Source organism: Poecilia mexicana, unplaced genomic scaffold, assembly GCF_051168715.1.
Source record: "Poecilia mexicana isolate PSO_F unplaced genomic scaffold, ASM5116871v1 scaffold_12, whole genome shotgun sequence".
Taxonomy (NCBI): domain Eukaryota; kingdom Metazoa; phylum Chordata; class Actinopteri; order Cyprinodontiformes; family Poeciliidae; genus Poecilia; species Poecilia mexicana.
Window position 1 is genome coordinate 14,467,954 of NW_028263381.1, and position 281,226 is coordinate 14,749,179.

A 281,226-nucleotide genomic window follows, 5' to 3' on the forward strand; every position below is an offset into this window, starting at 1 on the left:
GGTCAACCTCTGTCAACATTCAAACGTTCAATCAGTATTAATATATAACATTAATGAATATTTTCGACATAGTTCATTTCTACAGAGCTATATTACAAAAATATATGAAATACTGACAAGTGTTATTAAGGTCTGAAGGCGATACCATTGAGAAAACTGTGTTAGAACTTGGTCATCCTGACAACCGTTATGTTCCGTTACGCAGAACGGACGTACTTCCGGTTATTGCCCATTCTCTCACAGTTTACTGTATTACAAGCAAGAACACAACACCGGTGAAGTCATTTATGTCGTGATTTGTTTATAACAAAACAAACAAACTTGCAGCTCATCTTCAGAGATACGTCGTCAGAATAGCAGTGACGACATGTGAAAATCTGGTCACACAGCCAAATTATTTACAAATAAAATTCATCCAACCAAGAAATTTATTTCTGGTAGAAAATTACACTGACATCTCTCAAACCATCCATATGTTTTATTTACATCTTAATAAAAAATGGTATATGTAAAAAAAAAATAAAAAAAATAAAAAAAACATTTATTATTTTCATTAATCAATGCAAAATCTGTATTGGAATTTCACAACCTTATATGCAGACCAGTTTTTAAATTGTTTCCAAAAGTATTTTGAGGATTTTCAAACATCCCAGATAAAAATCTGCAGGAATAAAAAGTTAGAGTTTTGGAATGGGAGTCCAGAACTGGAACTGACAAAAAATCTGAAGAAGACTTTGGACAAGAGATGTCATCACAATCTCCAGGATGTGGTAAATTTGCAAAAATTGCAAAGTCAGGATGGGTAATGCTGATAGAGTGCTATACCATCTAAAGAAGCTTCTTCTAGTTATGTATACACTTGGACAACTGGGACTGTGCACATTTTTTTATTCTTTACATTTATATTTTAGCAGTTTGTTTTATAATAAAACAAACTGATTTGTTTTGTCATAACATCTGTGGAAACGGTTTAAGTTAATCTCATTTTGTTCTTGTCCTGAACATTTTGCAAGGAGTGTGTGCACTTTTAAGATCCATTCAAACATCTGTCTTTGTGCACTTTGGTGATTTCCAGCTTTTGTTCTGGACCTTTTGTTTTCCACAACTGGCTGGCCTGCTACCAGGTGTTTTTTACTCCCATGTATTTACACTCCCAGTATTAAAAATTGTACATGTGAGAAATAGGGAAGCCACAGCTAGAACAAGATCACTCAAAACTCAATTATACAACTAGCCAGCAAGAAACCATAGTCCACTAGAGGGAGACAATGGATTTAGAAATAAACAGTTTGTTGGTTTCTTGAATTGAAAATGTTTATGTTGGATTCAAAAGGTAAAAATTAATCTATTGACAAATATGTCTATTATAACCACAAATTTCTGTTTATGAAAAGAAAACGTTTAACAGCAGGAGAGGCAGACTGGTAAAATGATGTCAGCATCATCAGCCAATGCCCTCCTCCAGGAATGAATCCAAGCCAATCATAACACCAGACCAGGTGTAGCTTCTATAGAAAGAAAAACAACAGAAAACAAAAGTTAAGTTGAAATAAATGATGTAGTAGAAAAATAAAGAGAACAAGTTATCAGTTAGTTCTCCAGTGACCAGTGAGAAATTACCTAAACTACCGTAGTCTAAGCCTTTTCTTGTGACAATGACAGAAAGTTGAGAGGGAAGAAAAGGAGAAATGTAGCAAAAACTAAGTCAATACACTTCAGAACAGAGGTTTTAAGTTGGATACTTTATTTTGAACATCATCATCATCCTTTTTGAAGTGCATATCCATGGGTACCTAATAAGTTGTTTTTTTTCTAACTGGAAGTCATATCAGCATTTAGAGGTCTGAGTCCTGAGTTGAAGCTGTAGCAAAATGTGAGAAGGAAGAATTTTTTTTGTTGACCCTGTAAAGTCAACAAAAAAAATAAAGTCAACAACAAAAAACAACTTGCATGTAAATAAAATGCCTAATTTCCTATCAGAAATAAGTTGAATTTTGGAGTATTCACGAAATATAATTTCGTGCTTCTTTTCTTCCTCTGTCCTTGACCTTTGCTCTTTGCTCCTTTCCTCTCCTCTGCGGCGCATGCGTATTGGGAGGAGCCAACCGTAGGCACGCAGCTGTGACGCACGCCGCAGCGGTTGTAAACGGTCAGAAACCCGTATGTTCTCGTAGCTTTGTGTCCGGTAGCAACATGTCGGTGAGGAGAGAGCCCAGTGGAGGAACTGCAGTGAGCGAGAACGGCACACCGGAGACATAAACAGCACGCTAAGCAGCCAGGTCGAAGGGTGACGGTTCAGAGAATCAGCCGCGGTTACTTTATTTTCACTGTGGTGGGGCCTGTTGGAGGCTAATGGACGGATAAGGACGGACAGCCGGTGATCAGAGGACTTGCAGGCAGGTGGTCGGGCTGGTTGGAGAGAGAAAGAAAGGAACAGCGTGTTCGGCCTCTAATCAGGACAGAGATTCTCCTTGCTGGGGGATGTTATCTGTATTGTCTTATGGCAGACTGGTAGCCAGGGCTGTCCTGGGCGGACTCTCTCAGACAGACGGTCGGGACTACAGCCTGATCACCGCCAGTTATGGCTTTGGTAAAGACTTTCGTAAAGGGATCCTGAAAAAAGGGATGTGCTACGGTGATGACGCCTGCTTCATAGCGCGACACAGGACCGCCGATGTTTTGGGTAAGGTCACGGGCATGGAAAGCTCTGTCAAATAGGTGTCGGCTCACGACTGTGATCGGGTGACCTTCAGTGGTCCAGCCCTCACGTGTGCAGACCACTCGGATGAAAACAAAACAGCCCCCACTCTATCTGCCCCCTGCAGCTTTTATAGGAACTTGACAAATTCATCTCGTGTCCAGCTAGCATATTGGCATGCACTAATCACCTGATGTCATATATAAAAAAAAATAAACCGGAGTCCAGTTATGTTCTAATTGTGTGTATCTTTTATCTTCAAAACACCATATGACCTTTCACCTATATTAGCTCCACCTTGGCTACACAGCGATAAAGCTGAGAATTGAATACATAATATCAGGGGATTTAAATAAACTGTGTTACGCCTAAATATGACTGCAAAGTGCTCAATTAAAGAACCATCGGACTGAGCACTACAATGTCTTGCAGAGGTCAGAATGGTTGAGCGTGGAGGCAGCCATATTGCTAGCAGCAGCTTGCTACCTCAATGCGTTTTGTCCTCACCGGCACGAGGGTAAACACGAGCCGAATACTGCACAGACCACGTGGTTTAAAGCAACGTGCAGCCAGGGATGGGCAGGAACTATACTGCTCAAAAAATAAAGGGAACATTTCACTTTAATTTTGTGTCTGGCTCCACATCCAGGCCTCCATTGGTTAATAAATTTGATTTCCATTGATGATTTTTGTGTGATTTTGTTGTCAGCACATTCAACTTTGTACAGAACAAAGTATTCAATGAGAATATTTCATTCATTCAGATCTAGGATGTGTTATTTGAGTGTTCCCTTTATTTTTTTGAGCAGTGTATTTACATTTGTAAAGTTACATTTACTTCAGTAACTTTTTAGAAAAAAAAATACTTCTAGGAGTATTTTTACAGCAAACGTTTTGGTTCTACTTGAGAAATATTATTATGAAGTATTGCTACAATTGAGTAAAGTTCGAAAAATACTTTTTTACTTTTGAGTTATTTTTTTTAATGGCTACATTTTACTTATGTGCTACTTTTACTTGAGGTACAGTTTTTGATTACTCTCCCCACCTCTATGTGCAGTCATGTAATTATGGACTTCTGTAGTAGTGCAAAAAACAGCAGGGCCGCAAAACTAGAGGTGGGTAATGTGAGTTGTTTTGCTGTTGGAGCTTTGTTTTCTGTTCTCGCTAACAGTGAGTGACTTTTAGAGGAAACCCACGTTCTAGCTTAGTTTTGCTTTCATAAAACAGTTGCTAATACTTGTGCAAGATAAAGTAGAGAAAATATGTTTTGTTTTTTGAAGGTGTGGTGTAACAACGGGCCAACAGAAAGTAAGATATAATTGTAAAGATTAAGAAAATTGTAAAATGTCTTTTCCAGTAAGAATATGACAAGTGTGATGTGCTTTTTTTCCCCAGCTGCTTTTACTGTGACACTACAAAATAAAATCCAGTAAAGTGAAGCACGATACCACAACCTCCTTCGAATGACCAATTTCACTGAATACTTGAAACCCTTTCTAAAATTGCGTCTAACAGCCTATTTTAATAGTTTGAACATAAATATACTTTAATAGGCATTAATGCACAGTGGAATCCATCCTTGAATTACCACAGAAGCTAATATCCACAGTCTTCCCCATTTTGACTCATTGTGGTACATCCAGTCAGCACCAAGGAGAATGAAAGGTACTTTTGGATTGGCAGTTTTACAAAAGTCGGTCTATAGTGTGTCAAGTAGAATTGTGCCTGAAGGATTTCAGTTTCACATGGTGCGTTTCCCTTCAAATGTCTTAGATGTGCTCAATGTAAACAATTATACACATGTAGAACCCCAATAAGGGGGGACCTTTTCACCTAATTGGTTAGAGCCCACTTGTGCTATTTTAATCTCAGTATGAATACAGCTGTTCTCCGAGTTGATTTCTGGATGGATGGAGCTAAATATAGGACAACTATATAATTTCTAGACAGAAGAGACTGTTGTGGTGTTTGACTTTTTAGCAGAAAAACATCTACTTACTCCCAGAGCGACAATGAAGCCATTTAGTTTGTAGTTCATAAAAGTTGCTGTTCAGACACTCCCCATCTCATCTAACGAGCTGAAGCTGTTTTGCAAAGGAGTGGATAAAACGTTCCACCTCTGGACTTGTTAAGACTTTAGAGACATAATCTAAGCAACTTGCAAAAAGGTTGTTCTGCACAGCTCTGATTCAGAGAGGTAGATTCTTGTTAGATATTTTTGAAAACTAAGTATAATTTTCTTTAATCTTACAGTAATACACAAGTTTGACTTGGTCTAACCCTAAAATCCAAATTAAAAAAAAATTAAAGTTATGGTTGTAAAATAACAAGATGTCAGCCAGTTAAGGGAACATGAATATAAGAAAGCCTCGTAAAGGCATATTTTCTGACTTAATTTCCAGTATAAAAGATCAGATTTTTGTAATTCTCTTCTTTTTTTTCTCTGTCTTATAGGTGTCGCTGATGGCGTAGGCGGTTGGCGTGATTACGGTGTTGACCCGTCTCAATTCTCTGCCACCTTGATGAGAACGTGTGAGCGATTGGTGAAGGAGGGACGCTTCACTCCCTCTAACCCAGTGGGGATTCTCACCTCTGGCTATTATGAGCTGCTACAGAACAAGGTCCCACTGCTGGGTGAGTACTCGCATTCAGAATCGCCTGAACAGTCGGTACACCAGGGAGTTGTGCAGTAATCTGTGGAGTGAGCTGCGCTGAAGCTATACTTAAATAGCTGCAGTATGAGTCAGACCGTAGCAGTGCTGCTGAGAGGCCTGCATAGCATTTTACATTAAGCAGTTGAATTTATCTCGCTATATTCCTCTAAAAGTTGGAGGAATAGCAACACTAACTTTTAGCAGATTACACAGGTTTTATAGGTGCTTCAGTGTTTTTCACAGATATTTTCTAGATGAATTTCATAGCTTGTGTTCTTTTTGTGTCATTTTGTTTCTTGTTTTATGCCTACATTTAAATAATTTAAATGGCTATTTTTTTTTACCCTCTGTGGTGCGTGGGGGACTGAAATTGCAAAGTTTATAAAGTTTCCACTTGCGGAGGTCTAAATAGGTCACATATCCATCTGTAACTGATAAGGCTGAGTGGTTGTAAAGATTTGAAATGCAGGGTCAAGTCAAACATGTGACCAAGGTCACATTTCTTTTGAGGCTCAGTATTTTGGGCCAGTGTGAGCGTCCAATGACTGCTGTGACATTTGTCAAAGACTCTAATTATATTTTAGGAACCTGTGACAAGGTTAGTACTCGACCCTCTTTCATCAAGGTTAGTGTGATCTGGGAGAGGAAAGCACAGTCCGTGACCTTGTTTTTGTCTCCATTTTACCCAATAATAATAGTAATATTCAACACAATTGCAGTAACTAATAGAAGAATCCAGTTTGATTTGACTCACAGTTGATTTGAATATTTTTTTTTTAATCTAATGTTCATTTACAACAGCTTGCTCTATTTGCACACTTCTAACCTTATGATTGTCTTATTCCTGTGTTTGTAGGAAGCAGTACAGCCTGCATTGTTGTTCTGGATCGACGGAGTCACCAGCTTCACACGTGTAACCTTGGAGACTCGGGCTTCCTTGTGGTGCGTGGAGGAGAGGTGGTCCATCGTTCAGATGAGCAGCAGCACTATTTTAACACGCCTTTCCAGCTGTCCATCGCTCCCCCGGGAGCAGAGGGAGTTGTGCTCAGTGACAGGTTGGTAGTTTTACATTAAAAGACTCATACAAAGCATATTTTAGTTTGCCTCTTTAAGTTCAGTAGTAGGTGAAATGCAACAGAGTCCCATTATAACAAAAAAAAATCCTAAATTACTAACTACCAAGAATCTCGATGCAGTGCAACATTCCACATGTTTGTCTGCACCCTTAAAAGGTGAAAAGGTCAAACTGGTGTTGGACTGTGAAACAATACCCCAGACTTTGTGCATCTTAAAGAGCATTGTTCAAGCTCTCGCAAAACAATGGAAAGACTGCAGTACAACAGGAAAACTCCTCGGAGACGGCCGTCCATCTCAGCCGACAGGTCGGATGAGTATTAGTTAGAGGAGGAGACGAGGTTCACATTCCAGCGTGAAGCGGACTCGAGAGCAAATTGATGCCTTGCAATAGCTCAGTCAAAGTCTGGGCGGATGAAGGATTTGGGACAGGATTTTCTCCCAATCTGATAGTTTGAGCTATCATGCAAAGAAGAATGAACAGATGTGGAAAGCTTTTAGGGACACACTCAAAGTTTGCTGTACACAGTTTTGGTCTGCAATGCACTTGTCACTTTTCAGAACTTTATTTGTGTAAACTTTGCACAACTGTGCTGTTTATCACATTAAATACTCCAAAAATTTGCAGAAGATTGTGGTTGTAACATAACGTGTAGGAATGTCCCCTAAAATGGTGAATGAATACTTTTGCAAGGTATTGTTCTTAATGGTTTTAAACCTATTTTAATGTAGATTTATAGCTGCAGCGTGTCATTACCTGACTCTTTAGATAGCTTCCATGTACCTTGTGTTGTTAGGATATAAAACTTGACCCCTTTTTATGGTGTGAGTGAGCAGAAGCCTCACTACTTCTTGCATAGACACTCAGGACAGGGTACTTCCTGTTTAGAGTAACTCCAAATGCTCTGTTATCAGTTTATTAATATTGCCTGTTTGCATATTTTTCCCTTTTCTTGTTGTGTTCCAGTCCTGAAGCAGCCGACAGCTCATCTTTCGACGTGCAGCTCGGTGACATCATCTTGACAGCCACAGACGGCCTCTTTGACAACATGCCAGACTACATGATTCTTCAGGAGCTAAAAAAACTCAAGGTGTCACTTCTGGAAGACATTATTTTTTTTTTTTGACACACAGTAAACCCTTTGCACATTTTAATGATTCTACATTTCTCGTTTTCAGACTTCAAACTACGACAGCGTACTGCAGACTGCACAAAGTATCGCTAAGCAAGCTCACGACCTTGCTTACGATCCAAATTACATGTCTCCTTTTGCACAGTTTGCCTGTGACAATGGTCTGAATGTAAGAGGTGAGGACATTAATTTGCAGTACATACAGCGCACAAGTTAATAAAGACTGTAAAACGAAACTAAGAGGGTTTTAAAGGACTCTCTGAACTGAAAAGTTTTCACTTTTTTGCAGGAGGAAAACCAGATGATATAACGGTGCTGTTGTCTATAGTGGCTGAGTATACAGACTGAACATGTGCTACTCTGGGATTGATCCTTCTTTGCCGCCTGCCTGAGTCTTCCACCTGCAGCCCTCCCATCATGCCCCGCAGGCTGACGGGTGGGGGGGAGGCCCACCCACACGACTCGCACTCCTTACAGTGTGGCCGAACTCCACGTTTGCTTCTTTTTCTTTTCTTCCGCTGTTTTAATTTGGTGCTTGAGTGGCGTACGGGCAGCAGGCAGCTAGAGTATATTCATGTTGATCATGATGCAGCAGGAGCTGAGATCACTCCCCGTGTCTCACACGTTGTCATCGGACAAACTGTAGGGGACTGAAGCAGAACAGACAGGGGGTTGTTTTTCTTAACAGCGGCCCTTATGCTTCAAAAAATGTGACATTATTAAGGAGTAAGCCATGCATTCAGATATATTGTGAGAAGGTGATTGAACCTCCCTGTCAATCTTTTATTACATTGTTATTTTGCTCCCATGTTCTGTTACAGTAAGCACATATATTAGCTTGAGGATGCTTGTGTGGGAAATGAGTGTTGTTGAGAAGAACGATTTGGGAGTTGCTTTTTGATGCCTCGGGGTTGGGAATGTCTGAGAAACCTGTGAAAGCGAAAGTGTAACGCTTGTTAAAATGTTGCGGTAAGGTTAAGCTGGTGTTGTCACTTAGCTGAGGGAGCTGCTGATGCGCACATCCTGGTGGGTTGTAAATATTTTGTTTTGTTTTTTTTTTTTTTTTTAGGATTATATTTTTGTTGTCAGTTGAATGATAAACTTGTGGTAACTCATGTAGGATATAAAGTCATTCATGAACACATTTCTTTGCCTACGTGATAATCTTGTATTTAATTTAATCCCTTCCACACTTGCTGAAACGAACAAAATATTTGCAAGGATTATCAGTACGGCAAGCAGTTTGTGTATTTCATCTAATACGCTTGAGAGCAATCTTAATTTGCTCACACTGGGTTAATTTACAGCAGTAGTTCAGGAAAATGTAATACTATTAACTACTTTTGCCAGCTGGTGGCAAAATCTGTCGTACTGGTAAGACAGGAAACTTAAAAAAAACAAAAAACAGCCAAATGCTGAACTAGCAACGCAAAATAAATAGTAGACCTAATGCTGCATATCAATGATATTTTGATATATACAGAAACGGCTTGCCGTGTCTTTTCATCCGCTGAGTGGTTGGAGTGACGTTAAAATACGAGTGTGGTATGTGTGAGAAGTCTTGAATGTTGATATTTATCTCAGAGCAGCTGGGAATGCTTGTAGTTGCAATGATGGGTCAGGAGTACATTGAAAGAAAAAAAATACTTTTTTTAGCATTATTTTGTCTGAAAAATATTTAAAGCATACAAATACATGTTTCAACATGTTTGCTGTTTTTTTTTTTTTTTTGTCATTTGTCTTAACTACATTTTTAGCTCATATCTACATTTACATACATGCAATTAATTGGCTTCATCATTGAGTCAAATCACTACTCAAAAGCAGTAAAACACTCAATACTTTTCTTATAATAATAGGATAGGATATTTTACTCTTCTCTCACTCTGCAGTTTTCACATTAATGCAACACAGGGCACATGCATGGGAGTAAATGCATACACTGGACTTATAAAAACAAAACAGATTGCACTATCCATTCAAGTTTCTCCTTTAGTCTAAAGCCTCATCCAAACTCCTCGACAAAATCTTTAGTGGTCAGTTTTAAAGCATGTGCACCAAAGACCCACTTTCTTTATGTATATTATCAGTGCTTTGTTCAAAAAGCAGTACTGTAAGTTATCCATGTGCAGCGAGCAGCGGCGTTGGTAGTGACGTTTAGTATGTTACCGTTGTCTCACATTCGTCGCAGGCTTTAGGTTGGCGTGTTTTGAAGTGACCGGATAGCTGTAAGCACAACACAAGCAACCAAAAAAGGAAAGCCATTTTGCCCGATAAGACGCACTGTAAGAACCAGGGATCATAATATTGGTACTCTGCCGGTACAGTCCCAGCTGATTCTTTTGTGTGCTATGCATTAAACTTTAATCAGATTGTGCTATTTGTTAAGGGAGCAGTAGAACAATTAAAAATGTTTGTGTCATGCATGATCAAATTTCATCGTCTGGATCTAACCGATCCTCTTTTGTCAAGACAAAACAGGTAATCTGAATATCACTTTCCTGCTGCCTGCCCGGTTCGTTTTGTATTTCTTCTGCTGCCAGCACCATTTTACTCTTTTCACATAAATAAGGATGATCACAGTTTCAGCCTTAAAAGCCAGACCTGTAAATCAAGAGGCCTTTCCTGTCATTGCGAGCTTGTTTTGCGTCTGCTGGTGTCTTTTTTTTTTCCCCCCGGTGTTTGATGTAAATGAAGTGTCCCCTCCCTCCCCTCCTGCCTCTTGTGTTTATCTCATGTTAAGCCGTTCTCAAGGTGCTTCTGCAGTCTGATGGTATGATTGTCTTCTTTCTAGCCTGAGTGTGACCGATACGCCTAGAGGTCTACAGTGTAATATTGCTGGTCTAATTTATGTAAATACTGGTATGTTTTAAAATATGTACAATATTTAAATAAAGAATCTAGTATTTATACTAAAATTGTGCTGTTTTTCTAAAGGTGTATGAGATTCTTTGAACATATTGCGTACATTATTTAAGTACAGTACAGAGATTAGGAGATATTTACATGCACTATTGAAGCATAGCTATTTTTCTCACCGGTAATGGATCAGACAAAATTCTTTCTATTATCAGGATTACCAATAGTATCCTTGTTTGCTAAATGCCAGAATAATGAACAGTTTTATGTTTTATTTATATTTTCTTATTATTGGGTAGAATAAATAGAAATATAATTTAACACCCATTTAAAAATGTTTTCAAAATGACAGCTTGAAAAAGATGCGTCACTCAAATCAGGTAATCAGATGAAGATTTTTAGTTTACTTTTGTTTTAAATGTATTTTTTGTTTTTATATAACTATTTAGTCTTTTATTTCACTACATTCAATAATGTCAAACTCAAGATTTACTTTCATAAATCTACAGGAACTCTTTTTGGGCTCAGTAGTTACTTTTATAAAAATTTCTTCATAACTTTCAGGAACTTGCAAAGAACTTTATAGGACATATGTGGTACTTCCACTGATTTGTCTGGAAGTCAAGGGGTAATTACCTGGGCTTTATAGGTTACTTTGAAGAAACTTTCAGGAGTTTAGATAGTACATCTTGGACTTACAAGTTACTGACCTGAACCCTACTGGTCTTTTCCTGTAACGTTTTGTAATAAGATTTTGAGAACTTGCAGCTTACGGTTTGTGATAATAGTTCACTGTATATAAACTACTAGAATTTAAACTTACTATAATTATGTCTTTACTGTTACCATAGTACTACTAGCTACCAACTTGCACAGTTTACTGTAAAATAATATACATACATACTGGGAGAAAATATAAATAGTATAATATCATTATGAAAGAAATTACAATTTCATTTTTAGACGTGATATCTGTAGTATAAAAGGAGACAATTACTGTGTTGTAATATTCGTGCTTCACCAGTAGGTGGAAGGCGAGAGCAACTGGATGCCGTGCATGTTTTGTTTACTAACTTGCTCCAGGCAGCCAGTTTCTCTTCCTTGTAGCCTAAAGCTAACCTACAATCTTGCTGACAGCAGTGAGACTCAGAAGAAAAGGTCAGCTGACAGCACTATGATAATAGCATGTTACCTTCGGCGATAGTGTTACAAATAATCGAGCTAATTTAACCTCTGTTTTTGGAGCTGGTCGTTGGATTTAGGCTCTGGGGATTTAACCACATGGTGGAAATCGGTTTGTGTACCTGTAACGTTCATTTTGGATTCAAAAACGGAGATTTAGCAAAGAAAATAACCTCTCAATAGTTTGTTTAGGTGTTGACCAGCTAGTCTTCGAGCTAGCTTTGTCCTGTAGCAGTTAGCTAACCCAGCGGGCGTTTGCATGGAGAGCTTTAAACTTACATGCTGAAGTTTTGAGATCACTCTCTAGACCGCCTGCTTTTACTGAGGTAAATGCCGTCTAAATGGCAAAAACGGAGCAGAGAAATGGACTGGAACTTCAGGGCAACACAGAGAAGCTGACGGACAGTAACGGGAAGAGCAGCTCGAATGGACTGGAGCCAGAGGTGAACGGCTCCATCCCCGAAGAGACGCAGGTGGACAAGTACGGGTTCACTGGAGGAGCTCAGCAGTCCGCCGGAGAACTGTGAGTAACATTTCAGCACGACTGTCAGCCAACTTTCAGTTAGGTTAGTGAATGAGGAAGCTAAAAAAGATCATTTCCCCTTGTGGGAATATAATTCTTCGAAAAAGACAACGGTTATTGTTTGTGTATTTTAAACTGAGATGTAGTTTAATTTCGTGTTTTAAAAGATTATATATATTTTGGCTACAACAACTAGAGTCCCAAAATTCTTAATACATCTGGGTTAATATGATGTCTGTCCTCCTATTTGTGCTATAATGAATTTCCATGTAGTTTAGGAGACTATTTATGAGAAATTGTTTACTACATTCTTTCAGAAGTATATTTGTTAGGTCAGACAGTGATGCTGGACAAGGCCAGGCTTCACTCTTGATTAATTCTTGAGGTGCTTCGTCATGGTTTAGGTCTAGACTACGAGTCAGGTTCTTCCTGTCTAAGCTCAGTCATCCATGTTTTTATTGACCATTCTGTGCACATTAGTGCACAGACATGTTGGAACAGAAATGAGGTATCACCAAATATTTTTTGCAACAGTGGAAGAAGTTATTGTCCAAAATGTCATCGTATGCTTTAGGATTTGATTTTTCATTCAGTTCCTGAAAGACAGCCTCTACTTTTTGCACCAAACTTAGATTGCCAAGAATGCTTTTAGACACGCTGGACTTTTCATTACATCTGGTCATGTAGCGTTTTCAGCTCTGCTCCTCCAGGCGCACTGCCCTGCATGTTTAAGATGTTTCCCTGCTTTCACACACCTGATTCGGATGAATGCAGTTCAGCGAAAAGCCTGTTAATCAGTTGTCAACTGAAATCAGGTGTGTTGAAGCAAGAAAACATCTAAAACATGCAGGTTAGGGGTAACATGAGCCTCGAGGACCAGGGTTGTGAAACACTGATGGTCTGAGTGCTAATGGCTAACTTACAGCAGATTCCTAAACGGTTCCACTACAATAATATCACTAAGAGTTGACCGTTGCATGCTTAATGTAAAGAAAATGTCCTAATGCGCCTGTCGTGACCCAACAGTAGAGTTCATTAATGTTTGTAGAAGCATTCTGGATTTCTGTTCTGATATTGAATGGATTTTTTACATTTGCGATTATCTTCCAAAGTTTGGCTTAAGAACTCCAAAATATAGCATTTCCCCATTTATTTCCTGGACAAGTTTTGTTTCTTCAATATGTATATATTTTTAAATGAATTATAGGACGAGAAAAATCAAAATCATGTTTAAACTAATTCATTACTCCTGTGTTTCTGGATAGCAAATGGAAGATGTATCATAATGGCCTAAGGAAGGACAGGAAATCAGATTATATCTGTAGGCTGAACATTGTGGCAGATCCTCCCTCTGCATGTTCATGCAAACAACAGAGGATAATTGTAGTGCAGCTCAGGGTGGTGTATTTCCCTTTCACTTTTTTATTGTTCATCTATGCATTGTTCAAGCTCTCTCCCTCAGTGTGAAGGCAAACTAACGTGAGCTGCAAAGCTTTCAGGCGTCTGTTTTCTACACGAGTCCTCTTATTCTGAAACTTTTTGACTGCTTCATGTCAGACATCCCTCTTTTTAAAGTCACAAGAGCAATAATAATTAGAAGCTTTTCAGTTTGAAATGAAACAGTCTTCTCTTGAAAAGTTGACATTTGGAGGCTTCACCGAAAATACAAATATAGCTTAAAAATGTGCTTTTAAACTGAATATAGACCTGAACGATCAATAATAAATCAGACTTGGCAGTCTGGTCTGTCATAGGCAACACAGTATTCTGCATTTTTTATTTTTTATTATTATTAATGATAGAATGTAATGCCGTCTAGATGATTTGGAACTTTACATACACCAGTTATTTTCATGCATTTCATCTTTTTGTAGTCTCTTAACATTCAGTATGACTACGGAGCAAGCATCTTAGATGTTTTGTTTATCAACACTAGTTTATATTCATTATGGACCCAAACAGGGTCAAAATGATGTTTGTCCCGAACATAGTTAAACCTTTTAATCAACTTTGACCGAGCTTGGAACATTTTACAATGATCCTTGTTATTTAGTGTGATAATTGTGTTGATTATGTCCTACCCGTCCTTGAATTGTGCAATAAATGTCCCCATGTGGGACAATGAAGAGCTGAATCTGATAAATGAACTCAATACGTGATATTTGGTTAAATGTTCTTTAACAAGCTGGCAAAAGAAAAGATAAGGTAAATCATTAAGAGCCTTATAGCATCCATGCTCATTGTAAGTGTATGTAAACCTCTGATTAGAGCTGTAAGTGTGTATCTGGATGACGCTGGTTTTCACTTGCACCGCTCCAAAGGGAAGATATCTTTGTGCATGAAACTGCGATGAGCTGAATTGGGGGAAAGGTTCCCCTCAGCTTCCTGTTTTCCCTCCACCTCGCTCAGATTCCTGAGGAAAGTTTCCTGCATGTGCGAGGAAGACCGGGATTCTCCTGATATAGCAACAGCAGAGGACAGAGGAGCCGCAGCCAGCTTGTCTGAACGCTGTTTGTACGGATTGTGTCTCCTCAGAGCGGAAGAAGTCCCCATTGCGGTGCTGAGGCAACGCGAAGCTAAATGGCTGGAGATGCTGAACAGCTGGGACAAGTGGATGGCCAAAAAACACAACAAGGTCCGATGCGCACACCGAATCCGCTAAGAGATTATGAGAAAATCTAGTTCTGTTTGTTTTAGAAAAGGGTTTCTCATGACTTCATGCGTGAGTTTTGAGTGATTGGATGTGTTTTTGTTGGATAAAAGGTGAAAGAGCGCTGTCAGAAGGGGATCCCTCCGTCCTTACGGGGCCGAGCCTGGCTCTACCTCACTGGGGCCAAAGTAAAACGGGAGCAAAACAAGGGCCGGTTTGAGGTCAGTGCACGATTCATGCTTGCCTTTTTATGACATGTATTAATCAACCCAGCTGGAAGAACATCGTTTTATGCCATGCAACGTCATTTTTTTTATTATTCTGCACGGGAAAAATCAACATTACGATGAGGAACTTTTGCAGGAACTCGTGTATAAACTTGATGTCTGCATTTGACTAGATCTGCTGCAGTTATGAGATTATGATCCTTCATTTCCATTTTTTTTGTTTGTTTCAGATTACAAGAACATTAAGGGTTGTTTAAAGTTGTAACATGTCACGAACCGATGTGTTTCAGGAGCTGGACATTCAGCCAGGAGATCCTAAATGGGTCGATGTCATCGAGAGGGATCTTCATCGCCAGTTTCCTTTTCATGAAATGTTCGCAGCCAGAGGAGGTCATGGGTCAGTTGCCTGTTTTACTGTATGAATTGGTGTTAATGCTGCGCATGTTTTATGAGGTTTTATACGATTGACTATATATGAATCTGAAAAGTGTGTCTTGGATTTGTTTAGCTTTTTCTGCTGTATTTTCAGCTGCAGATCTTTCAATCAGGCTGGATGGAAAGATTCTGTGAATAGAAACCTTCAAGTCTTGCCTTGTCTTTACTTTGACTGGACCAGAGCCTCCCCATTGTAGCTCTAGGTGTTTATTTCGGCTTATCAAACTGTTGGAAGTTGGATTTAATTTTGTCCATACTCCCATCCACTCCATCTCCGCTGTGGGAAAACCTTCCCAGAGCATCATGCTGCCACCACCGTGTTTCACTGTGCAGGTGGTGTGCTGTCAGTTTTCTGCCACACTTGTAAGCTAACAAGCTCATTTATGGTCTGATCTGACCAGATCGCTTTATACTACGTGACTTTTACCGCAACAAAAAACAAAAAGCACCAAACATGTGGTTGTAACATGAAGAAATGTGGAAAATTGAGCGGATATGCTTGCAAAGATGATATCGTCCATGTTTTTTTTCCTGCAGGCAGCAGGATCTGTTTCGCGTCCTGAAAGCTTACACTCTCCACCGACCTGACGAAGGTTACTGTCAGGCTCAGGCTCCCGTTGCTGCCGTCCTCTTGATGCACATGCCAGCTGAGGTGAACATCCTCTAATGTTTCAAGATCCCTTTTTTTTTCTCTTTCAAAAGTATCTACAAGCAATCTATTTAAAGTGTGTGTGTTTTTTCCCCCCCATATTTGGTTTTCATATTTGACACTGATGTCACAATTCTGTTTTAGGATGCCTTCTGGGTTCTTGTGCAGATCTGTGAAAAATACCTTCCTGGATACTACAGCACGGGGCTGGTATGTCACAGAGCCACCTGAGGAACAGCGGGGCGTTACCTGAAAGCATGTCCATCGTTATGCAAAAACTCAAGATCTTATCAAGTATTTTTGGTCTAGTTTCCAGTGCAGATATCTTAGTACAAATGAAATAAAACTAAACTAACTCACAAGTAACTTTTCAGTACAGTATAGGAGTTCATTTTAAAGTCAATAAGTCCTTAATATTGACGAGACACTTGTCCTATGTTAATATAAGTAAAAATGTGTTGTTCCACTGGCAGATTATTTCACTTATAACAAGTAGTTTTGACTTCAAACAAGTCATTAAGTATTTGGTGCGATTTTGTGTTTTTTTGCAGTGTACCGGAAATTTGTGATTTGACAAAGAGATGATCGCTTATTACTAGAAATACACAGATGCATAGAATACGCATGTAGGTCAGAAATAAAAATTAAATCAAATTTTCATTTCAAAGTGCTGCACCTCATAAAAACCCCAAAATACAAAGTCGTAGAACACACAGTCAACAACTGAAACATTACATTTTGCCGTCAAAGACATGAGTTTGTCATTTTACATGTTTTTAAGTTGCAGTCAGAGTTTTCCAGTGAAACAAACACCAGCTTCAGAACATTTTTGCTATGCTCCTATGCTACGGTATGTGCGGCCATAGAAGCCGTCAGACTTGTCAGGCGACTCTTTCTCTCACTGGATACTGATAAGTTAACAAGCTAATAACACAAGGTGGTGACTAAGCCAAGGACAGGGATAAGCAGACAATCAGATTAGGCGGAGACAGAGGAATCTGTTGTCCCCGCCTGCTCACTGCTGTTCCCCTGTCTCCTCCACAGGAGGCGATCCAGCTCGACGGGGAGATCCTGTACGCTCTGCTGCGGGGGGTGTCTCCCGTGGCTCACCGCCACTTAAAGAAACACAAGCTGGAGCCGATCCTGTACATGACGGAGTGGTTTATGTGCGCCTTCTCCCGGACCCTGCCCTGGTCCTCTGTGCTGCGGGTCTGGGACATGTTCCTCTGTGAGGGTGAGGCCCCCGGGGAGAAAAAAATTAAAGAAACGTAACGCTTTGTTTTCCTTTAGGTAGCAGTAATGATATCACACTCAGAGTGAAAACGTTTTGGCTGTTTGTGTGAAAACAGTCACAGATGAATTTGCTGCCACGCCCTCAGAGCATTTTTAGTGTCTTAGTAATAAATGACGAGTGAGCGAGCGAGCGAGCAAACACACTGATGTAATGTTTAACAAGGGCTTTTATTGTTTGCTAAAGTTCAGCATATTTTGTTTGGCTTTAACGCAGTTTTCAGGTAATCTGTCTAGTTTTCCAGGAAATGTTTTTCTTTTGTGTTTCAGACTTTTAGAAATGCAGAAATATTCAAAAGCAGTATGCAAATGTCACTGTATTTAGCGTCAGTCATCCACACCCAATTGTTGTTTCACCGAAATGGAAAATTCTTCTTTACATTCCTGAATAGATGCAGGAAAAACATCCTCAGTTTAAAGTAAAACACCCAAGACTTTAAAGGTTTGTACATTTGTAGTAAAAAAAAAAATTACCCAAATTAATTATTTGCATTCAACTCAAAAACCTTTATTAGCGTCTTTAACAAAGTCTTAGTGAAAACAATACTTTACATTTAAGATTAAACTGTGTAACATTGATTCAGTTGTGATTAGAAGATTTTTGCAGAATTAGAAATTTCATGAATTTGAGTGAAACAACTCAGATTTTAAAGTGCGATCCCATGAGTCCAGCTGCATGAGGACATCAGAGATCCTTTTGGGGTTGATACGGCTCCCCACCCAGGGTGCCATTTTACTCTTGGGTTGGCAATAATACCTAATGAGAGGAAGATATTTTATTTCTAGTGCCTACTCGCATGTCCATCCTATAGAAAGAGAGCTCCCCCTTGTGGTCACAGGCAAACGCTGTTTAAGCTGTGGTCAAATCTGGACTGAAATGTTCACTGAAGAAAAATTATTTAAAACAGTTTTGAGATTTAAATTTGAGAAGAGCCAAAAAAAAAAAAAAAAACAGTTGATTTAAACATCTTGTGGCTTTTGCAATCATCTCGGAATAAAATAATCGTTTGAACCAAAATTTATACTGAAGTTCTGGACTGTGTCATATTAAACATGGAAACACTGTTTGGATATTTTTGCTCTAGTTTCTAATATGGAAATATCTTAAAGCACTTGAAATAAGACAAAACTAACCGACAAGTAACTTTTCAGCAAGATATAGGAGTTAATTTTAAGTAGTATAAACTCCTATATCTTGCTGAAAAGTTACTTTTGTCTTATTTCAAGAGTACCAACATATTTGCTCTAGAAACTAGACCAAACATACTTTGTAAGAGTTTTTGTTTTATCCAATCTTCATTTGCAGATGTAATTACGTGTTGTGTTCTGATTGGTGTTTCTGCTGTCAGGAGTGAAGATCCTCTTCAGAGTGGGCCTGGTTCTCCTGAAATGCATGTTAGGAACCCAAGAGAAAGTCAAGACCTGCCAAGGTTTATACGAGACGATGGAGCTGTTGAAAAAGATTCAGCCTCAGTACACACGTGAAGGCTTCCTGGTGCAGGAGGTAGGGCTGCTCTGTTGTAACCTTTACTCGTTCGATCGCCCGTCTTCCTGAATCTGAGACGTCGCCGCTACCCGTGTGTTTCAGATCATCGATCTACCGGTGTCTGAGAAGAACATTGAGAAGGAACACCAAGCTCAGCTGCGACGTTGGAAGGAGAGTCGCGGAGATCTAAGTTGCAAGTCCCCTCCGAGGATGCACGGCGCCAAGGCCATAATGTCTGCCGAGCCTCCGAGCCGGCAGGAGCTGAGACAGAGACCTACCATCATCGTTGAGTCTCCTTTGGCGGCGGAAACAGAAGCGGTGCCAGGAGACGAAGTGAAGGGAAGTAAAAAGGCCGCAAAGGCAAACGGGCACACGACGACCGTCCTGCCACCAGACGGGATCGTTAATCTCAGTGATCTGTCCTCAACCCTTCATCACACGACCACCCAGGGGTCCAAAGAGAGTCTGAGCAGCGCCGAGCACGACACGTACCTTTAACCAGACCAGGTTTACACCAGTTCATAGCATGAATCATTCCACGACACTCTGTTTCAGCATGAACCACTTCACAGTTTTTAGTGACAGGATAAACATTAAATCCCTGCAGCAGCAGTGGAAAATGCTTTTTACTCTTTATAGACACAACACAGACTTCTTAGGTGTTGGGCTAAGACATTTCACTAGACCAAATGGCGTCCAGGAAACTTCTGGTTTTAAGTAGCTTAAATTTTAGTGGTTTCTTTGGATTTTGCAGGTATTTAAATGTATTTTATGCTAAAATATTGCTGCCTATGTAAGCATAGGGGGCAAGGTTTTAAATTGTAGAAGTAATAATTTTGAAATGCACATCAGTAATGAGCAATTCATGGGAAGAGGTATTCATTCATTCTACATGTCCAAAGTCAGTTCGTAAGGGTCATCCTGCATATTTCAGTTATTTCTCTGGTTCAACAAACATAAATCAAATAATAGTTCATTAGGAGTACCTCTACCATACTTTGAGGTAATTGGACCATTTGAATCAGCTATGCTGGGGTAGAGACTCCTCTAAAACAGGCAGGTGTGGCCCTTGAGGACTAAAGCTGGCCCTCATTAATTAATGACCTTTTCTTCCTCGGTTTTGCCCTGACGAGTCACTGCGTTTCCAATCTCTCAGGAATTCACACTAACTCACAGACAAACACTTGCCAGCTTGTCTGCTTGGCCCATTTTCATGTGCTGGTTCTATGAATCAGTAATTGCTCTTCTTGTCCACACGGGGGCGACCTGACGCTGTTTTTTTTAGCCAAAGCAGTGAGCCGCTCTTGGGGTAAAACTTCACATTCAGACGGAGGAACGAGGTTCATCACCAGCGGCGTTTTGTGTCAGTATGCCAAAGATTTGTTGTTTATATGTTTTAAATATTTGAGAAGAGGGTTTTGGTTTTCTCAAAGTGTTAACATTAATTTGTTAAAAGGGGACAAATGTATGAGAATGTAGAGCTTCTTTAAAGTTTGCAGTTCCTTCAGTTTAAAATGATATATTTTTAAAAAGTTGTATTTAAAAACAGGAACTGATAAAAAGCTGTTATTTGTAATCTGGAACAGTAAAGTCACTATTGATGAGCCATAAACCTTTGATAATCAGATGTTAGTGTTGTTCCTCATTATCATTATTGTTGTTATAATATGGTGTCCAATGAAGGACGAAGTTTCAAATGAAGTTTTATGCAAGCAGCATTTGCCAGTCCAACAAACTGTTTTAATGGATGTAAGTTGATGTACCAACATATCCATTGTCTTATGTCTGAAATTTTATTGTACAAGCCACTAAGGTTATCTGTTAATTTTAAACAAATTTAAAAAGTGCATTTGTGTGGTTTTTGTGGTTCTTTTCTCCAAGAAAAAGTGAAGGTTTTTGTTTAAATTTAAAGCATTTGGTGTTTTTATTCATGTGCAGAGCATCAATTACATTTTGCCAAATGTTTATCTGCTGGACAAAGCATAAAGCTTCCAGCTCCATTTTAACATTTATGTGGTATTTACTGATCATCTGAGAATTATTCATAGAAAATATGATTCAAATCGACATAATATGGTTCCGTACCAAGGAATTTTTAAAGAGGTCTAAATGCCAGCAGCATTACAGAAAAAGTATAGTTTCTGTAGTGAAATGCTACTTTGTATTAATATTTACCAAGGTTTTGATTTGTATGGGAAAAGAAAACAGAATAGTAAAAAAAAAATTTATATGCAGACTATATTCTCTTAATCAAAAATTTTATTTTATTTTATCCAATCAACTTCGTTTTACACTGATTTTTTTTATTTTTAGTTACACCACAAACATAAGAATTAGGTTTAATTGAATATATGACTTTTCAGTATTGTCTTGTGCGTTTGCCTATTTCCTGTGTTTGCAATTTGGAGACGTGTGCGCTTCTCCAATCAACAGGGAGTCTGGCTTGTACCAAACTTGGATAAGTTGCCATCACGTTCTCAGCACGTACATTTTATGCATTTTCAAAACTCTCGTGCTCCAGCTTGCCTACTGGACAATGTATAATGTACCAACTTCAAGAACCTGCAAAGGGCACATTCTGATTTTTAATGTGCTGAAGTTGTAGTTCTGGGTGAAGTGGAGTTAGAAAAACAGCATTGAAGCATTATCATCTGAAACTTGTTTGTGCATTTAAAGATGATGCTTTGCAAGAATTTTGCTGTTTATACATTTAAAGGCCAGCTGCTGTCTTACACCATTTTTACATTTTGGCCACGAACAGACAGATAAAATACTGATTGCATCTTTTAGTTTGTCCCACAACCTGGAATAAGACATATTCTCACATTCTGCAGCTTTTCACACAGTTCCCCCTTAATCTTATATATTGTCCCATTAAAGAGATTTTCCATTGTGAAAACATCATGTTTTTTTATATATATTTTTTTTTTACAATTTACAACTCATCTTATCTCCACTGACTGGTATTTAAGCTGTTATGACAGCTCACCCCACAAAAAAAAAAAAGAAATGAAGACGAGGGGTAAAAGTCAAGTAAAGACAGGAGCCAGCAGTTGAATGGCTTCTGTGTTATCATTCAGCGCCCTCCCTCCCTCACCAGTGCTGCAGCAGCACACTTCCTCGGACACCTGTTCCTCCCTCTCTTTCAGCTCTTTGAGGCATTTGCATCTCAAATAGGCTAAATTCCCACAGCGCCGTCTGAAGCTCGTCACGCAGCCATCAGCCTTTGGTCCCTGAATGGAGTCCTCCGCGCACATACAGGCCTTCTTATTCTGCCCGGTCCACCAACAAACCTCAGCTGTGGTCCAGCAACGCGACAGCCAACATTTTAAGTTTCCCTCCCATCAGCGACATTCCAGCACCGCTGAGTTTATCTGGATTTACTGGATTACTCCTGTCGTTTAAATGCTTGAAGGTTTCTCCCAGTGTTTTCATGCAGTTTCTCTCGAGACATTTGGTGACGTGCGAATCGAACAATATTAAAAACAAGATTTTATGTTGACACATCCAACAACCGGAAGTGATTATAAATGTCTTCCATGCTTCCTTCTGTGAAATTCCTCCTTCAAAACTTCTTTGTTGCCTTTTTTTAAATTCCTGTAAAGAATTTTACACACATATTGCTAAAGGATGCTTGTCAATGTGGCATCCTTGTTCATCTCCTCTCATCATCTTCACTTCTCTGCATTTTGCTTATGCAAACAATACAAACTGTCTTAAACCCCTCTTGTCTCTACCACACCCTTAATCACAACCCATTCTCGACCCCCACCTGTCTGTTTTCAACTTTTGCAGTGCTCAACATCTCTGGCTAGACCCAAAACCCTGGGAGGGGGGTTGAATGGGAGACAGTCTTTATGGCTAATCTGCAGAGATGGGGGTGGAGACGTGACCCAGACATTACCCCCAAAACCACATTCAGAAACAAACTGAACTGAGCTGTGGAAGCTCTTGCTTTTTCCAATATTAGTTCCAAAAGGTCAAATTGAAAACATTTTTTTTTTTTTTTTTTTTTAGCGCTTTCATGCATAGTGGTCACCACAGTGGACAGCTGTCTAAAAGTCATTTTCTTGTGCTTCTTGTGGATTTTTATGTTATAAATGCACACAGACCACTGAAGTGGACACTAATCCATAATAAAATACACCATCAACTACTGGCCGTCACCTGCAAATGCAAGAAATTATTTTTGTTAAATCCAATATGGCCGACAGACAAAAAAGCATGCCAACTCACCCAGTCCCTCCTTCCAAAAAAAAAATATTGTGACCTCAGATAACCCCTAAAGAACAATGCTACTGATGTATTTTTCAAATAACTTTTTATTTGGAGAAAATTACAATTGATCATCAAAAAATAAAATAAAATAAAATAAAAACCTTTTTTATAAAAAAAAATTTCCTACCTTTTTTAAAGAAAATAAACACAAAGGATCATAATTCATGCATGAAAGAGTTAATTTCTAGTGTACCAAACTTGCATACACAGGTTTTGGAGTCATTTTGGAGTCTTGTTTAGGAAATATTTTGCTTATTTAAGCAAGACAATGCTAACCAAAGTCGAGGAAATCAATGTTAAATTGTCATCTTCATATGTATTCAGCACATTTACTGGAGAAACGCATGCGACATATGATATGTGTTATATTAATAACACAGAAACAGCCAAACTAGGATGTCATATTTGAGGCAACGTGTTGCTGCTAGATTTGTTGGTGCAGCAAAATATGATCCACAATGTCCAGATATAGAGATCTGGATCATGAATAAGCTTTTGAAGTCAGCGAAAGCAGAAATACTTCACTGGGGTTAAAAGTTAACTTTAGTAAAGTTCAAAACACAGTGGCACCCAAAAGCAAACACGCTCCTCTAAAAATACCAGTTTTTAAAACATTGTAAAATATTTTTAATGCAAAACAAATGGAAAACAAATAAAAAGGTGCAATAATTCACAAGTTTACATGCACTACATGAAAGGACACATGCGCATATTTGTATCGCTATTATTGCTTGTTTTAGGTTAATTAGCATCAGCAAAATTATTTCTATTTGCTAAATGTCAGAGAACATTTTTTTATTTGAAAAGTTTACACATATTTGCTCAGTATCAGGAATAATTGTCTTTTAAACATTTGACCTGGGTCAAATCTTCCACACCTTTCTCACAATAGCTTGTTTGGTCAGTTCCTCCTGAGAGAACTGGTGGCAAGTGTCTCACTCGTCTTTATAGATCGACCCACAACCTGTTTATAGGATTGAGATCAGGGCTGTTGAATGTATATGAACTATTAAAATCACTCTAACAGCTGTGATAAGCTGTGTATTTTTTTGTTTTGTTTTGTTTTTCTTTGCTTAATTTCCTGTTGATCACTTTTTTGAGAGACCACTGCAAAATCTTCAGTTTCTCTGATTTTAGTCTTTATGGGTATAAGTTTGAGTAAAATGAACATTGTTCTTTTATTCTATGAACTGCTGACAACATGTCTCTGAAACTCCAAGCAAAAACTTAGTATTTATTTGCAGAAAACGAGAAATGGTCAAAATAACAAAAAGATGCAGAGCTTTTTTAATAATGCAAAGAAAACAAGTTCATATTCACTTAGAAACAACAATACTAATGTTTTAACTCGGGTTCAGAAATCAATATTTGGTGGAATAGCCAGGAGATTTTCAATGGGGTTCAGTGCAGCAGGCTCTTCATTTTTTCCAGGTCCCATTAATTATATTTTAAACTTTGTCTTTTTTTAACTTCTTTAAGGTTATATAAAAACGCTGAAGCCTTCTCTATCTTTGCATCATGTCAGTATACCAGAAGCATGAAGCCCTAATTCAAACAGTCTACTTATAATATAAGGTCACTATAAATAAAACTGCCTTGTTTGATTATTCTCTCCTTTCCAGGTGCAGAAAACATAGAGAACTCTAGAGAAAAAAAAAACTCTCCTCTTCTTGAGTTACACATAATGTCCGTTGCCACCAGATTTTAAAAAGTATCTATTAATGTTGGTCCATAATTATCACGGCATACACAAATAAACTGTAAGTAAGAGTACACCCTGCATGTGAGTTCTGTTTATTCTCTGTTGCTGTTTTTGGGGGTGTGGTGAACACATCGAGGTGGATGATCTCATGATGCCATATGAGTGAAGCGTCTGGGAGATTACAGTCTGGCATCGTGAGCGGTAAAGCTCCTTTGAAGCTTTTCGGTAACAAGGACCGAAGGTCTGCAGCTTTATCCCCACCTGCCGCCCCCCATCGTTCCCCCAGCCCGATTAGAGGGGCCAAAGGTCAGGGGGTTTTGAAACTAAAAACCCACCGTGAGTAAACTTTATGGGATTTTCTTCTGAGCAATTAAGGTTACATGGTTACAAAGAGGAATGGAAGCCGTTGAAATTTTAGAGAAAATAAAAGTAGAGCATGAAAGTAGGATTACTAACAATTTAGAGAAAAAAAAAACTCTTAAGTGTCGTATAACTTAGAGGTTATCTTGAAAAGAGCAACTACCTCAAACTGAAATCCTTATCATTGAAAGATTTTCCATGTTTTTCAGACAGGAAAACATTTTCTTAAATCCTCACAGACATTTACTCAGAGTAACTGAGAGCTCAAACCTTGCAGGCATTCCTGTTTGTGACCTTCCACGTGTTTTGGGGACAGAAGCTGCGGTGAAAAGTTTGAAGTGGCATCGGCTGCACGTGTGGGACAGGAAGCGGAGCGGAAGGTGTCAAAGGTCAGACAGATGCTTTCTTTGTGGACGGTGGGCAGGAAGTTTGTGCGCTCTTTCTTGGTCCTTCTCAGGTTGACGGTAGCTGCAGTCCTAATGAGCTCACATCCGTCAGATTTTTGGACTCTGGGTTTTAAATTGTAGCAGGAAATGATAGTGAACTGCTGGTTTGGTTCCAGCTGGGGATCCCCCGGATCTTTTTGTACGTCTACTCCCAGCTGGACAAATTATGCCAAATGTGATTTAATAGGTCGAAGGTGTTCCTGTTCTTCTTTATTATTGCTATTGTATCTCACATTTTAATAGATTAGATCTTCATATCACATCACATCCTCCCTTTCTCCTCCTTTAGTCTTCCCTTCTGCTCCATCCTGGACTTGAGTTTTGCTCTCTTCCATTACATCTCATTACTTCTACAACTTTTACTTATTTATGAAGCACTTTAGAAACAACAACGGCTGAGACAAAGTGCCAGTTCAGCTTTAGATTCTTCAGCATAATACGCAATCACAATTTGGCATTAAAAGCATTGGTTCTGCTCCAATTTTACACTCTTGTCATAAATTTTAACCTGAAGTTTGCTTTGTAAGAAAATTTGCACCGTTTTGCCTTTTTTTCCTGATGCTCCTGCATTCAAGTAAGTTTTTTGCACTTCACTTTAAATATTTCGGAAAAAAAGATTCATCTTACCGAAATCAAACTGCATTTTTGCAAGAAATGCAAATGTTCTAGTTTTAGTTATGATTGAAACTGCTGCACAAAAACCGAATCATAATTGTGGAAGTAGAGTGATAAAGTTTTTTTTTTATTCTCTTTTCTGGAGATGAAAACTGAGATGCATTTTAATTCTCCAACCATGATTACCTCAATATGGAGACATAAATATATTAAAATCAATTAAATTGAGTCCAGAATTTCTCAGGTTACCTGCAGCAGATAACTATTTTTGAGTTATCTGCTGAGTTGACTAGTTGGACTTGAAGCCTGATGTCTAAAGATCGCTGCTGTCGTCTTAAAACAAGAGTTGGTGTGAACACAATTTGTTTAGAAGAAAAACCACCAAAAACTTACTTTAAAACATGAGCATTACATCACATTAAAACAATAAAGAGAAATAAACATCATAACATTACAATAAAAGGCTAAACATGAGGGAAATCATTAAGTGGGATGTTGAGGCTATAAAACATGCAATCCTGTAAAGAAAAAAATAAGCCGTGCCTTCTCTTACAGCCCTAAGCTCATTAGACAGAAGGTCAGGCTGTTGTGTTTCTTTGAATACAAATTAAAGCTGAAGCCAATAAACATAAAAACTGCTGCAGTTTTAAGGCTCTGAAAGGTCGTGGGGTTTCTTATGAGAGTAAAACCTGCTCCTCCTGAATCAGATGTCCAGCACCGCTCTTCCAAGAAACGCCTGATTAGAGGTGCAAAACAGAAAGAATCTACAAATAATAAAGGAGGATAAACAAACCTACAGCTTGAGATGGAAAGTTTAGATGCTGCTGCCATAATGAAGGAATAAAAGCTCAGCCAAGTGAAAGGGCTTGGTTCTGCAGAGAATGAGCTCTGCTTGTTATTGTACGTGCCTGGCCATACTATCAAGAGGAAGCCTACACAGATAGAGCTTTTTGTTTACATTTCACTCCTTCCTTTCCTTGCTTTAACTTTCAGTGCCTGCTTTGTCCCCTCAGGGACAAGCAGTGCATATCAAAGGACAAAATCCAACCCTTTCCCAATCATTAAGGAATTGTTTCCATCTGTTGATTTTATTTCAACCACATTTTTGCCAACTCCTGAAAATAAAATCTGCATCCTGCCAACTAAAATGCTTTGCGGAGATTTCCTTGAATTTCAAAAGCTGAAAATCTGTTACTCAAGATTTTTTATTATTTTTTATTATTGGTACTTTTTTCAGGAGCCAAAAATGTATCAGGGTCATGAATTTTGGAATATTAGAGCTAGTAATAATGTTCAAAATCCAAATATGTGCTCTTGATCATAAAAAAGTGAACATTTTCCATTTACACAAGGATATGGATGTTTTTTATGACTCTGAGTGCATAGAGGGTCAAGCAAGAAAGCAATCCAAAATCTGCATGTTCAGGCTCAATAAAATATTGCAAAACGTGACGTGTTTTATGATACTGAAGTATGTTTGGAGAAGTCAAGGTGAGGTATTCAGCATTCAATATTCTGTATTTTTCTTAGACCTTTATTTATGCAGGTTGTCTCATTGAGATCCATTGAGATTTCATTTACAAAAAGAGACTTGTTTAGATAAAACAAGCCAAATTACAAACACAGCACCAAAACAAGTAATTTAGAAATTTGACTCAGTTATTAAATAAGCTAATAAAACATGAGGTAAAAATAAGGAAATATTTGTCTTTTCATATTATAAGAGATTTGAATTGTCCAAAAAGAATCCAAGTGGATAGTTAATATGTCTGGAGGCGTTCAGACCTAAAACTGTGGTGGTGGCAGCATCATGTCATGGGTTTGTTTCAGTCTGTGCAAAGAGGGTGTAATTTAGAGAAAAGGAAATCTGGTACAATTTGTGCACAATTGGATTTTCAAATTAAACAACTGCCTCAAACACACATCACAATTAGTTTAGGAACGGACCAAAGATAGTCGACATTAAGGGTTAACCTCATCAAAAATTTTGTGGAGTATTTTTAAAGTCAAGACTTATTAGCAAGCATCATTTTGACAAAAATGCTGCTGTCTAGTTATCGATGTGAATATAACAAACTAAGAAAGAATGTTAAAACCAAGTTAACATGAATCGTAATTTATTGGGTGTAAAAATAAGTTTATATCCTCTCCTTTGAACATGTAAATATATTTTACCACTGTTAATCTTTTGATTATTTTTGTTTCTTTCATTTATTTTCTTTGCATAAATGAAAATAAATGACTGTTTATTATTTTATCACATTATGAAGCAGCTAATTCCAAATAAAGCCACTCTGTTACACTGTTGGACTGTAAATGCTTTAGGGGTAAAAAATCTGGAATCAGTTGTTAAAGAAAAAAGAAATAAAAAAAACTTACTGCCACAAAATGCAATTGCACATCACAATTCAAAAGTTTGCACCAAGTCGATTAAGGTCAGGCAGAGTAAAACTGGTGGAACCTCTGGAACTGGATTCTCCCTGTTTGGTGGCTTAACTGCCAAATGTTTTGTTGTTTTAGTCCATAATGAGACACGCGGCTTGTAAAAGTCCCTTGGCACTGTTTGTGTTACGTGTTTACCTCTGCATGGGATGTTTGTTAAGTCGTTTCTGCCGTGTCGATGATGTTTTTCATGCATCTGCATCAATCTGAAGTTACTTCCTGCCATTGTTGTGTCACATCCCCACTGTCTCCTCTCTTCCTGTCAATCTAGTCCTCTTTTTCCTCAGCAAGGAAGCTGGAAGCTTGAAGAGGATACACAGACTGGGAGAGGAGGAGAAGGGGGAAACGCTGTAGTTGTGTAAGTTTGTGCCCAAGTACGGCTGAGTGTGTTTGTGTGGTTGTGAGAGCGAAGGAGAGCTGCTGAGGCCCTGATAAGACGTTGATGGTGTGCAGAAGAAGCATCAGCGGGTTATGATAACGCCAAAGTAAACATCGGCCCCAGCGTGGCAAACTGAAATTAGGTCACACACTGTAAAACAGTTCAGGTTTTGAGGTGATTTTAGTAAATCTTAACCAATTTTGAGTGGTTAAAACATCAAAAGTCAGATTTGTCATATATATGAACTTATCTTGAACGTGAACAAAACAACACACCTCAAACCTGCCGTGAATTAGAAATTGCTGCAACACCGGAGTCTGTTTCCTAGGTGAGGTCGACTTTACATTCCAACTCTAAAACTGGAACCTTGCAAGCTCAACTAATGTTTGCAGTTGGACGAGCAAAATATATTCCAGAGAAAAGTTTATGCTCAGATGAGAAAGATTCAGCTGTTTTAAAACATTAACAAGTTGCATAGATTCAGGAGTCAAACTCTAAACCAGCACCAATTATCAAGCATGGTAGTGGCAGCATTATGCCAAAGGTCTTTTTTGCTATATATTTGTACTATGTTTGCAAAGTGGGTGTAATAAAGAATAAGGAGATGTGGTTGAAGTTTGTACAGAATTTGGTGTTCAAAAAGTAAAATTATACTAAATTGCACATCAAAATGAGTTTGATGTTATAAACCTCTTGTTCAACCTTACTGAATATTTGCTTTAAAATCTTAAAAATGGAACAAGCCAATTTAAATTAACTTTGGCAATTCTGCAAGAAAGGCAGTGACATTTAATGAAATATGTACAGGATTTTTCGGATTATTTATTTGAACTTTTTTCCTAAGCTTTGAACCATGCGCCTTGTAGTCCGGTGCGGCTTTTCTGTGGATTTTTCTTCAACCACCAGGGGGCTCTGAAGCAGGAAGTGACTCATTGGAAGTCAAAATTGGAAATCAAAGAAGAAAGTGCTGCTTTTCATTGAGAACTAGCATATGCTAGCAGTGGGCACGACGGAGAAATTTCTTCAAACTCAGCCCCTCATCATAGAAACAACACGAAGAAGTTCATATGATGCAGCTTCTAAGTTGAAGGTTATCGATCTGGCAGTACAGATCGATAGCCGCTGTACGTAAACTCGGCGTGAACGAATCCATGGTTCGGCGTTGGAAACGGAGAGCTGGGTTCTTATGGAAAACAGAGAGCGGAGGAGGTACCAGCGGCTTATAATCCGGTGGTTTATATATGTACGTTTTCTTTCTTTTTTTTTTTTTTTTTTTTTTTTAAACATTTGTCAGTGCGCTCTATAGTCCAGAAAATACGGTATTTATTTGAACCAGGTTCAGGCAGCTCTTGTTTGTTGAAATCGTTTTGCAGTTGTTTGTTTTATATTTGTTCAAACCTGCAAAAATAACGACACAACTAGCATTTAAACTGATTTATAAGAAACCCATGCTGATGATCAGACTTTAGAAATGCACTCCAGCATCTTCAACATTCATGATTTCACTGAGGCATTTAACTACAGGGAAGATATGCTGGTATGATTTGCAGGTTTTCTGTCTGCAGCTTATTGTTTTATTCAGACCCTCACCTCTTCATGATTTCTTTTCATGCATCGTTGTTGTAAAATGTGGTTTTAGTTTCAATCTCTTTGGTGGTGCCTTTTTTCATTATGTTTCCTGTAGTTTGAGCTTTACTACTGGAGAATCCAGTAATACTAAAACAGTCTTTCCCAGTATTTTAATTTTTTTTCTTATAACTTTATTCTGTTTTTAACTCACTAAATAATATTAACAACCCATCAGGTCCAAATCTCAGCTACCCCATCTCAATATATATTTAAGGTTAAACATTTTCTTTTACGGTAAAAGAAAATGGACTTGGTTTTAATCACCATGTGTGCAGGAGACAGTAAAGTTTTTTTTTTTACTTCCATCAGCAGCTGACCTCATTGGCTATAATAAATGAGAGTAATGACAAAAGCATATGTTCAGCAGGACCTTTGGTTTGAAATTACAATAGCTTATTGTGTTGCATCCACTTCAGTCACGGCCTTCTCATTGTGCATTAAGATGAAGGATTTCTGGGCGTGTCCTTTTTGTGTGCCTCTCGCAACCTTTAAACTATACTGACGTCTTATGTTTCAAAAACCATGTGAAGCTTGGAGAAACGTAACGATCTGTACAACTCAGTTTATGTTACATGTACGGATCGACCTCTCCAGGGTTTTCACCCCTCCCATCGGTTGTGTTGCATTCAGGGCACCGAAACGGGATTTAATTAATGCTTCAATTCCTATTTGGGTTTTTTGTTTGTTTGTTTGTTTCAAAGTAATTTCTCTGCTTTTGCTATGTAATATTCACAAAACATTCAGTAAAAAAATATGAGTTTGTCAAAGGTATGACTGAATGGATAGGAACGTGCAATGGAGAAGAGATGTGGACAAGAGTTCATTGTTGTGAGCATTTTTTCCATGTTTAATGTGGAAACAACTGAAGAATATGTTTATGTAATGTAAGTAAGTAAAGAAAACGTATATAACAGTACAGCATATGAACTGTGCTCACCTAAACACATTTTATTTTGAGAGCAGTAAAGCTGTGATGCTAAAGATCTGATGTTAAACCTTTTCTTACAGTGAACATAAATAAGTATACTTCCAGATTAGGGCAGATTTGTTTGAATAGTCAATTTCCCACTTAAATAAAAAGATAACTGATTTTAATATTTACTCCAGTTATCTTTGTCTGATATTAAATTAGTTTGATAATCTGAAATATTTAAACTTGGAAAAACAGTAGAAATCCGAAAGAAGGCCAACACTTTTCACTAGTTTTTATCATCCAGGGGTTTTAAATATCATCTCCTTTAAATATGTTTATCCAAGCTGGCGATACTAAATTTGAAGTAAAAAATTTATACAGTAATTTCAAATACAGGACTTTGCAATAAGCTGCAATAAGTAAATATTAAACCAAAATATGGAACAACAATGTTGCTGCAAGCTGTTTTTTTCCTCTCCAAACCTTTGCCGGTTGTTGTATTTGTTCTCAGATCTCACAAAGTGACACTGGTCTCATCATCAAATAAACAAGCCTCCTGACTTATCAGTTATCTCGTGTCAGACAAGTGAGCTAACGCAAACACTGACGGCACCTACTCTGAGTGCAAGCAAAGTGTATCTGACATGATTTGTGTCTCCGCTCTGCTTCTTCGTCAGATAAATGAGCCTCTCCAGTTGAAACTTGTCACGGCGGGGCGCCTCTTCGTCTCCTAAGAGGCGCCCCGCCGTGATGAAAACCTCAGATATTTACTGGCAACCCTGACGGAAAGCGTCAGCTATTTTTACCTTTTTGTAAAAACTGTTTTCCCTCCTTCTTTCCTTGCTTTCATTCGCGGTAGATATTTTTCACTTGGCTCAGATGACAACAACATTTTGAAAGCAGGAAGGTTTCTATCAACAGACTCCCCCGGTCAACTGAGTCGCAGTCAGCAGGGCAGGAGGTTAGTGGGGTGTTAAGGGAAGCTGCTGCTGCTGCGTTGTTTAGAGGTCAAAGGAGAGAGAAGAAGACCACAATACCTTCTGGTGTCCTTGTGATTGTGAACATACCAGAATATGTAATTTTTTCCTTTCCTCTCTTCTTCCTATTGAGTTGAACTTACGAGCTATTTTCCCACAAAGATGCTTGAATCTTCAAAAATGCAACCAGACTGACTGGAACTCATCTTCTGGTGTTCAAAACCTGAACAGCCGATAGCTTTTAAAGCAGGAACTATTTTCTCCGGCGTGAACACAAAGCTCATTCTTAAAACTGAATGGTTTACAGCAAAAACACAAACACAATGGCACCCTCCCTGGGTGAGCAGTAAAGTTCAATTTATGGTTTCCACTTCCGTTTGTGCACAAGGACTAGGTGGCATAAATTTTCTGGTCCGCAGCAGTCTGCAGGCCCCCCAGAGTGTGGTCCAAATATATTCACCTGCGTTGTTCCTGGCCTGGCTTTGGAGGTGGATGAGTCAACAACAGATTTAGAAGATGATTACTTAAAGGAGAATCTGAGAGGAGATTTGCTCTAAAGTTGCAGCGTGTTGCAAAAGTTATTTTTGTATTCTGTCGTACCAGATCTTCAATGAATCTTATTAGAACGTTACATAAAAGATCCGACACTTAGCTCCATGTAGCTGAAGATGTCAGCAAAATGCTATATGGTTTTCAAAGTTTATTTTACAAATATTGATCAAGAAAAAAGGAATGTCATACATTTGTACGCAGCTTCCCCGCGTTAGCATTTCATTTAGCATTTTCCAGCTGCAAGTTTTGTCTCTGCACTGCAAAAGCACAAACTCTTACTAAGTATTTTTGGTCTACTTTTTTGTGCAAATATCTAACCACACTGAAAATAAGATTCGAAAGTACAAGTTTCTAGTACATTTTCCATCAACATTAAGGAATTTTTGACTTAAACCTCTTATTTCTTGTTGGAAAAGTTACTTGTAAGTTAGTTTTGTTTCAAACATACTAAGATATTTGCACCAGAAACTAAACCACAAATACTTGGCAAGGCTTTTGCAGTGTACCAATTGTGTACATCTAGAGACAGAAAATTGTACATGTCCTTGAGCTCAAACTCACTCAGATTACACAGAGAAGTCCTGTAAACAGCAGAACCTCTGATCTGAGGTTTGGGCTTTGACTGGACCGTCCTAACACACTAGTATACTTTGATTTAATCCGTTCCATTGCAGTTCTGTCTCAGGTTTTTTGCAGCTTCTAGCAATGTTTCTTCCAGGATCACCCTGTTTTTCCTCCAGACACATCCTCTTCAACTCTGATCAGGTTCCCTGCTGAGAAGCAGCCTCAGAAATATACATTTTTTCCAATTCCTCATGAGTTAAAGTCTGTTTTAACATAGTGGTGAAAAGGTTTGAACATTTCTGAACTTGGGGGCTTTTTTTTCACAACGTGGTGTCGTTCTCCTTATCGACTGAAGGAAATGTAGTGCATTGGCTAATGAAGCCCAAATGGTGGAACATTTAAGGCCTGCTGGAGGTGTTGGCTTTAACAGCAGCCAATAATTAAAAGTGGACTTTAGTCTTGATTTGACTGTTATTTTTGCCCAGGAGGCCGATTAGCATGAGAGCTGTTAGTATTGGCTCAGGTGTTTACATCATGAATTTTAAGATAAATTCAAGTCAGAGTTCTCCAGATCTGAAGTAACACATACACACACTTCGAAGAGCCAGCTGCCTCTGAACAGGACATGTGGTCTGACAGCTTAACACGCACATCAAACAACTGTCAGACCCCCACAAACGCCTAAATAACAAGAACACACACCTCACACTCCCCAACTGTGACAAGATTCACTAAAAAAAGCCTCATAAACAAGAGAGAACTCTGTCACAATAATAGATCAAAGCCCTACAACACAAGCTGCTGCTGCTGCTCATTTCTGTCCTCGTGTAAAAAGTCTTTCCTTTAAGTCTTACGGAAATGCAGCAACTGGTGGATGGCCATCGAACAAAGAAAGAGAAATACCAAAAACAGCAAAAACACAAACATAAACGTATTGGTTATCTCTGTGTGCATGGTGTGTGGCTTGCAACATGAGGCCACATGTGAGGAAAACAACAACAGTAATTGATATGACACACAGGTGGGTAATTAGGAGAGAAAACAAGAGCTGAATGCTGTGGAAGCAGAGTTGGTGGCATGCTGGGCGACTTGGTGGACGGCCGCTCTGCAAAACAACACCAGCTTTGTCCAACTGGGACTTGTCACTCTTGCAGAGCAAATATGTTCCTCTTCTTGCACAAGTAGCCTTTCAACATCACTTAAACCTTAGTGCATTTATGTACAGTAGCTCTAATGAGCAGACTGTGGGGGAAAAAAGTTTATAGATGGATTAATCATCAGGGCACTTGTGCTTTATTTCCCCATCAAAGACGGGAGCTAAAAACAGGCCCCTGTCGCACCAGAGAACAGATAGGAAGCCTGCTGTGATCCACTTCGGTCTGCTTTCATCCGGTTTTGCCAAAGCGCCCTGAGACATCTTCTGCTGTCCGGATGGAGCCACTGAAAAAATAATTTGATTTCACATTGCCCAAATCACAGGAACAGGCAACAACAACAGCTGTCTGGGAGTAAGTGACGTTGGTGAAAGCAGAGGCGACAGGAATAAATCCTCATCTTCATAATTGGAGGAAAAAGGAGGATGACTAAGGAGAGCCAGAAGGAGTAGGATGATGGGTGGAGGGAAGAGGGGGGATGGCTTGGGAAGATTGTTGAGTGATACAGTAGTTGTGTCTAAAGGTCGGTTCCCCGGCGCCACTGTTGCCGCTCCGCTGAGAGATGTGCTCTCAGCTGAAGACTTGAGAAGTCCCATCTGGACCAGAAAATAAAACTGAGAAACTACCGTTAACAAAGAGAAAGGTGTTTTTTTTCCCCCTCATTAAACAGCAATGAATCTAGAAAACTCAAATGCGTATGCTGCTTTTTGAAAAATAAGATTTCTTTGCATTTTAAGGTAGAGTAGTATCAATTTTGATGAGTGTTGTGTGCAACCTTTCTTAATGATTAATAGAAAGATCTTTATTGACATTACAGAACTAATGTCAATAAAGAATGTAACTAGCTTTGTGCTTGTTAGAAATTAGCATAAATCTTATCAGCTTGATAAGAGAGAAGACCAGCTCCGTGGGTTTGTGTTTTGGTTATTAGCATAAACTTAATTTCTAACTAGCTTTATGCTAATTTCCCACCATGCTAATTACCTGTAGATAAGGTGGGATAAGGATCCAGCTCCTCAGGTCATCCATCATTCCTCAGTCTTGTTATGCTAACATTAAGCTTTGTAACAAAACAGCTAAACCCACTGGTTTACCAGAAAAATTCTTATGTTATCTTTTTTTTTTTTTTTTTTTTACTTTATTCCCAGATCCATATTTCAACTTCTGTCATAAAGAAAACACTATTACTGTCCTACATGCAGTGGGCAGAAAGAAATTTGGAGAATCTGGTTTACATTTGAGTAAAGCTAATGACTGCATGCTAGCAGCTCCACTCAAGCTATCAGCTAATCAAAGAATTCATAGATTGATTTAATAAAACTCATACAGAAAACAATCAATGCTACATTGTTTAACTTTGCACTTTGCAATTCTCTTCGAGTCAGGTTTTCATGTTTTCATAATTTCCTAATCAAAACAGTGTTTGTCGCTATGCTAACTGCTAGCAGTGTGGAGCTCAGATATCCTGCTGTTGATTAGCAGACTCAAACAGGAGTTTTTCCTCTCTCCTTAATAAACTGTTCTTCCTCAGGATACAAATATCCTGCTATCTTCTAAATCACTCACCCACTGGCACTGTTTACAGAATGACTCAGTTGTGCTGCCTGATAGTTGTGTCTGAGTTAGCCTGAGAGAAGAACGGTTCATGATTCTCAGCATCCTCAATATAGAGCAACACAGGTTGTTTGGTTTAGAAATTACAGATAAAAAACAATCTGAAATAAAACTAATGGCATCTAAAAAAAAAAAAATCTAGGTAATTTTTAAAGTCGTACTAATTTTTGAGGGCAAATTGTGGAACAATAAAATTCAGATTTTAGCTTGGTAAGAGAGAAATCCATCTTTCCAGGGGTTTGTGTTTTGGTTATTTATTAAATTTATTTATTTTTTTGTATCTGATACCAGAAATAAAAAAATACACATTATGTTGTGCTTTACCACATTTTCTTATAGGGTTAAGTAGAAATAGTAGTAGTTCACACCCTCTTTTAATCTATCCAGACAAGGTTAAAAAATGTTTTTAAAATGCAGCAGTTTCAGTGATTTGAACAAGCCAGACAAGAGAAACAGTATTTTAGTCCATAAAGCAACAAAAACTATATATTTCAAATCGTGTAAGTTTCTGCATAATTTTTTTCAAGGTTTTTACATGATAGTTTTTTGTATAATAGGAGAATATTTAGTATTTGGTTATTTTTTTAACTATTTTAGCAGACCTGCAGAAAAAAACATATTTTAATAAGTTCTAAACTGAAAGCAGAAATACATCTATGACCAAAGCTGTGTTAAACTTATTATTTAGTATTTTCATTAGGAGGTGATCAAAAGAGGACATGATATCTATTAGTCGCATCTTTTTTCTCATTTTTGTTCTTTAGCATGTTTCGACATGTGCAGGGGAAACAGGACAGGCAAAGAAATGCCGACAGTTTTCCTTTTCATCTGGTAAATGAGGGTGCTCCAGTAACAAAACAGCCCCCTATTGATATTAAAATGTCTGTTCTTTATGAAACCTGTGCAGGCTTTACTATCAGCCTGCTGTCCAGACATGTCCTATTAGCTCTCGGTTTCACAAATGACAGAAATATGTTTTAAGATGGACCCAGAGAGTTTACATTTTTGTCATTTCGAATTCCTATGCAAGCACAGGAGTGGGGAGTAATTTTTCAAATGCAAATTAAAAACCCAAAATGTATTTTTAAAGTTTTAAAGTGACTTAATAGTGTGTTTTCCAGTAAAGTTACTAATGAAATGAATGGAGAGACATATGCATGGGGGAACTGAGTGCTGAGAGGGAAAGATCGGCATGAGGGGAGGAGTTGTGGGAGGGTGTGACCCGGATGGGGGTGTGTATATAAGGGTATGCAGATTTCACACACAGTAACAGACTTCACAGTGTCTCAGCTCCAGTGGATCTATCTGCCTTACACAAATATTTTTTTTCTTCTTCAAATTAAGTCAAAGAAAAGAAGAAAATGGATTTCACTACGGCTCCTTATGACTACTACGACTACGAGGAGACAGAGAACTCCACTATGTGCGACTATTCAGAGTGGGCGCCGTCGTACTCCGTCATCCCGGTTCTCTACATGCTCATCTTCATCCTTGGCCTCTCAGGGAACGGGATCGTCATCTTCACCGTGTGGAGGGCTCAGGGCAAGCATCGAGCTGCTGACGTCTACATTGGCAACCTGGCACTGGCAGACCTCACCTTCGTGGTCACTCTGCCCCTCTGGGCCGTTTATACCGCCATGGGCTACCACTGGCCCTTTGGAGTGGCTCTGTGCAAGATAAGCAGCTACGTGGTGCTTCTCAACATGTACGCCAGCGTCTTCTGCCTCACCTGCATGAGCTTCGACCGGTATCTGGCCATCGTCCACTCCCTGTCCAGCTCCCAGCTGCTCACCCGTCGACACATTCGAGCCTCGCTCGCTGTCATCTGGGTGCTGTCTGGCCTGCTGGCTTCCCCCACTCTTCTGTTTCGCACCACCAAGTACGATCAGCAAACCAACCGAACATCTTGTGCCATGGACTTCAGCCTGGTGGTGACCATTAAGGAGCAGGAGAACCTGTGGATCGCTGGTCTCAGCATCTCCTCCTCGGCTCTTGGCTTTCTCCTTCCCTTCCTGGCGATGATGGTGTGCTATTGCTTCATCGGCTGCACCGTCACCCGCCACTTCAACACCCTGCGTAAGGAGGATCAGCGTAAAAGGAGACTGCTGAAGATCATCACCACCTTGGTGGTGGTGTTTGCTGTCTGCTGGCTGCCCTTCCACCTTGTGAAGACCGCTGATGCCTTGTCGTACGTAGACTTGGTCCCTGCCACCTGCGACTTCCTGCGCTTCCTGCTGCTGGCTCACCCCTACGCTACCTGCCTGGCCTACGTCAACAGCTGCCTCAACCCCTTCCTCTATGCCTTCTTTGACCTGCGTTTCAGATCTCAGTGCCTGTGCCTCCTTAACCTGAAGAAATTCCTGCATGCCAGTCCAAACAGCTCCATGTCCTCGCAGAAGACAGAGGCTCAGTCACTGGCCACAAAGGTGTGACCACAGCGGGGGAAGAGGTTGAAAGACAAAACTTTGCAGCATCATCTGCAATCGGTTTCAGGGTGTCACCTTTGCCCAGTAGGCCCCCACCCTCCAGGCCACTGACTGTGTGGACTAAAGAGGAGTGAATGTTGTTGTTTGGGGGGATTGAATCACACAGAAACTCCAGACTCTTCAAGTGGCAGGCCAGTGAAACTGAACAACAAGGAAAAATGCATGAAACGCTGTTAAATGAGGAAAATCCTGGAATGCTCATGAATTTCTCTTTGTTCTTGTGTGGACTTTTTGAACTGGACTCGACCGCCGCTGTTCTTATTGTCGTTAGTGAGCACTTGAGGAGTGATCTCCACCGGATCAGCCGGTGGTATCGTCCCCATGTCTGGCTACGTTACGTCTCCAAGTGAGCATGTAGGAAGGGAGTGCCAGTCTGGAGCGAAGGTGTTGGAGTCAGATAAGATGTTGTAAATTGTAAATTTGCGTGTGTGTGTGTGTGAGAGAGAGAGAGAGAGAGAGAGAGAGAGAGAGACAGGGTGTGTGGGGGGCGGGGGGGTGGAGAGTGTTAGGGGATCTGCCTGCCTGCAGACAGACCAGACAGACAAACAGATGGCAGCTGACAAATGGTTTCAGGTTGGTGAAAGGTCCAATTAAAAGGTGACTACTTTGACAGTCATCTCAGTGTGAGGTTATGTGTTGTGTGCTTGTGTGTGTGGACGGTGAATGTCTCTGAATTTCCTCCTGACAGCAACATGAAAGAATTTTGTAAATACATTATTTTTGATTTGTATTAAAAGAAAAGGTGCTCTGAAGAAACAAACACTCTCTCTGGTGTCACTCTGTTCCCTCCGGTGGCTTGCTAAGTCTTACTGGAATGTATTTTCTCCTGTCCGGTAAATATGCTTCTTCCTGTTGAGGCATTGCTGGGAGAAGGCCGTCTCCCCTCCTATTGTGTTTGGGAGAGCTGAAATCAAAGCACATGTCTGCAGGAAATGCACCCTCAACTTCTGTTTCCCTCTCCTCTAACAACTCACTCGCACAAACAATCCAGTGAGGACAAACGTTTCTAAAACGGATCAGCCACAGGAGTATTTGGTAGTCTCCCAAACAATGTAAAAATCTGAAGTGTTAATTACCAAAATGCATTCCTCGAATGATGACCAAAATAGTCTGTAGCTTTTAGTGGGCTCCCAGTTTAGCTGGTCCTGGAGGACGGCATTAACGGCTGGAAGGAGAGGGTCCAAAGTCTTTTAGTTGCTAAAATCAAGTCCAGTGTAAAAATGTCATTGCAGTGTACATGAGCAGTATTTTTTATTAACCTTTAAATCATTGTTACATTTACTGGTTATTTACACAACAAAAATTCAGATTTCTTAGCTAGGAAATGGTTAATGGAGGCAGTGCCAACAATGATGAGTGAAAAACATGCCAGTTATAAAATATGTGAGGAGATTCTAGTCTCACTTAAGACAATGTAAAGATATAATATTTGTGCTCTTCACGCGGCGTTACTTTCCTGTTAGGTAGGATCTGACCATAAATGATGCACAGCCTCCAACAGTCATTTCCTATGTTAGTAATTTGTCATTTTCTGTTTAAATTACCAGTAGCTTAAAGGCACAGGCAGCATCCATCCATCCATTTTCTTTACACCCTTAGTAGGGTTGGGAGGGTTGCTGGTGCCTATCTCCAGCTAACGTTCCAGGTGAAGGGCCTGTCCAGGGGGTCACCCTGGACAGGTCGCCAGTCTGTTGCAGGGCAACACAGAGACACACAACCATGCACACACATTCACACCTAGGGGCAATTTGGAGAGGCCAATTAACCTGATAGGTATGTTTTTGGACTGTGGGAGCAAACCGGAATACCTGGAGAAAACCCACGCATGCACATGCACTTGCATGGAGTTTGCAAGAACATGCAGAAAGACCGGAGCCAGGAATCGAACCCAGAACCTTCTTGCTGCAAGGCAACAGCTCCACCAACTGTCACACAGCCACCAGTATTTGAGTAATCTTGTACCTGAACCTCACTTAAAGGTATTTTACACAGTCCCCCATCTCGTGATGTTAAAGCAAATTGTTTCATGAAGCCAGAAATACAGTACAGGTTTATCTTTAAAGCACATTTCGAGACTAAACAAAGTTGACATTAATAAGCTTTTTATAGGATATAATCAGCAACAGCAAGGAGACAGAGGGATTGGGCTAATCCTTAATCAGTGATTTGAAGTGGGTGTTGCTGTTTTTCTCCTCTTGGTAATACCTGGTAGCATGGCTTTATATGAATAATGGAAATGGATACACATGCTTTATTTCAGTAAATATGAATAAGGAAGCTGAGCCTCCATTTTGATTAAGTAAAAATATCTTTGTTAACTGGGAACAACAAAGTTGTCATTCTTCTCTCTTCATTTCTGTCCCAGTTGCAATATGAAAAAGTAACCTGCAAAGAATCTTTTGTAGGTTATAAACTATTTCTAAATTCAAAATATACATATGATTCAACTTAGTCATATTTGCTCAAATAAAATGTTAAAATCTGGCACTACAGGGCCTCATTTTACAAACACCAACTTCAATTCATTGCATTAGGAATGCATGTGAGATCAACACAAAGTAGTTCATCTGTAAAGTGGAAATGAAAAAAAAAATGTTTTTCATGATAAAAATCAAGAAAGTGTGGTGTGTATATTCACTCTTTTTACTCCTCATCTATAAATAAAATCCAGTTCGGTGAGTAAATGAATCTCTGTTCAGTCAAGAACTCTGATATTTATTAAAGAAAAATTTCTGAAAAAACACAGCTGAAGAAACTGGAAAGACATGGAAAGAATTAATCAGAAAAGCAGCGAAGAGGCCCTTAGTAACTCTGGAGGATCTGCAACAATTCACAGCCAGGAGGGAGAATCTGTTATCAGGAGAGCCACGTCCTCCCCACTGTGAAACACTGTGGCAGCTGCCAGGATGAAAACCTGAGACTGCAAACAGTGTTGGGCAGCGATGGAGGTTCAACTTCCAGCAGATCGACACTAAACATGTTGACAGACAGTGGGTTGCTTTAGATGGAATCATGTGCATAAGTTAGAAAGGCTTAGCCAAAATCCTGATATAAATCCAATTGAGAATTTGTGGCAAGAACTGAGTAACAATGTCCACAGAATCTCTTCTTCCAGCTTGACTGAGATTAAACTACATTGCAAAGAGGAATTGGCAAAGGTTATGCTAATAGATACATGCCCCAAAAAACTTAAAGTTTTGTTAAAAAAAGGAATGGTTGTAAAAAGCATTGACCCAAGGAAATAAATATAAATGCACACCACACTTTTCAGATTTTGATTTGTAAAAAATGTTGCAAACAATGCATCATTTCCCTTGCACCTCCAGGTTTTCTTCCGCTTCTTAGTTCTGCACAAATTTGTGTTGGTTTATAACATAAATTCCTAAAAGACGTGGAACAGACAACACACATTTAAGTTTACGGTTGCATGTGCAAACCGTTACGCACCAGGAAACAAAGCATGTAGTCTTCGAATAAGTAGCTTGTGTATCGCAACTCCATGCAGCAGACATTTTTTACAGGATGTCTTGTGACATTATTCTCCACCTGTTATCATCAAAGACAGAGCCCTGCTGTGAAAGATAATCTGACCAGATTATTTTCATAGCTTTACAAGTTTTATGAGGCCAATGTGACCACATGGCATGAAGTGGACAAACTGCAGCTCTACAGAAGTGATTTGTGCCATGTGATCAAACGTGACCTGAGTATTTGTCTAAGCGTTTAGAAATGATCACAAAGTTTTCTTTTGTTTTCTCTGTGGAAAATCGAGATGGGGCATGCAGGTCACAGGTAAGCCTTTAAACATCTGTGAACATAAATTGTGTTTTTGTGTGTTTTTCATCCTTGCTGGGAAAATTTCACAAAGGTATTTTTGGGAGGAAAATATGATTCTATTAGATCTGCTCTGTCACTCTGTGGAGGCCACAAAAACTGATTTTCTGTATCGATTTGAAGCAGTGTTGTCTGTCTCTCTGTAAATGCGTTTGTAATTATGTTTTTCAGCTCAATTAATTAAAAGCTATTCATTAATCCGTTGATAAAAGACATTTTCAGTGTGAGCAGTCATAATAAAGTAAGTCAGAATTTAGTTTTGAGAATTTAGAAACATTTTGCAAAATGTGGAAAATAAACTCTTAAATTAAGGAGGTTGTTCAAACCATTATTCTGTCAAAGGTGTTTTGTACTTACTTTTTATGAATCAAATACTAAAGGATTAGCTTAGAGAAAGAGTACTGAGTATCTAACATGCAGCTGATAACTGCTAATGACCTCAGGAGGAAGAAAAACAATCTTGACAGAAGCCTAAAAATTTGAATTTAAATAAGGCTGATGTACATCAGTCTTCAAAAATCACTAAATGATAACAAAAAAGCAGCCAGTTAGCTAAATGTGCCTCAGATCTGCTGACAGAGTAATGATTAAGCAGTTTAAATCAGCAAGATGGAGAGGAAGAAGATTGAGGTTTGAATATTTAGTGACAGCAGATTATGTGGAAGGTCAAAAAAGCTGCATTGTTTATTGTTAGAGAACTGTGGCATCTTGAGGTCTCCATAGCAACTATACTTGATTCTTCAAAGTAAAAAACAGATTGTAAGATTTTACAAACACATATTAAAAAAAAGAGTCTTCCTTGTGATAACTTTAACTTAATTTCAGGTTTCAGACAAACGAAAAGCTCTTTTTTTTTCTTCATAGAATTTAGATCAATACATTTTCTTCTTTGAGAAAATTCGGGAGATTTGACACACAAACCGACAAACCACAGTGGAACTATTAGTTATTCTGTTATGGAAATAAAAATGCTCTTTAGTTGTGTACTGTTAAGGTTATTAATAGGCAATGCGAAGGCGCAACAGAGCTGCAGGCGGTAGAGTGCTGATGTGGAAAAGTTTCACAAAGATAAAACATCCTTAAAGTGGGCCCCTCGTTGCCAGACTTGATACTTAAATATATATTGGCAGAAACTAAAGGAGTTTCTATTAGCCCTCATTAAATCATTCGTTATCATATCAATGGGAAGCAAAAAGCTGCAGGTTTCAGTGCAGGGTGGAGGCCAGTCTCACTTTATGTCAGAAACACATGTCCCCGTCATCATAAATCAGAATCTAATAAACCGGGTCAAGCAGAAAACAGACAAAGGAAGCGTGCGCATATTTATCCCCTGTCCCAACAATAGAGGCAGAGCAACTCGGTCTGCAGACCGGACCTGAAGCCGGGTCCGACCCTGCTGGGGAAGGATGAGACGCTGACCCCTGAGGGGTCTTGGAGGACCCTCAGCTTCCTGCCACACGGCTCTTCCAGAACAACCTCCCCAGAGGAAAGCTGGCCTGACGGCCTGGAACGGATCCAGCAGGCCAAGCAGGAAAGGTAGACCGAGGGTGGTCAGGGTAGCAGTTCCTGATATGGGTATCCTGTCCTTCAGAGACGTCTGTTTGCTTTTGCAAGATGCTCACCTCTCAACCCTGTCTGCAATGAATAACTGCAGATAAATGCTTCATGTTCAACGTGATTTTGTCTAAATATTCAGGTAGAAACGTGGTCTGTAACAAACTGAGTCAAGCCTCCAGAAATGATTAATTGGAGGCATCTCTCCCTGCCTGCCTCTATAGATTACAGATCTTTTCAAAGACGCTCACACAAGGCAGCAATCGTTAGTGAAGACACGTAGTTTCCGACGGAGCGGAAGAGTCCAAGCTTTAGGAGTCTCCGGATCTTAGGTTGGAGAGGTTCTTCAATAGGCACAGAGACTCCCTTCATTCTCTCCTCTATCCTCGCCTTTGTGCCTCCTAACCTCCCTCAGGTCTAAATGGAGACCCTGTCATGTCCAACAGGCCCGAACCAGTTTAGGGTCTCAGCTGCAACGATGTCGGCCTTACAGGTAATAAGTGGCAAAAACAAAATAATAAATCTCCATCTGGTCTCGTCCAGAATGACAATGTGCCCTGCTGATTATCTTGGATCTTACACATGTGCAACTTTACTACTAAAGTATAACAGCACCCGTTATACTTTTACATCCACATTTATTATAACTTGACGAGAAGATTCTGCTGCTGTCCGCTATGTCTGGATGCCACTGTGATAATTTACTTGTTTAAATAATTTCACAGTGGCATAAATCTTTGTGCACAAACACTCTGCTGTTTACTCAGTCACACTGTGGAGAGTCCATCTTCCTGTCAGTGACATAAACCATTTCTTTATAGTGTCTATCAACAGGCAGATAAGTTTGGAGTTCAGTTCAGAAGTATTTTTAGAGATTTATGACTGTTTCCATCAGATGATGTTTTACAAAACCACATTGCAAGAGAAGTGAACTGTTTCATTGGGGCAAAACACCAAACCACCTACCTGGTGGTTGTTTTTATTTGGATAAAAGTAAAAATTCTAAGAGGATGTAGATTTAGAATCTGTGGATCCCTTCATTTTTTATAGTTTTTTTGCAGTACTTGCACTTTGATTCTGTAAATTGATTCTGATTCAATGTATGCAGATGTCAATTAGTCAAAGCAGTCTGCTGGGTTTCCTTGTAAACTTTCTTATCTACTTTGAATAATTAATTGAGCATAATGTACTGTTTGATAGATAGAATAAACTGAAATGAATGTATGATTAAATTAAAACGTTTTTTTGGTAAAGTAATTTGAGACAACATTTGCAGGCGTTATATAAAAGAACTGAATCGAACTGAATTGAATTAGATGTCATGCTTATTATCTGCAGAGGGTCCTGATAAATTGACAAATGTTTGGTTAAGAACTACATGCTAGTACATGAAATGGTTTTGGGTTAATGAATATTACTGATGCCAGTGCCTACAAGCTTTTCATCAACAAATTTAGCCAATTTAAATTTCAATGGAAATTTGAACTCTGGATGCCTGCTAATGAACAAATGGTACACCGGGGCATTAAATTGGGTTTAATAGTCTTCAATTTGTATATTAAACACAATGAACAGGATTTACAATTGTAAACTGACTCTGCACCTTGTCCAAGTTTCTTTGTGATTTGCTACATATCAATAATCATAGCAAATTGTATTCATGATTGGGAACTGTGGGTTCAGTGACGCTCCACAGCGTTGTACTGCCTTCAGGTCTGTTCTGTGGCTTATCTTCTAAATGTGTGATACAATATTTGTAGTCACTCAATAAACAAACACTCAATATTTTGCATAAGTACTCATTCATTTTCCACCATTTTTGTAACGTAAAGAAAAACATCCTGGGTAAATTTCATAAGGCATAGGAATGTTTGCCTTATCCATAGGTTCCCACAAGGCATTGCTCCTCCTCAGCAGTCGGACTTTGTTCATTTCAAATCATCTGTGAACAGAACAAAAGAGGGGCGGCCAGAGTAGACAGTATAATCCCACCGAGAAAGAAAACATCAGACAAACCGGTTTTCCCTTTAGAACATCAGGAGGACTTTCTACCACAAATTGTGACGCAGCCTTTCTCATTAAACACAAAGTAAAGAATCACAACTGTTTACTCTAGATCACTTTTATGTGAAATATATTGTCTTTACACTTGATTAACCACCACAGTTTTTTGGATAGTCACATCAGCTCTAATTTAAGAGAAGAAAATATTAAACTTTTAAATAAAAGAACACCAGACCAATTGTAAAACATGGAAAGGAGTTGATTTTGTTCTCTGCGCAGGGTACAATAAAGTCTCACTTTCCCTGAGTGAAACATGTAAAGCACCTGGTTAAAGTTGGCCCAATCAAATATTACAGTGTTTGATCCTCCTATTTTCGTGGCAACGTTTTTTTATGGCAGGAAGTGCTAAACAAACGATCATTAAATTGACCAATGTAGCAAAAACATAGATTTAACATGACAGAAAGAAATATATTGTCATTTGCAAACTTCAGATGAAGAATTTTATGTTAAAGGAGAAGTAAAACGGTTCTCATGTTGATTTCTGTTCTTGTTATATCACTGTAGTTAATACTGTACCGTTGAAAGAACTGAATAAACCGAGATTGTTTTTTAAATTTTTACTTCCAAAGAAGTTTCTAAAGCAAAAATCCTTCCTGCCATGAAGTCTCCAACTGCTTTTCTTACATACATAAATAAATAATAGTAAAACCTGGAACAGTGAAGAACAGCATCCTGAAAACATCAGACATGGCAGTATTCATCATGATTATGAACAACTTAATCAGCTAAAACTAATTAAGCATAAATAGATGAAACAGGATCAGAATTTGGTCAAACTCATCTCAATGATTTAATCTCATATCCTGACTTCTGCACAGCACTATTTTCTATTACTGTTCTTATAAAACAAAAATCATACTCCATTTTTAATCTTTAGTTTAACAGATGCTGAAGATGACTGCAATGACTTCAGCAGAACATTTTAAGACAAAACCTGAAACAAATTGTGTTTATGTTTAAAAAAAAATCCTAGAATTTGTTATTATTATATGTCTATTTCTGTACTCATTTGTAAAAAAAAAAAAAAATGAATGAATGGTTCTTTGAGTGACATGAAATACGCATGTTAAAATAAAGTCCCAGCTTCTTGTAAATAGAGGCTCTTTGTTCAGTCTTGAAGGATAAAGTAAGAAGTCAGTCAGCTGCTGGGCAGCTGTTACAGCTGTTTCTCTGCACCAATATAGTCGTCAGTATGATGTCCAGGGTCATTAAATAAAACTATAACTTGTAAAAATTGAGAAAATTAGGCTTTTATCTTTTCATTTCACACTTCTTTGGCAGGTGGTTTGTTGAAAGTTGAGCTGTAAAATCCCACAGAAAGCATATAAGAGAACATACAGGGTCTGGATTCCTGTGGTATTATAAGGTACTGGTGTTAATTTGAGAAAGCAACTGCATCCTGAAAGTGTGAGCTGCATCACATAGGTGTTATCACATGCTAATTTAATGTTTTTTTTTATTTTCATGAGCCTAATCCTATCAAGCTAGAATGCAGATTTCATAGCAAACTAATTCAATTCAGACACAAAAATAAGAGCAGTTAATGTTAGCAATACAACGTTCTCCAAATTTCAGATCATGAAACACCAGATTTTTGATTCAAAAGTATAACGTAATCAGATTATCTCCATAAATGAAATACAATTTCAGAATGAATGCATTGATAAGGTCACATTTTATCCCACCAACGGCTATTCAAGTAGTCATAAATTAATGAAATGAGAGTAAATTGCGTATAAATTTGGTTTGTCATGTTATTATGATTCTGTTTAATTGGCTTAATAGCAGTGTTTGCATAGTTCAACAAGCGACAGCTGGGGTCACAAGTCTGTGCCGCAGTAATTATGTGGGAAATTTTAGAACCACAATGGTGCTGTAACGTACAATCAAACTTCTGTTTGTCATACTTTTCTAAGTATCAGTTATAGCAGGAAAAATTCCTCTCTTAGGAGTCTAAGTATTAAAAAACCGAATCTAAGTAAGCATTCTTGACCTTGTGATAGCCTGGTGATCTGGGTGTACTCCACCGCTTGCCCGCAACTCTAGTTGGTGTATCTTTGTAAGGGTAATCACATTGCTGCTTGTGATTCATGAAGATGAATTTTAACTTTTTAAACAATTTAAATACTATCAATAATTTCTTGCTTACTCAAAAATAGCTGGTGATAGGAACTTTGGGATTTTTAAAAAATGATTTTAGATACCTCAAATAAACTTGCCTCCTTTATCAACAGGTTTTTCATTGCAAAAATTCAGTTTCAGATACACATAGTGTTCTTCGCATAGAGACACGTGATTAAAGTGTGGACTAACAAATAAATAGGAATATCATGACAGACAGAATACCATTTTAGATCGCTAAAACTGTATATTTGGTTTGAAATAAATGAAGTACAGTCTGCTTTCAAGAACGTGTCTATTTCTAAAACAAAATGGCATACAGTAAAGCGGGGGTTAACCTTAGAAAACGAGGCTAACAGGGACACCCAGTGGTGACCTGGGGGAAAAAAATACATCCCCGGAACTTTGATGTGGATGTTTCTGGAAAACCCGGAGGTGTTTAACGGACGGAACAGTAAACAGAGGCCGAGGCCTTGTTCTTTGTTTGGTTAGAGTCTCCCTGAATGTAGGAATACAAAAATAGATATAGGTAATTCTAGGTGTTTGTTGGCAGAATGGTGTCCCACCGACAGGCCCGGGTGTGGAGGTATGTGGAAGATGGCAATCTACCGAAGCTGAAGTCGTACCTCCGAAAGCACCCGGACCTTGATGTGAACTTCTCCCAAGGAAAGATGCGGAGGAGCCCGCTGCAGCTAGCCTGCTCGCTGGAAGACGACGCTGTGATGCGGCTCCTGCTCAAACGAGGAGCCGATGTTCTCCACAGGGACCGACGGGGAAACACGGCGCTGCACATCGCCGCCAACATGGCGTTCGTAAACAGGAAAACTGGTGAGGAACTGGAGGCTTGCCTGCATCAGAATTAATACTCACAGCTGGCTTTTGTTTGGTTTAATTTCAGCTTTTTTTTTTTCCTACGTTTTTATCTCGTAGCTTATGAGGACTTGTTCGTACCTCTCAAGAAAAAATGCCCAGAAGCTTTGAATACCCCAAACAAAGCTGGGCTTACACCGCAAGACGTGCTGGACTTGATGAATGATTCACAGGTGAACAACTTGGTAAAACTTTAATACTAATCTTAAATACAACGTTATTTTTAATGATTAATATATGCCCAAACAAGCATGAAATACTCCACAACTACATCTTATACTTGGTTTTTCTAATTCAGATTGCATATATTTTGGTTTATGTTGCTAGTAGCAACATGTAGGACCAATTTTCATTTTGAGTTTATTCTCTTAATTTAACAAATTCCGTGATGAACTTACAAACACATTATCTTACCACACTTAACCACAGATCATAATTGCAAAATAACAGTGAGTGAATCAGGTCTCCAAAGAAGCTTTTTAAAGCTTATAGAGGGAACCTGGGAACATACATTTTTAATAAACTAATATTAAAAACACGACAAAAGCACTTCATTCATTTCGCATACCATACAAATACATGACTACATTTCTTTGCAGTTGACTGTGAGTAAGCAATAGAAACATACTTTAAATATGTAGAAGTCAAAGCAGGCACAAATCCACCCAATATTGGTGTGAAAGGGTTCCTGGTCAAGAAAGTTTGGTTCCAAACAGCAAAGGAGACAAGTCAACAGCAACATGTTTTCACAGCAGGGAGGACAAAAACACTTCCTGGACCAGTGAAGGACAACAAGAGGCAACAACAAAAGAAAGATGCTGCTGTTTGTGATTTTCCTTAAGCAAATAGTGACTTGGTGAAGTTTAGGATGATGGCTCTCAAAGACTTTGTGGATGAACATTATTTGCCAGAAAACTGTGAAATAAAATCCCTTCACTTTTATTAAGTGCGAAATAACTGAAGTGCAACCTAACTTGCTTTAAACTCGATAAAGTGAGGGTTTTGCACGTAAAAACTAGTTGTAAAAAGCACCAGATATGTGAGTAATGTCCCATTTGGTGCAGATTGGAAGAAAATAATAATAATAACTGGACTTTAGGAAGTTTGTGAATTGGGAAAGTTGAATAGGCAAAAAGTATAACAGAAGATGACATTTTATAACTTTCACCATCGCGTTCAAACTCCCTGAGTTGGTCTTTCTGCCAGCTAGGTGATATTTACATGTTCTTTCCCTTTATTTGTTCAGGCTGCAGGGAGCATGAGACATCCACCTGAGGCAGATCCTGAGAAGGACTGGATGGGGAAGCTCATCGGTGCATGCGAGGATGAATGTTTTGAAGCCTTTGGAGCATATGGTACATGTTTATTGCTAAATTTAAGATGCGATATTTTGCTGCTTTTAACTGTGACGCTTTTCTTTGGCAGCTGACGATTACCTACCTGTCGACGAAGAAGAGGAAGACTTTGGGGACTGGGCAGATCGTATCAGAAGAGAGTATTTTAACAAGAAACACACCGAAGCTCAAAGACTGGCAAGCTCGTCTTCCAAGCGGAAGAAAGAAAAGAGGAAACAAAAAGTGGAAAGCACTAAGGAGCTGCACGAAAGGTTGCAGAGAGAACACGAGGAGTACCTGGCTCGAGCGGCACGCAAAGAGGAAGAGATCCGGCGGGGAAAGAAACGGCAGTACGATGAGAAATGTGCCGCCACGTTCAGCACAGCCGCCTCGGCGTCGGCAGGCACGAAGCTGAGCTACGGCGACATCCCCTGGCCGGCTCCCAGGGGCACCGTCCGGGAGATGCTGGACGTGATGCTGCACGGTGTGGACCGAAAGGACCAGGCGGCGTTTCGCAAGGCTCTCCGGAAGCAGCAGACGCTGTGGCATCCTGATAAGTTTGCCCAGCGGTGTGAGGCTCGACTGGAGGAGAAGGACAAGAAGCGGATTCTGGACACGGTGACGGCTCTGTCGCAGGAACTCAACAGCCTGGCTCAGAGTCTGAAAGCTTAGAAGTTGTTAAACTCATCACATGCACCATATTTACTGGCAACATAGTCCTTGGTGTCAGTTCAAATTCACAGAGAAATTGTTGGTGTAAAATGAGGGAGTCCTTGGAAGAAAAAACACTCAGATTAAAACAGGCAGATTAAAAAGATGGGACACTTCATGCCTTAAATATTTATCTTTTTAGGATGCAAAGATGATGCAGCATATATATGAGTGAACAGGTTGAAATCATACATACAGGATCAGATATTTACAGAGACTCCCACCAAATATGGCTGTAGATAAGCCAGACACTGACTTGAAAAAGTTCCTGGCAGGATATTTGATTATTCATGCTATTAGAAATTGTATTTAAATGTATTAGTTTCTTGATATGATTCCAACTTGTAAGCATTCATTCAGAGTTGAAGTTAGGACTGGAGGAATGTCCTTCAAGTTCTGCAAAATTAGTTTTAAATAATTTTGGACAAGATTGACTTCATACAAACAAGGAGAGTGTTGGGAGGAGTCTCATCACCAGTGAAAACACTACCAAGTGTCAAGCAAAGTGGTGGTAGCATTGTGCTGAGGGTCTGTTTTACATTACACAAAGTGAAGGGAATATTGAAGACTGAGGATGACTTCCAAACTATCTTTTAGTGCAGAGCTCTGTTTCTCTAAATAAAAAAATTGTTTTGTTTTTGATTTAGCAATATTTGTAAACACGTTTTATTTCCTGACTGCAATATATTAAAAAAAAAAATCTAAAAACCATTTGTGTTGAATCGTTTCTCAGAAAAACAAAAATATTCACAGCTCAATGTCGTTATATTACTATCCATCTAGGCAGAGTGATATACGTGTTTTGTCTTGTTTTTTTTTTTTTTTTTCTTTTCTTTCTTTTTTTTTTTTTTTTTTTTTTACTTTGAAAGTATCTCGAATAAGACATCTTAAAAAGAAAACGGCCTGTAGTCGGCCAGTTTACGGCGATGGAACCGAATAAGAAAATATGATGGTTGCCAGGTTTGTGAGCTACATCCCCCTTTAAAGATTATGGCCAATCCCGCATAAATTAAAAAAGACAAAGGAATGAACTACATTGATTTCACTAACTGATCGTAACTTTTGCTCTTAAAGCTGATTAAGTCGAATATGAAACAACAGAGATGTTAATAATAAGAAGGCTACCGTTTAATTGTTTTTTTTTTTTTTTTTATCGTGGAACAGCGTTACCTTTTATATTTCTTAGTTTGGACAATGCCTTTGAGTTTAGGATTTACGGTTCTGCTTCTGCAAAATTAATCTGCAAATGTTGTCGATAAATTACCATTTAAAGCCGGAACTGCGTTTAAAAACATTGTGGAAGGCGAGTTTATTTGTGTGCACACACAATTAGCAGATAAATAAAATCTTACTGGCACAGCGGCACTCTCTAAATCACAGCAAAAACACGCTTACTTTCGGAGGCGGCGACTGTACCTGGCAACCCAGAGACGCAATCTGTGTCAATTGCCGTGGAGCGAATAAAGGCCGTAGCCTATTTCTGACTGGGGCTTATTTTTGTTTAACATGCGAAGCTGTCTTTTGCTCGTCTACACGCCGGGTTGATGATTCATTTTTACTAACCTTGTTGCTCGTTTTTGTTCTTTCCGACTAGCGTTGCTTGGTTACCGTTTTCCCCCCTTTCCGCGCCGTAGCGGCAGGTGTATAAGGTAAAGTGGCTTCAGGATGACGCCTTTCTCTTTCATCGCTCGACGCGAAAATAAGACTCCTTAGGCGAGCTTCTGTCTTTGTTCGCTGGACGTTTTCTTATTGGATATTATTTTGAAAGAGGGGTAAAGAAACCAGGAGCCGGAATGTGGATAATTAAATTTTTCAACCAGTCGTCGCTAATAGACAGTAATTAATCAGTGTAAGTTAATTGTCTGAAGGGGATTACTTTGGTTGAATACTTTAATGTGCTGCGTTGGGTTGTAGCAGGCAGCTCGGTGTTCAGGATCAATCGGCCACAGGAAGATTATCAGCCCTGTCTGTCTGACTGTCTGTGGCAGATAAAAAATAAAAATGGTGTTTCGGAGTGAGGAAATGTGCTTGGCGCAATTGTTTCTGCAGTCCGGCTCTGAATATGACTGCATCAGTGAGCTGGGAGAGCTGGGGCTGGTCGAGTTCAGAGATGTGAGTACAAATAGAGCCACAGTTTGCACATCTATCTAGAAATCTAGAAATCTATCTAGAAATGGAGTATGAAAAATATTTGTTTCCACACTTTTTACTCTATACTGTCTTAAAGTTTTATCCATCCATCCCATCCATCCATCCATCCATCCATATGTTTTATCATCCATCCATTCAACTGTCTTTTTTTCGTGGCTGATCTAAACCTGTCACAATAAGCAATAAATCAGTCAATTGCATCATAGATTAAAAACAAGCTCAATTTTTTTCATTTTCATGATTTGTATTTTTTTTTAATCTTTTCTCTCTTTTTTACCGAAACCTCGACAACAGACGTCTTCAGTTTGGTTCATTTTTTTAAAAAGACAATTTTGTTTACAGACACTTCATAATTCATTTTATTTGTTGTTTCTGCTGTTTTGTTGATTTATTTTGGATATTTAAAATGTCTTCCAGTTCCAGTGTTAAATGTTGATTAGAATTTAAAGTTTAATTATCACTGAGGATCTGTTCTTGCATTATTATGCCATGGCCATTATATTACTTGAAAATCGTCGCAAAACAACAACATTATCATTTATCGCAATAACTTCTGGAAGAATTGATCATCCAGCAGAATTTGTTACCCTGACATTCGTAGGCCTATCCATCAATAAATGTTCTCCATGTGTTATGCATGTTTGAGTTGGAATTTTGTTGTTTTTTTTGTAAATTTTTCTAAATGACATTTGTTGTGAATTGGCATTATGTAAATAAATTGAATTGAATTAAAATCTGGCTGTGGAATCGTAGTTTTTAGCCATCTTTAAATTAAGCTGTTAAAGACCAATCTTTAAACCACTGTGGTGGCGGTAATTATATTTCCACACGCGTGCTGTGCTGCCACCTCGCCTGACTAATGGTGCTCCTCTGATTTCAGCTCAACCCCAGTGTCAGCTCATTCCAGCGGCGCTTCGTCAGCGAAATCAAGAGATGCGAGGAGATGGAGAGAATCCTGGGTAAGTCTCTGTGTACCTGGGATGTGGAAGCAGCCTGAGCGTACATCCTTAACAAAACGTTATGTGTTTAGTGAGCAAGGAATTGCTGGCTGACTGTATTTTGTGTTATAGTGAGTGGTTGTGATGTGCCTTATTTCTTCCTATAAGTGACAATTTTCTTAAAACACACAGGCTTCCTTTTAAGGGAGATCCAGAAGGCTAAAATCGCCGTGCCTCAAGAAGACGAGAGTCCGCTTGCTCCTCCACCCAGACAGGTCCTGGAGATCATGGTAAGTGTACAGAAATGCTTGTATACAGCTTCTTTTTTATACCCTTAAGATCATAACGTTAATTATATTTAGTTTCCTGCTGTGACTGAAAATACTCAGACTTTTATGGCTTCAGCCTCAGATTTAGTCTGGCCTCTGAAATTCATCTAAACCTGACAAAAACATACTGGTTTCTGTCAGTAACTGAGGAATCTCCTCTGGAAGTTGTTGTTTAGCTCTTCAACCCATAATTAGGTTTGTTGCCAATCATCCCATTTTTTTTTCTTAAAACTGAGCTCTGTTTCAAGGCCAGTAGTGGAAAATTCACTTAATCTCGCAATTTTCACCTTGTGACAATTATTTTCACTTTTAGCAGTGGAAAGTAGCGCCTTTGAATGCCCAGGATTATTATTTTTTGAAGGAATGACGAGCAAAAACAATAAACCCAGTTTTTAATCCAGCAGCATAGTTTTGCTTTTTTTTTCAGTTGAGTTGGGAAAACAACAAGACATGAAGAAATAAAGAGTTTTAAGAAAACGTATAACTGCATAATTATAAGACAGCAGGTAGTTATTACGACATAGTTATTAGTAATGAGTGTCATTTGGTTCAATACAGACCCACATTTTTAGAGAATTCTGGGAAATGTAGTTGAGGAGATAAAGAGATGATATATTAATTTATCCTTGCTTAAGATGTGGATCTCTTCTGGAGATTTAGAGATCACCTGCACACCTCTTTACAGCCACAGAGGTTTAGGCCTGAATTGTCGACAAATAACTAATTCACAAATTTGATATGAACGTGGTATTGTGCTGCCGAATGTGAAGTTAAGCTGGCGTTCTCTCTCTTCCGTGCAGGAGCAGCTTCAGAGGCTGGAGATGGAGCTCAGCGAGGTGGCGAAGAACAAAGACAAGCTTCAGAGGAACCTGCTGGAGCTCACAGAATACACACACATGCTGAAGATCACCCGGACCTTCATACACAGCCGCTGCAGAGTGAGTCTCATTGTAACTCAGTCGCTCGTATCTCCTTTTCTGATTAATAACACATCCCTGGCATTGTATAGTTAATGTAATCTGTGATTAATATGTGGCAATAGCCTTCTAATGTCGGCATGTTCTTGTTTAAATCTAGCATGAAGCTCTTGGTCCCCAGTATGAAGAGTTCCCCACCATGGAGACGGACTCGGCTACAGGAAGCACTGGCATGCAGAGGCTTGGAGCTAAGCTGGGGTGAGCTGCACCACCAAATGTTTACTTCACTGGTATGAGAATCTGAATGTGTGTGGTACATACACAAAGGTTTCGACCTAAATGCAAAATGTATTCCACTGACTTATTTTTCTGCTGCAAAAACAATCTAGCACAACACATTAATTATTAAAGTATTTAAGTTATAAATATGTATTTTTTGCAACTTGCAAGTCAAGTCAAGTTTATTTGTGTAGCACATTCAGCAACAAAGCAGTTGTAAGTGCTTTACATCATAAAAAAAACATAATTCAGTCACCAATTATGAAACAAGCAATCGGTATTACAATTTGTCAAATAGCATAATCAAAACTATCACTTACTACTAGTCAAAGGCAGCTCTAAACAGGTCTGAAAGTTTGTTCCAGATTAGAGGAGCGTGGGAACCGAATGCTGCTTCTTGTAGCTTAACACTTTTAATACGTTTTATGTCCTTGAAATATTTTCAGAGGACATAAAATGTATGTCCTTTTCATATTTTACAGTCACCTTCCTTCAGCCAATTGACTTTTTGCTCCATGGAGTAGCATAAAGCTCCAGTCTCTCCAGCGCTTTCTCTTGCAGCTCATGAAACCTGAATAACGCTAACTGATCCATGCCTAGCCGCAGCACTAGATGCCATAATTTGGTTGGAAAACACATTGTGGACCTAATCTGATCTCTCCTGGGTGCAGCTTTATTTCAGGACTCATCCAGCGGGTGAAGGTGGAAGCCTTTGAGCGCATGCTGTGGAGAGTGTGCAAAGGCTACACGATCCTGAGCTACACAGAAGTGGACGAGAGCCTCGCCGATCTCGACACCGTGAGACACGTCCTAGAAAAGTTACTTTTTGTGCTTTACGTCCGTTTCTCCGGCTGATATCTTAAGGCTGTTGAATTGCGTGATTTCAGGGGGAAATAAGCAAAAGCGTTGTGTTTCTCATCTCCTTTTGGGGAGACCAAATTGGACACAAAGTTCAAAAAATCTGCGACTGGTATGTAAGCATTTGTTGTCCTACCGTTTTAGTCGCTCATGCATTCTTCTCTGTCATCAGCGTCTGTCCTTGTCACTCCTAGTTACCACTGCCACTTATATCCGCACCCTGAGAATGACGAGGAACGCGCAGACGTGTTGGACAGCTTACGAACTCGGATCCAGGACCTCAACAACGTAGGATCGAACGTCTCTGGAGAGGACAGTGAGCATGTGGAACATCCTAATAACTGTTGTCTCCCGCAGGTGCTTCATCGCACCGATGACTACTTGAGACAAGTTCTGCAGAAGGCTGCTGAGTCAGCCTACACCTGGGTTGTGCAGGTGAAAAAGATGAAGGCTATCTATCACATCCTCAACCTGTGCAGCTTTGACGTTACCAACAAGTGTCTGATTGCCGAGGTTTGGTGTCCCGTCAGTGACTTGGCAAACCTGAGGGGGGCGCTAGAAAAGGGTTCGGTGAGTCTGACCTGGAGCTGATTGTTTATGAGCGAATAATGTGGCCATAAAAATGTGATTGTTTTAAGATATTTCCTTTTCAAAAAAATCAAAACTTTTAAATTGACTTCATCAGCCTCTTAAATGAATCTTTTCCTTTTAAGATATATTTTATGTTGCCTCGCAGGTGATAGTGAGAGGTAATTTCTTAAATCTAATAACCTGGTTGTAGAAACTGTATTGTTTCCACTTAAGTAAATAAGCAAATTTTTTTGACAGATCAAAATCACACAAAGCTTAAAAATTCAAACATGAAAAAGATAAAATAATATTTAAACAAATATCTTGAATAAGAATATTTTTAGCTGCCTTTTAAATGACTTAAGACTCTTAAGGCAATGTAAAAAAAAAAAAAAAGGGAGCTTGTTAAACAGTCAAGGTTCAACAGTCTGGACAGACAGAGTGATCGCCTTGAGAAAAGTAAAACTCAGGAATTAAATTAAATTCTTTTATGAACAGGAAACTAGTTAAAATACATAAAAAAGTAGGAGTAATTGTTAATTAAGAGCCTCGCTCCAGAGTTTTTGACTAACTGAAGGTGATCAGTGTTTTTTTGTTGATAAATGTGAAAAGTCGAGCTCCGGACTGGAAACCTACTTTAGACTGGAAATATGTCTCAAATGGTAAAAACGAATTGTGTTGTAGCGTAACCTCACAGGGACACTGATCAGATAAAACAATCTGCAATTCTTTGTTTTGGCGCGAGGGCAGAATTCAAATGAATTTGCTGCTTTTATTTAAATTTCTTAGAGTCACTGGAGATAAAACTGCAAGTGACAAAATGTGTTGGTGTCTCAAGTTTTAGTCTATAATCTACAACTGACGAAGCGTGTGGTGAGTTCAGCTGTGTTGTAGTTTAAGCTGCAGAGTGTCGACCGCTGTCAATGACTGCCTCAGCTCTCAGCTGAATATTATTGAATGACCCCTGAAGGAACTTTTGACCATGTTTAGAAGGATTTGGGCCGCTGGGCTGGAACTAGTTTTGGTGTCCAATCCACTAAAGATTTAAAGGTTTCTTTGAGGTCTGACCTGTTGCTTCTGATTTTTGTTTTATGATAGCAATATTTTCAGTTTTTAAAGACAAGAACACACAATAGCAAAAGAAATGTCCCGTAAGTTTTGAACTTAATAATTGTGTAGCTAGCGATAGCTGTAATTATTCGTCATATCTTCTAAACCTTTATCAAATTTGTAATAAGCTAAAAAAAATTGCATTAAGCTACTGCTTGTTTATGAATTCATAGGCTAAAAATGGTAGAAGTTTTTAGTTTTGATGTGTTTAATGAATTTGTAAGTATCTAAGGAGATCATCGATTGAAGGAAGAATTGTTTGATTCTAATCTTTCCCCGATTGATTGCTGCATCTAACTGGGAACATGTCATCTCTTAGTTGATCATTACTCTAATACAAGTTTTCAGCTTGTAACTCTTTAAGAGTAACTGTGTTTATGCAAAAAGAGAAAAAAAATTGCTTCATGTGTTTTATCTTCAGCCAAAGAAGTGGGAACAGTTTGTCTTTGGGACAGGTTGCTGCTAGGAACCACATGCCAAGATTAGGTTCTTTGCTACATTTGGAAATCTTTTTATTAATATCAGTTTGAGTCATAAACTTGAGATAAGAGCTAACCAGACTATTTAACTATTTAGTTTAAATAAGGTCCTGGACAGGAAATGAGAAGAAAAGCAGCCAAAGTCTAAAACATTCAGATAGCCTGGAGAACTGCTGATAAAGAGCACTTTAAAAGATTAAAAGAAAATATGTGTGCTTGAAAGAAATGGGAACTGACATTTGGCAAAAACCAAATGGGCATTTGTAGCATTTTTGGTTTATTAAAACCAACTAAACCCATAAATCAGTTTCTCTCAAAGGAGATGTTGTGGCCGATGTTTTCAGATCAAAAGGGGCCATCAAACACTTTGGAAGGACAGTTTCTCACATTAAATACGACAGACTGCCAGATGTCGTTTCCTTTATTTCTATTATTTCATTTTACTGTCTGTCGTTACCAAATCCCTCATTTTCTCCCATTAATTTATTTTTAATCAGAGGAAAGGAGATGCCACTGTCCCCTCCTTTGTAAACCGCATCCCAAGCAGCGACACACCGCCGACGCTTTTAAGATCCAACAAGTTCACCACAGGCTTTCAGAGCATCGTGGAGGCTTATGGGGTGGGGGACTATCGCGAGGTAAGCCCAGGTAAGTCCTTGTTTTCCTGAGGGAAAGTGAAGTTATCCACAATTTCCTCCCCGAAAAAATACTCACCGTATTTGTGGGGTGGGGTTTGTCAGCTCCTTACACCATCATCACGTTCCCCTTCCTGTTTGCCGTGATGTTCGGGGATCTCGGCCACGGCGTGATAATGAGCCTCTTCGCCCTGTGGATGGTGCTGACGGAGAAGAATCAGAAGAAGAAGCGTTCTAGTAATGAGGTGGGAATAAATGCTCACTTTTAACCTGAATGAAGCGTTGGCTATCATTTTTTTTAAATCAAATTCATTTTTTACATTTTTATGTTGATCCCAGATCTGGATGACGTTCTTCCACGGGCGTTACATCATCCTGATGATGGGACTTTTCTCCATCTACACCGGACTCATTTACAACGACTGTTTCTCCAAGTCTCTAAATATATTTGGCTCTGGATGGAGCGTGAAGGCTATGTTCACCAATCAGCAGTGGACGTAAGCACAACATTAAACCTTTTCATAAAAACCAGTGAGCAGTAGACTTAGTTTCTTAACAGATCCCTCATAACATGCTCACTTCTTTCACTTTGTAGCAACAAAACAGTCCAAACAAACGCTTTGCTCACGTTAGACCCGAATGTCAGTGGTGTTTTCAGCGGACCGTATCCATTCGGCATTGATCCTGTGAGTAGATGCGCTCAAAAGCTACAGTCACCTGCATGTCTTGAGTACTTAGATGCTTTTTTTTTTTCTTGTTCAATCAGATTTGGAACCTGGCTGTGAATCGTCTGTCCTTCCTCAACTCTTACAAGATGAAGATGTCAGTCATCGTTGGCGTCATTCACATGAGCTTTGGCGTGGTGCTGAGTGTCTTCAACCACTTGTAAGAGGCTTTTCACTTTCCCATGGAATTATCTAAAACCTGTTTAATGTTCAAAAGCTGGGATTCTCTGGATGCTGGTGAAGCAGAGAAGGAAACTGGTTGTAAAATCTACGACGGTCAAGAAAGTTGTGCAGAAAGAGATTTGCAAGATGATTTGAGTTTCAAGAAAAACGTTTTTGAAACTCATAAAATGATAACGGCCATCTTTGGTGTTATATCATGCCCATAATATTGATAATCCTTGTGTATTGCCTTCTCCTCCCTGCTCATAGTCTGGTTGTTTTTTTAAATGGAAAAACACAAAGCTTACAGTAATTGAACTAGCGATATGATGCAAAATATAAAATAAAAAAAAAACAAAAAAAAATCAGACACACCATGAATGCCTCTACTAATAAATTTCGTTTCTATTGACATATTGAACGTCTTCAGTATGTGAAAATGTTGCCTGATCTGGAGTTTTATTTATGTACGTCATTTCTTAATCGTACATATTCTAGTTTCTTGTCTCTATGGTAGATGCACAAAGACAAAACAAACAGAGCTAACTGTAACTTAATGATTAAGCAATAAAAGATAAAGTGAAATAAAGACAATTATGCAACCAAATTTTAACCAAGTTGATGCCGGATTGATTAATTAGTTTCAGCGCTTTCCTGCCGCTGATTCATGTCCCTGTTGGCCCATCGTTCTCCCGGTCTGACTTGTTCCTCCTGAGTCAGCATTACCCAGCACACAAATGTCCACCAATCACGGTGATAGGAGTTTTGCACACATGTGTTTGTTGTATGACGAATTACTAGTAGTCGTCATCCTGGATTTTGTTTCACATTTTTCTGTAAAATCTACTGGAACTGTGCTGTAACCCAATAAGGAAACCAGAACGATCAGACTTTTTTCCCAGCTGGGAACAGATTATTCCAATTCCCTTGTTTGTCAGCGGATGCACCATCATAAGCAGCCCAGCTGGCTGCTGCGTTACTCAGCAATTAAATCTGTTGTGCAGAATTTTAATAACCATTGTTAGGTCGACACATTACTCGCAAACCATTGCACAAAAAACACATCGCAAAAGTATTCATACCCCTCCGACCTTTTTTCCATGTTAAAACCAAGGAAAGTTGCATATTGCCATACTGATTCTGTAACCCTTGGTCAAGCCTAATACTATGACTTTTTATGCCTTCTCCTCTCTTTTCAGGCATTTCCGACAGAAATTCAGCGTTTATCTGCTGTTTCTTCCCGAGCTGCTCTTCCTGATCTGTCTCTTTGGCTACCTGGTCTTCATGATTCTCTACAAGTGGTTGGCTTTCAGTGCACGCAACTCCAGCCAGGCTCCCAGCATCCTCATTCACTTCATCAACATGTTTGTCATGCAGGGGAAGGATGTAACGCCTTTGTATCCGGGACAGGCATGTGCCGGCACCGTCTACTCGTCGAGTTTATTTATAATCTTTCATTGAAGCTTGAGTTTAATCTTGTCGGTCTCATTTCTCAGACTGGCCTGCAGGTCTTCCTTCTCCTGATTGCTGTGATGTGCGTTCCCGTGTTGCTGCTGGGGAAACCTCTCTACTTGTACTGGCAGCAGCGCGGCGGCAAAGGCCTGCGCAGACGCAGAGTAAGTCCAGTCAAAGACTTTGGGTCGTCTTAATTCAGCTCACAGGGGTTCATTGTAGTTTCTTGGCTCACCTCAGGGTTATGAGAGGGTGAGGCGTGTGAGCGAGGATGACGGCTCCATAACGTCCATTCATGAGGAGGACGAAGAGGAGGGATTTGATGAAGTGACCAGCAGAGAAGCTCCTAAGCAGGTCAGAGAACAGTGACTCTTTTATTGACGTCTGTTTTTTTTCCATCCGCTTCGACAAGTTAATGCTGTTTGCACATTAAGAAGGAGAAAAAGTAGGACGACAGAACAAGAATCAGCTGCGGAGGAAATTTAATATCATCTGAATCTGTTAAATGGATCTAAAACTCTGAGAACAACAGGATGCTTAGATTATCTTAACTTGATTTTTATCGTAAAAATGAAGTTAATATCTCATGTACGGCTTTGCAGTTTGACTTTGCAGACGTGCTGCTGCATCAGGCCATCCACACCATAGAGTTCTGCCTGGGCTGCATTTCCAACACTGCGTCTTACCTGCGCCTGTGGGCGCTCAGCTTGGCTCACGCCCGTGAGTGCGACCAGAGAATAACGGCGTGCTCCCTTCGCCTCTTTCCTTCTGCCGATTCTTTATCTTAAATCACTTCATTTCCACAGAGCTGTCAGAGGTGCTGTGGGCCATGGTGATGCGCCTGGGTTTCAAGGTCACCACAAAAGTCGGGGTGGTGTTTCTGGTCCCCGTGTTCGGCCTTTTCGCCATGCTCACTGTGTCGATCCTGCTGGTCATGGAAGGCTTGTCGGCGTTCCTCCATGCTCTGCGACTTCACTGGTGAGTCTATGTTTAGTAAGCAAGTACATTAGGGCACTTTTCTAAAACTGTAACTATTTAATCACCAAGTAGCATTGATAAGTTCATTTATTTGAGTCAGGCACACAAATGAATAATCAAGATGCGCCGAAAAATTGTTCGGGTGACCAGAATCAGCTCAGTTTTATCTTGGTCGACCCTTGTCCAACCGGTTGAAACGTCAACAATCCAATCTCGTTCTGTCAGTCAATGCATTATTTAAGTGCTACAAAGTTTATGTAGAAATTCTGTCATTGACCAGACTCAAAGTCAGTCATTTTCAGGACAGATGAGATTTTTAATAAGGGAGTCAGAGGAAACATATCATTCTTCGACGTGTCCTGACATATTTGAGAAACGAGGAAGACCATGATTTCAACAGAAAGGTTGAACAAAGTACAGCAAAGTTCTGGTTTAGCTTTTTGAGCTTTAACAAAGACAAAACATTAAAAAATGTCTTTAAAATGTTGATTTTTCTAAGCATTTTGTATGCGTTTTTAAAATGTTAGTAAAGATTTGTTTAACAGACCCCTGATCTGACCTGATCAAATCTAGGGTAGGACATAAGGATATGAATAAAACACATAGCCACATATTGAGAAAACTACATTCTTACATATGCAGGAGCAAATTGATAAAAGTGATATACAACAAAACCTATATATAGATAAGTATGTGGATGCAGAATCAACAACATGAGACTCCAAAAATGAGACATGGAATTATGCTGAGAACATAGATGATCAAATAGAGATGCCGAATGGCTTTAAATTAATTAATATAAACAGAAAAAAAACATCAGAATCTGGACTAACAACATTACAAGATACCCATAACAATTATTTCTCTTCATTATATGTGGTTGTTATTGAAGCTTGTTTTCCTGCCCTTCAAAACCACAAAAGTTACTTATTAGTTTGGAAAATAGTCTTTTAAATAATAAACTTAAATATAGTTACATTTACAGGATTTTATTAGATATAAATTTGTGTTTCTATCCTAAGCGGTCCTGAAAAGTCAGGAATGAATGTGTGCTCTTGCTATGGATCAGCATGAAAAGGGAAAAAAAAATATTTCCAGACACGAGTTCATATCATATTTTCTATTTTAATCATCAAGCCATCTGATAAATCAAAGAAAACTCTGATACGGCAGATATGTAGAAACCATGAGTGTTTATTCTGCCCACATTAAAGTGTTCCTGGTTGTTTTTCTGTTTGATCCCAGGGTGGAGTTTCAGAACAAATTCTACCATGGAACCGGTGTCAAATTCCTGCCCTTCGACTTCTCCCAGCTGCCCTCGGTTTTTGAGCAAGACGGCTTGCTTTAACCCCCCTAAAGCGGCGGTGGACGTGCGCTTCGGCAGAATTTACAACTGTGAAGGTTTAGTGAGCGTTAGAATGATTCATTCTGTGACAACAGCAAACCCTCAAGACTCTGAACTGAAGCTCATCCTCGTAGCAACATTTGTCACCTTGATGGGTTTTTAAATGCTATCGGCCTGTGCTGACTGCCTTACTATTCTACCCAGCACACCTCTGGAGAGACGGAGGTACAAAACAATGTTTCTTTCTGTTGATCTTGTCACTTTCTGGATGAGTTACTGCTCAGCACCTTCTGTCACCTGCTGAGTGATTTTTAAATGTATTTTATTTGCATTGTGCTGTGTAAAATGGCTTTGTATGCTTGGTATTTAAAGAGCTCAAGTCAGTGCCATAGAGATTGAGTAAAGGGGTGCCATTTTATCTTCTTCATGTAATAAAGGTAAAGCTGCAGGCGTCCATAATCAGCAACACATTAAACATTTCGACCCTTTACTGAGATTTCTTTTACCATAAAGCACTTTGCAGAAATGATTGTACAATGTAAAGTTCTCACTACTGACTGTGACGATGCCAAATGAAAATAGTCACTTGTTGCTATTTGCATATTTACTTACTGTTGCATTCATTTACACTTGCGATCCCTTGTTATTAAAAACATGATCCAAAAACACCATTAGAAAACATAGTTAGGTCTTTCTTTGATTTTACAGCTTATTCCATTTGTTAATGATAATGATTCATGATATTTATCTAACTTACTGTCTGTACAAGAGTAATATTTTACCATTCTGATGTGTCAAATAAAGGTTTTGACAAAGGCAAATGAAGCAGAGATGTTGGTTTCCATGGAATAGAGAGGCGGGTTTTACCACAGACTGGTCACCAGTCCATCACAGGGCAGCATTAGAAAATCCCTCATTCAACATTTCTTTTGGGGAAAAAACACTTTTTCATTTTTCTTTTACATAATTTCCAGTTCTACATATATCTCTACCTATGCTGTTATTATTTTGTATTAAGTCTTTGGAAGCGACGTAGGCTCATAACATCAAAGATTTTCTATATCCAACAGTGGACATAAGTTTCTGGCACATAAATTGATCCTTTGTTTTACAACAGACACATCTTTAGAGTTTGTATATGTTATCTTTGAGCTGCACAGTTCTGAAAATAAAATAATCACATTTAATATGCATAATATCTCAATTGCAGAGGATGTTACATTTGGTGGACGATGATATTTCAGCCTGCCACTGTTCTATTGATTTTTTTTCCTGCTTTATATATCCGTACCTAGAAATAGATCTTAAGGATCAAGAAATCTGGGTGTATTGATGGACTCAGACCTGAACCTTTTATCTGATGAACATTCCCAGGATTAAGGGACTTATGTCCCAGCAAGATCTTGAGAAACTCATCCATGCCTTTATCTTTAGTCGAGTTGATTACGGCAGCATTGTTTTCACAGTTCTGCTTAAAAGATCAATCAGACAGCCGCAGCTGATCCAGAACGCTGCTGCTCACGTTCTCACTAAAACTAGAAAATGAAGCACATCACCCCAGTTCCTAAAGTCGTTATACTGACTCCCTTTGGCTCAAAAGAAAAGACGTTAAAATACATGTTAGTCTATAAATTAATAAATGGCTTTGCATCAAACTAGAGGTCCTCTGGTTCAAGTCGGCACCACTACCAGAAAGAAACATGGAGAAGCAGCGTTCAGTTTTTATGTTACACTAATCTGGAACAAGATTCCAGAAAAGTACTGAAACACTGAGTTTAGAGTTTAATTTAATTAATGATAACTGGAACGTGATTAATATTTTAATATCCCACTCCAATGTAATGTTTTTGTTTGTTGCTCAATCTTCCCATGTAAAACACTTTGTCTTTTTGCTGACATGTGCTATACAAATAAACTTGCCTTGCCTTGAGCATCTATTTTGTACATCACAGCAGCCGACACCTCACCCACGTCAAAACATCCAGCACATAGTCTGAATGGTTAGTGCTCCGTTTGTGCAGTTTTGGTTTCTGAGATATTAAAAATAATTTTTTAGGTCATCCAGAGTTCACCATCCCCCCATATTGCTCCAAAACAAACCAAAGCGGGCTACTTCGTTAGTGCTCCGTTTGTGCAGGTTTGTGCCGTTAAAATTTTTATTTGTGCAGTTTTCGTTTTTGAGATATTAAAAGTTATAATTTTGGCCGATGACGTCACCAGCCGCCCCCATTTTGCTCCAAAAATAATTTTTTTTGCTTTTACAGCTGTTATGTCGCCGCCACCAACTGGTATGTAGTGTGGACCACAATGTCACCCAAATAACTAAATCTGATTTTACTTTATTTGGTGCTTTCAGAGTTTAAGATTCAGCCGATCACATTCACCCAATTAGGGGACAATTAATTTCACCTGCTGCAGGCTGTACTTTCTGTTTTAGTTCTTCGTTGGTTGTCTTCCACCACACTCCTTTCACGTAAGTCTTGTTTTCGGTGTCGTTTTTATGCAATTGAGGTGGCAATATTTTTGTAGAAAGGGACTATAAGTCGTGGCATAATCATTAAGGTTCGAGTAAGATTCGCCCTAATTGGGTGAATGTGATCGGCTGAATCTTAAACTCTGAAAACGCCAAATAAAGTAAAATCAGATTTAGTCATTTGTATAATATTATCCTTGGGTGACATTGTGGTCCACACTACATACCAGTTTGTGGCTGCGACATAACGGAGGTAAAGCAAAAATGTTGATGTTTGGAGCAAAATTGGGGCGGCTAGTGAAGTCATCGGCCAAAATTATAACTTTTAATATCTCATAAGGGAAGGCTGCACAAACGATAGTTTTAACGGCACTAACGAAGTAGCCCACTTTGGTTTGTTTTGGAGCAATATGGGGGGGATGGTGAACTCTGGCTGACCTAAAAAATAATTTTTAATATCTCAGAAACCAAAACTGCACAAACGAACATTTTAACGGCACAAACGGAGCACTAACCATTCAGAGTATTTGCTGGATTTTTTTTGACGTGGGTGGGGTGTCGGCTTCACACAGCTCAGAAAGCTCCATATGTCAAGCGCGTGCACAAACACACACAAACTCACACGCACGCGCGCATACACATACAGCGAGGGAGAGAAGGGGAAATGTGCATCCATAAGCTACAATCCTGTAATAAGGACGTCATCTTGTTCTCCCTTCTCCAGCGTTTACGGGCTTTATTAGCAGTGCATTACAGTGCAGTATTTGTGGTTCAGTATTTCCTTATCTAAAAAATACCAGAGTGACCATTTTTAAAGTAGGTCCGCCTCACTTCACAGGGACGCACAGAAACAACTGCAGGCTAACGGCACACTACAGTCTGCGTGCTGCTGCTGCTGCTAGCTAAAGGTACAGCTGTTTACAACTCTACACCAGCTGCACCGTCTCTCCGTCCATCCCGCCGGAGGGACGCGGACAGCCTAGAGGGGACAGATGAACGAGCTGGTGAAGAGCTTGCCCTCCCCGACTCTCCCGGGGCTCCACCTGCCTTGTCTGGACACCCACAAGGGCTGGCTCTTCAAATGGACCAACTACCTGAAGGGCTACCAGCGGCGCTGGTTCGTCCTCAGCAACGGCCTGCTGTCCTATTACAGGTAACGGTTTCTAACGGTTAGGGCTCCACCCAATAGACACGGTGTTTCTTCAGTTAGAAAACGGAATTATTAACACCATATTTGTAAAGATGATGTCATACAGTTTTTTTGTGATTATTGTGGGGGGTATATAAAATCAAACTTTTAGTCTTTTCTGACTGAATTAGAGTCCCAAATTGTCCCCAAAACACAAAAAAGGAACTACTACCTCAACTGGGGTGGCATCCTTCCATAAAACAATTTTTATTTAATGTGACTGCACAGTCAGAATATTATTGAAAAGTTCATTTATTTCAGTATCTGAAATCACAAAGTGAAACACATTTCAAAGATTATTTACACACTGAATTATGTCTTCATCCAATGAAAACATGACACCTAAGATTAGAAGTAAATAGACTTGTTTCATTTAGCATCTTTCACAGGTGAAAAACCACAGGTGCTTTATAATCGTAATGAGCTCAGACAGAAGATGCATATAAACACAAAAGCATTTAAAATCTTACTGCATAAAACCAGTTGAAATCCAGATTTAACAAGTCTTCAACTGCTTCTTAAACGAATCAACTGAATGAAAACTTCGCAAAGTTGTAGGCAAAGCATTATATGGTAAATCTCTGAAGTCATCCAAATATACTGACATATTCAGATTCAGTTATGAATAAATAAAATTTGATAACATTTTCAATAATGCAAGTTCTTGTAAGTTAGGTTGTCCATCTAAGGAAGCATGTGGTGACTGTAGGAAGAAACCTCTCTCTTTTGACAGGAAAAAAGTGTACATCTGCTGCAACTAAGTTGGTGAGTTGGTGTTGAGAGGACAGAACTTAGACACAAAAGAGAAAACAGATCTAGAGTTATTTCATTGGAAACAAAAACGGTACACTGAGATAATAGTTGCAATAGCTCCATTTGTAGTTCCCTCGAGGAATGTGACACGGGTAATCAGGGAGGTGCCGAGCTAGTAATACTATCAAGACAACAGATAAGATTTTAGAAATATGTCTGTTTTGCAGAGACAACTTTTATTTTTGTTCTTCTTTCATACAACTTCTATTAACATATCGGTCTGGGTTGTTTTTCCATCAGGACTCAGGCAGAGATGGCGCACACTTGCAGAGGCACCATTCCCCTGGCGAAAGCTCACATCGAGGTGGGTGACACCTGTCACTTCGTGTTAACCAGCGGAGGCCGAACCTACCACCTGAAGGCCACATCTGAGGGGGAGTGTCAGAGATGGGTGTCAGCCCTGCAACAAGCAAAGGCTAATGCCACGCTCCTGGTGCATCACTCAGGTAAGACTAATTTTTTTCCCTATTTGATACATCTTCACCAATATATTGTGGTAAAATGTAATCATTTTGGAAATATTATTGTATTATTTTTTTATTCTGTGTTAATACAGACTCCCTGACCTATAAAGCAGTCTTTTTAAAGAAGCAATACAGTTCTGATAACTAACCCACTTTCTCAGAAGCCTATATTTCAGCATTTGAAGTGTAATTTTAACATCTGAACATCAGGGGGCAGTGTTGCCAAACTATCTGTGACAAGACCAACTAAAGGCAAAAGGATATTTCCTTTAAAATAAAATTTTCTTTTGCTACGAACATGATTATATGTCATATAATATTAGAACGAATGGGATGCGAATCAAATGAGAAAATACTGAATTTATTAACTCTTCATTTGGAATACAAGTCAAATAAAAAATATCATATAGATGTGCAACCACCGCCTCCCCCTCCACTCTGCAGCCTATCTCCCACCCTGTCTCCTTCAGTGTGGCAGTGAGTGCTGAATGAAATGACCTTCCTCTCCTGACTCCTCCTCCTCCTCCGGTAGCAGGAGTGGTAAAGAAAAAAGGAAAGGGAGAGGCATAGCAGGCATGTGTGAGAGGCTTTCATTGAAATATTTTTCCACTCATGGACCATAAGGAGATAGGAGTGCATCTTTTTCAATGAGTGTCGCCTTGTAAGTAAGATGTATTATTTTTTTTTTAAGTATATTCAGCAGAATAGGATTCCAGGTAGATCTTATGGTCTTGTTTTTTTGGAGGGGTTAATTTGTGATTCTTTTATTGCCCCACACGAGTGTCTTATTGTTGAATTAATTTAGTTTCACCGTTGTGTGGGTAGAGCCAGGTTTAATGGTGTCAAAATGACAGTCTGTTTAAAAAGTAGGCTGCTAAATGCAGCAGTTACACAAATCAATGCCTCAAGAAGGGCTTGTTAGCACTCTTCAGTGCTGTAGGAAAGGGTTATACCTGCAAGATGCAAATCAATGTTTTACTTGAAGATTTGGTTTTTGTGTCGGTTGTTACAGCCTGATTTGTAAACCTAGTTCTGGATCCCATCTGAGGTCACAGACAGTTCAGAAATCACAATATGCTTTGTTTTCTGTTTTCAATTTTGAACGGCTTAGTGGATGCTCATTTTATCTGGCTCTACGGTAAGCAGGGGTGCAAATCCTGGTGCGTTTTGGTGAGGTGATTACAGATTACCCTTCCATAAGCAGCTGCAGGGCTCAGTCCCAGAGCAGATTAATTGGCTGGAAGGATCAGAACAGCAGTAATTAAGTGGGGCTCACAGAAGAAGTGAGGCACCTATTGTGTGATATCTGTCACATGGTAAGCACACACGAGCTTTGCATTTGCGAGTCTGTAAAAATAGGCGTGTTGTGCTCTGCAAATGCACAGATTGATTCTCCTCCCACTCCATGTCCGTTATGACGCTCCCTTTATCACCTGTGGGTGTCTTCTTGTGATTTAACTATGAGTCACCATTTGCTCTCAGGCTCTCCTGTGACTCTCATGTGGAAAAAACAACCCATTGCTGCACTCACCAGCCCTGTGTGTCATTCCCCTACACATCCATCACAGTTCCAGGATGAGCTTAATGGTTTTGCATCTCCACATGAACATGTTGGATGGCAGATGGCCTCAGAGAACTCGATTTCTTACTACCTTGAGCAGCAGAAATCTGCTAGATGTGGGTCATGGAACCATTACAGCTTGAAATATTTTTCACTCTTATTTTTAATCATTTTTCTCCAGGGACTTCACTAATCCAGTTTGCCCTGATTGTGTGTGTGTGTGTGTGTTTTTTTTTTTTTTTCTTCCCCCTTTAATAGGGTTTGGTAGTTTGTCTCCATGCTTTTGAACTCGTACACCGAACTACACTGGCCTAGATTCAAACTATGCACTTACGTTTCCTGGGATTTATCATGCAGTGTTTTGTTTAGCAGAGAAAGTTTTGACCTAGAAACATTTTATTACATTGTGTATGTTTATAAGATGCATTATTTCAATGATAGGACTTTTCATACTTTTGCTCTCTTTTATTTTGTTGTTTTTTAATAATCCAAGGCAAAAAAACAACATATTTTTAAAGTAACCTAATCAGTGGTAATCTCAAATTTCTATATTTTAAGTAACAGGAGCAGCACTACATTAGATTATAGCAGATATAAATTTTTAAGGTGTTAAACTAAATTAAAAGCTGTTTTCATTCAGAAGTATGTGCCCCTCTTGCACTTCTCTGCATTGTGTTACATAACTACCATAAACTAGTGTATTTTGGTGAGATTTTATGTGACAAACTAACTCAAATTATTATAATTTGGCAGTGGAATAGACACTGAAAACAGAAGCTTTTCATTTTTTTATGGATAAAATATCTAAAAACTGAAGCGTTCATTTATATTCAATGCGAAATAGACCAAGAGGCTCAGTAAAGACCAATGTCCCAGTCTTGTAATAGATTCTTGTTTGGATTTTGTCTGATCCTATTGAAAGGCAAACTTCCACCCCTGTCCTCTGCAGCCTCTTACAGGCTTTCTACCAGGATTGTCAGTGTGATGTGTTCCTTTTCCTCCAGACGTTGAGGTCACTATGCTGCTTGTTTACTCATTTTTTCCTATAAAAATTTTTGGCTTTCATGAAAGAGTTAAACTGAGATCAAATTACAGAAAAGTGGAGTCTGGTTACTACTTGGGGGTATCCAAGAGACTGTAATGTAATGATTTTTTTTTTTGAGTAAATGATCACAAAAACCACTATTGTCCTTCCACTTGAAAATGATACGCCACTTTGTATGGCTCTATCAGATAAAATCCAGATGAAACATTTTGAAGTTTGTGGTTGTAACGTGACAAAATGTTCAAAAGTTCAAGGAGAATGAAACACTATATTGTAAATATGCCTTGTAATGCTTAGTAATCAATCCAGTCTCCTTGAAACGCTCTGAAAGGACTAAAGACTCGCAGCTCGGCTCATGCCAGCCAGAGGAAGAGAGAGAGAAGAGAGGAGGAAAAGGGGTAATGCGTCATCCTTTTTTCTCTCTCCATCTAAAAATAGCCTTGCCTCCTGATTGCATATGCCCACGTTTCCAAGGCAACAGTGTTCATTCACAGCTTTCCGATATTTTGGAAGATGGGTTGTTTAGAGATCAGGGTGTGAAGTGCTATTATCCTTTCCCATCCGTTTCCCATTAACTCGTCTCATTCTGTGTTTAGAGCATTTAAAGGATCTTTTGTTAGTCTGTCTCATGACAGACGACTGTGCTGTCTGCTCCAATCTGGAATCTCATCATTAACACAGATTGTTCAGACATATTTTGAATCGGTCAGTTTTTAAACTGCTACACTGGTGTCTCTGTGTGAAGATGACTCAGGAGATGAAACCCCTGTGCCTCAGGAGGACCGTGCCCTCACCCAAGGAGGGCTGCAGTCCCTGGCCACCAAGTTGGAGGATCTGAGCACCTGTAATGAGCTGATCGGAAAGCACGGCGCCGCTCTCCAGCGCTCCCTCAGCGAACTTGAAGACCTGCGTGGGCCCACCGAAGGCACGGACAAAGTGAAAGCCGTTAATGAGCGAGCCACCCTCTTCCGCATCACCTCTAATGCTATGATCAATGTGAGTTCACACAGCTCATACCTCTGCTGGTGCAAAGACTAAAACTGATTAGCTGCCGATGTCTCTTAGTGAGGGAGACTGTAGCGAGGCCTCGGAGTTCGCCATGTGCTTTGAGGTTTGTTGTGTTCACACCTCAGGCTTGTCGGGACTTTTTGGATGTGGCGGAATCTCACAGCCGGCGGTGGCAGAAGGCTCTGCACTATGAGAGAGAACAGCGCCACCATCTGGAGGAGACCATTGAACAGTTAGCCAAACAGCACAACAGCCTGGAGAGAGCGTGGAGGGAGAATCCCACCTCATATACAGGTGAGACATCGCTGCCATTGCCACATAGATGAACATCTAGTACCTACGATGTGCAAAGCAAAGTGTGTGTTAGAATACTGCTACTTATAGCTGCTGATTTGGTTTGACAAAGAACAGATTGTTGAAGAAGAGTTAAATTACATTCAAGTCATCTAATTTTAATAAATCCTTAAAAATCTACCTGAAACATGAATAATCTTTATTCCACACTTAAAGAACTCGATTTTACATATTGCCACCCCTTAAATAACAATCTCTAGTGTATTATCTCTAGCGTATTATAGGTGTTAGTTCAATCAATTTGTTAAAAATGCATTTACATAATTACTTTCAACTCATTTTCAGGAACAAAAACGAAACCAAAGTCTCATTTAAATGTTTTTCCTCTTTCACTGGTCACACTTTTGTTTTACTTGGTGGTTTAAAGTATTGAAAAGTTTTTAGATGTTAATTTTAACATGCTTTATGTTGAAGCTGATGGGATACTATGTTGTAAAAACTATCTCGTATAACTTAACCAAGTAACTGCAATACTTGGTTTTATGTTATTGAATGAGACACGTTTGATAAAGCTTCGATTCCTATCATATGTTAAAATCTACAAATTACAACTCTCTGATTTGATTATATTATTATTTCATCATTACTTTTGTTCTGTTCCCGATCAGAACAAAGTGAATGCCTTTATATGTTCTGAGTAAATAATCAACATGATATCGACCATAATTATAAGTTCCAACTAAACATGCAGAGTCCTACTAAAGTTTCTTACATAAATTGAATTATTTTCTTATTGCATGAACAATATCACATGGAATCATGTGGTGAAAACAGGGATGCTTTATTATAGTTAAAAAGTGTTGTTTTCATAACTTTCTTTAGAGTATATTTCAATAATTTCCAGCAAGCTGAGACTTAACTGTGGCCTAATTTAAATTGACTGAAATCTGTGATCCTAACAGAGTTTTGGTCCAGTGATTGTCAATTTGCATAAATTCTTTTTTCAAGCATTTCAGGTAAAAACTTGTTTAAAACTGTACAAAAAAGCTGCACTTAAAACTATTTTACTTTTGGTTGACTTCCCTGTCCATACAATTTAATTATGATAAAGTACAGATAATTCTGATAAGTTAAATTTACAGGTAAGCCAAACTTTTAAGCCAATTTTTTTTTTTTTTCTGCAGTACCCTGACACTGACCCTTACCAAGCTACACACAGTTGTTTGATTAAATAAAGCCACTATTACTTTCTATTTTAAATGTTCCACATCCACAGTCCTGCTAGCTTCAAATTGTTTACAATAAACACTAAAGAGAACTCTCTCAGTAATTATCTTCCGACATTTCTCATGATTCAACATTTTAATGGGAATATTAACCCAAAACAATTTAGAGCTCATGCTTTGACAGCAAAATGTACCAGCAGTCTCTATTATAAACAATTTTTGCAAAATACTAACTGACAATCCTTGGACATTGAACCCTTTTATGCTAACCTGTCCCACGTTTGCTCCTGCAGGTGTGGAGCGGTCTCAAGAGGGGGATGCGAGTGATGAAAATGAAGAAGCGGAGTTCTTTGATGCCATGGAGGATGCCCCTTCATTCATAACTGTGACTACCACTGGAAATATCCAACACAAGTAGGGAGCATCACGTTCAGCAGTTCGGCAATGACTTCAGCTAGAGCTGTGCTTTAGCTACAGTAACAGACCTTGACATGCAGTCAGGTGATGTAGGTGAAGCAGTGCCTCACCTGTCATCTACACATATGCTACACATGCTGATGTCTGTCTAACATATTTAATGAATATGTGACATATTTAGTCTTTGATAAACTATAAATGCACAGTGAAATGTGCAGGGTGAGGCAGGAAGTATCATGCTGCACTGGTAGAGGGCAGTGCTGAGCTCCTCTTCTATGCACTGAAAATACTGAAAATGATCAGGAAAAATACAAAAAATAGATTTAGAATTGAACTAGTCCAGGATGACTGTAGTCATTGGTGATTATCTCCATTAAAGCAGCCAAGTTTTTAAAAATGAAGGCAAAGAAGATTTTTACAACAGAGGAAAGACGCATGGACTTTGTATACAAATATAAGTAAAATCATACATTTCATTTTATATATAAAAAAAAAAAATCGGCCCAAAACAAGAAAAAAAAATGTTTGACAGAATGTTAAATATTTAATTTTTTGTTTTTGCTAATATATTGTTGAATGGCATGCAGTTGATTGGAACATATTTAAAAGCAGCTAAAACTAAATGTTCCAATTATGAAATATAATATTCTATTTTGAGTTTTATTCTCACTGCATGTCTCTGGTAACTAGTATTACCTTTCTGTCCCACTGCCTTATTTTAGGCGCTCAGGCAGTAACCAGAGTATGATGAGTGGAGGAATGCCCAATGACTGGACTCACAATGAAAGTGTAAGTCCAAACTATAGTAACACTGAATGTCAAACGTGTCTCTTTATTTAATGTGTAAAAGCATTTTTACCTTTTTAACTAGTTCACATTGTGTCATGTTATGAATGCAAATATCCGCCTTCCCATCAACTCTGACTAGCTTTCTTGTTTGTGCTGAAGAAAACCGTTTCCACAGCTTGATGCCGCCACCACCATGTTTCACACCTACTCGTAGCCTTTTGTATTCAGCCCAAAAAGATGAATATTGATGAGCACCTTAAGCATGTTTAATATGTATACTACATGGTTTATTGTACTCTGTAAACAGGAGCTCTTATAGCTTTACGTTAACAGTGGTCAAGAGTGCACAACTAATAAATTTCCTCTCAACAGATTCTGATACATTCTGTTACTTAATTTTACTTTTGAGTATCACAGTAAAAGAGGCTGAATACAAATTTAAACCAGTTTTTTAGACTTTTATTAGCTATAGTTAGCCTGTCCCTTCACTGTTATTCACTACTTCATGTCAGTTTTGTCCCATAAAATCCAAATAAATATATTGATGTTGACAAGGTTGTGAAAAAAATTCAAGAGGGAGTTCTTATGTAAAATATGTATATTTTTTTTGTTATTTAAAGGACACCTCAGGCACAAACCAGATGCAGCTACGAAGAACAAGACGCAATCGTATCCCCGACAAACCAAACTACTCCCTCAACTTGTGGAGCATCATGAAAAACTGTATTGGAAAGGACCTATCCAAGATTCCCATGCCTGTAAATCAAAACACTATTTTGCACATTTTAGAATTAGGAAGCAGGCTCTTCTTTTGATACTCTAGAGGTGACTTTCTTCAAATGGCATGCCTTCTTGCAGGTAAACTTCAACGAGCCGCTGTCGATGCTGCAGCGCCTGACGGAGGATTTGGAGTACAGCGAGCTGCTGGACCGGGCGGCTCGCTGCGACTCGTCCCTGGAGCAGATGTGCCTCGTGGCCGCCTTTTCCGTCTCTTCCTACTCAACCACAGTCCATCGAACCGCCAAGCCCTTCAACCCTCTGCTGGGGGAGACTTACGAGCTGGACCGACGGGAGGAGTACGGCTATCGCTCCATCTCTGAGCAGGCAAGACATAAACACATCCATCCATTGTGACTTTTTGTCACCGCACATTTAGTTTATCCATCTGAGTATTCAAATGATGCGATAGCTCAACAGTTAATGAGTTTCACTGATACCGTTCAATCTCAGGTCAGCCATCATCCACCAGCTGCGGCCCACCATGTGGTGTCAGAGCGAGGATGGACTTTGTGGCAGTACATAACTATTGATAGCAAGTTTCGTGGGAAATATATTTCTGTCGTGCCGTTAGGTAAGCAGCAGTTAGCAGCAAATAAAGCAGCACCTTCTATTTACCCCAATCTTGTAAAATGTTATAGAAGATGCGCTGTGTTCCTCTTGGCAAAAATATTAAGAGACGGAATCGGTCACAGATTTCTTTAACAAACTGTTTTTCATTGATTTGGCTTAAAGTTAATGCTCATGTTATAGACGTATTTTTATAAAGTTTTCCAAAGGTGCCAATAAGATGCTGTGTTAAACATTAGCCACATTTATTCTACAAAAGAATCCAGACTGATGGTGGTTTGGTGTTCACCACAGGTAACATTCACCTGCAGTTCCACTCAAGTGGAAACCATTACGTGTGGAGCAAAGTGACTTCCACGGTGCACAACATCATTGTAGGGAAACTGTGGATCGATCAGGTGGGTTTCGGCTTATGAGAGAAATCACAACTGAAGAAGTAAAGCGGAAGCTCTTCCATATTATATCTGATGCATCTCTTCCTCTTCCTGTCCACATGTCAGTCTGGAGAAATTGACATTATGAACACCACCACGAAGGACACCTGCCGTCTCAAATTCTCTCCATACAGCTACTTCTCCAGGGAAGTTCCACGAAAAGTACGTTTCAGCTACAGACAAGGAGTCACTAAACATGAAGTAGCCAGCAGTTTTGATACAAAGCAGAAAATGCATCTAAATGTGGTTCCTGCATATTTTCCAAGTCAATATAAAACACTTTTCTACACTCTGCATCAGGTTTTGAGTTCCTGGCATAAGGAAAGAAGTAAGGACCAGGAAAGATTGAAAGACCACAAATGAAGGAAAGAACAGCAAAGAGGATTTTTGTGATTGATAAAGGGTTCTTTATATGAGGAATGTTACAGACGTTCCTCAGATTAACAAGAGTCCTCTTTATAAAACTGTCAGAGGCCTTTTCAGAGCCGCTGAAACAAAGACTGCTACAGAAAATCTATCCTGCCTAAAGCCATCAGCATCTACAACTATTTGAAGAACTTTGAATAATGACTTGCTACAAAATGATTTCTGCATTTAATTAGAGAGAGGGAGGAAAGACGAGGGATAAAGAAAGTCAAAGAAGGAAGGAATAAAAGACAAGATTTGATTGATGGTACACTTGATATTTATCACAATGAGATGCATATTTATTTTTTTTCCAGCCAAAAAATAAACATAAATGTACTTTTCCAGACTTTTAAGCAGTCCAGTGTAGCCAGATCTTGTTCATGCTTCTTTCTTCTCGTTCTCCAGGTGACCGGCGTGGTGGAGGACGGAGAGGGAACAGCCCATTACATCCTGTCAGGGACCTGGGATGACAAAATGGAAAGCGCAAAAATAGTGGAAAGCAGCCGGGGATGTGGAGGCTCTGAAGGCAAACAAAAAACCGTGTATCAGACTCTTCAGCCCAAACTCCTGTGGAAAAAATACCCTCTTCCGTGGGTTAATTCATGAAATCTAAAACTTTGCTCCCGAATCTACATGACTGTTTGAGCACACATTTGAAGACTCTTCTTTTCTGCATCTCTTCTCAGAGACAATGCAGAGAACATGCACTATTTCTCCGCCCTGGCACTGACCTTGAACGAGCCGGAGGACAGTGTTGCCCCAACCGATAGCCGTCTGCGACCGGACCAGCGGCTGATGGAGGCGGGCTTGTGGGACGAGGCGAACATCGAGAAGCAGCGGCTTGAGGACCACCAGAGGATGGAGAGGAAAAGAAGGGAGGCGCAAGCTAATCAGGCCCTGGAGGAAGGTGAGTACTTGGACCCTAGAAACCATAACATTTGTGTTTGGTTCCTTTTACTCTGATACCCCAGTGCAACTGCAGAAGTCACCTGATTAGCAAACAAAGTCTACCTTTTGGGAACTTGACCTCAGTAAAGCAGAGTATTACCACAGTTAGGTTGTAAAACAATATTTAAAATCTTTCAGCATCTCCTGTAGCACAGTTCACTCCTTTAATAGAAAGACAATCTCTCTACATTTCTCTCCACAGTGAATCATGGTGGTGGCAGCATTATGCTGTGGAGAGGCTTTTCTGGAGTAGGGAAAGAGAAGTTGGTGATGAGGGGTAGATGGATAAATAAATAAAGGATTTGAGACTGCAGGAGGAACCGTAGTTTTAAACATGCTGTCAGAGATACAGCGGAAGTTTAGACTGAGGTGTATATACATGCGTTGGAATGGCCCAGTCAAAGTTCAGATGTAAATAAAATTGAGACTCGAGCTTCTTACTTATTACAAATTATGGACTTTTATTGCAGATTCCTAGTGATAAAATGGGACTAAGGACTTTAAAAATCATGAACTTCACATTGACTTTGTGTTCACAACATTTATATTTTGGAGGAAACCGCAATATCAATCTTTCTCTTTCCTACGGTTGTTTACCTTTGCTTTCAGGGCAAGAGGTGGAAAGTTACCAGCCAGTGTGGTTTGAGATGAGAACGGACGAAAACACAGGAGAAGCAATGTGCATGTACAGAGGCGGCTACTGGGAAGCTAAAGAGAGACAAGACTGGAGTCACTGTCCTGAGATCTTCTAGGAGTCTGGTAGTTTTTTTTTTTTTTTTTTCCGGTAGAGGGGTTAGGTGGGCTTAGATGAGCAGGTGGGAGTGGGTGAGATGGCTAACTCCTCTCAGCTTCTAAAGCACAAAACCTCCAGCTTCTACTTCCTGTGGATATGTGTTCCCTCCCTGTTACAGCTGTTCTACCAGGATGCATGGCTTCGGTTGATATTCGCTTCCATGCTCTGCAGAACTTTTTATGTGAGCAGTTCAAGTTCTGTGTGCCTGTCTGCGAGTGTGAGTGGACTTTAGTTTACACAGAACTAACTTCAGCACAAAACACACCTAACTGAGTGTACATAGACGATCCCGGTGGCGTGGAGCTGCCTGGGTGTACAAGCACCAAATGTCCTGCTCTAATCAGAGATGGAGGATATCAGTCTTTGAAAGAGTGGGACAAAAGCCTTCTTCTGTGCTGTGAAGTTGTCTCAGCAGAGCATGATTTACTGATCCTTCACATTCTTTGTTGTTTTGTGCTAGTGTTTTTTCAAAATTGCACAACAGTACCCTGCAGCACAAGCTGAACCCAGAGTGGCCTCTAAAAACAAGGACCTCGTTTCGTTGAGAGATGAGTGAGAGAAACTCAGTTTAACACTTAAGCCAGTTCCCTTCAAACACAGATCAATGCAAAACCCCAGAGATCATGTATGACTGAACTAAAGGAGTTTTATTGAGTCATGATGAAATGAAAGCTGCAGTATTAGTGTAAATTAGTGCTAATCTTGGATGTCGGAGACGGCAAAGTGAAGAGTTTTGTACATCTAAGAGAAGACGACTTTGATTTTTGACCCATTTGGGTGTCTAATCTAATTTGAGCAATTTCCAAAGCATTAGTCATTCCAGTAAAAGGCTAAACTGTAAAAGTGTTTCAGAAATGTCCCTAATTTGTACAAATCTACAATTTCACAGCAAAAGCTTGCATTTTTTGTCATCCGTCTACATATTATCTTCTACAAAGTACCATTTTCTTTTATTTTTTAAAACAAAATACACAATTTATGAAAATATTCCAACCATTTCCTGAGAGCTCAGGTGATTCATACCACCATCACTGATTATTAAGCTTAAGGTCACACAACTCGAGCAGAAAAAAAAGTTACAAGCGTTTAAAGCCCTTAAAAGCACAGATGGCTTAACTTTCTAGATGAAACTGCCCTATTAAACTTAATGATGAGGGAGAACAGCTCAATTCATAATCCATGGGTTTTTTTTTTAGCCTATATGATCTATAAATGAGTTGTTTTGTCGAGGTAGACTGCTTTTGTGAACCAAACACTCTGTAAGGGGTTTAGTTGATAGGCAAATTGAACATGAAAGCACTTTAAAGAAACATTAAAGTCTGCTGGAATGTTTTTTAATAAAGCACATCATCTCAGATGAAACTAGTGGAATAATCCGATCTGATTAATCAGGATGTGAAGAGCCACTGTTCCCAACAGTGTTTGCGCTGTAGGACAGATACTGAGCACCTTCTAACAAATCCCATCCCATCAAGCTTGCAACATCTTTATGTGGGAACAAATGCAATAATTCATAGACTAGTCTAAATCACTTTTGGCAAAACTGATAGAGATGTGCGATTTTTCATCAGTAGGGGGTTTGAGAGGTCACTTCTTTAGATTAGGTTATAGACAAGAATAATTAGATTTTTTTTCACTAGTTTCTTTTTTTTCTATCAAATTCTAAACCTGGCCTGATTTATTAAATTGATAAATGATTACCGTATTACTTATAAATCATAGTTAAATTACAATTGTGTCAGAAATTGGAACTGGAAACTGGGAATCTCGACTGATTTGAGAGCCTTCTAGATTTTAGGGTAAATACTTTTTTCCACAGCACTCGCATTCTGCTTCCTGTCTACCACAAATTCTAATATTAGGTGAAAAATATGATGATAATGTTAAACCTTCTTTTACCTCTGTCTCATTTGGTCTTTAGAGGAATATAAATTAGTCCCTTCTGTTTAGGTCAAATGTTTACATTTTTGCATCTGACACTGTCAATTGAGATGGGCTTAACCCAAATTTTGACAATTTATGGGCAGAATGTCTATTCAAGATTAAATGTTTACTAAAATCTAGCACTTTTTATTCCTAATATTTGGATGCTGGAATCTCAGTGTTGTGGTTTAAATGCAGCTGTGACTATGTGGGCCTTATGCCTTATGTTTTGTATTTTTTCCCCCTTAATCAACAGTAAATAAAACGAAAATTGGATGCATGAACAATGAATTTCTGTGGAAACTTTTCTTACTTCTCAGGCTGGAACATAAACTCCTTAAAAGCAAGCAACTATTGGAAGCAAGATGATTTTATTTCCTGCGTCAACAAGGTCAGAAAAACTCTTTAGTTGAGAAATGGTTTCAGAGCCATGAGGAAAAATTCTCAGTTTCCTTTTAATGGAATCTAAAACATTTAAACCACATAAATACTTGGACAACTCTAAAGTACATACCTGGAAATATGTGAAGACTCAATTTTAGGAGTTTCTCTGATGCAGAAATCGGTTCATCCTTCAGGTTTGCACACAATGAGAATATATATTGGTGCTTAATGATAATTCTAGCCTTAATTAGAGCATGTAACAAAAGACTCATCTATAGTAAGTCTGACCTAGAAACAGAAAAAAAGTTTTATACAGATGTTTATTATGTGCAGACTTATACAGAATGCATTCAGGTGATTGTTTTGGGTAACAAAGTTCAGTTTAGAATATTAATGTTAAATATTTTCCCTAAACAAAGTTTAAGAAATCTAGATATTCATGACAGATATGTATATCATATGTGTATATGTAAATATGATTTTTTGTTGTTGTTGCTTTATTAAAATGCTAAATGTCAGCAATATGAACAGCTACTTAAGTACAAAAAAGCACTACTATGTCAAATTAGTATAGATTTCCATTAGATGAGTGATGGATTAGTTGCTAATATGCACATGGACATCCATAATAAATACCCTCCATATCTAATACTTCTGTGTATTTATACCTTACTGTGTACAATAATAGGGCATGGTTCACATATATAGCAGTCCGGTTAGTTTTTGCCAGTAATTAGTAACAATACTGTAGAAGTAGAAGCTCATCAGCTAAATCACTGTAAAATGTTTGGCAATGCTTGAATATCCATGCTTAAACACTCCATCTCCTGGTTTTGACTAGTCGAAACCAAACACAGCTAATGAGATGTTGCAGAGACTGAATTATGAATGTAAGAGATTTAGATGCTGTATGTCATATTATTCTAAATCATGTATGAAATCCTGTTCAAATAAAGCACAAGGTCTTCTTGATCTGCTGTAATACTGTGCAGAATCCAGAGGTTTTCTTCGCAGCACACACAGTAGCTATGCATGGTTTCAGAGTGCAAATGCACTTTTGTACTAGTGAGCAGCCTTCTAACCTTGCTAAGTGTTTGTGGATTGCCAATGAAACATGATGTAAATTCACCTTTTGTGCCCAATTACCTCAGAAAGTTTCAATTTTCCAAATCAAATAAAAATACTATTAAAAAAACTGACAAATGCTTGTTTTTTTTTAACAGTTAAGAAAAGCATCATTTTAATAGAGTAATGTTATTAAAGTATTTATGTGTAATTTGTCATTTTAAGCATTTTAAATTATGACTTGTATGTTGAGACAGCTTATAGTGATGCACTGTTTTGTATATAATTTAATGTTACTTTTATTTCTTTTACAGGCATTGTATATTTATCTTTGCCTGTAATACTGACATAGTTAAATCCCTTTCCTTTACACTATATAATATACTGCAGGGGAAATTGATGCAGGATGTGTTGCTTTAATTTTCTAAGTAGCTATATTTCTACAGGTGCTATTAACAGGAAATTCTCAGGAGATGTGACTGATGGTTCCAGTGAGCAGTCCTGGGTCCATTACATCACAAACTGGCCGGTATTGGGTGATTCCTCCAAGATGTCAGACAGGAAGTGAAAAAAACAGTTTCATAGAAAGAGATAAATAATTCACTGGCATGATGCTTATGCTCACCACATAAGACTCCACTGCTGAAGAAAAGTGTGTAAAATACTAGAATATAGCCTGGTCCAGAGACTGAAATCAAACTATTTGGGTGTCGTAAAACACATTGTTTGAAAATTAAAATGCACTGCATAGCAACCCCAGAACTCCATACCATCAGTGAAGATGGAGGTGGGAACATGGGTATGTGGAGCTCTTTTCCAGCATACAATGCAGTCAAGATTCATATTATTATACAAAGAATGAGTAAATGTACAGATGGTCTTAATAATCTGCTGTGTCATTACAATTTATTACACATAACTTATGTGAATTTATGGTTTGATCAGAGGCATGCAAGTAACTAGTTATATTCACCTGAGTAACTTCTTGGAAAAGATATACTTTTAGGAGTAGTTTTACTACAATGTACGTTTTACTTTGAGTAATATTAAATATTGCTACTCTTGAGTAAAATTTCTAAAAAAAATACAAACATGTTTTAACCAAACATATGAGACAAATTAAGACAGTCAAGTAAAACTTTTTGTACGTAAGCTTTTCGGTTCTAGTGTTTTCTATCTGCTGAGTACAGTAGATTGTCACTGGAATAATTTTACCATGTTCTGATATAAACGCACTACTGTAAGTATTGGTTTTACAAGTATTGAATCGAAAATATTTAATTTTGAAATGTTTCTTCTGCCTGAATTTGTGTTTTTGTGTCCTTTTTTCCTCAATTTACACTTTAATATACCAGAATTTGCAGATAACTTTGTTTTTTGTCTGTTTGGTGACATGTTTTAAATATCAAATAAGATGCTGATTAGTAACTCGGCACTCTAGTACCCTTTTACCAAAATACTTTTTTTACTTGAGTAATTTCTTGGATACTTTTCTCTTTAATTTGAGTAAAAATATGTTGAAGTAGGACTGCTCTTGCTGGAGTACAATATACTCACTTCTGGGCAAAGTATCTGTTCATACTATTTTGAGTTTCCAGCGCTTTACATCATTTTTTAAAAAGTGGCATTCCCCTTTAAACCGTCCAGAGAAGCCGAACTTGTGTCCCCCTGCTGGCAGTTGGCTGATAGTGCTGTTTCCGACTGGCGGAGCTTTGGAGATGCTGACGGTGCTCCAGGAACAAGGTAAAAAGCACAGACTGTTGTGATAAAATGTGTTGATAAAATGCTGTTATATTCACGCGAGACCAGTGGGCGCTAACATCGCGGGAAGTGAAGCAGGAGAAACGGCTAAATGTTTTGAAGCGACCAACCTGCTGTTAGCTAACACAGGGGTAGATTACTAGCTTAACATTGGCGCAAAACGTTTGTACCTGTCAAGTTACATAATGCTGCTCAATTCCGTGAACTAGCATGTTAGCATCACGGTTTTGTTGATTTATGACCACGTCGGACATTTTACTGCAACGGTTGTGACTGGAAACCGTCGCCGCATAGAGGCGTGAATGAAAGCATAACTTTAGCTGCACTGACAGGAGTAACAAGCGAGCTCCTCTACATCATCTGGCTGAGGGAAACGGAACCAGACACTGAGGTGAGTTGCCTTTTAAAGGCAATGGGCAGCTAAAAATATAACTCCTCTCTATTTTCAAGCTTATGGTTATAAGCAAAGTTGCGATTTTCAGAACAGTTCTGTAAATTGTTTGTTTACAGCACTACTGTCTTTAGTGTATCATGCTCTGTTCGTGCCTGTGGCTTCTTAACGGCATGACAAGACAATAACCGGTCCGCCGAGTCTCCCTTCTGGAGACGGTAGATCTGTGGCAGGCCAATGTCACATATAATCAAGCTGAAGTTAGCTCCCGATTTGGGAAATGGCAAAATGGCAATTCCACTTAATTTGTCAATAGCTATAGTCTTTAATCCGCTCAAGTTCAAAAACTGCGACACTTACATTGTCCAAACCTCCAGGTAAGCCCAAGTTTGTGATTTGTGAAACCTTAATTTGATTTTGGTTTTGTTTGAAGATACTTTGTATTGTAGTTTCTAAGGTGGACCACTTTTAGTGTGTTTCAGATGGAAAAGAAACACTAAAACAATCTCTTATTTAACTTTTAGTAATTATGAACAACAATTCATGCTCAAAAGGCCAGAATTAGATCAGTTCTGCAACAAAGAATGGGCAAAAAAATAGTTCTTAAAGGCAAATAAATAAATAAAACACTTTTTTTATTTTCTGAAAGTTTCATTTTAAATTTGGAGAATTGAATTTAGAATATCTACTGTGAAGAGCTTGACTGACTCACTATATGACAAATCTACTTGCCGTAGTCCATACTGTTTTCCAGCCCTCCCTGAACAGTTCAGTCTCCTCCTCCTTTCCCTTCTGTGTTTTCCCTCTGAAGAATATGTCATCTTACAAACTCAGGGTGAGTTACACAACCCGGCTGTCATGCAAAACAGGAACACGTGTTTTTAGGCGTTGCTTGAAAACACTTCTCTCACAGTCAACACAGACTGGTTACCCGCTGTTGGGGAAACAACTGCATCTCAGAGGAAATATATATATATATATATTTTTATTTTTAGAATCTCCAGTTTGACAGCTTAATTATTTTTTTTTCTTTTGGAGATGAGAAGAACGAACTCAACATGTGCTTGCCTTACAGAGAGGACCATGCTACGAACATGATCAGCCCCGATGGCTTCTCAAAATGCGAGGCGACTCTGCGAGCCAGGAGCCGGAGGAGGCCGCTTGCAGAGATGCTCCATCTGCTCTCAGCCGTCATCGTTTGGCTGGTGACCGGCACCACCATCTCCAGCCTCAACAAATGGATTTTCGCGGTTTACAACTTCAGGTACCCTCTGCTGCTGTCGGCGCTGCACATGCTGACGGCCATCGTGGTGGACTACGGGCTGATCAAGCTGCGGGTGATCCGACATAGAGGGGCCGCCGAGCAGGACCTGACTCCGAACGCTAAGTGTAAAGTGTTCCTGTTGAGTCTGACTTTCTGTGCCAGCATCGCCTTCGGAAACATCGGTCTAAACTATGTACAGCTGTCGTTTGCACAAATGATCTACACTACGACGCCGCTCTTTACTCTGGCCATCTCCTCTCTGATCCTGGGTAAGCAGCACCATATCATCAAATACACGGCCATGATGCCCATCTGCCTCGGAGCGTCCTTCAGCATCATGGGAGAAGTCCAGTTCGATCAGACCGGATGCTTCTTTGTGTTTGCAGCGACCATGTTGAGGGGTGTCAAGTCCATTCAGCAGAGTGAGTACAGTTTTTATTACCCCATAAAACAGTTAAAAGTACTTATTTTGTTAAATAAGTGACCCAAGCGAGATGCTTTCTGTACTTTTTGCACATGCCAGTCACTTCAGGGAATGTTTTTCCTCTGGACGCCACATCAGTTTGTGGTTGTGGAACAAGTTGATGACTCACTCCACAGTCTAGACACACCCTCACATTAAGGTGGAATGGTACTGCGGGCTTTCTGGTTGCCTAGGGAACATAATATAAACATTACTGCCTGTCTGTGAGTGAGTAGAGTCTGCTGACAGCCTAATGTCATGTTTCTAATGTTTGATGATCCAAAAATGGTCAGCGTCTTGTATAATGTGACAGTCTAGATTGTTTGTTTTTCTGATTGGGTTCGATGAACTTTGTTCAAGAAATTCTTTTGAACAAAAGTGCTGTGTTTGCCAGATTTGATCAAGTGGGTAAAAACATTGTGACAACAAATTGAACTTTTTGTTTGAAAAGCTCAGTGATGTCATGAGGACTAACTCTTGTTCTGATAATTATCTAATGTTTTGAACTCTTACTGAATCATTTGTTGCTCCGGCTAATTTAAAGCTGCTGGCTTCCTGTTTTGTATTGCACCACAGATGAGTGTTTGTTTGCAGTAGATTAATGGGCTGCAATGTCATTACGCTCGGCAACATGAACTTCGTCTGAGATGACACGAGTTTAAAAACATGCGTGGAGGCTCAATGTTTTGCTATAAACGCAGTCGGATCTTCAGGTTTCTCGGTTGGTTGAACGGCTAAATCAGAGTTTTGCAGGGCTTCAAGATCTTACAATGGATTATCTAATTTTCAGCTATAAAAAGTCTTAAATGTATCCATCAAATGTACTTTATACATTACATTTTTCTGCTTGTTTTAAGTGTGTTGATAGCATCTGAGGCTGCTGTCTGTGTGTGTGTGTCATAATTCAGATATCCGTTTCTAAAAAAGTACAAGCCACCTTCCGCAATAAACAGGAGGCAATAAGCCAGGCTGCTGTGGCTGGCTTATTGTTGGCTGTTTTGGGATTTTAAATCAAGTCGTAGGTTAATAAAGTGAGGTTAAGCTTGTTTAAGTTATAACAAGTGTGTTTCTGCACAAATATAAAAGGACAGAACTGTTTCTAATCTAATGTTTGACATCATGTCAGAATAAACTTCCAAGTTTTTAGGTCAATTGGAATTAGCAAAAGTATTTTTATTTGTGAAATTCCCTTACTAACATACAAAGATAACGTCATTATTACTTTCTTCTCGATTCAGAAGTTTACATCTATTTGGTAGAATTGTCTTTCAAGCTCTGTAAGTTAAGTCAAATGTTTATTATCCATTCATAAACTTTATTTTCGGACTTTTTAGCCCATTTCTCCTGACAGAACTGCTGTAACCACTTTTTATTTGTCTGGTCAATATAAATCATGATAAAATTGTAATGGCAATGCATTTTTAGTTTTAAATGTAAGTTACTAAAACCTTCACAATATGAAGAGGAACCCTCTTCATATTGTGATCCTGGCGTGGAAAGGGTTATCCCCCTGAAAGCTTCGGTGACACACGGCACAAGACTGCGGAAATGTTCTCGTTTTCTTCATTAAGTGGAGTTAAGTCAGTGTGCTGGGAGGAACATTAAGTTCTGCTGTTGTTTCTGGACTAGACGATGTAAACACAGTCCAGCAAATCAAATGTTCTGCAATGTAGTCTCAAGTTTCACGTAGCTATTTTCGTCCTCTGCCCGGCCGTAACACTTTCCCCTCGGTATATTCTGTTTCTCTGTCCCACTTCAGGTCGAGTTCGTCTTTTTTGTTTGAATGTCAAATTAACTTACGGTGGCGCTTCAGCAGCTTGTGAGCTGGAGGCAAGCTTTCAGGGAGATTGCTCTGGTTGTAACTTGTCAGAAATCTGCAACGTCAGCTTTATTTTGCCAGCGACACGCCTGTAAAGAGAGAGAGGAGAAAAAGTACAGTTGTAAGAAAAATGTGTAAACAAAAAAAATAAAAAAAATCTTTCTCCAAACAAACTATTTCCAACAAAAACCTAAAGGTTGCCTTTGTTGTTGTTTCCATGAGAGAGGAATACATAGGAACATTTGTCCATGATGACTCAGAGGGATATGAAACATGGCTTTGCATAATGTACAGCAATATTCTTGCTATCAACATGATTTGACTATAAAAACACAGTAAGCAGTTATGAAAGTCACCTAAACCAAAACATCCCCATAATATGTGTTGCAGAATAGCTGGGTCAGGACATGGAGATACTGGATAGAGTTTGACACGGGAAGTTTTATTCATGCACTGAAAGATCTTTAACAAGAAACGAGTGTTTTCTACCAAAAACTCCAGTATCTCTTAGTAATTAAACACAATGAGTTAAGTGCAGTTTATGTACAGCAGGATCATAAGAGTAGGCCTTCTGATGACATGAGCAAAAATTTGTTCTGATCATATTTTTATGAACAATCTGTTCTTCTGGAAAAAAGTGTAAGAATAGCTTTTACACATCTGTGTGCTAGATGAAGTTATTGACCAAAGAAATGCATTTTTAGTAATGGTCAAAAACTTCAACAAACACTCTCAAAAACCTTGTTGAAAGCATTCCCAAAAGAGTTAAAGCTCTTGTAGCTGCAAAGGTGGGCGAACAAACATCATGTAAAACCCTTTAAATGAAGAAGGGGATGTAACCCAAGCTCATATACACATGTGTGGAGTCAGATGTTTTTAATTTCTTTCCTTTTTATTTTAGGCATTTTACTTCAGGAGGAGAAGATCAACTCGGTCTTCCTGCTCTACTTGATGTCCATTCCCAGCTTCTGCATCCTGGCTGTGGCCGCTCTGGCCTTGGAGAACTGGGCCATGCTGGAGTCGCCGCTGCATTACGACCGCCACCTGTGGGTCTTCATCCTGCTCAGCTGCCTGGGCTCGGTCATGTACAACCTGGCCAGCTGCTGCGTCATCACGCTCACCTCGGCAGTCACCCTGCACATCCTGGGCAACCTGAACGTGGTCGGCAACCTGCTGCTGTCCCAGCTGCTGTTCGGCAGCGAGCTGTCCGCACTCAGCTGCGCCGGCGCCGTGCTGACGCTGTCCGGCATGCTCATCTATCAGAACTCCGAGTTCATCGTTAGCTGCATGGACGCGCGCAAGGCGAAGCCCGAAGGGACCGATTTTGAATCCGAGTCTGGGGGGGATTCGGTTAAGCAGGAGGGGTTTGAGAAAACAAATCATCCACAAAGAGTGGATGGGAAAGAGAAAATGGACTGATCTGAAAGTATAAAGAAAATGAAGAAAAATAATTACTGGATACACTGTAATTTGTGTCATGCAAGGGGCAGAACATTTCCTTCCTTCCCTGTGCCAACTCACTCATGTTCTTGACAGAATTAGTCTCCACAGGAAAAAAACCAAACAAAAATAAAAAAAAACACCATGACCCTTCATGGAAAAGGTTCAAATCAATTCCTCATCTAGCCTATAGAGCTATATGCATGCATGAGCACACCGAACGGTTTGGTGCCGCTGAAGTTACAGACTCTGTCTCTCACACTACTCTACTGTGAAAAGCATCGTCAGCTCCAGAGGGCAGTAATCAGTGTTCTCGGGGACGGTTGGTCAGGTTTGCAGAGACTCTGGAAGCACTTTTGCCCCGCATCTGATTAAACTCAAGTTTGTATTAAGAAGCTATATTTATGGTACTGTTGCCTTGTTCCATTTTGGACAGGGGCTGAGGTTTTATGGCAGCTTTTTTGTTGTTGTTGTTGCGTAAAGCAGGAGCCGGGTTGTTGTTGAGCTGAAACGTTCGGTGCAATGAGTCGCCTCTTTTCCACTGAAGCACATACTCACTAAGAGGCCGAAGCTGTGTGTTTTGTTCTCCTCTATGGACCTTTCCGTCACTCACCACTTAAAGCCCTACATTGTGTTCTCGAGAAGTCTCTGTTGGGTTAGTCCAATTATGAGCGGCACGTCGTCTTCCTCGCAGCGTACTTTGATAATTAGTGTCACAAGTTCTCTAAGGAGCGTCGCTCAACTTTAGCTCGTCTTCCTCCTGTGGAAAAGGTCAAGAAAAAGAAGAATAATGTTTCTTTTTAGCTCTATTCTTTTCACTGATGCTTTTTTTTAGGGAGTTTGAAAAGAAAATATAGATTTTTTTTTATTATGAGCGTCTCGGCGAATATTGGCTGAAAATGCTGTAGGCTTTCTTCAAGTGTCATACAGTTGATATTAGTAAGCATTTGTCTCTGTCTAAGCTCTCCATTATGTGAAAGCATCCAGACTGCATGCGATCCACTCTGAATTCAGCATGTTTGGTATGCCAAATATTTACTTTATGTTGTTGTTTTACAAGCTGTGTCAGTGGCTCCTTGTTGCTGTTGTTGTTCAGAGTTTGAGATCCTACAAAGTAACTCCACTATATATATATATATATATATATATATATATATATAAATCCCGTCAACTTCATTATGTTTTGCCTACGAAAAAACATATTTTTATTGCCAGGGTGCCATTTACAAATACATTTATCACAAGAATAATGAAGATATAAAAAATGTAGGACCACTGTTTCTTTATAGCCCTAATTCAGTTTAAAAATTGTCTTTATTTATTTTAGATATGCAGAACATGCAATGATTCTGTACATGTAACACATTTCCATTGGTTTCCCTGTTTGTCTCAGCTATTTAATAAGACACTGGAGCTCAATATTCAATCAGTAACATTCAAAAATTTCGATGTAATGTTGCATAGAAACTAATACATTTACATATCAAGGACAAAATCTGTTTTTATTAATATGTTAAATGGATAACAGTTTGTGGGAGGATGCTTGTGTTGCACTGACAGGTTGCAGGGTTTCTGCTTATAAAGCCTGTGGTTCATTTTGTACATATTTGTTTTTGAGTGCAAAGCTTGTTGGATGTAAATAATTATTTTATTATATTTATGTATTTTGTAGCCCTTAATGGCTGGTTTAAACTCGACTGCTTAAAGAATGAACCATCTTTGCCTCATGCCTTATTTGGACATCCTGCAGTTGAGGAAAAATAAACAAATCATATGGACTGGAATAACAAATAAAGGAACTCAAGTCCCTCATCACTAATTTGGTGTGAATGAATTCTTCTGCTTTGTTTTAGGTGAACTTTCTGGAGTATTTTCACTCTTTGGCTTTAAAAAAAAAAATTGCATGGCTTCATAAATTGTTAGGTAAGTTGGATATGTAGCAAACGAGTTATCATTTAGTTGAAATTGATGCCGCAAAGCAGAAAATAATGTCCAAAAATAATTTTTCTGTGTTGAAATTCACTGCAGAATTAAAACATGGAATTGGAGGTTAAACAAAGTCTGTAAGCGTAGCTAGAGGTACAATAAAACAGCTTAGATCATTGTGTACTCATGTTTAAGAGTGGCCTAGTCAAAGTCATTACCTACTGGTAAATACAACTGAGAATCTGTAACGATCAAATGCTTCCTGACTGAGCTTGTGAAGGTTATAGTCATAGTTGTGAAACTATAAATACAGCGTTAGGTGTTTCTACTAAGGACTGACTCGGGTAGAGATAAATGCAAATGCACACCACACTTTTAAGATTTGTAATTCTGGGGAAAAAAATAAAAACCAAACCCATGCAGCTCACTTATTTATTCTGTTTATTTGTCAAGGCAGGTATGGGGACTGTTAGTTAAAGGTTAATTGCTTTAAATAATGGCACACCAGAACATTATCAGATAGTTGTAGGTAATTAGATATTTGAGTTGTGATTTTCTGACATGAATTGGCTGCAAGCTGCTTTAATATGTCATTTTCTAATCTTCATACATGTTATTTGGATATTAAAGCCTGAAGTTCTGCCACTGCCTCGCCCTGTGTGAAACCGAGATGGTTTCCGACCCCCGGGGTTTTCAGGAAAGCAAAGTCGGGCTTTCTGACAACAGAAAATACTTTAGCAGTTCTACGAGGTCAACACTAGATGGCGCAGTTTATCTGATTCAGATACTAACCTGATGCCTGAATGTCCCTTAACTTTTAAACCACTAAACAGTCTCTGCTGATGTTTTAATATTTTACCGATGTTTCCCGGCAGATGTCCGTGTTTGAATTCCAAATATGTGCTCTGTCCGTCCGCCTAAAGATTCCTCCACTTCTGTAAACAAAGTTCCTGTTCAGCCTTTTGCCTGAATAAGGCAGTGCTCCTCACTTTTTGTCCCTGTTAACCCTTCACATCCCATACCGCTGCTGCACTCTGAAGGTAAATTGCAATAAAAAGGATTCATGCAAAAACATTAAAACAGTGATCTGAAGAGATTCCTGATATCTTTGGCATCGCATCATCCTGGATCCTGTGACAGGAGGAGCAAAGATTCAGTGGTGGAGATGACAAAGATGGATGAATTCAGAGAGTTTCCTCCTCCTTCTCCTTTATCCTATTTTGGGAGGTTCACATAAGCAATCTGAACTCTCTCTCCCCTGAACAAGCATCTTTATGAAACGCTGAGATGTAAGTTGTGATCTTCTGCACAAGGTTTAACAGAGGAGAAAGAAAGCGAGACGGGAGTGTTGCATCCAGAACTCTGTCATCAGAGGAGCTGGTTTGCATCCTGATAACAGGTGAGTTGCACCAGACACCTAACCACAATGATTTTCCTATTCAAATATTTTTTTTTTTACATGCTACCGTTACCATGTTGTTCTCCTCATTTTGTGACATCAAGCTTAAAATATTTCGTCAGACTCGCGACATATTGTTTAGTTCTGCTATCAGACTGTTTTAGAAACCAGCTTTTTCCATAGCACTACTATATTTGTACATGTTGAAGGCTCTTGCTTAGTGCAGTTGCTCTGCTGCAATAAGAGGCGCTTCAGTTGGACTAATAATTTGTCACACAGCTGCTCATTTTTAAGCTGCTGTACATATTTCAGCTAGAAATGAATCTGGGCTTCCTGCTGTGTTTACAACATTCCAAAAAAAAAAAAAGAAAAAAAAAAATCTGAATTTGGGCAAGTTATGATATTTTGGATTTCTCTTCTTTTACATGACAGAAAGGCGCCTTCGGCTTTGTTTAGTTTTCATTCTTGTCACTAAGATATCCTTCAGAAATGTGTTTACATATTTGCTTTGTTATGTCAGCCAACCAGGTTCGCTAATAAGACATGGAGTCAAAAAATGAAGGGTCAACGCTGTTGACCAGTGAGAAACTGGCCTCTATTGAGGATGAAGATGTTCTCAACAAAATGGTGAGCCCATAAAATAATGACACTACATTCATGCAAATTCTAAGTTCTTGGCATTATTGGGAGACTTATCATTACATTCAGTCTTTTTATCCTTTAGCTAGCGGCAACACTCGATTTTTCTTTGGGTAAACTGTAAAAAAATATACGGTTATTTAGCGACTGTTTTCCGCTTGCAGCTGGACAGTGCAGCAGATTTTGAAGAGAGGCGGATGATTCGAGCTGCTCTGAGGGATCTGCTCAAGAAAAAGAGAGGTAAAAATCATACAAGCACAAATTAAAAACCAAAAGGTTTGTTGTTTATTTGTATCATAGTCACTTGAGTCAGTACTTTTTTGAAGCATGTTTGGCTGCAGGTCTTTTGGAGTGTCCCTACCAGCATTGTACATTTTTTTGACTGGCTTCACCTGCTTGGTGCATGAAGACGATCTGCTGAGACTTCAGTGACATTTGAAACACTTAGAAACCTGATTTATTCATCTTGTGGCCTTCAGTGAATGATGAAGGATAAAAGCCACAAGTTGATCTGTTAATAAAGTTGGTTTACAGTCCTTCCTTCTCGTGTTGCAAGTTTCAAGTCTTGCCACAGATTCTCCTCTTAATTTAAGTCTGGACTTTGACTGGGCCCTTCCAGCATGTAAACATGCATTTATCTAAACTATCTCATTGAAGTCTGGCTGTATGCTAAGAGTCATTGTACAGCTGGAAAAAGCAACTCCAACCCAGTCTCAAAGGGGATTTCTTTTCACTTTCTATCAACTTTGCCCTTCTATTTGGGAAAAGAATGATCAATATTTATCCTGTTGGTCGAATTTCTCACTAGGTCCGAGGATCTTTGCAACTCCTCTAGAGTTACCACGGACTTCACCTGCTTCTCTGATTTATTTTCTCTCCCTAACTTGTCTGCTTTGCTCATTATGTTGCTGTTGTCATCTAATGTTTTCTAACAAACCTCTGAGGCCTTCAAAGGACACCTCTGAAGCTAGGATTTCATTTTGGGGTATGCACACCAAGCTTTTCTGAGTTCAACTTTTGCAATCAGAAAAACGAGAGCAGGAGCGCGGGGTGAGGCAGCAAGACCTGAAGCAGCAGGGCTTGAATAAAGGAGGGACGACTGGAGGAGCAGTCAGCGTCGGAAGAGCAGTCGTGAACCAGCAGCCGTCGGTGACCAGTAAGTCTGACTCTCTGATGTCGCTGCTTTCTGCTTTACATCGCCGCTGAAAATGAATCTGTCGTGGTTTCAGAGTCAGCAGGTCAGCCGTCGTCCTCCACTCCAATCGGCAAGACCGCAGGCAGGTGAGAGACACGAGGAATTGAATTAGTTTGGCAACATAATTGTCAAAATATGGCATTTCTGCCATATTTTGACAATTATGGCAGAAATGCCATATTTCTGCTTCCACTTCTTTGAAAGTGAGATAATTAATGGCTGTTTTTCTGTCTCCTCTCCTCTGCAGGACCGGCCCTGCTGTTGTCTCAGCCCAGAAATGTTCCTTTGCTGAACCACCCAACGCTAAAAATGTCAAACAAATGCTTCTGGACTGGTGCAGGGCCAAAACAGAGCCATATGAGGTAAACCTCCATCCAGCTAGCTTTTGCCCTGATTTATTGCCCATATGAACTGAGCACAGTCCTGTCCCTGAATCCCACTTGGCCAGGGCTCTTGAAAACCGGTTGCTCTCTCTCTTGCATGCGGCTAAAACAGGGGGTAGACATCCAGAACTTCTCCTCCAGTTGGAAAGACGGCATCGCCTTCTGCGCCTTGGTGCACCGATTCTACCCCGATGCGTTCGAATACTCCACCCTGAACCCCTACAAGCCCAGGGACAACTTCCAGCTGGCTTTCAGCACTGCAGAGTGAGCTCTCATCTCTCAGAGTGAAACGAGAATAAATGTAGTCTTCTGGGAGCGTATTGTCTGAGTTATCTGTGCTGACATCCTGTCCTCAGGAGGCTGGCAGGCTGCCCTCCTCTGCTGGATGCTGAGGACTTGGTGCGGATGAAGGAGCCCGACTGGAAGTGTGTGTACACGTACATCCAGGAGTTTTACCGCTGCCTGGTGGAGAAGGGGCTCGTCAAAACCAAGAAGCGCCCATAAGTCTCCGAGAGCCCACGAGTCACTGTGATCTTTCCAGATAAACGCAGCGAGAGAAAACTGAGGTCAAAAGGACGACTTTGTGATCATGTCCAGATAAATATTTACCATTCGATCGGAGCCATTTCACTGTGAACGAGCGGTGACAAATGGTTGGTACTAGTTCGCAGGGAATTGTTGCTGTCTGTGTGATTTAAGAGAACAGCTGGTGCTTAGGGTCAGTTCATTCCTCTGAGATTACACATCTGCATTAATCCCACTGTGAGTCTGAGCATGACCTTCGTGATGATGATGATGATGATGATGATGCTGTTGTCCAGCACTCGCTGCAGTCTGTGTGTCAGTTAAATAAATACTTATTTCATTATGCAACTTGCTTTTTTCCCCCCTCTGCAAAAACAATTAAGATAAATGATATTTTTTCCGTAACCTTTGGCATGGAATGTGTAGACTGCATTGTCCAAATGCTGTGGAGTATGAAGTGTAATTCATACGGCTCAAAGTTATTTTCTTTATCAACATATATGCATTCAGATGAATATGAGTTGTGTTTTCTGTAGAACTGTCTTGAATTTTTAGAATTTTTTAACTGCTTTACCATTATTGAAAATAGTTTTAAAATATTGAAAAGGTTTTAAAATAAAACACACTCTTTAATAATAATAATAATAATAATAATAATAATAATAATAATAATAATAATAATAAAATTTAATACATTATTAGTTAAATTATTAACTCTATTGTCCTCAGTTTTAGGCAGTAAACATGAAGCATTTTAAAATATGCTTAGCCTGACAATTAAAATGTGTCCATGATATTAAAACCTTGTTTTAACATCCTAGATTTCTCCAGTTCATCTTTGATTCCTCAGAGCATTTAAAGCGTGGCTGTCCAATGAGCATAAATTTGGTTGATGCAAAAAAAAAAAAAAAAAAAAAACATTTTTAAAAGTTGTTTTGGTGCAAGTTTTGATGAGGTGAGACATTTAATAAATTAAAATTAAAGCCTTCCCCCCATTTTTTTTGTTTTGTTTTTGTTTTTGTTTTTTGGAGAATGATTTACAGATGTATTTTCCACAAAAATCAGACACTTTCTCTGTTTCATTAAAATATTTTGTGCATTGGATTGCAGGTGAAATGTAATATAACCAAAGTATTCGAGAATATAAAAAAAATAGAAAACTGGAATCATTACATACTGCTACTAATAACAGAAATCCTGATCCCACTCCAATTTATCAATGCATTTCATGCATGTGCAGAGATATTTCTACATAATATTGATCATTAACTTATATAAATGCAATTTTTGCCTCCATTCCCTTTGCTCTTTATTACATTTTAAACAGTTTGAACTAAACTTGACGAATGTTTGCACAGTTTTATAGATCATCAGCGCTTAAGCATTAAATTGACATTTGGGGCATCAGAACAACAACCCCCAACAACATACGTTGCCCTTGTGATTTGAACAGAACGATGATCAATATGTTGCCAGCCAACATACGGGAATAAAACACACTTTGTTTTAATGTTGCAGATTGTCATGATCAAAAGTGCTCGTTTAAATACACCAGCTCAGCCTGGTATATAAAAGTTCGTACCACTACTATATCCGAAGCAAGTAATCATAGTTTATTGATATGTTGATTGATGCTGCCTTTCAGTGACGCACAGTTATCGGATTAATGCGTCACCCGCAGGACAGATGCACTGTTATTTCTGTCCGGCTGTACTTTGGCAGCTTTAAATTTCTCTGCCCTGTTCTGCCCGCCCCCAGCAGCCGTGAAGGGAGGGGAGGAGGGAGGATGGAGAGGTGCAGCCGGGTCGGTGAGGTGGAGGTACAGCCGTGATGCTGCGACCAACTGCGCTGCACTCAGACAGCATGCAGGATCAAGGTGATGCAGTGTGGATTCAGTGTTTTGTTTTTTTAGTGATCTGTTTTATTAGTGTAGCACAAATTATCAACATGCAAAGGGTTCGGGCGCACGACGCGTGACGGCTCTCTGTCCTGACTGCGCCGTGACGAGACGTCGGCTGTCAACGGAACCGACAGGTTCGACCTGCTGCGGGCTGCCTCCGGTCCGTTAATCGATCCCGGCTTGTTGGTGACAGTCTGGTGTCTTTGGTCGGTGTGTGCTACTGGAGAAAACCGAGATTCATGTTGTTCTTTTCAGTTCCTTCGTGATATCACCCTTGTGGTTCACCTTGGACTTAAAAATACGCACAAAAGGTAAGATTTGATTTGATGCTCACTGTTCCAGTTTATGTTGTCTCACGTTTCCGTCGTCTTGTAACGTAAACCTGCTGTTCAGACTTGCAGACTCATGGGGTTGGAATATTAAATAAGGCCGACTTCATGCTGGCTGTGAAAGTTTTGACTTTGAAAGTGAATCCAAACGTGTCTGGTCACTATTAACTCATTCTGCGATGTTAGGAGCTGAGTTTCTCTGTTTGACGGAGAGACACATTTGCATATGTTGAATAATTGAAGGAGAGGTGTATGATTTCTGTGTTGGGCTCACAGACAGTAAAATGGAGGTAGGTCTGCCGCCCTCCTTTAATGTAATCCATCCTCTTCCTGTGACCTGCAGCAGCCTGTCTGACATGCTTTGAAGTGGACTATTATCAGCAGCACAGCTGTGTGTCATAATGCAACTTTCACTTATGCAATCAGAAACGTAATAATACATCTATCAAGGGCTAATGAGCATCACCAGGAAATTTAACTCCAGTTAAAAAGGTAAGACAAAAAAAAAAAGTTAGCTACAGCCCAGTTATGCAGTGATATGGTCAGTAATCCATATCAGAATAAACCCAACGGCTCTGCGATTTCCTCAGAGGTTTGTTAGAACATGAACAAACGTCATCAAGTCTGTTGATGGATAGAGCTGGTTTAATCTTGCAGGTTTAATTGCAGTAGAATCCAGTTGTTTGAAGTAACAACCCAAAAGTCGGTGAGCATGTCTGCACAGCGCACCACTTTGGATTTGTGTTTGTAAAATAATTTTTTTTTAAAACAATGCATCATTTAATTTCTTCTTCCACCTTATGATCATGCACTACTTCTGGTCCAGGGGTTTCAAACTCATTTTCATTTTGGACCATGTCAGGATTATGAAGTTCTTCAATGGGCTGCTTGTCGCAGACTTTTTGATAAAAACACTTAAGAAACCATTCAAACATGAATGAATAGTCTCAGTGAGTAACTCTTAAAGTTAAGTTATATTTAACATCTTTCCATATTGATGTAATTTGGTGATATACAGATGAAAGCTGCTTTGATTTGATTGATTAAATATTATTTACACACATAACTGTTACCTTGAAGGGTTTATAAATGTGTCCCTTTAGACAATAGAGAGCCACATAAAATGTGATGGTGGGCCAGATTTGGACCTTGAGTTTGACAACTTAATTTAAAAATTGATCCTGATATAACAATTTTTTAACAGTAAGGACTTAAAAACTAACGTTCTTTTCGATGCATTTTGAATGTTGCGTGGCTTTTCTTTTAGAGAACTGCTCTCTGCATCCTGTTGCAGGCTGATGGATCGCCTTCCGCAGAAGCAGCTGGGCTCAGACCCTTGTGGTCCCAGCATGCTGCCTGGACCCTGCGCAGTGATCAGAGCGAGTCCAGCTTTACCTCCACAGCCTGCCGTCCCGGAGCCACGTCTACTCAATCCATCGGAGGGGCTCAAGACACAGTCGGGACCGGACCTCACACAGGCGCCTACCAAAGGGACAGGCCGGTTGCAGTCCGGGGAGGATCGACTCACTCCTCCACTGTCAAGCATAAGTCGGCCCAGACCGACTGCTCTTGGGACTAGAACAGCCTCGAAGCCAGCCAAAGTCCCACTGGAATCGTCTAAGGAAATAGATTTGATCCCTGTTTGCATTCCGGCTCCTCACAGCGGTAACGCCTTGCCGCATTCCTCGTCAGAGCCCTCGTTCCTCCTGATCAACCCCCAGAGCCCGCAGCCTTACCTTAAACCAACTCTTAGCCCCAACCTGACCCCAAACCTGAGTCACAAACCCAGTCTGAAGCCTCAGCCCCAGAAGACCGCCTCGCCTGGGAGCGCAGCTCAGAGCCAGACTCAGTCTGAGGGGCCAGCAGGAGAGAACAATGACTTCAGGTAAGACCAGCAACACTCATGCTGAGTCATTTCCCTTGTTTTTCTCCTGATCCTTGCAGCAGGTGCTCGTCTGGAAGGAGAACTGACGTGTGGTCCTCCATGTCACATGAATCAAAGCAGCAAATTTCTCTTAGAGCCGTAGGGGCCCGACACAGTCACAGACGCTTGGCTGATTTCCCACAGGCCCTTTAGCTGAAGTCCTTTCTCATAAACAAAGACGGCTTGAAAAAACTGTTCAAACTCTCAGCAGCTCGTTTACACCAGCAGTAAATGTTGTCAGTCTTTAGACAGAGTGGTCCCAGTGCTGAGACAAACACACATTTTACACCTGCAGGATGTTTTTTTTACGTGTGAAATACGAAACTTCTTCAGTTGTGAACAGTCCATTCAGATCAACACAAAACAAAATACAATAAAAATATTCATTAATATTATTTTTTAAAATAAGGGGAACCAATTTGTTTGTTAAAAAATATAAAATCATGTGCTTACAATTACAGACATTGTATATATAATTTCTCCTAATTGTGCTGAAATAAAAAGATAAATTAATTTGTTGTATTTGGCCGGCTTTGTAGATAAAGTAGTTTATCTATCTATCTATCTATCTATCTATATATATATATATATATATATATATATATATATATAAACATCTATTAAAAGTATTAGAGCTGAATCAGTTGGATTTTAACTGTGTTTAAACTTGAATGCAAATTGTGAAAAAAGTATTCTCACCTTTCCTGGCCATATTAGTTTAAATCAGGGGTTTTAATTACTGAAATGGCATAAAGGAGTGTTTTGAAGAGTGCTTTCTGAGTCACAGAAAGGACTTCTTCTTTTTTCGTTTCCATTTCCTGTATGCAAACATATGAATTTTTATTTAAATATATATATTTATTTTAATTCTATTTTTTTCCAGTTCGGCTGAACAAGGCTCTGTGTGTTGGTTGAAGCGTGGGATGTTGTTTCATAACCTAAACCTGCTTCAAACTTCTCAGTGTCTTGATTTCTGACCTGCCTGCTGTGTTGCTCTGCCTTCACAGAACAGATGAATTCACAATGAGATCACATTACAGAAATGTGGAGTCCGTTTGATAATTATGCGTTTTTCAACTTGTGCTGGATTTTATGTAGGGTCATGATCATAAAAAGGGGGTGAATAAAAACTCATGCCACACCATTCAGATTTTTATTTGCTACAAATTAAAGAAAGAAAACTATATTTTTTCCCCCTTCCATTTCACATTTGCGTGTTACTTAGTCTTGGTCTGTCACATAAAATCCCCCAAAAACTTCATTTTAACTTTGTGGTTTTTAACGTGACATTGTTTTTTTAGTTTTCAAGCTAATTTAATTTATCTCTGGATTTTTGTTTGCCGGTGGGAATTTTCATCGTTGCTGCACTCTTTTAATAACAGAACAGTTAAATTACCGTTCGAGAAAGCCAACAGAATTATGAGTGCTGAAGCTGACATTTAAGTGTGAGCTTATTCAGCCACCCGTCTGTTCAATTTTATAAAATATTCAGCTCAATCCATTTTTTTCTGACTCTGGTAGTACTCAGCCATGTGGATATTCATACACACACAGACGTGCTTAGCACTTAGTCATCAATGATGTTCGCTGAGGCGCTTAATTGTGTGTTTTTTGTTTTTTTTTACCTTATGCAGAAGCCCCAGTGGAAGCTTTTCCTCTGAGGATTACATTGCAGCTCATATCCCATTTTCACCTACATAGAAGTATTTGAGTCTAATGCGGCGTTCCCTTTGCTCTTATCCGTTTGTCAGGGTGTACATCGTCACATGGAACGTGGGATCAGCCGTCCCACCAGATGACATCACGTCTCTGTTCGGACCAAATGTTTCAGATGGGAGCATTGACATGTTTATCATCGGGTAAGCAAGTATTTGTGGACGCCTCAGCAGTGCCAGCGCGACAGCAGTACATGCCCACTCAGTCATCTGTGGTTCTCTCCCCTTACAGTCGCTGTCCTTTTTTTTTTTTTTTTTTTTTTTTTTCAAATTAAAGTTCAGTTTTTGGTTGTTTTAAACATTTTCTTGCTTCTGTCACCATCCAGACTCCAGGAGGTTAACTCAATGATAAACAAGAGGCTGAAAGATGTTCTTTTTTCAGACCAGTGGAGTGAGCTTTGCATGGACACGCTCAGTCCCTTCGGATATGTTTTAGTAGGTGCATCTGTCATTCTCCGCATCCTTCTTTGTCTGATTGGACAAAATGTGATGGAGTGTTTTGTCACCTTCCTCATCTGTCCAGGTGGCGTCACAGCGAATGCAAGGAGTGCTTCTGCTCGTTTTTTCCAAAATCTGCCATCTTCCGTTCCTCAGAGGTGTGCAGACCCAGAGTACACGGACGGGACTCGGAGGATACTGGGTATGAACGCCGACGTGTCACCGCGACCCTGCACAAAATCGGTTTGGGGTTAGGCTGCACACAGAAGTCAGGCCTGTGCTTCGTCCTGCCGGCAGCTGCATGCACGTGCGGGTGAATATGTCAGTGTGTGACCTTCCTGTGCATGTTGATGTCAGCATCCCCCGCTGGCTGCTGCTGCTGCTGCTGCTGCTGCAGTCACCTTCTCTTTGAGGTCAGTGCAGCAGCAGGCTGTCTGGCTCTCTGATGCTGTGGCTTGATGTCAAACAAAAAACAAAAAACAAAAAAAATAGAAACACTGTGTCCCCCAGCACAGATCTGGTTGATGTGCTCTGGTTGTCCTTTTAGGTCTCTATTAAAATACACTCTCTTGTTGTTTCAAAGGGGAATAAAGGTGGCGTGAGTGCAAGAATGACGGTGTTCGGCCACCCGGTGTGTTTTCTGAACTGTCACCTGCCGGCTCACATGAGAAACTTGGAGCAGCGGATGGAAGACTTTGAAAGCATCCTTCAGCAGCAGCAGTTCGAAGGCGGGACTGCCACGGGGGTCCTGGACCATGAGTGGGTGGATTTACCTATTAGTCATGCTTATTCAAGTGGAATAATTACACAGCATACAGTTCCAATCATTAACTATATATTTGACCTTTCATCTATTGCTAAATTGTTAGTGTTCATTTAAATTACTTTCAAGAACAACCCACACTCCATTTGGAGAAAAGTTTTAACGTAAAAAAAAAAAGATTCAGTTTTTGTCTGATGCAAGTTGTACGTAATAATAAGTAGGTGTCCAAACAAGGTATCAAAAACCTGACTTTGAGCTGGATGATCGAGGATTGAAGGATTAAAAATTAGGTCAGTGGAAGGATAAATGCCAATCCAATTATTGTGTGGATGAACAAAAAAATTCATGTCCAGTAGAAACATTTCCAAAACAAAATTAATTGCAATTCTTTTAAAAAAAGAGAAAAGTAGTCAGAGTTGTTAAGCTGCTCATACCTGAGTAAAATAGATTAGCTAAATCTTTTTAAATGATCTTATTAAAAAAAGATCAATTACAAATTTGGTATTAGTGAAGTAGGTTGCTAAGCATTTCTCATTACTTTATTTTTGCTTAGTATTATCAAAAAACAACAGTGGAAACAAAAGTCTACCCCCATTAAAAGCATTTAAAACCACTTACAGCACCACTTTTACAAGGAGTTAGGAGTGACTTTAATGTTTCTACAAAGTGAAGGTGCTGTGAATCATTGTTTTGTCAGTTTTGTTTTCCTCTCACCTACACACGGTCATATTGCAGCCAACTCTCCCACATGCTGAAGCTACACACATAACAAACATCTCAGGGGAGATTTAGGCTTCAGAATAATTAAACTCAAAGGAATAAATGTCCAGGGTGGCATAATGGAATCATGCGTAATGAATAATAAAAAATAATTCACTACCCTGTCTGGCTATTCATACATTTAGCAAGCCACTTATTACCACTCAGGAAACTTACATTTCCCTCATATGCAGTTAAACCATCAGTAGTTGATAAATCGCCGATTGGCCACAATCTCAGAATATAAAACCCAAATAAAAACATTGATGTTTTTATTTGGGTTAAGAAAATCCACTTAGTGACTGTTCAACTGAAGAGTTTAATTGCTTTTCTTAAACCACTCTTAAATTATTTTATGATCTGTTAATTGTATGCTCTTATGAGTTTTTATCTGGTTTTGTTCTTATATGGCTTTTAAGATGTATGAATTATATGCAGCGTTTTTATTTACTCTGTTTAGTATACTGTGAAAAGGCCTTAATCTACCTAAAAAAAAAGGGACTTTATTTTAATGGACTTTTTTGGTAAAATAAAAGCAAAGTAAAGCAAATAAGAATTAGAAAACCAAAAATTAACTTGCTTTCTGAGATATCTTAAATTTAACAAAGACATACTTTAATAAAATGAATATATTACTTAATAATACGACACCATTATCTGTGATGCAAAGGTATTTCAAGACTATTCTTTGTGTTTGCAGTGTTGTGTTTTGGTTTGGGGACCTAAATTTCCGTATTGAAGACTACGACATCCATGTGGTGAAATGTGCCATTGAAAGCAGCAAGCTGCCTCTGCTATGGGAACGGGATCAGGTGAAGAAACTTCATAATTTAAAAACAGAAGCATGGATTCTTCTGGATGGGTTGTCTGTTGATTGCAGCCAGCAGAGGGAGCTATAGCTCTAATTAAAGGAAATAGAAAGGCTGCCATTCTCTTTTTCTTTTTTTTTTCTCCAGCTCAACATGGCTAAAAACACAGAGTCCATCCTGGAGGGCTTCATGGAGGGACCGCTCAAGTTTCCACCTACATACAAGTTTGATGTGGGAACCCACACATACGACACCAGGTCTGCTCATACAGAGTTTCTTTATCCAAAATAAACCCTTAATAAGATTTTTTTTTAATCTCATTAAGAGATTTCAGAAAAATCTATTAATGAGGTTGATTTTGAGTCTACGATGTGAAAATATGTGGGCAAATGTATCCAGTGAGAAGGAATAAATCAGAAAAAAATGTCTTAGAGCAGTAGCTTGAAGACTTAGCAAACCAGCAACCTTCATAGGAATTTAAAAGAGCAATATCCAGTCTGCCTGTAACTCATCACAAGAAGGAAAGACTTGACTTTTGACAAAAACTGTAATTCTCAACACTAAGACTTTGGCAGGATTCAGGTAGATGTTGCAACTCCTTCTTCAGTTCTGACCAGCATTGTTACTCTGGTTCCAACCAATGTCAGCGATCTTTATATCGCTGAAATATGTTCTATCAATGTTTAGTCAGTTACTGATTGTGCAAGTCTTTTCTACACATAATCAGTCCATATTTTACTAGAGAGTCCATATTTACATTACATATTTTGTCAAGAAAGCAATCCCTTATTTGCCTAAAACAGGGTTTTGATTTTTCCATCCATACATGTAAATTCCTCTTGTTTTTTTTTTCACTTCAGAAAAGAACCTTTTAAAATTACTTTTCCATTTTGAAACCCTAAATAAAGACTGATCTTGATTTAAGTCCCATATTCATTTTGTTCTCTGTAAAATATAATATCTGCCCTTGTATTTAAATACGTCAGCGCTAAGAAGAGAAAACCCGCCTGGACAGACCGCATCCTGTGGCGCCTTCGTCGCACCGGTTCCCCCGTTCCTACCCACAATGCATCTTTGCAGCGGGGTCTGACTTCCTGGCTGGGCGGAGCCACTAAAGTGATACAGCATAAGTACCAGAGTCACATGGGCTTCACCATCAGTGACCACAAGCCTGTTTCCTCACTCTTCTCCCTGCAGGTGAGGCCACGTCTCTTTTTACTACAACACATTTTCGCGATTGTAGTTCGTGTATTTTAACCTTCATACTATAGTTCCCATTCAGGGTGGATCTACCTCTGGTGGAGCTGCAGGTAAATAAGGAGTGGTGCAAAGCATCAGACGCCACAGTCAGATTCACTGTTGCTTCAACATATCAGCGCAGTTCATGGGACTGGGTGGCGATATACAAAGTAGGTGATAAAGAAACTCTCATATCAAAACGCTGACACTTGTCTTCCAAGCTTTGCCAACACATTTCTCACCGAACAGGTGAGATTCAGGCATCACAAGGATTATCAGGCGTACGTCTGGGCCAAAGGAGAGCATGCCACACAGGTTTGTTGAGGACTGCAGCTCCTGAAGACGACTTCCTTTAAAAGTTAAATGTGACTCAGAGCTGACTGGGGTCATTTTCATAGGTGACGTTCTCAGAAGAGGATCTGCCGAGAGACGACTGTGAATACATCCTGGGTTACTTCAGTAATATCATGAACAGCATCGTCAGTTTGTCTTCGCCAGTTCAGGTAGCAAAGTTTTATCATTATAAAATTACTGTTACGAGGTATGCAGCGTACAATTCAACTTTTTACATCTATATGATGAAAATTAACACAAAACCAATGTAGCTGAATTAGTTTAATTTATTCACCTTGTTTACCAGATCAGAGTTTTTAAGAATGTTTTTTTCTTTTCCATCAACACAATGGTCTTTCTTTAGCATCTCAGTCACTAACATCAACTAGAAATGAAAATGAAAGTCAGTTCAGATCAAACCTTATTCTTGTTAAAATATCTCAAAGTCTAGATATAAATCAAATAGTGGCAAGACTTTAAAAAATGGCATTTACAGACACTTTCCATCCAAACTGACAAAGCTTAAGTTATTTTGCAAAGAAGAACTGACAGATTTTTTTAGTCTGGACTGAGTAAAGCTTGTAGAGACCCGAAACTGTAATTGCAGGTAATAGTGCCCAACATACATGCATACTATATCTCTTTTCTTTGTAAAAAAAAAAAAAAAAAAACAAATTGTGAAGAAATTCAAGGAGATTAAAACCTTTACTTCCTTTAACAATGACCTTCTCCTCAATCCTCCGCCCTCCACAGATCAGGATGCCTGTCCTCAGCCCCACTGTGTGCCGCTCGGACAGCTCCAATGTCAGCTCTGAAGATGACAGCACCATGGTTCTGCTGGCTCCAAACTCCCGCAGTCCAAGCCCGAAAACTGGCAAAAGACATCACCGTCATCGCCGCAGTCGCAGCCCAGCCGTCCCCGCGTTGCCCTCCAACCCCCTCCCGGCCTTGCAGGGCCTCAGCCTGTGTCCTCGCTCCAAGGAGAGCCAATCACGAAGCCGCTCGCCGTGCTCTGCCGCTAAGAAGGAGCGCTTGGTCTCCCCCGACACTGTGCCGTCCCCCACCATCAGCCCCCTCAGCCCTCGCAGCCCCGTGTCTCCGGGCAGCGGGGTGACGGCGCCGGAGGCCCTGATTGTAGCCATCTTAGGTGAACACAGTCCAGCTCAGGTCAGCCCCACTGGGGTCAAACAGATTGGGAAGCAAGTCGAAACAGACAAACGAAAGACTATAAAGAGGTAAAATAGGGAAAAAAATTACATCCACAATATCATGATCTGACCTGAGGCGAGCTGAGAGAAGCTGCACCTTTATCGACTCTCATGTAGTTTGCAAACATTCCACGTTGCAGCGTCGTGGTTTCCCGTTAGAGAACCTATCATCATCTCATACGACTCTGTGCTGTATGTATATCTTTGAGTGAAGAATGTGAGCAAACTCTAAATGTTCTCATGAGCTCAGAAGTGATGAATGTAAAACCAAAGTCTGCAACAGAAATGACCAGCTATCACTGAAAGCAATATGGATCCATGCTTGGTATCAAAATAATGACTCTGAACCAGTATTGATGGTATTATAGTTCACATCTACGACAGGACGTGTCTGTGTGAGTCAGAGTAGTGTAAGCTTAACTCATTCATTCAAGTGTGCAAAACCTGATTTTAGCTGTGTGCGACTTGATCCGTGCAAACGTTTAGTTTCAGTGTGCAATCGACACACAGAGCATTGTGTCACCTCAGTCTTAAATTGTAATCCTAAACCAATGTTCTTATTGTTCTTAGCAGCTTTGTGAACACAGCCTCTGCTCCTCAGAGCTGGTTTCTGACACCCAATGTTTTCCATCCAGGACAGAATGTTGTGTGATTGTGCAAATAAAATGTGAACAAATAAACAATAACTAATCAAAAATGATTTGATTCGCTCTCCTGATAGTACAATAACCATGTGTGTTTTTTGCACGGTGATGCTTCCCTAACCAGCAGCATTCTGAAAAAATGAACTTTTTGACATATAAACATCTATTTAAAACGTATTCACTGTACCACCTTTATTTTCTCATCTTTTTTTTTTCAATTAATCTTATCCTCTTCTATAAAAATGAGAAAGTTCTAAGTTAATCAGAGCCAGTACCTTCTCTCCTCATATTTGTTTTGCTGGAGTCGGAACACGCCCCTCAGCACCACATGGTCCTGCCGGGGCTCTGCATCAGTTGGCTGTAAGCAGTGGACTGTGGGAGTCCAATAAATACAGCTCCCTGCTCCATTATCGTCCACTCAGCTGGCTGCAGCCGTGGTTGTGTGTCGGTAATAAACCCAGGTGGTGAAGGCTGCTTTTGGTGTTACAGTCTCCCTCCCACCCCCAGCCCCGGCTCTGCAAACAGGACTCTGCTGCTAGCCTGCGTTAGCTTAAACAAAATGAACGGCCACCTGAACGGTTTTTACAGCGACTCGCCTCATGATGAAGACTGCTTTCTCTTCACCTCCGAGTCAGTCGGAGAAGGTCACCCTGGTAAGTTTTAATATGTTTGTGCAAAGCGCCGTCCATTTTACTGACCCAAATAATTAGCCTAGCATCCTGTTAGCCTCTCAAACAAGGTCATGTGGCTGATTGTTGTGAGCTTGTCTGCCCCGGATTATTGTCAAGCTCGATATGCCAGTTGTTTTATGTGAAATAAAATGTCTTAAAAATCTGAATTGGTTATAAAGTTTAAGCAAAAATGAACGGGTTAAACAAAAAATGTGATTAAAAATGTGTTTGAGCAGAAAATTAGATAAAGCTGGCTTTGTGAGCCGCTACATCGTTTCATCCAGCTAAAAGCTAAACTGTTAGGCAACTCTCATTGTGCTTTTGCAGGAGCGAGATTCACACAGTGTACTTTAAGAAAGATTTGTAACACTTTTATGCTGGGAAGCTGTATTTTTAGACCGATGGTAGGCTCCAGTTTGTAGCAGCACTGTGGCTAGGTGCTGAAGCTAACATGTGTCAGGACTTGTGGTGCCTGTCAATCACATGTTCTCTTTAGTCTGTTTTTGGCACGAGAATAAGAGTTGTTTCATGGCTTCAAAATGTTTCATCTAACTTTGATTAGATCCAGTTCAACAGCTATACAACATGGACCGAGTACCTTGACTTTGAGTTGGGTATATTAGGGGGGGATAACTAAATGTAACATTTTTTTTTCTGTGTTGATTTTGATAAATGTCACCATTCGGCTTCAAATCAGCCTAGTTTCAAAGCTCGTATCTGTTTAAGTACAAACTTAAAGAACAAATTAAAATAAGCAAAAACTTCATAACTAATAAAATCAATTTTAAAAGTGCAAATATATTTGAATAAAACTGGTTCACATTCTCTACATCATCTTTGCGTAGCAGAGCAAAAAATCTAAATAAGCTAAATATTTAGGCTAGAGTGTAGTATTTGACAGATGCTGCTGTGTTTTACAACATGCACCTTTCATAGAAGGTTTACAGAAAAAGGCAACATGATGATATTAATAAAGATATGGTTTTTGAACATGCATTTTGCGAATGCAAGTTGTGGACCTGTTGCGTCTCTCTTTTAAAACACACCAGCTCTACCGCTAAGAATAATAGGCTTACCTCTACTGGACAGACTATCTGCCCATCTGTGGGTGTAAAGAATCCAAATCGGTGAATATTTTTTATTTGACTTTACATTGATGAATATTGGGTAAAATGACCTGCAACACATCCAGGCGTATTTGGATTCTTTCAGCTTAAATTTGCCACCAAAAATAAATCTTTGAAATGTTTACAATTTCACACACAACACAATGGTTGGTGTCTCACAGATCTGACTGGATCTAGAGATGAGATGGTTCAGGCTGGATTAGCTCATCCCTTTGCTAATCTGCAGGTTCATTTTGAATCCATGCTTTGCCGTTTCAAATATCTGCCTGAAGTTTTAACTCTTTTACAGATGAATAACCACTGAACAAGCTGCTTTTAATTGCATATTCTGTGAGTTTTGTATGAAACCTTTCCTTTTCTTGTGGTTCTGATCTTTGTTTGGACCAGTTGACTTTTATGAAAGATGACAGATCAAATAAAAATTACCCCGAGGGACTTTTCTGCTGGTAGATAACATTTATTGGAGTCACATAACCACGTTTTCTTGACATGCAGAACTAGTAGATTATAAATAACTGCATTATATTGTCTAAAAGCAGAAAGTACACAGCATAACAGCAACAGGCTACTGCCATCAGATGATGCTTTTTCAGGTAAACACACAGATAAGGGACTGCTGTGTCATGTAAGAAGAACACATGCAAATATTGAGATGGATGCTGAGGTTTACTGGAGAAAGGTTAATGCTGACATCAGGCTCATCTGATTTATATGCAAGTAATTAAATAGATCTGCTACATTAAAATGCTTTTATTTATTAATAGTTTAATAAAGGTTGTTATGGTCTGGCTCTTAAACCATAACAAATAAAAGGGAACACAACCTAATAAAACAAATTAAAGTGTTATTACAGAAAACATTGAGCTGAGACTTTTCATCTCCTGCAAATGTTCTTACGCTTTTCCTCTTACGTTGTTCCCCCACAGATAAGATTTGTGACCAGATTAGTGATGCGGTGTTGGACGCTCACCTGAGACAAGACCCTGACGCCAAAGTAGCATGTGGTGAGTAACCATAAAGGCTGCTCTTTAAGGGTGAACTATTGTATTTCCTTGAACAGGTTAGAATATGTCTATGGATAGAAAACGTTTTCATTTCTGCTTTTGTGCAAAATCATTGTATAACGAGATTTTAGTCTTACCAGTTCTGCCTGTTAACTGTCTTGGTGCCTCTTGTCACTTCATATCCAAACAAGCAAACAGAATCACAGATATACAACTGTACATCTTTGAAAAGCAGAAGTAGTCTCCTGCACAACTAACAAGAATGCATAAAGTGGTTTCTTTATGCAACAAAACACTTGTTTATTCCAGCAGCCATTGTACAGTACATAAATCCAGCTGGCCAAATGTGCAGGAACCCTGCTGGGGTTGCTGCTGATTAGTGAGATTAAATTCGGAAGGTTATTGAAACCCATCTTTTTCCAGACCCAAATTATTGCCAAAAACCAGCTCTTTTAATATATATATATATATATATATATATATATATATATATAAAAGAAATTACAAAAGATTTTTTCATTTCTTAAAAAGTTTCTTAGGTAGTCTATTGAAAAGGCTTTAAACTTAAAAAAAATCTGTAATTGCCAAACATTAGCTACATATTTTATAATTTTTTTCTCAGAAAAAAAGTATGTGTTGCGGTATGTTATGTCAACTCTGTTACGGACAATATAGACAGTGAGTGAAAAAAACAATAAATTCTAGCAGACTAAAATATTTTTATTCCATTAAACCAAGTGTCCTACTACCCAAATACTTTAAATTGAGACGTTTAACTTAAAAATACATTTGAAAAATCAAAACATACTCAGCTTTTCACAGAGTTATTCGCATAGGGTCAAACGTTTTTCATTAAAACTCATTGAAAACCATCATTCTTTTAGAAATAAAATTGGTCAGTAATACTAAATCACAGCAGAAGTCAACCAACAATGTATATGGTGCTCTAGACAACAGTTTTCCTTTTTTTTGTCTGAAAGTATGTCATGAACATGTCAACTCTGTTACCTAACAGAGTTGGTGCTAGTAACAGAATTGACAGGACCATAATAATTTAGAACTAAAAACTCTGTTACCATATTTGGTAACAGAGCTGATGGTAACAGAATTGACCATTTCAAACATTTTTGTTAAAAACTGCACTTATGAGTAGAAATGCTGAAAATACATGACACCGATATGATAATGGTTTAAAAACCATTAAATAAACTTGTCTGATCAAAAATCTGTGGTATTTTTCTCATGATACTTTGGTAACAAGATTGACGTTGGGGGAAAAAAAATAACCCCTGGTGATTGTGATTTTTAGACTAAAATATTTCCCAGACCGCTGTGTGTTTGAGGTCTTATCAGTAAAAGTAAATGACCTAATTTTATGCAGTTTATATAGCCGTAGAAGGCAATTTCACAGATTTACAGGGACAAAACCATATGGTAACAGAGTTGACAAAAAATTCTCGGACACATATTTTTTCAAAAATAAGTGTATTTTGAGTTGATTTATTGTGATGTTGTTATTAAATTGACTATTTAGGCAGTTTTAAAAAAGAAAAAACAAATTTACAAAAGAAAAATAATAAAACATAGGTTTTTGCATCATTTTTCATGTTAATAAAAAACACAGTACCCAACTCGGACAACAAGAAGTCTTGGTTTTTCAGCTATATAAAACAATTTTAAATGTATTTACTTAAATGTTTTTACTTGTTAAGTATTATGATCCATTAAAATGAGTAATAATTTACTAAAACACTTAAAAATTAATATTTTAATATACCAGACCAAAAATAATGATTGTATATACAACAAATGTATCTGCAATTATAGAATCACCCATATATATATATATATATATATATATATATATATATATATATATATATATATATATATATATATATATAAGTGCTTGGTTTGTTTTTAGAAGCAGCACAGACCCAAATGGAAATATAAAAATGTAAGAAATGGGACTTTTGAATAATTGACCCTCTTTAAAAAAAAAAAAACTGCAGTGTTCAAACTTACTCTTAGATCAACAGAGAAAAATCTTCAGACGTTTTAATGGGATTAATTGGCAGAAATAATATTCATCTTAAAAAAAAATATTGACTCATCCTACCCACACTCAATTATAGCTTAAAGGTCCCCTTTGTTTTTCTGGTTGGAAATTATTGTTTGCTTTGTAGCTGAATGCACCTGGGAGGCAGATGATGAAAGCTGTAAAAGCTTTCAGGTTCGAGTGCGGTGGTCCTTAATGGACCAGACGAATAAAGTGAATATTGTTCCGTTTGTGGTTGTGAGCTTCTCCTCATCTTCATCTGAATAGGACTGGAAATGTTTCATTGTCACACGGTTTTGTTCAACGTCGAAGGCAGCAAAGTGTAGCATGAGTAGTGCAGCGTTGGTGTTTGAACATTGTTGCACACTGAATTAGATCTGGATCTAGCACACTAAATGTTTTCTGTTTGTCCCCAGAGACTGTAGCTAAGACGGGGATGATCCTGCTTGCGGGGGAGATCACCTCCAGAGCCACTGTTGACTATCAGAAGGTCGTCAGGGAGACGATCAAGGACATCGGCTATGACGACTCCTCCAAAGGTACGCTTGTGGAGAAAGAAAGCTGGTTCAGACCCAGTTCTATGCTGCTTATTAAACTTTTGTTGTTGTTTGAAAAGAGATAAACATGGTGATGGTAAGCAAATATGGATTTGTTTATTTATTTTTTAAACAAACTAGCCAATAATCTCGAACTGGCAGACCTCTTCCTTTAGTGTTTTCACTGAACTGCACAGCACTATTTTAAGAGGGACATTGACCTACTTAATACATTTTAGAACTGGGTCCTATTCATTAAATATATTTTTAAAGTAATTTTCTTTAAGTTGAAAATGGGGAAAATATGTTCAAAGCTAATCTAAAAAAAGATAACTTTTAGGTGATGAACCCGTCTAGTGCAAGACATTGTGATAAATTTTATGCATTTTTGATTCATAATTATTCTTTGATTTAAAATGAGAAGTTGATTGTGTAACGTACCAAAGCTGCACAAGTTTATCTTTGTGGAAAATTATAAAATTGTACAGGGTTTTTTTTTGTCCAGATGGAGATTTATGCAAAACAAAACTTTTAACTGTTACATTATCAGAAAATAATTGTTTTAGAATTTAATTAACATTAATTACCACAAAATCTCCTTACGTCCCAGTAAGGAGATTTCCTGCGGCTGCAGCTCTCGTGGGTAATTGCTCACATGAGCAGTGGTTTTCTGGATAGAACAGATTTCGTCATCAGAAGGTGAAGCTGATTTGTTTTCCCAAGGCGTGTCTAAGTTATACCCTAAATCTAGAAGCAGATTTCTGGAGAGAAACTTTGGGTTTCTGAAGGTGGGGCTTTATACACTGACGCTTTTGGACTTTGGGATCTTTCAGAGTGAGAGCAGACATGGACTGTGCTGCTTTGAGGTCATCGAGGGGGAAATGGATCTGTCTTTGACCAGCTCTGCAGTGAACACCCAGAAAATGACATTAATTTAGCCTGTGCAGTATTGCGCGGGACAGTCTGACTTTTCATCTGACGCTCTGCAGAATAATGGACGTCAGGACTACAGGGGCTCTGAGTATTATTTTTGTTGAATGAATTGAAAACAGCCTTTTTCTCTCCCTGTTTTCACTCTAGACATGTTGAACTGTCTAAAGTCTTTGTCTAACGTGCTAAACAAAGGAAAGAGCTATTTTTAGGAAGTCTGATTCTTCATATCTTATTTGACTAAGAGTTTAAGATTTAGAAATAGAGGTGAGGTAAGAAATGGCTCTATACCACATCACTAGCAGTAGGTTTAGAGTAAAATTTATACTTTAATGCCTAAACGTGTTACTGAAAAATCCAGAAATCTAAGACTGGGAAAGAATGGAATAAAAAATATGACAACTTTTTAAATTAACAATGGAGGATTTTTAGCTAATTACCTGGTAAAGTATTGTGGTTCTTTGCAGGCTGCTCTGGCCAGGTGAAATGATTCTCCCTTTGAGGTCACGACCTTTGTTCACAGGTTTTGACCATAAGACCTGCAATGTGCTGGTGGCTTTGGAGCAGCAGTCTCCTGACATTGCTCAGGGCGTTTATCTCGACCGTAAAGAAGAGGACGTTGGAGCCGGCGATCAGGTTTGTGCTCGGTCAGCAGTTCAACAAATCGGCTTGTTTGACCTCGTTCATCCCGTGACTGCATTTCTGACAGGGTCTCATGTTTGGTTATGCCACGGATGAGACGGAGGAGTGTATGCCGCTCACCATCGTCTTGGCTCACAAGCTCAACGCCAAGATGGCCGAGTTGCGTCGGGATGGAACGCTGCCGTGGGTCCGACCCGACTCTAAGACTCAGGTTAGACGAGCATAAAATTAGCATTTATTATTGTTATTAAACTTGCTGTAGTTTAAAGGTCAATTAGATAATTAATTAAAAAAAAATGTAGAAAGATGTCATCCAAACTTTATAATGTTGGGTGAGAAGAATTTTAAGTTTAAATATTTTCATTTTAAAACGGGTATTACTGCCATCTAGTGGTTACTTTGTGCCTGCCAGGTTCTTCCTATGTGTAAAGTACAGTAGAATTACAAAAGTTTTTATATAATTTAAAACGTGACCTTGTGTTTTTTTTTTTTTTTTTTATGCAAGTTTCAGATAGGTCAGCTAAAATTTAAAAAAAAAAATTTCTTAACCAATTGTAAGTCTTTTTTTTAAAAGGATTTTATTTGGGAACTTTAAGTACGAATACACCTAGCATGGTTGTGTAATTGCAGGATCAATGTTAACTAATTTATTCAGTGTATTTATGGTGAATCAATATGTTCGATAACTTGTATACATGGACCAAATAAATATTAAACAATTAGGAATTAAAATGTTGTAATTTGGGTCCATTATTATGAATATGTTATGATTTACAGTGTGTTATCACTTCTAAGATTCTTCTAGTGCAAATGAATAAAAGCATTTATTTAGTATTAAGACTGTTTATATGAATCAAAGTTGTTGACGCACTAAAACTGAATAAGGTTCCGTATAACCCATTAGAACATGTAAATTCTTGTACATCTCCGTAACTTGCAGAAACAGTTTAATCATCACAAGGTTCTGTTTAGATTTTACGTCCGAGTTCTTCTTCTTCTTCTCCTCCTCTGTCCAGGTGACCGTTCAGTACCGACAGGACCGAGGAGCCGTGGTGCCGCTGCGTGTCCACACCATCGTGATCTCTGTGCAGCACGACGAGTGTGTGAGTTTGGAGGAGATGCGTCACAGCCTGAAGGAACAGGTGGTGAAAGCCGTGGTCCCGTCTGGTTACCTCGACGACGACACCATCTACCACCTGCAGCCCAGCGGCCGTTTTGTCATTGGCGGTCCACAGGTGAGAGAACGGCTTTACGAAGACTTTACTAATCAGTTTAAGGCATCTGGATTACATGTTTTCATATTTATGACCTTTCTGTAAATGTACTCCATCTTTCCTGCAGAGTGATGCTGGTTTGACTGGGCGTAAGATCATAGTGGACACCTATGGAGGGTGGGGAGCCCATGGAGGCGGAGCGTTTTCTGGAAAGGACTACACGAAGGTTGATCGCTCTGCAGCGTACGCCGCTCGCTGGGTGGCCAAATCTCTGGTTAAAGCTGGACTCTGCAGACGCGTCCTGGTCCAAGTAAGAACTCGCCTCGCCTGGTGGTGAAATGAGAGATAAATGAACGAATGAAGCAGAAACGTCGTTACAATACCTTCAGAAATGATCAAATCTGTCTGCGGTTTTAGGTTTCCTATGCTATTGGAGTTTCCCATCCTCTGTCTGTCTCCATCTTCCATTATGGGACCTCGCAGAAGAGCGAGAGAGAGCTGCTGGACATCGTGAGAAAGAACTTTGACCTCCGCCCAGGGGTCATAGTGAGGTAAACTGTGTTAATGATCTCCCAAAAAACAAAACTAAGGTGTGATTTTTTTTATTTTTTTTTTTTTTAAGCAAAGCAAGATATTTTTGTGCAATTCTACAAATAAAGATAACAAACTGACTCAATGTTTAGCTAAAGGTTAAAAAAAAATCATAAGCTTTGGCCTTGTAAATATTAAATATAGTTATTGCTGCATTCATTAAACCAGCTGACCTGCTGCTTGGTACTGAAAGGAGAACAACTTTTTATGAAACTGTTTCTTGTTTCTACAACATAATTGAGTAAAACGGCAGGAAGCTCAAACTGTAGAGGTCAAGATGGGGTCTAAAGGATAAAAGATGATCTATTTTAGCTGCAATTGGTATACATTTTAATTAAAAGTATGCAGAATTGAAAGGGAAAAAACTAAATTGAATATCCTGCTTTGGCCTTGTGTTGCAAAGAGTTTCCTAGTGACGAGGAAAATATCGGCTCCAATTAATGTCAAATTATGCAAACGAATGTCTGAGCGTTTTACTGCATATTCCCTCAAAAGGCTTTAAATGCTGTGGCTGTTCGCTAAAGAATTAAGTATTGAAATCAACCAGTTGTTCAGCTCAGTGACCGCCTGTACGTTTGAGGAGTTGCCTTAAAATAAATCCGCAGCTGGACCTCCCAATTAAATCAGAAGTGAATTTATCAATCAGACGCAAACATCCAGGCTTTCCCAGAAGTCATGGTAAATAGAAATCTCTAACTAAAGAAAGTAAGAGACGCTTCCGATATACTGATGTGATCTTTTGCTCATCATTTTTGGCATTTAGCAAATCGAAATGAAGCAATAACTAAAAGAAATGGAAGACAGAGACTTATCCGTGTATTTTTACTTTCCGAATGAATGATGAACTTTTGTTTCTCTAAGGGACCTCGACCTGAAGAAGCCCATCTACCAGCGCACGGCTTCCTACGGTCACTTTGGTCGGGATTTGTTCTCCTGGGAGATTCCCAAGAAGCTGAAATACTGAGGCACTCTGATCCCATCACACACACACACACACACACCCCATCCTGCAGATAAACCTCTTACCGTCCTCTCCTCCTCTTCTTCGCTTTGTCTTGCTCGTACATCAGAACACCATCCAGTTAGTTTTTGTCCAGCTGTTGGCAAAGTTACAATTATTCCACCTGCTGCACTATAATTTTTACTTATTTAGTATTAAAAATTAAGATTTTTTTTAAAGACAGGTTTCAAAGGAACATTTAACCTACATCTTGTTGCAGTACAGATGAAGAAACGAGCCAGTTCGTGCTCGGTCATGTCACAAATGAAAACCAGACCATTTTGTTATTTATGAAATTGTGTGCAGCCTCTTCATGCCGTTGTTTTTTTTTTTTTCTGACGTTTTACAGAGAAGTCAGAAGCTGCTAATGGTTTTGTGGTTATGTTGGGCTGCACAGTGGTTTCTGTATTATGTAGATATTTATTTTCTACCCTTAAATCTCTAGGATTTTTCAAACTCTGTTCAAAATGTCGACTAAGATAAAGGCACAAAGATCATCTTATTCCTGAAGGCAAACACTCCATCGGCTCAACGCTCAGATTAATTTATGTGACTTGTTGCAGTGTGAGACCCAGTTGGTGTACTGAATGCATTTCTCTTCCTTTTCGACAGTCGGTGCTTGGGCGTACCAAAAGTGGAACAGGCTTCGGCTTTGAATGTTTGAACTTCCAGCTTTAACTTATATTTAAATAAAATATAATCTCCTCTGCTGGATTTTTCCAGATCGCCGCTCTCGTCCACTTGCTTCACCCAGATATCTGCTGAATACCTGGCTAGTTGTCTTTCTCTGTGACTTTTAACCTTTGAAATATAAATCACCAGGATATGTACTGTAAAATCTTAGTGCTGTCAGTCCACAGCTCTCATCTAGGTGGCGCCGTTTCTCTAAAAACTACTGAAGCTAAGATTTGCCTTTGGTGTCTTCAGCTCAGTTCTGTGGTTAAGTATTTTAAAACAGGAAACCCTGGTTATAACTGCTGCCAAAATAACCAAACACCAAAATATAACCTGAACACCTGCTTTAGTTTGAGGTAATTTATACCTTTCTGCCACTCTGCTCTTTAAAAAAAAAAAATTAAACGTATTTAAGAGACGATGCTGATCATTATCTGACTGTGTTCCTCAGCCAGTGCAGCTTTAGCTTGAGAGCGACGGCTTGACGAATCTTCTGTCAGCCGTCTTACTGGTGGCGTGCAGCAGCAGGTTTGGGAGGGGCAGCTGGAGAAACTTTAAGACGAGGTTTTTAATTGATATATCTTGATATCGTAACGCCACATAGATTTTTAGGGCGCTCACTGTCTGCCCAGTTATCTGGTGGTTTTACTCGACTATTTATTTCACAACATGTTTGCTTTTTCAAACTCATCCACGACTCAGACAAATAATTGGTTGGTGTTGTACAGAGAAACCAGCCTGTTTACATCGTCTGCAGCTGGGAGTTTGAAAAGCCGCTCCCCTTCTTTTAGTTCAAGTCAGTGTTTTGTGTATTAAGTGCCTTTTCTCGTTTGCTGCAAATGAACCTAAAATCAATTTGTTACCTTCGTGTCTCTTTCTTCTTCTCCTTTCTGAATTTTCCTTGAATAAAAACTCACATGTGTAACTTTGTTTGATGCGTGCTTCAACTGGTGACCATATGTACACGAAAATACCAGCGAGAACATGAAAGCAGAACTGAGTATTTTGAAGATTTGGTCGAAGTGATCACTTCCTTTGAATAGTTTCCATCCCAAGTTAACGAGTCACTTCTGCTCTCTGTGAACACGAGACTTATCATACTTGACTTTAAATTGTAGCACAAAAGCCTGAATATTTGGGCTACAGGTGTTTTCAGAAACTTGGTTTCCACCTGCAGAGGGGGGACAAAATGTGGAGTGTACAAAATACTTGCAGTGAAATACCATTGGGATCATTTTATTCCAGCCAAATCAAACAAAAACAATAAAAAAAACATGATATAAACTATTGAAGCTTGATAAGCTGACTGAAGGCTTAATCTTGTATACAGAGTAGCTGGGATATGAAGAATTCAACCTCCAGCCAGTGAAGCTTTCATATTTGCAGCATTTCTTCAGTCCTGATAATTCTTGGTGCACTGTTTTTGTTTTTTTTTATTTTAGCTCAGCCAGTGTAATCACAAAGCAAAACAAATCATAAAATGCAGTAAGATACAAAATTATATAGGGGAAAAACATTGGTAGTTGGAGCAGGGCGTGTTCACAGGAACGGCGCCGGTTCTTCTCCACCCTGTTAAAGAAAAATAAGTGCATACGGCTTATTCCGTCTTTTTCTGACTTTATTGTCGTTGGTGTCGTTTACTCACCTTAATGTTTCAGATTGTGTTGTAGCTCAGAGGCTTCCAGGCAAATTTCTGACAGTAGAACAGAGTCTGCATGCAGAGGACAGATTGTATGTTAACACCAGGAAGCTAAACTGGTGGCTTCATTTAGGTTGTCGACTTACTCCACATTTCAGGGCGCTGCTGACGTCTTTGCATCTGTACGCTGCCAGTGTGCACGGGTCTGTGAAGTCAGAAGAAAAACTTTGTTTTATTATTTGTGAGCGTGGAAAACTATTCAATGCTCTGCAAATTCATATCGTTAAATATTTTTTCAGTTCAGATTATTCTAATTGATGGAAAGTATCAGTGTTATAAAGTTGAGTGCTTTTTTTTGTGACTTTCCATGTTTATTTAATCACCATTTTGTACCACAAATTACCAAAACTTTTGCACTTATTTTGTTTTTTGCATCTACCCATATTTTAATTTTGGATCTGCATGTCGGGTTCACAGTTTATCTAAATAATTTTCCTTAAATGTGTTTTCATATTTGTTTAAAAAAATAAATATGATTTAGTAAGGCATCTAGGAAATCTTGATACTCCTATATTATATTTTCTACTCACTTTTCCTTAAAGTTCTAGTCTCATAAGTGATAATTATATTAATATTCTTGAAATTTAAAACGTAGTTTTAATAAGCAGCTTTTAGCTACATTTTCAAAGAATATCTGTAAATTTCTGTCAGTAGGCCAAACTTGAGCTCATGGATACACTTTTCCAGTTTTCATAGGTTAAAAACATTTTAAGAATTTCAAGAATGAGAATGTGTGCTTATTCTACCTTATCTTATTTTATCTTATTGGATAAGATGCAATAAAAACCAGGTCGTGACTTAAACCTGCAGCAATGTAGACTACCAGAGAACTGTAGGTTTAAAGAGAGAGAAAAAAAACAAGAAAGTGCCGACTGACCGACAACTTCCTGGCCTCTGCACAGGTGGATGAGGTTGCAGATGAACTGCGGAGTGGCGTAGCCCAAGATTGCATCCAGCACCGTTTTGCTGTACTTGCTAATAATGACCTCGCACTGGTCACGATAAGTTGACGGCAAGATGTGGCAAATCTCTTCCAGCAGCTTGATCACGGCACCCTGCAGTCGGAAATGAGAAAAGTGACTCGGGTTGACGCCACGCGTCTTCCCTCCGTTGATTTAAAGTGTGAAGTTTTCCTGACTCGCCTCGGTCCTTTCTTTAGGCAGCAACTCTTCCAAAGTCTTGAAGAAGAAAATACAGAAGGAGCAGGTTGTGGCAGGCTCCCCCTGATAAACACAAAAATCCTGGATAGTAAACGTCTTGGCGATAGGAAATGTTCAAACATCATTTCACAGTAAGTGTGTACCGACATGGTCACTTTTCAAAGCAGCCTGAAGAACCTCGTTAGCAAAGTAGCTGAGCATCCTTTGACGCTCTTCATCGGAGCCACACAGTCCGATCATCTTGCAGACCTCTGATGGTTTCTGCAGAGACAGATGGATTATTTTTGTTATGTACCATCAGTTAGGTCTTTGTTTTTGAAAACCCGGCGACTGATTCCGGCCTCCGACTTACTGCAACACCAGTAACAAAAGTGATGGCCAGCGGGAGCATCTTGTCCACCTCGTCTTTGCAGAGTTTGGCAGCCGGTCCGGGCAGATGTGCACACAGAGCATCAATTCCTCCCATGATCTTTTTCTGAAACGAAATGGTTACAATGACGACCCTAGAAAAAAATGCACTACTTTTCTCGCCACTAAACAAATAGTGCTAAGGGAAAAAATGTCAAAAACCAGTTACTGAAAGAGGATATGATCTATAAAATGGTCATTTGTTTTTAGACACACAACTCGTGTTTTGTTTTGGTTAAAAATAAAAAGAATGCATTTTAATCCTTCATTTCTGGTTTTAAACCAACATTAAACCCAACTTAATATTGAACTAATGGGACTGTAATATGTGGGATTTTTTTGTTGATGGAAACAAAGCTTCAGATCTCATTTGATTCAGTAAAATATATTTGGCTTATTAAAAAAATTACTGGTTGAAAATGAAAACATTAAAAAGTTTTATATGTACATTTCAAAGCTAGTTTGAAGAATTAGGTTTGACATTTTTCTGGATAATTAGTCATCCGTAAACAAGTTGGCTAAATATTGTGGTGCATGGTTGACAGCCACAGTTTACCAAGATCTGTACCACACATGTAAATTATATATATATATTTCAGATTCAACTGTCATCGGTCTAAATTAGACAGATTATATATGTTTTGAATGTGTGAAAGTAACAGTGTGGTTAAAGTAAAACATAAGGTTTGTGCAACTACGTCTATAAATATGTCTTTATGTAAGATAGCAATCAAATAATGGAGCGTCTGAGATTTGTTTTCTTTCTTCTTTTAGATCTGCACATTTAACATAATTCAGATCATAAATGGTTCAGTCCAATTGCTTGATAGGTAAAATGTTTCACACCTCATGACTAAAATAGGGTGTGTCCCTGATGGCAACAGTGAGCATAAAGTTCAACTATAATTGTTTGGTTTTTAACGACCAATTAAAAAAAAAAACATCATCATAGTGACTGCCTAATTAAAACACCAAATAACCAGAGTGGTTGGTGATTGTAATTTTGCTTTTTGTGTTTTGAGTTAAGTTATGGTGATTAATTTCTACTGTAAATTTATTGTAAGGATTTTCAAACAAGGGCAGACGCCAGTAAGAAGAGTCGGAGTACATTCTGCAAAAATGACAGAGAGCAAACTAGTCAACTTTTTGGTTGAATAGTAAAAGCTCAAGCTGAGTTTTTGAGGAAAAATACTAACGCCAGATCAGAAAAAGGTCAAAATCCAAGAAAGGGGATGTTCAAGATGAGGAGAGAGAAAAAAATCTCTTGAGAAACTTATTTTCAGCTTGTGCTAGAAAAAGAAAAGAGGAAGTAACCTTTTATATGTGAGAAAGCAGGAACATTTCCGTAGCGTTTGCGTTTCAGTTCATGCACAACTCATCAGAGATGTTTTTCATTAAGGAATGTGAAAAATGTGTTTCCCCCTAATAACAAAACCAGTGTTTAAAATAGGATTTTATTCAACAGCATCTGTTCAACCCGCGCGTATTAGCAGGCGATTGTAGGACATTGTGTTTTTCAGTCCTGGCCTCGATAGCATTATCAGAAAACCAACATGAACACTCAGGTATGTGTTTGCTCCAATATCTGCCATTGTTCTCACCTGCAGGTCAGCGTTGGTCAGCATGTCAACAATGAGTGTGAATATTTGGGTGCAGTCCTGGCAAACGTCCCCATTCTGGATATAAAATACATTTTGTTGAAATCTTGTGCGTCTGACATGATTCGTAAAGCACATTTAGAAGGACAGAATTTTAAATCTAACATGTTAACTCATCAAAAAAAAACAAAAAAAGCCATTTGCATCGCTGCATTTGATTTAATGCAGTATAAAGTCAATTTCTTTTTCATACAGAAAGAAAGTTGATAGATGCAAAACTATTGTTTCATTTTGGTTCAGCAAGCTATTATTTGCAAATACTTTGCACACAAAAAAAGTTTTTTATTCTAAGCAATCGCATCGTAATTAAATTCTGTTTTTAATTTAGACTTAAGAAAGAAAAACATGCTTATATGCTTGTATAAAAATTGCTCACTTACTTCACCAGGAAGACTTTGCAGATGGTTGCTGTCATAAGTTGCTGTCACATCTGCAGAAAAAAATATTTATTACATTTACAAAGTAGAATTGTTTCTTTTACCTTGAGATTTATATTTTCAGCATCTTACCAGAGCCTTGGAGCGCAACTAAGAGAACCAAAGGTAAAATCAGTTTGGCCATGGCTGCCGTCTGCGTTTTGTTTGTTCAAACTATTTGCTTCTCACATCTGAGGGAACTGCAAGTGGGTTTTATATCTGACGGATTTGACCACCTACCAGACAAAAGAAAATGTTTATTTAGTACAACTGCATGGGCGGGGGTTTCAGTTCCTCACACCAGCCGGGTAAATTATGTTTCTAAAGAAATGCATCTATCACAGTTGTGGTGTTACTTATAATGTCTTTATCTCTCACCTTCTGTTTCCTCTTCTCTTTTTAAATGAATGTTTACTTCTGTTGCTGATTTCCTGTAATTTTCAGTAAAATATGCAATCATTTTGAGCTGTAAGATACAGTCTGTGCAGAACCCAATGGTGATTTATTTTAAAATTAAGATAAATTAAAATATAGATCTAAAATAGATCAAATCACTTCAGGGCCAAACGAGTCATTCTTTTGTAGCGACACAATAATTGAGTGGCGCTCTTCTTGTTTTTTGTCTTTGTAATTGTTTCCTATAATATTTTTTTTAATCTTTATGTTTGTAAAGATTTAAAAAATATATATATTTTTGAAAGAGCAAATCTTTGAATCTGCTGTGATTTCTCCACAGAGGTAAATGCAAAACCTTGCAGAACTAGTAATACTCATTTGACCTTTTTTTATTTTTTTTTTTACAAACCCTGATATATTTTATTGAGATAATTTTTTTGCGGTAAACAAAAAGTGGTGCATAATTGTGAAGTAAAAAAACTGGTGAAAATTACTTAGTCATTTTTGTAGATAGAAGCAGAAAGGCCTGGTTTCTGCAACAAATCTAATCTTCAGCAGCAAATCTAAACTTTTTTCTGCACAACATGATACTGCCACTACCTTGATTTAATGTGACAGTTGGTGTGGATTGTAAGTTTTGCATGTAGGATAGACAGTTTCAATTTGGTTTTCACTGACCTGACCACCTTCTTCCACATTTTTGCCGTGACCTTATATGGTTTCACTCTAGTGATTCTCCCATGAAATCTAAATTTGCAGAAAGCCCAGGTATTAGTTATCCTATCTGCAAACAGCTCTGCAGCTCCTCTAGAGTTTTCAGCTGAACTTCACAGTTTCCCTGACGCGTCAGTGTCCATTGGTCTTCATGATGCTGTTTTGTTCTCTAACAAACCTCCAGAAGCTTCACAGGACATTAAGCTTCAGTAAATATTTAGAGTGAGATTAATTATTCACAAGAAGACTCTATTTCAATTGGTTTTGCTGGATTTATTTAGAGTGATAAATTCAGATTTTATTTGGAAAAATAGGGAAATATGTAGTCTTTTTCTTCCATTTCACAATTGTTGCACATCAACACTTATGTGTTTAGAGTGACTGTCAGGCACTCCACATTCCTAACCTGTGTATTTTTTCACTATTATCTTTTTTTTTTACTTGCTTCAGTCGTTTTTTGTGTCTTAATATATTTTTAATAGTGTTATTGTTTCAACCTCTGGTAATTTAGTAACTTTGTCAAAGTTCAAACATATTACGAGCGACTCGGTTCACAGTCAAACATTCTTTTCTCTGTATTTTGTCTGTTTGCTTTGGCCAGAAGCCTCTTGTATGTGCTGCTGTATTTCCTCATTTTGTAAACCAAACCATTTTGTACTTTTTAATGAAATTTTTCATCTTTGCCAACTAGGATGACTGTAGCGCCGCCTGCAGGACTCTTCTGCAGTTGCAGCACATGCCTTTTGCACAGCATTAGCTGTTACTGAGCAAATCAGTAAGTTGTTTTTATTTTTGTATTCTACAGCCGCTTGCAGTTCTCCTTGTGCATGACTCAGCGCATCTCAAGCATCTTTAAATTGTATACTTGTGAAAAGAAATGCAATAAATCCAAAGAAGCACTGTAAAAGCGAGTGAGACAAAATTTTCCATCAATATTCCTGTATTTACTTACAGATTCTGACATTAATATATATGCCTACTTATTTGTTTAGACCTTAGTCAGACAGATTCTCACGTCTATTGTTCCATCTTAGAGCAGGAACATCTGATTACTCAAGATGAGGAAATGTAATACTTTAAGAGTTGTGTTACCAAGTTCCACATTTGCTCAAAAGTGTCATTGTCCTTGTCAGCTGTATAATTACCCGCTTGAGCATTTACCACAGCTCTGAGACTGTAATATCTTCTGCAAAAAACGACTTAATGAACATGCATTCATTGTAGCACTTATCCTTGTAGAGGGGCTGGTGCCAATCTTCAGCGATGGATGGGAAAGAGGCAGGATGCTGCAGGGCAAACAACCATGCAGATACACATAAGAACAATTTAGAGAGAGCAATTTAGTTGACTTCATTGTTTTTTGTACTGCAGGAGGAAACTGGTGCACCTGTTTGTTGCAAGGCAGCAAACGGTGCTACCAACTGTACCACTTTGCAGCACATAATATAATATGATGTAATACAAAATATGATATAATATAAAAGATAACATACAACTCTTACAATTATTGACTATTCAATAACTGTGAGATGTTCAAATGTAAGCTTTTAAGCCGGTATATATAAAAGTTTTGACTGCTGTTCTGAGCAGCAAGCTGAGTCACTGTTTAAGGCCTCCAGGCCAGTAGGGGGCCCTAAAGAGCACTTGACTTTCTTAATTACAATTTAGATCTCAAACGATTATTAAGGATGAGTCCACTTTTAAATTCTTTGTTCCCATTCCCAAAGACATTTATTTTAGATTTAAAAGAATTATCATATGAACCTGCTGTTAAGATAATTTTGTATTTTCTTTCCTTTGCTTATTCTTGTCTGATTCAGGGCATGACCTTTGACATTCCAGAAGGAACTTATGGGGAGTAATACCTGAGTTTACAGTCAATGGTATTGGTCAACAGACCTGAACTGGATAAAACATTTCCTCAATCAGCGACTTGATTATCATATTGTTCTCTGAGGTGTTTCAAAGAAACATCATAAACCAGATACAATAATGCAAAGGAAAGTCTTGATAGTTATTGCCACTAGTCTTCCTGTCTCCTTTAAAAGCAACATTTTCTCAACGTTTGAACAGCTTGTAAAGTCTCTACTGAAACAGAAATTACTTCCTCTACAGCCACAGGTCATTAACAGTATCACCTCCTAAAATATTTTACCCCAAGGTCTGTTTATTCAAACAATGACGTCAAGAGACGAATTTCACGGCCAAACAAGCCACTTTCTGTCAGGAAGTAATTGTTGGCTCCCTAGTTAACTGTAAAACTAGCTGTGTTAAATAAACAACACTCAAATGATCCAACATGGATGACGTGAAAGGTCAAAAATGGAGAATAGTTTAGACCAAAACCTATTCATGTGCTAGAACGGTCTAGTCAAAGTCTAGATTCAAATACAATGAAGAATCTGTTTAAAAAAAGATTGTTGTTTCCGTCTAGTGATCTTGATGAAGGCTGGTAGAGAAAACCCTGAAATGTAACAGCAGCGCATGCCACACTTTTCAGATTTTTAGGCGTATAAATTTTGGAAAATGCATCAATCGTATTTCTTTTGTGGCTGTAACATGACAACAGAGGTGTGAATATTTTTTTTTTTTTGCAACACACTGCAAATCAAAAGCAGTTTGGTTTAATGTCTCTTCTCTTGCCTTTACGACTTGTAGTTAATGATGGACCAAATGGGAATTCCTGTAAAACAAGGTTGCAGCATCTGGGTCAGCAGGTCATTTAAACTGTACATATGTACTGCTGTAAAAGAATAAAAACATTTTAACAGCTTCATTATTGCATTTGCAATTATGTACTATTTATCTGATCACTTTATAGCATAAAGATTATAACTTTGAGCACCGAATAAAACAGAAGAAAGTAGAAACCCATTTTCAGATGTTGACTGGCAGTAACAAAACCTTTTTGTTCTTAGCTCACGCGGAGTCACAACAGAGACAGCAGAAGGGATTGCAACACTTTCTTTTGTCCTTCGTGTTTGTTCCTATGAAATTTATAACTCTGTTTGCATTGCCCTTGCCCATTTTAAAATTTAATGTACTGTACATACAGTACTGTGCTTTATATTTCATTTGAACATGTTAGAATGCCTTGGAATCTGTTGATAATCAGCTTTTTAAGGCTTTTTGTTTAGGTCTTTTCTTAGAAGATCAACATCCTTTTGACTAATTTTCAGTTCAGCTTCAGACCTGAAGCATGGTGGACAGAGTATTCTTAAAGAATATGGACAGAGAACCATAAAAACTATTTATGATTCTGATTAAAAGTCACGTATTTAAGAAACAAGAAAAAAACAGAAAGGACTGAGACAGGATCCGAGAGACTAATCATCCATCCTGTGAGTTAGCTGCACTTATAGAATAACCCTGCTGGTTATCCTACAAGGTTATAGAATAACTTATTGGTTACTCTATAAGTTTCTATCAGTTCTGTCGGTGTGCTACCTTCAGTCTCTTCCAAAGTTTCAGCTAACGACACAAGAACAAGATGCATCTTCGTGACATATTTCCTGAAAATCCAATTTGTAACAAGTTGCCTTTGGACACAACCCTGTTTTTTTCTTTGGGTTTTTGAGTTTTAAAAATGTGGATTTAGTAGCACTTTTTAAATAACTGAAACATCATTCTGCACCAATGACTTGTTAAAAACAATTTATTTCACACATAGCTTCGTTACTTCAGTTTCTGATCATTAATAGGCATAAAATGCTCCATTTTCAATGCAGATAAATTGTTTAAATACAAAGTTTTGTTGGTGAAACTTGATTTTTGACTCTTTTTTCCATAAAGGTTTGTTGCTTAAAATGCCTTTCAAATATGATGCAATGCCAAATTTGAGTTAAACGTTTGAAGGCAACAGCTATCTCTACACAAGATGCATGCCCATATTTGTTTTCTGCTTTCTTCATATGTATTCACAAGTAAAGTGGCTTAAACATTTACAGTGATGTAATTCTAATTAGTAGAGCATGATGATAACAATCCTGCATGTCAGGAATTCAATTTAGCGTCCAAGATGACTTACTGTGTCTGCCGCTGAGGACAAAGCTTCCTTATTATTTTAATAGAAAAGGTCAGGTCGGCACGACACCTCCTTGTCTAGTAAGTGATTGTCAGCATAAATGACTCATGCTTCGTCCCAAACCAGCTTTTCTTCCTGCTTAAGAGGAATGCACATCCGCCATTGTTCAAGTAATGTTTGAAATATCTTTAATTCGTTTCTGTGCAGTATTGTTGTCTGACTCTCTAAGGACAACTTTGATGACTGGTGTCCACCCTGGCCTGAAAAACTACCTTCTTTCTTCCATCCCAAGTGGTGTAACGTGATTTCTTGCCACACTTAAGTTGACTAAGAACTTCTCAGGTTTGTTTCCCCTTTTCTTTCTAACTTCCTTCAAAAAGAGATTAAGACACAAGTGCAACTCTTCACTGAATGTTGCAAACAAAAAGGGTGGAAATGTTTCTGATATGTGAACTTTTCTGCCAAGAAGAAAAGTTAGCTGCTGATGCGTGTGATAGATTTAGATAAAAGAATGCCGCCACACCTTGACTGAGTTTATCAGCAACAGCTGAGGAGATTTTTTATTGCATGTGGTTGTAAAACGTGCAGGAAATGTTTCCATTTTATTGGTCTATACAACAAAGGGCAGTGAGGTCTAGTCCATTAATTCAACAATACTAACTTCCACTGGTGAAGTTTTCCCTTTTTTAACAAAAGCTCAAAGAAAATGTGCAAAGGTCAGAGCTACACAAAGCATGATGAAAAAATATGTCTCTGTTGTTATCCTGTAACAGATTAAACCTTAAATATAAATCAAAACTGTGCAAATGAAAGACTGAAAATTTATTTCGAATGGTTAAAATGCAGAAAAATACAACACAGTAGATTTTCCATTAGAGTTTGTCAAATTTGGGTCACGTTGGCCAAAATGGCACTTTAGTGAGGTTTAGACTTTTCTCAGCTGATATTTTTAAATTTTAAATTCCTGAATTTTGTATACTTGTTACTTTTCACCACAGACTGTACTTTAGCTCAACATTTCTGTGACTGTCTTATTTTTCTGTGGTTGACGGAGCTACGGCCGTCATCTACTTTATGTTATCTCTTTGTCTCTATAGACAAATACATAGTTAAGCTTCTATGCTATCTTGTTTCTCTTTGGAGTCACTGACAAAATAACTACCAAAAAACTTTATTTGCTCTCTGAGCCATTGCTGCCTTGAGTTACTGTCACATTACTGTTTATTCTTTTTACAAAAATTGTCCACGTTTGTATTTCTCAAATTTACGATGCCAAAATTCAAAATATGCAGTCAAATGAGTGAGCTTAAAAATATTCAAGAACTCTTTAGTTCAATTATTTACCTTCTGATTACATCAAATATTTAATGATTGACCTCCATATTTCATTTATTGTTCACTTACTTCATTGCAGTCAAAGCTGAAGGACTTTGGCTTGTTTTGTGTTAAACTTTATCACAGTGCGCCATGGCAACAGAAAAAAGAAAGCCATTTTATGTGCAGAAGGGGCATCTCCATCCAAAACACACACACACTTAAAGTGCTTTTTAAGAAAACATTATGTTTGACTGTACATTTATTTTCACTCTTCCTCATTACTCAACTTGAACAAATGCCATGTTTCCTATTAACTCATCTCTGTGATACACATTTTAATTCAATACTGAATGAAAATGAAAACATTCTGGATATTTTTTTAATATTGTGTTGTATCATGAATAGCTGTTACAAACGTGACTTTTTATTAAAAAATGTTATCCACACATGTCAGTGTTAACATGTTTGTGCTTTTCAGATCTCTGACCAACACACCCAAATTGTCATACAACTGTTTATAATAGGGGTGCAACCAACTGATCTATTGGCACCAATTTCCTTAATTTTTTGAGATCGGACAATCTTATCTACCTCAACAAAGGTCTAAAAACCAACTACTGTCCCCTTTTGCTCTGCTGTGAGAGAAATATGACAGACAGACCCACCGACCAGATCATGTCTGCACATTTCCAGTTAACAATGGTCACCCCACTATTGCCAACTCGACATTTCAGACAAAAAGCATTGGTATCGGCCAAAATCGGAATCGGCCGGTCAAGCTTTTTAAATATCGGTAATCGCAATCTACCAGAAAACTGCAATCGGTGCATTAATAGGTCCTAAATAAGTCTTATAAGTTAACCAGAATCTGTAGTTGATGAGGTAAAAGCAGTGTTTCCTACAGTACTTTGACAAAGAACAAGAAAGCGACAGTAGCCACACCTGCTGATCCTCTAAAGGAGGCGAGGCGTTGGGCCAATTCACCGAATATAAGAAGGGAAAGATATCTGAACATAGCATCACTACCTCCGGACATCAAATTACATCTTGGAACGCCACAGAAGCCTTCACAGACAGAGGTAAAAATTTTCTTTTAATCCATAGAGGAAAATGTTTTTGATTCAGTGTATTTTTAACCAGTTGATGTTTGTTTGATGCTTTGCTTCAGAGATGCTTCTCTCTGTCCTCCTTGTGCTGGGCCTCTGCCTGGTGCCCAGTCAATCCAAACCTATGGGTAAATTTCTCCTGAGATATATATTTTCATACATGTTTGCTTTTTAAAGGCATTATGTTTAAATTGCTCTTCCTGTTTTCCAGAGGAAAGACTTGGCAGTCCTTTTCTTCATAAATGCTTCGAAGAAGCGAAGAAAATAGTAGACGACGCATACAAATACTCAAGAGAAGAGTGAGTTCATAATGCTTTCATATCTTGAGTGAAGGATAGTTTCTGAATGTCTGAACTGCGGAGCACTGGATTTCTTGTTAAAACTGAGAAATATTTCCATTCTCTCTCCTGCAGGAGCCTCAGACGGGTCCGCAAGGATGAGGTGCAGCCTCGTGATGCTCTTCACCTCCTGAAGCAGCCTCGCGGTGACACTCGTTCAGCTGTGCGCTCTGCTGACTACATGGCACAGACTCTCCGTTTGGTCCAAGAGAAAGTACATCGTGTGCACAAGCGCTCCCTCAATGCAACAGGTCAGGCTCAGTCAAAGCTGATTTTTTTTTCCATATCTGGTACTTTTAACAATCTGATTACATCTTAAAACCTGTAAGGACACACAGCTCTCTGGACTCCACCTTTCAGATTTACTCACGGAACAAGATTTGAGAGAACTTGCCCGGATTACTGGATGTGAAGCTCGAATCAGGAATCCACCATGTCGCAACACACCAAATATCAACAAGTATCGCACAGTCACCAGCGTCTGCAACAACTTGTAAGTTTTAGATCACAATTAAGATTTTATTGAATTTAAAACAGTTTTGTAGGATCAATTGATCATCTATCTTAAGAACTTGCTCTTAGAAACGAATATAGGGTTTATTGGTGCAAACCATAATTTTTAGAAGTTCCATTTTTATACCAAAAAGTTGAAACTTACCTCTAAAGAAGTACTTGTGAGATCCACTCAGACATCTTAGGCCATGAACCACAAAAGATGTGTTCACTTCTGTGGGATTTCAAAAGTTTGATTTCTAAACATCAGCCTTCCACATTTCTTTTACAGAAACAACCCTCGCCTGGGTGCCTCCAACACCCCATTCACCCGCTGGTTGCCCTCTGAGTACGATGATGGCATCTCCCAACCAAAAGGATGGAACAGAACCCGCAGATTCAACAACTTCTTGCTCCCATTGGTACCAACTTAGTTTCCAAAATCCAGACTTATTTAACCAAATATTTGTCTCAAGTTTTAAATTACCGTATTTTCCCGACTATATAGCGCACCTACAAAGTTAAAAAAAATAAAAATAAAAAAATCCTGGAAGCGTACATATATTTAAGCCGCTGGTATCTCCGCCAGCGGCTTATTAAGGACGCAGCCCTGCGTCTCCTACCATGGATTGGCTCACACTGAGTTTACGTACAGCGGCTCTATTTCCACACTGTACTGCCAGATCGATAACCTTCTACTTAAAAGCTGCATCATATGAACTTCTTCGTGTTGTTTCCATGGTGAGGGCTATGAGTTTGAAAACATTTCTCCGACGTGCCTGCTGCTAGCATGTGCTTGTTCCAAATTAAAATTAGCACTTTCTTCTTTGATTTCCAATTTTGACTTCCAATGATTCACTTCCTGCTAAAGAGCCCTCTGGTGGTTGAAGAAAAATACACAGAAAAGCCGCATCGGGCTATAAGCTGCGTGGTTTAAAGTGTGGGGAAAAAGTAGTCCGAAAAATAGAGTATATCATTTTCTCTCTACTTTTAGGTGCGGCAGGTGTCCAATAGCATCTTGAGCACAACAGATGCAGGCGTTGTCAATGACACAGAGTACGCTCACATGGTGACCTTTTTTGGCCAGTGGAATGACCATGACCTCTCCTTCACACCATTTTCACCAAGTATCCGCTCCTTTAGCAATGGGCTGAACTGCGACGAAAGTTGCGAGCACAGTGAGCCATGCATCCCTATCCCGGTTGGTGTCAAAGCTCAAACCAAATTGTTTAATTTTGTTTCACCTTTCTGTTGTTTTACTTAAATCTCTTGCTTTTCTAACAATCAGATCCCTCCTGGAGACCCCCGCCTTCCCTCCCGTCCAGATAGCTGCATCCCAGCCTTTAGATCTGCTCCTACCTGTGGAACGGGTTACTCTGCATTTAATTTTGGTGGAGAACCCAACAAGAGGGAGCAGATCAATTCACTGACGGCCTTTCTGGATCTGGGGCAAGTCTATGGCTCAGATGAGAAGCTTGCCCTGAACCTTCGTGATCTCACCAGTGATTCCGGCCTGCTGCGCGTCAACACCGAATTCAGGGACAACGGGCGCGAGCTGCTGCCCTTCCACTCCCTGCAGGTGCAAATGTGTGCCACCCGCAGAAGAGTCACCAACAATACCAACGCCAGGGAGGTGCCCTGTTTTATTGCAGGTTTGTGAGTTTCTAAGCGAAATTGAGTTGAATGATTGAATAAAAATCATAATACTTGCTTTGAAAGCAAACCCAGCTACTGGATATTTCAAGATCCAGTTATCGCCAATGTTCAATATTAATAAACGACTGATCGACAAATTGTCATTTTCAGCTCATGTCATGGGAGTGGGAGAGTTAGTAGCACTGTTGCCTTGTAGGAAGAAGGTCCCGGGTTCGATTCCCAGCCCGGGATCTTTCTGCATGTCCTCACTATGCATGAGTAGGTTCTCTCTGGACACTCTGGCTTCCTCCCACAGTCCAAAAACATGACTAATCAGGTTAATTGGTCTCTCTCTAAACTCTCCGTAGGTGTGGATGTGTGTGTGTGCATGATTATTTGTCCTATTTCACTCTGTGATGCCCTTTGATGGACTGGTAACCTGTCCATCAAAGGGCGGACCTGTGTCTCATCCGTTGTCGAAATAGGCACTCATCACCACTTGCGACACCACTAGGGATAAGTGTGTTGGATAATGGTTGGATGGAGCTCATGTCATATTCTTAAGGTGGCTCCAAAAGTAAAAATGTCAGCAGGAATTGAGCTGTTGGTGTATTTCTCTGCAGGTGATGGCCGCGTGGATGAGAACATCGCCCTGACCTCTATCCACACCCTGTTTGTGCGTGAACACAACCGTTTGGCTCGTCAGCTGAAGAGGCTGAATCCACAATGGGACAGTGAGACTCTCTACGAAGAGGCCCGCAAAATCATGGGTGCTTACACCCAGGTAAACAACCTCAAAGAGTCAGCAAGGAGTCTCATTTTCTTCAAAGCCTGTGCTGTTCACTCAAATGCTGGTTTTTGTGTATTAGACTTTTGTCTTCAGGGATTATCTTCCTCACATTGTGGGTCCTGATGCAATGCGCAGACAGCTTGGACGTTACCCTGGCTACAACCCTAATGTTGACCCTAGCATCGCCAATGTGTTTGCGACAGCTGCTTACCGTTTCGCTCACCTGGCCATCCAGCCACTTGTGTTCCGACTGGCTCCAAACTACAGAGAGCACCCTCAGTTCCCCAGTGTCCCCCTGTTCAAGGCTTTCTTCACCCCCTGGAGAGTCATTTTTGAAGGTATGCCCCACAGAAATAACTGCAGCCATCTTGTCATTGTGCTTTAGGTTGAAGCCCTCATTTCTTTTGCTCTCACTCTCCAGGTGGAATCGACCCTTTGCTGCGTGGTCTGATAGGTAGCCCTGCTAAATTGAACACCCAGGATCACATGATGGTGAATGCTGTGAGAGATAGGTTGTTCCAGTTTGTAATGCACCTGGCTCTGGACCTGGGTGCTCTGAACATGCAGAGGAGTCGGGATCATGGCCTGCCTGGTACATGATTTATTTATTACATCCAAAAACTAGGAATCTGAACCTGATCTCTGACTCAATCTTCAGAGATCTAAGTCTTTGAGCAACTTTGTGAGACTCTCCACTTCATTTTTAGTCATATGTACTGATTTTGGAATAACACAGATCATGCCACTAATATCTCAAATTAACATATACCGTATTTTACGCACTATAAGGCGCACCTAAAAACCTTCAATTTCCTCAAAAGCCGACAGTGCTCCTTATAATCCGGTGTACTTTATATATGGACCAATATTGAGCCACAACAGGTCTAGCAATTACAGTAAGCAGCCGCCGACTTCATTTTCGCCTGTAGAAGAAGAAGCGCATGGTGCATGCTGGGATAGTTGTCAGAATGCTGGTTTGTAATCTATTAATAAAGTTTGACTGACATCTAGAATCAGGTCGTCTGCAGGTCCTTTAGCACCACGTTCTCCACGAACATGCTGAGCACGAACAGAGAAGGGTCACCATCGTCCGGCCACGCCCCAGCCCAGTCGCGGAAGGCTCTCCTCGCCGACCGGAGTCGGACTGTTTTGTTGATATTCACTTTAGTGCAGCTCCATCTAGTGGATGCATAATGTAACTCCAGCCTCTCCTGCAACATCTATTCTATGCACCTTATAATCCAGTGCGCCTTATAGTGCGGAAAATATGGTAGTTTTATTTGGGCAATCATTACTTGTTGTCTCCATCCCTCAACTTTCTCATCCTCATGATTTCTATCACTTCAGGCTACAATGCCTGGCGCAGGTTCTGTGGTCTGTCCCAGCCTCGTAACCAGGCAGAGCTAGCTCAAGTTTTGAGGAATCCCACCCTGGCTCGTAACCTCCTGCAGCTCTATGGGACCCCCGACAACATTGATGTGTGGCTTGGAGGAGTCGCAGAGCCATTTGTGCCTGGCGGCCGCGTGGGTCCTCTGTTCGCCTGCCTCATTGCAACTCAGTTCCAGAGGATTCGTCAGGGTGACAGGTCAGTAAAGCAGAATGGGACTAATGAAGAGTACAAAAATAAATCAAATGGAGTGATTTTCTAACATTCTGGAATATTTCAGACTGTGGCACGAGAAGCCCGGTGTTTTCACGCCACAGCAGAGGCAGGCTCTGTCTGCTGTTACACTCTCCAGAATCATCTGTGACAACACCGGCATCACGTCTGTGCCCAGAGACGCTTTCAGCGTCGTCTCAAATAGGAACCCTCTGGTGCAGTGCTCCACTCTGCCTCGCCTGAATCTTTTAGCATGGAGGGAGACAACCTCCATGCTCTGTGACTCCGGTGAGAGCTTTTTCATCCTAAGGACCAGTCAGCTTACCTAGTGTAGCGTTCTCTTTTGTAATTGTGTATAAAATGTTTGATGTGTTTGATATTACAGGATCCTCTGCTGGTTGTTTAGAGTCCAGTGACGGAGAGGTCATTTTAACCTTTATTACTGAAATCATGGCACTCTTTTGTCAAAAGAAATCTAGAATATTTAAAATCTGAAGACTTATTTTGATCCTTGTGATGAACAGAACCCAACCCAGACCGATGAACTGAACAATCTGGACCCTCTGGATCTCCAGGACGCCTTAGACCCTGTGGACCCTGTAAATGTTCATGGTCCTCTGGACCTCCAGGAACCTCTGGACCTCCAGGAACCTCTGGACCTCCAGGAACCTCTGGATCTGCAAGATCCAGATGTTTCACTGAAATTTGAGACCAATGAGGTAGTTGATTCTGAGTAGTAATTTCATAAAGTCTGCAGTTCATTTGTATATTTTTTGTCATTGCTCAGATTTGGTTGCTTTATGAATTTTGATTATTATGTGCAAGCAATACTCTACTCATTTCATCTTCTCAGCATTTGACAAAATGTATGTTTCTCTTCAGATCCTTGAAGACCAATCAGCCCCAGATGTCCTCTAAGATCACCGATATTCAAACATCAGTTTCTCTTTTGGTTTGACGGCCTATAAAGAAACAAAACAAGCCAACACAGAACTCGGACACACCTGTTTATATTCTTCAGTCATTCACTCTGCACTTCTTCCATTGGAACAGAAAGCTGGGAATACGATCGAAATTGTCAGGCTGGCCATCAACATCTTCTTATCAGGACATTTGTTCTTCACTATGGGACATAAACACACCCTGTGGAGTCCTCATTATTTTAGACCAACATTTAGCTTTATGCTTTCAAATCTAGAGCTAGCAACTACTTAGCAACCTAGGACTACTGGAATCAACATTTAGTTTAACAGTTACTAGTAGCAGAACCAACCAACATTTAGCTTTGCATACTTACTAATAGCAGCCCTGAACAAGAATGTGGAGTACTTATTACTTTAGACCAACATTTAGCTTTTTACTTTTAATATTAGAGCAAGATCTAGAGAAACTCCTGTTAGTTTACCCAGAACTAGAATCAAACATGGAGACCCAACATTTAGCTAACTAATAGAATCAAACATTGAGAAACAAACTTAAGATCCAGATCTATTACTTTATAGATTGTGATCTACTTCTTGTTATTAAACATGGGGAACCAATATTTAGTTTTGTACTCTAACTTTTGTCTTTGGTTTTCTTGTTTTCTTTGCATTTCCTTCTAATTCATGTAAAGCATTTTGAACTGCCTTGTTGCTGAAAATGTGCTATATAAATAAAATTAGCTTACCCTCTCCAGGATGAACTTCCCATTAAAAAACACCAGTGACCTGTGGGCTTTTAAATTTGTTCCCGTCAGTCATTCACAGCAGCACATGACCAGATAAAGACACACCATACCACTGTATCCTCATTTTACACTTTATTGTAATTAAATTGTGAGTTTTATGCTAAAACTCAGAAGGATATCCGTTCCATGGGTTTAAATTGAAGGAATGTGTTTAACTCTGTTACAACTTACAGTCTGTTAAACCAAAAATTAGCATTTGGCCAAGTTTGACTATTAAATTGTGAACATGTTGTGCACTAATAACTTGTACCTTGAAATGTTAAGTTCTGCTTTGTTTGCTAATATTTTGGTTTGCTGCAACTTTGTTGTCTTGTATTGAATGTTGCATTCAATAAAGCAATTGAGCAATCACTGATTTTATTAATTTTTTATTACTGATTTGTTGCCAATTTAAAGCTACTGTTTTTAAAGTAAGGAAAGTAAGCTGCAAAACATAAAAAATGAGACTCAGAGATGTTAAATGTGGAATACACTTAATGACACGTCTTGCAAAGTTGTGGTCAAAACATACAAATAAGTGTATCGTTTATTGCAGTAGCATAATCTCACACTGCAAATTTGAAAGAAAAAGAAAGAAAGAAAATTTCACTCTTAAAGCTGGATATAAAAAGGAAGGAAAATGTGTCTAGCAAAATCACATCTGAGAAGATAAATGTGTGGATGTGCCATAACCGTCTTCAGCTTTTCAGAAACAAAACTGAAGTTACAACCTGGAGTCGACATACAGCTTCAGCTGCTTCAGCTGGAAACTAGCGATCAGGCCCGAAATTTAGGTGTAGTGATGGACTCTGGCACATACCTTTAGAGTCAATTATTCCTTATAGATGGGTTCATAGTTGATGCATTTAACAGACAAAGCCGGGAGCATGGACTAGTCACATTTATTGGGGCCATGCGCCACACACGCTGCCACAGTTGAAGTTTACCTCAGTGCCTTTCACTCAAACTGGACACAGGCTGACCTGTGTAACGTTGTGGAATGCTCTTGTGAAAGGTAAGGATGTCATCCACACAGGTATCCTTCTCCAAGACTCGGCACTCTTCCTCCAGGTGAGAAAAGGCCATTAGCTTTGCAGCTTCTCTCACTGCAAATCGTGCAGTGCATTCAGCTGGACATTAGAACTGAGGTGATGTGCTCTAACTTCCTGGTTTTAGTGAGATTTAGTCAGCTCTCTGAATTAGTTGCAGTTGTTTGATTGACCCACTTTTTAGGAAAACGTGTGAAGACACTGTTGAAGTAATAATCAGTTACTCACTTAATCTCATGACAGTCAAGATCGAGGAACTTCAGCTTGTTTGACAACAGCATGAAAAACCCATTGTATGTGCAGAAAAGGCATGCCTACCATAAAATACACACAGTTAAGGTGCTTTTCAAAGAAACATAATGATTAACTTTACATTTACTGCTCCACTTCCTTGTCTTGCACAAATGCAGGATTGCTTTTTTATTTCTTTACCTCTGTGACTCACATTGTCAGTCATTACAGCATTGTTTTCAAATTAAAATATTCTGGATTTTTTTTTCTTCTATTAAATGCTAAATAAAAAAAAATGATTCTTTGAATGTCCATATTATTTAGATTTCTTGTCTTCATTTGGTAAAGGCTAAACGGTTTCTGCTTTTTATTTTATTTTTCTTATCTGTAGTTTACGTGTTGTTCTACTAAAGGCTGAAACTCCTGAACCATCAGTAAAGTATTCTGAAGAAAAGCTTTTTTCAAAAGCAAGTGTCCCTCTTTTCCTTTGTCATTTATTTCATTTATATCATAATAAAAGTTTACAAAACTAGATTAAACATTTTGATATGAATCTAACGCAAGATGTTGGTTCATTCCATTTTAATTCTCATTTGTGGTTCAAGCAGAAAACAGTATAATGCTAATATGTTTATTTTGGGTTATATCATTAATGGCTATATTAGGAAGGTGAAAATTAATAACTGTCAAAAATGTTTAAGTTGAGGAAATTTCTATGTTGGAGTGATAGTTTAGCTTTAACTACTTTAGAAAAAGTACAAATGCTAAAGTTAAACTTGCTTGTTGTTATTTAGTTTACCAAAGTATAACTCAAGGAAAATTATTTGAAACCAAACAAATCTATATCACGTCATTTCATTTCAGTGTTTGGCTGGATTTTTTTTGTTACTCCTTTACCTTCATCAAATTATCTTTGAAAAATTACATTGCAAAGTGAGTTTTGATCAAAGTTATTTAAACGTTTTATCCTCATGTCAGTGTTGCTATGTTTGTGCTGCTTTCTGGCCAACCCATCCAGCAGAACTTATTGTATTGTTGTTTTTAGGTTTCTAAAGTAGACCATTAGTCATATCAGTTGACCAGAAGCTGATTAGCTGAAAGCAGTGTTTCCTGCAGGACTTTGATAAGGAAGAAGGAACTGCATTTCCTGAAAATAGCCGCACCTGCTCATCCCGTAAAGGAGGCGAGGCGTTGGGTCAGTCGACTGAATATAAGGAGGGCCAGAGAGTTGAACACAGCATCCGAACCTCCAGATCTCAAAGAGCATCTTAGAACGCCACAGAAGCCTTCACAGACAAAGGTAGAAAAAATTATTTTAATCCACAGAGGAAAAGGTTTTCAATTTATTGTATTTTTAACCAGTTAATGTTTGTTTGATGTTTTGTTTTAGAGATGCTTCTCTCTGTACTTCTTATCCTGGGCCTCTGCCTGGTGCCCAGTCAATCCAAGCCTACAGGTAAATATCTCCTGACATAATATTTTTTTGCATATTTGCTTTGTAAATGCATGATGTTTAAGCTGTTCTTATTTTTCAGGTGAAAGACTCGGCAGTCCTTTTCTTCAGAAATGCTTTGAAGAAGCAAAGAAAATAGTAGACGATGCATATACGTACTCCAGAGAAGAGTGAGTTCATCATCTTGAGTGATGAGCAGTTTTCTGAACTGCGGAGCTCTGGATTTCTTGTTAAAACTGAGAGATATTTCCATTCTCTCTCCTGCAGGAGCCTCAGACGGGTCCGCAGGGATGTGGTGAAGCCTCATGATGCTCTTCGCCTCCTGAAGCAGCCTCGCGGTGACACTCGTTCAGCTGTGCGCTCTGCTGACTACATGGCACAGACTCTCCGTTTGGTCCAAGAGAAAGTACATCGTGTGCACAAGCGCTCCCTCAATGCAACAGGTCAGGCTCAGTCAAAGCTGATTTTTTTCCTCTTCTGGTTGAAAGTCTTGTGCTTCTAAATAATAATCTAATGATACTTAAAAGCCAATAAGGACACATGGATCATTGAACTATACATTTCAGATTTACTCACGGAACAAGATTTGAGAGAACTTGCCCGGATTACTGGATGTGAAGCTCGAATCAGGAATCCACCATGTCACAACACACCAAATATCAACAAGTATCGCACAATCACCAGCGTCTGCAACAACTTGTAAGTTTTTATGATAAAGAATTATTTTTTTTTTTAGTCTAGTTTTATAGAAATGATTGATCAGCTATCTTGTCAACTTGGTCTTAGGAATAAATTTGGGGTTTATTGGTGCAAAGCATCGTTTTTAGAAGTTCCTTTTTTAATTTACCCTCTAGAGAAGTACTTGTGAAATGCATTCTAACTTCTTAGGCCATTCACCACAAACGGTGTGTTCACTTCTGTTGAATTTCTGAACCTCGAACCTTCCACATTTCTTTTACAGAAAAAACCCTCGCCTGGGTGCCTCCAACACCCCATTCACCCGCTGGTTGCCCTCTGAGTACGATGATGACATTTCCCAACCAAAAGGATGGGACTTAAATCGCAGATTCAACAATTTCTTGCTCCCATTGGTAACAACTTAGTTTCCAAAATCCAGACTTATTAAGCCAAATATTTGTCTCAAGTGTAACATTAGATGTTTTTCTCTCCACTTTTAGGTGCGGCAGGTGTCCAACAACATCTTGAGCACAACAGATGCAGGCGTTGTCAATGACACAGAGTACGCTCACATGGTGACCTTTTTTGGCCAGTGGAATGACCATGACCTCTCCTTCACACCATTTTCACCAAGTATCCGCTCCTTTAGCAATGGGCTGAACTGCGATGAAAGTTGCGAGCACAGTGAGCCATGCATCCCTATCCCGGTTGGTGTCAAAGCTCAAACCAAATTGTTTAATTTTGTTTCACCTTTCTGTTGTTTTACTTAAATCTCTTGCTTTTCTAACGATCAGATCCCTCCTGGAGACCCCCGGATTCCCTCCCGTCCAGATAGCTGCATCCCAGCCTTTAGATCTGCTCCTGCCTGTGGAACGGGTTACTCTGCATTTAATTTTGGTGGAGAACCCAACAAGAGGGAGCAGATCAATTCACTGACGGCCTTTCTGGATCTGGGGCAAGTCTATGCCTCAGATGAGAAGCTTGCCCTGAACCTTCGTGATCTCACCAGTGATTCCGGCCTGCTGCGCGTCAACACCGAATTCAGGGACAACGGGCGCGAGCTGCTGCCCTTCCACTCCCTGCAGGTGCAAATGTGCGCCACCCGCAGAAGAATCACCAACGATGCCAATGCCAAGGAGGTGCCCTGTTTTATTGCAGGTTTGTGAGTTTCTAAGGAGAAATTGAGATAAACAGTTGAATACATAATCTTTCACTGACAAAAAAAATAATAACAAAAGGACAAGTCTCAAAACAGTGTAATTTTTTAAAGGATCAAGCAATCACTATGTTGCTTGATCCTTATAAAATAATATTGCTCAAATACTTAGTCTATGTAGTCAGTCTTCAATAAGAACAGAACAAACTGAAACAAAATTCAGCAACAACACAAGTTGTGAAACATAGGGTTTGCTAATGAGCAAACCCTGCAAGTCTATATTTCAGTATTACAGTAATTTGTCATTTTTAGGTTCCTCTAAAAGTAAAAATGTCAGCAGGAATTGAGCTGTTGGTGTATTTCTCTGCAGGTGATGGCCGCGTGGATGAGAACATCGCCCTGACCTCTATCCACACCCTGTTTGTGCGTGAACACAACCGTTTGGCTCGTCAGCTGAAGAGGCTGAATCCACACTGGGACAGTGAGACTCTCTACCAAGAGGCGCGCAAAATCATGGGTGCTTACACCCAGGTAAACAACCTCAAAGAGTCAGCTAGGAGTCTCATTTTCTTCAAAGCCTGTGCCGTTCACTCAAATGTTGGTTTTGTGTATCAGATTTTTGTCTTCAGGGATTATCTTCCTCACATTTTGGGTCCTGATGCAATGCGTAGACATATTGGACATTACCCTGGCTACAACCCTAATGTTGACCCTAGCATCGCCAATGTGTTTGCGACAGCTGCTTACCGTTTCGCTCACCTGGCCATCCAGCCAGCTTTGTTCAGACTGGATCCAAACTACAGAGAGCACCCTCAGTTCCCCAGTGTCCCCCTGTTCAAGGCTTTCTTCACCCCCTGGAGAGTCATTTTTGAAGGTATGCCCCACAGAAATAACTGCAGCCATCTTGTCATTGTGTTTTAGGACGAAGCCCTCATTTCTTTTGCTCTCACTCTCCAGGTGGAGTCGACCCTGTGCTGCGTGGTCTGCTAGGTCGCCCTGCTAAACTGGGCACTCAGGACAACATGCTGGTGGATGCTCTGAGAGAGAGGTTGTTTGAATTCATCCAGCACCTGGCTCTGGACCTGGGTGCTCTGAACATGCAGAGGGGTCGTGATCATGGCCTGCCTGGTACGTGATTTACTTATTCCACCCTGCAGTTGGGAATCTGAACATGATCTCTGACCCAAACCTCAAAGACCCAAGTCAGTAGTCTCAAACTCCCATCCTCAAGTTGCAGGAGTCCTGCACCTTGTATATCTGTCTGCTTCAGTACACCTGGCTCCGATATTAGCTTATTAGCACAGCTCTTTGGAGCTCTGTGGATGTTTAATTCAAGTGTGGAGGAGAAGAGAAACATCAAAAAGACACAGGACTCTGACTCTCGAGGAATGCAGTTTGAGACAACTGATCTAAGTCTTGATGAGAAAATGTGTCTCCTAGTGATCACCAGCAACCTCAGATACAATGTCAAGTAATAAATTGCAGACTAGCCTAAAAGACAACATCATATGCTACGCTGATGACCTATTGTTGTATTTACAGGTGTTGAAAAATGAATCACAGGAAGTTATTAAACATTAAAGTCTAAATAAAATTGGATGCAACAAATGGAATGAAAATGTTGCCCTAATTGGACAAACATTTCTTGTTTTCTCACTTTCTCATCCTCATGATTTCTATCACTTCAGGCTACAATGCCTGGCGCAGGTTCTGTGGTCTGTCCCAGCCTCGTAACCAGGCAGAGCTGGCTCAGGTTTTGAGGAATCCCACCCTGGCTCAGAAGCTGCTGGAGCTCTACGGGACCCCCGAAAACATCGACGTGTGGCTTGGAGGAGTCGCAGAGCCATTTGTGCCTGGCGGCCGCGTGGGTCCTCTGTTCGCCTGCCTCATTGGAACTCAGTTCCAGAAAATCCGTGGGGGTGACAGGTCAGTAAAGCAGAGTAGGACTGTTTGATTTCTTTTCTCAAAAGCAAATGGAATAATTTACCAAAGTTCTGTAATTTTTCAGGCTGTGGTACCAGAACCCCGGTGTTTTCAAGCCACAGCAGAGGCAGGCTCTGTTCGCTGTTACACTCTCCAGAGTCATCTGTGACAACACCGGCATCACATCTGTGCCCAGTGACGCTTTCAGCGTCGTCTCAAATAGGAACCGTCTGGTGCAGTGCTCCACTCTGCCTCGCCTGAATCTTTCAGCATGGAGGGAAAGACCCTGTGGCTTCGGTGAGAACTTTTTACACAGCTTTACACGATGTGATGTGCTTTTTGGACATCACGTGTATAAAAAACTTATTATGTTTGATGATTCAGGATTTCCTGAGGATTGTTTGAGGTCCAGTGACGGAGAGGTCAGTCTCACCTTTATTACTGAAATAATGTCGCATATTGTCAAAGGAATAATGTGTTCTTTTGAAATCCAAACACTTAGTGTGGTGTTTATTTCTTGTTGACAAACAGAACCCAACCCAGACAGATGAACTGAACAATCTGGACCCGCAGGACCCACTGGATCTCCAGGATCCCTTAGATCTTGTGGACCCTTCCAACCTTCAGGATCCTCTGGACCCTGTGGATCCACAAGATCCACTGGAACTTGAGACCAATGAGGTAGTTGATTCTGAATAATAAATTCATAAAGACAGCAGTTCATTTATATATATTTTTTTTATCATAACTCAGATTTGGTTGCTTTATGAATTTTGATTATTATGTGCAAGCAATACTCTACTCATTTCATCTTCTCAGCATTTTGATAAAATGTATGTTTCTCCTCAGATCCAGTAAGACCATTCAGCCCCAGATGCCCTCTAGGATCACCAATATTCAAATATCAGTTCTGGGATGACGGCCTATACCCAGAGAGACTCATTTGTTTCCATCATAAAGAAACAAAACAAGCCAACACAGAACTCAGACACACCTGTTTATATTCCTCAGTCATTGTCTCTGCACTTCTTCCATCGGAGCAGAAAGCTGGGATTACAAAGAAAATTGTCAAGCTGGCCGTCAACGTCTTCGTCTCAGGACATTTGTTCTTCTCTATGGGACAGAAACACTTTCTTTCCAGGATGAACCTCCCATTAGAAAACACCAGTGACTTGTGGGCTTTTAAATTTGTTTACGTCAGTCATTCGCAGTAGCAGATGACTAGATAAAGACACACCATACCACTGTATCCTCATTTTACTCTTTACTGTAATAATAAGGCATTTTTGTTAGTTTTAGGCTTCATACCAATGGGTTTTAATTGAACAAATGTGTTTGACTCTGTTACAACTGCGTCTATTTTACAAAAAGAAAATCAACATTAGGATAATTTTGATGGGATCAACCAGTATTAATTTATGAACATGTTTTGCATTAAATCTTTTACCTTCAAATATTGTGTTATGATTTATCTGATCATATTTTTGTTTTAGTGCAACTTTGTTGTTTTACATTTAATGTTGAATATTGCATTCAATAAAGCAATTGAGCGATCACTGTTTTCTATGAGTTTTTTTAATGATAATTTATTTTTAAAGTAAAAACTTATATTTTTAAAAGTCAAAGGAGCTGAAAAATGTTAAAAGTTGACTGCCTTGCACATTAATGGACATTTTTTTGAAAATATGTAGAGAAAACATCAAAATATATTCCATCTTTTATTGCAACAGCTTAATTTCACACTAAATTACATAAAAAAGTTACTCAGTTTGGGGCTAATAAAGGTTGCCACGCTCATTGGATTTTTAACCCATGACTAAGGATTGTAAGATGGAGAGGTCAGTGTAACCTTTATTGCTGAAATCATTTAATTTTTTTGTCAAAAGAATGCTGGGATAGTTTAAGACCCAAAGATGTTTGATATTTATTTCCTTTTCATAAACAGAAACCAGCTGAGACAGATGAACTGAACAATCAGGTCTCACAGGATCTCCATGACCCCTTGGACCTTGTCGACCTCCAGGGCCCTGTGGAAGAACCTTTAAGCAATGAGGTGGTTGATTCTGTAGTAGTTTGTATATTTTTTCCCAGCTCAGATTTAGTTACTTTATGAGGCGATAGGAATTTTGATTATTATGTGCAAACAATACTTTGCTCATTTCATTTTTTCAACTTTCTGACACATTTTTTTATTTCCCCTGTGATCCAGTGCAGGCACACAGCCCCAAAGGTCCTCCAGCATCTGTTCACATCGGTTCGCCACAGCAGCAGATGATCAGATAAAGACACACCATACAACTGTATCCTCACTTATTGTAATAATAAGACATTTTTGTTAGTTTTAGCTAAATAAGCATGGGTTTTTATTGAATGAATCTGTTTAACTCTGTTATAGCTTATAGTCCATTAAAACAAAAATCAGCACTGAGTCAGTTTTGACTGGATTAACCAGTATTAAGTTATGACTATGCTATACAAATCATGGTAGCTTAAAAATGTTATATTTTATGTTTTGTCTGCTAATATTTTTTGTTTTACTGCAATTCTGTAGTCTTATATTGAATTGCATTCTCCCTCAGAAATACAGCTCTTTTGTCAATGTGAAATTATTGTATTAAAAAATATTAAGTGAAAAATTTAAAATATATGTTTGACACACAGTACCAATACAAGGTAAAGTATAACAATTTAAATCGTGACTATTTGAACCAAAGTTTTAAAAAAATGTTAAGAAGAAATAATGTGATTACTTTATACTTCAGCTGAAGTACTCTTTTTACTTATATGTTATAATTTATAGGATGATCTTCTCTTTTTCTTCAGTCGTTCTGATTGGTCCGGTGCTTTAATTTGCAGCAAGAAATTATTTTCAAGTGGGAGTCAAGTTATCAGAGTGTGACCAACAGAGGGAGCCAATGTTCCTCTGCCACATTTTAAAATATCACTAAACTCCTCACTTATGTTCAAAAACTTCAGTTACACAATGAATCCTTCAACCTACATTACATAATAGAAAAGAAAAGATTAATAAATGGAAAAATAGGCTTGCATTGCTTCAAAATGCTCGCTTTTATCTATAAGCTGAAGAAAAAAATTACCTAATGTGATGCTTTCTTTTGTCTTCAGCTGACCAATTTCTTTAGAAGCCAGATTTGGCAACTGGGTGAATTTTAAATTTCCAGACTGCCTGGACTGCATGTGTTTGCAAAGAGAAGAAGACAGTCGTGTGTTCAGTATAAACAGAGGTGGACATGGGCTTAAACATGCAAAAGTTACACAAGAGAGAGGCGAAGGCAAAGTCTTTCTCACTGGGAGTAATGGGTGTTATTGAACAAGAAGCTAATCTGATTTTGGCATGAAAATCTGTTTTAAAAATTGCGATACGTGTGTTCATAGTCTAGGTTTTGATGGGATTGTAAGGTATTTGATTCCTAAAGAGTTTATGGATTCTAAAAGCCTAAAAAGACAAATCTGAATTTTATCCAGATAGTCTCTAAAGTCAATTTGTGTCTAATTAATATGTAGAACAAAAGCCAATTATTATTATTATTTTTTTTTTTTTTTTGCCCAATAGGCAAATGACTCCAGAATACCAACCACAATTAATTATGGATAATCTGAATTGAAACATAGACTCAGTTTTTATGTTTAGCAGAATGAATTATACTAGCCGTTTACTGTTATTATTGTTATGAATATGTTATTAACTGGGCCTGTGCCTGCTTCTTTGTGGATGTGGGATCAACAGGAGGAAGAATAACCCCACAATGTAAAGTTCGCTGGGCTGCGTCATGATTAAGTGCTCCGCCTACAGCTTTTTGGTTGAAGAAAGCATGCAGTTTGCCACGTAGTCCACCAGACAGTGTATGTGTGTCTATGTGTTATTCAACCCCCAGCTTGTCTGCAGTAATGGATACCTATTATTCATAGCACACAAGAAAGTATTTAGATTGTCTGTTTTTGTCATAGAGCTCCAGCTGAACTTTATGCGAATGGAGAGAGGAGAAATTAGCTACTGGGAGGAAGTGCTGGAGTGTAAATCTGGTCAGAGTTAGAGAGGAAGCAGAATGTTGAGACCGAAGCTTGAAACACATGTAAAGCAGATCAGAGGAAGCTGAAGGGGCCACGGATGTTTCAGGGCAGTGTGTGGTCCTGTTTCACTTCAAAGGGGGCTTAACCTATATATGCTGAAATTGATAAAACATGGCAAAAAACGCAGAAGGTATAGATTTTCAAAGAGCTACTGAAGTTTGAGCAAGGTCTTCTGGGCTCAGCTGAAGCGAGAAGCAAAACCTTAATTTTTGTCTTACAATTCCAATCTTAATTGGGTTCTGGACTTTGACTAGGTTTTGGTCATGGTGAACAGGATCTGAATCAAACGGCTGATTTTCCACCTCAGAGTGCAATGAATTTCCAGAGAGCCCCTTCTGTTGATTTAATTATTTGGTTCAGGATTGTAGAAGCAAAGCCACATTTAAGACTGGCAGGACTTCAACCCTCTAGGACTGGAATTAGACACCCATAATCTAAATGTGGATTTAAATGTACATTTAGATAATTCTCTATCCTGCTGGAAAGCGAATGTGAACCTCTATTCTCTAGTCTGTTTAAGCCTCAAAGAGATTTTCTTAGATGATTTAGTTCAATCTACTACCATCCACATAGCATGATGCTGCCACCACCGTGTTTTAGGTGGAGATGGGGTGTTCAAGGTGACGGCTTTGTTGGCTTTGCATGCAGGTTGCAAAGAGCTAGTTTGACATTAACTAACCTAAGCATCTTCTTCCACATGTTCACTGTGTATCTGAAGTAGATGTTAACATCTGGCTTAGATAAATGGATGATTGCCAGGCTTCTGCAGCAGCAAATGGCTGAGGAGGTAATGCGCCGGTTTGACTCTGCTGTTGGAGCAGGGAGACGAAAGAAGACCAGAATCGAAACCACTTCCTTGAATTGCAGATGTGACTGTTTATGGTTTTCCTTCAGCAATAGCTATGTGCTTGCTACTCTTCCATCAAGGGTAGATTTGTGAAGCACATGACTAACAGTTTCCATGCAGATTTCCTTACCTGATCTCTGGATCTGTGTGGCTCCCCATTGGCCTCCTGGCTGTTTTCTTCGCCCCGCCTGCTGTGCTCCTTGCTCTTCGACATGCTGCTGTTCACTAATTATCACTAACAAACCTCTGAAGTCTTTAAATAACAGCTTTGAACCTGACAATTCAATATACACTGCTATTTAGTAATTCTGAAGGACACTGAGATTAAAGAGGGCTAAATGCTAATGTACACCGCAGACTACAAAAGTTGTAAAACAAAAAGTTCAAGAAGCAGGAATGGTTTTCCAGGGTAACATAGGTGTATGCTGACTCAGTAATGACTTCAACAGCTTACACTTTGGTTTTACAATAAATTTAGCTCAAATACACGGTGAAGATTTCTCTTCCTTTCTCACGTGTCTTCAGCACAGTCACAGCTTTTCCTTCTTTTCCTTCATCTCCGATTTATTCAAATTCCTTATGGCTCGTTCCCGTGCCCAAAGAGTCAGAAACGGGAATGAATTCCAGCGACGTGGTCTGAAGAATTGTGCTAATCCCTTACAGATGTGTCTGAATCTTGTGAGCGAATAGTGAAGGGCACAAAGTGAGAGTTAAAGAAGGGGCTCTGACATGGAAAAAGTTCAATGAATTACTCGCAAAACAAGTGAATGACCCAGAACAGCTGGTTCTGACCGTCTGGAGTCTTGGGGAAGAGGACGGATTTGATCATGAAGCACATGTTTTTCAGTCTCTGGAGGAACTTTTGGTATGCAGAGTCGAGCCATGTCAGTCATCCTCAAAGCTGAAGTATAACTGCATGCCAGCCAAAACAAAGAAGCATCCTGGGGAGTTATACGCTGGAAAAATATAAAACTGTGAGCAGAAGAACTGTGTGACAAAACAGGAAACATTTGCAAAAGAGCAGATGGTTTTTTTGTGCTGGTGGGGTTTCTGAGACTGGACAGATCATTTTTTATGAGGCTACAAATTCTTCTTTACTTGTTTGTTTCTTTCTTGATACTTAAAGTTATTGCTTTCCTTAAATAAGTGTGAAACTTTAAACCATTAGGTTTCGTCCTTATCTTTCAGCATCTAGAATTTGCATTCTGAACTTCACCGCAGTGTTCAGGGAGGATTTGTTCTTGGAGCTCTATGCCTCTGATTTGTCCTCATTGTTTACACAAGCAAGAGAAGGAACCTCATGTGACAGCGGTACGGTGTGTCCTCCAAGAACAATACAACTGCCTTAACTGTAATTTACAGTATGATTTAAATGCTTGTCCCATGCAGAAAATCTGTCCAGGGCACAGATTACAAGGTAGTTTGTTTTAGTTTGCTTAGTTTTTGCCTTTCATCTGCCACATAGGGACTACGTTCTTCTAGTCAAACACGCTGGAGTTCAGATAAAATACTCTGCAAAACTAAAATTAAAGAAAAAGAGGAGAATGATATGAAAGTATGAAGTAAAAAAATAATAATAATAAACGCAGAGACTGCCCCTCCCTCAGTCAGGCGCCCTTGAGCAAAGCCTTTAACACCTCGCAGCTCCTCTGTTACCTCAGAGTGTTAATAATGATTCAGCTGCTGCTGGGTGACTTCCAGGTGTAAAAGTTAGCAAAGAATGTCTGAAATAAACTAAAAATGCTTAACTGCTGCTATTATGATTTCGTCATATTTCTATAATTGAAGAACATTAAGGCCTAAATGGTAGAATCAAGGAGCTACTCTCAGCACATAGATACAATTACAGGGGAAAAAAGTGATTAAACTTGTGCAGTCCTGAGCAAAAGCTTGTGCAAATGTCTGAAACTGACCTAATTTTAGTAACACTTACAGAAACGATCTGGGATACAGGCGTATTTGTACACTGCAAAAACACAACCAAGTATTTTTGTCTAGGTTCTAAGCACACTTTAAATAAGACAAAATTAACTTAAGAGTAACTTACAGCAGTACATAGGAGCTTGTTTTAAGTCAATCATTTTTGAATATTGATAAAAAGAACTAGTTGGCAGAGCAAAACACTGCTTATACAACTCCTTAAGTTTTTATCCCTGAATAATTTCTATGCATAACTTTATTTTATTTCTTTTTTTCTGAAAACCATCAAGTTAGGATCTGATTATGCATTCACATTATTCAGATCCTAACTTGAAAGAGGTAGGAAGGAGTTGCAGAAAACCTGAACTGTTCATCAAGACAACTTCTAAGAATGAAAGTAAAAATAGTCCTTTATCTTTGCAGTATGCAAAGATAAAGCCCTGAAGATAAAGCCATGCTGCCATGGTGGTGGCAGCATGGAAACGCCCTGATGAGGTAAAACATCCTGTCTACTTGATATAAACACTGTACATTATTCACTGCCCAACTTTCACACAGTGAAGACTTTAGTGGTTAAATGTTTCCTTTTCTGTTCCCTTCTGGAAAAAAATCACATCAAGATTTAAAACCAATTATAAAACTATAAGCTATCTTTTGTTTAAAATGTAAAGTATACTAAATTTACCCTCTAGTAGTGGTATTTTGGACAAACATAATTTTGTTTTTTTCCCCTTTAAAGTAGCATTTTGTTGTGTGAAGCTGTGAAATCCACGTGACAAGTTGCTGTGGTTTAGCAGCAACCATAGTGTGGTCCGCGCTGCAGATGCTAGGAAAAAAATGCCCTGGTTTCCTGCACACAGTAAAATGAAAACCTTGGATGAAGTTTCCCAACCTATGCATTACGCATCTGGAGTTATACCAGGAAGGCTGGGATCAGACCTGCCAACAGCAAATGAGTCTAATTCATCAGGGGATGAATGTGGGTCAGTAGTCTGCCAACAAGCAGAGGCTGAGATATCTGCAGACTCCCCTTTTTCCCTTCCCTTTCACCTAGAAATGACTAATTATGACTTTGTAGAAGATTGTTAGTGTGGATTCCACGTCGTCAGGAAAGCACTGATGAAGAAGAGGCTCTAGAGGACAGTGGGTTTGTGGGAGATGGGTTTCTGGAAATATTGGAAAGCTCAGGTTATGTTTCTGAGGAGGAGTGTTGCTGCACCATATAAAAGGCAGACGTATCAAGAATCATTCTTGAAAATAAATGACGTTCAGCGCCTAGCAAGAAGTTTCCTACCCTCTTAGCTTTTCAGATTTTGTCTTGCTACAACCTCAATTGGGAATAATTTAAACTTTCGCCCGAGTTTCTAGTATTTTGCAGCCTCTAGCAGGTTTTTGTCTGAAATTGCCCTGTGTTTATCTCCACCTACCTTCCTACCAATTCTGACTAGCTGACTCATTATCAGTCACAGTTTATACAAGAAATCCCAACTGTTAAGATTTAAAGTGCTGTGAAAATAATATCCAACTGCTATAACAAAAAAACATTTTAAAATTAGAAAATAAAACAAATGTTGACTGTGCTGCTAGGAAGGAAACTACAACAATCACCAATAAAGTGGTTATGTGATATTCTGTAATTTAATTAAAGCATATAGGTCTGGACATATGGCTGAGAAACTTATCAGAATAAGCATTTCATGTCAGTCAATATTGCTAATTATTGATTAGAGGGTTTTTTTCTTAAATATCTGAAATACTCCCTAACAGGTGATGTGACCTTTCCTGTTTTATCCTCAGTTGCCTTTTGATGTAGAAAACTAAATCCATTTTAGCATTACGTTCTCCTTTCGATTGTTTACCAGAAGTGAAAATAGGCATACACGTTTGTTTCCTGTGCAAGATGGGATTTCCACCCCCCTCCATATATAATTGTTTTGTTGTTGTTGTTGTTGTTGTTGTTGTTTGTTTTTTACCTATGCTGCTGTGACTCTTCCTCGTCGTTGAATGGGCTCATTCAGCGACACTCGGGTGTGTTTCTTTTTCTGGTAAATCAGTTTTCTTTTTTTTAGCCAGTCTGCTCACCAGTCAAATACACAGGTGGCTAAATAGACCTCTGAGGCCACACCGAAAAAAGAGCTGCTCGATTGCATTTTAGAGGTTTATCAACAAAAAACTTTGACATTTTAGAAGTGTCTTTTGTTGCGGTGCAGCCAGTGTGTCACTGTGCTCAGGTACAGTGGAGAGATCCCTGGCTTTTTTCCCTGCAGGTCCGCAGAGGGATTTGAAAAGCTCCTGAAAGAAAAGCTCCGGTCGTTTGGACTGAAAAATAAACTAATTGCCCAGACGTATGATGGAGCTGCGGTGATTAGCGGCACATCCTCCAGTTTGCGGGCTGAGGGGAGCCTTTCCCCATCGCTGCTGCAAAGCATATCACTTAATATAGGCTGCTTTTTATTATCTATCATTTGTGAAAAGTTTATATGGTTGTATATGTAATTTATGTTTCATAATATTTCCATAATTTCTTCCATGTTTTCTAAGTCAAAATAGCTTTTAGATTTATGTGAATTTATCGATATTGAAACCTGCCACACATTTAGTAGTTAATATTTGTGTTAAATTCTGAGTCGGTTTTACTTGAGAGTATATCTGTCTTTTTCACTGTCTCGTTTTCGTTTTTCGTTTTATTTATTTTTTCGTAGTCTTTTTGAAAATCCAGACGTATGGGCTTTTCATATTTTTTAAAGGTGTCCCGCTATTTGTTTGGTGTCTGTCGGCACTTGTTTCACAGCGAATGAGCTGTACGGGGCCCACTTTCACTTAAAGGGGTACCGCGAATACGCCAGTCATTTGGTTGGGCTCAGTGTTTCTTATTGTCGTTGCATTTCGCCACTTCAGGAATGCCGTGGAGGAACCTCTCTACTAGGGATTCTTTCAGAGGAATCGACTTGTGAGGCTGTATGACGGGCTTTGTTGAACTGTTTTCATTAGTTTCACTGAATTATCCACTGAGATCAACACCTCCGTCCTCAGGGGTCCCCTTTTGCTCGGGGCCCTAAGTAGTTGCCTCTTTGCAACTACCCATATTGAGAGCGCTGTTTATTTGTAAGAAAATTAAAGCCATGCAAGCCTTTCCCTTCCACGCAGTCATGCACTATTTTGTGTTGCTCTGTCACAGACAATTTCAATATACTACGAGTCTGTAGTTGTAAAATAACAAAATTGAGTAAAAAAAAATAAATAAATAAATAAAAAATTCGCAGGGCGCAGTAATATTAGCCTCGATTCCACTCTTTTCTGTTTCACTGCTTGTTACCAACGCTCATTTGGCATCCTCAGATTGTGCAATTTTGGTTGGTAATGATCACACGTCACTGTCGTTACATGAGCAGCAGCAGACTTGTATAACAAGATCCTAAACTCCTCCAAATGCTGAACTCCTCCTCCTCATAATCATCATCATCTTATGCATCTCCAGGCTGCAGAAAAGCGATATGAGATCACAAGGAAACACTAAAATTTAGCTTTTCACTTTCTCTGCTCTTTGAACGTCCTTTAGACTGAGACATGAAGACTGCTGCTCAAATTTAGGATATTTGGTCCTCATAATAGCATTCTTTCCATATTTGACAGATTTCGTTAAATTTATAATGGGAAGGCGCGTGTTTGGCGCATTTAGCACTTTTTACGCATGCTTCTGTTTATTTGTTGTGCTCCTGCAAATTGCTAGCTCCCAGAGAAACCCGGGAGCTCAACCAAGAAATGACCAAAGAGGTGCTTTTCGGCAGACGCTGCAGTGGTCTCACAACGGGAAGGTTTTCAGCCTTTTAAGCCAAGGCTCGGAGTACGTGCCGCCGAAGCGCAGGGGCGCAGCGCAGGAACAAGAGCAGGCGCGACCTGTCACCATCATCAAGGATGCGGACGTGAGACATCAGGAAGCCCGGAGTCAGCAGCAGCAGCAGCAGCAGCCGCCCCGCAGCCTCCTTACGCTTGTGAGAGGGCAAGAACATCGGGAGCATCTTCACCGGGAACGACCCGCGGGGAGCACCGGGGCGCAGGGGAACCGCACTGTCAACGACACCCGGGAAGTCAATGTCAGCCCGCCTCTACCCAGAGCCAGTGACATGATGGTCGGTGATGATCCGTACGATCCTTACAAGTCCATCGACTTTGACAACCCATATTACAATCATTATGATGTTTACGAGAGGCCAAGACCGAGGTCAAGACCCGGATATGGTACAAGGTATCATCAGTATGGTAAGAATGAAGAAGGCGCTCTTCACGCATGAATAAATGTGTCGATGCTTGGCAGAAAGGGGTGTTTGTAATGACCGTCAGCACAGCATCTGTTCATCAAAAGTGTCTCCACCTTTATTCACTGAAAAAAAAAAAAACAATTTGACCAATGAAATGAGTCCAGCAAATAAATTTATTTTAGTAGATTTGTTCATGTATAAACTATGTACTAATTAACAGGTAAAATGCAGCCAATTCCATTAAGTTTTCTCTCAATTATTTACAAGAATGGCTAATATACGAATCTGCTTTGTCTTCAGATCAAACAAAGAAAAAAATCCCAAAAACTGTTTTCGATCTGGACATGAACATTTGTGGGGAAAAAAAAATTCTAACATGGTCGGTAGAAACTTTTTTTCCCTCCAGAGTTAATATGTGCTGTTCATTGGTAATGACTTTAGCTATATTCTAACAAAATGGCATTTATATAAATGTAGACAGTTCGTTGGTAAATGCTACTTTGGGGTAATGAAACTCAGCTTGCTATAGACTTTGGCTTTAGCATTAGCACTATAACAACAGGCTGGATAGGAACTTTTACAAGAAGGTGGAAGGTATTTTTTTTTCCCCATGTCAACCACAGTTAAGTTGTGGCATTCATTGGCAACAACAGCTGCAGGGCTGAAAAGCTCAGCTAAGGTCTGACTTTAAAGTTGGCACTGTCACTAAATTACTTAAAAACTTTGTGCAAATTTTAAAAATTGATCATATGAAATGTAAATTTTTTCCCCAGACAACTAAAGCTAAGATGTGTTGTTCCAAGGTATTAGCAAGCTTCACTTGCTAATAGTGAAGCTTGCTAATAATATATTTATTTCAAGATAAAGCATATCAAGTTAAAGCTGGATGAAAACTTAAGTGGCTTATTAAAAATCTCCTAGAAAACGGGAGTAAGAAAGTGGCTCAAAGTTTAGGAGCTCATCTTACAAGTTTGACTTTAGCGTTGTTGCTAAGCTAGTTACAACACAGAAAGGTTTTCAACCACAAATTTTATGCTAATTCTTAGCTGTCACTAAGGTTAAATATAATTATTCATAATACAGCCAATATAAACATATCAGGCATTCCGTGCTAAACAACAAATATTTCGAATGACTGAACCAAAAGTTTCACTGTCATTATAATCTAAATGTTTAGATAGCATTTGTTACCAATATATTAAGATTTATCTCATTTTGATAGTAGGTACATTAAGATGCTCATTTAAAAAGTAAGAAATATTAAGGACAAAAGTGTAGCACCCTCATTTTTTTTTCTTTTTTCATTTTTCAAGCTGGCATTAACCCTCTATCAACTTGATCTGTGTTATTGATCAATAATTTCAATCTATTTTCATATTGTGTTGTAGGTCTTCCTGATCTTGTGCCAGATCCATACTACATTCAAGCCTCTGCTTATGTCCAAAGAGCACCAATGTACAATCTGAGATGTGCAGCTGAGGAAAACTGTTTGTCAAGGTATTGAGACTCGTGTATGAGGAGAGAAAAAAAAAAGTAAGAGTGGGAGTTGCAGCCTTGTCTGAGTGTGAATCAGAGAGCTCTGAGCCATAACAACCACCTAAGTGTTTGTAAGGAAGGACTGCTCAGCTGAAGCGATGAGATGAGTTAAAATTAAGTGATTCCTGCAGCTGATGGTGGAGAAAGGAGGTGGAGTTGGTGGATTTCTGTAAAAGTTTAATCATAGCCTGTCCTCAGAGAGAAAGCCTGAATGGTAAACACATTATCGTGGACTAACCCAAACAACCGAGCGCCTCTGAAGGATTTTTTCCACCCTGCATTTACACGCACACACACACCCACGCATTCACACACACCTTGGCAGACTTGGTTTCAGTTTGGACCCTGAGAGTCTGCTCCACTCTGAGGAAGAGATGAAGCAGGGAAAACATCAGTGGTGATGTCACCGTCTACATAAGAAGGTATTTTCTGTCCCTTCAATCACATCTGTTTTCTTTGCTCTGTGCCTGCAGCTCAGCCTATCGAGCGAGAGACTACGACACCAGAGTGCTGCTGAGGTTTCCTCAGAAAGTCAAGAACCAAGGCACAGCTGACTTCCTCCCCAGCAGGCCACGCTACTCCTGGGAGTGGCACAGCTGCCACCAGTGAGTAGAAAGTTTACGTCCATGCTGTCCACCTCATCATCACACAAACATTTCATAATCTTTTTTTTTTTATTTCTCCTCCAGTTTGGGTGGATTTTGGTTTTGCTGCTTTTTCTCTGCCTTTGTGAGTCAGCCTGTAAACTGTTCCCACCCCCTATTGTGCTCTCTCACTTCATAAATCTGCTTATTTTAACCAAGTGGAAAACTGACAGAACTTTAAAAAGTTTGTGAAAGTCATTAAAAATTCAGTGTGGTCAAGAAAACACAATCCTGTTATGTATTAAATACTAAATACAGTTGTTTTTTTTTACATTCCTTAGATGTTTTCAATTTATACAGCATTTCTTACACATAATGGTCAATGAAAGCACCTTTACACCATGACTCAAAATCACTTATCAGAACACAAACACATAATCACTTATCAGAACACAAACACATTGATATATAGATAATAAAATCATCATCTTGCAGAGGGTGAATCAAACTATGACTACTCTTCGCACTGAGTCACAAATCTTCTTAATCGGAATTATTAAAAAGAAATTCTGACTGTTCTTCCTTTACTGTTTTAACCCAGTGGAGCCTGAATTCACTTACAATCACATGAAAACAAATTATTTACATTCTGCTATCAAAGTGATTCTAAGTTAAATAAATCTTGGTAACATTAACATTGCACAAAAGGTGTTTAGCACAAAATCTGCTAAACTGGGGTTCATTGGCCATAACTCTAAACACTAGAATGCTGCAAAGTTCCTCCATCATGATCCTTGTTTGTGTTAAATGTGCATCAGTAGGAATTGATGGTATGAATACACCATGTTGACTGCATGGTAGTTTGATTCAATTTTATGACAAAAGTATATTAGAGGTTATTGAAACACAGAAAGAATGCTTTCACAGTATATGCTGATGACTACATTTTCTTTTTGTTATTATGGTAAACCACAGCAACTTTGAATTTTTTTGGCTGTGTTCACACTGCAGCCTGAAGTGACCCAATTCAGATTTTTTTTTACATAATGTGACCTGTATCTGATCTTTTCATGGCAGTCTGAACAGCACAGGTCGGATTCTTTTGGAATGCGACTCATATGCGATACATGTCCAATTCAAATGCGATCAATAGCTCTCCATATTTCTCTATGAGATGAGGTTAATAAACTTAAACAGAGCTACAGTGTTTGATTCATGATCAACAAAAAGATTTATGTGGATAAATACAATAAGATGTAGAGTTTAAGGCTTCCAAAGGGGATCGTGCTGATCTTTCAGATCTTTCACTGGGATTACTGTAAAAGTCCTACTTCAGTTTCTCCTGAAACTACCTCACTCCATAGTTATGCTGTGAAGCGAGAGGTCGACTGGGTTGGTTCCAGATATGGAGCCCTTCTGGCTACGATCCAGCAAACTGTTGATGTGGTCTGCATAGATTTTTTGTCTGTGTTTTGAAAGTCAAGTGCAGTTAGAGGCCAGACTGTTTTCTTAAGAGACAGCAGAGTTAAACCAGATGTCGTTCTGCACAAGATCACATAACTGTGTATATTGAAAATTGAATTATCACCTGTGACGTTGGGGAATTTATACCTGGTGTCCAGTGGTTGCAGAAACAGTTTATTCTCTGACCTGTGTGTTTTGCTGATGATCGACAGGCACTACCACAGCATGGACGAGTTCAGCCACTATGAGCTGCTGGACTCCTCTACTCAGCGGTCGGTGGCAGAGGGCCACAAGGCTAGCTTCTGCTTGGAAGACACTTCCTGTGACTACGGATACTACCGGAGATACGCCTGCACGTCACACACACAGGTCTCAAAATAAGCTCCAGTTTTTTTTTATGAATGCACATTTAGACATAAAACAAAACTGTGACACTTATGAGTGTTTCCAGAATCCATGCTACGCTCATTTACAAGTCCATACCTCAGTTTTAGGGGGTTAAATATATTAAAATAACAAGCTTGTCCTGTCACTTTTGTCTCTTAGTGAAATGCCATTTCACTAGAAGCCTTTCTGTTCTGTCTGGTGTTGATGTTGATGAAGTGACAACCTTTAATTTACAATACACTTTATTTTATGTAACTTCCCTTAGTGTTGGGATCTCTGGGATTCCTTCCCATGAAACAGATAAAAAGGAAGCTACTGCAGTAAATACAGTCTCTTTCTCTATGAAAATATATTTTAAAGGGTGAAAAATACTTGGATTAAAACCAAGATTTTACGGCTGAACACTAGACCGGTGCACCGGCATCGTGGTTCAGAAGTTGAGTTTAATTAAAAACTTCTCAATCAAAAATTACATATAATCTCAACTTTAATAACATCCATATATGATAAGAGAGATGGTAAGAAGGAAGTTTTGGCCTAAACAACTTTTGTGCTATGTCCCCTATTTCCTGATTCATTATTTGATTTCAACTCAAATAATTTAGAAATGTAGGTTGTTTTGTAATTGTTGTTCTTTTAAGTACAATAAAGCAGTAACACACTTTAGAATAGCTAGAAATTACCTTTAGCATTAATGATGCGAAAGATCTGCACATTATTTATCATATTATTATTGAATGTGGATACTGTTTGATGTGCAGGGTCTGAGCCCAGGATGCTATGACACCTACAACGCAGACATCGACTGTCAGTGGATCGACATCACAGATGTGCAGCCTGGACAATATACCCTCAAGGTTTGTGCCAGACAGGCACATTTCGTTCTAGAGTCTCCAGTTAATGACGTTGCTGATACGTCTTTGTTTCGTACTGTTTGTTGTGCACAGATCAGTGTAAATCCTTCCTATCAAGTTGAAGAGTCGGACTACTCCAACAACATAGTGCGGTGTGACGTACGTTACACCGGCAACTATGCCTACGTATCCGGGTGCCACATGTCGCCGTAAGTATCATGGATGAAGTGACTTTTTTTTTTTTTGAAGATTGTGTTCTCTATTAATTCACATTCTCCTTTTGTTTCTGTATTTTTCAGATATTAAGTTACAGCAGTGATGATCCACTGATATTCAGCAAGTTTCCTCTGTGAATGACTTTGAAGAGGACGGAGATCAACAGGGGATGTGTAAAAGATGATAATATGTGACATACTTTTATTTTAGAATAAAAAATTTAGAAAAAAAAGTAAACATAACCATCAGATATTATGGCACAAGATTACATTGAATCCTCCTTGCTTTATGAGGAAAAAAAACTCTCTTATACTTTTTCTCCCTCTCTCGTATCCCGTATGCCTTTATTGTAAGACACTTAAATAAATCTGCTATATTTAAGAGCTTAACAACAGAATACCCTTCAGTGCTTAGTCATTGTATCTTCTTCTTTTTGGGCTTTTCTCTTCAGGGATTTCCACATTGAATCTGCGTTCATTTAGTCCCTTACTCAATGCATCAAAAAGTAAAATGGCTATCTAAAAGGAAAATGCATTTATTATATTTATATGCAGCAGAAATGTTCTTTTTTCCAAAGCTTTTGATGGAGCTTTCTTAAATAAATTTGGCAGATATTGTCTTGAATGTTTTGGTTCTTTATGTGTTTATTTTTAACCGTTTTTGTTCTGTTTTAATAAACTGCATGCAATCAAAAAGAAGAAAAAACAGATTAGTTTCTTCATGTGTTGGCAAACGTCCTGTGACTGCTGAGTGAAATAACAGTCAATGATTACTGAAAGTGAAGCAATAGTTTTTTGCTAATCAGTTTATCTACATAAACATTATTAATGTTTTTTATTATTTTTATTATTTGTTAAACAATATATATGACATTTTTATATTACTATTGTTACGATTACTTTTAGTTGTTGCAATACGTTTTACTACTGTAGTGTTTTATTTTAAGATGTAAAGAATCGCTTAGATTTAAAGGGAATTATTACAAACAAAAAACATTTTACTGAGGTCCCTATTAGTAAAATAAGTAAAGGATTTGTTTGTTTATTTAAAAAAAAATAAAAGAAAGAAAGCTTTAGAAATCTAAAATTGCTAATATATATATATATATATATATATATATATATATATATATATATATATATATATATATATATATATATATATATATATATACGCTAAAGCGTCTGTAAGTAATTTAATAATTTCACTATATTTAAAACAATTTAATAAAATACAATTTCTAGTAGTATTTTCACCATCCATCCTACAATCCATGTCATCCAGTCCATAAGGGGGCAGCACTGAGACATGCCTGAATTTATTTGAATTCAGTGATTTTTATCACACTAACTGCAGTAAACCACCAGCAGTCAGTGTTTGGGCTAAATGCTTTTGTGTTTGCGCGCTAGAAGATCACTTAGAACCCAAACAGAACCGTTCGGTCCGGCGGAAAAATGCACCCGATCCGACTGTCGATCCCGTCGTTCCGTTCGGAGAACAGCTCGGTGGAGAAAGGATTCACGGTAAGACCAACGGAAACCTGCGTTCGTGTCTCCGTCTAAAGATCACCTTTAAACCTGACCGAGCTGCTTCGTAGACTGCATCAGTGCTCACACACGATTGTTTTAATTTGTCTGTGCAGCAGAACATCGCCTCCTCAGATCTGATTTCAACACGTTTTCTCTCTGTAAACATGTCCGTTTTCTCCATTTAACATTTTGGCAGCGTTTAAATTAAAGAGCCACTGCACTTTTAGACAGCCTGGCGATATCTGAGATTTTTATTTCTTTGTTTATTTCTTGTGGGCAAGTTTAAACCATTTCACCTGAAATCATCACCACAATTCAAAAATAACTCGGAGAAAATAATTATTTCAAACAGGTGGTCTAATTTTGGGGACCCTTTTCAAAAGAGGTTTATTGACAATCTGGAGTTTAATTGTGCTGTTGTAATATAGAGAGGACCAAGACTTTGATGGACGTGTAAATAGATAATTAAGTAAATAATAGGAACCTCTGTAAAATATATTTTTGCTTTTGATGCATATTTTTTATACTTCCCTTTAAATATAAATGATACATCATATAACAATTATAATGCAATTTGTCTCTTTACATATCCATGCAATGTATTCTCTTATTAATATTAATAGAAAATACTAGGCATTTAAAACTCTGGTCTGCAGTTTGACTAGGCCATTCTGATACATAAAAATACATTGATCTAAACCAGGGATGTGAAACCCGTGACTCTGGAAGGCTCTTATAAAACCAATTATGTGTTTCAAGATGGAAAACGTAATTAGAAAGCAATAAGAAAAGATGATTTCAGCAGTACTAGCAGCATATATTTATTCAATATATGCACTGAATACATGCAAGAGAAGGACACCAATGGTACAATGCTTTTAAAAGCAGTTTAAGTCTTTTTAGTTTCAAACTATGAGCTTTTTATACACTGCTCAAAAAAATAAAGGGAACACTCAAATAACACATCCTAGATCTGATTGAATGGAATATTCTCATTGAATACTTTGTTCTGTACAAAGTTGAATGTGCTGACAACAAAATCACACAAAAATCATCAATGGAAATCAAATTTATTAACCAATGGAGGCCTGGATTTGGAGCCACACACAAAATTAAAGGGAAATGTTCCCTTTATTTTTTTGAGCAGTATATTTAAGTTTCTGTCCAGAGTTTTATCACCAGCTCCACTGACACTCCACTCATTGTGGTAGAAACAGTGACGTCTGCGTCGAGTCTTTTAGGGAACAATCAAGCAGAGTGAGGGAAGTAGACGACGTGTTTGCTCTGGGATGCTAACAGTCACTTTGACAGATCATCCCCAAAAAATGGAGACAGATGTTTCCTTTCTGTTAGCTGCTAAATGCTGACTAAATCAAAAGTGCCCTCCGCAAGAGGAAATCACTTCTTTTTGTCTTTCCGTCAGGTCTTCAAAATTGACGTGTTGGTGAACGGCAGACTGCACAGTGTTGAGAAACGCTACAGTGAATTCCACGCTTTGCACAAAATGGTGAGACCCAGGTTTCTCTTTATGACTGTGTGTGTTTTTTTTTATCTTGTGGTGAGGTTTTTGTGCTCAGATAAATAACCATAATATCAGAAAAATATATGTACACATAAATATGCTCCCACATCCAAAGGTGATGCTGTCCATTTCAGCAGCTAAAATTAAATCTCAAACCTTCTTCTAGGCAGTATTACAGTCTGTCTCCATTAGATGTGCACATTTTTATTGCCTGATCTTTAAGCTATTGCTCGTTTTAACAGCCTCATTGTTGCTTTAATAGCCTCATTGTTGTTTTAGCTGCCTTAATTGTCTTATTAAATAGTCTTTTATCTTCATCATTATCTTGCATTTTATTTCTTTTAGTTGCGTTTTAGTTTTAAAGCACCGTGTGCAGCATGAATTGCTGGTAATGTCCAATTTCTTTTGCAACAGTGTGTAACAAATGGCTTCACAATGCAGTCAAAGCTCTCACCCCTTCCTCTGTACTGTTCTATTTATTCATCAGTCGTCGTTCTTGAGAGTGCAACTCCACTCATTTGAGTGAAAGAATGAATTTGCAGAACCTGACGACGTGCAGAAGGATCTTGAGAAATTAGAATATTAATGAACATTTTGTGGTTTACTAAGTGAAACATGTTAGATGAATTCACTGCACACAACTTTTTTTTTTTTAATTTTTTTTTTATTTAAGTACAGTAATTTTCCACTTGCAGAGAAAACACAACATTTAAGATTAGAGTGTAACATCAGAGCAATTCAAAACAATTAGCAGAAATGTGAGCCTAATGAAAATTATGCTTAATACTTAAAGGTTTTATTTTTTGTTTTTGTGTTTAAAGCTATTCTTTGATCTGACAAACGAGCCTCGTCAGAGGCACCAATTCACTGAGTCTAAATAAATAATTGAGTCTGGTTCTAAAAGTAACCTGCTTTGTATTTAAAAATGTTCCTTTGCTGCATTTAAATGCCGAGTGGAAACTGTTGACCTGTTTCCCTGTTTGTCACACGATTCAATGCCGCATCACCTTCTTCTGCAAATTTTCCTGCCTCTTTTGTGGGGAAAAGTGGATGGGAGTCAGTCAACTTGTGGGCTGTTCTGGGCAATAAAATCAAACAAATTAACAGAATGATGTGTTTTGTGTACGTATATAAAAACAAAACACTTGAAAGGAGAGAAACCGCAGCAGCAGGCCAGCTGTAGTGACAGAAATTGTCTTTATTACTTGAATATTTTCAAGTTTTCTGAAGGAAAACAGTGGAGCACACATTGTTAAACTTGTCTGCCCTGACATCCAAGAACTTTAAACTCAATAAACTCTTTTTTTAAAATGTGTTTTATGCTTTTAAAGCATAAAACACAACCCAGGAGTCGCCTTGACTCCCGATCGAGACATACGGTCTACTGTCCCCTTGAATGTTACATTTTATTTAACTTTTTGTATGCAACACATTGATAAACAGTCATTTTAACACAGCTAAGGTGTTACAGAGATTTTCTTTAAGTAACTTTTTAACAAAGCACGACCTAGATAGAATATTTAAAGCTTCATTCAAAAATCTAGCACAATTCTAAGATTATTACAACTATACAATGCAAAAAAAAAAATGTTATTTTAACAATTTGAATCTTTTCAGCTGAAAAAAAGCATAAAACCTCCTGAAATCCCTTCGAAGCATGTCAGAAACTGGGTCCCTAAAGTTCTGGAGCAGAGGAGGCACGGCCTGGAGCTCTACCTGCAGGTAGACTGTTTGCTTTTTCTGTCTGCTCTCCTAACTCATTGAGCAACTTTGTTTCTGCATCCTGCCGTGGTGCGCTCACAAAAATGTCCTTTTGTTGTTTTTTTTTGTCAGACTGTAATTATGGAAAATGAGGTCCTCCCAAAGATATTCCTGGATTTCCTCAACGTCCGCCATTTTCCTTCAGTGCCAAAAACAGAAAGCTGTGGGTGAGTTGGAACTGCAGGTTGGCTTCAGTATAGAAAAATAGAGCAATTTGTGGCAGTTTATGTTTGTGGGACAGTTTTGTTCCCAGACTCTCGAACGACTATGTGGTCTGACTTCTCTTTCTTTCATGCTTTTCAGCTCCTTTGACACAGAATCAATGGAATCAAGGTGAGTCATTTAGAGTTTCCTCCTCTCGCATAAATCAGCAGCTCATGTGCTCGTGTTGTTTTTCACCCAGATCGTGCGTCAGTTCGGCGTGTTGAACTTTACCCGCTCACTTCTCCTTTTTTCTTTTTTGCTCTTTTTCAGTAAACTGTCTCATCAGCCAGTGGTGGTTTATCTCAGAGATCCATACCTGCTTCCTTCTGCACACGGTACGCTCAAATGACACGATGACCCACATTTACTCACAGTGTTGAGAAAAGTATTTTTCCTTACACAGTCAGATGTGTAAGGAAATGTTTCAAATCATAAAAAAAATTACGATTTGATTCACAAAAGGAACAATGTTCTCTAAAGTTAGTCTAAAAATCACATCAACCAGATGGTTAAAAACAACATTTATAGAATTATAGGCCTCAGTTAAAGTCGGTGTTTACAATTCACGAAAAAAGAAAGACGGATGGCAAAAATGGCTCCTATTGGGGGAGTTCCAAGGAAAAAACCCCCCACGGCTGACAGAAAACAATGAGACGTTTTGTCTCACGTACACCAACAACCATCTTGATGATCTTTGAGTAAATACGCTACGGATTTAAGAGGCAAAATGGGAATATTTTAGGTGTGTCCGTCTCATTTGATATAACATTATTTCAGAAAAAGAGCGTCAAACTGAAAGTCGAACATGGTGTTCGATGTAATCGACTGACTATTATAGATATTTTTTATTTATATACTGCTCTGCAAAAAATTAAGAGATCACTTAAAATTATGAGTTTCTCTGATTTTACTTTTTATAAGTATATGTTTGAGTAAAATTAACATTGTTCTTTTATTCTATTAACTGCTGACGACATGTCACTGAAATTCCAAACAAAAATGTAGTATTTATTTGCAGAAAATAACAAATATTGAAAATAATGAAAAAGCTTCAAGTAATGCAAAGTAAACAATTTTATATTCATTTAGAAACAACAAAACTGATGTTTTAACTCATGAAGAGTCCAGAAATCAATATTTGGCTCTTAATTTTTCTCCAGAACTGCGTATAACAAAAGCATGTAACAAAAAAGCAAAATTGTAAGGGGGTAAACACTTTCCCCAGAATAAAAAGGCATTCAATTAATAGACAGAAGCTGTGAAATTATATGTGCATTTTTTTTGTCTCGCCTTGCAATTTGTTTCCCTTATCAGATACCTTTTCCAACGTTGTGATTGAAGGCGTGGTGGATGGCGTTTTCTACCCCGATTTTCAGCCGAGGTAGAGCCGCCGGGAGGAAAATGATGCACAAGCCTGTAATTAAACCGATGCGTCTCACCAGCTTCGTTGTGCACCAGGAAAAACGTTTAAGAACATAATTTGAACCTCATTTTCTTTTTTTTTTCTTTTTTTACTCACGAACATACATCAAAAACTCATAAGTCTTCCACTTTTTTTTTTTTTACTAAAATGGATTGCTAGTCTCTGGATAACTCACCGCATTTTATACATTAACAATAACTTATGTTTTCCCCCATATTTCATCTGATTTTCACTTTAAATCTCAATTTTAAAATGTAAATTATACGAGAAGTAGTCTGACGGGTACATTTAAATAGCTTTGGAAAAAAAGTGAACATTCTCAGTAGTTTTAGCGTTAGATATTGGAATAATAATAAAGATAGGCTGGAAATGTTAGTGAGCGTGTCGTATCTTGAAGATAACGGCGTTGAGGGTTGAACAAAACCTTTGTTGCATTTCTTTTTGGTCGCGAAGGAGCCAGTCGAGGGCGAACAGCAGCAATAACGTGGCTGTGGCTTCGTTCTGGTTACACTGACACATTTAAACAGATTCTGAAGTGATGTGGATCCGTATTTTGTTAAATGTTTTCTCAGATGCCGAATGATCTGCTCCGTTCCAAGCAGTCGTGAGTTTGAAACCAAAGCTGCAAAAGCTTTCACTGTGTGACGTAGTCTGAGAAAATTAAAACTTGCATTTAATTAGAAATGACCACTATACCAGCTGTGTGAAATAAATGGTTTATGACTCGTTACGTTCACACAGAGCCTGTTACATAAAAACCCTTTATTAAATATCGACGCTCCTGGTAAAATATGCGTAAAAAGCCTCAAATTAAATCGTTTTTGTAGGGAGTTGTTAATCCTGGCGTGCTACTCTTCACTCCAGTTTTATAAACCCTTTAGCTTTTCCTCCGACTTTAGAAATGTTGAGTTTAGTTGAAAACCTATTTTACTGCATCAAACACATATTTGCCTTATTTAAATGGCATCCTCTTTTGAAATAATTACCTTTTAAAATTTCCTTCAAACTCTGATTAACTTAAGAAAACGTTAATAGAAAATGCTTCAATTACATTATCTTTACAAACATGAGTATATTTTTCAAAGAGATCCTTACGTTTCCCAGCTGTATAACTGTTTCATGTTTTTTAGCCTCTGCTGTTTGCATACAGGATTTATTGAACCTTGATGGTACCAAACCTGGTTGGCATCAATTTCAATTAGACTCATTAAGTTTCCATTTTTTAATCAAATCCATAAAATTAAACTAAAGAATCATGTGTTTGTGGTGCAACTACCTTATTCTCCGTTAAAATTTTTTTACATGAGACTTATTTATTGTGAAAGGAAAACAATTCACAGCCTATAGAGATAGTTATTTGAATAATTAGTTGTTTTTTTTTGTAAGTGATCTATGCAAAACTATTTCAGCTCAGAAACTAGTTTTGAGCCGTTGCTGTGAAGCTGCTTCTGTACGAACGCTGTCCTGGTTAAAGTACGATTTCCACAAAGAGGTTCTTGTTTCTACACAAACCTGAATCATTTTCTCTCTCTTTTTTTTTATTCTTGAAAACCAGCATCTAACACTAACTCCTTACATGTTACATTAAAAATGGGAATATATCATTAACAGGCCAGTTGTGAAGGTATTAATGAAGTAGAGACAAAAAGGGTGCTTTGTTTTAACATGTGCAATATAAGACCAGACAACAACTCACCGTTTTGTTGCTGTCGACTAAATCTGTGACTTTGTTTGGACAGTCGTCAATGATCAGTTGTCTTTTTTTTTTTTTTTTCTTGGCTGGATCTTTATTTCTTAACACTGAAGCAAAGATCTCTTTTAATTAGTAAAAGGAAGTTAAATAAAATCATCCACTAAAGATTCATGGTGAAGATTTTTATGTATTTATTGTGTAAATGTCGTATCTGTGCCATAATGTCAGTAAACGCTGAATCTACACTAACAAATGCTTTGTAATATACAAACACTAATAAAATTATGATTTACAAAGTTTTGTCAGACCTGATTTTATTAAATAAACACATTTATCAATACAGTTTTTTTTATTTAAATGATTCCTTACAATTATTTTTACATTTGTCATTAAGTTTTTTTCCCCTCACATTTTGGTAAAAACTCTTTAAAAAAAAAAAAAAAGGTTAAAGCTGATGAAACTTAAAGACATAATACTTATTCAGTCTCAAGCTTTCCCATTCATAGTCTGGCATGTTTACGAGTTAATCTTCCAGCAGATTAAATAATAATGGCTTTGTGGCAGTGACATCACAAACACAAACATACAGAATATTGGTTTTACTGCAACGTGTTCTCTGTGGGAAGCTGAAATTTAAGAACAAAGTATTGCATTTGGAAATAACGTGAAATGCTAATTTCTTCAGAGCACTTTCATGGCGTGGGCGGAGAGGACCCAACTCGGTAACAGTCCAGCAGTAACAGATTTTACAGGAATGTGTGATTCAGTACCAGGAGTTCATCCTCATCATACTTTTTGTTTTGACAAGTTTTAAAGTTCTGCATGACCAACTTCACGTTTGAGCGTCTCGTCCGGCTCGGCTTCTGCTTCAGGTTCCTTCATGTTGGCAAAGGCTACTTCGCTCCTCAGCTGCTCCACAGGAGGGAGACCCACCGCCAGGTTTCTTATTGCAATGGCTGTCATCAGAAATCTACCAGACAAAGGAGCAAGGTTGTTGTTTTCTAGTGTTGCAATAGCATTTTCATTCGGTCGTTCAGCTGATCTTAAAGTCAATTTGTTTCAAAAACATTCACCATCTCAACATGCTTCTATTTCGTGTTATCAGTTCAATTATTTCATTTGCCGTAATGGTTTAATTACGGCATTATTATATTAAGGTAATTAAGTCTGAGTTTGTTAACTGGAAATTGAACGTTTCATTACTTGAGATAATGAAACATCCAGCTTTTTTTTTTTTTGTCGAGAAAACTGATTTTAAATTTCACTTTTTAAAATGATCAGGAAAGCAGAATCTCTATTGTTTCTTTTCCCACCTTAGCATTTCAAACAATGTTTCACAAAACATCCTGAGACAGAGAGGAGTCAAAAAATACTTCTGTGTACTTTCCAAGAGTGCATAGGAACGATGTAAACAGAGAGCACGTACCCCCTCCGTATCGCGTAGTACTTCTTAACGGCGAAGCGATCCAGTCGCTCCAGCACACCCGCCTCCCTGCGTTTCTTCACCTCCTTCATCCGACGCTGCCGCTTCAGGAACAGCTGCACGACGGGGTCGGTGGCGTTGACCTCCGCCTCTCTGTCGTCATCTGCCGCCATGAGAGGCTGCAGCTCAGGAGGGAGAGGCTCGGTTTCTGCGCAGAGAGAATCATTTGGTGTGAATGGATTCAAGTAGCAGCAGTTTGTTTCTCGTTTTAGCGACATCTCTGTCCCCAGAGAAAAGTACCGGGAACGTAAGAAACTTCAAAGATGAGATTCAAGTTTTAGCCTCAAAGAAAAATTGGCCAATACTGCAATAAACTTGATGTGTTCAAATGAAACTAATAGCATTTATAGTATAATCCAAAGTAATAGTTCTTCAGGCTGATTCAATGATATGTACCAGTTTTTTTTTGTTTTTTTTATAGCTTGACTTTTTTTATTTTTACTGTGAGTTGTATTTGTTGCTTCCTCTTGGCCTGCACTCCTTTGATAAAGAGGATTTTAATCTCTTTTTATCCCACCAATATAAAGGTTAAAAATAAATAAAAAAAAAAAATAGTAGCCTGGTCAGCTGGTTTTTACCAGGCTAGTTTTATAGCATCTTCTCGTCGGACTCGTTTTCACCTGTTCCATTGCGAATGCGCTCTTGAAGCTCCTGCAGCTTGGTGAAGTTCTGCAGCAGCGCTGCCTCTGTGGTGTTGACATAGACGTACATGTAGCAGGAAGGGCTCTCAGATATGGTGTAGACTTTATGGTAAGCCCCTGCAGGAACCTGCAAACACGTAAAGGAAAATAAAAATCTAGGAGAGTCGTACCAATGTTGCTTTCTAATCATTTATACAAGTTTTCATCCTTTCTCTTCTATTGCTACTCTCTTGCTTATTCTCCACAGTCCACCTGCCTCCTTTCTGACATTTCAGTTTGCTTTTGCACATTTGGAAAACTTTCAGCAGCCTTGGAAGGTGAATCACTGAATGCATCAGCTGGAGACTCGGTCTGTTTTCGGAAACTTGCACAGCAGGCTTTAGCTTTCTTTGCTAAAATTAGCTTGGAAAAGGACAGACGGGCAACACAAGCAGCCAGAAGAAACTTGCTGGATTAGAACGACTTGCTCACATGAAACAATATGACAGTTACTTTCCAATCAAGAGGAAAATAGTCATTTTACAACACCCTCATTAACAGCCATTTCCCCTTTCCTTTCTGGACATTACACAGACGATCCCTTTTGTAAATTAATGCTCTTATTTTATACTGAAGAATATAACACAACTTCATCCTGCACATTTTCCATTTCAAACACGTATTTACTAGTACACAGCAGTTCACATTTTTACTTGAGTTGAAAAGTATTTTGATCAATCATCCGTACAAAATGTTTAAATCTTAATTTAATTGAATGTTAGTGTCTGAAAACATTGCGTTCGTACCTTTATCTGGTCACCAGGCTGCAGCGTGTGGTTCTTCTTCTCCTCCACTATCTCTACATTCACCTGCCCTTGCAGCACATGGATGCTGGTGTTGCCCAGGTCTTCACTCACAAAGTTCTCCAAATGGAGACCTGAGCCGTAGCAAAGACGGCGGTTAGGTAATCGCTGCTTTAAAACAGAAATCAGGACAAAGAAAGAGAGCGTCAACCTGGAAAATCCGCAATGAAGACGATCTCAGTCTGATTGTCCAGACTTCCCTCAATCTCCTGGAACTTGGTCCTCCAGGGTGAGAGGTCAACCAGCAGGGGCATCAGCCACGGGTTTGGTTTGAAAGGCGACCACTCTGCCGTCACGATGTCCACGCGAGGATCAAAGATCCTGACAAAGGAGAACGTGGCGAATTCAACCCTCGCACATTTTCCCCCCGCTTCATAAAACATCCGACGTCCCTCCTACCTTTGCTGGAAGCGCTCGTTGATCGACACCCAGATGTCAAAGTAGATTTCAGGATGAGAGATGTTATAGCGTGGGAGCAGCCCGCTGAGGCAGGTGGCGTACTGCTTCAGCATGTCTCCGTGATCTTTCCAGCGGCGACTCTGAGTGAACACCTGAAACACAGGCGGGATTATCCCAGAAAGCTTTCAAACTCCCAATACTAAGGGGGAAAAAAAGCTGATGGATAAACCCGTAGTTTAAAAAGTGATGTTTAGGTGAGAGGTGATTACTTTTGCTATTGTGATTGACCTGCAAATTGCAGTTTCTTTTTTTTTCATCCTTTGCTTAAGATTTTAACATCTTACAGGTAACAAAATGTGTCACGGATTCTCTAATAAATATTGTAGTATGAGATCCAACATAAATTAAGGGATATCACTATTTATGCATCAAAACAGTACACCTCTACCTCAGGAGTTTCATATAACTTTAAATGTGTATCTTCTTCAACACACCTGAATCAAATACCTAGATGAGGCAGAACTCTGCAGAGACTGACTGAATGGAAATAGAACGATTTGGCATTACGGATTACAAGCGTCTCTTTATTGTCCACTTTTAAAACTCTTCTTAAAACATTTTTTTATCCCTCAGCCTTTCTTCACTTGTAGTGTTTTATTTTATTGTTTACTCCATATTTATAGCAGTAAAGAGGTAATACAGTTGTTTTATTCAGATGCTTTGGACCAGATGAAGATGTAAACTTTACAAGGCAGCATTCTGACACCTTTTCTCTCGTCCTTTTCAACAGTTTTTATGGACCAAAATAGTGGAAGTTGTTAGTTTTAAACTACTTATTGGATAGGGAAGGAATAGGGCTGGGCAATATGGCTTGAAAATAACATTTCTGATTTTTTTCATACCAAATTTGATTTTAATTTTACAAAAAAACTCTTAATTTCTTTTCTTGAAAAGAAATTACAAATGCCCAAAAATATTTTCAAACACACGCTTTTGTTTCAGTCATTCTTTCTGTGACTGAAACATTCTTCAGTCACCGACATTCTTCGAACTGGCCTGAATTCAAAGTCCAAGTAAACAGAAGCTGTGTAACACGCTTGTCAAACAAGACGGTAGGCACTGGGTGAGCCGAGGAGTGCTTTGGTTAAAAAAAAATAAAAAAATCTGATTTTCCAAAAAATTAAATCTTCAGAAACTTGATCAAATTAATTTATTGCCCAGCCATGTAGAGCAATAAAAAAATAAATAAGGATTTTTAGTATGTTGTTAAATCCAATCTCGACGCTACTCTAAGTGCAAGCGTGATTATTTTCCTCCCTCGCATGGTTTTATTTTCCTGGTATCTCACCCCCGGGTTCAGATATCCGATTTCCCCCGTTTTTCCATCTTTGTAGGTGATCTTCACGTGCTGATGGCTGCGGGAGTGGACCATCATGTCCCAGGAGTAGCCATACAAACCATTAGTCCAGTTATTGTAGCCCTAAGTAAAAAAAAAAGAAGAACATTGTGGAACAATTTTATATTACAACCTCCTTGTTGTACTTTATATCACATGCATGAAAGCGAACACCCATGTTTTCAGCTTATCAAAGACTGAATGATAAGGGTTCTCGTATTTCAAAGTTTTGACAATCTGAGCTGCTGTTTATAGTGAAACAATGCCATGTTTCCCTATCAGGAGGCTTTTGGTCACTGGGAAAGCAAGCTGTCCACTCAGAAATAAAACTAAAACAATCTAAGGAATGATTGCAAGTCACTGAGAAGACATACCTGTGTGATGAAGTGTGAATAAGGCAGGAAAAACTGCTCGGCTATGTAAAGGATAGTAAAAACAGCTCCCAGCTTGTGCTTAAATCTCATTTTGGAAGCTTTTGCAGGATTTTGTGTCCCTGGACGTTCGTTGCTGCTGTTGCTGTGGATTTCAGGGTAAAGGCAGGAAGCGCTGGGCTGAATCTCCTCTGTGGTGAGCGGCAGGACTCCGCTGAGCAACGATGGGAAGCGGGCAAAGAATCTCCTCGGCCAATCGGCGTAGCAGAAGAGAGGACTGGTTGCCAACATCGTGTAGGAGAACATCCCTGAAAAAGGGTTACAAATACACGTCAATACACATCTGTGGAGGAAACAAAGACTTTACAGCTGTCCTGGGAGTGAATGAGGCAGCACACCGACCGATGCTGAACAGCTGAGAGTTCATGCAGTGGAAATACGACACGAAGAAAAACGCCACTGGCCGTGTGGCGTCAAAAAACAGCAAATATCCAGCGGTGAGATCCAGAATTAGACCGCCTCCGTGCACCACCAGCAGACTCACCAACTCCACCGGAAGAATCACTCTGAAAAACAAAAACGACGTTGGTACAGCTCAGTAAGATACACGACATGCACTGCCTCGCAAAAGCTTTTACACCCTACTGACACTTTCGCATATTAAGTGAAAGCAGTGTTTAATCAGTGTCAGTATGAAAAATATTGAAAAATATTTTCTGTCATCTGTAATTTCTTTTAAAAATAAGAAAGCATAATTAAAAAAAAGAAAAAAAAGATGAATATTGGAAATCGAATCTGGTGTGAAAACAATCTGAGAATCTACTTTTAAGCTATATCACCCAACTCGTGATAGAAACCACTGCATATTTGACTGTAAAATTATATAATTTATTAAGGATTAAAGCAAACATACTTGAAAGGATCAAAGAGCCAGTGGTGTGCCAGGTATGACATGGAATATCCCTCCACCCAGTCTGCATCCAATTTTTTAACTCCGGCAATAAAATATACAATAAAGATCTTTGAAAAATAAGAACACAAGTATCAGTAAATGAAATTGTCACAATAATTTTCACATAAAATTAGTTAAATGATGACTAAAGCAAACCTGTGTCCTCAGTAGGGTGTAATTCCACAGAGGAACATGAGCATTTCTTATGGAAGGTTTTCGTAATCCATCCAGCGACCTAAAAACACATATAAGAAAAAAAAATAATAAGAAAAACGGCTGACGTGGAGAAAAGCATGCAGATTAATTCACAAGCAGCCAAATGAAGCTTCACCTCACCAGTATCTGTTGCCGTCCATGATGGCGAGCAGAGACCCAATGAGACCGTAGAGATACGAGTGATTGTTCCAGGCCGTTTTATCCAGGAAGAAGATGTACCAGTACGTCGAGATGAACATGAGGCATGAGAGACGGTAGAAACAGCCCAGCATGATGCCCAGTGCACCTTTAATTAAAAATAAACACGCAGTTTAGTTAAATTGAGCAGTTAAGTACTTTTTAAAGGGGAACAGACTCCTGAGGTATTGAGAAGCTGCTACATGCTGCATAAATAGTAAATATAATGAGTGTATGTATTTGGTCTACTCTCTGCCAAGTTCTAAAATTATTTACACCCCACATTAAAGTAAAAGTGTAGAAAAAGTAAGTACACCCTTTTTGTTTCCGCAGGATTTAAGAGAGGATAGTAGGAGGTGGGGGGTGCTTATGCAACGCACTTAATGAATAAGAACTATAGCAGATGAGACCTTTTTAAAAACGCAGAAGTTTTAGCAACATAGGGGTATGCAAATAAAAAAAAATAAAAGGAATGACCCTAGAGAAGCAATTGTTGCCACTCATAGGCCAGACAAATATTATGCAGATGTAAAAGCAATCGAGAGGTGCTGATCTCACAGAGATCTTCCAATAGAAATCTGCTCAGACTGTAGTCTAGCCTCTCTTAATGGTAAGGTACCCACCGAGGAACATCACCAGATACACCACGTACATCCAATCCAGAGGGAGGGGCTCTAAGAAATTGAAAAGAGGAAAGCGGCACACGGGGGCCCCATCTAGGTATTTGTAATCCAGGTGGCTGAGGCCCCTCTCTTGTGTGACGTCTATAGCCATCACCAAACCTGGACAGAACACAAGGCGTGAATACAGACTCTTCTTTGTAACAAGTTGAGATTTAAACAGCGGAGAGCATTGATTTATTCACCAAACATGCAGCGGAAGATGCCCAGAGATGCAGGGTCAGTGGGTCGGTTCAGAAGGGCCACCAGGTTCTCCCAGGAGCTCAGGTCCTCTTTCCTGAAGCCAAAGATTTCCTCCATTCTGCTTTTAGTGTGTGGTTTCGCCGCTTTAGGGGCTGCATCCTTCTTTGCAGATTTTTTTTCCTTGTCGGTGCCAACAAAAGCACCTAAAAGTTGAATAAAGGAGAATCAAGACGCAAAGTCATGATTACTGTTTAAAGGCAAGTCTAAACAAGATCTGAATGGACTCATTGTGCTCTCTCTGTTCAATCGCAACAACCTGCCAGGTTCGTGTTCAGGGCTATATTTACACAAACATAGCTGGTGTTGAGATCTCAGCTTGTTAGGTGTTGCTCTAACTGGTAATTGGAGTGAAAACAACAACAAACAGCTCTCTGTCTCTCTCTCGCTCTCTCTCTGTTTGACAGTCAGTGCTAACAGTAACCTCACCTGCAGTAGCGTCTCTCGCCTCCATGTTTTGTTTTGGGTTTTTGTAATATTCTGTGTTATTCTGCTTCGGGACAAGGCATGAGTCTTTTCTCTGCTCTCCCTGTCCCAGGTGGAGGTATCCTGCGAGAGGAAAGTGGCGGACAAAGTTTACGTGTCACAGTACCACACACTCACCGAAAGGAACAGAAGAGGGGAGGAGAGAAGGAGGAGAACGTTGTGGGAAGGATTGGAATGTTGTGAAAAAGGTGCTTCCTGCTCATTGGCTGATTTCACTGCTAATTCCGCCCTCTTCTACGTCACATCCTGAAAACTTCTTCAACACATAAACGTATAATTATTTATACTCGAATGTTTAAATTTAGAGGGAAGATATTTTTTATCAGTCTGAAAAGGAAATTATTTCTTTTTTGTATTTAAAAACTAGGATATATTTTCAATTATTATTCATTTATAAATAAAGAGAAAATGTAAACTCCTTACCATTCTTAAATTAATTCTTAATTTTAGACATTTTTTTCTGTTTCTCTCATTTTTCTTATTATTTTAAATTTTTAAAAACATCTTAGGGAATAGCAAAATAAATTTAGTTTTGTCATTTACATTTAATCTATAAATGTAGAGGTACATGTTAATTAATAAGGTAAAAATGTTAATAATCAAATTCCATCAAGTAAAGCTGAATGTAAAATGATACGTATATTAAGATCTGGCAGAAAAACCGGGACATATGCGGTACAGGAAGACTCATTTAACTTTCTGAATGAAGTAAGAGACATAAGGAAAATTGGAAGAAAAGAGAAACTAATAAGTAATTAGAGAGAATTTAGTTTACTAATATTTATTTACCTATTTAGTTAAAGTATTAGTATTTTATCTTATTTTCATTTTTGTTTTCTGTTTTTCACACTCCAGTCCAGTTGGTGGCGGTAATGCGCCATCATAGTTGATCTGCCAACCGCCATATAATAAAGGATACGAAGAAGAAGAAAGCCAGCCCATATTTTCAGTGTTGAAATATCTTTTTTCTCTGGGTTCGGATTCGTTCTGATTTATAAAAATGTAACCGAAGTCATCTGAAACTTCGCCTGGAGGCCTGTAGAGAGCAGCAGCCCAACAGAGAAAACTAAACCGCTGTCTCTGCTCTCATACTTGGTTTTTGTTGGTGAATTTGGCAGCTAGGTTAGCTCTTAGGTTAGCTTCTCTCTGTATTGTCCCGTTAAGGGTTGACAGAGATTATCAACTGTCCAGAATAATCTCTCACCTTTCCCTCAGCTTTACGTCTTATCCGTTAGGTAAGTGAGACAAACTGGTTTTTAGCTGGACACCCTGCATGTCTAATTCGTGTTTGATGAATGAAATTTCACTCGGGAGTTTTGTTGCTGTGGTATTAGTTATATATAATAACACCAACCTGTAATGTTCCAAAATAGATTATGTTTTGTGTTTGGATATAATGAAACACAGATAATTGCGGAAGTTTGTGGTTTATTTATCCTTATCGATGATCATTTATGGTTATTAAATTGTTAGTACATGATCCTCAAAACCATTAGTTGAAATGTGAAATAGCTGTGATGTTCGTTTTAAGTTCACTGTGATTAATTAACACAAAAAGCAACAAGCCAACCTAGTTAGATTTTGTGTTGTTAATATTTCCCAAATATGTGAATCTGTTGTTTTTATTCCTAATTTTGTAAACTAAATGAGAAGAAATTAATTTTAAAAGTTTTCTAGCACAAGGAGTGGCCATGTAAAATAAAATTGAATCCAAGCAGCTGGTTCATGTCCAAAACAACTTGCAACTTATTGGAAGAAATGAGAAACTGCTACTATTAATAATTTATACTATAAGAATTTTAATTCTGATCACAGAATTGCACCAAAGTAATTGGTGCAATTCTGGCATCAATTACCAGAATTGGTAATTGGCATTACCAGAATTGGCATCATAGATGTTTTGGCAGGCCATAGATGTTTGCAGGCCATCTATGGCCTGCAAACCAACGTCCTTAAAAGCTACATAGACAAAATAAAACTGTAGCAAGATTTTTTTTTTTTTGCGTACAGTTCTCCTGAGTGATCAGTTGTAATCTGTCTTGCCTTTTGTATTGAATGTTTTGAAGAATTTGCTGTGGCCTTCAAGCACCAGAACTGAGTATTGCATAGAGTACAGTACACAACCCAGAAGTGACAGCTAGCAAGGAACTAAACGTCAAAAACAGAGCGCCTGCCTGGTGATGATGGATGGGAGGCAGGAGTGAAGGAAATGCAGATTTACTGCAAGTGATGTTTTCGTCATGATGCTTAACAAATCGATTGGTTGACATGTGTAGAGATGGGAAACCTGAGCAGCAGGTTCCAGTCCTCCTCTCAGGGACCAGAGGAAGCAGCAGAGGGTGCGATCAGCAGCCGAAGACACGGCTGCGAGTGCAAGAAGAGGAAGCGGAATGCTCAGTGTGACTGCGACAGCGAACAGGAGGAAGAAGACGACATACTAGACACACCTCGCAGGCAAGTCCACTCAAGGAATTTAATTCACTGTCGATTCATCTTAATATTCTTTCCTCTGAAAATTTTGTCTGGTTTGCTTTTTATTGGACAGGAAGAAATTGAAAAGCACCTCAAAGTACATTTATCAGACCTTGTTTCTAAATGGAGAAAACAGTGATATTCGTATCTGTGCTCTGGGGCAGGAGTGGAACCTCCATAAAGTGTACCTTTGTCAGGTAATATAGTTAATACAGTTGCACAATTACTATGTCTTCAATATTTCTTGTTAATTCTTTTTACCTGACTGTGTCTTCATTGCCCCTTCGCAGTCTGGATATTTTTCCAGCATGTTCAGTGGCTCTTGGAAGGAGTCCAACATGATGGAAATCAACTTGGAGATTCCCGACCAGAACATCGACGCTGAAGGTGAGAGTCACAGAAAGCCAACAAACGCTTAAACTTTGTCTCATTCTTTCCTTACAGCTCTTTACTGTCCTGTGTCTGTGCAGCTCTGCAAGTCGTCTTTGGATCGCTGTACCGGGATGATGTTCTGATCAAGCCCAGCCGGGTCATCAGTATTCTCGCTGCTGCGTGCATGCTACAGCTGGTCGGTACACACAACAGGCACCCCACCGTTTCCTGGGACGTGAAATGAACCATTTGATTTTTGTGCTAATAGAAATATATATTTATTATATGTATATTTATTCTTTCCATCCTGCCAGGATGGCTTGATCCAGCAGTGCGGTGAAACCATGAAGGAGAACATCAGCGCCAAGACTGTGTGTGGCTACTATGCTTGTGCCAGCATCTATGGCCTGGATTCAGTCATGAAGAAGTCAGATTTTATACATATTTTTAACAATGTTTGGACTTTATTAGTAGATATGTTTACTAATATGGCTTTCTACGTGTTTATTCTTTCTTGCAGGTGCCTCGAATGGCTTCTGAACAATTTGATGACCCATCAAAATGTTGACTTGATGAAAGAACTTGGGTATGCATTCTGCATGGAAAAAGAACATTTTGATTACAGCAACATTTGTATTTTTTTTCAGACTTCAGTCCATCTGTCCCTTCAACTCTGACCTTTATTAGTCTGTCAATCACTTTGTCCAGCCATTCTTTTGTCTGTACATATTTCCATCCATCCGATTGTCCTTTGTCTTTCTACCCATCTTTTTGTCCCTCTGATGCTTTGTCCTTCTGTTTCTAGATCTCTCTACCCCTCTTTTCATCAGTCTGTCCATCAATACAAACGTATAAAGTCAGTTGTTTTTTTTCTAATCTGCTGAAAGGCCAAAAATCTAGAAATTTGAGTTTGAAAAATTATGAAATTCTGGCATTAATTTTTGTAGGACCTCTAGATTAATTTCAGTGATTTTTATTTATTTATTTTTTAATTTGGACAGATTAGATAAGATCTATATTTATTGTCCGTACTTTCCTGTTTTGTGAAACTACAGGGCTGATGTGATGGAGCAGCTCATCCAGTCCTCTGACCTGTTCGTCATGCAGGTGGAGATGGACGTGTACACCGCTCTGAAGAAGGTGGGAGAGAAATGATCATGCATTACATGCATGTATTTTGCACTATTTTAATTTTCCTTTTGCCGTTTCTACAGTGGATGTTTCTGCAGCTAAACTCTTCATGGGACGGTCCAATCAAGCAGCTTCTGGCCGATGCCGATGCTTGGCTTTGCAAACGCAGGACAGGTGATGTCATGTCCTCAAACTGTAGCTGCACGTCACGTTGCACTGTTTCTTACAGAAAACTCTCTTGCTGTGTGTTTCGTTGCACGACGACGACGACGACGTACAGACCTGTGTGAAAAGGAGCCATTCTTAAACACAGAGGAGGGGGCGCCGTTTCGCTCCGTCTTCAGGCTCGTCCGCCTCCAGTACATCATCAACGATCTCGCATCTGCTCGCATCCTGGAGAGAGACAATATCCTGCCCCCTGGTAAGAACAAAGTTTCATTAACATGTAATATTTAAATCTAAATGATATTCAGATGATTTTAATTGATTACATGTGTCCAATAATTCCTGCTGTAGAGTGGCTAACTGCGATGTACAAAAACCAGTGGTTTGCTATGCTGCGGACAGAATTTGACAACGACAACGGGTGAGACCCTGAGAATAAACTGCTGCAATGAGTTTTTGGAAAGTAAAATAATAAAACAATAAATATATTCTTACTTTACTTGTGAAAACAACGCTGTGTTTGTATGTTTAGACCTCAGGAGCCCAACAAAGACGAGTTTGAGCAGAACAGCATGAGGTGTGGCAGGAAGCTGAGTAAAGATGGAGATGTGAGTTTCTACCATCATTTCTGTTTTTGCATGATTGATATGTTTTTGTAACATCAACACAGAGAAATTAACCGATTCTTTCTTTCGTCTCAGTACTGCTGGAGGTGGACGGGCTTCAACTTCGGGTTTGACCTGTTGGTCACTTACACAAACCGCTTCATAGTCTTTAAAAGGAATACACTCAGTCAGCCATGTGGGGGCGCCGTGAGTCTACAACCACGGAGACATCTGGCTTACAGGTGAGGAAGCTATCAGTCGGTTTGTTTAAATAAATGATCACCTTTGCAAGAATTTTTTATAAAAATAAATGTAAATATGTTTCATCTATAAGTATGATGTAACAAAATCCAGCTTTAAATAAAGTAACCTAGTGTAGTCTATGTGTTCTAGACTTTGAAACAATTTGATTTTGATGTTTTTATCCAAAGGCAAAAGAAAAATCTATGAAATAGTTCATTAAAACACTGATGAATATAGATCCAAATTCTGTAATAAGTGGAACAGAGATGTATTTAAACACAACAAAGTAAATGTAAATGCAAATGTGTAGAATATTCTAAAAAAAATTCTGAAAAACAAATGTTTTAGAAGAAAAATCAGGAATTTTAAGTCTGGAAAACTAGGAGATGCTTCTTAACAACGACACAGTTTACTAAAACGTCACATTTGGAAAACGTTTGCCTTTTACCTGCTGTCACAGGCATAAATTTAACATTTCCTTTTTGGCAAAGGTTACGTCTCGCCTCCTTTGACAGCCGAGGGAAGCTGGTCTGCAGTCGCTCCACGGGTTACCAGCTCCTCACCCTGGAGAAGGACCAGGTCAGTGAGCTCTGCCAGGCTGTAAACGTTACCGGCTCAAACTGCAAAAACGCCTTTAATAATCGTCCTTTCCACTGGATCCCCGCAGGAGTACGTGGTGATGAACCTGGACAGCCGGCTGCTGTCGTTCCCCTTGTACGTGTGCTGTAACTTCCTGTATACCTCGCCTCATTCAGACCACCGTCCAGATTCCTCGGAGCCAGAAAGCGCCGCTCGCGCTGCGTCTTGATGGCTTCTGACGGTCACTAGCTGCTACCATTCCTGTTGACATGAAGACATTCACCCAAAGACTAACCGAACTCCTCTTCAGCACACTGACTGCATGCTTGTGGTGGAGTTTGGGGGTATTTTCACATCCATATGGGCAGTTTTTGGTACATTTTGACACCGAGCTGTTCTCAGTGAGGCCCACCATCTTCTCTTGCCATGTATTTATCCACAAATCATCCACTTTTTAAAGTGGAAGGGAGTAGGGGAAATCTGCTGTTCAGGTTGGGGTTAGGAACTTCATAGCTTCAAGATGGGATAATAAGCTGGAGGAGGTTTTTTTTTTTTTTTTTTCTGCTTATTAACTTTTTTTTATTTAAAAGTTTATATTAGAGCGCTGTCGAATAAAAAATGTGAGCTCAACACCACAGGTTTAAATGGATTCATCATATATCAGACCAACTCACTCTCATCAAAGAAACGGTTCAAATTTACTAATGTTTGGTTTATCAAAATATACATAAATATGTGTAAATTTGACAAATAATCAAATCTGCGTCATGTGGACTTGTACATATGAAAATAAGGGGGAAAAAAAGATTGGCATGCTGTAGAAGGAAAATGTCTCTAGTTTAACATGTTTTTACACTCGTGGTTGCGCGTTTGTTCAATTTTACAACAGAGCAGCTTCTCAGAACCTGTTTTTTAATCTTCACCTCGCATTGAGTGAAGCAGCATCGTAAAGTCAAGCCAGACTCCTCTGTCTGCTGGGTTGTTCAGATATATTTCCACACGTTTCCTGCAGTGTTATTTTCCATCACTGATGTTCAGTTGGGCTCCTGGTCATTATTTATGGGGGAAGATGTTTGAATTACTTGAGTTACATCTTTATTCTGAACTCATAAGAAACACAAAGTAGCCTAATAGTTACCAAAATCTGCACAGTTACCTCTTAAGTTTGCTTTCATTCTGCGGATTTATTCACTGTCTCTTTGGATGTGTTTTGAAAAGATGGGGGATTCCCAGTTGTAGATCAGATGTATTTTTAACATTTCTGGATCTCCAACGAATTTGTTTGTACAGCCGTTATTATGTGTAAATTTGGACTTTTTTATTTGGGTTTTTATTTTATTTTTTTTACCTTTTTATTTTTGTGGATGTTTTATGTTTGCAAAAAGATACATTTCTCTTGACTGCCAATAAAACTGCCCTTCCATACTGGCTGTGGTGCTATCATACAATCCGATCTTTTATTACAGTTTTATTACAGGTAGACAAATGTGTTTACGAGCGAAAAAGTTAAGGCATAAAAAAAAAAAATATATGGGGTGATTTGTCTTGTACTTATTGTTTTGAGTAAAAATTTGGACTTCCTGTCTTTCTCTGTTCATTTTAGAAATGTCAAAATTGTTTATCAGGTTGTGTTTGAATCATTGAAATATTCAAAGCAACAGTCATCCCGATAAAACAAATTAAAAGCAAACTGCATTGAAAGAAAATTAAATGTCACTTATTTTCTGTCTTTTTTTTCCCCAAGTAGCTGCTCTTTATATTTTTATCAATTCTGTTAAAAGTATTATGAAGTGGGGAAAAAAGCATTCTCTCCCAAAGAAAGGAAATTTTGTGAGCTCTAACAACTTTAATCAGTTTGTGAGCCAATATGAAGTTTAAAAATCTGAAATGTTGAATATTACTATAAAAGCACTGAAATCAACTTCCTTAAACAGTTAAAGTTAAGTCTTAACTCTAATCTGAGTGAGTGCTGAGAAACACTCACTGCATCCAAATAAGAAAATATCTGGATACATATTTTTTGTAATTTACCTGTTATAACATTTTACATTACCCAAAAGAGTAATTTGTATCACTCAAAAATATCTGGGAATATGACCAACACCACCCTGTAAGGACAAGCAGGTATAATGGATAGTTGGAGTTATGTGTTATTTGACCACTTGGGGGCGCTGTAGCCATGTAGAGAGGCTGCCAGCTGATCATTTACCTCTGATTAATTTCTTCATAATACTCACAAAGCTGCTGTACGATTGAGTCTTTAAGTTGTTTCTTTCCCATTTGTAAGATTAAATGAGCAAAAAATCAAAATAATGGAAAAGTAAAAACAATAAAGCCAAAATGTCAACAAAATCAAAAAAATACGTCAAGAATAAAACAGAAGTGACACTTGGTTATTCATGCTTATGTAAATAACCAAACCTCTTATAAAATTTTCTTTCAGTGTATAAATATTCTCCTAAGCTAGCAGAGGCATATCAAACCTGCTTGGAAGCAGCACTTTTGAAACTTAAGATATTATTTCCACTTTAACCTCAATATTTTGACCCTAATCATGACAGAATTTTAAGTTTTTTTTCTCACCATTTCAACTTATTTCTGTCCTCCAGGGGGCTCTACAACATCACTTTTTATTTAGGTGAATGATCAAAGCTACAGAATGAACTGTAGTTTTCCTCAGTTTACTTTTCAGATTTCAGTTTCCTCACAGAATTGGTTTTCTTAAGCCAAATTTCCCATTTAAAAAAAATGTTTCAATTGTTTTTAAAAAGCAACATAAAACAAAACTTATTACCTTGATTGTTATTTTATTTCACACATATAAACAGCAGTGGAGGTAGACACCATCACAAAAAGCTGGAAAACTAACTGAGACAAAATAAAACAAAACAAAGTAGCAGGACCAGAAAGAGCTGCGTATAAAATCCATCAAGAGATGCACATGAGGGAACATTGCTCTGGTAAAATTAAAAGTCAGATCTGTTTCAAATAAATCTACCATCGCTGCATTGTTTACACATGGTAACATGACATTGGACGTCTGAATTTAGATAAATCACTAGCTTTAAGCTCTAGTAACAAATCTCACAATAACTATCAAAGTCTTTGAACTGCTCTTTTGTGGTTAGCCTGAAATCCTCAGGTCACTAACCTGGCGTCTACCAGGTCCAGACTACTTGCTCCTCACTGCGGTATAGAGTCCAGGTTCTCCTTGAGCCTCCGGGTCATGCTAGGGACCAGGTTGATGTGGTCGTCCACACAGCTGCCCACACAGCGGTCCATGAGCGATCGGACGGCCGGCTCCTTCGATCCCGAGTCGAACAGATCCTTCGCCTTGTCGTTGCAGTGCATCGTGCATCTGGTCAGACGGTCCTGAGGACAGCAGAACAGAAGACGCTGATTGTCACAGATAAACAGAAGCAACAAAACACAGAACAAACTAATAGGTTCATATTAAAAAGGCAGATTCAATTAAATATGTAAAAAAGCATTTTTCCTCCATAGAGCTGTTCTTTTACTCACATTTGTTCATAATGTAAGTAATTATATTACTTCCATTATGAACAAACACACAGTCAATTTCTAAAGAATAATTCAAATAGTCATTCTTCTCCCTCTAATATTTATTCCTATAGAAAATATTACAAATTATTAATGAACTATGTTCTCAATAAACACCAAGAGAAATATATTTCACAAAAGATTTCCTAAAGTCACTTTAATATGAAGTGACTCATTTCTAAATATACAAAACAATGCTGATTTGAGCTGGAATTCAAGTTTTCATGAATCTTATTTTCAGATTACACTCAGAATCTTTACATTTCATTTTGATATTATTTACGAGATGCATTTTGTGGGTGATTTTCATCCCAGTCTGTCATCACACATTGCTTAACAGTAAATTGTGACTAAGTTTTCAATGCCTGGAACAAAAGAGTTGCAAAAGAACTGCTTGGATGCAATATTTGGTAGACTAGTATGTTTCAAGAGCTATGAATATGTCTCAATAATATATTTAGTCAGGATGGATCCTTCCTGCATCTGGTGACTAAACCTTATATATTTACTAAGATGCTAAAGGAGTGTTGAGAACATGATGACGCAGAAAAAAGGAGAGAAGTGAGTAAAATGTGGCTTTACCCCCACAGATAACATGAAAATGTGAAACAATTGTATTTAACTGAATGCATGACATATATTGTGCAGTCTTAATGGAAATTAATATTGATGAGAAGCACCGTTCTGTCCAGCATCTTAAGCACAAACAAAAGAATTTTCTTTTTATTGAAACTGATAGTTTTCATTGTAACTTTTGCTTTAACTGTATAAATATTATGTTTATAGCTCTAGATTTTGGACAATTTCCTGCCACATATTTAGATTTTATAGATATAAACTTGATAACACTACAACTTTTATGTTGTAGCTGGCTGACAAAGAAAATATGCAAGAATTATTGCAAGTAGCAGTGTTTTTAGCACATTTATGTGTCTTACTGCTGTACATTATTGATGCCATACAAGGTAGTGGAAGCAGAGTGATTGGGGCGCTGCTTTATAAAACATGCACAAGTGTATTTCTTTGTTCTTTTTAATTAACCAATCAGAAGCTCTTAAAGCCAAAGTAACCTTAATGTATGTAAGCTTTGTATTTTGAGGAAAATAAAACAAAATTGCCATTAATCTGGCATTTAGTAAACAGTATTCTTTTGATTAATCCAAAGTGACCAAAACAGGGGTAGTTTAATCTGATTTAATATCAGACAGTAAGGGGGAAAAAAAGTTGCATGTATTTTTATGCAGATCATGCAAATATCTGGTATGTGCTGCAGATCTTAGGGGGTTTCTCGCTATTTTTTAATAGGGTGCATGTTGCTTCAGTTGGACTGTGCTGAACTACTAATATCAGAAAATATCACTTAATCCCTCCAAAAGTAAGAGGCTGTTCCTCTGTAAACCTGTGGTTGTGTTAGAAGGCTGAGGAAGGTTTGTGAGGCTGAAGATCCTCACCTGAAACTTCTCCAGCTCTGAGGTGACCAGCCCCTGAGCCTGGGCCAAAGGAGTGTGACACCTCTCGATACACTGATGCACCTGATTCATGGAGTCAGAGGGGCGGCCGCAGCAGTCCGCGCTGCATTTGAACATGCGTCCCTGCAGCACAAAACAGCAGCCGGTCAGGACGACTTATTGGTTAACAAAGCGCCATGCTGGTGTGAGAAAGATCACTAACCTGCATGTTTCGGATGTGGTCCCTCTCTAGAGATTGGACCATTTCTTCCACCACCTTCTGAACGCGTGTCTGGTGTGCCTCTGCCATCTCTGCAGGCCTCTCTGCTCCTTTAAAAAAACACTCAGAGCAAGTTTCTCATTCAACCGAGACCGGAAGTCCAACTGCGCCGCACAACTTTCTTCACAATTTGATAACAACTAAGGTCACCTCCATTCAAGCATGGTCCAAGATTAGAGATGATTGGGTCATTTCCGACTTTCTTCCGTTTCTTCGATGGAGAGTGACAACTTCCGCCTATTTCCTTAAGCTTTTCAAAATAAAAGCCAACACGCTGTCCATAGCGCTATGCAACCATTTTTCCCCCGTTAGCTATTTTTACTCTCAAATAAAACTCGCTTAGAGTCACAAATGTCACACGACAGTTTTTAAAAAAGGCAACTTATAGTTTTAGCTGAATGCCTGTTGTAGGAAATTTATTGTCATTTTCAAAGAACCATTATTCTGTTTCCATTTTTAGAATGTAAAATAAAAATAAATATAAAATTGAGCAAAAAGAGGATGGATATATTTTCCTTTGGGTCGCAAAATTATGTGAAAAATTTAAAAAGCATATAGATTCCAACATAATGACAACCGTAAAAACATATTACTAGTACTTTTCGTGTCATTCTTATACATTTTAAAATATTAGGTGGTTGTTTTTATTTTTGCCAAAGTTATTAAGGTCTGTTGTGGAACAAAAGTGCTAGAAAGTGGCGTTTGCACTAATAAACAAATATGCAATTTTCTGATCACTAATATAATTCAAACAATGAAAAATAGTTTTGAATTTTTCACAAAGCAATGTTATATGGCTGTGGTGGTCTCCTATGATTTAGGGTCGTAGTTCAGTTATTTTTTGTTTTACTGTTGTAGTTTGTCAGCGGTTACACATTAAAGTGCATTTTATTGTGAAATTCAAGCTCAAACCCGGAAGTTGGTTCTCAGTCTGAGCGACGTTCACGATTCCCTGTAGAGACTCAACCATTAAACTGCTCTAGTTCGTTAACTTTCTGTTTTTACGTTTACCTTCATAACCAGTGAGTTTCTGTTTTTCAAGTAGTTAGAGGAGATTTTTGCGCTCTTTAATGTATTTTCTTACGTCGAACTCTGTCAAAGTTTTTTTTTGAATCAACACCTCTGTGGTGATATTTGAAATTGTGAGTACCATTGAACATGACTGTAGAAAGATAGTACTGCGTTTTCCCCCGCATGGTTTGGCAGATCTAAGCTGAAATCACAGTGATTCATTCTGCTGTGTAATGTACAGCAGTGCGGTGTGCGAACTTTGACCCCTAGGAGAAGTTATCAGTGGTTCCTGTTTCTTCTTCACGCACAGATGTTCCTGACTGCAGACCAGTAGACAACGGCCACAATGACTTTACGCACGTTTTCACTGCGAACCCTGCTGTTCCTGGGGCTTTGGCAGTCTGGGAAGAGAAGTTTGGCCTCAGCTCCGGAGCAGCCAAAGAAAATAGGCAAGTACAAATTACGCTGTCGCAAACATGAAGGAGTCACCGTACTGGTTATTTTGCTCATTCAAACTTCTTTGGAGTGAACATTCAGGTCCAGTATTGGATTCGGTAAGATGGGTTATGTGCAGGATATCTGCATTGGGTCACTGTGAACTAACAAAGCTTTGGAAAAAAAAAATTACAAGTCTTTTGAAACTTGTTCTTTCGTCAGACTCATTTTCTCTGAATCTACTTAAATGCAAAATGTAATCAATTTCCATTAGAAATTCTATATATACAAAAATTCTAGGAAAAAATGTTTATCTCGCTTTTCTAAAATTATTTCTGTGTGCTAAATAACACAATATGGGAAATTTATCTTTTCAAGAGATTTATTTTGTTTGTTTTTTATTTTCCTCAAATTTAAAAGCTTAATGTCTTTAGCATTTGGTAGTATTACCTTTTAAAACTGTATGATTCGAAGCAGGGTGTCCAAGGTGTGGCCTGGCAGCTATTTGCAGCCCTTTGGATAATTTTGTTCGGCTCCTTAGCCACAACTTGAAAATCTAAATTTTTCTTTTATTAACCATGTTGCTGCTTTCTTGGATTAAATTTGGCTAAATGCAGCAAACCCTAACCTTGAGGTGGGCAACTCCAGTCGAGACCCAGTCTCCTGCAACTTTCAACACACCTGAGTCAAATTATGAGGTCATTAGCAGGACTCTGGAGAATTTGACTGCACTTAGGAAGTGATTCAGCTACTGGATTCAAGTGTGTTGGGCCAGGGAGACATCCAAGGCTGGGTTCACACTGCAGCCTGAAGTGACTCAATTCCGATTTTTTTGTCAAATCGGATTTTATTTTTTAATTTATTTTTGTTTTTTTTGTTTTTTTTTTGCGGGTCCTTTCACATTTCCACACATATGCGACCTGTATAGGCGCTTTCGCACTGCACGGAAAGGAACGGAACGGTTGTGTTCGCATTACACTCCGGGGTGCCATCGAAGCGGTGCGGACGTCATTATTTTTAAAACTAAACAATGTGGTTTGAGTTGGTTGGTTGCTAACTGCCAATTTAATAAAGAAGAAGAACAGTTACTACTACGACGACAACAACAATGGACGACATGGATTTAATTTTGCTGCTCATCAACCTCATGCAATTAATTAAATTACGCCAACAAGCTACCCTCAGAAGACAAAATGCTGAACGACTTCCGTATTGCCAGGAGAAATACGGAAGAAAAATACCGTAGACTGTTCCAGACTCTTTACAAAATATAGTAGTGAGATCCAGCTGTCAATGGAAAATCAATGTCTGACTCCATAACAACCAGCGGCCAATCAGCTGCTGGTTCTAAGCAGAACCGCTTGGCCGGCACGATTGGAACCATAGACATGATGTAAGATCCCGATCTTATATTATGTCTATGATTGGAACCACAGCTCTTGTGGTTCCATGGGGTGGAACCGGTCGCAAGTTGTAATGCGAACACAACCGTTACGTTCTGTGCAGTGCGAAAACGCCTTATGTGTTCTGCAGTCTGAAGGGGCAAACGACCTAAAAGTGTCCCGCATGCGCAGTAGAGGGCGCAATAGCGTCAGCGTTCTCTGTGTTCTGCCAACCGCCATAAAAAGAAGTGCTCAGTGTTAACGGAAGTTAACATGGAGGCTAACTGTGGAGCTTAGCTTATATATTTGAAGTTGTTGTCCAACCGGAGCAGCATATTAACGACTTAATCCTCATTATAGTCCGTCAAAGTTGTTTTTCTTCCCGCTTGCGCATATAAGGATGCAGAATAGTGACATTTGTTGAGTATCAGTGACGTTCATTTCGGATGAACGCGACCTGTGCTGTTCACACTGCCATGAAAAGATCAGATACAGGTCGCATTACTCAAAAAAAAAAAAAAAAAGTCGGAATTGGGTCACTTTAGGCTTTTGACACACGTTGTGTGCTTTACTTTCCCGTCTCTGCTCCTCTTCCAGCTGTGATCGGCGCAGGGATCGGCGGAACAGCCGCAGCCTATTACCTGAGGGAGGAGTTTGGACCTGTTGTCAAGATCGATGTGTTTGAGTCAGGGACAGTTGGAGGGCGCCTGGCAACGGTGAAGATGGGGGATTATGAGTACGAGACCGGAGGTGCTGTGATCCACCCTCTGAACCTACACATGAAGCAGTTCATTGAAAAAATAGGTAACGTCAACACAACCACGGCTTATTTGACAGATCATCAGATTTTCTAAACTTGATGCCTCGTCAACAGGTATTCCTCAGAGGAAAGACGTCCCCTCGAAAATGGCGATCTTCGATGGGAAAGAGCTTGTGTTTGAAGAGAGCGACTGGTTCATTGTTAACTTCATCAGGATGATCTGGCGCTATGGATTGGGTTTTGTCCGCATGCAGATGTGGGTGGAGAGCATTCTGGACAAATTTATGAGGTGAGAAATTAGATTTCGCAGTTTGCAGTTGCAATGCTGCAACATGAGCTCAGAAGTGTTGCAGGTGCCCTAATTCTCCTGTACATCCTGTTGTTGACAGAATCTACCAGTACCAGCAGTACGGCTACTCGTTCTCCACTGTGGAGAAGCTCTTGCACGCCATGGGAGGCGACAGCTTCCTCACGCTGATGAATCAAACTCTGGAGGAGGCCATGATGGGAGATGGATTTTCACAGGCCTTTATCAACGATATTATTGCTCCCATAACACGTGTGAACTATGGCCAAAGCGTCCGCATCAATGGCTTTGTGGGTATGTGTCTTCACAGGAATACGCGAGCCTCTTTTACAATTTTTTTCACATTACAAGCACAACTTGGCTGTAATGTGAGTATTTTTGGGGGGAATTTTAGGAGCTAGATTAATTAAAAAGTAGTGCATAATTAGAAGTACCGTAAAAGGAAAATGATGCATGTTTTTTTTTTTTTTTTTTTTTTGGATACGTTTTTTTTTTTATCCTCCATACTGTTTTTACGCACATCAGATCTCCTTCTTTCAAATGTTCTCCTTCTGTAGTAGCCACTTAAGCTAGTAAAAGAAATATGACAAAGAAAATCCATTTTATTCTATAAAAAAAACAATATGACACTTGGTCTCAAGTTTGAAGTATGGAAAAAAAAAAAAAATTAAGTGCAAAAACGTTTCATATGCACCAGGATGGCCACCTCGTTTAGAAATTAAAGTGCAAAGTTAAATTGAGGGGTTAAACACAACCTTTTATGTAACACTTCGCTTCCGTTCTGAAGTTTCAAGAATGAAAATGATTAAAAAAAATAATAAAATAGATATTTCTAATCTATTTCTAATTTTTTTAACGTAATTACTCTCCTTGAAACTTTCTGAAAAATTGTAAAACAGCCAAAACACTGAATTTTTAAAAAAAATCTGGACTTAATAACCCAGCTGTTTAGAGTTGCTTTTGTACCATAATAAATGAAACTAGCCACACTTTGTTGGCAATTGGAAAAATGTAATGTTTCAATTGTTCATTTTCTTGTTTTTATAATGTAAAGCACTTTGAACTGCATTGTTGCAGAAATGTGCTATACAAATAAAATCTGATTGATAAACAAGTACAATAAGTGAGAAATGTAGATATTAAACAAAAGCTAAAAACAGGGAAAGTTTCACTAACAGGCCTGCAGAGAGCAAAGTCAGGGGTCAGTAAGTATTTGAAACTGTCATCAGTTTTACAATATCAGGTTTACTTTGGGTTCATCCTTCCAGAGTGAATTTAACATGTAATGTTTCAGGGGCGGTGTCGCTAGCTGGGACGGACTCGGGCCTGTGGGCAGTGGACGGTGGCAATAAGAAAGTGTGCTCTGGACTCCTTTACCACAGCAAGAGTGATCTCATCCCTGCTAAAGTCAGCTCCATTTCTATGAAGACCCGACCATCAAAGAGGGGTAACCTCCACGTTGCTTCATTTAGCATAAAGCTGTCTTTATTTTATTTTCCCTGCTTCACCAAGTCCCCCCTCTGCTCTCTATTTTCAGGAAGCACCATCCCTTACTACGAGCTCAACTACGTCGGAGAATCCGGCTCGGCTCACTCTCTGTACGACATTGTCGTCATAGCGACGCCACTTCATCAGGGAAAGTCTGACATCACGTTCTCTGGGTTCTCCCCTCCCATCCCGACTCACTACCCGGGTCTCTACCACCAGACGGTGGCCACCCTGGTGCACGGCACCCTGAACGTGTCCTACCTGGGCACCGCCGAGGCCGCCTCCGAGTTCACCGTGTCCGAAATCCTCACCACCGACTCCAAGGGCTGCGCCATCAATAGCCTGAGCTCTCTGGACCCCGTGCACATCCCCGACGGCTACAAGCGACCCCCGGCGAGCCGCCCTAAAGTCTGGAAGGTGTTCTCCTCGGAACCGCTGACCCCGGAGCAGCTGCAGCAAATGTTTCTGTCCTACGACTCCGTGTCCGAGACCCCGTGGCTCGCCTACCCGTCTTACCGTCCGCCGCACCGGAAGACGCCGCCCTTCGTCCTGCACAACCGGCTGTACTACCTCAACGCCGTGGAGTGGGCGGCCAGCGCCATGGAAATGAGCGTCATTTCGGCCCGGAACGTGGCCCTGCTGGCTCATCACCGCTGGCACGAACAGACCGACAAGATCGACCAGGAGGACCTGCACATGCGGCTCAGAGGAGAACTGTGAAAAATCAAATCGGGATAAGCAACCAAACCTGTGATTTCAACCACACAGATTACATGATTATGAAAAATATTTTTTCTTTACAAACAAAACCACTTTAAAACATGCAACAGTTTATTTTTCTCTTTTTTTTTTTCTTTTTTTTTTTTTTTTGCTTACCCAGACTGAACCAGACAATGTAAAAATAGTTCTAACACTGAAGCAAGCCGCACTAAATGGTAGATCTGGAAGCTTCCCTCTTTCCCTTTGAGTCTTAGTCTGCATTGCACTTGTCGTAAACATAATTCAACACTTCCAGTTTGTCTTCATGGCTTTTTAGCTACATTTTTTTCCTGACTGGAGGATTTTTCCGATCGGTTTACTCGTCTTCCGTTAACTTCCAAGTGTCTCTACCTCCTCAACAAAGTGCTGCGAGTTTTGCTGCCAAGTTCAGGCATCGAGCACCAAAGGTTGAGAATATTCAGAGATTTCAGTGCCACCTATTCCAAGACAAACTGCAAAAATAATAGCTTTAGAAATTTGATTGTGCCTTAATGAAATCGGAGTTGGAGTAGTAAACATTTTGGAAAGTTCTTCTGGTCCTTATTGAGATTTTTGTCAGAAAAGCCTGAGCACAGGACCAACTTGCTTTTTGTGCTTGGCGTTTCTTTTTTTTTTCCCCTTCATTTCTTGGATCATTTTAATTTTCTGATTTATAGTCAGAACTTATGTTGGGAAAAGATACTTGACTTGTCCTCTACTTTCAGGTTCTTTTGTACTTTTGGACAGAAATTGTAGTTGGGGGAAAATCACTCGTTAAGCACCTTTAAATGATTTTCTCTCTTGAGTTTTACAGAAAGTGGCACTTTAACTAGGTTCCGGTTTTACACACTGCTTTCCGAATAAGTGTCATGTTAAACCACACTGAAAATGCCCAAACAGTACTTTAGATTTCAAAATGCGTTTACAATCATAATAAATTAATGAGACCGTTTCTGCTTTGTCTTCTGATTCTTGTTTTTCTGCAGACCTTCTGGCCAAACTTTTAACCCCTGAGCTAAGGACATTTGAAACTGTTTCCATGCACATTCATGAATAGTGAAGTAGTAGAAATAAATAATACAATGCCAGATACAACAAAATCTAAACCAAGGTCGGGATTTTATCCCGGGAACATATTTTTCAGACAAAAATCTTTGTTTTGATCATCTCCACCGTTTAAATGAATCCACTGACGAGGTTTTTCTGTGAATCCATTATGTGGGCTATTGCTATTACAATTTAAATTTTATTTTTACTCAAACTCTAAATTTTGAGGTATTGTAATAAATTAAATCAATTTGAACTGAATCTAGGCCAAATTATTCTGATTTAGCATTTGAACCTGTTCCTCTCAGACAGTTCCTGTTGTATTCGTTGTGAATTAAATGGAGATAAATTTAAATAAACTAATTTCACAATTGGATATTTAAAAAATGGACAAAATTAACACTCAACAGCAAAACTGCTGTGGATGAGACGATGCCTTAAAAACTAACTTTAGAATGTAAAGAAACTCTTTAAAATCAACCCACTTTTTATAGAAAAAAACTAGAAAGGATATTTCTGTTTTACCAGAACTAAAGATTGTTAAAGTTGGACTGAAACAAATATGGAAAAAAGTCCAGATTTTAATTAAACCTTAAATTATTGATAGAACCGATGGCCCATATTGAAGAGAAGCAAAACAATATGAATTTTTTTCATCTTTAAAGCTCAAGCTCTGTGACAGGTATTATGATGCAGATTAGTCTTAAATCCATAACTATGGGTTTATCAATTTTACTGTAATTTTGATGTTGAAAATAAACCATGCACCTTTTATCCCAATATCTCTGATACTCAGCGGGATAAACTGGGGAATTGTTGCATCGACAAACATTGTGACCCGTCCTTCATGAGCCAAGTGTGTTCTGTGAAGTCACCATTTCCATTCGACAAAGCCGACAAACATTGTTTTCAGCCTTTATAACATGGAGTTCCTTTGTTTTCCTTTTCATCTCACTTCCCAAATAAAGCCCCATGTGACCCTGGGAGCCAACAATGCCTCGCTTTGACAAAGGGAATAAGGATACGTCTGTTTGGTGATGCACCACCAAGCTGTCCTCTCAGGTGGGGAGGGACAATGGTACCAGAGCCGCTTGTGGATGCAAAACATGTGATGGGACTGAAGATTTATATAAGGGCCCCAAACAAGGCAGCTCAGACATCCTGAATCCTGCACAAACCGGACCAGCAGCCAACATGAGATTTCTGGTGCCGCTTTCTGTCGTCCTTGCTGTGGCAGCTTTTCACTCTGGTGAGAGTCAGAAATATATATATATATATAAAAACCCCTCCAAAAACAGTTAATGTTAGATATCTGGTCTTTAATAACCCTTTATGTTGTTTTTGTAAGTAAAATGAAAGGTTGTAAACGATTAAACTTGTCTGAAGTTAGCTTACTAGCTTACTCAGGCTTTTCTTTGCTGATACCGATTTCCAATTTTACTTTATGGCTGAGCTCCTCAATTCTGTGTCTTAAACTGTTGTTTCACATAAAGAATATGTAAATGTGCTGCAGCTTCTTTAATGAAGATGATTTGAATCCAGTGGACACTAAAGAAATTACAGACTTATTCAGACTTAAGTTTAAAAGCATAAATCTTTAGTCTTTGTTTAAAAAAGTGCATCAAATATCATACTGTTCCTTTCTAAACTGAAATTTGTAGTAGTTCTTAGATTTAATGCATGAACTGTGTCTCAGAAATTAAATTTTTGGGGGAGGATTTTTCATCATTTTACATATTCATCATTGCTTCTAGCCCTCTCAGCTTCTCTGGAGTCGGCAGAGAAAGAGGAAGACGTTACTCAGTATGGTGAGTAAAAGTTTATTCATAAAAATAGGAGTGATGGACGATGTCACAAGCTGACAGAAAAGCCCTAACCATATTCCTTCTGTGCAGATGGGCTAACTCAGCTGCAGAAAATAGGTGATATACCAACTGTTTTTTTTTTTTTTTCAGAATAATAATTTAGATAGATTTTAAAAAATCTGGATTTCCCCCAAAATCATTAAGTCCTAAATTTGAATCTACTTTTGGTATTTTTAGTGTCTCTTTATCAGAATGTTGACATTTACTGTCTTTTCTTACTTACATGGCTTCGTTCTCTCAGACCAGATGGAGTTTGATGCTGCTCAAAAAGCTGAAGCAGCGCGGATGAACAGTAAGTTTAAATCTGACAATAAAATGGTTGAAAAAGAAGCAGATATGTAAAAATTTAACTGTTTCTTTTGTTTTGTTTTTTCAAGTTACAGAGGAGCAGAGTGAAGATAGCCGCTTTCTTGGTAAGAATAAAACAAGAAATCATGACTTTTCCCACAAATAAATCCAGCTGATCATTTGGTAAAAGCAGCCTTTTAACTTCACAGAGGCTGTTAAGGATGGATCTGGTGAGTTCTGGTCCTTTACACAATAATTCATATTCACCCACATAAAGCTAAAGTTTCCTTTATAAATGTTTTAACAGTAGAGGAACATGACAAAGATGAAAGTGAAGATGAAAGCAAAGGTTTGTGGATAACATGTCACAGTCAATGTTTTAAAGATTAAAAAATTACCATGGAAATACATGTTTTTCTTATTTTTTTATACCAGTATTAATCTTTGTCCTGACCATACATAACATTTTTTAAAATTGTATCCATTTTAACCTACTTAGTTTTTCTCCCATCTTCTTATATTTGCACATTAGATTTTTATGAGCTCCGGGGCGTCAAAAACGATCTGCAGCAATCGATTCTGATCAGTTTTGAAAGACACAAAAATAATCACTTGAAGATTGGTTTGCACATTTAGAGATTTGGGTAAGGAGATATCGAAAAAGAAAATTCCCACAAAAAATTCTGCAATTTGCAGTTCACAGCCAAAGTTATACGAAAGTGAAATTTATAAAATAAACAAAAAACAAGCAAAGAATGCTACGGGATCAAGTGGACTTAGCCGTGTTTAGCGTTGTCTGACTATACCGCTGTCTTCCTGCAGAGGGAGCAGCGGATTCCAACGGTGCCGCAGAGGAAGGTGACGCAGGTTTGTAGTTTAGCCTCTAGGTGGCAGTAAAACACAACTTTTAAACGTGACGGTGAAACATTGCGTTAAGTCTAAATAGCTGCATTTATGTCCCTTTTTCCACACAGAGTCAGAGTCAGAGTCCTCTGAGGGCACTAAGGGTGAGTGTGAAAAAACAAACAAAAAAAAACAATTCAAGGGTTAGTTTCTGCTCTCCTGATAATGCTTATGTTTATGATTTTTTTTTTTTATCAGAAAGGCAAAGGAGAGGTGAGGTTTTTTGTGCTGTTATTTTTCTTTTCAATATTAATTCATTCATTGCAAGAATACGTTTTACAAATAAAAATCTTTTTTTCTAGAATACCCAGAGACATCAACACTCAACTGTGTGGTACGTGAAAACACTGAGACAATCCCTCATGAGATCGATTACCTGGTCTAAAAACTGTTTTTTCTGTTTCCCCTTGCAGCTGAAGGGAACACCCAAGAAAGAGGTGAAAAACTTAAGTAACAATTTAATGTAATATCGCACAGATACGGCATAGGTATATTTATAACTGCTCAGATTCAGACAGTAAAAGCTCAGATCAGAAATAGTGTTTAACATTCTTTGAGGCCGACTCAAAACTACCTGCAGAGGCGAGATGTGGTGAGATGTTTGGACTGAGCCGCTAAAGTTTAAATTGTGGGTTATGCAATAAACCAGACAGAGAAAAACAGAGCCAGTCACAACCGGTCTGGGCTTGACTTTTTAAAATAGTGTCACAAACTTTTATTGTGGAATAAAGTCTGCTGTAAAAACAAAAGGTTTGACCACTTTAGGTTGCACACACACCACAAAAAACTGTTGTTTACTTTAAAGGTGTAATTATGTCACCACGGATATGAACTCCTTTGACCTAAAAAAAAAAAAATAAGATGTTTATTTTGACACAGTTCTCTTAGTGTGTGAGTAAATCTGGGACATGAATCCAGGACACTCAGAGGCATCTGTCCCCAGGTACTTACTGTGCTTGATTTATACAGTTTCATGTGCCTCTGGTTATTTTAGGAGCAAAGATGTTCTAAAAAATGTTGGGGAAATAAACTGATTTTGGTTTAGGTTTGCTGTTGGAACAATGAGGGGATTATCAGCCGTGGTTAGAAACTCATTTTGCAGCAAACCCAAACAGGCAGGGAATATTGCAGACCAAAAGCCGGCACTTCCAGAGAAACATTGCTGCAGTCATAACTCATCTTCCTCCCTCTGGAGTTGCGAGATGTGAAAAACCCAGGAGGGGTGTGATTCATTAACCCGAAGCCATGGAAAACTACTGCATTGTGGTGTTTTTAAAAGCTGGCGTAAAGGAATTCTGTCTGTTCCTCCCTCACAGATGTATGACTGAGAAATCCCTGCAACACGTGGGCCCCAGCGCTTACTCATCGCCACCCCGGAGCTGCACCCAGCTTTCCATCAATAAAAGGGAAAACAATCCCACCTATCCTTTTGTTTTCCTTCACAGTCACAGGCCAAAACAGGGAAGCTTTGATTCACAAGAATCTCTGAAATCAAGAGTTGCAGACGGAGTATTTTTTACCATTTTTATTGAGTTTTTTTCCATCCACAATTGTGGAGCAAAAGAATGATGTGCTTTTTAAAATAAAAAATAATCTTTGGTACCTAAAAAAAAAAAAAATAAGGCAACTACAGCATCTATAGGTCTGAAATGCATTCAGCATTGCAGTCAAGTGACCACATGCAACACACTGTATATTTGCCCCCATTCTGAAGAAAAACAGGCCAACTCTGTGCCAATCGGATCAGTTCACTTCCAGTTTTAAAACTTGTGTATTAGCTAAAGTATCCTAACTGTCTCAGAAGGTGCAAACGGTACAGAAAACATACTGAAAGTAGTGATTACAAGGGGATCTAGAAAATACAAGGCTAAAGCAGGCCTAAAGCATTAACCATCAAGGATGATGCAATCAAGTTTCAACAGGAGACTTAAGGACTCGTTTGGGAATACATTATACGCGCTGGTGGACATTCTGTTGCATCCTAAAACTGAGGTGAACAATTTCAGGCTGTTTGTGCACGTGGCTTTGTTTTCTTTTGTTCAAGAAATGACAATTTAATGCATACAGTATTTTCCATATTAATCTGCAAGTGGTCATCCAGTGTATACAATTACATCTTGCACTGTAACGGAGTCTGGAGAATAAACCATTTTAACAGCTGAACTTGTTTCTGATTCTTTTATGAGAGCAAATGCAACGTACGGATTCAGGGCATATAACAAAGTCAGATGCAAAATATGAAAATTATTAATTACTCTGGAGTAAAGAGAAATACGGCAATGCATCTTGTTTTTAATCCTAAAGTACAGCTCTTGCATCTAAATTACTTTCAGCATGTGTTATACTTTAAATTACAGGTGTGATAGGTTTATTACTGCATTTCCAATACTGTCAAAACAAAACAACAACAAAAATAAGATGGTTGTATTTACATCACTGGAAAAGTAAAAAAAAAAAAAAAAAGAATTAAAAAAGATCAAGAATTTACAGAAATGAAATGATGAGATATGTAAAAGAATGAACATAAAAGATATTCCAAAAGGAATAGCAAAAGCCAAGTTGAATATGAACCACAGGCACATATCATAAGTCCTTTTCAAACGTTTTTCCTTTCGTCGTCGTCAGCCTGAGGTAAGCGACATTTAAATCGGAAGGATGGCGTAGATGAAGATGGCCATGATGGCGGCGCTGATCAGGCCGGAGATGGGAACGGTCACAAACCACGCCATGAAGATGTTTCTGAACAGGCGCCAGTCCACGGCCTTCTTCGAACGCAGCCATCCCACTGCCACCACCGACCCCACCTGGAAGCAACGCGCTCGTTAATCTCCTGGATGTGTCATTTTGTAAAACTTTGCATTGCAAATGTTTTAACACTCCATAAGTAGAACGAAAAATGGATGGTTGTGTGCATTTGCATTCTGCCATCAACTTTTACTGCAATTATTGTTGCAAAAATGAAAATGACAGCTAAGGCGCAGGCTGGACAGAGTTAATTTGTGGAAATACATTTTGAAGTCTTTCCAAACACTTTCAATAAGACTTCAAATACATTAATATGATACAAACACTGGCAGCAGGTTCAGATTCATCCTGCTGGAAAATGAACCTCCTCCATAGTTTCCAATAGGTAGAATGCATTTAGAGTAGGGATCAAATATTTTATCAGAACTAATTTATCACAATAAGTGATGCATTAATAATTTGATTACGTCTAAAATTTTAAATAATATTTTTAATTCTGATACAATTTCACTACTTGTTTGCAATATTTGTTCATGAATCTATGATCTTCATTGAACCAAAGCACCTTTTTCACATTGACTTTCTATAAAACTAAACTGTTAATTGAATTTTTTGTTGCTTAATTTCAGTTCACTCCACTTTCCTGATTTTCACAAATAACAGCCTCTTAAAAAAAAGTTGTTATATGTGTTAATGCTGGTAAATCGCGTAACATATTAAAGTTTTATGATTATAATGTGATAAAGTCCAAGGACTGTGAACACTTCTAAGGCATCACGTTACTCAGGAGGAACTCTGTCCATATTTGGACCAAGTGGCAGACTGTTTACTTTAGACTCCGTCATACTAAACAGCCTCCCTATGTCTCAGTCAAATTCACAAACCACAGAGTTTGACTGGCCTACCTTGCAATGGGTGGTTGAGACAGGCAGACCAATGTTAGAAGCAACCACGACAGTCAGGGCTGAGGCCAATTCGATGCTGAAACCACTGCAGGAAAAAAAAAAGAAAAGAAAAACAGTCAGGACTTATGAGGATGTGTCTGAGTGGCCTGCTAAATCCAGTACTCTGTAATGTCTGGACAGGATGCGGTGTTAGGGGGTGATGTCTGTTTTCTGTACCTTGAAGGCGTGATGGGGGTGAGGTCTTTGCCCATAGTCTGGATCACCCTGCGACCCCACACCCACAGGCCGATGCAGATGCCCACGCCGCCGTACAGCAGAAGCCAAATGGGTGTCGGTGCGTTAGAGGTCACGCTGCTCGTTGAGTAAACCAACCACAAAGCTACCAAAGGTCCAATGGCATTGCTGCAGAGGAAGCAGAGAGGTTATTCACACACTGGGCAAAGAGTTGGGGCAAGTTAAAATGTCACCACAAACCTGCTGTTATCTTATCAGTACAACATGACCTGTGCTGTACAGAGTCCTTACCTCACGTCGTTTCCACCATGGGCGAAAGATCCGAAGCAAGCTGTGAGGATTTGAAGGAACTGAAACAGAGTGGAGACTTCAGGCTTGTCTTCTTCGTGCCTGTCATCCAGAGAGCTATGGTTGCTGCCCGCATCCTCGTTTCCTATCTCTAGTGTCACATCACTTTCTCCCAGAGCTTCAGGAGTTGTGTTCTCTGCTACAGCGTTGCAGTAGCTAGTGTAACTGTCCATGCGCACACGCTTCTTTTCCTGACCAGCGGAGCCCGTGGCCTTGTCGCCTTCTTCGCCGACGCGGGGGTCCGCCTCTTTGTGCCTGAAGTCACCGTGTAGGCCGATGATGGCCATAGTGTATGAGGTGTAGCTGTTGTTTCTTCGGATGGGCCGGTCACCCGCCTCGCCCATGCAGTCGCCAACCTTGGCCAGGTGGAGTTTGTGCAGCAGGTCTTTGTAGAGGCCAGAGTCCTTGTGGACCGTGTGGTACTGACTGTAACCATTGCTGGGGATCTGAGCCGGTCTGTTGTTGAACTGAGCTTGGTTGTTGAAGTGGACCTGGCTGGGAGCATTTGCAGAGCCGTTACCATGCTGGTTGTTGAGCTGGAGCTGGTCGTTTGTTTGAGGCTGTTTCTGGGCTGCAGACAAAAAAATTTAATACAGATAAAATGTCTTATTCATTGCAAAAACAAAATCTTACCAAGTATTTCTGGTCTAGTTTTCAGTGCAAACACTTGAAATAAGACAAAATTAACTTGCGAGTAAATTTTCAGCAAGATAGCTTGTTTTAAGTCAGTACTTCCTAAATATAGATGGAAAACTACCAGCTACTAGTGAAATAATTTTGGCTATTTTTAGTATCAGTATCAGTGTTCATATCTGAGAACAAGAAAACATGAAGATTAACAAACACCAGAGATTAAGGCTGGGCAATAAATCAATAATATATACTGCAATAGACACTTGATCAATATCAATAGATAATACATCCATATTTTGGAGAATGTAAACAGAGGAAAAGATTCAGCCGCTCATCACAGCCAGTTAAGCAACTGGATGGGAGAAATCAACATGCTGGTTACCTAGCAACATGTTGAGTAACTTGTGCAGCAGCAGTTTAAGGTTTCCACATTGTGACTCATAACTCAAAAATCATAAACACACTGAAGTGAAAGTTGAGTATAAAAAAGGAAACGCATTCCAGTTTGGCAATAATTTTGATATTTAAAACAAAAACTTATCAGTATAGACCTCTATTAAACGCCTATATCGCGAAAAGCATTTGCAGAAATCAAAAGCTCTAAATCATCATCATCTCTTACCGTTCGTATTGCAGTCATCTGTGTCATCACAATCCCCGATGTTAAAAGCAACCTTGCGCTCCTTATTAGTTTCCCCCTCCTCAGACTCTCCAATGTCGAACGCCACCCTCCGCTCCTCAACGACCAGCTGAGGTTCAGAGGAGTTTTGAGTGACAGCTGGCGCAGCAGGTGTAGACGTCTCCTTGGCAGTCTGCTTCAGGATGGGACAGTGGGCCTCTTTGAGCTCTCTCTTTTCCATCAGGGGGCTCTCAGAGGGGCTGGAAGACTTGATATCTCCTGGCAGGAGAGACATCAAGGTGAGATTGTACATGCACACCAACCAGCTGAGATATCCAAACAGAGCCGCTGTTTTCCTTCTGCCTAATCTGTGAGATTCCCTAAGATATGTGTAATTACAGAGTCAAAGGACTATTGTCCTACAAATGTAATGTTACCCAAGTTTAAAGGTGAGGCTCTGTTCACAGGATCAGATAAATGGATTAAATGGACCATATTTACATTACTGCCAAGAGGTTACCTAATCACAGAACAGTAAACACAACCCGAGACTCGCATGAACTGACATTTCGTGCTTACAAAAAGACCTGAAATTCCCCTTAACGTTTTCTGTAGTAAACACACTGAAGTAAGCCAAGCAGGAAGTAACGTTTCACTGTTCAGAAACCGCAAGGTTTCTGAACAGTGAAAAGTGTAAAGAACCTGAGGCTCACATGAACTGACATTTCAGGTGTTGCTGAATTTCAGGTTCAAGAAGACCTGAAATTTCACTTAATGTTTTCTGTAGTAAACATGCGGAAGTAAGCCAACCAGGAAGTAACTTTATACTGTTCAGGAACGGCAAGATTTCTGAACAGCGTGCCTAATCAAAGGAAAGTGTAAAGAACCTGAGGCTCACATGAACTGACATTTCAGGTGCTGAATTTCAGGTTCAAGAAGACCTGAAATTTCACTTAATGTTTTCTGCAGTAAACATGCGGAAATAAGCCAACCAGGAAGTAACTTTACCCTGTTCAGAAACCCCAAGGCTGTATCTAATCACAGAAAAATAAACACAGCCCGAGGCTCACATGAACTGACATTTTAGGTGTTGTTGAATTTCAGGTCCAAGAAGACCTGAAATTTCACTTAATGTTTTCTGTAGTAAACATCTTGAAGTAAGCCGACCAGGAAGTAACTTTACCCTGTTCAGAAACCCCAAGGTTGTACCTAATCACAGAACAGTAAACACAACCTGAGGCTCACATGAACTGACATTTCGTGCTACCAAGAAGTCCTGAAATTCCACTTAATGTTTTCTGTAGTAAACACGCTGGAGTAAGCCAACCAGAAAGTAACCATACACTGTTCAGAAACCCCAAGGTCAGAGCTGCAGTCACCACCCGCGTTTTTCTTTTTAACCCAGCCATGTGAACACCTCAAGTCAACCCAGGCTTATTTTAGTCAGAGAGCTAAAGCCCAATTAGAAGATCACTTTGACCCAATTAAACGACTTGTAAGGTGGCGCTCACCCAGAAAGGACGCATTATCAGGTAAAGCCAATGATCCACAAGACCTACATAACTACTGTAAACCTTTTGAGAGCCTTGTGTTGTCACATCTTTTGAAGTCGTGTGACGAACAGCGATACGACCAAATCAGTGTACAGAGAATAAAAGCTATGTTTAGGATTTAAAGAGGTTAACAAAATGTTCTGCCCTAAAACCCTCTTGATTTATTGGAAGGGGGAGAAAAAAAATTAATCCAGGATTATGAAGCATAAATAGGTGTCAGGTGACTCATCTCTGTGAATCCACGGGTAAAATATATCCCTTAGATCCATTTGGATTATGCGAGCTCTCAACGCGACTAGGCTGGAGTTAAATGAAAACCAATTGTTCACTGGCTTCAAAAGTCACTTCAGAAATCAAACACACATAAAGAAAACATAACTTGGACTTACGTTCAATCTTCTTCTTGAGGCGAGGGCAGACAACAAACCAGACCACAATGCCAGTCAGCAGAGCACAGCCCAATGAGATGAGCAGGATCCCCCACCAAGGGATGTTGTCAATTCCCAGCTCTGAGAGATCGCCAGGGTCCACACAAACACAAAAAAAGGCAAATAGAAACAGAACGTTTTATAAGACAAGGCAGCAGAGGCTACCTTTATGAAATAATAAAACTGAACACAAACCATGGATTACAGGAGACATTTTAAATCTGAGACGCAAGACTAGTAATCTTACGTCTCATAGGAGCAGCACATGCATCGTCACTTGACTGCACTGCATCACTGTGGCACATGGTTTAAAATGGACAGCACATGTAGCCCCGTATGCGAACGCTTATGCAACGCCCAACAGGTAAGAGAGCACAAATGTCAACATGACCCCTAAGAGCCCAGCCAACAAATGCACACAGACGAGTTCGTCAAAAGGAAAGAAAACTAGAAAAAGGGAGGCGTGCGAAACTGCACACTGAAACTTTTCACCGTAGTGAGGGTAACCTCCTGCCAAGACTGCAGCAAAACTGGTGCAGCACAGTACAAGCAACTCATTTGAATTTCCCAGAGGAACAAGCCATCTTTGTCTAACAAAGAGTTGGAGTCGACAGTGATTACCTGTGAGCAGAAAGACTACAAAACACACACCGGACACTTGCTCCGTTAGGGTGACCTTGAGTGTGCATATTTAAGTTGTTTTGGCAGTGCAAGATAAACAAGAGGAAATGAGGGTCAAAGACACATCATAAAAAAAAAAAATGTGTCCACTGCCATGTTAATTTGAGGGCAGAGTTCACAGTGACAGCACACTCCCCTCGGTGAGTCACGCTGCAACACAAGACTGCAGCACCAGACCAATGTTTGTTCAGTTGCGCAATGTAAGCGCACTCCCCTCAGGACGGGAACAAGACGACGACAAGGCTCCAGTAGTCCTGCTCCCTTATGGGGAGGTGTGTCAGGGCGTGATCGCTTACGTGCGAGGAGATAGGAAAATTAAGGGGAGCTGCGAATACTACACTGGTTGCCACTTCCACATAAAAGAAAAGAGCATATTACACAACAGAAGGTGAAATTTAACCATGTCTGTCAGAACCCTTCTCTGGTACCTCAGTACTCTGTGGTCTACAAAGCACAATGACATGGTCTGTATTCCCTTCCCCGCTGCCACATGTGCAAATTAACATCCACTTCAATAACAGATGACTGCTCAAACTTCCCCTTTATGACTCACTCACCAATAAAGTTTTTAGTTATGCAATTATACATTTAACTCAGACCCAGGGAGCTCGTTTTTTGATTGGAGTTAAAGCATCATGTTCTAAATGAAATCGGTGTGCAGTGTTAACCACAAGCTCCTTAAATGTGTCAACTTTTAGAAAGTCAATTAAAAAAAGATTTCTCTCATTTTCCCCTCAAGATTTAAAGTAATAAAGAAGGGCCAGTGACTGGCTATATAAAGCAGTCTCAATGCTCTTCCCCAGTGCACACAATCATTCATGTATTAGATTAATCTTTGTTCCAACGCAATTGATTTAAATGATTTCATCACATCCTCAGCATGCAGAAGCCTGTCAATGAGTCATTTAAGTCATCTAAAACATGTCGGAACATGAGTTGTGAAGACCAGGGTGAAGAACCCCTGTTATGTCACCCAGTCTAGCAACTTTTATCATGTACTGCTGGTCAGCTGGATGAACAAAATACTTACTTCCCCTTGCTTACAAAAAGGAAAAAAAAAAAAAAATTATTCCAGCTCACAAAAACCAATGGCAGTCAAGATGTAGAAGCAAAAGGACACCCACCCGTTACTCTAACGGCCTTAATGTGGCTAGAAAATCACAGTAGGGAATCTACAAGTGTCTAAAATCTAAATCTTTAAAAGTAATTAAACCATTGTGTCTTGGTTTGGAGTGTGTTTTGTGAAAATCTCAAGTTATCTGATTCTCAAATATATGATGAAGTGAGACTCAGTTATCAGCTGATAACCGATAATGTGGGGTGATAATGGGGATCGTTTATCGTCTCCAGGACTACACTAAAATTGTCCAAAGACCAAAAATGTCTGAAAATAATAATAAAAAATTCAAGTAATTTTGTTTAGGGAAGTTAGATGTCTGCATCAGTCAGAAGTTTACCCCATTAACACCAATGCTTATGTGACATTTGCTTTAGCACCATGAACAAATCTTTGTACAGGCACATCATTTGATACTGGACAGGACTGCAGTGGAGCTAAAGCAGTTGAGTGATTTATAAAGTGAGAAGACCTCGGGTAACACGAGACATCCATCTGTAATGGATAATCAGCTGAAATTTAAAGTCCTGGCTTCATACTGCATTCAGTTTTCCATTTGCCAACATAAGATCTCTCATATGGCTGTTTATAAACTGAGAGCAGGAATTTGCTGCAGACAGCCCGGTTTCCATTCACTGTAATGTGCTAACATGTTGATTCGGAGTAGAGTCTTGTTGCAGGACACACTGTACTCTGTTCGTTGCAGATACTGATGCAGCTGCTGCATTAAAGCACACAGATCAGCAAAAATAAGAGTCTGCCTTATTCCAGAGTAGAGTCGATTACAAAAGTGTTTCTGCTGGATTAGATTTATATAATTATTTGTTTTCTAAAGATATCCTGTTAAGCTGTAGTATATGCTTTTTTTCCCAAAGCTTATTCATGTTTCAACTGTCTATAATAATGTATGAATGCTTAATGTGAATCTAACCACTGTTCATAGTCCTCATCTAATGTGATTAACACGGGGCAGCTTGTTAGATCTCTAAGGGAAGTCTCACACCTTTTCATGCGAGGTACGCATTTACTGGTCCTCATGTATATTGTGTGCTCCGATGGGAAGGACCTCACACAACTTTACAGAATGTGTCTGTCTAAGCCAGGTTATCTATGCGGGAAGTGCAAGTGATCTCCTCTGAATGCGCCGATGTGCATGCACATCTGCACACCAAATGTGGTCAAACTCTGGCCTATAGCCGCCATTTAAAGGCCCAGGCCAGCTAACATCTTGAACTTTTTGGCCCTGCAGAGAGAAGAAAACAAAAGGAGCAAAAGCACCTCATTTAATAAAATGCTTCCAGAAGGTTAAGACAACTAACAATTATCAAGAGCATTACCATAACAAGAGGCACAAGAAAAATCATAACCATTTCATCTTTACTTCTCTGAAGTCTGAAGATGCTCAGAGTTAATTCTAGTTTCCATTCCCTTGTTGTGCTCCACTCTTAAACTTCATTCCAGCTATGACCCACACAGAACCACAAACAAGAGGGCCTCAAAAACATGTTAAAATAAACACGCCTTCTGTGAAAGTGGTAAACAGTCTGGTTCTGCCTGGAATATATGCGTGGGCATTCGGCTGTCTGAGGGAGCCGTTTATTTTAGGTTTTGGCTGCTGGCAGTCACGTAGAGAAAAACGAGACAATGGTACTCACCCGGCGCTCCAGTGTACATGATGGAGAACAGGTTGACCCCCATGGTCACGGCATAGAAGACAGGCAGGGCTTTCAGGCCATTAGGCACAGGGTCTTTCTGTGGGACAGAAATAGAACAATTCAGATTTGCAGGTTCTACCGTATTCAAACAGCTACAAGGTAATAAATTTAATGTGATCCATGTGGACATATAGAGACAGGACTGCATTTCCATGCAGTGAAACAAAGACATCAAGTTCCTAGCTTAGAAAATTCAACTGGTTTGTAGCAATCTTCATACCTTTTGCAAGATGAACATGCGCACAAAGTAGAAAACCACAGCCGACATTATTCCAGACAGAAGGGGGCTCAGGAACCAGGAAGCAACTGAAAACAGAAACTCTGATTTAACATCAAATGTCACTTTTTTCCTTTTTACTCATTAGCCAGTTCCAAAATCCAACATCCTTGGAAAATTGCTCAAGTTATTCAGCAAGTCAAATACAACTGTGGCAATTCAAGTGTCTTTTCAGGTCTGTCACACTCAACCAGATTCAACATTTCTTGTAATATACAGAAGTTTTCATAACAGTTACTATAGATTTTAACCTACTATCACAAAAGTTCAGCCAAGCCTCAAATATATTCATTTTAATAGTTTATAGCAAAACAGAAACATCACCGCTGTAACTGCATAAAGATTAAATGAATTGTTTTCTCCTGAAAACACAGTATTAAAAATAAATTAATTCAAGGTTTTCCTGAATTGCTTGGAGAAAATTTAAATCACTGTTATTTATCCTCTTCATGTCTACAGTTTACACATTATGTGCAATTACATAAGATATTTGAAGTGTAAATGCAGGTTATAGTAAATTGAGAGCAAGTAAAATGTGTTCCTTACCTATACGAACAAGCTCAAGCCACTTGACTCCTTGCTGACCTTTGGCGACCAACGAAAAGCCAATTGTAGCGCCAACAATGCAGTGTGTTCCAGAAATGGGGAGCTTAAGGAAAGAGGCAGCCAGCTGCCATACAGCAGAACCTATAGAGAAAGAAAGAAAACAGATTAAAGGACAAACTAATCAACTACTTTTTAGCTCTATGTGCTTTATTCTCCCAAAACTGCATTTTAAACTATGTACAGGTTACTTACCAACCATGGCACTGACAGATCCAGCCATCAGCACATGCTCAGAGCCATTGTACATGCCCACATCGATGATACCCTTGCGGATGGTTTCACTCACTTTTGCCCCGAGAAGGACAGAACCCAGAGTCTCAAACACCGTGGCCAGAATGCAGGCCTGTCGCAGGGTCACAACCCCAGAGCCAACAGCTGTACCAAATGAGTTTGCTACATCATTCGCACCCACGGAAAAGGCCAAGACGAATGCAATGATGAAGCCAACGATCAGCAGCCACATGTAGTCTGTCATAGGAGTGTCTGTCATGACTGCTGCAGCAGTAGCCAAAATAACTGCGGCTGTAGTTGGTGAAACCATGATTGTAGATTGTGTTGGAATTACTTCACAATTTTAAGGGAAAGTAATGTAAAAAATTTTTTTTTCGATAAGGCTACTTTTAAACAGCAGCTGATAAATTCAAGAGGTATTATGTAAATAATAATAATAAATAAATAGCTTTTCTATAAGCCGAGTTACTGAGATTCAGCAGTGCAAATTTGTAAAAATCTGGGACTGACCAGAAATTAAAGTAAACTAGAGGTATAACCAAAGATTTATTGCTATCCAGTAATTATACTAGATTTTTTGCTGCTGTTGTGGTGCTTGGCTATCAAGCAGACGGTGCAACCAGCCATTGTGCAACTGTGACTGCAGGTAGGCAGGGGAACATTCTGAAAAGAGAAAACAGAAAAAAACCTTTAATCTCTATGGAAAGTCACCAAAACAATCATCAAATTGACAAAAGCCTCTTTTTACGTGGCATATGACGGCATGAAAATCCAGAAGCCACTACCTATACCGGAAGATCGTCAGCTGCGTGCTTTCCAGAAAGCTAAAGGGAAGCCATATTGAGGAAATGGCGCACGAAGAGTCTTCTATCAATAACGACCTTTAGTACATCTCGGTCGATAGAAACATTTTGTTTTCAGCTGCCTGATCAGAGGAATCGCATTTATTAAAGAAGAGTGGAGATAAAAGGCGTATTTATCTTAAGTGGAGACACGATTTTACTACGTGTGCACGTGTCGTCACTCATTCACACCAAGCAAGGAACACGAGCTCTTTCTGTACGTGCGGCTCAGACTGTCTAGACAACAGAGAAGCAGTGAGAGAGATACAGTGTAGTCTTTATTTCGTCTTTATGACTGCCATACTCGCTGTTGTGGGCAAAAGAGGTTTTTTATAAGTTATGTTTGCCGAGTTTTTTCTTTTTTTTTTCGTACGAGGGGGATGTAACCGGATGTGAGTCGGTACAGACTTCTCCAGTTGCAGATGCGGTATCTTCATCGACTAAGTGGATCTTCTGCGTCTTGACCCAGTTTAGTTTTCATCCAATAAATATAATGTTTTAATGTATATTAATAATGTTAATGTCAAGGAGGGTCACCTATTTCTAAACACACACAAAAATGTTCGCTTATATGACAATGGATGTAAAAAGGTACACGCCCCATATCCTATTTTTGGCAACAACTGTAATTTAGTTAAAAGCTTAGGAAATATTTAGTTCGTAATAAGTCAATCAGTTTATTATTCCCAGCTCACTTGTTGTTTGTGATGACAACATTGTTCGAGCTGCCATTAGCTATAGGCTAACATCGGCAGTTGTTACACAGCCTTAAAATACAGTATCATGCCTCTAAAAAAAAAAGAGGGCTCAAAGTGCTGATGAAGATATTAAAGTAGTAAACTTACCACACGTTACGACAGTCGGTCCAGAAGAAAATACTTCCTTTTAGCCGGTAAGCTAATTAGCGCGCGCGCGCTCACAAACGGTTCTCTGCGATAGCGCGCGCGGGATAAGGAAAAATTAAACAGATTAAAAATATTCCTTCAAAAGCTGTCTACACTAACATAAAGAAATTAGTGCGCCAAAAGATATATATCTACGACAACACCTATATCTGAAATAAGTACGCTTTTAAAGTTCCAGAAAGGTTTCCGTTTGAATGGAGGCTTCTCTAGCGCATGTATGAAACTTGCTCGTGCCGGTTCTGTGAGACAACGGGGGTTCCTTTTTTTATTGGATACACCCTGCAGGAAACCCCGCCCCTTCCAGCTCCTCCTTCACGTGATCGGCGCATGTAGCCCTCCCCTCCTCCGGAAAAGGACTCTATTGTGATGCAACACAAACAGAGATGGGTCAGATTTCTTGGGAAAGCGGGGATTTTTTTTTTTTTTTTTTTTTTTTTTTTTTTAGGAAACGTTAATCAAATGAATGAATATCTTTTAAACTAAGACCATAGCATACTGTCAGACTTTACATTGTTCTTACACGCAGTGAAGCAGTAATCCTATGAATATGAGTCTGCCTAGTTGTAGTCAATCAGAAATAGTTTAATATACTTTACACACGTTACATAAAGTGATGCATTTATCTAGCCTTTTCCACTTGGGAGTATCAAATTCTGATGTGTAAGAAAATATCTGATATGTACACAAACAATAGTAGCTACAACAGAAATAAATATGGTAACATGTCTGCATAACATCTTTTAATTTGTTAAATAAAAAATAGTTTTAAAGAGAAGTCACAAGCATTAAACCTTACTATATTTTACACAAAAGACTTGAGCCTTTAGTAGATATTACCTTTCAGCAGGACAATAACCCCAACATTTAGTCAAAAATATAATACAATGGTTTAGATCAAAGCATATTCATGAACAAAACTGCCAGTATGTAAATGTAAAAGTCTGGGGATACAGCATAATACTTTTAATGCATTGAGAGCTATGGTTCTACAAAGAAGTTTAAATTGGCTCAGAAGGGTTAAGTACAGATACGCGCTACACTTTTCAATATTGTAGTTACAATTTACACAGTGAATTAGATTTCCAATTAAATACATTCATAGAGATTTAAAGTCAATTACATTAATTCTAATTTGATCCCAGTTATTAAACAATGTAGTCAAGTTTATTATTTTAAATGGAAAAAAGGGTTTTCTGTCTAATTAAACTCGGCCAGTTGAATCAAGACACTGACTTTGCAGCAATTCCTCTTCTGGAACAAGGATGTAGCGACAGCAGTCGATTTAATTGAGTTAACTTTGCAGCAATACCTCTATCCGAGCCTGAATGTAGGGACAGCAGATAGAAAAACTCCCCCAGCAGATTCCGGCTCTGTGTGAGCAGCCATCTGCCACGACTGAATGGACGTTTGAACAACAACAACAACAACAACAACAAAAAAACACAGTACACTGGTCCAACAGTACTTCCAGTGTGAATGAGAAAGTAAAGAATTAATGACAGCAAAAGATTCTTTAGGAGCTTAATCTAGGAGGAACACAACTAAGCATATAAGCTCTGAGACAGTTGTAAACTGAAGAAAACAGAATGTTACAAATATAATTTTAAAAACGTGTGTTATTTTTCTTTCATGTCATAGTTATCTATCATTTTTCTTGGTCAGTTATGTAAAATCCTGTCAATACACAACGGGAAAAAAATGTGAAACAAAAAATACAAATTAAAAATGAAGGAATAATAAAAAATTATAGCAAAACAAGCAAAAACATTTTAAGTAGATTAAATTGAAAGTTTTACAGTAGATTAGATTATAATTAAAAAGGGTGAACTCATGTATGCCAAGAATGCTTATATTTCTCTTATCTGCTTTTAATTTTACTTTTTATTAGATAAAATCACAATTTGGGACACTTTGTTTTTGTAAAGCAAAATGAGAACCAGAATCTCCTTTGTTAATCATGAAATAAAGAGCAATGTCACCCTAAATTGTTAAGTTTTGCTACAGTACAGAGCATATCAACAAAAGTGTCAACATGAGTAAAGTAAATTTTATTAATATTGAACATATTCAGAGTCAGTGAGTAAGATTGTTGAGAGGCCCTATGCAGAATTTTGATTCGATAGCCAGTAATCCTCAAACCAGAAACTTTTAGCACCGAGAGTATAAAGTTTAAAATTGTTCACTATTTAACTTTTAACACAACTCGTCTAACAGTTAACTGAAGAGCCACGAATGGATTCCTCAAGGAATGTGTTTTGTTTGACATAAACATGAGTCACCACCTCACATTATTCTTTAGATAAACAACACTTTGGGGTGTAATAGAAGGTGTCGGCTACAGTGGTGGTTGGCAGACAGTGTTTTGTCAAAAATAGAGTCAGAAAAGAAGGAAACAACAAAAGCTTAATTGCATTTACTGATCAGAAATTGTCGACTACTGTCAGTTATTGTTTAGATTTTATTTGGGAACCGTTACAGATAGCTGGAAATATAACTCCGGAAAAGAAATAGGAAGAATAAACAATATGACTAGTGGTAAAAATCTATTCCTTCTGATATACCTCTAAAAGGAGCTGTATTTTATATGATCACATATAGCACAGATACTAGTTCATTAAAATTGCCAAATACATTTCAAACTAAACATCATTTTCAAGTCAAATTTGCAATTTAGTAACATTTAGAGTACATTTCAAAGAACTTTTACTGATGATTATCTTCTAAAATCTTAATTCTGTATGAGAATTTAAACTTTTCTAGAGGGTCCTACAAACTTTAGGGCCTAAGACAACTGTTCAGTGTGTTATACCTCTGCTAATAATAAATTAATCTGTTAGAGAGTAATAATACTTTGTTGAAACTCCTTTTAAGTTTTTCAGCCACTCTTTTGTGGCTGACATTTGCCAAATCTTGATTTATTAGTATCTGAAAATTTTGTAAAAGTTATCCAGTTCCATTAATGATGACATCTCTTGTCTCGTCTTTATGTGACCCCGCAACGACTCTGTTAGATTCGGCTTTGGTCACTGGCGTGGCCATTCCAAGGCATTCATTTTTTTGTAGTTGATCCATTGTTTTTTTTTTGTTTGTTTTTTTCTATTTAAAGCTGAGATGTTTTGATGGAAACTACCTGTTATTTGAGGTGGCTCAGTATTTCATGCACCTTAACAAAAACTGTGACCACAAGTATGCAATAGAGCACGTTGCAGCCACCACTATGTTTTGTTTGGGTTTTGTGTTCTTTCGATGATGTTCACTTCTGTTTCTCTGCCAAACACCTTTTGAAAATCTGGGCCAAAGATCTCACTTTGGTTCCTTCAGACCAGACCACATTGGTAGACCATGTCTACCACATTGCTTTGGACAATGTTAAGTTTAGTTGCTTTTTTAAAGCAAAGGATTCTCTCCCATTACCCATTATCTTAACTTTTACATATGGAAATATTATTGACACGTATCGAACATGAAAAGTGCATGTTAGAAATTCCTGCAGCTTCCACAGTTTTACCGACAGTCTCTTGACCTCCTTGAGCAACTTTTATCTTTTTTATCCCTTCAATTTAGGAACAAACTTTCAGTTTTGTTATTTACCCAGTATTTTTAATCACTCCCTTCTCAGTACTATGGTACATGCTGTGTTCATATTACTGTTATTTGTGCTCTCCTTTACCTTTGTACAGTGAGATTGTTTTGATAATCTGTCAACTCTTTATGAACTGTTTTGGTAAAATATACTAATTCTACTGGAAAGTCTTGCTACAACCATTGAAACCATTAAAAGTCTTCCGTGAGTCTTCTTACAGGAAGTAGAATGTCTATCTGGGGACAATCCCCGAAGAGCAGGTTTGAATACGTTACATCCAGAATGGGCTTAAAGCCACACAGACTTGAAAATCAACGTCCAGTTGCTTGAACGTCCACCTGAACTCCAAATAACCATCCAACTTTAAGTCATTCTACAATCACTCAAACCGTTAAATGTCTTCCGTGAGACTTCTTACAGGAAGTAGAATGTCTATCTGGGGACAATCCCCGAAAAGCAAGTTTGAAGACGTTACATCCAGAATGGGCTTAAAGCCACACAGACTTGAAAATCAACGTCCAGTACAGAACACCTGAAAAACAAGACACAAGATAGGTTGGGTTGTTTATTATAATGTTGGCAATGAAACATAATGTTCTCTGAGTCACGTTGTAAACATGTTGGCTGTTGTTCTGTCTTTGTCACACGTACGGCATATGCCAAATAAACCAAAGGTGTTTTAATGATTTAACCCTTGTGCGTGCAAGGACTGAGGCAAACGTGGAGGACTGTGGCAAATGATACACATTTACGGGTGTTGGGTCAGTTGGACCCCATTTGTAAACAAGGGTTAAGAAGGAAATCATAAATTTTATGCCTCCACACATAAAACTCTGGAGAATAGCCCGTCACAGTCTGGTTTCCATAAATATGGAAAAACAATGTCAGGACGAAACAAAACAGGAAAACAGTCTGAGCCGGTGATGTTGGGCACATTACAGAAGACTTGTCACTCATTGAAGTGCGTCCAGCTGGAAATGATAACAACATTCACTCTAACAAAAGTTGTTTTCTTTGGTCACTGCTGGTTTATATATGGTCAACAGAGATGCATTATGTCACATAAAAGCATTGCTCAATAGGTAGAACAAAAAGACACAGGGCTGATTTATTGTCAGTGGATCAAAAGGGCCCTTTGTGTTTGGGTTTAACTATTTGTCTACTTTCCCCCATTGTTTATTGACATCATACCTTTGGGGATCAGGGCAGCTTTATCTATGCAAAAGTAAGGGTTATAATTGCAATTGTTTCCAAGCACCGGAATGAGAGGAATGGCGATAACACATGAACTCTCCAATATAACTTTTACGGTTTTATAATGGCAAATTCCAGAACTTCGTCCATAATCTCTAAAGATATAATTAGTGTCTTCTTCAGCTCCCACCTTTCCTCAACGTAGCAATTAACCGATTTGTGAAACCTTCTTGTTTACCTTGACCGGAGGTCAGTGAGAAAAGCAGACTTTATAAAAACAAGGACACAACTCAAAACTGTGTTTCTTAACACTAACCTTATAGTCTTATGATGCTGAAATCCACCACAGCCTGAGTAACAAACACATGATCTCAAGCAACACTGTAGGGTCTAAATTAATTATTTTTCTGGTCACATGTCTTTTAGTGCAGTAGTGATTCTTTGGCAAAATGCATGTTGTGCTTTAATTTAACCTGATTGTTTGTTGCATGAAATGATGAAGCTAATTTTGTAAGGATGCTTTACAAAATCTTCATATCCCTTAAGCTTTTCAGCATTTTTTCACATTATAAATTCAAGATTAAAATGCATTTGAGAACATATTGTATAACAAAGCAACTGAAAGTATAGAATAATTGTGAAGAGAGAAGAAAATAGTAAAAGAGAAATTGAAAAAATGTGTTTTATATTTAAATTTCCCCCCGCCCCTTTACTTTGATACACCCAATTAAAATCGAGTCATTTTCCAAGTAATCTTACTTATAAACAGAGTCCATTCTCGTGATGTTTCTTTTCACATGGTGATAGCATCATGCTTTGGGGAAGCTTTAACAGGAACAACAAAGCTGGTCAGAAATGATGGTAACCTGGATGGCACAAGAATCCAGGAAAAAAAAAAAAACTTGCTAGAGGCAGCAAAAGAATTGAGTGAACAATAATAGAACGGCTTAGATCAGTGGTTTCCCAATTTTTTATACCCACAAAATAATAGTGACAGGCATTTGTGACTGTCTATTGGTTCAGCATACAATTATTATTGCAGAGTAAATTAATTAATTAAAATCTCAGAAATCAACACTTTATGACCCCAAGTAGGTTTCTTATCCCAACTTTGTGAACCACTCGCTTAGAACAAAGCATATTTACATGTTTATAATGGTCCATTCAAAGTCCCGGAATCTGTAGCAAGACTTAGCAATTTATGTTCACAAAGAAAACTTTCACCATCCAGCATGACAACAACCCTAAAGATATGGCCAGATGGCTTAGATCAGGGGTCACCAACTCCAGTCCTCAAGGGCTACCATCCTGCAACTTTTAGATTCACCTCTGCTCCAAAATGTCTGAATTCCCTCAACAGCATTCATTCCTCTGTGCAATAGGTTGGAAATGAGCAGTTTATTTGATCCAGGTGTGTTTGAGCAGAGACGCATCTAAAAGTTACAGGATGGTAGTGCTCGAGGACTGGAGCATATTTCTGAAAAAGAATGGCCCAGTCAAAGTCCAGACATAAAGTCAGTTGATAATCTTTGAGGATTAATATTTGAAAATACCCTCCATCCATTATGAGCAGAGCTACATTCCAAAGAAGATGAAGGGAGATAAATTTCAGATAGCAAATTGATAAAACATAACTTTGCTTCAGTTATGCAATTACGTGCTAATGTAGGTCAAGTAGATAAAATCCAAATCAGATACAACAGACTTTGAAATAACTAAGAAAAATTAAAAAAACGAAAACAAAATCCAACCCACGCCCCTAAAAGGTATGAATACTTTCCATGGGACTGTAAATGTAGAATATAGAGCAAATGTCAATTTTTGAGTGAGATCATAGTAGTGTCACTCACATACGACGAGCTGAACTTTCTGGTGCAAGTTATCTACATTGCAAATTAATTTTTAACTTTAGAAATGCTCTTTGATGAATCTCATTTACTGCGTAAATGAAACGGCGCCCCCTGGCGCATATTACGGTAACAACAATTGAATTGTTACTATCTTGCTGCTTTAGGTCAATTTTGATATGAACAAATTACTATTATTTATTTGTTTATTTTATTATTTATTTATTTATTTGTTTATTTTTACAAACAAAATAAACACAAGGGTTTGATTTTATACCTAGTCTTACATACATAATGTAACCGAACGTAAACCATATCTTTTGTAGGAATATTTTCAGATTAGGTCTAAAAGGAGTTAACAGAGCTTGTTTATTAAATTTTAAATAGGAGAAACTCCTTTAAATCTGATAAAGATTTGATATTATTGCTACTCATATTGAACAGGGCAAGTTAATTTGGTTTGGAATGTTAGTAATTTTGCAATGGGGTCAGACAGAGTTGAGTGTTATCCTGTGGTCTCTATATCTATGATTCTGCCCCCTTCCACTGATGAGTCATGACTTGCAGAAATTACTTACTGGTATCCACTATAACATTCTGTTATATATCATTTAAGGGAGTGTTGTTATGATTTCTACAATTAGGGAGGCTCAGACACTACATTTTTGGTCAGCACAGTGAGGTCAGAAAGTGCTCATGCCCATCTCGTGTTTTCTTTTTGACACGTTGCAACCACAAACATCTGTGTATTTTATTGGAACTATGTGTGGTATACCAACTCAGAAGAGTATGTTTGTTTTGTGAGAGGATACAACATTTTCTTATTTTCTATTAAGAATCAGTCAAGTGGGTGGAATGCATTTGCAAGATTTGTCTTCCACTGCAAAATCAGCTGGAAATATTTGGGTACGTCTCTACTTTGCACTTCTAGAGACTGAAAAGTGCAGCTCAGTCTTGGATGGAGAATATATTGCTCTTGCAACAGATTCTGAGTTGGATTTTTTTTTTCTCAGTTCTGACTGAAACATGATTTGATCTAAACCATCTTACAGTATTCCTAGTCAATATGCTACTGAAAGACAAACCACTGCCCCAGTCAGGTCTTTTGCAGTCACTAAACAGATTTTCTTTCAGGATTTGTCTCCCATCACTTCTGGTCACCTTCCTTGTCTCTGCTGAAGAAAACCATATCCACAGCTTGATGCTGCTACAAACGTGGTAAAGTGATGGCGAGAAGGATGTGGAGTTTCAGTTTTCACAAAACGGCAGATTTATGTCTAAAATTTGTTCTCTCACCAGATTCTCCCACCTGAGCTGTGGATCTGCATAGTTCCCATGTAACTCGAGGCAGCTCTTTTCCTCTCCAACTCCAAGAAGATTTGTAGTTGTGCCTTGTTTTCGTCCATTTTTGGATGACAAAACGAACACCGCTCTGTGTTTTGTCAAAATCTTTGTTGTATTGTTTTATAGCCTAACTCTGCATCAAACTTCTCTGCAACTCTGTCTCAATGACCTGTTTTTTCTAGTTGTCATGATGCTGGTTGCCACTAATGATCTCTGACATTGGTACATTACCGCCATCAAGTGGCATGGAGTGTGGATGGGGTTATTAACTTATACTTAGAAACTTCATAAGCTTAGAAACTACTTTCTTTTAATTAATGTATTCTTCTTAAGGTACAAACAAAAGGTGTAATAAATTAAATGTAACAGCATTTGTCTGCTGTCTGTCTTATTGTTTAATGGGACTTTGGTTATCCAAATCACTGAACACTGTATTCTTCAAAAATATCAACATTTCTAAATAAAACACACAACCCCAAGCAAAGGTTTTAAATAAAAAAAGTATAGATATTAAAAGAAATAAACGTTTTGTCTTCACAATATTTACTGTTGATGTATTAGCACAATTTGTTCTTTAAATCGTGATTTAACCTTAATTGGCTATATAGCAAATACTTCATAATTCAAACTTAACATCCTAAGCAATCAATCAAACAATATTTTACTAAAAGCACAATTGGAAGCTGAATCAATCATAACATAATGTTCCGCCATAACAGTTTCAGGAGATGGTTGAGGAATGAAGTGACTGGATCATGTGCTTTCTTAACTTATGTGTTGTGTTGCTCTCCTGATCCATGATGTCTGATCTTACCGTTCGTCTTATATTTATCCCTACTGACGCTGTTCGGCAGGGATGTGCGTCTCCCTACTCGCGTCTGTATGTTTGCAAGCGTTTTCATAGATTTAAAATGACGCGGATTGTGAAAGCAGCAAAGTGTGTGGTTAATATTTCATATGTTTTATTTTGTTTATTATTGTTACCTTTAGTTTTGACGTTTTACGGCAACTATGACAACCCTAAATCATTCGTACTATACGATTATATTTTTGTACAATAGTGTAAATGTTAGCTACAGACTTTTTTTGTTTTTTAACTGTACCACTTGAGGGCGACTTTCACTTCCTCTTTATATCTTGTCATTTCTGCTTTTCTAAAACACCGATCCTGGATCAGGTTTTAAATTTCCGCTTCAGTTTTTTTTTTTAATAATGAGTGTTCGCAGGAAAACGTGGGACAAGCAAGCTGATCCAGGTTCAGTCTGATGGGGAAAGCCTTCTTTGAGGGAAGAAGCGGACATACAAAAATGCTGGCACTTAAGCGCCTGAAGCTTTGACAGGCATCCCTCTCGACCAATCAGAAATGCCGAATACTGCTAACTTCCGCTCAGGAAGGCGGGCCTTAGGAGTGGGCGTGAAAGACACGAAAGGAAGAGGAGGTCAAATGAGATGGTAGAGTTTGGAAAGCGTGAGTCTGTCATAAGGAGAGATAACGAGGTTTATAGAGGTCTGGTGTGATCATATAGTTTAAGTTGCACATTTTTATGTTTCAGTTCGAATATAAGAGTGGCGTCAGAGGGGTTTGGGTTCCTTTGTTTGCGGCGAAATAGTTAGTATGAAAGCCTGCTAGCTAATGCTAACGATACATGTAGCGTGTTCTGTTCACACAGGGGCTGACAGCAAGAGTTGCTACCAGAGTGAAGTTATGACTACTGCTAACTAAAACCCTGCTTCTTTATACACACAGGGGTAATCTATGGTGGTTCTTTTTGGAACGTCCGGCTTGTTTAAAAAGTTAGCTTGGTAACGTTGCTGCTGCACCGTCCTGCCATTGGTATTTATCTCTGGGACCTTGTACACGGTCACAGCTGTCAGTCATGTTTCACTCCGTGCCCCGACGTCCCATCTGCGAGATCGGAGTCAATACAATGCGGCTCCAGAGCAGCAGGTCTCTCGGGTGTACAGTGGAGGAAGGCATGGAGAAACTCCAGAGGTTCCCAAGGCTGGGCAGGAACTTGGGCCTGCTGCTCTCCTGGCTCCAGAGAGCAGGTGTGGGCTCCAACAGGGCCTCGGGTCAGAAGAAAAAGAAGGGACTGCTGTCCATATTTGCTGACCACTGTGGCTTTGTGACCGGTCAAAGGCTCCGGCGGGCCTGCCAAGTGGGCGAGCTTTACTCCAACCTGTACTCCGAGCGAACCAGGTGGACCCTGGTTGGCAACATTTGGCGCAGATTTCAGAGCAATCACGCCCCCACTGGGAAGCTTGTGGCGGCTTTGGCTGGGGTCTTCTTGTGGGAGAGTGAGAAGATACAAGATGAGGAGATCCGCAGGTGAGAACTCCTTGCACCTCACCCATGGACAGCTGGGATGGAGAGACATTATCCTATTTTAGGGAACTAAAGCAGTCACTCCCACAAAGAAATTGCCCTCTCGTTGCAAAATCTTGTAGCTAGTGACATTAGTTTCAATGCATGTCTATGTTTATTCCCAGAGTATGATTACCTTCAGTAAAAAAATAAAAATAGCATGGTATTTACATAATTGTAAAATAATTTGTAGCATGGCCATCTTATTTTTATTCATAAGAAAAAAGGCGCCGATTTGCTACTAAGATAGTTTAACATATTATTTGAGGTCATTTGTACCCTTTGAGATTTCAATTGGAAATATAAAGGGCATTATAAATAAAATGATTAATAATATGTTTATATATTTAAACATATTATTTATAATTCTAACACATTTAAGTGAAATGGCAAGTATGTTGCATAGACTACGGTAGTTTCAACTGTTGTTCTGAATATTTTGCTCTTTTGAGATTAACACAAGTAACACAAGCTGATAGTAACTCCTTAACTTGCCGGACATAATATAAAAGTGTTGTCCTCACTGATCAAGGTCTCCAATTGCAAAGGAGACCTTTGAAGCAATATTTTGGAGGCTATTATATTTCAGGTTCTTGCATTCATGCTGTTGTTGCCAACAATATTGGCCTCTGGATGGACTTTTGCTGTCCACAGCTGATATAAATCAGCTAAGGGCAGCATTTACCACAAGATGGTAACACTCGCAGTAATCTATGAAACTTTATGCAGCTATAAGAAACTAGCTAATCTAGCGTGTTCTCTGGCATTTTATTTTCAGGACTTGAAACCATAGCAACTGTTTGACAAAAAATTTGTTCTAATTCTGTATTTATTATAACCTTAATATACATTGACACCTGTTACTGGCCCATGCCTACATGTAACCAATTGGTAACTGCAACTTGCACTGAGTTGGCTTGATTTCCCCGTGAGCTATCGTGTGAGCTCTGACTTGTGTGCTAATCCTGTTTTGACACTGGCGTTTCTTTAAAGATGTGGACTCGAGCTGGAAGCCATGGAAGCTGTGAAAAAGCTATGCACGACGTCTAGCAACAAGGCCGCGTACCAGGAAAGTGGCTGGGAAGTTGTGGTGGACAAGAAGGATATCAAAGTGTGGAAGAGGCAAATTTCCGACACCCAGCTCTATGAATACAGAGGTCAGCGTGGTTGCTATCTGACACCCAAGTTTCTGATGGGCACGTAGGACAACAATCTGAGTTGGCATTTTTGTTCCTGTTTTTTCCTGCAGTGTTGGGTTCCTACAACGATGTCACACCAAGACAGTTCTTCAATGTACAGGTAAAGTCTCATTAATCTCATTATGTTCCACTTAGTCTGTGTCACATTTAGAAGAGCAGTCGACTGGAACTACTACTTGGAAGCTCATAGAAAAAAGATGGGCTTGGAAAAATGTTTTGTACTGAAATGTCCTCAGAGTTTTAAAAGCCTAAAATTTGGAACAAAAATGTTTAGCACTACGTCAGGGCGGTACGCTCTCATCCACTGGTGGGTTTGTGTCGTACTGGAAGCACGGAAGTCTGAAATGTTTTGTTTTTTTTTTCTTATAGCAATGCGTAAGCAGCATCTAACGGAATTACGCTTTACATTACCTGACTGATTCGCGTAGATGTAAACACACTTAATTAGCATTTTCTTTCTCGCAACATCTTTTAAAAATTTGCTCAAAATTTGTATCACAAGGTTATTGTAAACCATAAATGCTTGTTCTGTATTTACTGACACTTTCCCCCTTTCCCTCAGTTGGACACTGAGTACAGGAAGAAGTGGGATTCGTTGGTCATCAAGCTTGAAGTGGTTGACAGGGACGCCAACACGGGCTCCGAAGTTGTGCACTGGGCGACACACTTTCCAGTAAGTTTTGCTGCTTATCCTCCACACAATGTTTTATGTATTAGAAACAAAACAAAATGACCACAATTTTTCAGTTTTAGAAACAAATGTGTCTTTATTGTTCCTTCACAGTACCCGTTGTATTCAAGAGACTATGTTTATGTGCGGCGGTATGACGTTGACGTGGAAAATAACATGATGGTCTTGGTATCCAGGTGGGGCTCATAAATATTTGCATCTAATTGTGAACTTGATTGGTGTTTCGTACATTTACAGACACAAACAAACCGAATGATGTGTGTATCTCGTAACTTGGTGTGTTGTTGTTTTGTGTAGAGCCGTGCAGCATCCTAGAGTCCCAGAGACTCAAGAATTTGTGAGGGTCCAGTCATACCAGTCAAAGATGGTCATTCGTCCTCATAAGTCCTTTGATGAGGTTTGTAATCAGTTTTGAATTATTCAGTTATTTTAAGCTTATAAAAAATGTGTTTTTAAGGTTTTGTATTGATTTCGCATTTTCCTTCACAGAATGGTTTTGATTACTTGCTGACCTACAGTGATGATCCACAGACGGTCTTTCCTCGTTACTGTGTGAGCTGGATGGTGTCAAGTGGTGAGCTCTTTTTTTACTGCCCTAAACTTACAGTTTATGCTTTTAACTCTTGTTGGCTGTATATAAACATTCAGTTAAAATAAATTTAATATACCAATTTCAGACACGGAGCTGAAATAGCCACCTTCACTGTCTTGAAAAGTAGATTTTAGGGGTTTCAAAGATGGATTATTTAGCAAATGTTTCTAGACTCTTCTCTGCTCTTAGTCTTTATTCAGACTGATCATACCCAACAGTGCAGTATAGCAAAGTTGCACAATTAATCTTATTTTACTGCTAAAAATAATGTGCAGTGACAATTAATCTAACCTAATTAAGGTTATAACAAAGTGAGTTCATAATGTTGTGATCTTGACGTAACTAAATTGGTATTGTGCCAAAAACCTGACTGGGAACTCATAATTTTGTCAGCTGTAAGCTGTAATCAACAACATAAAAACTGACATCATGTAGATAATTGTTACATGACAAAACAAGGTTAACCTGAAATCCCATTTCAGGATGCTGAACTATAATCAAACTGTTACTAAACCATCTTGAGATTTAGTTTTTCTCAAAACATTGAGATTAGGAAAATGTTTTCTTAACAAAATATGACTTGGGCATTTCTTTGCAGATAATAATGTTATGAAAACTTAGTATAATACTGTTCTCCCATTAGACAAACAAGCACAGGATCTGTTTGGCGCGGGAAAAGTTTGAAAACTTACCTTGGAAATTCTTGAAAAGTGTGCAAACCCTGTTTACAGTGTTGTATCCTCAACACTTGGCCGTCGCTCCGGTGATTAAAAATGGATTTGTGCCAGTTTTAAAACTTTCAATGCTTTAAAAACACTGACGCTAAACCTCAAAAGTTTTATACCTATATCAGAAGCTGAATAATATTTTTTTTAAAATTGGGGGAAATCCTGGAATTTTGAAATTGCAACTTTATAGGAACCCTGTCCATGTTTATTATCTATGTTGGAGAGTTGTGTGTGTTTTTTTTGAGTTAGTTGCATATTTATCATATGTTCCTGAGTAAAATTGCTGGTGAACTCCCTGCCAGGTATGCCAGACTTTCTAGAGAAGCTCCATACTGCCGCCTTGCGGGCCAAGAACTTGGAGGTCGGGATTCACGACTACACCGGCGTCATCAAATCCAGGAAATCCAGCGAGTCCAGCCGTCAGCCGAGTCAGGAGCGCCTAGGTGCTGAAAACACACACACTGGTGGTCCCGGTCACATCTACGCTTGAGATGGAAGTCGTCCAGGAGTCAACTCTGGCATGTTTTAATTTGCACTCGAGTCTGTTTGAAGTCCTCCAATGAAACCTTTAGGGTACTGCTACAAAAGAACCCCTTAACTGTCACTCCAAACACACCCACATGCAAGTCAGCGGGGCCATAAGGACACCGGTGTCCTCATGACAGTTAAGGGGTTTGTAGTCCAACCTGCAGACACATGTAGATGCCGTTATACTGTTTGTGAATGAGGCAGCCAGAATATGATGGATGGCATTACAAGGTGCCATCCATGACGGTGGCACAGTTTTGGTATCCAGCCACTGCCGTGTCTCTCATCATGGTTTGGCAGTGGCGTGTCTTCTGTAACTATAAGATCCAGCCAGCTTTCCTGTTTGTGAAGAGGCTTTTGCCAAAGCACTGTTTCTCTCTCTCTTCTTTTTTCAAAGCTCCATGGAAAGTCATGTGGTTTGTCTTGACTTTGATACAGGGAGGTGAATATGACTGAATCCTGGTGGACTTTATCACTGAAATGCAAGGCCTTGACCCAATGAACCCACTGCCTGATGAAGAACTGGCCGCTGTGAGAAACGCTTCACAAGAGGTTCCTGCATTTCATGGATGAGGAGGTTGTAGTTTTTTTGCTGCACAATAGGGTCATTTTACAGGATAAGAGGTTAAATGTAAAAAAAAAAAAAAAAAAAAAGATTTTTTTTTTTTTTTTTACATTTGAAGAAGATAAACAGGAGTTTGTAGTCATCTCAGTGTTCAAAGCTGCCAGCCTTCTGAAGATATTGCAGTCTTTCAGCAGTAGAGGCATAGTGTCTTACAAAAACCGCATAAATCCTCATTAGAAAAGGTACTAAAGTGGTCGTAGTGAGGAGGTTGCACAAAAACACACAAAGCAGTGCCCTGCGTAGACCGTGCCACATGACAATTTGTCTGGATGTATATTTAAGTTCTCGTTTTGAATCTGGTTTTTTGCATTTCTCCGTTTAGTTTGTTTTCACTCTGTGTTTTACGTGGTTTTCTCCTTTACTGTAGGTCTGGCACATTTATCGTTTTTATGTGCAAAAAGCTTCACAATACCTAACCCGAGTTTCAATTATACGTTTTCTTTTTTTATGCAGGTTCTACTGAAACGTCATAGTGTTCTCCATCGATGTTTAAAATGAGCTGTATGCAGGGTCTCTAATGAATGTACAAAGTGAACCACATGCTGTGGATTGAAACCTTGCCTAATTAAACTGTTTACAGCTTGTTAAACTGGCACCGACATGGTGTTTAACAAAGCCCTCCATGTTCTACTAAATTGTTATGTTCACAATTTGTAGTTGATGCATCTGAGTGAATCTCTTGTTTCAGTGTAATTCAGTCTGCTTCTTTTTTTGTGACAAAGTCTGGTCCTGAATTTGTTTAATTTACTTCAGTGGTGAAGCATGTCCTGCTTTTTAAATAAACTTAGTAGTGTAAGGTAAGAGAAATTTGATGTATTGAAATTTAAATGTTTGTTTCAGATTCAGTCTGTCGTAATCGAACTGAAATGTGTAAATCTCAACCCAATAAAACATGTTTGCTACTGTTCAATGTGTGCATAGATTTTTAAGGCTTTCCCTCAACCTGTGCAATCTTTCTCGCTGTTCTTTTTGGCCCTTTATTGCAAAAAAAAGTTGTTTAATTTGACCTCATTAAGTAAATGAGGAGCAGTTCATGTTAACTATTTTCATTTATAATCAAATGGTTTTGATAAATAAAATGAAATAACCTGAATTTGGAGTCTAACCAGATCGTCTAAACGTCTTTGTCTGTCTCACCGTCTTCAGCTTGAGAACAGCTCTGATGTATCATCCTGCCAGAGAAAAGGACAATCCGCATTGTCTCTGTTAAACCAATGTAGTCCAGTCTAATGGGATAAGGTATAAACCTCGTACTCCAGTCTGGGTGAAAGGTCGGAGAGAAGCTGCAGAGACGCCTCGTGGTTTTACTGAAAGCACTGCTGAATCGATCAGCTGCTGAAAAATACCGTCAGTCATGCTACAAAACTTCGTACATTATACTAATTTTAATGTATCTATTTAGTTTGGCTATTAAGCCAACAACAAAACAATACAAGAAATGTGACTTTATTTTTTGTTACATTTTCATCACCTTTACTACGACAATGTAGAAAAAAAATTCTGAGCATTTTAATTTACATAAGTATTTTCTTTTGATTAACACTTTTCCAAAATACAAATTCAGTTAAAATAATCTCAGGTATTTAAAAAAATCTAATAACTGTAAAACTAATGCAGATTATACATCATTCTGGACCATAATTTTTAATCTAAACACCACACGCACACACGTGCATTTTATGGGGTTTCTTCAGTAGCAGAAGGCATATTTGGGCTTGGATAATGTACTATGCATTAAATAAGACTGTTACAAATAATATATATTTAGATATATTAAATACATATTTTGATGTGGAATGAATTTTATGCAATAACATAATAAAGGATAGTATATTTATAGGTAGTGCAACCTTTATAACCATAATACATTTTGGCTTATTTCTTTCTCCTTTTTGAATAGATTTTTTTTTTCATTCATTGCTTTGCTGTATAATTTCAAATTATGAAGTCTGACAGACATGATTTGGCCTTCAAGATTTTACTTAATATTTGTAGTTTGATTTTTATGCTTGACAACATTTTTGTTTTATATGCTTTAAATAAGGATTTCATTCATGGAGCACTCAGAGAAATCATTTTGGCGATGGGAGCAGCTCAGGTCCTCATTCATTGTTCGTAGCAATTTTGCTTCACCCATAGATACATAACTCTTCCATCTCTATCCTACATTAATTTCTTCCTATTTTGTACATATTACCAAAGCAGAAAAAAGGGTGCATTAACATTTAGGAGAATACTTTATCATTTTCTCATAGCTACTGTTCTGTACACTATAAATGCAAAGTAAATGTTAATTCTGAATTATGCACTGGTGGCTTATACATGAAAATAAGGCGATCTTGTATTCGTCTGTGTGTGTCCTGTTTTCTGGATCTCTAAAACTGCTGCAGTTTTATTGATTTTCTTGTCTTTATTTTGATGAAGACATTTTGACAAGTCAAACAACAAACAAAATCACTGCAGTAATGATTTCATTAACCAATGGCTAAAGTAGCAGGTAGTTATAACCCAGTGTGATGGGTTACTAATGCTTGTCAGTAATTGTTGAAATGTTCTCAATATGACCTTCAGAATAAGAAGAAAAAAAGAATAACAAGACAGAAAATATAGCCGAGGGAGTTATAGTTTAAAAAACTACATGAAGTTTTGATGATTGAAGTTATTTTTATTCATGTAAATATTGATGGTAAACCTGTGAAACACTTTCATGTTACATATTTATTGCAAAGTATTTCTCCACTAAGAAGTTCACCATTAATAGTGCAAGGGTGGTCATTCATGGTGAGTTTTAAACTAGAAAAAATGTATTTGTGGTTCTTATTCAAGACAAAATTAAAAAAAGAAATAGGCAAAATATGAATCGATTACAATAGGAGACACAAGGAAATGAGGAGTCTGGTTTTCACAAGTGAAATTTATTGATGCAGTGTTACAGTTCTGGTCAGACAACAACGACTGAATTTAAATAAGTAGCTGAGCTCTGGATAGAACAGAGTAATTTCAACATTAATCCAGGTATATAAACTCATCCTGAACACTTGTTTTTCAGTCCTTGTGCAGCAGTGGTTTGATTTACGCATCTGTGATGCATCTGCAGTCCTGACAGGCGGAAGATCGTTTTAATGTATGACCTCTAGAGACTGAAATTATTGGACGGAGTTAAAAGCCACCGAGCACTTACTGTAATTGATCGTTTCTATGAATGGGACATATTTTGACCACCCGGCTTGTAGATAATGACAGCTTTATCTGTATGAATAATTTGAACTGAATGACCCCTGTCATACCACATCCCCCGCCCCCAACCTCCATCCAGTTTATTCAACAACAAAAAAAATTAACACACACAGAGCATTTAGTTTCAATTTATTAGTCATAGTTCTGAATTTTAATGTGCAGCATGAAGTAAAACAAGACATGTTGATTAAAACCAAACTCAGAAATATTTTTTTTATTCAGTGGTTTGCAGTCATTATAAAATCTTCATCCCTATTACAGGTTTTCACATCAAGCAAATGCAAAACTGCGAATGTGTAAAATATTTCGATGCCTTCGCTTGGGAGATGACTGTAGGTTGCGCTCACAAGCCTCCAAGGTGCTTGGCACAACCATGGACACGGGATGCACTGCATGGTTAGATCAAGCACAATGGAGTCTTGGGCAAAGACGAGAAAAGCCAACGCATATCGCCAAAGTCTTACCCTGCATTCCCGCCAAAGAACAGTGCAGGTTATTGAATTCATGTGGTAGAAGGGCTTTTTGCAAAAGAACATATCTTTTATATCTTAAAAAATACATCTTCTCCTAGCCTAAGCTTAAATCCTAAAAAACTCTATCTCATGATTTTTTCCATTGGTTTCTACAATAGAATAATCCAGTTCAGTTCAGCAGGTTCTGCTAGGTAAGTCAAAAAGTTCTTTAGAGTCCTGTCTTGTCGTTTGATTGGCTAGAACCTTTGGTTATACTTGGATCCCGCAGTTAAAAACATCTGCAGAATATAAAAAAAAAAGATTAGTCATAGGTCATGCTCACTGCGGAAAAAAAGGGTACCACCCTTCCTGCGCACAAACTGCGTCACACCCCACCCTCTCACCCTTCTCGCCTTTGTTTGAGACACGCCTGAACAAAAGGAAACGAGAAAATTCTGTAGCTTATTTTTAAAATATGCATTAGAACCAAATCATTTTCATTATGATGTGTGCAACAAGTCTAAGATTCACTGGCTTACTTTTTTTTCTTGCAAGTCAAATAGGTATTTTCCCACTGATCAATGAAAACCGAGTTTGGGCGATCTTACTTAGACTCATTGTGTCTTAAAGAACCCAGACTCTCGAATTTCGCTTGTAATTAACTCTAAACGAGCCGCGGTGGCCCACTGACCCCAAGAATTATAGCTGTATCTCTGCAGTCCATCTGCGGACATTGACCATCTCCTCAACGCAAAGACACAACCCGTCTTACATCTCAGGACTAACCTTGTTATAAGCCAGTGAGTGCAATGTCAAGAGTCAAGATACCATCAAGCTAAGGGAGTCGTTTCCCCAAAAGGTTTCTCAATCTTGTTACCTTCTCCAGTGTCTCTTTCAGCTCCCCAGAGACGTCTTACTCAAACGAGAAAGCGTGGTGCGATAATCAACTTAGAGCTCAGGCAACTGAACCACTTTGTGTGATGAAATGATGTCGTAATGAATATCAATGCAGCAAGAAAAAACTCGCTGTTCTTCGGGACCAAACGGTGCAGGAGTTGGAGGGATTTGTGCGAAGACGGTGGGCGATGGCGGTGGACGTTTTTCAGGATGAGCATGTTTTCCGTAAGATGAAGTAAAGCTGATGGGATGATTTTAATGTGCTGATGATTATGACACATGAATATGCTATCTTACCTTACTTTTTCCAAGCTTTCAGAAGGGCCATCCTAACAGAGATCTTTCAGGAACTGCTATCAAATCATCTATAAATCTTGATTTTGAATAGAAATGTTAGAAAAGACAAAGCAGATGTTAAATGCTCTTCTGACTGAAGGTCAAAGCAACCTACCTATCCGGGATTCACTCTAAATAAAATACTCTTCATCTACTTTGGATTTTCCGGACAACTTCTAGCTAAGAAACCCACCTTTGTGTCCCTTGGCCTCAGGTTGCTGTTCGGTGATGAAGACGTCTGGATGATCTGAGTAGAGTCTTGGGGTCTTCCAGCTTGCTCTACTTGTGAAAGACTGTTCTGACTTCGTCCTCAGCAGCCTTCAAGTCCCCATCTCCTGTGCCCCTCCTTCAAGCTAGGAGGAGTTGGCGACATTCTCTTGGGATAGGTGCTATGGCAATGAAGACTTGGTCAATCTGGGATTGGATACGGGGTTGGTGGAGTTTGGGGTAGGTGGGGGCGGCCGGTTCCGCATTTCATAAATATTAATACATAGTCTGCCCTCTCTAAATGGGTGGATTCTTTAATTTTGTTAGAGGGGGAAGTGCTTTATTCACTTAATGGCTTTTATTAGTGCCCAGTCCTCAACTCTTTCATTAGCTAAAGTGCTGCTATAATTTACAGGGTAAAAGGGGGAGTGGGGTAGAAGCGGTGTCTGGGGAGGGCTGATCCTGCTGTTGCTGGACAGTAGACCTCACGCTCAACCACTGCAGCTTTTACTAAAAAGCATCTGGTTAGTTACATTCAGTCTATAGCAAAAAATTCTCCCTTTCTGAACCTTCTGGTCTTGTTAAAATTACCTTGACTTTCAAACATTGTTTGAAGACCTTGATTCTCAACATTGCATTGCAACAATTTAAGTATATAGATTTTGGAAAATCAAATGGTTTTCAGTAGAGAGTGCCAAAAGCATTTCAGTATTGCCAAGTTAAGTCTTCCAGTTTTTTTCTTTCCAGAAAACTAATTTCACACTTCTAGTGAGTAGAGATAAATCAGGGCTGCAAATGTACTTCAAATAGCTTTTGTTTAATACGTTATTCTCCACATGAGAAGTTTCGCCCCTGGTAAATCACAAGGTACATTGCTTTATTATAAAAGAGGGATTGGCTTTGCTCCGATTTTAAATTTTCATCTTTAAAAAGCTCTATCTATATTCTTTTACTGTATTTGTCTGAATTGATTTATTCAGGACCACGTAGTTACAGGAATCTGCATTCCTTAAAGCAGTTAGTTAAAACAAATAAGAGAAAAATAAAATGCAAAGGTTAAAACACTAAACTCGCTGCTGGAATATATAAATTCATCACGATCTAGATTTCTACATACACAGCAAAGTTGAATTTGTTGAAATAGAAAACAAGAAAGATAAGTGATATTTGCTGCGTCGGCAACACAGCTTGCCTTTGCACGCACTAAAGCAATCGGCTTTATTCGCAGACTTGAATCTGCAGAAACAACATGGCTCCTCCACCCTCCACTGGTGCATGCAGCATACTAACAGCAGTCTCTACCACAGAGCCCATGGCTGATAATAAAAGCTTTATTTTTGCTCTCTGGAGTTTTGTTACTTGCAAACAGCTTGCATCTGATGACCCCCAGAACACATTTGAGTGAATGAACTGATTAACCTGAGTGGCCGTACCCCACAGGAGTGGGTGGAGGAGGAATGGGCCCACCAGTCTGAATAACTGTCTTCATCATCAATGTCACATAAATCACTTTTGCTTTCAAACAAGGTTTTTTTTTATTTTGCCTCTTCAGCCAGACTGAAATGTTCGCAGTGACACGAGTTCTTCCAACGTCACACTGCAGAAACGCTTTAGTCTCAAATTACATGCAGCTCGTGCAAAATGAACAGTGGCAGAAGAAATAAGACAAATTCAATTGTATATTTAGATTTTTTATTGTACAGCTTTAGGTTGTTAATGCAAGCCTTAACCAACATTCAATATGAACTATTTATGGTGTTAGGTACTCCGGGTACGTCCAAATGTGTCGCATTGATGTCACCATTACAACAACACGGCAAACAAGTTGACCACATGACAGAGGTGTTTTAATTGACATCTGGTGATATTTGCTGAGCCATGCAGTGATTCGAAACCCAGTTCACTTTTTCACCAACTGGATAACATCTTCATCCTCCATAACATGGTCCTTCCCCACTTTCTGGGGGTTGTGTTTCACAGAGGAGCCCCACACCAGCGCGCTGGAAGAAGAAGAAGAAAAAAGAAAACCATTTATTCTTGGCTAAAATGATCAATTTACTATAGAGTGGCTAACATGACAAAAAAGCATTTAGGTAAAGACAGAAAATGCCTCTATCTGCATGTGTCAGTTTGACCAATCATCTCCCTTGAGGACGTTTAATGCTCTGAAGCACTAACACAGGGAGTGATTGATGGCTCTGCCTCACCCATTAGGAGATGCGGGTAAAATATAATGTAAGGTACAAAACTAAACTCGCACATCTTGAAATGTAAAGAAAAATACCAGTTATTAAGATTTTTTACAATTTAAATTAGGAATGCAGGGTCTGAAAAAAAAAAACTTTTCTCAGACCTGGTTAATCCAAGTACTCATATCTGAGTTTTATCTTAAAAATATTACAAATCTGATCATTAACGTGAGTTTTAGTAAAGAGTGAATCAGTGCAGCAAAAGCTCCCCAAGTGGGTGATGGGTCCAGCAGGAGTTTTTCCAATTTAATTTTATTTACTTTACTGACACCTGCACAGTCTTGATGATAGAGCAGAGTGAACAGAATGTGTGCAAATGCAGTGCAGCATGCAGAGTTTGATGGAGAGCGCGGCTATTGCCTTGGATAACGTGCAAATCTTGAAACTGCTCTGCATGTAAAATGCATCTGCAGGACCATCATTAATCTAACTGTGCTATTGTACAGATGCCAGATCTCAGGCTGACTCAGGCAGCACTAATATGACCGCTCTAAACTGTGAAGGATAAAATTCCTCTTAAATAGAAAGAGGCAATTGTCACATTAATGTTCACTGATTTTATTTAGGCAGTTCTATATTGTAAGATCTGTTTGTTTACTTCACTTCAAGCTTATGTTTTGAATTATAAGTACATTAAGATTATTTACTGTTTCAATTTAGTGTTTAATTGCAACTGTCTGTTAATCTAAACCTAAACATATTTTTAAATTAAATTTGCCATTCATAAATATTTTCTTTTATAGTACAATTAGTATACATATCCTTGGGCGTTTCCACTTACCTTTAATTTCAATATTCTCATTTCATTAGAGCACAGTCCTTCTAGTCTATAGCATGAAATAAATAGAAGGTAATGCCTCTGATGATGTGTTCCACCATTTACTGCAATAGCTTCTTGTTAGCTTATGAAATATCCATTGTTTCTGAAATTTGTGATCATCATAAAAATCCCATAAAATCTATGAAACACACTAAATTAAGTGTTAAATCTGGAGTAACCTGTGAAGTACTTACTACTTGAATTCTTTGATGAGATTTTTGTGAATCTTTAAGCAGAAATCCTCGACCGAAGTTCGTCCGTCAGGGAGTACAACAGGAGACGTGTAATCGGGAAGTTGGCCTTTGGGTTTGGTGTAGCTGTAAGTGAGCACATTATCCCAGTCGGATTTTAACAAATATTTCATTTTGCCCACTTCATTCAGAATCCCTGCAGAAATACAAACAGAACAAATCAATCCACCCTTACATGCGAACAAGCTTCAGGTAGTCCCACATCCTCTCCAGCAGGTCGTCAAAGTTCCAGCGGTGGTGGGCAGAGATTGGGACACAGTGGGGCACCTTGTAGATGATGTCAAGCTCCTCGATGGAGATCTGGTCGATTTTGTTCAGCACGTATATGCACGGGATGTAGACCCTGATGAGACATGATTGGAGTCAGTAAGTACTTGCCTCTGACATTAAATTTGACCAAATGTGAAAGGAGGAAAAAAAATAAAAAAAAGTCTGTCTTTAAACTGCATTCTTAAGTCACAACTTGAAGCAGAGTTTAACGTGACATTTATTTTTAGCAAACCGCAAGATGCAATGCATCGCAATGTGTCACTGCTAATTTAATGAAGCCAAGCTAAAATGGAACAGCGCAGTGTGCAGCTCCTCTTTTAAAAACACCAACTTATTGCTCTCTTATGTTGCTATGCAGATACTTGACCCCACTCTCATTTGCAGCATTGCTTTAGTTCATTAAGTTTTACAAATACTAGTGACCGTGCGCTTCAGGTCCACCACAGCTTTTGAAGTTGGAATATTGAGCAGTCCACTAGAACAGGTTTAGTTTTCCTTATTTTAAGACATTTTATTTAAATTAGCTGCCTTGTTTGGGAACACTGTAATAATTGTGTTATAATTATTACAGCCTCTTCTCCTAGAAATGATCACATTTAACCCCCCTCTAAAAAAAAAAAAAAAAAAAAAATCAGCTATGCAGATGAGATAACTGAAACACAGACTGACTGCTGCAATTTCTGTGCCTAGTATAGATTTTTGTTGATTTTCATGTGTTTCACTCAGCGTTTGTCACGTAATCCTTTCTCGGAAACCAGCTTTTAAAGAGAGCGAAGCTCCAACACAGAGGTTTAGGTGCTGCTGCGCTGCTGTAGACGTATCAGTGGACATTTGATTTCAGAGAGCACCAAGCCACACCCAGAGAGACGAGCGACGGAGAGCCCGCTTCAGCAGCTTACCGATTTCCCTCCACCACATCGATGAGGTCATCAGCCGTGACGTCGCTGCGCAGGGTGATGTCGGCGTTGTGGATCTTATACTCGGCCAGGATGGTCTTAACGGTTTCGGAATCGAGCTCACTTTGTGCACACTGACGACAAGGAAAAGACGCAGAATAAAAACATCTTAAATTTGCACTGATGAATACTTTTTGTCAGAAAGAGAAGCAAAAAAAACGGGTAAAATAATTTCCCCAAAGCCTCTACTTATTATGGTATTTATTACCTGATCTAATTTTATAAATTGTTTTGTACTGATTTTTTTAAAATGATTCCTATTTTGTATATTACTGCATAATATTCTGACTCCTAAATATTATTGTGGTGAACTATTTTATATGGTAAATTACTTAAATTAAATTTCTTTTATCAAGTTTAACCTTTTTTTTTCTCTGCTAAATGTTTTACTACATGTTTTAGTAACTGTTTTATGCAGACAATCATAAAGCATTTATGACAATACTCCACTCACGTATAATATTTTGTCATTCAGCATCAACATTTACAGTGTAGAATTGGGTCTGTTGTAGAAACTTGACTTTATCTTATTGTTACTATATTTATTATTGAGCCAGAAAACAGGAACATGTAACAATGCAACCATCCTCGGTTCCATATAAGAAATCCTGCAGTGCAGTGAGAGACGTACTGTAGCAGTAAAGTTGATGCCTCCTTTGTCCTTCTTCTTGAAACCAATGTTGGGCGGTTGCTTGTTAAGTCGGATGCCAAAGCCCTCCAGCTCATGTTCTATTAGCTTCTTATGAACAAGAGGCTTTAACACATCAAGCACTATCAGGATTAGATTGCAAGTTCGAGCCACTGAGAGAGAAAGGGAGAGAAGGAAAAGAGCAGTTTGTTATGTAGATGAGGGAATACATTTTATGTCTTCGGTGGACACAATTAAAAATATAAAAACAACAATTATATTTCTTCACTAGTGTTAAACAGCTGTAACAGTTCAGTATTTGCTAGAGTTCATTATAATGACCGTTATTAAATGCAGCACAGTTATGGAGGTATAACGTGAATCAATAAACAAAGCTAACAAAAGATCATCTTTTATGGTATAAAAACACATTTTATATGACAGATTTCCCTAAAGGGCAGAGAGAATCAATTCTTAAAATAGATTTTTTCCCCCCCACTATTTTGTCATATTTATTCAGACCTGGAAAATCTTCAGTTAAATTTTCCAGCCTGTACAAGAACCCTGCTAATATTTCGAACAATTTGCATGCATTAACACAAACCTAGGGAAACTCAAATTGCAGAAAATAATATTCAGATGTTTTTTAAGGTTTTCAACTAATATCAATAATCCCAACAGTACCTGCAATGACCTGCCTGCCTCTGCCCTTGCCGTCCTTGGCTCCCTCAATGATTCCAGGTAGATCCAAAAGCTAAGAAGAAATCATTTAAAAGGGATTTTTTTTTTTAAATCAACCAGACTTCTGCATATTTTCCCAGATTGTAAAGAAAGAGTAAATTTTTGTACCTGAATTTTGGCACCTTTATACCGAATGACTCCAGGCACTGTTGTAAGGGTGGTGAACTCATATGCTGCAACTTCTGAGTACACACCCGCAAGGTTACTGAGCAGCGTGGACTTTCCTACGGATGGGAAACCAACAAAACCCACTCTGGCATCACCGGTTTTTGCCACGTCAAAGCCTGAAAGTCAGAGAAACATCAGAATATTAACTATATTTTTTATGTTTTACAGGAGAGTCACTTTACTCAGAAGGATATAAACCAAGATTAGAGCAGTACTTGGACTAAATCCACAGTATTGAGATTTTACCTTCCCCCGTTGCACCCCCACTGCCTCCTTTTGGTGTGATCAGCTCCCTCCTCAGCTTTGCTAGACGTGCTTTGAGCAGACCCAAGTGGTGAGCTGTGGCCTTGTTCTTCTGCGTCCTGGCCATCTACAGGAAGAGGCGACACTAGTTGGTATTTGAACAGCGATCATCGTCAAAAGTACATTTATTATGTCTTGGAACCAAAAAACTAACTTATCAGTAATTTATCAGAACATCCGACTCACTATTTTACAATAATTTATCTGAAAATATAAAGTTATGTGTACATTTTTGAATGTAAGAAAGAAAATAACAAAAACAATTTTAAGCAGCAGAAACACATTTCCATTTGGTTTTTTTTTTTTTACATAAAACTAATACAGTAGGAAATGTATATTTACGTTAGAACAGGGTAAAGTTCTTCTAGCAAACATGTATAGTGTATACTTTATATGTAGTTGACTACAGCAGGTTCAGCAGATGGAAAATAACTTTTTTTCAACCTAAGAAAGTTGCAAATTTGACCTAAAAAAAGTTCAAATTTGATTAGATCAAATTTGAACATTTTTTAGAACACCCAACTTAGACGATTAAAGACAAGACATCTGTATCACAGCTCAAACAAGGAATAAACATAATATTAATATTCTGTGAGTGTAAAACATGCAGCTTAAACTTAAACAAAATTATACTGCTAAAAACACATGTATTAGATAGTAATAGCATATACAGTAACCTCAAATAATTACATTTTTAACAAAATAAACCAAAGATACACAAACAAACATAAATACAACTGAGAAACAGTCAATAAAAGGTTTACATTAAAACATTATTTCGTCAGGAATTATATTATGTACATATTTGACAGTTTATTGTCATTCATTTTTTGTTTTGTAATGCTGGACCAATTAAATCATTATCTCTAAAGATAGTTCATATGTATAATTAATACTGCCTGCAGAGAGTATGTTTTCTCCAACATCAAATAGCCTCTTATGTTGTTTTATTAATTATGTCATTTATTTTGGCAGCTCGTTGAACAAGAGGTTGTTACAATAACAATATTGGTAGTACTGGAGTGTTCAATTCATAGTATAACTGTAAGTAAAATACAGTTATAAAAATCTTTACGTAAAAGCAATAACCGTGAAAAAGCCGGGTGGCTAAAACTACTGGTATTAGTATATTTCAGCTACTGCTAACAGCTAACTGTTAGCTAAAACGTGACTAACTCAAACACTCCCATCTGGTAATGTTTATCTTACCTCATTTTCTATCTCCGCTATCTTGGCGAGTATACTCATTATGACTATGTATCCAGTTCACAACTAACGTCAATGAAATTATTTGTAGAAATTTTACAAATGATTTGGCAACGTTTAGCCGTTTTAGCAAGCACACGCCACAGAACTGCCGCTGTACGAGAATTCACAGCAAATCTCGCGATGTCAAAGGAGGAAGGAGCGCATTACCCCGCGTTTTGGTTGACAGGACACGGCTTCACTATTTAAGAATAAACTATTTCATTATAAATTTTTGTTATACAATTGATATATATATATATATATATATATATATATATATATATATATATATATATATATATATATATATATATATATATATATATATATATATATATATATATATATATATCAATTGTATAACAATTGTATTATATTGTGTGATATAGGCACCACAGTTACCTATATCAACATGCAATAAAATCTAATTACAGATGAATCTGGCTTATATTAGCTGCAATATATGATATATGAAATATAATAATATACAAGTCTAATCCACTCCATGACGTGCTGGCTGGATACAGGAGCACCTTCCTTCAGCAAGAGACTCATTTTACCAAAGTTCACCACAGAGCTCCACAGAAAGTCATTTCTGCCTGTTCTGGCTCTACAATGCCTATGTCTGTGCTAATTGATTAAAATTTTTTCTGCGCTCATTTATAGGTTATTTATTGATTAATATATTGCATGTGATTGCTTGTTATTTATTTATTTATTTACTTATCACTCTTAGGTAAATATATATATATTTTAAAAACTTTGTATTTATTACCTAAGATGGAGGAGCTTTCAACAACTAAGCAATTTTCACTTGTGGATCAATAAAGTCTATTCTATTCTATTCTATTCTATTCTATTCTATTCTATTCTATAATGTTTAAATTCATTTGCAATGCAGCACTTTTTAGGACAATGCAATAAAGATCTTAAATCAAAACTTATTTACATAAGATTGCTCCAAGGCTGAACTGATATTCAGTTAATAGCGCCTCAGACTGCAAACAATGTGACCCCTTTGACAATTGATTGGGATGACAGCGGTCCAGGAGGTAGGTGGTGCTGAGGAAGGAGGTAGGTTGCTGGTTTGAATGCCTGCTCCACCCGTCTCAGTCGTTGTGCCTGCTGGTTGTGGTTAGAGGGCCTGACTGTGCTGATTGTATAGCAGCTTCACTTCTGTCAGGCTTCCTCAGGGTAGCTGCATCGCAGATTACTACCATCAACGTGTGGATGACTGAAAGTAGTGGATAAAGTGCTTTGGAGTTCTCTCGACTTGATAAAAATTATATACACGTACAGTTCATAAATTAAAATAAAATTTTTAATGCCTGGTAAATTAGTCTTGTACATCTTTGTACAAATTTAGCTCACTGATCCTGAGCAGAAACATTTTCATTCTATCACACTGGAAAGGGTACCTGGAGAAATGTCCTGTTTAAGGTCATGTCACAGCATTTGATGCAGCTTTAGGTTCAGACTTTGACTAGGCTACTCAAAAATCTTTATTTTGGGTCCATTCAAGTTGACTTACAGGTTTGGTTTGAATCCTGTTCCTAAAACTCTTTGGAAGAGGGAAATATTTTTCCTGCTTTCACATATCTTTCCTACTTCTGTATTTAATTGATTTCTTTATACTCTACAGCCAAGAATATTTGCACGTGGGATGCAAGTTTAGTTTTGTCCACACAATAGAATGTGTAAGAAACTGAACAAATTCATCAGGGAACAAATACTTTTTCATTGCACTGTAAACATCTGAACATGGAAACCATGTTTTTAAATTGTCTGACATGTCACACAAGGAAAAACAAAGAAGGACTCAGACCCATCTAATTGGGTATTTTTTATTTGCTTTATCGTTTAGGTTGCATACAACAGAATCTCTCATTGGTTTCTACGTTGTTAATGTTTGTGGACTGCACATCCGGTTGGTTTATGTTTGAGTGCTGGCCGAGGTGCTGATTTTACGAGTGACCAGTTTATCTTCTTCATTCTTGAAAAGTTTACATCAGTGGGGTCTTATGCTGAAGTAATGCCTAATTAATTAATTTTCCTATCCTTTTGAAAAACTCAGACAAATCATCTCCATTTCCAGGTTTCTCCCACCGTATGCCGTTTCTGACTCTTCACCTTTTTTTTCCTGTCGTTTATTTATCGCAAGAGGTGTGCTTGTCCTCATGAAAATATATAAAAATATGTATTTCTTCAGCTTTAAAAGGTAGATAGGGTTTACAGTTGTTGTTCGGCATATTTTGTTGCCCGGCTTGGAAGACAGAGAGCATAGATAACGCAGGAGAAGACAGGAGTTAAGACACAGCAAGACATGGGTGGAATTACTTCGTTTATGATCATTCGGTGCATTTCATTAGACCTCTATAAGTCTAAGTAAATGCATTTTTTAAATCAAGAACCAATAATAATAATAAATAATAATAAAAAAAAACAAACAAAAGAAACTAAATGTGGGTTTGTTGGATTAGACAACACTACAAATTGAGAACTGACAACAATAAACCCATGCCCATACGACTTTTTTTTAAAAATGGGTATAGATCTTTAGATCATATGTCAGCCAGCATTGAAGTGCATTCATTAAAAATTAAGTGCAAGTACAGATTTTCGATGCATTCAATTGAGTTGAGGATTAAACTATGTGCAACATCTCCCCCCCTTAAAAATAGTCATTCTACAGGGGGCAATCTGCAAAGAAAAACCGCTATAGTTGATGCTGTTTTCTAACCTAAAACATACGTGTTTGTTTCCTCATTTCAAGCTTTTTACCTTATCTCTGAGCGACTGTGTGTTGGAGTGCTATTTACCTGCCGTCTAGAGTCACTTCACTATTTCCGTCATATCGCTGACATGCTCTCTGTCTGGTTCCTCAGTAGTTTCTCAGTTTGCAACTGAGTCAAGCCAGCAGAAGTGCAACGTCCATGAGAAAGCACTACTTTAGTGCAATAGTTTCACGCCTAGTAACCTTGACACCTAGAGCTGGCTACCTCTGCATAGAGACGGAGTAGAGTTCCTGTCAGAGCCTGGGGAGGCCTTTTATTACTGAGGGAAGGGCCATTATTTGTGGTCTATCACCAGAGCATGGATAACATCATCTTTTGAGGTAATAAAAATAAGGACAGCATGAAGTTATCCGTTAAAACGCATCGTCCCCAGGAAGTCGGATTCTGTCATCAGAATTTGGGTAATACTTATTGAAACCATAAGGCTTTACAGTAAATGCAACTTGGCCATATGATGGCAAAAGTCTTGAGCGGAGGCGTTCCCCGTTTGGACTCTAGCTGCTCTCCGAGGAGGTCGGCGGCGCCGTAGAGGATGACCTCCTCCGTGACACCGACTGCGAGCGCTCAGGGCTGTGTTTGTCGTAAGGCTGGAGCTGCACTTCCAGGAAGTCCCTGTGCTGCTGGTTGATGACCTGGCTGATGAGTCCAGGAAGAGCTTGCAAATTAGTCAGTAGGGTTTCCAGCTTTGTTTCCAGCAACGCAATCCTCTTCTCCATGTCCTCCCCTCTCTCGTTCAAGTCTGACACCATGTCATACATGATGTTCTGCGTCTGCAACGGCAGAGAGAAAACACACTTGATGCAATCAGTCTTTCAACTTGTTGCTCATTCTCCATTGCTAACATGTGCAGGTTGTAACATTCGTGAATATATAGACAAAAAAAAACACTTCTTTGACATCCATTTAAATATGTAGTTTATGTTGATTCTGTAAGAAAAGAGGAAAGAAAAAGTTAACAATAATTAAAACATATACTTTAGTAATGCATTTAATTCCAATTTGCAGACTGTACATTAGAAAATACCTAAAAAACAATGCAGAAATTAAAGTCCATTCATTTACCGTAGCTAAAATAATGTAACACACAAAGTAGCGTTTCAGCTTCTCCACATTTTAAAAATGAAATTTAGGGTTATGTCTTCAAGATGTGGATTTGTAATTCAAATTGTAGATTTAAATGCTAAACGTCATTACCGTCAAACGAAACAAGAAACAAATCTCAAGTGGGCTAAGATTTGATATTTATGTTACTTTATTTTAAATTCGAACCTTGATACTGTCTGTTCTACTTGGAATGCCCTCCCTTGATAGTTTCTTCTTCTGTTTCTAATTGTTGAATACAGGAAAATTTGACCTGCTGAGACATCCAGTGGTTAAAATAGGAACTGCAGTAAAAGCAGTGGACCTTCAAGGGAGAGGTATAAAAGTCAAAGGAACACTTTCCAAGTCCAAATCTTCTCTGGACATCTGGATTGCAAGGTTATGTCAATGGCTTGAATGTAAATTGAGCCTAAAGCTTCCTGAGGAGTTTTGCCAACTATGCGACAGAAAGAAAAAATTATTACAATAAAAAGACAGGATTTCAGAGATAAAACTTTAAATGATGTTTCTGTTAATGTGTGTCCACAACGTGCCTGATAACAGTTCTTTTTCTTTGAACCATTGCTTCTGTACATATTTATTATTTTTGAATACTTTTGTTTATAAACATTTACCAGTATATAGTTAATCTAATTTTCCTCTCTGGATTTCTGTTTGAACATCTGGATTCCCTGAAACTTTTCCTGGAGCAGATCTTTTGCTCTGCACCTACTTGCATCTCATGTGTATTTGAAGCATAAGAGATTTTACTGCCAATGTGCAAAATTTGACATTACCGTCTTCTCAAACCACAACTTGGTAAGAAACCGGTTTTGCATAAGTAACCTGAATAAATACCAAATACTAAACTATTTGAATTCTTCTGGTAAAATCCACAGATTTCTACTTATGTTTCAAACAGTTCTCATGATGCAAAACAGTTGTGAGAATATTTGAGTTATTGTTCTGCTGAAATCTGAAGATAAATCATAAAAACATCAGCTTTAATGCTGCTTAAAGCTAATGTCCACAACATCACAGAACTCATGAGGGACCATTTTCTGTACAAAGTTTGCAAGAAATCATGTTTCAGTGCAAGAAATCATGTTTCAGTGCAGAACAAACCGCGGAGGACACAGGAAATGTGCCAGCTGAGGTCACTTTCTGCTAGTTTTGCAGACTGTTCCTCCTGAGCTTTTAGTTTTCTATATTCCTCAACTGCAGATGTAGAAACTCTTGTCACATTTCAAACATGCCTTCGGGGTGAAAATGTCAGAGGATGGCTTCTGAGGGATTATTCAATGTAAGACTGATAATCCTTGGCAGGCCAGAGGCAATGTCATCCATCACTTACCTTGTCGTATTCTGATTTAAGGCAGGAATGATGGAAAAGGTTGCTTATCTGTTGCAGTGTTGACTGAAGAAACATTGGCAGTGCTAAATATGCTGGTAACAATAGTTTTACTTTGTTCAATTATATTTATGAGTCCATATATCCTCATCATGCAAAGATTTCTGAGTGAATCACAAAAATACAGCTCTGCAAAAGTGTTCACAACCCCTTGCACTTTTTCAGATTCTTTTCCACAAACTTAAACGTACTTCACTCAGACCAACATGACGTAGCACATAATTGTGATTTATATAGAAAAGGTTATGATATTTTAAAAAGATTTTACAAAAAATGGTTTTACAAATATTATTTGAAATGAATGGCATGCATTTATGTGCAGCCCTCCAGAATACAATATATTACAAATGCATGCCACACTTTTCAGATATTTTTTCATTTGTCAAAAATCCTTCCACTTCAGTTATGTGCCATGTTTTGCTTAGCTATAGCATAAAATCTTGTTAAAAAAAAATCAACATTTGTGATTGTCATATAACAAAATAAACCAATGTACAATTTTTAGAACACTGAATTTGTTACTAGATGCAGGTCTTTAGGTAAAAACCTAACTGTGAGTTATGGAGTGAGAAGGAATTACACTTTAACGGCAAACAATCTGGCCCAGCAATTTGTGCAGGAGTCAATTTCATTAGCAAGAAAAAGATTCACTTTAAGCACGAAGCAAACCACCAGCTGACATCATGAAAGCAGGAGGAAAAGGAGGCAATCAGAGAGCGAGTACACAGATAACAGGCTGTGCGGGAGATAATGAATTAAAGAGATGCACCGTGATCTGATGATTTTCAGAGAGCACTGCAGTGGCAATTCATCTTCAACAGCTGCACATGTTGAGCTCAATTTTTCTACAGCAAAACTTAAAAAAAAATAATAAAAAAAATAAAAGACGTTTTACTGCCCTCTCGTGGTTGTGGCTTCTCATGACAACTGCTCGGACCAAAACGAACTGAATCGGTCGTTAGCCAGTTTCTCCCATGTTCCGAGTCTGACTGTTGTTTTACAGCAATAGATTGACTGGGCGATATCAGCTAATACTCTCAGTGACATGCTGGATTACGTCCAGCTTGACTGTGTTGTGTTTTTTGAATGTCAGAGTGGTCTCCTTTCCCCCCTCCTCTGCCTTTATTTCAGGCTGAATCATCAGATCACAGCGTGTCTCCCTTCCCAGGTTAGTGTTTGTGCTGCGTCAGGCTGGCACCCTGCCTGCGCTCTCCCAGAGGGTTGTCCGCTTGTAGTCAGTGACTCTAAAGGCGAACAAAATGAAAAATTACACCGCATTTAAAAAAAAAAATTAAAGCATTTATTGGAGGGCATATCTTGGGATAAACACCTTAAATAAAGAGAGGCTATTATTTCATACCCAGACACTTCAGGTGAGTGGACCACACAACAGAACATAGATGTAAGGCCTGTCTGTTTATTTGACACCTGTAGACTTTGTCTACACCAGGACACCAACGTAGTGAGTGAAAAAGCATGCACTGAGCCCACTCACAGGAGTTAAGCGAATCGTATTGACAGTGGAACAGTCTATCTTACCTTAGCAAGGTCCACTAGTGAGTTTGCTTGGTCATTCAGCTTGCGTTGCTCCATTTTAACACTTCTCAATCTGAACACAAGACCATTCACAACCCGGTAAATCAGCGCTGTCAGAAATTACTTTTTTAGGCTGTGCACACACAAGGGCATACACACGGAGAGCACTCCTGGGACATGCACAGGATGTGTGTAGAGAATGGAGGGATTGAAGGGAGAGAGGGGGGAGGGGGAGAGGAGGGAAGGGGAGGGCAATCTGTTTGGCTGAACTGCATGCAAGTGGGAAGGAGGCCGCAGAGGGGGGAGAGCGAGATCAGCTCTGCATCCTCGACCAATTTTCACACAAAAGGGAAGGAAGGGATCTCAGAGTGTCTGCGTTGTGTACAAACACTCATGTCCTGATGTGGTATTGTTAAAAACACGGGGAAGGTCTTCTGTTGTCGCTTTATGTTTCTTTCTCAGTAAGCCAACGGCATCTGTGCTTATGGATGGAAACAGAAGACTGTCTCTATATGTAGTCATACCCCTTCAATTGTTGCTCATTTTTGCACATTACAGTACGAAACGTTAGTGTATTGTAATGGGATTTTATGGGATTAACCGACACAAAGTGGTGAATAATTGGGAAGTGCTAGAAAAAAAAATTATACACAATTTTCAAATTTTATCAGACCCCGTGATTTAACACTATGTTTAATACTTTGCTTCATTTTCAGGTCAAACCTTGAAATTATAAGTCCAGATAGTAAAAATTGACCTTACCTAGAAAACCTTCTTCAACAGATTCCTTCTTTTTTTATTGTGTCCCCTACATAACTCGTGGAAAACTAAGCTAGCCTGTTTATGACTTTGTTTTTATCACCCTTCCAGAAAAGGACATATTTGAAAAGTGCACAAGTATGTGCACAGTTTGTCCAGCCTAGAGATTCTCCCACCTGAGCCGTGCATCTCTGCAGTGCCTCCAGAGTTACCCCGAGCCTCCTGGTTCTGTTTCCTAGTAAGTTTGCAATGCATCATCTACGTTGTCAGAAGATCCACTCAAGAATATTTTATAACATGTTAAAGCCTTGGAATATTGTTTTATATCCCAGTCTTGTTTTAAACCACTAATGCTAATAATTTCCTCTAACAAAATCTTCACAAATTAAACTCAGGCGGGCCCTATTTGCTAATTTGCTAAGCGACTTATGAAAGTAATTGGTTGAACTGGATTTTAATTAGGGGCATCAGGGTAAAATGGAATAAATACAAATGCATATCTCACTTTTCAGATTTGTATTAGTGACAATAATAATACTAATAATAATAATAATAATAATAATAATAATAATAATAATAATAATAATAATAATAATAATAATAATAATAAAACAAGAAAATTTTTCCTTTTGGTTTACAATTATGAACCAATTTGTTTGTGTGTCACATCAAATTCCGTGAAAATACATTGATGTTTGTGTTGTAACGTGACCAAATATAACAAGGTTCAGGAGATATAAATACTTTTTAAAGACACTTTAATGCTTGTTATTTTACTGCAGTTTATACAAAACCCTTGTGTGTCATTGTTCTTTTTACAGAATTTTCAATATTGACTTAGAAAACCTCAAAAGCATCGTAATTTTACTATTTAAAAAGGCTTAAGTTTTTGTGGTATTTACCTGATGAAATATAAACTGCAACCTAAGCTTGATTTTTTTTTTTTTTACCACAAAAGAAAAAGCCGTACAAAAGTGATAGAAGTTAATGTATTCACTGCAGACATATTGCCTGAGGAATCACGCTGCCTGTTTAATTAGGCCACTGAAGACTCTTTTCATTTCCATTCTCATGGGGCCCAAAAGCCACAACTTTCTCCTGCAGTGTGTCAACTAAACATGGATTCAAGATATCAATTCATCTTTTTCATCTGAATCATAATAGGCAAAGACACAAATTGCTTTTGAGATCTAATATCTGGAATATTGATTTAGAAATCTCTCAAAACCCACAGCTTTGCTTGCATTGAGCAAAACTCAAATTATTATCATTAAAATAATAATTTGAAACTCAAATGTGAACTAGAATCAAGAAATACATGGGAGAAAAATGGTCTGATTATTGGATTAAATCTATCAATGGTTTTGGAGGGCAATTTTAACGTCTGGTAATAGACACATGTGGAGCAAACATAATACGTTTGGCCAGCAGAGGGCGCCACAGGAGCCAAAAAGAAACCTGCAACAGCGAGTTAATATTCTCACAACTGAGTCCAGAAGGATTCCTCCTCCTTCCGCTTTATTTATTAAAAAATAACAAAACAAACAAAGAAGGCAGTTTCAGTGAGGTTTAAAGAGATGCAATGTTTTTTGTGTTAAATGGAAATAAAGATTTCACAGTAGTTGGAGAGCTTTGAGAACAAAGCAGTTCAAGGTCAGAATGAAGAAAAGTTAAATTCAGTCTTTTTTTTTTTATTTCACCTCGGTCAATCAGTCCTCTCAGGGCGTTCTCCTTTTAAACGAGCACTCTAAATCTGCTTGCTATTCATCAGGGGAAAACGGCTACGCTAAGCTTTTCAACGCCACACTAAATCTTTCAAGGCAATCTCAGTTAGTGCTGCTGCCCTGACTCTCTTTCTCTGTCGTGACCGCCACTTCTAAAGTAAGACATTTGACCACATGACTGAATAAATACAATTTCTTTCACTTGTGTAGATTAAGAACCTATATCTAGATTGGATGTAATTGTTTTATGAATAAAAAGCAATTTGATGAAAAGATGCGCAGTACTGTAAAAGAGCTCTAAATTATATTTAATTTCCTGTTTTGCTTCCAAGTAACCAACTATTCCTTAAAAATGTCTTGATTATTGGTTCCCCAGGTTTTCCAAAGGTATTTTTAAAGTTTTACTTTTGGACTTTTGATGCTTTTTCACACACGTTTTGTCCACTGTATGTCGACAACAAATGGTGGCAAAAATGTCGCTAGTTGCCAAAATAAGCAGCTGAAAATGGCTAAAAATATAAACTAAGTAATCATTTTGAATTTATAAATAATTAATTCCTTTTTACTGTGGTTAGAAAAAATACTTTTCAATAACTATTGGCAGATCAAAGCTTTACCAAACAGTGATTGAAGATCAGCCAAAAAATGATGATCGTCTCATCCTTTAAAGATGATCCCTTTTAAAATACATATTTTTTTCACTAAGTTTTATGTGTAAACTGGTTCATGTCTTAGGAAGATTTGTGTTATTCAGGGATTTAACTAACTTTAAAAGCAAAACATTCCTCAGAAAATGGTCAGATACAAAGAGCAACTCCAGAGAAAAAGCACAGAAAGCCTGAAGAGATTCCGTGAAAGCTTCACTCTTTAAAAGTAAAACATACAAAAACAAGCTTTGACTCGAGACTTTCTATGCAGTGCTGTAAAAAATAATAAAATTAAAAAAAACCTCCTAGATAAGTTTAAATCTGAAATTTTGTAAATGCTGTCTAGTTTCCAAAGATTGTGTTGGTATGAGCCAGTTACTCAGTCATTAGCGGCAGCCTGGTTTCTGTTTGACAGCGTCACGCTGGCGGTCACTGTTGAGTCTCTTCAGAGCAAATGGGATTGCTCGGAGTTTGACCTTCCTCACAGGTCGCTCGCTGTGTCTTCAGTTCAATGATCTCTGAACTAACAAGCACTACCCTGCTTCCTGCTATGATTCCCATTTCAACCTTGAGGATGAAAATGAATGGTAATCCCTTGGAGGGGGACTTTGAGGTTGCATGGGGACACTCCAATTCTCAGCTGTAATGGTCTAAAACCTGGTGTAAGACATTTGTTTGTATACTGACCATGTCTGATCCGAACACCCTCGGCAGTATTTAGACACTCTCTGCTGTAAGCGCTCCTAATTACCCTTGTATGACTGACGAATGTCCTTGTTGCTGCGCTGGTTAACAGCTTGGGTGTGTGCTACTGAGTCGTCAAACGGAGAAATGGAGGAAAATGCGGCTGCAAATGCTGTAACAGGCGTAATAATGGTTCCACTCGCCGAAAGATGACCCCCCCCAGCCCCCACAAGCCCTGCTCTACATGAGCACGACGGCTCCGCTGCATGTAACAAGTCTTCTAGGGATTTCATAAATTATAAATCAGCAGGTCTGCCTTGATGGGGAGCGCTAGCTGTCATCCTTCGGTATGTGAAAGCACAGTTGATTGGAGTTTAATCAGTAGCTTTCTGATTAAAGGTCAGAGGTCATCACATCCATGCAGAAATGGAAAGAAAAACACCCTCCATCACTGATAATTGAAATTCACATGACATGGATCTGTGGATGTGTTCAGAATATGCAGTAGGCATGTTAAAAAGTTGTACTTCTTTGTGTTTTCAATTCTATTTTCCATTTTTTTTTTTTTTTTACATTAAAGTCCTGTGCAGCGCCTTGAATAACACGGACGTCTTCATGTGATGCAAAAGGCATCCGTTTGAAGGCATGAATTTCACTTATCAAATGAGGGAGTGCCATTTTTTTTAGTAGCATCATCGGGTTCAAGGACAAGCTCTCGTTGGCATGCACACAACAGGTCTCTATCTACATTAAAGGCGAAGACTTACTTTCGAGCTCTATTGCATTGTGTCGACACAAACAGGAAAAAAAAAGGAAACATGAAGTAGACAGATGAATTTTTACAACATCAGATAAACATATTCAGATGAAAAAAAAACCCTGCTAGTACAGGTTGGAGTGATCAACTCTTACGATGTCACCTCACCTACAAACTGCAATGTGTCCGCATTTGCAGATCTGCTCGTCATCGACATGAACGTCATATTATTTTTGTGCCTTTGATGAGGTATTTGAGTACGAGGTATTTGAACAGACCTTTCTCAAAGTCAAATGTATTTAGCGCAAAGAGATTTACCGTTTGCTTAATTATGCTTTTTATCCGCGAGGATATGTAAGTCGGGTATTTTTCCTATCAAGAACGGTTCATAAATAGCCACCTCAGCGTGATGCTGCCACCACCATGCATGTTTAAGAGTGGAACCCAGCGACTCTGCTCAGAACTAATTGAGTTGATTTGAGTTGAACGTCCCCTCGAATTAAGAGTCGATAGATGAAACCAGGTCAGAAATGGGAGGTCCAATTGGCAAATGATCCCTAACGTTAAAACTGTTTTTGGATTGGATAAAACAGATGATCATTAAACGTCTGGAATAGCATGTGAGGATCGTCCTTAAACAGTGGGCAGGTTGCTACTCCAAACATTAATGTGGGTGTTTGTATGTATTTTAGCCAGGTTGTATCTTTGACCCCATTCGGATTGGAGAATATTCAAGCTGAATCCACGCTCACTTATCTGAATAATCTTTTAGAAATTTCAGAAAAGGGCATATTAAATAGAAACCAGACATTCACGTCAATAATGAGCAGATCTAAACGTCCCATCTTAGCTGCATATCATCCTGAAAACACATCATCGTTTCTTACTGTTTAGACTGTTTTCTGGTGGCTGCATCTGTGCTCATACTTTATATCTAATCTCATTTTCCCCAACAGTACTAATCTTGTTATTTTTTTGCAGTAGAGTAAATAAAATCAACCTTCCCGATTGCGTTCACAGTCCCAGAAACATTCCTCAAGCAATACGACACAAAGGCGTTGTCAAAAAGCATCTATGGCTCCATTTAGCAGCAGCTCACAGCTCGTATCATTTGCTTTCAGTATTGAAAGCTGTAAAAAAAAAAAAAAAAAAAAAAGCGATGACAGTTGATGTGATTTGTCTGACAATCTTACATGTCTGAGTTATTCTTTTTCTATATTTATATCAGTTAAGGCTTTGTATCTGATGCAAAGCATATAGGCTTCAAATCCCAATTCAATCATTTGAACCTTCTAAATCAAAACCACAAAAGGAAGAAAAAAAAATCTTTATAAGACAAAGGTGTGCCCGACAACATGCTGAGTATTTGTTTTTAAATTCAGAACTGAATGCTGGATGTGACTTTTCCCTGCTGGGCATTGTTTATTATAGATTAAGCTGCAGCTCTGGGCAATTCCCATTTCAGGACTGTCTAACCCTAACCCTGGAGAACAGGAGGTGGACGTGAGACACTGTCATCACCGCTGCAAATTGGCTGAATAAAATAACACCGCCGCTGGAGAATAAGAAATAAACAGCCAGAAACTCTGCCGATCTGGATGCAGGAGGAAGAGCAGCAGCAGTAAAACTGAGCCTATAATAAACCACCCAAATGTTTTCAAAACACAAATGCATGTTAAAAAAATTCATGAGCAAATTAAACTTGCACACAAGATCCTACAGAGACCCATAAACAAGAGTAAAACCACAGACAGAAGCCAAATGCGCACACAGCAGATGCTTTTTTTTTTTTAAATAAAAACATTAAGCCACATACTAACAAAATCACTGTAGTTATTTCTCTTGATAAAGCTCTGCGCCCATTTCCAGCGACCACAGATAAAGGACACGGAGCAGAAGTGTCGGTGAGCACTGTAGCGTGAGGAAAAACAACAGCGAGGTGAGGCTAAAATCGATAATGTTTTGGAGTAAGTTGGAAGTCCTTGGGGACCCACTAAAGGACTAGCTGACAGGTAGGCGCCCGGCTGGCCACCGGAGAAGCAGAAACACCGATGTGTCAGCCCTGAGGTCAGCCTGACATCTGACTCACCGAGAAAGAGACGCGCTGGAGTCAACGGGACACAATGGCAGCTAGAAACGGATCGATACCACGCGCCTGACACACAACGATGTTCTAAGGTAAACACACTTTTAGTCTTTGTGCTTCTTTCATAATGAGCATTCATACTCATGAAATATAACAGCTGGGTTAAACTGCATGCATGATCAAACCCAGCATGTTTACACTTTTCCAGCATGCTACATGTGAACCGTAACATTCTTCTTTGATATATGAGCACATACATGTTTTGCTACAGGTGTCAAACAATTCAGATTCCAGGTGTTTTTTTTTGTTTTTGTTTTTTTTGTGAATTAAATGAACATCCTAATAATAGGCGAGTTTAGGAGTGCAGGACCTACTGGTGAATGGCTTGAAGAAATTTTCTCTGATGCTTCCTGACTCTTGCGTGGTCCATCTTCCTCACAAGTTTGGTGTTCTTGTAGATGAGCCACGTCTCCCTGAGAACATTCGCAGCTGTGTTTTTCACCTGCAAATGCAGAAAAAATAATAAAATAAAATAAATAATAAATAAATAAAACCAAGCGCAGTGGAGAAACATCTGAGATTCTGTGAGGAGAGCTGACGTACTCTTTTTGTTAACTGGGTATCCATCATGAAGTTATGAACATGTTTTTCAGCTTTGGTTAATTCCAGTTTCTTCGCCACCACAGCCACCACCAAGGCAGTGCAGCCGGCGCCCTGGAAAGACACAAACAGACACGCTGGACTACCTTTTTTTTTGTTGTTTTTTTTTTTTTTACCCTCATGCTGTGGAAAATAAATCTGGAGACCCAATGACAAGTCATGGCAAAGACATTCTCTACAGAATTGATGGTCAGGGTCACTTTATGCCCTCATGAATACAAATATCTCCATGTTTTTGCTCCAGTCGGCCCTCTGATCACGCCTGATTCCTTTGTTAAAACAATTACAGCGATAACCTCTGTGACTGCTTTCTCAAGCTGTGTTAACGTCGCTCTGTGCCATTTCTCTGGGGACATGAGGGACCTACTTCCCAGTTTTTCTGCATGAAGCAAGACACGCTCTCACTTTCAATCTTCAGACTAAGCTGTAAGTGTTACTTTCTGATAAAGCTCATAAAGGCAAAGGGTTTTTCTGAGCTATCTAGATAATCACGCTGCTATAGGCTTAGGCTGCTGGAGGACAAATCGACCACTGCTCTTCACCACTTTATTCTCTCTCTGGTTTTCTGTTTTTGTTTTTAAGTACACTGCAAAAAAAAAAACAAACAAAAAAAAAAAATTCATAGGAAATATTTCTGGTTTTCTTTCTAGTGCACTTGAAATAAAGCAAACATATAAGTAACGTTTCAGTAAGAGTTTTTTTTTTAAAGTCAATATTTCCTTAATATTGGTGGAAAAGTACTAGTTCGATGCTATAATAATGTCTTATAACATCGTTATGATTAAAACATCTTGGCAGATTATTTTAAGTTAAACAATCTGCCAGTGAAATAAATATATATATATTTTTATCAATATTAAGGAATTATTTACTTAAAACAAATATCTACATATTGCAGAAAAGATTTGTAAGTCAGTTTTGTCTTCTTTAAGATATTTTGCACTAAAAACTAGACAAAAAATACTTGGTAAGATTTAATGTCTTGTAGAGTGATTATCTGATTGCAATTCTCACTGAGCATAGAACAAACTGGATTTATACGTTAATGAATGTATGAACAAACCTGTTTATCTTGTAAAACGCCTTGAGATTATATTTGTTCATTTCAGTTGACCGACTGAAATAAACTGAACCGAACTAAATGAGGATTTCTGAGTTTTAGTCATTTTCCTCTCAGATGAAAAACTAAGTATATTTATGCTGTTAGCAAATTTGACATTTTTAACAACAATAAGCAAACAGAGCAAAAAAAAAAAAATACCACAAAGGTCATGAGCATCCAGTGTACACTGACCATAATGCCCGTCAGGAGGCAGACTCCTTTTCCACAGTATGTGTGTGGGACCATATCCCCATATCCAATAGTCAGAAACGTGATTGAGATCAACCACATGGCTCCAAGAAAATTGCTGGTTATGTCCTGGTTATCATGGTACCTGTAAAGAACAATAACAGGTTTTTACCACTTTCACCTGAAAAGAGATTCATTCTGCTGCTCAGTCTACGACATAATGCCGTCTCTCCTAGGGCTCAGAGACAGTGAGCTGAGACGTGTTTGGTCTATTTTTACGCCTCTATCTATGTTTGACGCTGTGAAGCGTGGCGTAGCGGGGAAAAACTGGTCCGGGCACCTCTCACAAGCTCTCACTGTCCATGCAGCGATGATCCAGAGCGAGATGGTGAAGACCAGCAGCACAGTGCCAGGACAGATGGTCATGAGGGTCTTCATCACAAAGCGGGTGTTGAAGTTAATCTTGTTGAGGGCGCCGATGCTTCGGGACGAGGCATCGGTGAAGAGCTTGCTGTGCAGCAGCATGACCCGAGCGATGAGGTACAGCCTCAGAAACATGGGGATGGACAGGATGATGTCCACGTCCGCGTCCGTCTTGGACGGGACGTAGGAGTACGCCAGGCGGGCCGTCCAGGTGAAGGTGTAGTTCCCTGGGATGGGGTGTATGGCGCACACCAGGATTTCCAGGCAGATGAAGAAGATGCGCTCATATGTCATGGCTATCCTCCAGTCATCGGCTGCGTTGTCCACCATGAAGAGCTGCCAATAAAGGAGGAGAGGTGTGAGCTTTGACTGGGAATGTTGAAAACATTTTGACTGCAGTACTCTTATAGGAGAACAGCAATAAAACTAACCAAACCTCAACTTGTTTTTCCTGTTTAGATACAAATAGTGTTAACACAGCCGACAGGAAGCTAGAAAAGTATCATTTCAACTGTTTTACGTAAAGTCGTTTTTCAACACCATCATACTGATTTCACCATCATTTAAGGATGCTGCCTCAATAATGTTCTTTGTAACACGCTATCATAAATGCTTAAGCGATGGTGCTCATCTAAAATCAATCTGAAGATGTCATTGTGTGAAGATACAGCATAAATATGTAATTATGCCATAATATTTATAAATATTCTCTCAGTTTTGACCATCAAAAATAATAATAAAAATATCACATTCCTTTTGCAGATTAGTTTTAATATTATTGCTTCATTATTTCTGGCCCTTTTGTCTGATTTTCAAACTCTTTTTTAATTAACCTTGTGAAGATTTAGTTCTAAGTTTAGACTTGCTGCTCTAACAACTCTTCTGCAAAAGCTTTCCACAGGATTTATGGAAACAAGATCTTTGAATTTCAAAAGTCAAAAAGTTTTGAATTTTATTCTCAAAATTTCAGATCCCCCCCACCCCCCCAACAAATGTTCAACTTTTGGAGCTCAGAAATTACCTAGAAAGTTTTTAGGTGGAAATTTACTCCTCCTCCTTCTTTTCTTTTCTATCTGCAATGGCCCCAATTCACTGCCATAAATAACTAGGAATAATCTGGAGAACATCTGCAACAACTTAAAGTTCTGCTTACTTCTATCTCAGACTCCTTTAAAGCAACAATAAAAGCTGCAGCACAAAACACTTCATTTGCAGCATGTGGTAAATACTGGGATCTTTCTGACGCAAACATCTGCTGCCTGCACGTTAGCATAGCACCAGAAGGTAGACAGTTTCATATGGGACTGAAAGAATCGATTCCAGGGCCTATCATCACTCTCCTGCTCCCTGTCCTCTGTCATACACGGTGGCTTCATCACATGGTCACCTCTGCTGCTGCTGCAGCTCAAACGTCATCTTCACCTCTTCGATCCAATCTGCTGTGAGCTTCCCTGATGGCTGCCATCACCTCCTCTTCCACACGATCCCCCCTCTCCATGCTCGCGGTTGAGGACAGAGCGTCTCAATCTTCCCTGTCTTAGGGAGGTTCTGTTTGCTGGTTTGGGTTGCAAATTAAGTGCTATCGAGCCATATTAACTTCCTCTCTCTCTCTCTCTCTCTCCCTCTCTCTCTCTCTCTCTAACACACAGCACCGGTATTCTTCCACAGCTGCTCTCACTCCATCCACTTAATCATGTCAAGGTCCTCTGACTGCACCAGCCGTCACAAGCGGCGGTATATATCTTAAAAAATGTTGCTGTCAGCAAATATGAGCGAACAGTTCAGACGCTAGTTGTTTTTTTTTGTTTTTTTTTAATCCTGGTGGACGGCTTTTTAAAAAAAGAAAAGAAAAGGAGAACATTTGATCAAAAACTTTAGCAATGTGCTTGGTTGTAATATTCACATACAGTACAATGCTTCTGCTTCTGCTTACAGCGTCACGTAGCTGGAGGCAAAATTGTGCAAAGGTCGGCTGAACCTTTAGCTCAACGTGAATAAAGCTTTGCAGTCTGTATGAAATCTTTAGCCGTAGGAAGTGAGGCGGTGTGAGAGCGGGAAGGTTTTGCTTGGTAAAAGCAAGGTGGGCAGATTTTTTATTTTTTTATTTTTTTTGGAGGAGTGGCATGGATCTTTTCCACTGGAGTTTTTTTCTTCTACATTCTTCTGCATATCCGATTAAACGATGTGACGTTAAAGTTGAACGAGCTCTACAATGCGCATCTACAAGTCACAAGGGTTGAAGGATATCGATAGCAGAAAATTTCAGGAGTAAACACAGCTTTGGTTTATTTGATCAATAATCAGAATAAACAAAGCCACTTTAATGTGTATTCTAATTTATTTTTATGCATTGGAAAACATATAGTATTTTATCATCCCTTCAAAAACATAGAAATCATACTACTGATAGCAGTTTAAAAGCGTACAGCAACTTGCTGCTATTTATGATTTTATCACTTGTAGATCAGGCATATTAAACTTATTAAATATATTAAACTTTTCAGAGCCAACAAAGATTATTAAGACCAAAACCCAAAATAGGGAATACACTTCTACCTATCCAACATACACCTTTTTTATTTGCAACCAATTCTTTTTAGAATTGGTTTTAAGATTGTATATATTATATATGTAAGATTCTTGACTTGAGCCATAATATGTCTCAGATCAAAAACTTGGGTTTTTATCTTAATTTAAGGTGAAGAAAATAAAAGTTAATTTCCTTATGTTTAGTTCCTGTGTTGTTCCTCGTCTTCTGTTCACTACCGGTTTAGAGTCCCATTTCACTGTTAGTGTTTAGGTTTTTGGTTCAGTTTGAACCATTTGCAGTCTTGCTCAGCTCCTCTGTGTTTAGTCTGTTTCCATTAGTCACCCTGCTTTCTCTTCCACTGATCAGGTTATTCCCCAGCTCCACTGCTTTCACACACCCGGCTCTCATGCTGCGCATCAATCCTCCCAGCAGTTAAAAGCCTCTCAATTGCTTCATCTCCTCGCCACATCCTCCGCTTTTCTGTGGTTTGGCTTGTTGCCTCTACGGTGTTGTTCGTTTCCAGTCATTTGTTTTGAATTTGGACTTTATAAGTTGTAGTTTGTAGTCTTAAATCACATTATTCTGTCTCACACATCTGCCTGTTTTGGGGTTTTCAACAAAACAGAGGTTCTCAACCTCTGTCCTGCAGGGTTTCTGTGCTGAATGTTTTGCAGGTGTTTCCCTGCTGCTGCACGCCTGAGTTAAGACGAATGAGTGATCAACATGCTTCAGCAGCATCTGATGACAAGCTGAGACGGCAATAGAGGCATTTGAATCAGGCGTGCTGAAGCAGAAACACATCAAAAACATACATGATCATAGTTGGGTGATCCTCAATATAAGGCAAATAATGAAACAAAAACAAATCTTTTACTTTTTCTTAAAAAATGTTTCCTTATTTTTAAGCTTATTTTTTTATTTTTCACATAATAAAGTGTATTGGTTTTGTGAGCTTAGCATTTTGGAATTGTAATTGTATTTGAAATTAATTTTGTAACATTTCCTCACTCAGTTTGCCAAATTTCTGTTGTTTTTAAAAATGTATTTGAAATACATTCAAATACATGAAATAGCTAAATGTATTTAGCTATTTCATCCTTTTTAAAGTGTTCTTAGTATATATATATATATATATTATCCCTGGTAATATGTTTTAACCCATGCTTCAAGCCTTTTGTGTTACTTGTCTATATTAAAAGATGATTAATAAATTCACTGTTCGCTGTTACTGTATTGATGGTGCTTGATGTAGTTTGCTTTGCTCCAGGCATCACATATAGCGAGGATGCTGCTCAAATGTGCAATAACTGGGGTAAGAATGAAATGAACACTGGAAAATATCTAAGTTTCTACACCCAAATCTACTTCAGTTGCAAAAAGGTTTATTGATTAAGCCTGAAATACAGCTAATAGTTTTTTTTTTTTCCATCGACATGGCTGTTTTACTATTTTTTTTTTAAATTAATTGTTCCTATTCAGCTGAATCGTGGCGTCAGATCATGACTGGGCGGTTAGCCGACGATCTTCCATTAGTTCAGTTTGGGATTCTTTTTATAGAAGTTAAGAACCGCACCACTCATGAAGCGCTAATGGGATCAGTGACCTAGATGGTAAATTTAGCTCAGATATAAAACAGAATTAATTAAAAAAAAAAAAAAAAAAGTCACATGTCAAATTCAAAAGAACAAATGCTCCTGTTTAAAAGTGCGCGCTGCCACATCTCTTGCAGACATACATGAATGCTTTGCGTATTTGACAGCTTTAAAGAGACTGTGAACACTTCAGCTTCTCAACCGCGTCACATTAACACACAGAGTTTAGTGCATGCTGCACGCCTCTGAGTCAGTTCTGCTGCAAAAAGCTTCTGTGCCAGAAATACAAAGCGTCAACAAGCTGGCACATTAGGAACAAAGCAGAAAATGCAACAACTAACACATGTCCTTGAACAAGCGGTACAACTGTCCAACAGAGCCTCTGCAGCTCGTTTACATTTATATGAAACCCGCCATGAGTCTCCTCTCCAACCAAAGAAAACATATACATTAAAGTTTCAAGGGCAGTTGTTCGTTTCAAATGATTGACACTGAGCTTCTTGAACGGACTGACATCTGTCGGAGAAGTGCGTAACTCTAACCACAGCTTGCCCTTGTTTGGCTTTCCAACTTAGTGTAATGTAGACAATGAAACACAAGCTGGGACCGCACTTGACTACAGTTTCTTACTGGAAGAACTGAGGCTCCTGAAGCAGCTCAGCACGTCGTAGTGTTTGTACAAAGCACAGGCCACGTTTTATTGTACGTTTTAGGCAACAAACCGGCCCTGTCAAAAGCAATTACGAAGTTTGTTAACCTTAAAACTGCGTAATTAAACATTTAGGCTAGGTTGCATGAGGAAAGCCTACTTGGTGTGTAAAAGCAATTATAGTAATGGATGACCTGAAATACAACACCCCCAAGGGCCCTTTACATCAGATGAGAAAATATCCCCAGCTCACAGCAGAAGCAGGAGTTATGACAGACATATGGAGGAAAATAGAAACATCACACTGTGTGTGTGTGTTTCTGATGAATGGTTTTAAATGACTGTAAATGCAAACTTTCCTAATTAATTTGCAAAATAATGTCTTTCAAAACTTTTCACATTATGTCGCATTACAACGTAATTCAGGTTCACCTTCTAGCAGGACAGCAAATATACAGTCAGAGCCAGGAAATCAACTTTATCCGCTGGTTTTTGAGCTTTCTCTGCCTTTTAGCATTATATCTTCTTACTGCTCTTTCATTGCTAGACTAATTCACGTTGATTTCTTTGCATTTGTAGATTACTTTTGTTGTTATCGTTAAGTGAATATTTGGTTCACGACCCCGTTTAATGTGTTTGAAACATATTTTATTCCTTAGTATGTAATATGTACTTAAATTCAGCTAGCTCTGGACAAAATCTGAGTGCATTGTGGATATGCAGTAGCATGACAGTGGTTTCAGGTTAGCATTTCTGCATATAATGCGTACTAATGGCTCAATTAAGACATTACTTGTTTTCGTCTTTGGTTTTTGGTGCCTAAAATATATAAAAGAAAACCAATGGATGTGAAACTTGCAGAACTTGAAGACAATTCCAGGAGGCAGCTTGTACTCACCTAACCTTCATTTTCTGTTAATTATCTATAACTTTATTCCTGAAGATAATTTAAATGAAAGATTTTGATTTAATCCTACACAGGACTGACATAACCTGAGAAACTTACCACTGTACAATTTGTCCTTATTTTTCCTATAAAGTTATGCATCTATCAGTGATTTGCTTTTGGAAAAAGTTTGATGTTGATAAGACATTTTGTTTTAATTAAAGTAATAAACATTGGGTCATAACAGGAATGCAGGGAGACATATTATGTTACAATTACCCACCGGTGCGACATAAATCTACAAGTCTCCTCTCAACTGGCCAGAGTGTCAAAGGGTTGTTCTCACTACATGTATTTCTTTCATACTTCTGTCAGACTGATCTGTCTGCTCACCACTGCGACAAGCGCTGCCCCAGGCTGTCTGAGGAAGGGAGCAAAGCAAAACTTGAACTCTTGTTGTTACTTCTCAGGTCATGTCATGTCATCTAAGAAAACTCAGTATTGTTGGTGCCTGAAGCGATACTTTCCGAAGCAGACGAAGAAAATCTCAAAGCAATGACTGTAACTAGATGGAGGCAAAAGTAATAAGTGAGAAAAATCCACACACATAAAAAAAAGGGTAACATACTCAGTTATGATTTTGGAGTTTTACAAAATTTTGAATTTCTGAATCAATCCTCATTTGAAACTGGCTTCATAACTGATTTGGATGGAAATCCACTGCTATAAAAATGTTAGAATAATAACACAATGCTATAATTTCCCAATTTTATACTGCAGTTGGCAGATGCACTGATGAACCACCTCAGCATTCCAAATGCTTGCTGTTTACACATAGCAGAGGGATTGGACCTAATTCTTCTTATTTAAAAATCATAATCATTCAGTATAAGGGGACATTCATTCATTCACTCTCCACTCAGTCTGAATTTTAATTCACATCTTGCACATTTTTGTACTTCCAATTGGATGTTTTGTTCAGAAACCGCTTGCTGTGTTCTTATTGGGTGTTCAGGAGGCTCTACTTCTGCTTTTAAAAACAGTATGATTGTATAATTGCGGATCTGTTTGCAGACATTTTCATGTCTGGTGTAAACGTTGAGTTGGGTGACGTAGCCAGCAGCAGCTTATCTGGATTTAAAGTGACAAGAGGCCCCCAAAACAGTTTTTTATGAAAGGATCTCAAAATGGGAACAGTTGAGCAGACTGAAATCTCATTATCTACAAATGATTTTGTGCAAAAAGTTTAATAAACATGATTTGCGTAGCCCATAGATCTGACCCAATCTGTTCAAGGAAGCATAATAATACACCACCTTTACATAATTCTCAGATGTGAGAAGACTTGAAGTTTCACCTAAAGCTTGTAATTGTTTTTATAAATATTAACTATTTATGCCAACATAAGTAGTTAAGGTAGATATCAGCAGTAGCAGCTTAACAGCAGATGAAAAATATTTACAATATTTAACATTTTTTCCAAATATCACAGCCTGATACTGACAGTAGAGTAAAGAAGCACACAGAGTTAATCCCTAATTTTGTGAAACAAACCTCAAAGAGGAAGCAGCCAGCACAGTGCGTCTTACTGAAGACACATTAATTCCTCCAGTGCTTCTCTCGGATAGTCAGCTTGTTTCCTGATGGACTCAAAATGCGGCCTAATCACTCGGAGTGCATGCCCCTTTTCTCATCACCGTAGGAGTTTATTCACGTGAGTTTGATATAGAGCACAGCTGAATAGGTCTTAAGCTTTATTCCCTGCATGAACTTGGAGCTGCCTGCCTGGAAGCGTTTCAGGCAAAACACCGGTTAGTTTAGTTACTGGTTTCGCAACTCCTAATAAAACTAATGGAATGGGACTCAATATTTAATCTGTGTAATGTGGAGATGGAAACATATATCTTGTCATTGAGAATTAAATCGCTCAGTCTCATTAGTAAATTAGGTTGAGAGGTTCGGTCCAATTAGGCATTAAAGCAATGCTTTATTTATGGTATCAAAGCGAGCCACTAAGAGGCCACTTTGCCGAGTAAATCTGAGGCTGCTGCAGATTCAGTTTGCTTTTGTTTCTCCAGATTAAGTCTGAAACTTGCATTTGCAATTTGTCCGCTCAAGCAATGTTCCAGTCAGAGCGCGTAAATCTGCCTGTCTTTCAGAAAGCAGCGGCTGCAGCCCAGTTGCGTGCATTAATAATCCAAAATCATCTGAATGTTTAAAGTTGCATGCAGTAAATACCATCAATAAATAATCTTTAGGATTGGCGTGACTGGGCATCTCTGCTGCTGAAAGCCTGGACGCTGAGTGAAAACGCTGAGGTCACCAGCCAGCGCTGGTTATCCGACTCCCGTCTGGACTCTCAGGTAGAGGACAGATTTCACTTTGAGAAATGCGGAGCGCCTCCTGCACGTTGCAGCATATCTCTGACACATTAGGCAGCACCGGGAGAGGGAAGGCGACTCGACGAGAGCGGTCGAGTTCAGCCTCGGCCGGATTTGCTGGTGCAAGTTCTGACACTGCGGTGTGTTATATTTCTTGCGGTCTAACACCGTCTGTCAGCACTGACTTTTACCAAAAAACAGGACAGGCCCCAAAAGCATAAAAAAAAAAAAAAAAAAGTTTCGCAAAACTCAGCAATACTGTCACTGCGAGGTGAAGAGAGATATGGTGTCCTCAAAACAGAAGCTCCCAAGCAAAGAGGCCAATTGATATGAGTTTGTGTCTGCTCAGAAAAAGTCTCAGCTCATCAGCTGTCAGATGACAAGAAGAGGATCCCGGCTCCTTGCAGCTCGTATCAGGTTTAGGCAGCGGGAAGTCAAAGTCACGACAGAGGTACAGACAGTGTTGTGTTCAAGACCACCTAACCCGAGACCAAGACAAGACCAAGACCAGAGTGTATCGAGACCGAGACAAGACCAAGACTTTTGGGGTCCGAGACCAAGTCAAGACCAAGACCGAGGGGAGTCGAGACCGAGTCAAGACCAAGACCAGCGGCCCGTGCTACATGACACAATAAAATGTAAAATATGATCGAAATTGCTTCTCAGAATAATCTGAAAGATCCATATTCCCATAAAAACACCTAGATATTAAATACTTAATACATTTTACCAATATTAAATATTCCATTTCTGTGTTACAATGTGTGATGGTCTCGTGCCATCCCTAAAAACATAACACCCTGGGAATTTGCCCATATTGCTCATATAAGAAACCACCACTGTTGCACCATTAACCATTAAACATAGCAATTGAGGCAATGCCCTGATGGTAAATAACACTCAACTACGAACACTGACCAAGGAGCAACAAGCAAGAAGTAACCAAACAGAAGGCGCTCATCGTGACTGTTTTCACTCTCTATCCCAGTACATGAAGCCAGGTAGTCTGACACCATGGCAGACATTACAGCTGCCACTTTGAACAAAAAGAGCAATGTGCATGCTCTGCGTGCTCTTTCGTTCTTGTGTTTTAGTTATTTGTTAATTTAAATATCAACGTACATAATTAAATAATGATGCAGTGTACACAGAGCATTACAAGAACAAAGAACGGGTGTTCTGTCAGGTCAGATCGTCATACGCTTAACACGAACTCACGGTGTTCTGTCAGATCAGCATACGTTGTCAGATAGTCGTACGCTTAGCTCAGACATGCATACGCTGTCATTACCATATGATTTTATTTAATCAGCAACATAGAATCATGACGTAGATCATCATACACTTGGTTATTAACAGTTGTATGGCATCCAGCTGCAGCCAGACCTACTTTAAATACACTTTGAAACCACGACAACGCATGTATATCCATCTAGTTGTCATATTATAAACAATTTAATGACTTATTTTCGTCATAACTTGTTGCATATGCTGAACTGACAACTCCACTGACGGTCGGACTTCTTAAGGCGCATGCACTGGCATGGTACTCACTGCATGTATGCTAGGAACATAGAATCATGACGTAGATCATCATACACTTGGTTATTAACAGTTGTATGGCATCCTGACTTAGCGGTTAAGTGAGTTTTACACGGGCGTGTGTTGTAGCTGACTCCAGCTGCAGCCAGACCTGCTTTAAATACACTTTGCAACCATGACAACACATGTATATCTATATAGTTATCATTGAAAACAATTTAATGACTTATTTTCGTCATAACTTGCTGCATATGGTGAACTGACAACTCCTCTGACGGTCGGACTTCTTAATGCGCATGCGCAGGCATGGTACTCACTGCACGTATGCTATTCTGACAGTGTATGGTAATCTGATAGAACAACGGCTCTCAGTGAGTGACACTCCAGTCCTATCTAATAAATAAAGAGCCGTGGAGAAGAATCGACTGTTTCTGAATGTCACATCACTATATTGCAGACTTTTGGACATAGCGTTGTCCTATATATGCGACAAGTCAGTCAACATCTCCGCACAATAATTCAGGCAGTGAGTGACTTTTTTTCATCACAAATTCTTATGTGTCTCTGTACAGCTAGTTTGCTAACATCACGTTAACGGAGCTTACCTTCTTTGAGCTACTTTTCTAAGTGACGAAAATAGTTAGACGTTGTCCCCATCGTCTCTGAAAGCGAAGCACTGCTGAGTTAGCTCTGGCCATCGGATTTCTTACTATTTATGCAGCGCTATTATATTACTGACGATTAGACAAACATTTTCTGCCGCTGAGAGAAACACTGCGCATGTCCTGGAGCGCCGCGTGCGAGTGAAAGGTGGGGAGGGGAGGGGGAGGGGGAGAAACATGTAGTTGCTTGGATTTTAATTGGTGCGTTTTGCATCCACTGAAAACAAAGATGTTAACAAATAAACTGGACAGTATGCTGCACGTTTAGTGATATTTTCACAGTTGCGGTCTTGACTGGTCTTGAAATAAAATGCCGAGTCCTCAGAGACCGAGACAAGACCGAGACCAAATGCGGTCGAGTCCGAGATGAGACCGAGACCATCAGAAAACGGTCTTAAGACCGGACTCGAGACCAAGACCGATCTCGAGTACCACAACACTGGGTACAGACTCATCATACTCATGCTTTGCTGCAAATGCACCAAACTTGCCCTGAAGTCAAGATGATCTGAATTAAAAAAATGAATAAAAAAATTCAACGTGATAAAATTAATTGTGAATAAATAAATTCATCGATGGTAGTTTTTCCGAACCTGCAGACAATTTGAGTAGACATAGCGGAATATATATACACATTTAAATAAATGAATCTTTTATTGAAGTAAGATAATCTGACATTAAAAATGAAGAAAATCCAGCCTTTAATTTGACTACATCTTACTATTATCAACAAATTTCCATATCAGACACAGATGTTGAGTTCAACGCATGATGATGTTTTTAATTGATGACTTCATCCATCCATGCAGGGTTGTGTGTGCGTGAGGACGGGGGTTTCTTCCTGCATGGCAGCAGAGCTACTGACTCTGCAGCTATTTATGCCATTTTGTCCTTTACAAAGATTTGAATTAACGGTGGTTTGTCACATTGTTTTGGAAACAATGTTTTGTAAAACCCAGGCCTGATTACTGCTAAATCTGTAGGATCGAGCAATAATTTAAACAGAACCCCTCTGACAACGTGAGGAAGGCTAAAATGTCTTATAAAGCAACATGTCATGGTCCGATCTAAAGAAATTCAAAAACAGTCAATGTCAATGTTCATGATTCAACATTAATAAACAGACAGGGCAAAAGTGTCAAATGAAGAGCTACAAGGCAAATGACATAATTACTGGGACCCACACAGACATGGACTACAAATCATAGATTTGAAATTTTAGTTGCATATATTTTAAGCAATAGTGATAATATCGATCTTGTTAAAATTACTTATTTTTACTCACTAAATAGATGCACTCAAGCTAAAGGTTGGAGTTTTCTAAAATCAAGAGAGAAAAATTATGCAACTGTGATAAAAATATGAATTTATGTTCATGATTTTTACACATCTTTATCCAAAGGTGACAACACTTTTGGCCAACACTGTATTGACTTGTTGTTGTAATGTAGCTGTTTCAGTAGGTCACCATATCTCTGCAAAAGTAAAGCAGATGTTTCCATAAAACAATTATAGCAACAACTGGCATTCAGTCTCCATCTCATCTGACCCAACCTTGGGAGTTTTCAGTTATGCCAGGGGGGAAAGTGTTTGTGCTTTAAAACCTTTTCCGGAGCTTGACAAGGAAATCAGTTTTGGGATTTCTGAAAATAGTGAGGGGAAACATTTCATCATCCTGACTTATGCCTCTACATCTGACAGGCATCTGTGAGTACACATGGATGTGCATGCATAATCTATTCCACTGCAGGAGCAGTGGGAAAAAGTGCTCTTTAGAGGCAGAAATCTATTTTGCAACACTGCAAACACGTTGGCACTTTTGTGGCGAGAAATGAAGTGAGGGTCAAAAAAGGAAACATCACATTAAAGCAGAGGGTTGATGCGTGTGGAACTGGAGGCTTGCACTAAAGTTAAGATTAAATTTCTCCATACACTTTCCAATTTAGTTCAGTGTGGGCTCCTTAAATTTAATGGGGCTGTTTGGAATATTAGTTTTCATGCAGTCTTTAAGATGAAGAGTGAATATTTTTTTCCAGACCAACTGACCAGATCTATTTTATATCTTATAAAACCTGTTATAAAATGCATTTATTTGCTCTTTGCAAACTTTTTGAGGGTTAAAAAAAAAAAGCTACTTGTACATCTACTTGCCTATCTCAGTTTGAGACCAGTGATAGATTTCTAATGTTGAGGAATGCGGGTGGTTGTTATCTGATAGCTGACTGTGCACAGATGGCTTTTCTTCGCTTTCATTACAGACTTTCAAGCCTCTCAGCCACTATTATCTGACATTGATCAAATGATCTGATTTGCATCTTTCCCCCTTAAAACTCTTCTCCAGTTCCAGTTTACATACACTCATCATTGGCATGAATGCTTATAATGTAAAAAGTTTAAAGCTCTATTGAACCATGTTTTTCCCAGAGTGAACTGTTTATATAACTAACAATTTGCATAAAAATTATTTCTGAAAAAAACAGGATGTAAAAGTTAATATATTGTTGAATTTCTTTAATTCTCACAGGGTCAAAATTATACCTACAGATTGATATAAATACCATATTTTTCAGATGATAAGCCGCTATTTTTACCCCACACTTTGAACCATGTGGCTTGTAGCCCGGCGGCTTTTCTGTGGATTTTTCTTCAACCACCAGGGGGCTCTTTAGCAGGAAGTGAATCATTGGAAGTCAAAATTGGAAATCAAAGAAGAAAGCGCTGCTTTTCATTTATAAAAAGCACATGCTAGCAGCGGGTACGACGGAGAAATGTTTTCAAACTCATAGCCCCTCATCATGGAAACAACACGAAAAAGTTCATGTGATGCAGCTTTTAAGTTGAAGGCTGTCGATCTGGCAGTACAGATCGATAGTCGCTGCACGTAAACTCGGCTTGAATGAGACGCAGGGCTGGTATCTTCACCGAGCGCGGCGAAGATACCAGCGGCTTATTTCCATTTTTAAAAAAAAGACTTTGTGGGTGCGGCTTATAGTGAGGCGCGCTCTATAGTCCGAAAAATACGGTACCTTCTTCCCTACTTACGATGGGATAAATGTCTTTTAGCAAATTGAACCTCAAAGAAATGCGTGTTTTGTTGCAGTCATCAAAAAAGTTTTTTCATTGTTTTGGGCTAATTTTGGACAACTCTTCTTGGCAGAATTAGGAGAGTTAAATACAGATTGGTTGGCTTCCTAGCATGGACTGAAATTTTAAGCAGAGTCTATAGAGTAAAGGGTCAGGGCAGTAATGTTATCCAGCTTTATCCATTTGGACATGTGTTTTGGATCCAAGTTTCAAACATCTGACACAAACTGTGCCCAGATTAAAGGAGGATTTGTGAGGAGATCCTGAAACAACCCAGGAAACTCCAAGACTGAAGTCTGCCATGAACTGGAACCTACTAGAAAACCAGTATCACTGCCTAGAGAAGCCAGTTTTAGAGTGTCAGGGGTTGGGCGGATGCTGACTTCAGCACATATGTAACACCGTCAAATGAGGGAAAAACAACTATTTGACAGGAATAACACTGAGAAGTGTCAATGTGAGACTTTCAAACCTGTAACTGTTGAGAATAATGGTGTTGCCCTGTTTAATGGTGATTTTAAGAAAGGGGATTTAAGAGGATGAAACAAGACTACCTCTAAATTCTTCAGCTTTATTTACAATCACCAGCTAGCAGGTTGAAACATTTGAGTTTTCCAACCAGCCATTGATGTCAAATCACTTAAAAGGTCCTCCATTTACTCAAAATCCGGAATAAAACTCTTAATTTAGGTCTGTGTTGACTAAATCTACCATAAAACTACATAAAAGCTACACATTTAGGTTTTTATTCCACATTTTTAAACAAAGATTTTCCCACATTTCTCGTCCTGTGAAACTGGAGGCTGAAGGGCATGAAAAGGAAACACACACATCTATACATGTGTGTCGTGATCAAGACTAATTTGGAATTAAGTCATCCGTGTACGCGTATCCTTATGTGAGTGTGAGTGCCAGCACATATGTTAGTCTGCAGGAAACGGGTATTGACAGAGTAGCAGGAACCGCCACAAAAAGAGCCCGAGGCGAGGAAGGAAAGGAGCAGCTGGTGTGGTGGAAGTCGCAGCGCAAACACGGTGAGCTGGATCTAAACAGCAAAAGGAACTGGATGATGGTTACATCCCAGTGGGGTTCGATGAATTGGGAGACAGAACTTCCCATCATCTTTTACATTTACAAGACCCTGAACCAAGAAGCAGCGAGCAAGACATGATAATGCTTCCTGATTCATCTCCAGAGTACAGTTATCGAGAATTTGTGGTGAAAACCGAGCTGCAGTAATCGACTCTGTGGCAAACAATTGCGGCGACGTTCTTCTTTTTTAGGTCACTACATGAAAAACCACTCTCTTTGTGAAGGGAGAGCTATCTGTTGTGAAACATGCTTTGGTTTTTGATGTGACTGTCGGAGGAGCTCGGATCAAAGAGGTTTGAAGAGCCTTCCTGTGGGGTAAATATGCATCGGCTGACAATAAATGCAGCTCAAAACGAGCTTGTTCTTGAGCTAAAATGAGCATTTCAGCGTTCCTGAGATAGCAGGGGGGAAAGGAGGGCTTCGGTGTCATTTTTATTCCTGAGAGAAAAACTGAATTATTCCATTTAGTTAATCAAATGTCTTTATAAAAAAGGATTCACGATTAGACGCACAGCTGAAACCAGATATTTACATTCGCTGTATAAAAAAAACCCCAAAAAAAAAACAATTTAAACTTTTCTTTCTGCCTCTCTGATATTATTTCTCTGCTGAAAGAGAGAGATTTTCTTCAGGAAACGTCTCATAATAGTTTCCTCCTGACAGAACTGGAGTAACTAAGACAGTTTGTAGGTCATCTTGCTCTCAGACGGTTCTACAGATCTGCTTTCGAATATTCTGTGGAGTAGAGATCAGGGTTTTGCGACTGCCACTCCAAAACATTGACCTCGCTGGACTTCAGGCGCTTTGCGACTAATCTGGTGATGTGCATAAGGGTCATCGTCCACTTGTGCCCAAAGAGTTGATGCTGCAGTAATTACACTTCATGATCTTTCCTCATGATGACATCTATCAATCCTTCATGCAGCAAATCAACCAGACAACATGAAGCCACAGCGCTATTCTTCACAGGTGGAATGGTGTCCTGAGACTTACGAGCATTCCTCTTTTTCCTCCAGGTTTGATTCTCATTATGGAAACAGACTGCAAATTAGTTTAATCAAATCACAGCACACGTCTTTAAATATATCCAGTTTAATCTGGATTGCACATGTAAGGTCTTCCTCTATAAGAGGCCTTTCGGTCAATGTTTGTGCAGGACTTGCTTCATTAGTAATGTGACTCTTACGGGCTTCAGATTTTTTTGCTTTTGGTAGGAAATTGCACCCAAGCATCACCCAGACTTTTCCTTGCTCGATGTCATCTGGTTGTTCATCAAAATGTTTGAATGCATAATCATTTTAATGTGCACAAGCTAAAAATCCACCTGTTTAGAGTTGCCTTTGATTCATGGTAACTGGAACATCGATCGTTATATTTGATGTTTGATGATTTTTGATGAAATGTAACGTGTATTGCTGTTTCATAATTGGTGACTATACAATGTTTTTATGGTGTAAAGCAATTTGAAATGCCTTGTTGCTGAAATGTGCTGCACAAATAAACTTGAACTGACTTTTATTATTCTGGCATTTAGCAACTGAAAATAATGTTGGTAATCCTTAAGCAGAAAAGCCAGACAGTAAAAACGTTAGTTTCCTTTATATAGTGCAAGAAAATATCAAGTTTCAACTATACGTGGAATAATAACAAGATAATTGCTATACGTTTCATTGATCCATTCATTGTTTTCTGCTGTTCTGAGAATCAGCTGCAGAAGGAACGTGTCCAGGAGGGAAACCCAGACGTCCCTCTTTCCAGCAACACTTTTCATTTTATTCTAGGAATCTCCTGAGATTCTGAAGCCATAAAATATGTGAAGTCCCTTCAGTGAGTTCTGGGTCTTTCCCATTATCACCTTTAAATGGGATTTGAATGGAAATCCTCCAAAAAAGAGTAATTAACAGGCCGCCTGAACCACATCGGCTGGCTCCTTTTGATACAGAGGAGAAGCAGCAGCTTAAACACAATCTGGTGGAGATCAACACCCTGCCAAAAGAGGACGCTGATTCCAACCGATCATATTCTGTTCTTTCAGAAATGATTGCGACAAGTCACAAAGAGACGTTCTGCTCGAAAAAGACTGACCGGACAACCTGAATGGTTGTAATCTTTTTTTTTTAAGTTGAGAACTGTTTCTTTACTTGACTTACGTAAAAACTTTTGCAGCACTCCACAATAATCATGGCCAGGCGATGCTAGCAGAGCCACATCTTCTGAAAACAAGAAATTTACAGATGTTTCCATGTCAAACTAAACTAGGCCTTGGGAGCCAGACTCTGAAAATTACAGAAAGCATCAGAGACAAGAGAGAGCCCTGGAGTCCAACCTGCACTGGGAACAAGCTTGAGATTGTGCTGAAAATATGGTCACAGATTTCGCTTTGGTTTTACAAGATATGCTCTACTAGCACCTTTCCAATAAATCCCTCTAAGGACTTCTCAGGATCCAACAAAACCACATGTCAACTGGAGGACCAAAAGCAACACTCTTAAATCTGAGGTTCAAAAGCAAAACTATCACAATATTTTCTCAAATATTAATATATTTCTGGATGTAGTAACTCACACCACATCAAAGTTAAATGTGGAGAGCTTAAAAGAAGTAAAAATAAATTGTAAAGTTCTACACAAGACAAATTTTCCTTCTAATTTCTAGCATCTACTTGGACCTGCCTGCAGGGAAAATGAAACTCCAAGGTAGTGAGACGAAATGTGGAAGTGATGTCGGTGCTTTGCTGTCATACTTTATGAAGAAAGATTCACAGCTGAAAGCAGTGCCACAACGCGATGATTGAGCCTCCTGTGGGATTTGTGAGTACTAAATTTACCAACGAGGCTGTTGCATTCAACTGATAATGTGACTTTAGATCAAAAGAAAGGAAGAGAGCTAACCTTTTTCATCCAAGCAAAAGAGAGAAAAGTGCAAGGCATCTATAAATATTGCAGGGAAGCGTAAACCGGACAGAAACCAGCAGGATCAGCGTATAGCTTTTGTGGCGTTTCACAATATACAGTTTTGTTTATGCATAAGACGAAGCATTAGCATGATTAAATATGACGCTGTTTGCAGAACCGCTTACGTCGCATTTCCTTCCAAGTGAAGTTTTCCTTTTGATTTAATCAAAAAAAAAAAAAGTATGCTTCAGATATATGAAACCTTTCAGGCAGCACGCATCCGCTCTGCAGAAAATAACACAATTAATTGCATGAACTCAATGAAGACAGGAAGACAGAGTGCAACACTGTTCCAAGGTAATGTTAGAAAAGACTTATGTTAGAGCATCTCAGTACTGACTCATCGTGAGGATTTTTTTTTTTTTTTTTTACATTTTACTCTGGGGCAATGGCTCAGGAGGATCTACACAAGTTCTACTGCTCCGTCCATATATTTACATGCTGGTGGTGGCAGCCTGGCTTCTGTCAGTCTGAGCCAGTGGCTCCACTGTAGCTACTGTATGAACAACATATCTTGGTGTAAAGTACTTATGAGATCTTGGATTTGATTAAAAAAAAAAAAAGTATAATTCAAGTAGAAGCCATTTACCATTTATATGTAAAAAGGATAAACTTTCACCATTGTTAGGGAGGTTTAATGTGTGCAAAATTAAAAATTCAATCATCTAATTGTCATGAGCGTCTTGAAAGTTGATCTGTTTCAAAACATCAAAAAAGTTGGAAATATTAACACAAAATCATTGAATCTCTAAAACTAACACTTGACTTTTTTGAGAAATAATTTGCTTTATAATAGTTTGAGAATCTTTAGTAAAATTTAAAAAACAACAACAAAAACCCCCACAGCTAATCATATTTAAAAACAATGTTTTAATTAAACAACTAATCAGAGCAAATTAAAACTTTAGTCGTACTGATTTCTGCTTCATAGGAACAGTTTTCTTAGTATTTATTCTGCTGCTGAACAAGTTATTTGCTGCTAGATGTTTGAGAAAATATATTTGTAGTTAGCTTGATTAAAATATTCTAAAATTGAATCATGATATTCTAAGAAAATCTGTGCTAACAGCAATTATGAATGAATGAAGTTGCAAAGACCAACCACATTTAATAACTTTAGTAGCAATAAAAGTGAAAAAAGTACAAAAATGGCAAAAGACATAACATAAACACCACTGGGTGTTATTTGTCTTTGCCAAATGACATAAAAATGTGAGTGTCATTTCCTCAAATCTTTTCTATTTTCTGTCATTTTGTGAACGAATCAATCTCTGAAAAAGTTCAAAAATTTGCTGCAACATTTTGTAGGATACCATAGATTCTTAGCAGTCTGAGGTTTTGTATAAAAACACTTTCATCTTACCAAAGAGGCTGGAGGCTAAAGGTGAACCCAGTGAAGGCTAGACCAAACATTATCACTGCATTCAAGCGGAGAAAGATGAGAAAATGATGTGTTTCCTCTTCGAGCACCGCTACGTGCAATAACATGTAAATGGTAAGAGATGTTGTTGTTTTACGTTTTCCTCTGAGATTTAAAGGTTGTCTGGCAAGCTGAGAGAAAGAAACACTGCAGCCAAAATCTAGACCAAAAAATGGACAGGATTTACTGTATGTGACACTCTGAGGACGGTAACTGTGTTGTCAGAATAAAGCATTTCTAAACATGTAAAACACATAGATCTGTATTGTATTAGCATTGATGGTGTGAATGTCACAATCCTTCTTCCCATCTCCCCACTGATATAAAAGCAAGCAATAAAAAACATGCTTTGGGTGAAAAAAAAAGACTCTGTCACCCCCTGATGGGATGACGCCCTGGGCAGTGACCGCTATCACCCATATCAAAAACCACAACTGGAATTACACCTAAAAGTGCAGCACAACAGAGATCATACACCTCAGCATCATACACAGTGTCCAGAAGTTGATCTCTTTGCTAAAACCACAAAAAATATAAATAAATTAAAATAAAATGGTATACAGGAGAATGAAGAAAACAACTTAGGACATTACCTGTATCTCTCTCGCATGGTAAATGATAATCAGCCCCAGGAGAATGATTGTAGAAAGGCTTATCAGGCATTTTAGAGCTAATGAATACAGGGATTCCTGCAAAAGAGTGAAAACACGAAAGCCAAACAAGACTAAACATGATGACAATACATGAACAATTTAAAAATATATATAGTAAGTGCTTTTTACACCATTGCAACTAGCCAGGACTTAGCAGTTTTTTTTTTAATCATAATCATTAGTGTTCTCTTTTATGGTTGGGCAGCAGAGGGCCAATCGGCATGTATCTGTTGGGACGCTGCACTACGCAGACTTTTCTTCCACACTTTTGGAAGAAGTTGTTTAAAATATACGAGTTGCATCCACAGTGACAGAGCAGAGCAGTGACTAAGTCGCCCAAGCGGGACGTGAAGTTTGAGTAAATACGCACCTTGCCATAGGCTCCCCATGAGAGTTCAGTCTCTATAACCATAACAACGATCCCAAACATCCCAAAGATTAAAGCATAGTCACTGAGACGCTTCCTTTTCTCAAACAAGGCCCGCCGGTGCCCCAGCTTCTCCCCAATGTTCTGGTTCTTCTTTTTCCCCGATTTGCCGGTGCTGTGGCCGCAGCCTGCCCCTCCGTCCCCCGATGCGTAAGGCATCAGCGTGGCTGAATTGTTCTCCGGCTTGGATACTAGAGTGTCCGACGCATCTGCGGCGGAGATGGGCTGCAGAGGCTGGGACTCGGAATCGAACTCGTGTATGTTTCTGCGGGACGAGCTCAAGTTGCTCAGCGGCCGCATGACGCCGCCGTTGTATCTGCAGCTGCTCATGGCTATTTCATTGTAGGAGTTGCTGTCTTTGTGGCTGCTCCCCTGGCTGCCCCGCTGCCGATACTGCTGCTGCTGCTGTTGCTGATGATGATGTTGGTGGTGAGGATGATGATGTCTGGTTGAACTACCATGACTAGAAGGTGTGAAGTCGCAGGCGGTGCTGTGCTGGCAGCCCTGCCTCGAAGACGTCTCGGAAGGTGTCCTCAAAGTTCCCACAGTGGTCGGCGACGTCCCGCGAAAGACGAGGCTTTTTCTCGCATCACAGGTGGTGCAGCTATTGCAGGTGCAGCATTGGTCGTGCTGCCTGCCGATGCGCTGCTGCTGCTGCTCCGGTCCGCAGTAATAGTGCTGGTACTTACAGTGTTGGAGCTGCTGCTGCTGCTCTGGGAAGAAGTCGTTGTGCAGCTGGAAGGGGGTTTCCATGTCAGTGCTGCCGATCACAGCAGCGGTCAGGAGCCACAGAGCACCCGACAAAGGGCGTTATGGTCCTCCTCACAGGAGGACGGAGCCGCTGCATGAGCAGATCCATTTCGGCTCCGGTAGAATGTGAGAGATGGACCTCCGATTGGGCAGAGGGGGGGCAGGAAGGGAGGTGGGGGCAGGAAAGGGCGGGCGGGGGACCAAAACAACTGTTTCGACGTCACGAAGAAGGTTGGAACGTCAAGTTCTGCCTGATATTATCGATATCAGTACAAACTATCAGTGCAGATCGATTTAACAAGACAATTGCGGCACGAAAAGGGTTAAAATTTTCGGCGTATTCAGTTTTATTCAAATTATTTTTAAATATACCATTACATTTATTTTTATTAATAAAAACCTATTTTATTATTATTATTATTATTATTATTATTATTATTATTATTATTATTATTATTATTATTATTATTATTATTATTACACCCAAAATATCTCTTCATAGCCACACATAAGCTAAGCGTTCCTTTACGTCCTCTGCACATTTATTTATTTGCTTTAAATCAGGGCTTCCCCAGCCCTGGAGAGCTATTATCCTGCAACTCTTAGATGCATCCCTTCACCAAGAAGCCTGAGCTAAAAGGCTGATATTCATCAGTAGTCGTTCAACTCTGCAGAAGTTAGGTGACAAGCCATTCATTTGATTCAGCTGGAGAGAGGATGGGTGGCAGGACAGCAGCTTTGGACTTGGATAGGGCTGAACTTGGGCAATTCTGCTTTAAATACAGCAAACACATTGAATACGGACACAAAATTATTCATTATTCATATTCAATTAACATTTCCATGTCTTCTAAAGCATTTACACACATATCTGTAATCTGTATTTAATTAAGATTTAAGTCATGAAGTTGAAGCAGGAAAAAAAAAGATAAACGTTTTGATCTTTTACAAAAAAAGAAATATGTGCACTGTGATGCAGTAGTTAGCCCCAGGTTACTCTGGTGTCATTAAACAGGTTAATAAGTTTGTTAGTCCAATCCCATATTGCTTTTGTGTGTCCTGTCCTGGCTTAAGCAAAGAAGATGTTGGATCTGGCTGCCTCGCTATTCTGTAAAATAAATAAATAAATAAATAAATAAATAAATAAATAAAAAAAATACACAAAAAAAATAATGAAAGTTTCTGCATGTAAAGGCGGTGGGAACAAAAGTCAAATGATTTTCTGCCGCATCTGCAGTAAAATGTAATTTTAAAGAGTAATGTTTCATGAAGGGTGCATACTTGGTGGCGTCAGCATCATGCTGTGGGAATCCTGATGGAAAGATGGAGAGAACCAAATACGAAGCAGTCCTTGAAGACAAGGAATGCTTTTGCATCAAAGTGGGCTAGAATGGCCCAGATGAAATCCGGATTTAAATCCAGTTGATCGTATGTGGAGAGGAGTTCATGTTCACATAGATTCTTCATCCAATCCAGCTGAATTTGAGCTATTTTGCAAAGAGAGACAGACAAAAAGATACACAAATGGAATAAAATATTTGCAATTGCAGATGACGATGGCTCCTTTTGCTACAACACCAAAGTGTTTATCTATTACATAGAGCCTCAATAAAACACTGAAGATGGTGGAATAAACGTAAAAAAAAATATGTGCAATTCATTGCACATACCTTAAAACTATGATTTAATTCTGCTCACAGGGCGCTGTGACAGGGTCGGTCCGTATGGAGCACATATGACCAGAGTTTGTGTGTTCAGCCAGAGACTGATGGGACCACTGGTGGCTGTGTTATTATGGAGCAGGAGAGTTACATCCCCCCAAGGAATTACAGCCAACTACCCGCGATTGAGTAGCTGGTGAGACATAAAAAAAAAGCCCGAACTCAAATCATCCACGCCTCTTGAATTTACAGCAGCAACAAATTAGGTATCAGAGCCTGTATGCTGGAGAAATGTTTTCTGCATTTCAAGGGGCTTCCGTTTTTGTCCCCCCCCCCCAACCCCCCCTCTTAACAGGGGTTTCATTGTTTCAGTCGTAGTCCAATCATTCACTAACAGTCATTTGTGGAAACAAAAATAATGACTATAAACCTGCAGAAAAAAAGAGTGTGAAAATGCAAGCATGCCGTCATTTGTTACATTCGGAAAGAGGAAAGTGGAGCTGTCAGCGGTGCCAAAAAACAGCCAATCAAAGAAGTAACTTTCAGCACGGCGGACAGCTCCACTCTCTCATTGATCGCAAGCAGCCCCTCAATAAAACAACCTCCCTGCACAGGATCGCAATGCGCACTTACTCCTGATTGGCTGGAGACGAACACCACGTGACACACCCCACCTTCCTGAAGCTGAAGCTCGCCTCTTTTTTCTAGGTGGAGTGAAAATGAATGAAACAGACAACAGACTTCATTATCTATCTATCTATCTATCTATCTATCTATCTATCTATCTATCTATCTATCTATCTATCTATCTATCTATCTATCTATCTATCTATCTATCTATCTATCTATCTATCTATCTATCTATCTATCTATCTATCTATCTATCTATCTATCTATCTATCTATCTATCTATCTATCTATCTATCTATCTATCTATCTATCTATCTATCTATCTTTTAGTGCAGTTTCCCTACTATCAGTTCTGTGAGGTTCGTTATTTCTCCCTCTAGTGGTGGAACCAGTAAATCATTACACAAAGCGCTGTACAAAGAAAAAGAATATTATAAGGTTTTAGATGTTTAATCAATGTAACATTTGTCCTTTCTAACAATTAAAATTACACCACTGACTATGGGAGACTTGCTCAAGAGCCATAACTTATTGATTGCACTGGTGAATTTTGAATGAAGAATGAATTTCAGAATAATAATACTTTATGTATAACACAAAGGAAATGATATACAAATAGAAAATGGAAACTCTACTATAAAACTATAAATAATTTCCCTCTAAAGATAAAAACCCTGTTTTTTTCCTTTTGGTTGTTTAAGTTTTTTTCTTTCCTTGCTGTTTTTCTGTGCTGATTTGAGACACGCCTTTTCATTCCTTTTAGTAGAGGCTTTAAAAGCAGTTTAAAAAGACTGCTTGGTTTTCTGAACAGCTCACGCATTTCCCCTCAAAATTTAACCTGAGTGCAATGCAAGGTGGTAAAGAAATCATTTCAGCACATTTACTAAAATCAGAGAAAAATAAAATGTATTTAAATGTTTTTGGTTAATCAGCGTGACACTTTTGGATGCAATGATTCAAACAAGAAGTTCAAGGTATCTTGATAATCTTGACATGCATGACTGACAGCAAATAATACTTTTTTTCAAAACTGAAAATACGAACATGGTATTTATTCATGTAATGGATCACTGGTGTTTGAAAGATACTTTGAATGATACATTATTCTGTTTCTTTTTTAAATGAATCTTTAAGTAAGCAGAAAATATATTTAATTATTGATAAAATGAGTAAAACTGTGTTGCTAATGTGCATAAATCAGTCAATGTCAAATCTGTTCCAAAAATCTGTAAAATGAATAATTTCACTTCTGAATTTAGTTTGTGATCAATTTTAAATAATTCCATTTGATTCCGTGTTAAAAAACTAAAAGGATGGTTGGTTAATGTAATTAAGAGTTGTTTTTATTATTTATCAAATTCTCCAATGTTGACTTATCAGAAGTCAAAAGAAAACACACAAATAATACTGCTATAGGGGAAAATGTTTCCTTCTGTATATAAGAAAATGAAGATTCAAAATGTAATCTAAATTTATTAAAAATTCAAATTTAACTCTCATTTGTCTCTCGGGAGCTTAAAGGAAGAAACTTGAGGCTTGAGAGTTGAGTTTTCCACTCAGCCTCTCCTGGTTCTTTTAAGTGTTTGTTTGCTCCCGATATTAAATTTGGAACCAGGCGATCTGCTTGAAGAAAGTCACTGAGGGATGCTGAACACATTCCAGGTGTGGAGGAAAATCAAATCAAAAATCTCACGGGAACGTCAGACAAAAATTAGATGAGCGGGAAAGTGCACGATGCAAACAAAAGCACTTATCATAATAGAGTCTGACACTGTGATCCGTCCTCTTATTGAGTTTGTCAGGCAATAATTCATGCTGGTTCAGGTCCTCTTCTGTGTCTCCTGACTGAGTCCGATATCGGCTATCTCAGGATCTGTCTCAAGGGCTGAATCAACCAATCAGGAATTGACTTTGGAAAATTGGAGAAATTGATTTATTGTTTTTTTTTTTTCTGATGAGATGAGAGAGATGAGTTTTAACAGTAATCACTGAATACAGAGTTTATATTTGTCATTGAAGGTCATCAACAAATATTTAAAGCTAAACAGTCGTTGTTTGAAACACTTTTCCAACTTCTGGTGCAATGGATCTGAGGTCGTAAAAACGTAAATGTTTTCTGAAGATTTTGGGGTGATGCCGTTTGCAGGTAGGCGTACGCTCTAGCTAAGTTTGAAGAGCCTTAGTAAAAGCAGTTAAATGTCTGTGTAAAGTCAGTTTTGATGTTTTCTTTACATAAGTGACCCAAAATTGGAAAAATGATTATCTTGTCATCTTTTCATGGCGTTTTTCACTTCATCACTTAACTAGAATCATAAATCTAGAGTAGATGATCCTTTTTTCCTCAGAAATGGTTGGCATATCCAGAAAAATCACACATTAGGTTTGACTGGTGCAGCTCTCTTTAACTTATTTATTTTATGTGAATGCAAGTACATTAAAAAGACAGCAGCATTTTTTGCTTCTTTCCAAATGCAAGCTATGTTATCTAATATGATCCAAACCACAAACTCTGTTTTGATCATACTGACACACAGGCTAAAGGTGTTGATGAAGCAGCAAAAAGGAGCAGACTGCTTAGTCAACAGAGTAATTCAGAAGTGATTTCCTTTGGGTGACGGTGCAAGTCCATTTGGAACAAGAACATCAAGACTCTTGACCTCAATAGATACCCGGGTGTTTTAATCCATCTACCGCAGCACATGTGAGGCACTGCCACACCTGGAAGATGCTTGATAAAAGATCCCCGACCCCTGATGCCTCTTTTATTTTAATGCACAGAGGCTTTGAATCACTTCAGGGCTTCGTCTTCATCATCTGCAGGTGGGATTAATGGCACAAAGTCTAAATGGTCATATCCCACTAAATGAAATATTTATTCGGCTGTGAAATTATAGACAATTATCACATTTTTATTGGTGTAACAGACAAACAAGAGGAGGAATTAGGAGAAATCAGGAGGAAAGCTGCAGTGCTTGGGCTTTCATTTGTTCTGTTATGTTAAGGAGAACAGCTCGCTTGCCTCATGTGTCTAATGTGCACTTTGAGGAAAAGGTAATTGCAAATTTATGCAGAGTTGTTCTGATTCGGTGATGAAGCATTTTCAGTCCTGATTGTGGTTCTCTCTTTGACAACGGACAGATCCCATAAAGTGGGACGAGATTAGTCACCGACTTTCATGAATGCCATGAATAAATATAAAATGTAACCTGTCGTGGAATTTGCAGTAATTGTTCAGATCACTGTATTCTTGTACAGGACATTTTTTTAG

At 38.8% G+C, this 281,226-nt stretch overlaps 25 protein-coding genes across 32 annotated transcripts; 18 read left to right on the forward strand and 7 right to left on the reverse strand.

The window, feature by feature from the left end:
* The first annotated feature begins 2,124 nt into the window (after positions 1-2,124).
* LOC106925497 (protein phosphatase PTC7 homolog) lies at positions 2,125-10,480 on the forward strand. Its single transcript, XM_014999884.2, has 6 exons — positions 2,125-2,683; positions 5,156-5,335; positions 6,212-6,410; positions 7,397-7,520; positions 7,609-7,738; positions 7,852-10,480. Exons 1-6 carry the CDS (start codon positions 2,482-2,484, stop codon positions 7,908-7,910), a joined length of 894 nt encoding a protein of 297 aa, XP_014855370.1. The 5' UTR covers positions 2,125-2,481; the 3' UTR covers positions 7,911-10,480.
* A 966-nt stretch (positions 10,481-11,446) lies between these two features.
* On the forward strand, positions 11,447-20,710 carry tbc1d10ab (TBC1 domain family, member 10Ab). Its single transcript, XM_014999883.2, has 9 exons — positions 11,447-12,126; positions 14,662-14,761; positions 14,890-14,997; positions 15,294-15,400; positions 15,976-16,090; positions 16,232-16,297; positions 17,132-17,321; positions 18,727-18,881; positions 18,966-20,710. Exons 1-9 carry the CDS (start codon positions 11,945-11,947, stop codon positions 19,359-19,361), a joined length of 1,419 nt encoding a protein of 472 aa, XP_014855369.1. The 5' UTR covers positions 11,447-11,944; the 3' UTR covers positions 19,362-20,710.
* A 4,299-nt stretch (positions 20,711-25,009) lies between these two features.
* On the forward strand, positions 25,010-39,734 carry aplnrb (apelin receptor b). The gene is made up of 3 exons (XM_088010974.1): positions 25,010-25,179; positions 25,481-25,592; positions 37,833-39,734. The coding sequence occupies exon 3, from the start codon at positions 37,850-37,852 to the stop codon at positions 38,918-38,920; it is 1,071 nt and encodes a 356-aa protein (XP_087867100.1). The 5' UTR covers positions 25,010-25,179; positions 25,481-25,592; positions 37,833-37,849; the 3' UTR covers positions 38,921-39,734.
* A 9,056-nt stretch (positions 39,735-48,790) lies between these two features.
* On the forward strand, positions 48,791-52,176 carry nfkbil1 (nuclear factor of kappa light polypeptide gene enhancer in B-cells inhibitor-like 1). The gene is made up of 4 exons (XM_014999880.2): positions 48,791-49,378; positions 49,481-49,593; positions 50,667-50,775; positions 50,846-52,176. Exons 1-4 carry the CDS (start codon positions 49,105-49,107, stop codon positions 51,424-51,426), a joined length of 1,077 nt encoding a protein of 358 aa, XP_014855366.2. The 5' UTR covers positions 48,791-49,104; the 3' UTR covers positions 51,427-52,176.
* Positions 52,177-52,303: 127 nt separating this feature from the next.
* On the forward strand, positions 52,304-65,214 carry atp6v0a2a (ATPase H+ transporting V0 subunit a2a). The gene is made up of 21 exons (XM_014999879.2): positions 52,304-53,314; positions 53,454-53,577; positions 54,497-54,575; positions 54,747-54,844; positions 55,684-55,821; positions 55,961-56,058; positions 56,751-56,877; positions 56,967-57,049; positions 57,132-57,225; positions 57,295-57,507; positions 59,594-59,744; positions 59,837-59,976; positions 60,071-60,228; positions 60,327-60,417; positions 60,498-60,616; positions 61,818-62,028; positions 62,115-62,234; positions 62,311-62,424; positions 62,673-62,790; positions 62,877-63,048; positions 64,294-65,214. Exons 2-21 carry the CDS (start codon positions 53,467-53,469, stop codon positions 64,394-64,396), a joined length of 2,538 nt encoding a protein of 845 aa, XP_014855365.1. The 5' UTR covers positions 52,304-53,314; positions 53,454-53,466; the 3' UTR covers positions 64,397-65,214.
* Positions 65,215-67,723: 2,509 nt separating this feature from the next.
* osbp2a (oxysterol binding protein 2a) lies at positions 67,724-81,816 on the forward strand. The gene is made up of 14 exons (XM_014999870.2): positions 67,724-68,019; positions 69,109-69,314; positions 72,684-72,934; positions 73,072-73,240; positions 74,760-74,880; positions 75,606-75,672; positions 76,293-76,430; positions 76,531-76,776; positions 76,903-77,023; positions 77,314-77,417; positions 77,520-77,615; positions 78,267-78,451; positions 78,548-78,768; positions 79,419-81,816. Exons 1-14 carry the CDS (start codon positions 67,859-67,861, stop codon positions 79,559-79,561), a joined length of 2,229 nt encoding a protein of 742 aa, XP_014855356.2. The 5' UTR covers positions 67,724-67,858; the 3' UTR covers positions 79,562-81,816.
* Positions 81,817-84,625: 2,809 nt separating this feature from the next.
* slc35e4 (solute carrier family 35 member E4) lies at positions 84,626-91,931 on the forward strand. Of its 3 annotated transcripts, none has more exons than XM_014999874.2 (3): positions 84,626-84,717; positions 86,202-86,812; positions 89,574-91,931. In XM_014999874.2, the coding sequence occupies exons 2-3, from the start codon at positions 86,221-86,223 to the stop codon at positions 90,089-90,091; spliced, it is 1,110 nt and encodes a 369-aa protein (XP_014855360.1). In that variant the 5' UTR covers positions 84,626-84,717; positions 86,202-86,220; the 3' UTR covers positions 90,092-91,931. The 3 variants fall into 3 exon arrangements, with proteins under 3 accessions (XP_014855360.1, XP_014855361.1, XP_014855359.1); XM_014999875.2 differs by lacking the exon at positions 84,626-84,717 and adding an exon at positions 84,783-85,126; XM_014999873.2 differs by lacking the exon at positions 84,626-84,717 and having other exon boundaries at positions 85,947-86,812.
* Positions 91,932-93,290: 1,359 nt separating this feature from the next.
* On the forward strand, positions 93,291-96,522 carry smtna (smoothelin a). Its single transcript, XM_014999877.2, has 8 exons — positions 93,291-93,437; positions 93,958-94,064; positions 94,241-94,316; positions 95,104-95,232; positions 95,306-95,357; positions 95,519-95,633; positions 95,767-95,918; positions 96,011-96,522. The coding sequence occupies exons 2-8, from the start codon at positions 93,981-93,983 to the stop codon at positions 96,156-96,158; spliced, it is 756 nt and encodes a 251-aa protein (XP_014855363.2). The 5' UTR covers positions 93,291-93,437; positions 93,958-93,980; the 3' UTR covers positions 96,159-96,522.
* Positions 96,523-99,706: 3,184 nt separating this feature from the next.
* Positions 99,707-108,296, forward strand: inpp5ja (inositol polyphosphate-5-phosphatase Ja). Its single transcript, XM_088010975.1, has 12 exons — positions 99,707-100,293; positions 102,084-102,191; positions 102,374-102,482; positions 102,571-102,687; positions 103,069-103,244; positions 104,708-104,819; positions 104,964-105,073; positions 105,803-106,013; positions 106,088-106,225; positions 106,305-106,370; positions 106,454-106,558; positions 107,142-108,296. Exons 1-12 carry the CDS (start codon positions 99,707-99,709, stop codon positions 107,625-107,627), a joined length of 2,325 nt encoding a protein of 774 aa, XP_087867101.1. The 3' UTR covers positions 107,628-108,296.
* Positions 108,297-108,550: 254 nt separating this feature from the next.
* mat2aa (methionine adenosyltransferase 2Aa) lies at positions 108,551-119,614 on the forward strand. Of its 2 annotated transcripts, XM_088010976.1 has the most exons (10): positions 108,551-108,893; positions 110,965-111,042; positions 113,518-113,640; positions 115,091-115,203; positions 115,277-115,420; positions 116,226-116,444; positions 116,551-116,733; positions 116,841-116,974; positions 117,876-117,979; positions 118,627-119,614. In XM_088010976.1, exons 1-9 carry the CDS (start codon positions 108,800-108,802, stop codon positions 117,976-117,978), a joined length of 1,191 nt encoding a protein of 396 aa, XP_087867102.1. In that variant the 5' UTR covers positions 108,551-108,799; the 3' UTR covers position 117,979; positions 118,627-119,614. The 2 variants fall into 2 exon arrangements, with proteins under 2 accessions (XP_087867102.1, XP_014855351.1); XM_014999865.2 differs by having other exon boundaries at positions 117,876-119,614.
* Positions 119,615-119,909: 295 nt separating this feature from the next.
* On the reverse strand, positions 119,910-124,279 carry sftpba (surfactant protein Ba). The gene is made up of 10 exons (XM_014999866.2): positions 124,124-124,279; positions 123,995-124,044; positions 123,558-123,632; positions 121,901-122,023; positions 121,696-121,809; positions 121,531-121,611; positions 121,266-121,443; positions 120,475-120,533; positions 120,335-120,400; positions 119,910-120,258 (listed from the first exon to the last, which is right to left on the reverse strand). The coding sequence occupies exons 1-9, from the start codon at positions 124,173-124,175 to the stop codon at positions 120,344-120,346; spliced, it is 789 nt and encodes a 262-aa protein (XP_014855352.1). The 5' UTR covers positions 124,176-124,279; the 3' UTR covers positions 119,910-120,258; positions 120,335-120,343.
* Positions 124,280-131,411: 7,132 nt separating this feature from the next.
* LOC106925485 (eosinophil peroxidase-like) lies at positions 131,412-138,522 on the forward strand. Its single transcript, XM_014999863.2, has 16 exons — positions 131,412-131,560; positions 131,650-131,715; positions 131,799-131,886; positions 132,001-132,176; positions 132,286-132,418; positions 132,710-132,839; positions 133,412-133,618; positions 133,706-134,069; positions 134,676-134,836; positions 134,922-135,180; positions 135,264-135,434; positions 136,190-136,427; positions 136,510-136,730; positions 136,828-136,865; positions 136,967-137,161; positions 137,325-138,522. The coding sequence occupies exons 2-16, from the start codon at positions 131,652-131,654 to the stop codon at positions 137,358-137,360; spliced, it is 2,481 nt and encodes an 826-aa protein (XP_014855349.2). The 5' UTR covers positions 131,412-131,560; positions 131,650-131,651; the 3' UTR covers positions 137,361-138,522.
* A 2,116-nt stretch (positions 138,523-140,638) lies between these two features.
* Positions 140,639-146,196, forward strand: mpx (myeloid-specific peroxidase). The gene is made up of 16 exons (XM_088010977.1): positions 140,639-140,730; positions 140,821-140,886; positions 140,966-141,053; positions 141,151-141,326; positions 141,450-141,582; positions 141,845-141,974; positions 142,062-142,268; positions 142,356-142,719; positions 143,088-143,248; positions 143,333-143,591; positions 143,675-143,845; positions 144,406-144,643; positions 144,726-144,937; positions 145,025-145,062; positions 145,172-145,321; positions 145,490-146,196. Exons 2-16 carry the CDS (start codon positions 140,823-140,825, stop codon positions 145,496-145,498), a joined length of 2,400 nt encoding a protein of 799 aa, XP_087867103.1. The 5' UTR covers positions 140,639-140,730; positions 140,821-140,822; the 3' UTR covers positions 145,499-146,196.
* A 7,977-nt stretch (positions 146,197-154,173) lies between these two features.
* loxa (lysyl oxidase a) lies at positions 154,174-161,423 on the forward strand. Its single transcript, XM_015003899.2, has 7 exons — positions 154,174-155,759; positions 157,147-157,255; positions 157,768-157,899; positions 159,555-159,711; positions 160,491-160,586; positions 160,677-160,792; positions 160,883-161,423. The coding sequence occupies exons 1-7, from the start codon at positions 155,150-155,152 to the stop codon at positions 160,887-160,889; spliced, it is 1,227 nt and encodes a 408-aa protein (XP_014859385.2). The 5' UTR covers positions 154,174-155,149; the 3' UTR covers positions 160,890-161,423.
* A 677-nt stretch (positions 161,424-162,100) lies between these two features.
* Positions 162,101-169,227, forward strand: snx24 (sorting nexin 24). Its single transcript, XM_015003892.2, has 7 exons — positions 162,101-162,322; positions 163,752-163,835; positions 165,468-165,572; positions 165,684-165,778; positions 165,915-165,944; positions 166,086-166,150; positions 167,130-169,227. Exons 1-7 carry the CDS (start codon positions 162,254-162,256, stop codon positions 167,198-167,200), a joined length of 519 nt encoding a protein of 172 aa, XP_014859378.2. The 5' UTR covers positions 162,101-162,253; the 3' UTR covers positions 167,201-169,227.
* A 1-nt stretch (position 169,228) lies between these two features.
* ggcx (gamma-glutamyl carboxylase) lies at positions 169,229-176,976 on the reverse strand. Its single transcript, XM_015003893.2, has 15 exons — positions 176,758-176,976; positions 176,274-176,474; positions 176,032-176,190; positions 175,352-175,517; positions 175,172-175,250; positions 174,977-175,083; positions 174,466-174,629; positions 174,067-174,371; positions 173,645-173,776; positions 172,297-172,448; positions 172,049-172,218; positions 171,841-171,971; positions 171,035-171,182; positions 170,358-170,562; positions 169,229-169,901 (listed from the first exon to the last, which is right to left on the reverse strand). Exons 1-15 carry the CDS (start codon positions 176,780-176,782, stop codon positions 169,742-169,744), a joined length of 2,304 nt encoding a protein of 767 aa, XP_014859379.2. The 5' UTR covers positions 176,783-176,976; the 3' UTR covers positions 169,229-169,741.
* A 742-nt stretch (positions 176,977-177,718) lies between these two features.
* gmcl1 (germ cell-less, spermatogenesis associated) lies at positions 177,719-184,092 on the forward strand. The gene is made up of 15 exons (XM_088010978.1): positions 177,719-178,049; positions 179,091-179,272; positions 179,364-179,483; positions 179,577-179,673; positions 179,757-179,854; positions 179,973-180,085; positions 180,179-180,244; positions 180,714-180,798; positions 180,873-180,963; positions 181,070-181,210; positions 181,306-181,375; positions 181,487-181,562; positions 181,656-181,801; positions 182,294-182,381; positions 182,470-184,092. Exons 2-15 carry the CDS (start codon positions 179,093-179,095, stop codon positions 182,608-182,610), a joined length of 1,512 nt encoding a protein of 503 aa, XP_087867104.1. The 5' UTR covers positions 177,719-178,049; positions 179,091-179,092; the 3' UTR covers positions 182,611-184,092.
* A 1,076-nt stretch (positions 184,093-185,168) lies between these two features.
* On the reverse strand, positions 185,169-187,892 carry timcc (TIM double twin CX3C motif chaperone). The gene is made up of 3 exons (XM_015003902.2): positions 187,614-187,892; positions 187,394-187,534; positions 185,169-185,753 (listed from the first exon to the last, which is right to left on the reverse strand). The coding sequence occupies exons 1-3, from the start codon at positions 187,698-187,700 to the stop codon at positions 185,565-185,567; spliced, it is 417 nt and encodes a 138-aa protein (XP_014859388.1). The 5' UTR covers positions 187,701-187,892; the 3' UTR covers positions 185,169-185,564.
* Positions 187,893-188,582: 690 nt separating this feature from the next.
* On the forward strand, positions 188,583-194,743 carry pcyox1 (prenylcysteine oxidase 1). Of its 2 annotated transcripts, none has more exons than XM_015003897.2 (7): positions 188,583-188,812; positions 188,992-189,130; positions 191,096-191,302; positions 191,373-191,547; positions 191,648-191,859; positions 192,860-193,012; positions 193,103-194,743. In XM_015003897.2, exons 2-7 carry the CDS (start codon positions 189,028-189,030, stop codon positions 193,771-193,773), a joined length of 1,521 nt encoding a protein of 506 aa, XP_014859383.2. In that variant the 5' UTR covers positions 188,583-188,812; positions 188,992-189,027; the 3' UTR covers positions 193,774-194,743. The 2 variants fall into 2 exon arrangements, with proteins under 2 accessions (XP_014859383.2, XP_087867105.1); XM_088010979.1 differs by having other exon boundaries at positions 188,599-188,692.
* A 949-nt stretch (positions 194,744-195,692) lies between these two features.
* LOC148156000 (uncharacterized) lies at positions 195,693-199,516 on the forward strand. 3 transcript variants are annotated; one of them, XM_088010982.1, is made up of 13 exons: positions 195,693-196,087; positions 196,593-196,646; positions 196,734-196,760; positions 196,945-196,995; positions 197,081-197,116; positions 197,201-197,221; positions 197,299-197,340; positions 197,814-197,858; positions 197,966-197,998; positions 198,093-198,107; positions 198,197-198,228; positions 198,308-198,331; positions 199,211-199,516. In XM_088010982.1, exons 1-13 carry the CDS (start codon positions 196,033-196,035, stop codon positions 199,220-199,222), a joined length of 447 nt encoding a protein of 148 aa, XP_087867108.1. In that variant the 5' UTR covers positions 195,693-196,032; the 3' UTR covers positions 199,223-199,516. The 3 variants fall into 3 exon arrangements, with proteins under 3 accessions (XP_087867108.1, XP_087867107.1, XP_087867106.1); XM_088010981.1 differs by lacking the exon at positions 199,211-199,516 and having other exon boundaries at positions 198,197-198,328; XM_088010980.1 differs by lacking the exons at positions 198,308-198,331; positions 199,211-199,516 and having other exon boundaries at positions 198,093-198,259.
* slc20a1b (solute carrier family 20 member 1b) lies at positions 199,405-211,974 on the reverse strand. Its single transcript, XM_015003882.2, has 11 exons — positions 211,674-211,974; positions 209,948-210,649; positions 209,696-209,836; positions 209,093-209,178; positions 208,813-208,909; positions 205,321-205,440; positions 203,382-203,657; positions 202,070-202,697; positions 201,761-201,946; positions 201,545-201,629; positions 199,405-200,698 (listed from the first exon to the last, which is right to left on the reverse strand). Exons 2-11 carry the CDS (start codon positions 210,294-210,296, stop codon positions 200,537-200,539), a joined length of 2,130 nt encoding a protein of 709 aa, XP_014859368.1. The 5' UTR covers positions 210,297-210,649; positions 211,674-211,974; the 3' UTR covers positions 199,405-200,536.
* Positions 211,975-221,005: 9,031 nt separating this feature from the next.
* stard7 (StAR related lipid transfer domain containing 7) lies at positions 221,006-227,339 on the forward strand. Of its 2 annotated transcripts, none has more exons than XM_015003888.2 (9): positions 221,006-222,030; positions 223,060-223,223; positions 223,316-223,365; positions 223,828-223,938; positions 224,050-224,132; positions 224,254-224,353; positions 224,446-224,530; positions 225,579-225,719; positions 226,243-227,339. In XM_015003888.2, exons 1-9 carry the CDS (start codon positions 221,579-221,581, stop codon positions 226,248-226,250), a joined length of 1,194 nt encoding a protein of 397 aa, XP_014859374.1. In that variant the 5' UTR covers positions 221,006-221,578; the 3' UTR covers positions 226,251-227,339. The 2 variants fall into 2 exon arrangements, with proteins under 2 accessions (XP_014859374.1, XP_014859371.1); XM_015003885.2 differs by having other exon boundaries at positions 221,008-221,169; positions 221,449-222,030; positions 225,579-227,339.
* A 5,894-nt stretch (positions 227,340-233,233) lies between these two features.
* On the reverse strand, positions 233,234-239,337 carry drg1 (developmentally regulated GTP binding protein 1). Its single transcript, XM_015003898.2, has 9 exons — positions 239,154-239,337; positions 237,888-238,011; positions 237,582-237,757; positions 237,417-237,486; positions 236,736-236,905; positions 236,048-236,178; positions 235,054-235,221; positions 234,822-234,944; positions 233,234-233,558 (listed from the first exon to the last, which is right to left on the reverse strand). The coding sequence occupies exons 1-9, from the start codon at positions 239,190-239,192 to the stop codon at positions 233,459-233,461; spliced, it is 1,101 nt and encodes a 366-aa protein (XP_014859384.1). The 5' UTR covers positions 239,193-239,337; the 3' UTR covers positions 233,234-233,458.
* A 1,685-nt stretch (positions 239,338-241,022) lies between these two features.
* Positions 241,023-256,543, reverse strand: LOC106927954 (small conductance calcium-activated potassium channel protein 2-like). Its single transcript, XM_088011347.1, has 6 exons — positions 256,457-256,543; positions 254,963-255,381; positions 254,626-254,767; positions 253,275-253,385; positions 253,045-253,173; positions 241,023-242,757 (listed from the first exon to the last, which is right to left on the reverse strand). Exons 1-6 carry the CDS (start codon positions 256,541-256,543, stop codon positions 242,482-242,484), a joined length of 1,164 nt encoding a protein of 387 aa, XP_087867473.1. The 3' UTR covers positions 241,023-242,481.
* Positions 256,544-272,769: 16,226 nt separating this feature from the next.
* LOC148156001 (small conductance calcium-activated potassium channel protein 3-like) lies at positions 272,770-275,694 on the reverse strand. The gene is made up of 2 exons (XM_088010983.1): positions 274,861-275,694; positions 272,770-274,526 (listed from the first exon to the last, which is right to left on the reverse strand). The coding sequence occupies exons 1-2, from the start codon at positions 275,668-275,670 to the stop codon at positions 274,419-274,421; spliced, it is 918 nt and encodes a 305-aa protein (XP_087867109.1). The 5' UTR covers positions 275,671-275,694; the 3' UTR covers positions 272,770-274,418.
* Positions 275,695-281,226: the final 5,532 nt, after the last annotated feature.

Bases quoted from the DNA above. Each gene is read 5' to 3' on its own strand.
- sftpba (XM_014999866.2), bottom strand. From the start codon at position 124,175: ATGGCCAAACTGATTTTACCTTTGGTTCTCTTAGTTGCGCTCCAAGGC. The intron at 124,045-124,123 runs GTAAGATGCTGA...TTTTTTCTGCAG, and splicing joins AGTTGCGCTCCAAGGCTCTG to ATGTGACAGCAACTTATGAC. The intron at 121,810-121,900 runs GTAAGTCGGAGG...CTGTCTCTGCAG, and splicing joins CTTTTGTTACTGGTGTTGCA to AAACCATCAGAGGTCTGCAA.
- stard7 (XM_015003885.2), top strand. From the start codon at position 221,579: ATGTTTCACTCCGTGCCCCGACGTCCCATCTGCGAGATCGGAGTCAAT. The intron at 223,224-223,315 runs GTCAGCGTGGTT...TTTTTCCTGCAG, and splicing joins CCAGCTCTATGAATACAGAG to TGTTGGGTTCCTACAACGAT. The intron at 223,366-223,827 runs GTAAAGTCTCAT...CCTTTCCCTCAG, and splicing joins GACAGTTCTTCAATGTACAG to TTGGACACTGAGTACAGGAA.
- LOC106925497 (XM_014999884.2), top strand. From the start codon at position 2,482: ATGTTATCTGTATTGTCTTATGGCAGACTGGTAGCCAGGGCTGTCCTG. The intron at 5,336-6,211 runs GTGAGTACTCGC...CTGTGTTTGTAG, and splicing joins GAACAAGGTCCCACTGCTGG to GAAGCAGTACAGCCTGCATT. The intron at 7,521-7,608 runs GTGTCACTTCTG...TCTCGTTTTCAG, and splicing joins AGGAGCTAAAAAAACTCAAG to ACTTCAAACTACGACAGCGT.
- gmcl1 (XM_088010978.1), top strand. From the start codon at position 179,093: ATGGGAAACCTGAGCAGCAGGTTCCAGTCCTCCTCTCAGGGACCAGAG. The intron at 181,211-181,305 runs GTAAGAACAAAG...TTCCTGCTGTAG, and splicing joins AGACAATATCCTGCCCCCTG to AGTGGCTAACTGCGATGTAC. The intron at 181,563-181,655 runs GTGAGTTTCTAC...CTTTCGTCTCAG, and splicing joins AGCTGAGTAAAGATGGAGAT to TACTGCTGGAGGTGGACGGG.
- mpx (XM_088010977.1), top strand. From the start codon at position 140,823: ATGCTTCTCTCTGTACTTCTTATCCTGGGCCTCTGCCTGGTGCCCAGT. The intron at 140,887-140,965 runs GTAAATATCTCC...CTTATTTTTCAG, and splicing joins CAGTCAATCCAAGCCTACAG to GTGAAAGACTCGGCAGTCCT. The intron at 144,644-144,725 runs GTCAGTAAAGCA...GTAATTTTTCAG, and splicing joins AAAATCCGTGGGGGTGACAG to GCTGTGGTACCAGAACCCCG.
- LOC148156000 (XM_088010980.1), top strand. From the start codon at position 196,033: ATGAGATTTCTGGTGCCGCTTTCTGTCGTCCTTGCTGTGGCAGCTTTT. The intron at 196,647-196,733 runs GTGAGTAAAAGT...CCTTCTGTGCAG, and splicing joins GGAAGACGTTACTCAGTATG to ATGGGCTAACTCAGCTGCAG. The intron at 197,859-197,965 runs GTTTGTAGTTTA...TTTTCCACACAG, and splicing joins CGCAGAGGAAGGTGACGCAG to AGTCAGAGTCAGAGTCCTCT.
- mat2aa (XM_014999865.2), top strand. From the start codon at position 108,800: ATGAACGGCCACCTGAACGGTTTTTACAGCGACTCGCCTCATGATGAA. The intron at 115,421-116,225 runs GTTAGACGAGCA...TCCTCTGTCCAG, and splicing joins GACCCGACTCTAAGACTCAG to GTGACCGTTCAGTACCGACA. The intron at 116,975-117,875 runs GTAAACTGTGTT...TGTTTCTCTAAG, and splicing joins CGCCCAGGGGTCATAGTGAG to GGACCTCGACCTGAAGAAGC.
- osbp2a (XM_014999870.2), top strand. From the start codon at position 67,859: ATGAACGAGCTGGTGAAGAGCTTGCCCTCCCCGACTCTCCCGGGGCTC. The intron at 74,881-75,605 runs GTAGGGAGCATC...GCCTTATTTTAG, and splicing joins ACTGGAAATATCCAACACAA to GCGCTCAGGCAGTAACCAGA. The intron at 78,769-79,418 runs GTGAGTACTTGG...CTTTGCTTTCAG, and splicing joins TAATCAGGCCCTGGAGGAAG to GGCAAGAGGTGGAAAGTTAC.
- loxa (XM_015003899.2), top strand. From the start codon at position 155,150: ATGGGAAGGCGCGTGTTTGGCGCATTTAGCACTTTTTACGCATGCTTC. The intron at 157,256-157,767 runs GTATTGAGACTC...CTGTGCCTGCAG, and splicing joins GAGGAAAACTGTTTGTCAAG to CTCAGCCTATCGAGCGAGAG. The intron at 157,900-159,554 runs GTGAGTAGAAAG...GATGATCGACAG, and splicing joins GAGTGGCACAGCTGCCACCA to GCACTACCACAGCATGGACG.
- tbc1d10ab (XM_014999883.2), top strand. From the start codon at position 11,945: ATGGCAAAAACGGAGCAGAGAAATGGACTGGAACTTCAGGGCAACACA. The intron at 14,998-15,293 runs GTCAGTGCACGA...GATGTGTTTCAG, and splicing joins AAAACAAGGGCCGGTTTGAG to GAGCTGGACATTCAGCCAGG. The intron at 17,322-18,726 runs GTGAGGCCCCCG...TTCTGCTGTCAG, and splicing joins GGACATGTTCCTCTGTGAGG to GAGTGAAGATCCTCTTCAGA.
- nfkbil1 (XM_014999880.2), top strand. From the start codon at position 49,105: ATGGTGTCCCACCGACAGGCCCGGGTGTGGAGGTATGTGGAAGATGGC. The intron at 49,379-49,480 runs GTGAGGAACTGG...TTTATCTCGTAG, and splicing joins GTTCGTAAACAGGAAAACTG to CTTATGAGGACTTGTTCGTA. The intron at 49,594-50,666 runs GTGAACAACTTG...TTATTTGTTCAG, and splicing joins ACTTGATGAATGATTCACAG to GCTGCAGGGAGCATGAGACA.
- ggcx (XM_015003893.2), bottom strand. From the start codon at position 176,782: ATGGAGGCGAGAGACGCTACTGCAG. The intron at 171,972-172,048 runs GTTGACGCTCTC...GCTACGGCTCAG, and splicing joins CTTCATTGCGGATTTTCCAG to GTCTCCATTTGGAGAACTTT. The intron at 169,902-170,357 runs GTACGTGCTCTC...TTTGTCTGGTAG, and splicing joins TACTACGCGATACGGAGGGG to ATTTCTGATGACAGCCATTG.
- drg1 (XM_015003898.2), bottom strand. From the start codon at position 239,192: ATGAGTATACTCGCCAAGATAGCGGAGATAGAAAATGAG. The intron at 236,906-237,416 runs GTACTGTTGGGA...TTTCTCTCTCAG, and splicing joins AGGCAGGCAGGTCATTGCAG to TGGCTCGAACTTGCAATCTA. The intron at 236,179-236,735 runs GTACGTCTCTCA...CCTTGTCGTCAG, and splicing joins GCATCAACTTTACTGCTACA to TGTGCACAAAGTGAGCTCGA.
- LOC148156001 (XM_088010983.1), bottom strand. From the start codon at position 275,670: ATGGAAACCCCCTTCCAGCTGCACAACGACTTCTTCCCAGAGCAGCAG. The intron at 274,527-274,860 runs GTGCGTATTTAC...ACTCTTTTGCAG, and splicing joins CATGGGGAGCCTATGGCAAG to GAATCCCTGTATTCATTAGC.
- timcc (XM_015003902.2), bottom strand. From the start codon at position 187,700: ATGGCAGAGGCACACCAGACACGCGTTCAGAAGGTGGTGGAAGAAATG. The intron at 187,535-187,613 runs GTTAGTGATCTT...TTTGTGCTGCAG, and splicing joins ACCACATCCGAAACATGCAG to GGACGCATGTTCAAATGCAG. The intron at 185,754-187,393 runs GTGAGGATCTTC...TGCTGTCCTCAG, and splicing joins CAGAGCTGGAGAAGTTTCAG to GACCGTCTGACCAGATGCAC.
- pcyox1 (XM_015003897.2), top strand. From the start codon at position 189,028: ATGACTTTACGCACGTTTTCACTGCGAACCCTGCTGTTCCTGGGGCTT. The intron at 191,860-192,859 runs GTATGTGTCTTC...GTAATGTTTCAG, and splicing joins CCGCATCAATGGCTTTGTGG to GGGCGGTGTCGCTAGCTGGG. The intron at 193,013-193,102 runs GTAACCTCCACG...CTCTATTTTCAG, and splicing joins GACCCGACCATCAAAGAGGG to GAAGCACCATCCCTTACTAC.
- atp6v0a2a (XM_014999879.2), top strand. From the start codon at position 53,467: ATGGTGTTTCGGAGTGAGGAAATGTGCTTGGCGCAATTGTTTCTGCAG. The intron at 57,226-57,294 runs GTAGGATCGAAC...TGTCTCCCGCAG, and splicing joins GGATCCAGGACCTCAACAAC to GTGCTTCATCGCACCGATGA. The intron at 62,791-62,876 runs GTGAGTGCGACC...TCATTTCCACAG, and splicing joins GCTCAGCTTGGCTCACGCCC to AGCTGTCAGAGGTGCTGTGG.
- inpp5ja (XM_088010975.1), top strand. From the start codon at position 99,707: ATGGATCGCCTTCCGCAGAAGCAGCTGGGCTCAGACCCTTGTGGTCCC. The intron at 100,294-102,083 runs GTAAGACCAGCA...TCCGTTTGTCAG, and splicing joins GGAGAGAACAATGACTTCAG to GGTGTACATCGTCACATGGA. The intron at 104,820-104,963 runs GTGAAGAAACTT...TTTTTTCTCCAG, and splicing joins TGCTATGGGAACGGGATCAG to CTCAACATGGCTAAAAACAC.
- slc20a1b (XM_015003882.2), bottom strand. From the start codon at position 210,296: ATGGTTTCACCAACTACAGCCGCAGTTATTTTGGCTACTGCTGCAGCA. The intron at 209,179-209,695 runs GTAAGGAACACA...TTCTGTTTTCAG, and splicing joins GCTTGAGCTTGTTCGTATAG to TTGCTTCCTGGTTCCTGAGC. The intron at 200,699-201,544 runs GTAGGCCAGTCA...CGTTGCTTCCAG, and splicing joins TCTCAACCACCCATTGCAAG to GTGGGGTCGGTGGTGGCAGT.
- aplnrb (XM_088010974.1), top strand. From the start codon at position 37,850: ATGGATTTCACTACGGCTCCTTATGACTACTACGACTACGAGGAGACA.
- LOC106925485 (XM_014999863.2), top strand. From the start codon at position 131,652: ATGCTTCTCTCTGTCCTCCTTGTGCTGGGCCTCTGCCTGGTGCCCAGT. The intron at 132,840-133,411 runs GTACCAACTTAG...CTCTACTTTTAG, and splicing joins ACAACTTCTTGCTCCCATTG to GTGCGGCAGGTGTCCAATAG. The intron at 135,435-136,189 runs GTACATGATTTA...CTATCACTTCAG, and splicing joins TCGGGATCATGGCCTGCCTG to GCTACAATGCCTGGCGCAGG.
- LOC106927954 (XM_088011347.1), bottom strand. From the start codon at position 256,543: ATGGAGAGGGGGGATCGTGTGGAAGAGGAGGTGATGGCAGCCATCAGG. The intron at 253,174-253,274 runs GTACGTCAGCTC...CTGCATTTGCAG, and splicing joins ATACCCAGTTAACAAAAAGA to GTGAAAAACACAGCTGCGAA. The intron at 242,758-253,044 runs TAGGTCCTGCAC...CTGCCGTTGCAG, and splicing joins TTCTTCAAGCCATTCACCAG to ACGCAGAACATCATGTATGA.
- smtna (XM_014999877.2), top strand. From the start codon at position 93,981: ATGGAGTCAAAAAATGAAGGGTCAACGCTGTTGACCAGTGAGAAACTG. The intron at 94,065-94,240 runs GTGAGCCCATAA...TTCCGCTTGCAG, and splicing joins AAGATGTTCTCAACAAAATG to CTGGACAGTGCAGCAGATTT. The intron at 95,233-95,305 runs GTAAGTCTGACT...TCGTGGTTTCAG, and splicing joins CCAGCAGCCGTCGGTGACCA to AGTCAGCAGGTCAGCCGTCG.
- slc35e4 (XM_014999873.2), top strand. From the start codon at position 86,185: ATGTGCTTGCCTTACAGAGAGGACCATGCTACGAACATGATCAGCCCC. The intron at 86,813-89,573 runs GTGAGTACAGTT...TTTTTATTTTAG, and splicing joins TGTCAAGTCCATTCAGCAGA to GCATTTTACTTCAGGAGGAG.
- snx24 (XM_015003892.2), top strand. From the start codon at position 162,254: ATGCACCCGATCCGACTGTCGATCCCGTCGTTCCGTTCGGAGAACAGC. The intron at 162,323-163,751 runs GTAAGACCAACG...TCTTTCCGTCAG, and splicing joins CGGTGGAGAAAGGATTCACG to GTCTTCAAAATTGACGTGTT. The intron at 166,151-167,129 runs GTACGCTCAAAT...TTCCCTTATCAG, and splicing joins CCTGCTTCCTTCTGCACACG to ATACCTTTTCCAACGTTGTG.